The 260,176-nt window shown below is 43.2% G+C and overlaps 5 protein-coding genes, 1 long non-coding RNA gene, 2 other non-coding genes and 1 pseudogene across 19 annotated transcripts; 7 read left to right on the top strand and 2 right to left on the bottom strand.

Annotated features, from left to right (window-relative positions):
• Positions 1 to 802: 802 nt before the first annotated feature.
• LOC106025334 (uncharacterized) lies at positions 803 to 19,208 on the bottom strand. Of its 3 annotated transcripts, XR_001198924.3 has the most exons (4): positions 19,080 to 19,208; positions 18,034 to 18,403; positions 10,299 to 17,841; positions 803 to 2,167 (listed from the first exon to the last, which is right to left on the bottom strand). It is a non-coding gene; the product is annotated as an uncharacterized LOC106025334 (long non-coding RNA). The 3 variants fall into 3 exon arrangements; XR_010039681.1 differs by having other exon boundaries at positions 10,299 to 18,403; XR_010039682.1 differs by having other exon boundaries at positions 10,299 to 18,363; positions 19,080 to 19,175.
• On the top strand, positions 9,412 to 31,406 carry Cabp1 (calcium binding protein 1). 5 transcript variants are annotated; one of them, XM_063225770.1, is made up of 9 exons: positions 9,412 to 9,722; positions 10,008 to 10,180; positions 17,234 to 17,299; positions 23,197 to 23,376; positions 26,640 to 26,670; positions 26,971 to 27,114; positions 28,230 to 28,339; positions 28,554 to 28,701; positions 30,934 to 31,406. In XM_063225770.1, the coding sequence occupies exons 1-9, from the start codon at positions 9,515 to 9,517 to the stop codon at positions 30,957 to 30,959; spliced, it is 1,086 nt and encodes a 361-aa protein (XP_063081840.1). In that variant the 5' UTR covers positions 9,412 to 9,514; the 3' UTR covers positions 30,960 to 31,406. The 5 variants fall into 5 exon arrangements, with proteins under 5 accessions (XP_063081840.1, XP_063081839.1, XP_063081841.1 ...); XM_063225771.1 differs by lacking the exon at positions 17,234 to 17,299 and having other exon boundaries at positions 9,413 to 9,722; XM_003478473.5 differs by lacking the exons at positions 9,412 to 9,722; positions 10,008 to 10,180; positions 17,234 to 17,299 and adding an exon at positions 17,975 to 18,156.
• A 15,318-nt stretch (positions 31,407 to 46,724) lies between these two features.
• On the top strand, positions 46,725 to 61,035 carry Mlec (malectin). 2 transcript variants are annotated; one of them, XM_003478481.5, is made up of 5 exons: positions 46,736 to 47,128; positions 53,223 to 53,401; positions 53,929 to 54,105; positions 54,197 to 54,254; positions 55,642 to 61,035. In XM_003478481.5, the coding sequence occupies exons 1-5, from the start codon at positions 46,906 to 46,908 to the stop codon at positions 55,869 to 55,871; spliced, it is 867 nt and encodes a 288-aa protein (XP_003478529.1). In that variant the 5' UTR covers positions 46,736 to 46,905; the 3' UTR covers positions 55,872 to 61,035. The 2 variants fall into 2 exon arrangements, with proteins under 2 accessions (XP_012997397.1, XP_003478529.1); XM_013141943.3 differs by lacking the exons at positions 53,929 to 54,105; positions 54,197 to 54,254 and having other exon boundaries at positions 46,725 to 47,128.
• Positions 61,036 to 67,451: 6,416 nt separating this feature from the next.
• On the top strand, positions 67,452 to 81,840 carry Unc119b (unc-119 lipid binding chaperone B). 2 transcript variants are annotated; one of them, XR_010039684.1, is made up of 6 exons: positions 67,452 to 67,729; positions 70,872 to 70,985; positions 73,982 to 74,096; positions 74,217 to 74,389; positions 78,055 to 78,712; positions 81,552 to 81,840. XR_010039684.1 is itself a non-coding variant. In XM_003478489.4 (5 exons), exons 1-5 carry the CDS (start codon positions 67,486 to 67,488, stop codon positions 78,165 to 78,167), a joined length of 759 nt encoding a protein of 252 aa, XP_003478537.1. In that variant the 5' UTR covers positions 67,452 to 67,485; the 3' UTR covers positions 78,168 to 81,840. The 2 variants fall into 2 exon arrangements, 1 of the variants encoding a protein (XP_003478537.1); XM_003478489.4 differs by having other exon boundaries at positions 78,055 to 81,840.
• Positions 81,841 to 85,532: 3,692 nt separating this feature from the next.
• Positions 85,533 to 98,758, top strand: Acads (acyl-CoA dehydrogenase short chain). Of its 2 annotated transcripts, none has more exons than XM_003477690.5 (10): positions 85,533 to 85,684; positions 86,789 to 86,952; positions 95,945 to 96,094; positions 96,211 to 96,322; positions 96,717 to 96,868; positions 97,092 to 97,262; positions 97,341 to 97,478; positions 97,616 to 97,711; positions 97,899 to 97,955; positions 98,083 to 98,758. In XM_003477690.5, exons 1-10 carry the CDS (start codon positions 85,639 to 85,641, stop codon positions 98,233 to 98,235), a joined length of 1,239 nt encoding a protein of 412 aa, XP_003477738.1. In that variant the 5' UTR covers positions 85,533 to 85,638; the 3' UTR covers positions 98,236 to 98,758. The 2 variants fall into 2 exon arrangements, with proteins under 2 accessions (XP_003477738.1, XP_005007277.1); XM_005007220.4 differs by having other exon boundaries at positions 85,541 to 85,684; positions 86,786 to 86,952.
• A 22,536-nt stretch (positions 98,759 to 121,294) lies between these two features.
• Positions 121,295 to 232,964, bottom strand: Sppl3 (signal peptide peptidase like 3). 3 transcript variants are annotated; one of them, XM_063225775.1, is made up of 11 exons: positions 232,386 to 232,963; positions 157,613 to 157,690; positions 144,507 to 144,595; positions 139,310 to 139,429; positions 138,046 to 138,124; positions 137,077 to 137,189; positions 125,786 to 125,892; positions 125,136 to 125,299; positions 124,084 to 124,283; positions 123,003 to 123,112; positions 121,295 to 121,879 (listed from the first exon to the last, which is right to left on the bottom strand). In XM_063225775.1, exons 1-11 carry the CDS (start codon positions 232,406 to 232,408, stop codon positions 121,808 to 121,810), a joined length of 1,155 nt encoding a protein of 384 aa, XP_063081845.1. In that variant the 5' UTR covers positions 232,409 to 232,963; the 3' UTR covers positions 121,295 to 121,807. The 3 variants fall into 3 exon arrangements, with proteins under 3 accessions (XP_063081845.1, XP_063081847.1, XP_063081846.1); XM_063225777.1 differs by lacking the exon at positions 232,386 to 232,963 and adding an exon at positions 230,212 to 230,707; XM_063225776.1 differs by lacking the exon at positions 157,613 to 157,690 and having other exon boundaries at positions 232,386 to 232,964.
• On the top strand, positions 212,989 to 213,111 carry LOC111754037 (U6atac minor spliceosomal RNA). Its single transcript, XR_002788770.1, has one exon. It is a non-coding gene; the product is annotated as a U6atac minor spliceosomal RNA (small nuclear RNA).
• On the top strand, positions 213,115 to 213,185 carry Trnag-ccc (transfer RNA glycine (anticodon CCC)). Its single transcript has one exon. It is a non-coding gene; the product is annotated as a tRNA-Gly (tRNA).
• On the top strand, positions 213,806 to 214,342 carry LOC100714250 (cofilin-2-like; annotated as a pseudogene).
• Positions 232,965 to 260,176: the final 27,212 nt, after the last annotated feature.

Below are 260,176 nucleotides of genomic sequence, written 5' to 3' on the forward strand. Positions count from 1 at the left end.
GGTTAAACGTGCTAACAGATGCAAATTGCCTAGCATTTTATATGTGATCTATAAATGGAAATTCCCTTATCCTTCCTTTAAATTGCATTCCACAATTTCTGCTATTTCAGGAGCATGGAAGGAGACCTATCATCCCACAGACTAAAGATAAATTTCATTTGAAGGACACCGCATGGATGTGCTTCAAAACCTGATTGGCTCAAAAGATCAAAGGGTGATTGTTTTACAAACTTATTATGCAAACACTAAGTTCTGCATGATCACACAATATATTATTTGATTTATGAAAATGCAATCTGCATTGAACCTTTTGAGGGCATAGTTATTGTGTGGAACACCAGTTCCACAAAATCACATCCACGTCTCTTGTTCCCTGCTGTGAGATCACCACCTTTCTGGCCACATGATAGACTTTCAAGTATTCTTTGGATTGGTTTAAATACTGGAAGATATTTCCTGCTAAATCTTTAGTCAAGGGCATCATTTCTGGAGTTTTCTCTTTATAGTTGCTAACATGAATTTTGATGGCATGAAAAAGCTTGTTCTCTGAATTATATTTAGCTCATACAAACTCTACTGCACAATTATGTTGTAAAGGAGAATTAGGTTTTATCTTTAAGTTGTTATTATAGCTTTGAAAAAAGGTGAACAAGCAGAAGAACTATATAATGTGGCAGCATATTGTACTATTAATTGTACTACTTAAAAAGAAAAAAACAAAGTGTAGGACCTAGAACAAGACTGACACGTGTGGTAGGTGCATCAGGCTGGGTCTGTATAAGAAACAGATGGCACACTCAAATTAGATAATTACACGAGGATTTAATAAAGGCCTATTTACAAGGTTTGAGCAGGACACTGAGAAACCATAAGAATACGTGTGGTATCCAAGGGGGCTACTAACAGCCTTTATCACCTTTAGATCAGAAGGTTGAGAGGAGACAGGAGTTAACAGATCCCAGAAGGAAAGGGTTATGTGGAAAGGGCTGCTTTGAGAAAGAGAGGTGACCTTTTAGCAAAAGACACAGCCACCCTAAGGCAATCTGGCGGGGAGGGAGCCATGGGTCTAGAGACTTCGGCCTTACCCTCCTTCTGTCCTTCAGTCTCCTGCGCCTGCCTCCCCTCCACTGTGCCCAACTGAAAGCTGCAGGGCCAGGGCGTGAGATGATGGAGTTCGTTTAAGTCAGCACCTCAGGGCGAAGAGCAGGACAGAGAAGTGGATCTGGAGGGGCGAATGAAAATATCTGGCACAGCAGCTTTCATTTACATGTTGAATAAAGACTTGATATTTCAGTCTTGGTGTATCAGCAAGGCAGAGAAAGCTTTAGGAATGAAACGATGGCAGCAGGTTCAGGTTCACGGTTCTCACTCATTCGTGTGTCAGATCCACTGTAAATACTACAAAAAAAAAAAAAAATCCAGCAACAGCAAAAGAATCCAGAGATGCATCACATTCTCCTTCCTGATGCATATGTTTTAAAGGACAGCCCCCCCTCCCCCGCCAAAGCACTTGTTTAGAGCCTGAACAGTAAATATGATTCCATTGGCCCCCAAATTAGATGCTGCTTCCCCAGAAGCAAGGGTTTGGACAAAACACAGAGATTCCAAATCTTGGGGCTGGCAACTGGCAATTATGTTCCTTGCCATGTCGGTGACCTTTAGGTAGTAGCTGAATAGTCATTTTTCAAGTAGGGAGACCAGAATAGGAATCGTCAGTGCAACTCTGGAACCTGGACCTGCGCTTATGAATGGAGTGGATTTCGGCCTCACATTTTCTGAGTCTGTGAAATCATTCTCCTCTTTAATGAGGTCCACTCAGAAGAGGAGGGAATGACGGGTCTCCTTTGGTGACATGACTTTGACAGGCAAATCAATTCGTTCCATTTGTTTCCTCTTTGAAAACAGCAATCCTCGAGCGTTACATAATCTAATCTTCATGCCTCGCTGGTTTGTTCTGTCCTCCTGAGGAATTGGCAGATGGTGCCAATGCAGAGACCCGCACACACGCCTCACAAGCCTCGTGGTAACAGGAGAGTGGCTCACCGTGCTGTCTCTGCGGTGGGGTCCCTCACTGGCATTTGTTTCTCTGGATCCATTTGCTCTTTAGCATTCTCAGGCACCACTGGCTCCTTGCCTTCGGCTCTCATCCCAAGATTAATTGTAGATGCTGAAAGCAGATAAAAAGAGAACAGAAAGTGAAGTTGAAAGGACAGAGAATTTGTCAGATTTTTACTAAAACCCCTCCTCCATCAAAGGCTAAGCATCTTTGGAGATTTGAGAGGCAGAGCTTTGACATCTTCATTCAGCCGGGACCCTGTGTACCTCTTTGTTACTGGATGACAACATAGAACAGGGACAGACCTGTCTGTGTCAGAGCTAGGCGACGAAACATCTGCTCGGTGAGGTCTCTAAACTTGTCTCTAAACATGAGTCAGAGACCTGCGGAAATGATTGTGCCCCGGATAGGCAGTTACCTGGAATCCACCTTTACTGTCAGTGACTGGCCAAGGGAAAACTACCGCAGGACTGAGAAGCGAGGAGCTTCTCCGTGAGGCTCCATCAGACAGCACTGTAATGTTCAGATGTCCTTGCGAAGGCTTTGCCTCTTTACCTCATTAAGAAGCTGCAAATGGCAGTTCTCAAGGAACCAAATGCATCGTGGGCTTCCTGCTACCAGAACTTAGAACTAGAAGTCAGCTGACTTGCTCTGGTGGTGCCTTTCCGATTGCTGAAAGACTGCATCCCATTCTCTGCATGCAAGACTAGTGGGTCCACTTGGCGCAGCACCAGGCACAATTCCAAGTGCCACAGATGTAGCCGCCTGCTCACAGACTGCACTGTTGGTTGACTCTGATCTTGGATGGAACTTCCCAGCAATTAAAACTTAGAACACTCCTGTCTGAGCACAAACGTGGCTGGTCCTTAAAGGTCACTTGCACCTTAATGCTTGCTGGTCACTCATGGTCGAGGATGGGCAGACATACAACAGAAATGACGTGTCTTAAGGGAAAAACAAACAAACAAACCCAAAACTATATAGAATCTTCTTTGAATTCTATCTCCTCCTGCACTTAGAGGGCCGATTCCTATTAAAAAAACGTTTTTTTGTTTTTGTTTTTTTTTTTTTTTTTTTGCTTGCTAATTTCACTGAATCTTAGGTGAGCACCTACTATGCTATAAAGTGTGAGTCGCCATGGTAGGTGTTGGATATCTGGTAGTGAATAAAACAGACCCTGTCTCTGCTTTCATGGAACATACGGAGCAGAGGGGGAGACAGATAATAAAGGAGGCCACCGTGGCTGGAGTGTCGTTAGGTCATCTGAACTTGGATCACGTTTCATCTAATGGAAACTGCATGGCTGAGATGGGTAACTTCCGATGTGCTGCATGCCTATCATGTGTCTCACTGCTAAGGTACCCCAGTAATTTAATTTAATATTGGCATCAATATTAAAGGCATAAGGCACCAGGGTGGTCACTTCCTGTATCCGTCTGGACGTGGACTGTCACAGAGTGGCTGAAAACACGCTCCGGGTTAGGAAAGGGGAATGCTCTGAATGAAAGTTGATGGTGCGGTGTGTTCTAATAGTTGGAGACCAGGTGTGCTGGTTTTGTTTTGAGCAGTGCTGGGGATGGGAATGGGGCTTTCCATATGTGAGTCCAGTGCGCATGCCACTGAGCTAGCCCAGGTGCGCTGTGTTTAAAAGAAGTGACAACTTCTGACCCATCAGTTATCTATAAGGAATAGAATTTTTCTCACCTATGCCTTTTCTCATCTTTGACTTTGTAATCAAGTGAGTTCTGTTGCTACTATTTTCAAAATAGTAATTCATGTCCCTAGGATAATCCAGGAGTTCGTTCTACTTGTCATGTTATTATTTAGTACTGGAGACTGAACCCAGGAAATACTGAGCAACATTCACAACACTTATAACTTTTTTAAAAACTTTTTTTTTTTTGAGATGGAATCATGCTATGTGGTCCAGGTTGGCCTCAAACTTACAGTGATCCTCCTGCCTCAGCCTCCCAACTACTCGGATTAGAGGGATGTACCATTGCACTGAGCCAGTATTAATTATTTTTTCTCTATGTCCTACTTTTTGATTTTCTTTTTATTATCATTTATACACCATGAGATGTACATTCACTTCAATCCACACATACATTCTTATAACCTACATAGCTTTTCATTTTATTTGCAAAAGCATGGAATCCTCTTAAACGATGAACATTTAGATCCCAACAGAGAAAGGAATCCTCTATTTAGTACGCTGTCCCCTCACCCTCTAAAAGAAATTTCTCCTCCAATCCTTTCCTGTGCTCGCCAATCACCACAGAGGATTTAAAACCATAAGAACATTTCGTAATCCCAGCTTTCTGAAACCTAACAGAGATTTTGTCATCTGAAAACAAAGGGAGATTAAGTGCAGAATTTGTTTCTGGTAACAGCCGAGAGGAACAAGCTAGACATGAACGTCACTGCAAGTTAATTCAGGCAACACTGTAACTGCTCCATGAGCCTTTCCAAGACTTTAAACATGTGATACAGTCCTGGTCAGGAAGGAACAAATTTAAAGGCATTTACTATAGGGACGTGGCATCATCAGAAGGAGAAAACTTCAGTGAGAGACCTGCATACAAGTTAGGAAATTGGCCCGTATCCCTGCCTTAGTTCTGAGTGGATTCTCTTGGATGAGACATAAAGACAGCGATTCTTGCTGTGCCGAGGCAGTGGGTCGGACCCATCTTCCCTATTTCACAGCCTTTGCAGTGCTGAGAAGTTGTCCTTCCAATGCTACAGGACAGCTCTTCTTTGCATACTTTTTCACCCCAGGTTTATACAGTCAAATACTATAATGATGTGCAATTATTTAATAATCACAATTTATGTAACACCTAAACATGAGTGCAAGGCTTCCTGCGAAAGTGCTTTTAAAGCTATGAAGGCATGGTTAATCCAAAAGGATGATTTTAAAATTATTTCTACATGGCAGGATACTTTGTAGTAAGTCCATGTCCATTAGATCTCACAAGCAGTGAGGGAAGCCTTATCCTTTTCCCCATCCAAGATTTTCTTATGTCCTAATGATGGTGTCTCCAAAACATTTCCTGAATCTGACCCATTGTCTACATTACCTCCCTGCAAGACTTAAAAAGTCTATGAAGAAAGGCATGCTGGTATATTTATTCTGTTCCCAGTGCACACTGTGTGTGCATTCAGTGATTTTTCTTTTTTCTTTTTTTCCTTTTTATCGGTACCGGGGCTTGAACTCACGACTGCCTGCTTGCAAGGCAGGTGCTTATGCCACTGAGCTAAATCCCCAGCCCCTCAGTGATTTTTCTTAAATGAGTGGACCTTACCGGCCTCCCCTTCCACCTCCTTTTGTCTCCCCACCCAATACATCAGCATTATCTTCAAGGTCTTATTAGCAGTTCTGGTTGTGTCTTATACATATTCATAAAACCTTCATGAATTCAGTTCCTAAATGTCACATTCAAGATTCTTCATGGTCTAGTTCTGAATCACCTTTCCAGGCCATTTCTGACCTGTTTTTCTCCCACCTTAGCTGGTGATTCCCAAGCACATTGTGCAGGTTCATATCCCAAACCTTTAGCTACTCCTTCTGGTTGGAACAAACAACCTTCCTCTGACCCACCTTATTCACCTGGTGGAATTCACTCAACCTGCAAACAGCAGCCCAAATGTTATTTCCTCTGATACTAACTCCCCTAGAAATCTGTTTTGTGACTCTGTGCAACTTAGCCTGTAGCTCCTTTACTGTTTCTCATTTTTCCCCCTTCTTTCCAGTTCTTTTGCTAACAAGACCTGAATTTTCTTATTTTGTAAACATCTTCCAAATCTGACCTGTGCTTACCACCTCCGCCACTCACCCCTCAGGTCCCAGCACCATCTTCTCTCACCCATACCTAGAACGCTCCTGAGTGGCCCTGTATGCTGTATTTCCCCATCTGCCATCTGCCATGACTTGCAAAGCAGCCAGTGAGGTTTGAATAATGCAGGCAGTCATGTGCTAGTCCTCTACAAGAAACCCACTACAGCTCTCCTTGTGCGCTTTGAAGAAAGTTAAAGCCCTGGAGTGGAGTCTCTGGCCCCGCCGTCCCCTCCACTTTCAGTCTAGTGTTTCCCCTGCTCATGTCGACCCGCCATCTCTTTGCTGCTTCTTGAATATGCCAAGCTCTCTCTTCCTCAGGACTTTCAAATGTTTCCCCTTTGCCAGGAGTGCTCTTTCCCCAAATATATAACTGATTTGCTTCTTTACTCCATTTTAGTTTTCGCTCAGATCATCCCTTTGCAGAGAGCACTTTCCTAATCAGTCTCTAAACCAGCACCCTCCCTTGGTCAGGCATGGTGGTGCACACTTGTAATCCCAGCACAAGAAACACAGGCAGGAGGAGTGCATGAGTTCGAGGCCAGCCTAAACTACATAGCAAGACCCTGTCTCAAAAAACCAAGCCAAACAAACAAACCAAAAACTATTACCTTTGTGGGGGAGGTTGTAACAGCATAGCTCAGAACACTTCCCCGGCAGGTATAAAACTCTTGAGTTTTGTTTTGTTGTGGTTGTTTTCCTTTTTTTTTTTTTGGTACTGGGGATTGAACTGACAACTGCACACTTACATACAAGACAGGTGCGTATGCTGCTGAGCTAAATCCCCAGCCTTTTTGAGATGGTCTTGCCACGTAGTTCAGGCTGGCCTTGAACTCATGGCAATTCTTCTGCCTCAGTCTCCTGACTGCTGGGATTATAGGTATGTACCACCACTATTTGCTTATTTTTGCGATTTCTGGGACAGGGTCTCACTGTGTAGTCCAGGTTGACCTTGAACTTGTCATCCTCCTACCTCAGCCTCCCAAATGCTGGAATTACTGGTATGTCTCCCTGCACCTGGCTGGAGGACCCAGTAGTGCTAAATAAACTAGCACATTCCTTTAATCCTTGTGCTATTACTTGCTTTGTTTCTTTTCGTGGAGCTGCATACCACCAGTATGCTACTGTTAACTTTTCATGCATGTATTTTTTTTTCCTTTAAATTTGCTGCTGAGGATAGATGGTTTTGTTTGCCCACCATATCCCTGGTATCCAGAATAGTGCCTGGCATGCCTTAGAGAAGCAGTTTAGTAGTACAGTCTGTACTACCATGTGTGAGGCCCTGGTTTTGATCACAGCCCTGAGAAAAAGAAATAGTGCCTGGCAAATAACAGGTATTTGTTGAATGAATGGATGAATCCTTGTATCCCAGATGCAGAGCGCAGTGCCTGGTCACTTAAGTATCTATTAAATAAATGAGCAAATCAATAAATTTTTATAAATGAAATGACTTCTAGTATATACCCAGGGTTATCTGGGAGAGAGGTACAGATGTTTCATTCATTTGCTCTGTGAATGTAATTTTGATTTCTTTAGTTTGCTGTAATAATCACAGGTAATCAAATCAGGTTTTTTCCAAAATAAGCTGTTGACAGAAGTTTTGCCCAAGAATATTTAGGGGATTTCAGCAAGATAACCAAGTGGCACAGCAGGGATTTAGAATAACCATCAGCCCATTGGCCCTCATCAGCTCCTGAGGGATTCTGCTAAGGTGCTTTATCTCTGTGATTTATAGTGAATGTACATTTGTTTTTAACACATTCATGACAAAGCTGTAACTTGTATGTCTCACTGCTGGGCTGCTTGAACCACTGGTGACACATGCATGACTGTCCCATCAGGTGCCTTTTTATTAATTTTTATTAATAAGATCATTTTAAAAAGGGATAAAAGTGATTAGATCTGTTTGTACCACCAGTAGGACAAGCCATTCAGTGGTTCAAGCTGGCAGGAACTTGTTAATCCTGCTAAACACTGATTATTCTGAGAACTGGAACAGGTAAGACACTGACTCGCCCCAAAGTTTGTGAGGGTGAACCGTTTACATTCACACCCCTTTACATTCACATATTTGAATGCACATTGCAGTGAGCCCTTAGGATTGTTGCCTCCCTCCCTCCCAGCCGGCCTTCGTTTATGGTTAAGAACCTGTACAGCTTTGATAAGGCAATTTGGTCCCTTATAGTAGGTGAACTGGGAATAATTTGCTGTACTTTTCTTCTTCACTTTGGCCTCTGTGAGGTCTCTTCCCAGCCTCCATTTTTAAATTTCCTGTAAATGCATAGGTAAAAAAAGCAGACAGTAAACTGAGTGTGGTGGCACATATTGTATCTGAAATGCCAGTTACTCAGGAGACTAGAGCAGAAGAATCACAAGTTCAAGCCCAGCCTGGTCAACTTACTCAAACCCTGGCTCAAAACAAAAAGGGTTGAGAATGTAGCTCAGTGATACAATGCTTGCTTACCATGAGCAAGCCCCTCGGTTCAATCCCCAAGACTGCAAAACCAAACCAAACCAAATAGTATAAAGAAAAAGGCTCCTTGACATGAACGAAGTGTGTGTAATATTGGCAACTGTCCATCTGTCCTTCCAGCGAGGTTAAGCAATGGCCACACCGTAGATGGCACTAGGGCCAGAGAACAGCAGAATTGGAGAGGTTCCCTACCCACCCAGCCTTTAGCATTCCATCACTAAACAAGGTGGGTAGAGGGAAGGGGACTAGTTTAACAGCATGTGTGCCCTGTCCACGCACTGGGCTAGGCCTTTTGTGTGCATGGTGTCAGTTGATGTCACCAAGAAGTTAGTTAGGATTATTATCTGCAATCATCTGCATTTTATAGAAGAGGAATGCAAGGCTCAGCGAAGTTGATGGCACTTGCCTGAGATTCCCAGATGGTAAGCCACAGTGCTGGGATTTGGGATTCAAACCAGTCCTGGGTAACTCCCTGGCTGCCTACCAACAGCAGGAATCTCCTTAGCAGCCAGAAGGGCAGGGAAGTGATGGTGATGGTGGAGGACAAGAACTGGAGAGGGTGGGGGCAGCAAATAGATCCCACCTGGCAGGTGATACAGCCAGGTGCTTCCTGGCGTCTCTTCTGGTCTTAGAACTGAAGACCTGGCGGCTGACTTACAGGCCCATCCTAGTCCTGCTGCGTGCTATTGTGGGTGGATGCAGCGCCCAGAGTGGAGGTTTTTCCTTTCACTGTGTCCTTTCATACCATTCCGGCGCCTCGGTTTGGGTTTCTCTGCTCTTTTTTTGTCCTCTGGCCAAAAGTTGTACCCCCTGGGGAGTGCGCCCTGCCTGCAGTTTTGGAGATCCGGTCAGTTCTGGGGCATTGTGCGAGCCTCCCGGGTTAGCGCGGGACGCCGCGGGCGCTGCTAGGGTCTGGGCTCCTGGGCGGTGCGCCCCTCGCTCGGTCTCGCGGCTCCCTGCCGCAGCACCCCCTTCGCCAGCAGGGGCCGCCCGGAAGCGGGACTCCCCGAGCGTGGGGCGGGACGAGGGGCGGGGCGCAGCGGTACCTGGGCCGACCGCGAGCCGGGGGTGGGCTCTCAGGGGACTGCAGGCAGCCCCCCAGATCTGCACCGCCGGCCGCCGAGATTTCGGGGCTCCGCTGCGCTGTCACATGGGCGGCGGCGACGGGGCCGCATTTAAGCGGCCGGGGGACGGCGCCCGCCTCCAGCGCGTCCTCGGGTTTGGCTCCCGCCGGGCGCCCCGCGCTCTGCCCGCCGGGGGCCCCGCGCCGCGCCGCCCCGCGCCGCCCCCGCCGGGCCATGCGAACGCGGGCCCCGCCGCGATGAGCTCGCAGATCGCCAAAAGCGAGTCCAAGACATCGCTGCTGAAGGCGGCGGCGGCGGCGGCGGCGGCGGCGGCGAGCGGGGGCAGCCGGGCTCCCCGCCACGGCCCTGCCCGGGATCCGGGGCTGCCCGGCCGCCGGCTGCCTGGCACCTGCCCGAGCACGCCGCCTCCGTCCGGGGACCCCAGTTCGCGGAGGCCCCTGTGCCGGCCGGTGCCGCGCGAGGAGGGCGCGCGGGGGAGCCGCCGTGGGCTGCCCCCGGCGCGCTGCAGGCCCCGGGAGGCGCTGCCGGCCGCGGCGTCCCGACCTCCGCCGCCGTCGCCGCTGCCGCCGGCCCGCGGGCGGGATGGGGAGGAACGGGGGCTGTCCCCGGCGCTCGGCCTGCGGGGCTCTCCGCGAGCCCCGGGCCGCGGGGACTCCGTGCCCACCGCCGCGACCGAGGCGGACCCGTTCCTCCACCGGCTGCGCCCCATGCTCAGCTCCGCCTTCGGCCAGGTAAGGGCCGCGCCCCCCGCCCGCGCTCCCGGGAAAGGCGCTCGGGACCCTGCAGCAGCCGCGCGTCCACAGCCCTGTGCCCGCTGCCCCGAGGCCCGCGGGTCACACCCCGGCTCACCCTGCCCTCCTCCGGCGCTCTTCCACCCCCGTGTCTGATTCAGCACCCTGTGCGCTGTCCATGCTCGGGCCTCTCCTAGGCGAGGCACCGCCGCCCAGCCCTCTTCACTCTTGCTAGAAGCCGCCGTCCAGAAGGGAGCAACCCCACGACCCTTAAGGAGACTTGAGGTCAGAGGGGTGCTCCAAGCAGATGGCGCCAAACCCACACCTCTGACCGGTGGCCGGCACAGAGAGTGACTCAAGAGAGCAGGGTCTTTGGAGTCTGGGATAACCTTAGGGAACACAGGCTTGCTTGGAGTGTCCCCCAAAAGCTGGGGAAAGTTATAGGGTTCAAAAATACGAGGAAAGAGGTGTCTGGTCACTCACGAGTTGCTGTGTAGGCAGAGTTAGGGCTCAAACTGGAACTTAGGAGTGTTTTTTTGGGATTGACACTGCAGGTGTGCTGTTAGGATGGCAGGAGGGCAGCTGTGGAGTTGTAGGGCATGGAATAACACCCAGAGAGCCCTAGCCTGAGTTGCTGTGCCTTCGAGAGTCAAAGAGGCCACAAAGAGATCATCAGTGGCTCCTTTTGTTTCCTCCAGCCCTTTCTCTCAAGGGTCCAGGCATCTGGACAGCTCCCCTTTACAAACAGCTCTGTGGTCATCATGGAGGTCTATAGTTTGGGACACTGCCTCGGGGGAGACAGGAACCTATGAAGTCCTGAACAAAGCCTGGGTTTCCTCTAGTTCAGAGTGTAACCAAGTCAAACTCGTTGGCACCACGTTGAGACAGTTTTGCAGCCAAAGAGGAGTGTAATACCGAAGTCTGGTCAGAGTGTTGCTTTGTTTGTGGGGGACACAGGGCCTGAGCATTCCTTGCTAAGATCTAGTGCAGAGAAGCTGTCTCAAGCTCCTGGCTTGCTGTGCTGGATCAGCGTTGGAAAGAGGCCGTGCGTGTTTTGCTTCAGATCTGCACAAATCTTTTCAAAATACTACTCCGCAGTGGCTGATGTCAGTGGAGGTCTGACATGAAGGCAGCTGCACATGGATTCGGGTTGCACGGGGCTGCTGTGGTGGTGTGACAGGGCAGCAGCGTGTGGCTTTGTTCCTGCAGGGAGCCCTCATTAGCCGGGTGAGCTGGAAACAGTTCTCCGGAGTACAGATTTGGATGCAGAGCTCTGAGAGTTAGTGTGGCAACATGCCGAGGGAGAAGTTCACTGCAGTGGCTCCTGTGTTAGCGAAGAGGTATACGCAGAGTGTGAGGGGAAGAATGATCTGTGGGTAGGAACCAGGTTGCGACAAATATGCTGTGTTGTTGTTGAATGGGTGACTGCAGTTCACTCATCTGTCAAATATTTCTTGAACACCTACTCTGCCCAGGCATTTTCTGTACACTAAGGAGACAACAGTAAACACGATAGCAAGGATTCTGGCTGTTTGGGAGGCTAATGATCTAACACAGTATGGAAGGCCCAGCATCACACACTTCTTGGCTTATCAGTTTGCTGGTGATCTTACTCTTAGAAAATAAGTCCTTGCTTCTAGTTCTTGGAGAATTCACCTTCGCAGCCCCTTTATGAGCTCAGAGGTTTGCAGCTTCGTGCTTTTGTTTCTCCTCCTAATTTCCCAGTCATTAAAGGAAGAAGATTCTCCAGCCTTATGTTCTGAAATGTCACTGAGGTCACCTGAGTCAGGAGGAGATGGAAGGTCCCATCAAATATTTACTACCTCCCTCTGGAGTGCGTCTGGGAGCTGCGGTTTTTTCTTTAAAGCCCATTTAGTTTGGGCTTCCTGCTGACACCTCTGAGGCACTGTTTGAACAACAACAGCAACGAACTGACAAACCCAGCCTGGGATTTTTTGTGTCAGAGCCTCTGGTCTGTGACAGAGGAATTAGTCTTTCCTTTTCTCTGTTCTGTGCATTGAGATTTTTGTCTTCAAAGACAGGATGGAACCAATAGGAGGAAAGTAAGGTTCTGACTACAGGAACTTTCAGGTGGGATCTGTTTAGGGCGAAATATCCCTGAGGAAACTTCCTCAAGTTCTAGTTCTTTCTTTTTCTCTTTCTTAATTTTTTTTTATTTTTTTCTCTTTTTGAAACCTCTTATGGGGGCTGAGGGTATAGTCCATGAATGGTGCCTGTTTGGCAAGCAAGCACATGGTCCTGGGTTCAATACCTGGTTCTGAAAAAACAAAAACAAATCAAAAACCTATGGCTTAGGATATAGCTCAGCAACGCAGTGCCTGCCTAGCAAGCATAAGGTTGTGATTCCCAGTACCAAAAAAAAAAAAAAAAAAAAAAAAAAACAAACCAAAAAACCTTATCTGTATCCCTTGATTGAATTAAAGCTCTTTTTTTTAAAAAAAAAACTTTCAAAATAGGGTCACTCCTAGTACCTCAAGAAGAGTCTGGAGCCAGACATTGTAATGCATGTCTCGGGAGGCTGAGGAAGGAGGATCACAAGTTTGGGGCCAGCCTAAACTACATTTCAAGGTTCTCTTTGGAAAGTTAAATGAGTTATGGTGATAGAGAGCCTGGCCCAATGCATGGCAGAGGACAACTCTATCAGTGTGTGTTATTATTTTTGTTTCTTGATTCAGCTTACCAAGGGCATCTTCTTTCTGTTTGTGATGGAGTCAGGGACAGCCAGGTTCAGAGTGACATCAGAAGTACTAAATTAGATTCTACCTAGGGAGGACAGAGCTTAAGATTCTACTGTGACCTCATGAGATATGCTTACAGCCTGAAGGAAGACAGTAGGATTTTGGGGCCAAGGCATAGAACCATGGCTTGAATGATAGCAGAACTTCATGTTCCAATCACAGCTGTGTCACTTTCTGTCTTCTGTATGACCTTGGCATGTCATTTTTTTCCTTCTGGTCTTGGTATCTTCATCTAGAAATGAGATCAACAAAAACTACCTTGCAGAGTTATTAAAAGAATTACCCACAATTAAGGATATTAAATACCTGATTCATGGAGGGTGCTGGATAAGGGGCAGGATTCATTAATATTATTGCTATCATTGATACAGTAATTGTCTAGAGAAGGGTCTGTGTAAAGTATTTTGAAAGCTGCCCCTAAGTGAATAAGGAAGGTAATTAAAGCAAGGAGCTCAACATCAAAGGATCATCCCTAATTCCCCCTCTGTTGCCCATGAAGGACATGCCCAGTCTCCTGGAGAAACAATTTGTTGCTGTTGTCAGGAATTAAGTCAGAGAGTAAAGCCAGGCATGTTGGCATATGCTTGTAATCTCAGCGTTCTTGGAGGCTGAGGCAGGAAGATCACAAATTTGAGCCTAGCATTGGCAATTCAGTGAGATCCTGTCTCAAAATAAAATAAATTAAATGCCTGATGATATAGTTTAGTACAAAGGTCCTAGGTTCAATCTTCACTTAAAAAAAGAAAAAAAGAAGAGGAAAACAGGGAGAGAAATTAACTCAGAGTAGGAGTGATTTGAAGGTTTACATCTTGGATTATTTCATAAACAGGCTTTCTACTCTTACTCTAAGATTGAGAAAAAATATCCCTTGGTAGAGGAAGCAGGTATGAATACAGCCCATAGGTTTGTCCTGCCTTTTCCCTTTTCCCAGCTGTAGAGACATTGTTTCTGATTTGGATACTATAGCCTAGTTTCCACACAGCAGGATGTCAGTATTATGTGAAAAAGTAAATGGTATCACCACATCAGGACTTTAAAGTTTCCTGGTTCCTGTGGTTTAAATTGGGAGAGAGTCCTGCTGCTTGTTTGGGTCCTAATGGACTCCCCAACACCTGGCCTGTGTTCCTAGGAGAAGGGCTATATATATTCCTCATTCCTGCTCTGGCCAAGCCTCCTCTGTTGCTTTTGCTTCAGGAGTTGGGAAGGGAAAGAGAAGGTCAATAGCGTCAATCACAGGTGACAGTAGTGGCTTTTGTCAGTTGGGTAGGCGTTTTCCATGATGTCTGCATTTTCTGGGAAGCAGCCAAGGAACCGGAGACCTGAGTTTAGAGCCCACTGAACGACTGTCCAAATCTCTTCTCACTGTGTTAACAACAGTGTGCTTAGAGTGGCATTGCCACCCCTCAATTTAGAAATCAGGAAATGGGCTCAAGAGACGGGAGTGAGTTCTCCAAAGATCACACAGTACATAATGGCAGGACTGCCTGTCCCCAAACACACCTGCCTATGCTGCACTGAGCTGGTTTGGTCAAAAGCCACTTACATGTGTTCTCCGTTTGTCAGAAGCATCTACAAAGCACCTCTCACGTTAAGACCTAGCTTTCCCCAAGTGTCTTAGCTGTTATCCAAGTGACCGGGCTGTTATCCAGGTTCCAGTGCTGGTGGTAGAACTGATATAGCACTGAAGGCCAGCTCCATCCTAATCAGGAATAATCGGCCACGGGTTTATCCTTCTCATCCGCCTGATCCTATTATTCTATAACTCTAAAAGTATGGCTTGCGGAGGCCCAGGGACTGTGGCTCAGTGACTAAGGATTGTGAGGGGGTGCATGTGTGATCTGCTTTATTCCTTGGGGAAGCCCCCACCCAACATCCCTGTTTTATTTCCTATTGATGGTCAAGCCATCTGCCCCACCTTGACCACTGCCCTGCTGAGGTTAGCCGAAGCTGTGAAGCCCCAGATCTGAATTCTTGGATCTCTTTTGCCCTTAAACCTCAGTCAGTGTCAGCCCATCTCACTGCAGCAGTAGTTGGTTTCTTCAAGCACTTGGTTTTTCCATAAGGGACCCGATTTTGCTGTCTGCAGTCTCGGGTTTCCAAGGACAGAGGCATATCCAAGGTCGACAGGCTGATGCTGTGACCTGGTATGACCTGCAGAGGGCAGGACTCACCAGGTCTGAGTGGATGCTGGATGGACGAATGCTGCATGGAGCCCTTTAAGACGCTGATCAAACGGGAGGGGCTCTTGTCTAAGTGGCTGGCACTGTGCCAAACCTTCTACACAAATTATCCCATTGACCCTGGTGAGCTCCCTAAGGCATTGCTGGAATCCCCATTTTATAAATGAAGAAACTGAAGTTCAGAAAGACCACCATGTCCTCAAGGTCGCACAGTTAACTAAGCAGCAGGGCAAGATTTGAGCCCAAGTTAGTCTGATTGTATGCCAAGCTCTGAACCTCTATTTCAATGATTCTCACCATATGCAGGTTTAAATTCCCTGACTAGATAGTGTCTCGAGTCCATGTAGATCTATTAAACCAGATTTTTTTCTTTTTCTTTTCTTCTTTCTTTCTTTCTTTTTTTTTTCTTTTTCTTTTCTTTCTTCTTCTTCTTTTTTTTTTTTTTTTTGTAATGGGGATTAAACTCACAACCTCGTGCTTGCCACGGCAGGCACTAAACTAACCCCCAGCCCTAAATCAGAATTTCTAGTAAAGACCCATGCGATCCTAGTCTACAGCCAGCGCTGAAAACCATGACTGATGCTCTGCTGCCTCTACCTGCCTCCACCTGTTTACTTAATGTGAATGGCGTTTTCTTTTCTTTTTCTTCTTTTCTCATCTTATCTTTTCTTCTTTTCTCTTTTTTGTTTTTTCAGCTCAAACCCAGAGCTACATTGTCAACCCTTTTCATTTTTTTTTTAAGTTTTAATTTTTAAATTTTGAGAAAGGCTCAAGTTTGCCCAGGTTGGTGTCAAATTCGATCTTCCTGCCTCAGCCTTCTGAGTAGCCAGGGCCATAGGCATATATCACCCACCTTGTTTCTTTTCTAAGATTTTCTCTATATGTCTTTCCTGATTCCCCCAGACTGTCAGATTCCCCTATCTTGTAGTTTTAGAGTTCTTGTGTTTCCCTTGGTAGTATTTATCTGAGATGCTGTGAAAATAACTGGGCCCATAGCTCCTTTACTATCTGGTACCCACCTGCTGGTGTATAAACACCCTCAAGGCAGCACCATGTTTACGTGGTCCCCACAGCAGTCCCAGGGTCAAGCGCAGGGCATGGCACATAAACAATGAGCAACTGATACAGCTCTCTTCCATTTGAATAATTACTTATCAGGTCCCTGTGACGTGCCACACTCTTCCCTGTGTACACTTTATTAGCAAGATAGGGGAAGCCCCATTTTCCACTGGAGAAATGGGAAGCTCAGGAATGGGTGGCAATCACCCGCAGGCAGAACTCACCCCCCTCGTCCTTCCCATTCATCAGAGCCTATTGAACTTGACCCGGTGTAGGCCTGCAGAGTGCTTCCTTCATGCTCTGTTTTCACAAGAAGTCTTTGAAGAGGGCATTTATGCTGGCGGCTTGCTCTTCCCGTTTCTGCTCCCTGGCGTCATCACCTCTGTCCAGTTCTTTAAGCATCGGGGCTGTGCCTTCCATTTCCATCTCCTCCTTTGGAGGTTTGGCCCAAACAAGGCTGCTGAGTGAGTGCCCAGTTAAACCGTTCCCAGACCAGCAGTGGCTGCTGACCATCAAGAGCCACCCGGGAACCTCCTCCCTGTCTCCTAGGAGTGAGCCTGTGTAACCCCCTGGGCAGTTCCCCAGCCACCTTCCCTTGAGGGATTTCCCACCAGCCACCCAAACTGGAGAAACACCTCTGAGACTGGAGCCAGTGTGGGCTGAAACTCTGAACTGCAAGTTTAAAAGACTTGGCTGCATCAGGAGTTTGGGAGGTGGTCTCCTCCCTGTTATCTCTGGTGCCCCCTGCTGGGCAAAAATGGAGAAGGGAAACAGATGCTTCCTGTCTCTGGTTATCTGGCTGCCACTGTGGGTCTCAAATAGGCTATCTGAGGCTTGAGATGAATTCACATCAAAGCCAGAACCTAGAGGGATGAGGAAGAATGACCACGTATAAAGTTGCAGCTGTGAGACCTCGAGGGCCATTGATAAAGGTCCTCTGCACCACAGGAAAGCCGATAGAAGATCCTCACTCAGGATTAGGCAGAGCATGAGGAGAAGGTCCAGAGACCTTGCCCACACCCTCTGCAAGCCTGGCCTCCATCCTGTCTCCTCAGGGCCGTCTCAGCTGTCAGATCAGCTCTGCTGCCAGCCTCCGAGCCTCTTCCCAGTTCAATGATGAGGCAAGTGTGAAAAATGGAGCGTAATAGAGACGTCACCAGATCTCCCAGGCCCTTAACTGCAGCCGCCTGCTCTCCATCCAGCTGGAATTGCCAGAGGCCAATGAGGATGCTTGCCTGTCCAGCTCACTGCTCTTCGAAGGAGGCCTACATCTCCCTGGGGGCTTGTGTGTGCATGCATGTGTGTGGCGTGTGTGTGTGTGTGTGTGTGTGTGTGTGTGTGTGGTCAGTGTGTGCACACAGGATTGCAAGCTATGAGGCACCCTGGCTTTTGGGGACCCAACTAGCCAGCTTCTCCTTCTGAATCAGCTGGCCTAATTCCCAGCTGCAGCTGCCACCCTGGGTCCCCTCCCTGAGGCAATCTCCCGGCAGATTTGGCAGCTGGGAAAGGAGGGGGCAGAGGGAAGGGGAAAGAAGCAGACAGCGGACTCGGCTCTAATCTGATGTAGATGATCCCACAGGCGTCTCAGCTCAGCTGCCCTCTGCCGTCAGCTCTCCAGGAGACTTTCTCTATACACTGCACTCTCCTCTTCTGCCTTTGTCTCCTTAAGAAAGTGCCCAGAAAGTTAAACCCAGACACACAAACACACATAAAATCCACCTCCCCACCCCACCCCAAAAAAATCAGAGAGCAAGAACAGGCAGACGAGTAAGAGAGCACGCGCACAAGGGAGAGGGCTCAGCTCAGTCCTGGAGGAAAGCGACACAGGCAGAGGGAGGCTGGGGTTGGCGGTTACCTGGACTGAGGTCTTCTAGTCCCCAAGGAGCCTTCTTCATGGACCCAGGGATCCTGAGAGGGGCTGCCTCAACTTAGGATGGGCAACTGTGTCAAGTCGCCACTGAGACATCTCTCCAGGAAGGTATGTTTCCAAAGTCCCCACGCCCTGGGGCTGAGGATTGGGACATCTTGCCATCTGCCCCCGAGGCTGAGCTTGGAGCAGGGTGGGCATCTGAAGCTTGCTATCCTTCCCGAGGGTTCTGTCCAAAGCTGCTTCTCTGTTCTTCTGGATACCTTCCGATCGCAGTTTCTTATATCCTTAGCTCCGAGCTGAAGTTGGAATTTAGAGCTGGCAGGGGGTGGGAAGGGGCAGGGATAGAGGAGGCTGCCTGTGGGAATTTGCATGAGAGTTAAGAAAGAAAACATGTAGCTTTGAGGCTTCAGGACTGTAGAATGGCAAGTGTGGATGCTTAGGATATCACTATACAGACACCCTTGAAGCTGGCAGGATTAGAAGACCTTTCCCAGGAGCTGGCCCCAGGGCTCATTCTTGTCCTTTGAAGATCTGCACCCCTCTCTAGTGGTCTCTATGTCTTCAGCATTGAGGGTTTGTTTTGTTTTGTTTTGTTTTGTTTGGTACCGGGGATTGAACTCACGAACTTGCACTTGCCAGGCAGATGCTTATGCTGCTGAGCTAAATCCCCAGCCTTTTTGTCTTTTTGAGACAAGGTCTCACTATGCAGTTCAGGCTGGCCTTGAATTGACTTTGTAGCCCATACTAGTCTAGAATTTGCAATGATCCTCCTGCCTCAGCCTCCCCAGTGCTAGGATTATAAGTGTGTACCACCACGCCTGGCTCTCAGAATTGAGATTTTTGAAGTGGACCCCTTGGCTGTTAAAAGAAACCAAGCAGAGAATCCTTTTTTCTACCCCCAGTAATTCTTGAGTCAGGTCACAGAATCCTAAGAAAGATCAGAATGACTGGCTTGGAGCTGAGGAAGTAGGGTACCTAAGAGCTTTGTCAAGCAAGAGTGTACATAGTCACATTCTGGGGTACATACTCACCTCTAAGGCATCTTTCAGGCAGGTCTGGGCTCACACCTGTAGGGTTTCACTTCAGGTGGGCTTTGTAGTGAGGCCCTAGGACTCATACTATTGAAGAAGGAATGATACAGATGTTTTCCTCCCATTCCTCCATCTCCTAGATAGGGAACTCGATTGCTGCTCAGAGAGGTTAGGTAACATACTTAAGGTCACAGGTTGACAAATGGCTCCTTTCCCCGAGCTCAAGCCTACCTCCTCCATCAGTTTGATCGCCCCTCAATTTAGGACATTTGGGCTTTTCTGCCTGTCAGCTTCCTCCTCGGGCTAAGCTGCTCACATCACATCCCATTTAATCTTCACGGCTTCTTGAGTCCTTCTGAAGGCTGATGGTTTCTCTCTGTGTCCTCAATGCCCCCCCCATCTGTCATCTTAAAGGAGTCTTGCACCTCAGAGGTGGCCTCCATGCTGCTTCAGAGAAGCAGAAGCTGATCTGAGTTGGTCCAGTCTACCACAGCGAATGCCTTACAGTGAGTTCTGTCTAGAGTGGAAGGAGTCAAACTTAAAAACAAGAATTTTTCCCTCAGTTTCCTCACATATCTTCAACGCAGAGTACATGAGACACTACTCAGGTGTTCCTTTTCATGTGACCTTGAGAAAATTACTTCAAATTTCTGTGTCCTAGGTCTTTTGTTCATCAGTTGGGGATATGAATCAATTTCTCTGTCTCTCTCTCTCCGCCTCCCTCTCTTCTTCCTCTCTCTTTCCCTGTCTTCCTAATTTCCTGTGCTTCTCTCCTTCTCTCCAGGCTGGACATTAAGTCTGCGGCCTCGTGCATGATAAGTAGATGCTCTACTATTAAGCTACACTCCCAGTCTAATACCTGTGTCTTTAGGTGATTGTAAGAACCAAATAAATAATGACACTCTGCTATGCAGTGTCTAGTGCAAGGAACTCAATAAGTGTTAGCATTATTGTTGATTGAAATCGTAATTTTTTTTTTACTCTGGGCTTTAGTGAAGTGGAATGGAGAAGAAAAAGAAAATAGGAGAAGTTGTGATTATCTTGGCGGTGTTGCTATCATTTTTAAATCCAGGGCCTCCCAGGTGTTAAGCATATGCTCTTCCACTGAGCTACACTTTCATGTTCTGAGTCCATCAAATAAGATGAAAGATCATAAAACCTATTGCATTCAGTATCATGGTTCTTAGAACTGTAGCAATAATTGCTTTTCCCTATTTATAAAATACCCAACATCTGCTATCTCACTTGCTCTTTTCTACTAGGTAGTTCTCTTTGCTAACTTGCTGAGGAAGGAGCTGGACACAGAGATAAGAAGCTTCCTAAGGTCACCTAGTCAACAGCAAGGAGGGCTCGGATTTAGACCCTGGACAGTGTAAAGTTAGAATTGGGATTTTATTCTTATTTTTTTCTTCCAGGAGAGGCTCTGGCTCTCTCTCTCTCTCTCTCTCTCTCTCTCTCTCTCTCTCTCTCTCCTTCTGCTGCTCTCAGAAATGTCATCATAGATTGCTGAATCTGACTTTCAAGGTCATCTGGCCCAAATCCTACCTAGTGCAGCAGCTCCCTCTTCGGCCTCCTGGAACTCCTATCCTTCAGCTTTTCCTTGAACCCGCAGGGAGAGGGAGTTTTGACCCAGTGCTTTTGTCCAGCTTGTGTTGTTAGAAAGCCATGAGGTCATGAGGCACACTGGCCCTGCCTGGTGCCACTCCACGCTCAGGACATGTCCCTTCAGTGCCAGGAGACATTGTCAGGCGATGGCTTGGCTTCCTGAGTGGTAGCCAGGGAACTGGTAATTGTGAGAGGCGGCCTGCTCCAGGCTTGGAGTTGGCCAGCACCAGGCTGTCAGGTGCCATCACTGGCTGGAGAAGAACTGCAGCTTCCAGGGACAACTTGGTGCCAGGCAGTGTTACGATCAAGAGATGCAATGGAAATTCCCCAGCCACCACTGGCGTATTCTTCATGGGAACAGATTCCTCTCTATCCTTCTCATTTCCTTCCTGATTGGCAGATGTTCCCCCACTTCCTCTGGTACTGGAGGAAAATGCCTTTTGGTACACAGCCTCTCTTAGACTGCATCACCTCCACCATCACCACCACTATCATCATCATCATCACTATGGCAACTCTATTTGTTTGGCTCTTACTGTGTTCTAGACACTGTGCAAAGCAGTTTCTATGCAGTAGCTCATTTCTTTCTCACAAAAATCCTCAGAGGAGATGACTGTCCTTACTGTACAGAAAGGAAACTGGGGCATAAAGAGCTGAAGTGACCTGCCCAAGGTCACACAGCAAGCAAGTAGCACAGACAGAACTTGTCCCTTAAGACTGTGTCCAAAGCCACCGTATTAAACCGCCTCTGAGTTCCATGCCACCTGCTGCCTCCTCCTTCCTGTATTATGTTCTTTCTGAACCCTGTGTGTGTGATTCAGCCAGTAATGAAAAGTCTGACTTTGTGCAAACATCCCTAAGATCGTTCTCTGGGGTTAGGCCATGTCCAGTCCCAGGCTTCCTTCCATGCCGGCTCCTGGGAAGGATTCTCTTGGTCTGCGTCTGGGTCCTGAAGTGTGAGTACAATAGAGGCTCTGAACCTTCTCTCTTTGGGGGATCCAGCTAGCATGCGTTCTTGGTCTGACAATCTCTCAAGTTCTGTGATTTCCTAAAACTGATTCTTCTCATGCTCGCTGAACTTGAGGCTTGGATACCGGTTCCAAATCACTGTTCTTCTTTGAGGATCTAGAATACTGTTTCTCCCACTCTAGGACTGTAAAGGAGTTTCCATCTGACTCCCCACAGTGGGGGGCTTTGTGGAGAAGCAGGAGAAGCAGCAGAATGGAGGCTCACTTTGGCAGGAGAAGCTTCCCTTTGGTCTTAGGATCTCCTCCTAGGCATGGCCTTTGTTGAGCTGCAGGCAGCTAGCTAGAAATGGAGTGAATTGGATGTCAGGGTGGGGCATGCAGCTCAGGGTTCTCAGACTAAGACAGCCCTTGGGAGTTCAGCTACTCTGTCCATCCTTGGGAAGAGTCTGCTTCAGGTCACCACACTGAGAGGAAGACCACCCAGTGCAGGGCTAAGGGTAGAGAGCCATATCCTGGACTCTGGAGACACACTGGGCATGCTGGAGAGGTCAGGGTGGAACCTAATGTTGTGTCTGGATGCTGCTGGGGTCTTAGGGGAAGCTCTGTGGGCAGTGGTGACTTTTTATAGCTGCGTGGGAACCTACAGAGAGAAGGGCAGGGTTGACTAGGGCCCGGGAGCACAGCTATATTCGGTCAGCAGACAAGGCCTTGCCTCAGCCTCTGGAGGTCCAGTAGGCTGGGCATGGAGCCAGGGAAGGCGGGAGGGAGGGAAAGAACTGCTGGGAGCCTGTCTAATCTTGAGGTCACAAGTGGGGTGGAAGCACAGGCGTGTCTTATTTAGCCCACCTGGTGCTTTAGATCAGGAGAGCTGGCCACAGTGGGCTGGTGCTAAGTGGTGCCGCCCATTTAGTGGGGCACAGCACACAGCATCAGTTCCCTTAACCTGCCAGCTTCACTTACAACAGCAACAGCACCTGTTTGCAACCTTAGTCTAGCAAACCAACTCAGCATGTTCTCCCTGCGGCCAGCTCTGATCACTCTCCCGGCCTCCCAATAGGATTCCACCAGGGTAGGATCTGAGCTCAGGAGCTGGGACACAGGGCTTGGCCTCAGGGATTGAGCTGGGATCCTAGGAACATTTGGGGGAAAGACATCTTTCTATTATGCTCCGAGAGAATGCTTCCCATTGGTAGGACAGTTTCCCTCTGTCTGATTCTCTTAGCTTCCGTGCACACAAGTATGTGATCTTGTGTTTATGTCTGTGTCACTGTGAATGTGTGCATGTGTGTTCATGTGAAAGTGTGACACAGACAGCATCACAGCCAGCTCTTCCTGGAACAACTTTCAGTCAAGGATCAGCATCTCCATCTGTGGGACCGATGTATCACCTGGCCCTGTGCATTCTGAGGCTCTCATAACATGCAAGCATCTTCTCTTGAGGAGGCTCCTTCCAGGACCAGGAGCCAGGCCAGGCCAGGAGGGCCTATGTGGGCAAAGAGGTGATGCCCTGCTTCTCTTTTGCATTTGCTTGGTGTGGGCTGCAGATGCACCAAGAGGAGAAGAGCAGCTACATGGTGGTGCAGACCAGTGAGGAGGGGCTGACGGCCAGCGGCGAGTTCCCTGGACCACTCCTGATGCTGGCCCAGAACTGCGCTGTCATGCACAACCTGCTCGGCCCTGCCTGCATCTTCCTGCGCAAGGGTTTTGCTGAAAACAGGCAGCCTGTACGTAAGTTGGCCCAGTGGAGCTCGCTGACCTTGGCTTCACAGGGTGTATTGAGGCACTGGGGAGAAGTGAGGGTTCTGTACCCAGTACTTCCTGTCCCTCAGTGGCTTCTTCTCAAATTGAATCCCCAAAGTTTCCCCTTCTTGCTGCAAAGTGAGTCCATGTTCCCTAGCAAGAAAATGCTAGCAGAGAAAATTCTGGGGAGCACTTGTGATGTGCCAGGCACTGGGTTCAGTGTGTTGGTGGACACCCTCATTTAATCCTGAGGAACTCCGAGAGGTAGGTGCTTTTATCGTCCCTATTTTACAGATGACGAAACTGATGGACCAGCTAGTTGACGGTAGTCTGGTAGTCAAATATGTGACCTCAGAGCCTCCTGCTTGGAGTTATTCCAGACATGTACCATTCTCCAGCAGAGTTTTCTACTGTGATGGGAAAAAATCCCCTAAAGTCTGTGCTGTCCATTAGAGTAACCACTAGCCACAGACAGCTGTTGACCCCTTGAAATGTGATTAGTACCATAAAGGAACTGAATTATTTTGTTTCATTCTAAGGCAAATTTAAATAGGCATAGGTAGCTGGTAGCTACTGTGTTTGCCTTCTGTGAACAGTCACAAGGCGGAAGGAGATGCTGATGTTACAGATACAGCATTGTGGTTGCATTTATTAAATGCCACATGATGAATACTTTACATGCCTTGTCTTACGGCATAAAGGCCTGTGAGGTGGGTACCAGTACTCACCCATATTACAGAGGATGACACTGTGGCTCAGAGAATGGAAATGATCTGCCCCTGGACCCACAGCCTGGAAATAGCAGTTCTGGGATTTGTACTTGGCTCTGTCTGACTCTGGGGCCCAAGCTCTTGTGTCCACCTACATAAATTGGGGGGAAAAATGTGCATGTGCCTCATTCCACTGGCTCCCTGAAATGAGGCACCAGGTTTCCTGCCACATTGGTGGGATTCCCTGACTGTATATCTGAGCACAGTGTACACTCCATACTGTTCTGAACTAAAGTTCAATCACCAGGGTGCTTGACAGAGGCATGCTGGGAAAGACAGCGGCAGCCTGGGCTCTGAGCATACAAGAGGTGTAGCAGGAGCTGTGGCAAGAATCAACAGCACCCTGCTGGATGAGAAAGAACTGGTATGGTTAAGTAACTGGTCCCTGAGTGTATCTTTTGCACAGATGCACACATATACACGTGGATGCCCTTTTCTGTGAGTTCTGTGGATTCAACCAACTGTAGATTTAAAAAACTTTTTTCCCATTCCTGGGGATTAAAACCAAGGCCTTTGTAATGAGCTATATCCCCAGTCTCTCCCCATTTTTGTTTTTCGTTTTATTTACTTTTGTTTGTTTTAATTTTGAGACAGGATTTTTCTAAGTTTCCCAGGCTGGGCTCAGACTTGCCATGCTCCTGCCTCAGCATCCCAGAATGCTGAGATTATAAGTATATGCCACCACGCCTGGCTTCAAAACTACTTTTAAAACGTTGCATCTGTCCTGAGCATGCATGGACTACTTTTTCTCATCACTATCCCCTAAGCAGTAAAGTATAACAGCATTTCCATTGCACTGGAAATTCCAGGTCATCTAGAGATAATTAAAAGTGTTTGGGAGAGCCAGGCGTGGTGGTGCACACCTGTAATCCCAGCACTCAGGAGGCAGAGGCAAGGGAATCATTGCAAGTTCAAAACCAGCCTGGGCTACAAAGTGAGCTCAAGGCCAGCCTGAACTGCATAGTGAGACCCTGTCTCAAAAAGACAAAAAAAAAAAAAAAAAAAAAAAAAAAAAAAGCTTGTTTGGGAAGATATGCATAGGTTATATGCAAATGACACACCATGGTATAAAAGGAACTTGAGCATCCTTAGATTTTAGTACCCACAGGGAGACCTGGAACATATTCCCCCCCAATACTGAATGACAACCCTACTCGCTTTCACTTACTACTAATATAACACATTGAAAAAAGCATCCTTTTGGTCACCTGAGAAAGCCTAGAAACACACATCCCTGTCTCAAACAGCAGTGATAAGCCCTTGTGCCAAGGAACCTTTTAAGTGAAAGTCACCCAGCAGTAATCATTTCACAGAGACAAAGGTCTCTTAAGGTGATTCCTTCCCTCAGCTAGAAAGGGCTCTTGGAGGACCTGGGAGCCAGCAGGCTGCTATCTTGGCCTCACACCCACTCAACAGCAGAGCTGCTTCCCCTTCCCCTGACCCTTCCGGGACCAGAGCTCTCCCTTGGGGCCAGTGTGGAGTGGGTGGGCAGCTGCAGCCTCCACCCACGCGAGGCCCAAGGCTCACACAGCTTGTGTACATCACCTCACTGTGGCCTGCTGAGTGTCTGTGTTCTGGATACAGGTGCCCAGACCTGCTGTGAGTCTCCTGGGGAGGCCACACCTGCCTCACGTCCTTGTCCTTCCTTCCCAAAGGAGGAGGAGTGGAATGTGGGCACCTGTCTCTATTCCATGCCAATCTGTCTCCTCCTGGGCAGGCCTAGGGCATCATCCAGAGCCTGCTCCATGCTTCCTCTGGGCATGCTCTTTGGAGACTTCTCTGCCATCTGTTCTGATGCCTGGACCCAGGTTTTCTTTGACTCCCCAAGGAGACCTGGGGCCTGCTAGATGCTAGAAGTGTGTGCTTTGGGCCCTGGCAGCAGCTAGAGTCACTGGCAGCCCCCAGGGTCCTATGCTGTATCCTGTGACAGGACAAGGTATAGGGATAGTGGTCAAATGGGAAGATGGGACAGTGCCCAGGAGGCAGGGCACAGCCCCAGATCTGGCTCCAACAGCCCCTAGCTCTTCCTCTTTTTCTCTGGGGCTGCCTGTGCATTCCCTGTTTTCTCTCCCCCTGAAATCCCTCTTCTCCCATTGTCTTGCAGGCTTCCCCTCCCTGGCTCCCTCTGAGACCACTGGGTGGTGTTCTCTCCTCTCTGTGTGACTTCTCCTGGCCCTGTTTTATTTACAGGTTTTACCTCTGGCTGGCTCTGTTCCAGGCCCATGCCTGTACCTGGAGGTTCTGTGCTTAGGCTCCTGAGCAGTGTTGGGTCCTGGTGCATATTCTACCTGGGGTCCAGGAGCTTCTGTGTCTATGGAACATGTGTGGCTGCAAGGACACAGTCCAGACAAACTTCTGCTCTGTTCTGTCCGCTCCCACCTGGTGCCTGCTGCCATTTGGATGGCTGTATTGGATGGGCGTCTGGTAATTTCCAGGTCCCTTGCCTCTGCTAACAGGGTATGTTTCTTCTGTTTCAGGATAGATCACTGCGGCCAGAAGAGATTGAAGGTAAAACTTGGACCTTGGGGAAAAGGTTTGCTCAGCGCTCCAAGAAGGTGCAGGAGGGAGGTTGGTGGGAAGAAAGGCAGAGACATCATGGCCTCCTGGGATGAGGACCTGGGACAGACAGGGACCTGCTGTGGAGCCCGCCACTGGAGGAGTGAGCCTGGAGCAAGCTGCAGACCCTTGAGTCCTGGGGGATACAGGGTGTACCTCTTCCAGCTGCTGAGCCCCAGGCTGCCTTTGTCCCCAGAGTCTCTAGGGTTCCTCCTAGAGACCAACCACATCCACCTTCATTCACTTCCCCAGAGCTCCGAGAGGCCTTCAGAGAGTTTGACAAGGACAAGGATGGCTACATCAACTGCCGAGACCTGGGCAACTGCATGCGCACCATGGGCTACATGCCCACGGAGATGGAGCTCATCGAGCTGTCCCAGCAGATCAACATGAACCGTGAGTTCTTCCCCAGGACATCGCTTCCCTTCTTCTCACACAGGCCTGGGTTCCAATTCTGCATCCATCTCTTTTCAGCTCTGTGACTGGTGGACACTGCTTACCCTCTCCAAGCCTCAGAGTCCAAACCTGTCATATGAAGGCGCAGTAAAGGAGAGGAGCGCAGGAAGTTAATGAGGGAATATATGTCAAAGTGCACAGTAGTGTACCTGGCTGGCGATACAAAGTGATCAGAGGGAGTAGGGAGAGTGGTGATGCACACCTGTAATCCCGGCTACTTAGGAGGCTGAGGCAGGAGGGTGGCAAGTTTGAGTTCAGCTTGGACAACTTAGGAAGACCCTGCCTCAAACTGAAAAAATAAAAATGGGTTGGAGATGTAGCTCATCATGGAACCAGCTGGAAGCTTCCATTAGGCTCCAGGTGTAAACCCAGTTGACAGTGAACAAAACAGGTAGAAACATGCAGAGGCAGCACCGTATCAGATGTGTGAAACAAGGATGTAATTCTCGGTCTTAGTCTGGGTGCAGGTGCAAAATGTTTGTTGTGAAGGGAGGCATTGCGGCAGTGGGGAGGGGGTGACACGGGGCTCACTTTCAAGCCAGCTGCCTCTCTGGGTGGCTGAAGGCTGCGTCTCTGTGGGGGTCAGAGGATGAATACAGGGTGCCCACCTCCAAGTTCTCCCCATCCCCACCTCTCGAGCTGGGATTGCCCCCAGCACCTACTGATCAGGGGTTGAAAGCTTCTGTGAGCAGGTGGAGAAAGCCATTTGGGAGTTGAGTTTGCATCTACACAGCAAGGGGAAGGCTGGGACCCTCAGCTTCTTGTCCCCTCTGTCTTTCCACGGGTGTATATTGGTCTCTCCACACCTGCCTCTGTCTATATCTCCTGCCTCCACTTTCTGACCTGTCCCCTTAGTCAATCTCTGGCCACTCCCCTGAGCCAGCGTTTGTCATGGCCCCTGTCTTTGGTCACCTCTCTGTCCTCCTTTGGCCTTTGTTTATGCCCCGGAACTCAAGCAGGCAGATCGGGAAGGGGTTGGCCATCCCCGCACCTGCCTCCGTGGAGATGGGGAATGGGTGCCTTAAGGGTGACCCAGCGCCTTCCTCTTGCCCCAGTGGGTGGCCATGTGGATTTTGATGACTTCGTGGAGCTAATGGGGCCGAAACTCCTGGCAGAGACAGCAGATATGATTGGCGTAAAGGAACTGCGAGATGCCTTTCGAGAGGTGGGTGAGGATCAGTGGGTGGCAGGGGAGGGCAGAGTATGTGAAGCCAAGTCCTGTGGTGGCTACTGGGCCAGGGGAGGGAACTTGGACAGAGAAGGGACATAGAGGAAAGAGGGACACTGAGGCTGAGAAAGGATCTCTGCCTTAGATCTGTTGCTGCCGGTCTCCACGGTCTCCACGTTGTGGCTCTGTCCCCTTCCTCCTCCCTCTGTAGTTTGACACCAATGGTGATGGGGAGATAAGCACCAGTGAGCTGCGAGAGGCCATGAGGAAGCTCCTGGGCCATCAGGTGGGACACCGAGACATAGAGGAAATTATCCGAGACGTGGACCTCAATGGGGATGGACGAGTAGACTTTGAAGGTAGGTAGGGCTGGCAAGTGGGCAAGAAGCAGGCCAGCAGAGGCCGTCCACAGAGACTCCGACTGCATGACCCTCACGCAGTCATCGGTCCAGCCAGACTCGGTACTGTCCTGCCTTTCCATGCACCCCTCCCTCCTCACCTGCCCACTGACATCTCTGTTCTTCCAGTTATCTTCCAACTGCTGTTTATAGCTGTGCCCAACTCAACTCTGAAACTGAAGACAAAAAGAAGCTTTGTTTTTTTTTTTAAATCTCTGTATTTCCTATTTAACAAAGGTCCTTACACATAGCTAATATTCAGTAAGAGTTTTTTTAAAAAAAGAATTATCATGATTGTTATTTATTGCACACTTTTTCTACAAATCATTGTACTAAGTAAATGTACATATATTATCTCATTTAACTTCACAGTGATTCATAGATTGTACTGTTCTTACCTCCTAAAGAAATGAAGAAACTGAGATGTAGATAACTTGCGCAAGAGTGGCTACTAGGTGTCAGAGCTAGGTACAAACCCAGGGCTGGAATCTCATCTGCTAGATAATCTTGTTCATGACAACATTCCAAATACTATGGGATGGGGTGGGGGAGGACAATGTTGACCTTGAATTCCAGGGATTTGCATTCTGAGCCAGACTGTGAGTGTGTCCAGAACATAAAGTTGGGAGGTCTTAAAGGTAATTGGCCACACTTCCAGGGGAAGAGTGTGAATAGGTGGAGAGATGGCTTTGCGACCATCAGATCTGGAAAATCTCAGGTCGCCCTGTGTCACACTGTCCACCTGCATGCTTCAGATGATGGACCGTCCCCCAAAGCCAGGCTTTGCCCATTGATTCTACCAAGATGTGTTTCTTGTGCACCTGCTATGTACTGAGACTTGGTCCCTACCTTCAAGAGCCCAAGACCAGGGGCTGGGGATTTAGCTCAGCGGCATAAGCACCTGCCTTGCAAGCAGGCAGTCGTGAGTTCGATCCCCGGTACCGATAAAAAGGAAAAAGACAAAAAAAAAAAAAAAAAAAGAGCCCAAGACCAGCAAGGGAAACAGGAAATCAGTGGAGTCCCCACTGTGTTGGGGGAGTAGGATGCGGAGTGTGGAGGGAGCCCCTAGGCCAAGCTGGGGAGAACTAGGGAAGATTTCCTAGAGGTAAATGAGCAGAGCCCTGCAATATGGGTAAAAGCCACCAGGAGAAAAAGAAGGAAGGACATTTACCTAAATGAGTTGAAAGCCTATGTCCACATGGGGATTTGCACATGGATGTTTATAGCAGCGTTCTTTATAACTGCCGGAACTTGGAAGCAACCAAGAAGTCCCTCAGTAGGTGAAGGGCTAAATAAACTGTGGTGTGCAGAGGGCGGTGGAATATTGTTCACCATTACAAAATATTGAGCCATCAAGCACGAAAAGACATGGAGGAACCTCAAATATATGTGACTGAGTGAAAGAAGCCAAGCTGAAGATACCGCACACTGATTCCAACTCTGTGACATTCTGGGAAAGGCAAATCTCTCAGAAAAGATGAGAGGCTATCAGGATTGGGGAAAGAGGATAAGGGGATAAATAGAGTACAGAGGATTCAGGCAGGGAAACTACTGTTTGAGACCAGAAGAGCAGATGCACACTGTATGCTTGTCTAAAACCATAGAATATACAACACTGAGAACAAACCCTAAAGTAAACGTGGGTATGGGGCCGGTCCTAAGGGTAGGTCAGCATGGGGGCATCAGATGTACTAACTACTCTGGGGTGAGACAGTGGTGGGGGTCAGGGGACCATGCATGTGTGGGGCAGAGGTATAAGGGAAATCTCTGTCCCATCCAGTCAGGGATCCCAATAAAACTACTAAAACAAACAAAACAACCACTGGAGTGTAGGGGGAGAAAAAGAAGCAAGAGAGGTAAAGGGTGCAGCAAAGCTGAGAACAGGGATGAGAAGATGGAGCCCACGCTAGAAAGCGCAAGCACAAGCCGCCTGAATTCTGCAAATGAGGTCTGTGTGGTCACAGCTCAGACTGCAGGGTGCATGTACCAATACAGCTGAAACTGTCAGCAGGACCAGATCAGGCCAGGCCCCAAGGCTGTGCCGGTACCCTGAACATCTTGTGGGGGCGCAAGGGGGTTTAAGCAGAGGCTGCTGTACAGATTGGAAGCTGTGTGGAAGATAGATCGGAGGGGGCAGAGTGGATGTAAGGGCCTGGCTGGACCCTGACTGCTGCTGCTCCTGTACCTTTGCAGAGTTTGTCCGAATGATGTCCCGCTGAGGCCTCGAGGGCCCCACCAGGACTGCCAAGCTCCCCAGGTTGGGAGGGGAGAAGAGGAGCCGGAGCTCGCCTCGCCCTGCCACCGCCGCAGCTGCCCCGAGCCCAGGACGTACTGGCGGATGGGGCCTGCCTGCACCCGGGGGAGGTGCCCACCCCGGACCCCCACCCCTCTGCACTGTGAAAGACTCACAACTCCTGCAACTGGAAAAGGGGGCGCCCGCTGATGAGGAGGCCACCATGCCAAGCCGGCAGAGGTCGTGCCAGGCGCCAAGTGCCATGTCCCCAGCCACCGCTGGCTGGGTGGGCCAGGGAGCCCGCCAGCAGACCCCACACAGCATGTCTGTCCCAGGGCAGAGCCTCTCGCTGCCCTCCTTAGCTCTATGCCCGTCCCAGCTCGCCTCAGCCCTGTGATCTCAGAATCAATAAAAATGTTTCCAAGAGAATGAAGCTGGGGTGGTCTTGGCTTCTTGGTTAGACAGCACACACATTTCTCAAGCACCACCTGCACACTCTGAAATGGCTGAACTTGCCTGCATTTATTACACATTTATGGAGTGACTGTGACAGACCTGTCCATTCTCATTTTATAAGCCCGAACCTGTCACCTTCCCCTAAGCTGGAGGCTGAGGGACGCTATCTCCACTGTGTATGCAGGTGCCCTGTTTACCAGTTTCTATAAGAGGCGGATGACCAGTGGGTAAGTGCCTAGCAGGGTCTGTGCCGCGTCCTGACTTCCTGGAGTATTTGTATTGGTCTGGAAAACAGACACAACATAAACATATCCGTATGTGATTACTAATGGAGAGCCTGCTGTAAAGGAAAAAGGCTGGGACCTCCGGCAGATATAATACCTGACCTGCTCTAGGGAGGTCGGGGAAGGATTTCCTGAGGAAGCGATGACAAGCCTTTGGTCTGGAGGAAATCCTGAAGTGTGAGAGGAGACAGATGTTGAAACAGCTGCCATCCTGCCCTGAAATGAAAAGCAGGATGTCCAGTGGTCAGTCTCTGGGTTTGCTTGCTGTGTGAATTTGGGCCAGTTGTGTCCCGTCACTGAACCTCAGTTTCCTCAATGTGCCCACCCCAGGTGACCTCAGCCCTGTGATCTCAGAACCAATAAAAATATGGAGACAATAAAGGATGGAGTCAGGACAGAGTACGCACACTTGGGGTATTAGATTGTGTCCTTCTGGGGCCTGCTATTCACAAATGCGGTGGATTGAGCCAATATTGATTAGATCCATTGTAAGCATTGTAATTAATTCCTACCAGGGAAGGATTGAAGGCATCAGGAGAAGTTCGACAGCTTAGTGGGTTTGAGAAATACTTGGGCACGTGTGTACGGTGGCCGGTGTAGTCCAAGCCGTGAATTCTCTACCTTAGCATGCATAAGAATGACCTGGAGGATTTGTTAACAAGTTTCCAGAAGATGCTGATGCCGCCAGCCAGTGGTCCACGGTCTGAAGAGATCAACTGTAGGTCCTAGGCATGTCCAGGCAGCTGGGACAGACTGTGGGAGTAAAGACTGGAGCTGGTAGGTGAGTGGCGCCTCCCCGCCCCCTGTGCCACAGCAGAGAGAGGATTCTTGTTCTTAGACCTGGCAGGGAATATGGGATGACCCTGAGCCCCAGCCAGAAACCCAGGTAATCCCCATGTCCCTGAGGCCCGTGAGGCTGGGCGCTCCCAATTCACTCTAATAATCCAATTCTGAGGCTAAGCCCTTGGCTGTGTGCCCTGCTAGGCGAGCCTGCAGCCCTGCCTGCCCCTGTGCCAGCTTAGTTCTGCCCAGAGACTCTGTGCTGTTTCACAGACACAATGCCCTGGGTGGGAGGAGGGGCAGTCTATAGGCATCTCTGTCAATTGGTAGGGTCAGCTCCTGGGGGCACCGCAGGACGGGCCACAGTTAGGAGTGAGCTAGGACACCTCTGTCCCCAGTGTGTGGCCTGCTAAACTGAAAGACATGACAGCTGAGGTCATGGCAGGGCCACTGTTCAGAGGAAACTTCGTGTTCAGGGAAAGGGGAGCCCAGGGACTGGGCTTCCACCTCCTCTGATGCCAGACCCCAGCGCTCCTCCCATTCACCTGTGTTGTATTTTAGGGCTGCTACTGGATTGTTTGAAGAAAGTGTTCTGTAACTTTTCAAGAACCGAGATGCATTTGCCTCGGTGGGAGTTCTTTCTGCCCCACTGTACTTCTGCTTTAATACCTTTCCTGGTATTAAAGCCCTGTGAGTCATCTTAGAAAAGCACTTTATCAAAGAGGCCTTAAAATGATACTGAGTTTCCTCCTTGTGACTTGGAAAGTCTAATTCATTCACTCATTCATGCATGTGTTAGAATTTATTTACTTATGTTGTAGTACTGGAGATGGACCCTAAGGTCTCATGCATGTTAGGCCAGCACTTTAACATTGAGCTATATCCTCCACCCCTACTGATATTTATTGAGCTTCTACTATGTCCCAGGTGTTATGGCAGGGTCCATTTCTTCAAAGAGCTCGGAGTCTGGTGGGGGAAATAGATAAGAAAACAGATATGCCAGGCACATGCCTGTAATCTCAGCACTCAGGAGTCTGAGGCAGGAGGATCATTGAGAGTTTGAGGCCAGTCTGGGCCAAATAGTGAGTTCAAGGCCAGCCTAAACTACACAGCAAGACCATGTCTCAAAAAAACCAAAAACCAACCAACTAAACAAACAAACACAGATGAGGATAATATACTAACTAGGGTAGGCTTGAGACCAGAGAGGACAAAAAAGGCTCCTTCTAACCGGGCATAGTGGTGAACATCTATAATCCCTCAACTCTGGGAAACTGAGGTAGGAGGATCAAAAGTTTGAGACCAGTATGGGCATTTAGGAATTTAGTGAGATCATGTCTCAAAATACAAAGGGAGTGGGGGCATAGCTCAGTGTGAAGATCCTGGGCTCAGTCTCCTGTACCACACATACTAAAAAAAGGTATCTGGTCCATTCTGTGGGGAAGGGGAGGGGGAGGAGTGGGTTTGCTAAACCATGATGGACAGGTAATCTGCTGTCAGAAGATGTGGGCAGACAGAGTGTTTATAGTGAAAGGAACAACATGTGCAAAGGCTCAGAGAAAAGGAACAGCCACGCCTTTTTTTGTAAACTAAGCAGTAGACCATCTGTCCTGTGTACTGGCCTGGGAGAAGCAGAGAGAGGTGACACCCAGCGAGAAGGGAGGGCCCAAGGCCACCACAGACCATAGGGTAAGGAAGGCTCAGGTGGGACCTCTGAGGAACTACCAACCCTCTTATTTTTGTGGCTCACAACAGAAAGCCTGGTGCCTGTGAAGGGCTTACCTTTGAGGACAGATCTATGCAGAGGGTAGAGGAATATAGAGCAGCTGGAGGCAGCCAGGAAGCTGCTGTTGCAGTGCCTGAAGACTTGAGTTTTAGCCAGGCATATAGCACACACCTGTAAACCCAGCTGCTCCAGAGGCTGAGGCAGGAGGATCTCAAGTTTGAGGCCTGCTTGGGCAACTTAGCAAGACCCTGTCTCAAAATAAAGTAAAAAGTTTGGAGCTTTTTAAGAGCTCCTAAAGAGCTTGCCTAGCATGCACAAATCCCTCTGTGAATCCTCAGTTTGAAAAAAAAAAAGAGCACGGACTCGTGGCTGATGGAAGGGGACTAATATGTCCTCCTCGGGCCTCAAACTCATTTGAGTTTTATCATGCCTTGGGATGCTACAAGAACTTCTAGGACAAAGGAACATGCTCCTAGCAGCAAAATGAGGACCGAGAAACCATACAGGAAAACTGAGGGGGATCCTTCAAGAGATCAAGCATAAGAAACAGAGATGGCAGGGGAGTTGACAGACTTGAAGGGCTGGAGACACAGCTCAGCAGGAGAGCACTTGCCTCGCATGTATGAGTTTCATCCCTAGTGTGCGCACACGCACACACCCCAGGAAGAAAAAAAAAGTAGAAGAGATTTTAAAAGATAGCAAGTTTAAAACAATGAGTCTAGCCAAATGATAGAAATGGTGTCCAGAGATGCGCATTTGGGTGGAGAAACCATAAAGAAACTTGCAGGGATTTTTTACTATAAAAGTCAGGACAGCAGTTGCTTTTGGAAAGGAGGAGGGACATGCATGCGTTCTCTGGGGGGTGGAGCCCTGGTCTAATTCTGGACCATTACAGTGCTTAAAATGGTGCTGCCTTATAATAATTCAGTAGGTTGTCTATTTGTTCTATGTGGTTTTTTGTTTGCCCTGTCTTATAATAAAAAGGCTTTTTAAAAAATCCAGTATAGACACAGAAACCGGCCAAAGGGGTTCAAATCCTAGCTCTGCCACTTCTGCACTGCGTCATGTGCATCAGCACTCAGCCCCTTTGTGTCTCAGTGCTCTCGACAGTAACCCAGGGATGATGCTGTGGGGTTCTGAAAATCAAATAAGATAGTATAGTTAGCTCTCCTGCAGATTCAGCCAACCAGGGATCAAAGTACTGGAAAAAAGAAAGCTGGGTGCACACTGCTAACCCCAGCATGCTGGGAGAGGGAGGCAGGAGGACCACAGGTAGAGACCTGGGCAGCTTAGAGACTTGGCCAGACCCTGCTTCAACATGAAAGCCAAAAAAAGGTTGGGGTTGTAGCTCTGGGTTCAGTCCCCAGTCCTATAAAACAGAAACGGATTTTAAAAAATAAAAATAAAGTATATCTGTACCAGACAAGTGAATGTGATACAGTGATTGCCTAAGCAATGCACTAAAAGAACTATTTACATTAGGTGAACTAGAGACGGTGGCAAGCTTGCAAATGCCATGCTGTTTTATAGAAATGGCTTGGGGGCTAGGGATTTAGCTCAGCGGCATAAGCGCCTGCCTTGCAAGCAAGCAGTCGTGAGTTCGATCCCTGGTACCGATAAAAACGAAAAAGACAAAAATAAGAAAGAAAGAAAGAAAGAAATGGCTTGAGCATCTGCAGATGGGGTGGGCAGTTCCCCATGGGTACCCAGGGACACCTGCATATGAAGCTGTCCTGCAGGCAGGCAGCACTATGACAGCTTTGACTGTTGTCACTGTTGCTGCTGTTACTCCCGGCTCACCTCCCACCCTCTCCCATGGTCAGCAGGCCCTGTGATTCCCTCTCGAGGAAAGGGGATGGAAAGCCCATGGCATTCTTTAATGACTGTGCCGGAAGCCCTCACTGACAGTGACAAGATAATCACAGCTTAACTCTGGGGCCTGGCTCGATGACCAGGGAGTAGCTGTGGCCCTGAGCCTCTTGTGTCTGCAGCTCTGGGTGCGGAGCTGGGATAATCCCTTCCACCAGACGTGCCTGCCATCTGCCCTGACTCCTGGTTGTCTCTCCTGTACAGGGGTCTGAGCATCATGATCAGCTCTGCTGTCCTTTAAGTTAAGGATGCGTGTGCATAGGGTATACATGGTGAGGAAGTTTCTTTTCCTCTTTGAGCCTCCCTGTCTATTATTAGTGATAATAATTGCATCTGCCTGTAAGGTGGTTGTGAAAACTAGGCAGGCTTGATAACAGAGGGCTCAGCTCAATGCCTTGACAAATGCTGTTCCCTCTTTTTGGAATGCTTTTTCCTGTACTCTTAGAATAGCCAATCTTGGGCCAGGGATTTAGCTCAGTAGCCCAAGCACTTGCCTGGCAAGTGCAAGGTCATCAGTTTGATCCGAGAGAGAGAGAGAGAGAGAGAGAGAGAGAGAGAGAGAGAGAGAGAGAGAGAGAATTCCAATCATTTTTTTTCTTTCTATCTTGAAAGCAGGCAGTCGTGGGGATCAAACTCACGACTGCCTGCTTTCAAGGCAGGCGCTTATGCCGCTGAGCTAAATCCCCAGCCCCTAATCATTCTTATTTCTTAACTCACCTATTGAAGGAAGGAAGCCATGACCACAGCTCATTTATGTTCTTCAGAGAGCATATGAAATTTATAGCCTGGACCAGGCATGGTGACACACACTTGTAATCCCAGCATTCAGGAGGCTGAGGCAGGAGGATTTTATGAATCTGAGGGCAGTCTGGGCTACATAAAGCATTCAAGGCCAGCCTAAACCACATAGTAAGATCCTGTCTGAAAATAAACAAAAAAATATCTGGGGATTTAGCTCAGCAACATAAGCAACTCACCTGGCAAGCGCTAGGTCAAGAGTTCAATCCCCAGTAGCAAAAAAAAAAAAAGAAAGAGAGAAAAGAAAAGAAACTACAAATCAAAATAAACAAAAAACAAAGAAATTTATGACCTGCCTTATATTTATTATATTTCAGTATGTTTTGCCCATCACACAAGGGATTTTATTTGTACATGTGTATATATCATCAGGAAAAAGAATCCCAGCGTTTTCACTCCTGTATTTTGTTATTTTTTTATAGAACTGGGACTTGAATCCAGGGCTTTCACACAAACCAACACTGCTAACCCTTTCTTAATTATTGATTTTGAGACAGGGGTTTCACTAAGTTACTAAATTGTCCACACTGGGCTTGAGTTTGCCGTCCTCCTGCCTCAGCCTTTGCAGAGATTACAGGCGGGTGTCACCATGCCCAATTTCCCTGTGTGTTTCTGTCTTGCTTCGTGGTTCACGTGGCTCATGATGCCAACTGAGGTTGTCAGTTCGATGAAACCACGCTGATGGGAAGGGAGCAGATTCTGCTGCCACGTTCCTAGCTCTTTGAGCAGTACACTGTACCCAAGCCTGACCACTCCTCACTGGTGTAGCCCCATGCGAGGTCACAGCGATTTCCTCAGCTATGAAGTGAGTGGTAGTGTCAGATTTTCAGTGTAACTATGCTCCGTCATCACCAGGGGGAGGTTGGCCTGACGAGGACCTGATGTTTCTCTCTGTTTTCAGCATTGTTGGTGTTCCTGAGAGTGTTACCCAGGACATCGTGGTGGCATGGAAACAGGGTGGAAAGACCTGTTTTAATACTTTTTTTTTTAAGCTGGACATGGTGGCTCATGCTTGTAATCTCATCACTCGGGAGGCTGAGGCAGGAAGATCATTGTGAGTTCAAGACCAGCCTGTGTGACAAAGCAAACTCAAGGCCAGCCTGAACTGCTAGTGAGACCCTGTCTCAAAAAGACAAAAAAAAAAAAAAAAAAAAAAAAAAAAACTTTTTTTTTTTTAAAGACAAAGTCTCACTATGTAATTCAGGCTAGATTTGAACCCTCCACGTAGCCCAGGCTGGGCTTGAAATTTGCAATGATTCTCCTGCTTCAGCTTCCTAAGTGCTGGGATAACACATGTCACCACCACGATAGGCTCTTTTAATCCTTTTTCTCTGCCACTGTCTGACGTCCCCTGCTCCTAATGGTGGAGACCATTTCTATCTGGTTCTCTTCAAGTTCTCCCAGGTGAAGAAGTCACAATCCCTAAAAGTATGAATAAAGAGATTTGTTTATTTCCTTGTCATCTGGCTTCTCTGACTGGCAGGAACACAATGACAAGGATGTTGTCTGGCGTGGTCTCTGTGGTGCCTTCTGACCCTTGTGCTGGCTGGGCACATAGTCTATGCTCGCAAATGCCTGTCACATGACTGTGAAGCTACAACACAGAGCCTGGGTCCGAGAAGAATTCCAGGCCTCTCCCTGGTGACTCTCCTAGTCTCAGCTCCGCCTTGCAGAGCCTTTTTGGACCATTTCCTGGTGCCATGGAGGGCTCATAGTTGCAAATGTTGCCATGGAATGGGGGAAAAACACAGGATTGGAAGCTGGAAACCCTAAAATCTAGTTTTATTTTTTTATCCATGGCAGTGTTAGCAAACGGTCCTCCTCACCCAACCACTCTCCCAGTGTACTTTTCTTCTCTCTAACCTTCTTTGTGGGTTGCATCAGCCACATTTCATGTGTTAATAGCACATATGCCTCTGCAGGGCTGAGGCAGGAGGATCATGAATTCCAGACCATGCTGGGCTACAAAATTCAAGGCCAGCCTGGCCTTAAAAAAAGTAAAAATAGCTATATGCGTTTAACATACTGGAGTGGTGTAGCTAACAGCGCATTTCCAAAATGGCAGGAAGTTTTTATGATTCAGGATGCAAATACTGGCCATCACGATCCCGTCTGGTTGCTTCACTAATTTGCCCTGCTCTAGACACAAGGCTGGAAAGAGTAAAGCAGCTGCTTTCTTTAGGGATGCAGTGTCATGGGGTGTATGTTAAGCCCTTTTTATTCAGCGTTTCATTCCATCTTGGCAACTGCCTCATTTTACAGGAAACTGAGCTGTAGAGGGCAACATGAGTCGCCAAGTTTGTACATAGCTGTAGATGATGCAGATTACCCCTGGTTGTGGTGGCACATACCTGCAATCCCAGCTACACAGAACCAAAGCAGCAGAATTGCAAATTCAAGGCCAGCCTGAGCAATGTATGGAGACCCGCCTCAAATTTTTAAAATTCAGCTGGGCATAATGGCACACTTAGGTAATCCCAGGACTCTGGGATACCACGGCAGGCAGGCAGGCAGGCAGGAGGAGACCAAGTTTGACCTCCTAGGCAACTTGATGACTTGGCCAGATGCTACCTCAAAATAAAATAAAAAGGGATGGGGATGTTGCTCAATGTGAAGGCTCTGGTTTCAATTTCCAGTACTGAAATATAAAATACACTCAAGTGTAACAGTGGGGAAGGCAGGGGACATAGCTTAGTGCTTGCTTGGTTTGCCAGTACAAATCAAACCAAACCAAACTCAGAAGGGAAGTGACTTGCTCAAGGCTCCACAGATGTGACTGTGCTTGCTTTTTCTGTCCTCATCCTCAGCCACACGAGGCCTGACTGCCTTCTCAAAGACTCACATCCTCCTGGGGAAACACAGACCTGCCCATTCTCCCTCCCCGAAGTTGAGTCCTGGCCACGCTTCTGGGTTCAAGAGTTCAAATTGCCTACCGGGGTCAGGACCGAGGTCAGAAGACGCCCTGAACAAGCTCCCCTCCTCTCTGATCTCATTGTGCTCTAATTCCCAGAGCCCCAGGCTTTGGAATCAGACCACCCACCTTGGAGTCCAAGATCCCAAACTGGCCAAACTGGGGTGGGGGATGCCTCAAGGCTGGTCCCAGTCCCTTTTTTGTGTTTATCTTTTTTTTTTTTTTTTTTGTCTTTTTTCTTTTTATCGGTACCAGGGATCAAACTCACGACTGCCTGCTTGCAAGGCAGGCGCTTATGCCGCTGAGCTAAATCCCCAGCCCCTTGTGTTTATCTTTTGAACTTTTATTAGAAGCTTATCCTTAAGGGGAAAAATATGCCATTAATTTAAAAATAGGCAAAGCTTAATTAAAAGCACGGTCTGTTCTCCGATCCTTATCCGTGCAGGAAGACACACCCCTTTTCAGCTGTGTGGGTCAAGGTGGAATTGCCTCTAGGGGCTCATAAACAGCTGCTCTCTTCCACTTTTGAACTCTGGTTCTCTCTGACTTTTCCTTCCCTTAAGAAGGGTTTTTCCCAACTACTTAGCTGAGCCCTTTCCCACGGCCTTTTCCGTTACCAGGTTGCCAGTTTTACATGTGGTAATGAGTTCTTGTATGATTAATACTTACTATGCACTAAGTTCTTTTGTGAGCCAAGCACTCAGTCAAGGGCTACTGAGAGTCCTCTGTGATAGGCTTCTAATTATATCCATTTTACAGATGAGGAAGCTGAGTCCACGAGAAAAGAAATGGCTTTCCGGAGGCCACATAGCTCCTTTGAATTGAGCTAAGTCATGAGTCCAGGTCTCTATGCTCTCAAACACCCATAAAGACAATGACGACGACTGCTATTACTAATATAGGAGAAAGAAACTCTCAGCCAACTAGACGTCCAGGACGAGTTTGTATTCACAATGGAGGTTAAAAGCAGAATATATTTATTGAGAGAAATAAAACTTCTGTCTGAGAGAGAGATAGAAGAGTTCCCAAATGGGTCGCTACATACTGTGTCTTTTCTAGGGACATAGAAATATAGAAATACAGACATATAGACATATAGAAATAGAGCACAAAGGGAGGTGGCCCAAGGTAGAGAAAACATAGGAACTGGGCATAAGGTAAGACAAACCTATGGTCAACCATCAGATCAAGAGTGTAAGTGCTAGGGGCTGGGCATTTAGCTCACTGGCATAAGCGCCTGCCTTGCAAGCAGGCAGTCTTGAGTTCGATCCCTGGTACTGATAAAAATGAAGACAAAAAAAAAAAAAAGAGTGTAAGTGCTCAGATAAGGTTAATTGGGGACAAATGGGGAAATGAGCAAGCAGGCATGAACTGAGCCTTTGCCTGGAGGGGGTTGGGTTAGTGGTTCTTGGCTTCCTCAGGGTGACAGAGACCTGGTTAGACTATCAATCCCTGAGGCTTATCCTTAGGAAATATGTGGATGCATTTGTTTTGTTTTGTGTTGTAGTCTGGCCCACAGTTACAAGATATCTGGGCTTCTGCACTGGCTCCTTCAAGGGCCTAGCCCTGTCTGACTGCCTGTAATATTTCTATCTAATTCAGTTGCCTATAACACTACTATTGCTGTTATTGCCATTATTAGTAATATTGTTTATCTGTTTTGAGACAGGGTCTCACTATGGAGTTCAGGCTGGGCTTGAACTTACTATATAGCCTAGGCTGGCCCTAAACTCACAATGATCTTCCTGCCTCAGTTTCCCAAGTGGTGGGATCACAGGCATGTATAGGCCACCATACCAGCCTGCTACTGTTATTAAATTACTGTGGATTGAACATAGGATTTCGTACTGAGCTACATCCCTAGACCCATTTATCTATATCTATGTCTATGCCTATGTCTATGTCTACATCTCTATCTCTTCTATTTATTTTTATTTATTACAAATTCTTGCTTAATTGCCCAGGCTGGCGTCAAGCTTTGATCCTCCTGCCTCAGCCTCCTGAATAATTACCGGTGTACTTGGCTATGATCATTATTATTGTGCTACTGGAGATTGAATCCAGGGCCTTTGCACTAAGCTTCATCCATGGATTTTTACTTAAAAAATTGTTTTTGGGAGATGGGTCTCCCTAAGTCACTAAGTTGCTCAGGCTGGGCTCAAATTCAAAACACTGCCTCAGACTCTGGACCAGCTAGGATCCAGGGATGTTGACCAATCTGGCCTGAGACTATTTGTTGGCATTTAGCTATGGGCTCAATAGTCTCAAGAAGATAGCTTTTAAAAAAACAAACAAACAGAATATCTTTATTTTCCTTGTTTAAACATCTTATTTCTCACAATCCTTTGACATATGTACAACATTTTACTTCACAGAGGAGGAAACTGAGGTTCAGAGAGGTGAATTTATTTATCCAAAGCCACAAGGTGGTATGTGGTGGAGCTGTGATTTAAAGCAAACTGGATCTGAGAGGTAACTTGGATCAGAACCAAACCAGTGGATTAAAAGCCCACCCCCAAAAGATAAAAACTGGACTTGTGTTCTTTTTTGTGTGATTTAGACAAATCACTTAATCCTCCTGAGCTTTAGCTTCTCATCTGCAAAAAGGAGACATTGCCTGCGCTGTCGTTTCTTGGTGTGTTCTAAGAGCCAAGTGGGTGGGAACACACGTGTGCTAAGAACCTGCTACGAGGAAAGCCAGGCGTGGTGGCTCACACCTGTAATCCCAGCACTCAGGGAGGCTGAGGTAGGAGGATCTTTGGGAGTTTGAGACCAATTTGGGCTAAGAAGGAAGTTCAAGGCCAGCCTGAATCACATAATGAGATCTTATCTCAAAAAGACAAACATAAATAAATAAATTTTTAAAATAATGAACCTACTATGAGGACCTGGCTGGATGCTTTGTCTCAGTTCTAGATGGAATGAGTGAAATTTATCTTTTTAAAGTTCCCTTCCAGGTTGTCTGTATTTTCCAAGAAAGTATCTCTTGTGAGGGAGATGGTATCTTTTGCATTTTAGGAGAGAGGAAGCTCAGAGAAAAAGGGAGTTACATGGCTGGGAGAGAACTGAATCCAGTTCTGTGTCACCCTCACATTGGTGTTCTAAGGTCAGTTGCCCAGGGCTCAGATTCCCAGCTTTTTTGTTTGTTTTTGACAGTCTCACTTTGTTCTTCAGGCTGGTCTTGTACTCACAGAATTCACGTAGATCCTCCAACCTCAGCCTCCTGAGAGCTGGGATTACAGCGTCTGCCACCATACCCAGTTTCTCTTTATCTTTTGCACTTTGCTCCATCTCAGGCCTGAGTTCTGCACTTGAAACTTGCCCAGCTGCTAGAAATTTGACTCCTCACTCCAGTCACCTCTTGTCTCTGGAGACTATCCAGCCCTCCCCAGCCAGACTCTTTCTCAGATGACTGATGAAACTGGATTCTATAGGTGCCAATTCTGCTTTCAGGAGCATTGCCTGCTATCTGAAAACTGCTGGGGGGCTGGGGATTTAGCTCAGCGGCATAAGCGCCTGCCTTGCAAGCAGGCAGTCGTGAGTTCGATCCCCGGTACCAATTAAAAAAAAAAACCTGCTGGGATCTGTCCTTCAGGGCTTTAACTTCCTCAATTATAAAATGGGGTAGTAAATTGTTTGGTTTCGAATGGCGTAAGAATTGTGTGCGATAAGGAAGGAGGAAGGGCTTGGTGAATTTTGACCCAACACTTTTATCAGGCGATTCCCTGTTAATGGTACCAAATTTTCACTAGCCCATGGCAGTTTTGTACAGTCTACAAAAGGACTGTCACACTCAGAAGGCACAGGGACCTTTAGTAGAAAGGGGTTAAGGAAGTTAAATGATTACCTTAGTGATTTACTTATCAAGAATCCTGAGGGAGCTGATCATGGTTGCACAAACATCTGTAATCCCAGCTACTCAGGAGACTGAGGCAGGAGGATCAAAAATGCAAGTCCAGGGGCTGGGGATTTAGCTCAGCGGCATAAAGCGCCTGCCTTGCAAGCAGGCAGTCGTGAGCTCGATCCCTCTTACTGATAAAAAGGAAAAAGACAAAAACAAACAAACAAACAAAAAATGCAAGTCCAGTCCGAACAATTCAAGAAGACTGTGTCCATGTAAAATAAAAAGGGCTGGCAATGTAACTTTTGCATGGCCTAGCATGCAAAAGGCCATGAATTTAATCTCTAGTACTGCAAACAAAAGGAAAAAAGAAAGGAGCCATGAGATCATTCATAGCATTAAAAGCATAATTCTAACAACCTTCTACAGTACTATAAGGTGGTGGGTTGGGTACAAATTGCAGAAAGCCAGAACTCTGGAGATCCTTTCATTTCAGGATAACAATTGGTTGATTACTTGGCTTGTGCCAGGTATTACCAGCAAAAATAAAATCAGATCAAATTAAAAATTTCAGAGCTTATTGTGCTTACAAAAGAGCAGTCCATGAATCAGAAGACTGCAAACTGAGACTAGCAAGACTTCTCCATTTATAGCAGGTATAGGCCAGTTTATAAAGTACAAGAGAGGAAGTATTTTGACCTTTTTCTAGATTGGCTGTCACATATTCTTCCTAAGGCAAACAGAGCTGTTCAAAGTGACTTGTCTGTAGCTGATTGGGTTAATTCTATTGAATCATGCTGATAACTAAAAACTTATATGGTTTTCATATTTCGAGTTAGCACTTTGGGAAAAAGCAGAATGAATTAAATTTTGGCTATGTGGCTATAGGTTACCAGTCCTGGGGTATCTAAACTATGCTCTCCATTTTAGTTTGTCCATTTATTTAACAATTCTAACAACTTTATTATATGCATTGCCACCTGTTCCTTCTCCTCTTCCTCCTGTAAATCTATACTTTGAAATAGGAAAAATTATTGTCTCTATTTCATAACAAACAACTTGCTCAGTGCTACACAATGAAGAAGTGGCAGAACTGGTCTTGGAACTCTGGCAGCCTGACTCAGATCCTGTTCATTCTGTCTCCAGGGTCTGAGAATTTACTTTTCCAGCAGAAATGGCTTAATTCCTGAGCAGCCGGATCTCTAAAAGGGGGCTCAGCTCCTTGGTAAGGCCATTCAGGCAGGAATGGAATCTGAAGAGCTCACATGAGTGTTGCAAAGATCTGAGGGACAAAAGAAACTGAAGGTTAGGCCTTCCTCAAAGGTTTTAATCCATTTTTGTGATTGTTTCTCCTTCACTTGGAAGCAACATGAACAGGAGCCCCTGTAGACAGTGTAATCTGTGGCTAGAACACAGGCTCTGCAGCCCACCTGCCAAGAGGAAGGAAGCCTCATCATGTTTCTGGGCCTTTGTTTCCCTTTTCCACCGCATCCCTGTTTTGTATTCAAGCTTCTGTATTTGACAGTTTCCTATAACAATTTCAGCAATTTCAGAGAGGAGAGTGAAATATTAAAAACCCAATGTAGGCCCCCAGATGTGCCATGGGAGAGACACAACAGGGGAAAAGTGGGATGAGGAGGGAATCTATGCAAAGCTCCCCCCGAGGCTGAGGATGCAGGTCAGAGATACCTAGCTCACCCACAGCCCTAGGTTGTTTCCAGCACAGCACACAACAACAGAAACCCACACACACACACACACCCATACACACAACCAAAGTTATTACTTTCTCATCTTTAGCCTCCATTTTGACACTGTTTTGTTCCTTTATAGCACTTAACACTGTTCTAAATAAGTAATTAGGTCTTGACTTGTTCATTCAAAGTCTGATTCTCATGTTAGTACCCGAGGTGTATTTTTGGTCACTGCACCGCTAAACTGAAGTCTATCACTTAATGGGCAGAGTTGTAAGGTAAAATGCAAGAAGTCTGGTTAAGTTTGAATTTTAGAAAAAAAAATTAGTATATGTTCTATTTGCCTAAAATTCAAATGTCAACACGACTTTCTGTTTTACCTCTTAATCTGACAATTTTAGTAGTAGGGCCTGGTTAAGTATTTCTGGAACGAATGATTAATCGAGTGGTTTCTTGGGGGCGGGGGGAGGGTAGTGCTTGGCTCTGCCTTAAATTCGTGCCAAGACCTTTCGGCAACAGCTTCTCTCTGAGTCAGTTTTCTCATCGAAATGAGAATTTGGGCAGAAACCATACTATAGGGATGCCCAAAACAGGAGAACGCTGGATAAACTACCAAGAGCAGTGAGGGCGGCCAGGTACCCCCAAGCCTCCAAACAGGTCACCGCCCGCAATTACGGTAGCCCACCGCCCCTCGAACTCTGAGACCACGGGGTTGCTATGGAAACTTGGGCAGCCAGGAGCCCCTCCCTCAGAAAGCCACGCGTTTCCGCTGCGTTGGAGCCTTGTGATTGGACGGCCACCTGGACTCTACCACCCGCCCAAAGCACGCTAAGGGGTGGGGGCGGGACCTTATCCTCGTGGGACTCATGCCCTAAAGACTTGTGCTTGTGGCGTTTCTGAAAAGGCTGTCTTCTACTTTACACGAAGGGGGAAAGGGTGATTTCTTTAAACTGAGAAAGTGTGCGCTGCTGCTTCTACTACAGTTTATGCTAATACCTCTCCCTGAGAAAGAAAGGGGGCGGGAACGACAGCAACGCCCCCTCTAGAGCCTAGTCAGTCCCAAAAATCTGGAGTACCGGAAGTGCTGGCGACGTGTCAGTGCGCCCTACCCTAAACCTTCCCCCCAGGCCACCTTTCTCATTCAACTATGGGATTCCGGGGCCGCCTGGGCGCTGCACCCGCCACTTCCGTACCTAACCGCTGATTCAACCGAACTCCCTCCCTCTGCGCGCGCTCCATCTCGGGCTCTGTGGTTGGGTGGAGGCCCAGGAATAGGCCACGCCCCTTTGGGAGCCTACTGGCCAATGGGATGGAGGATCCCGACAGGGTGGTGGGTAATTAATGAGGGCCGTGTGCTGATTGGTTGCAGGGTCCTGGCCGGGGGTTGGACGGCGGGGTAGGTTGTTCCTTAGGTGGGAGGCGGCACCCGTGGCTGAGCAGGGGGCCTGCGAGCGACATGTCCCCGGCGGTTGAGGCGAAACGGCCAGTGGCGCTGTGTGATTGAGTCCGGGGCGGCCTGGCGGCCGGCCGAGGACGAGGGTCGGCGGGGGCTGTCCCTGCAGTGGTGGCCGCCATGCTGAGTCCCCAGGCGGTTGAAGGAGCCGCTGTGGCGCTTCTGCGACTACTGCTGCTGCTGCTCCCGGCGCTCCTGGAACCCGGGCTCGGTGTGGTCGGCGCGGCTGGGGCCGGGCTACCTGAGAGCGTCATTTGGGCAGTCAACGCGGGCGGCGAGGCGCATGTGGATGTGCACGGGATCCACTTCCGCAAGGACCCTTTGGAAGGCCGGGTGGGCCGAGGTGAGACCCCCTCCGCCGAGCAGCGGGTCCGGGGGCCCAAGGTGCTGGGTGCCATCCTCAGTTGGCTGCAGGCCCTGAGCCCTGTCTTCGACTCTGGGGCCACGTCTCGAGCGAAGTTTCTCTCCTGTTTCCTGGGGACCTGGTCTGAGCCCAGGGCCTAGCACCGGCTCGAAGCTGCCTACCAAGAGCGATCGAGGTAGAACGTGGACGAGAAGTTATATTTGGACCTTGCATCCTGTGATTTCTCAATCTCTTACCTAGCCCAATTTGAGATAGTAAAAACAAGGGTGACCTGCTGCCCTCTCATCTCCCCGGTCCTCGAGGGTGACCCTGGTCCTCTGTGGAGACAATTCCTGGTAGATGCTAGCAGACCCAGAAATCAGTTGCTTTTCTTGCACCATTTGCTGTAGTGGGACTTCATTCTTAGCCAGAATAGCTAGGAATCCTCGAAGAATTTGGACCAGGAAAGTTTGCTGGTAGCCTCCTCCTTCACCCACCCTCCACTGGTGTGGGGAATATGTGTGCCTAAAAGTAGAAGCCACCCAGGGGGTGGTTATAATGGAGCCATCCTGCCTGTGAGGCTGGTTGGCAGTGTGTCAGCTGGGTCAACCAGTGTAAGATCTAAATGTCACAGAGTGCTGCAGCCAACCCCAGGTGGTCCCAGAAGCATGATTCCAGTTTAGAGGAAAAATGATTGTGACTTCACTGGCTGAGCAGCCATGCTTTTTGCAGTTTCACAATTCCTAAAGGTAGTTTGTGTAGGACTTGCTAGAGGAGGTGGTTAAAAATGCAGATCCCTGGTCCCCAATCTAATACTAATATATTTTTTTCTTTGTTGAGACCCAGGTTTCTGCAGCAGGAGCTTCTAATGTAGGCCTCTTTCAGATCACTCTTTGGGGAAATCTGTTCTGAATTCTTTGTTTCTACTGGAAGCGGGATTGGAAAACAGGTTTAAGAAGGAAGTTCCTAGCTTCATGTGTTGGAAGGAGATTTATGCTGTATTCTGGGTTCAGAGACTGCCAAATTGGCAATAAGCCACTCCAGACAACTAAGAGACAGACTTTTTCTGTTTTCCACGTTGTCCAGATTTGGCGTTTGGCCTGTATTAAGGAGTTTAACTTAGCGTCTTGGAAGTTTGTTATATTAGGAGTTTATTGCTCTTCTACATGTCTTGGGACACAGGGCTGTGTTCTGAAGTTTTATGTTTGTCTTGGAATTTACTTAGCCCTGGCATGTAGCTCTTAGGAGCCTGGGTTCAGCTGAGTCAGGATTCCAGGCTTGCAGCAAGCAAAGCCAAACTTTATAGGTCATTCCTATCTGCATCCTAGACCTTCCTCTTTTTCTGTGAGTGGGTTAGGGAGGAAGGAGCCCTTTGAGGAAACTAAAGACGGTTTGTGGACTTTGCCTGTTGAGATAACTATGGTGAGGGTAGTATGCAACTGGTTTCTTTCACTTAGTAGATACCAGGTTTTATGTTGGTAACTTTGTTCTGTTAGGTCCCTTGTGCAGAGTATAAACAGATCACAACTCTTAGAAATTCTATTTGCTGTTTTGTTCTGTTTGTTGTTTTGACTCCTTCAGCAGTCAGCCACACTGTTTGTCCTCATGGTGGTAGTTCCTTGGGAGGAGTTTAGTGTAGCAGGTAAAGTCACATGAGATCTACCAGAGCTCATGCATACTGGAGTCCTATTTTTTTTTTTTTTTTTTTTTTGTCTTTTTCGTTTTTATCGGTACCAGGGATCGAACTCACAACTGCCTACTTGCAAGGCAGGCGATTATGCCGCTGAGCTAAATCCCCAGCCCCTGGAGTCCTATTTTGGACACTGGCCTTTGGGGCATTGTATAGATAGGAGGTTCCTAGCACTGTGTCATCTGCCATTCTGGGTATGACTTAGGCACTATTAGGAGAAAAAGGGTAAGAGTTGCCACATGGAGTTTGGATCAGTTGCTGTAACATTATGCTTAACCAGGTTCCTGAGAGTCGCATTTTGCTGGCAGCAGGTCTGAGGCTGAGATGTGCTTCAACTTTACTCGGCTTTGTAGTTTCTTTGGTGCTTAGGAGTCAGCTCCATCAAGGGAAGCGCAGCTGCTTACTCTTCTTTCCATCTCTGCCCTGCTTGGATAAGGGTGTGCCCCGGGTATTTGGAGACCCTTGCCTCATGCAGCTATTTACACTGATTACTGTAGGAGCTGTGTATCTTTCTTCTTTTCCCATGTGCTTAGGATATTGTTTCCAGTACTCCAAGGAAAGTTTATTATATGTTGAATGAACTCAGGTATTTGTTGCCAAGTTAGTCAGATAAGGATTTGGCCTGCTTTTGAACTTGCTGTTTTTCTGTGGTTTCTTTGTAGTTCAGCATTCTTGAAACTGAGTGGGCCAGGGCACCTGCTGGCTTATGCTTTCAAAGGCAGTTTCATAATGTTTATTGAATTTTATTTCTACCTTGAGGATAGCTAGTGCTTGTAGCCCAGGAAAGGTGTTTTTCAGTCTGCTTCAGCAGTTGAAAATACCACTGTAGAAAGTGGTTTAGAGCCAAGAATGGTAGCACATGCCTATAATCCTGGCACTCTGGGATGCTGAGGCAGGTGGATCTATAGTTTGAGCCCAGCATGGACAATTTAGCGACTTAGCAAGACCTTATCTCAAAATAAAATATAAATAAGGGCCAGGCATGTAGCTCAGTTCAGAGGCCCTGATTCAATCCCCAGTACTGCCAAAAAGTCAAAGAAAAGCCAGAAAAAGAAAAAATGTTTAGCCACACTTACCTTGAGGTTTTGGCAGGCTGTGCATTCCACGTTCTTTTTTAATTTGCTTATTCTGGGTTCTTTACTCTGACTAGGAAAATACCTAATTATTTGGCCTTGGGGCACAGAATTTGGCTGGCTTTTGGGGAAGGCGGCTTTCTTCATTGAAAGATAACTGATGAAGTTGTATAATCTTGAGGAACTTGCTTAATTTCTCTGAGCCTTGTTTTCCTTCTCAAGAATACTTTATATGCTTTAGAAATTTTTGACAGGGTGCCGAAGACTCTTCTGTTAAGAGTAGGTTATAAGTGTCAGTTTCTCTCCGCTGCTCCCCCCCCTCCCCCAGCTCAATGACCTTTTACATGGAATTAAAAATAGGGCAGAACATAGCCCCATGGGGGAAAATGCTGGCTGGAGGCCTGAGCCTATCAGATTACTAATTCTGAAGTCTTATGGAAGACCCTTTTGGGGCAGCTCTTTGTCTGATAGGGAAGGGTTAGGGTTTGGCCCAGGTAGATAAGAGTTTAAAAGATGGGATGAGTGATAGAGTGTCACTGTCGCCTCTAATTTGCTTATGGCCCTGGGGTTTGTTTAGAATTCTCTTTATGTACTGTCTGGGCGTACTTCATTTGTGGCCACTCCCAAGTACTGGAAGTCCACAGTTAGAGGATTTAGGTCATCGAATCCCTGGGTTCCTTGCGTTGGTCCATTAAGAACCATTTCCCCCACCTAATGCTGGGGATGAAATCCAGGGCCCCAGCTCTTTCCTTTTTCTTAAAGCTTTGAGCCAAGAGCAGTCTAAATTGTTCAGGCTGGCCTTGAATTTGCAGTCCTTCACCTCAGCTTCCTGAGGTGGGATTACGGCATGTGCTACCATGGCCAGGCAGAATTATTCTTTAGGAATCAGCTTCACTTGAGGCTTAGTGATTCAGAAGAATCATCTAATGATTAGAAGGCCTAGTGTTAGGATGCTGAGCAGTGCTGCAGTGCTACAAAGAATTTTATGGCAATGCTCTCACACAGAACAGGTTTCTGTCATGCTGGCCTTCCCGCTTCTGTGCTTCCCAGCTACAGTTTTCCAGTTTTATTATTTCCTTCTTCTTTTAGTTTATCTCTTAGCTCTTCAGAATTCAGGCATTTATTTAGTGCTTATTGTTTGTATGTCCTTACTCAGCTGCCATAAACAGATTTCTCTAAAGGTGAAGAATACAGCACACTGCTCAGAAATCTGTTTAGTTGTGAAAGCTTAATAAGGAAAGAAAAATCCTCTTATCCATCTCTGAGGTTTGGGCAAGTGTATCTTTGCTTATGGCTATTCCCGCCTGAGCTTTAAAAGGAAAAATACTTAAAGTTAATTGCCAGGTTGCTAAGTGACTTGTTCACATAGCTGAATTCTCGAAGCCATAGGACTGAGACTGCTACAGATCACATTACTGTCAGTTTCTCACTTTTTCCATTTGGCAAGAAAAAAAGATCTCCCACACATGTACACAAACTTTTCTGTGTATCGATAAATCAAATCTAGTTAATGTTCCAGATTTGTAAGGATTGTAGTCCTCACGGTAGAAGAAAATTCCTAGAACTCATTTGGAAGAGAAACAGACATCTTTTAGTCTTCATAGGTGAATGTCTAGGGGAAATGTTTTTTTTTTTTTTTTTTTTTTTTTTTAAATCGGTACCAGGGATCAAACTCATGACCACACACTTGTAGCAAAGCAGGCACTTATGCCGCTGAGCTAAATCCCCAGCCCTGGGAAATGGGTTTTTGAGTCTGGGAAAAAGCTGGGAGATGTTATCAGTGAATCTGTTAAAAAGCTGGGAGATGTTATCAGTGGATCTGTTTGTAAGGTTACTTTTTGATTTCTTGAGAAGGGATAGGAAGAAAAAAGTGACAAGTGAGTTTCCTGTTTCATTGTCTTATGAGCCCATCTGATCTCATGGGTAGTGTCACTTATAGGAATTGTTAACATTTATGTTTATTTTGTGGTGGGGGGGTTGACCTCAGCCCCTGGGGTCTTAGTTAATCTTTTACTTTTCACCATATCTGCTTTTGAAAGTTTGCTGATTCAGAAAATCACTGGGAATGCTGCTCATAGGTACCTCCCAGAGGATCTCAGGGCCAACTCTCTTTTAAGGTCACCATGTGAGATTAGAAGGCAGTCTTTTATTTTTCTTGAGGCTGGGTCTCAAGACAGGGTCTTGCAGTGTAGTACAGGCTGGCCTTGAACTCAGGGCAATTCTGTTTCAGCCTCCTAGAGTGCTGGGACTACAGATACCTCCGTATCTGGGGACTTTTTTTTTCTTGCTCAAGCTGATTTCTTGTCAGTTTGTGTAATATGAAAGGTATCTACTCAGGACTTGGGATATCTTAAGCCAGGGGTGCCAGTAGGATCTTGTGGACTCTCTTTCCTTCTAGGTGCTGTAGCTTCAAGCTGAAAATGGCACGGCTTCTCTTCATTCACATTATTGCTGTTTGTTCTTACCAGCAAACATAGGCAGTGGCCACTACATGCCCAACACTGTGCTGGGCGCAGGTAGAACTGTTCTGCTGGTTGAAGGAAATAAATGTTCAAAAGAGTAGTTGGAGCTTTTTGAGTCTACAGGAAGCGGGATAGGATGATTGGACCTAAGGAAAATTAGATCCTTGCACATCACCATTGGTTTTTTTTTTTTTTTTTGGTCTTTTTCGTTTTTTTTATCAGTACCAGGGATTGAACTCACGACTGCCTGCTTGCAGGGCAGGCACTTATGCCGCTGAGCTAAATCCCCAGCCCCACATCACCGTTATTTTTATGAGCTGCTTGTGTTTGCCATCCTGGGATCTTTTTGAGTGAAAAATTTTGAAAAAGCAAGGCTAGAATCTTATTTGTAGTAAAGACTTTCCTAACCAGATAATCCTGTTTAGATTCTGTGCTTTTTGTGATTGAGAAAAAAAAACATTTGGACTTAATCACCTTGCTTAGAGTTCCTGACTGTCGCCCTGGATACGGGAGGTTTCTCTGAGCTTTCCCTCTCGGAAACCAGGCACCTGCATCACAGCAGTTTCTTCACATGAAGTAGTCTTGTTCTCTTCCCATGTTTCTCCAGACAGCTGGGAAAAAAGTTATTTTAATGTGCTTTTATAAAGCTTGCTGTGAAGGTTGTAAGGGCTGTTGGGTGATGTCTAGTTTCTTTCATGTTACTCTTCCATGGTAATGGTTATCTGATTCCTGCCTTTTTGTGAGCTCTGCTTGGAGGTGCAGAGGGGCATGGAGGGTGATTAGCATTGTCTTGGAAATGACTGGCAGTTCTGGGGTCTCTACTCTTATGTCTTGCCTCCAATGTCCTTTCTCTTTGTCTTTGTCCTCAGCCTCAGATTATGGCATGAAACTGCCAATCTTGCGTTCTAATCCTGAGGATCAGATCCTGTATCAAACAGAGCGGTACAATGAGGAGACTTTTGGCTACGAAGTGCCCATCAAAGAGGAGGGGGACTACGTGCTAGTGTTGAAATTTGCTGAAGTCTACTTTGCACAGTCCCAGCAGAAGGTAAGGCCCAGTCAGGCCCTGCTTGACCAGAGGGACATTGCTACTCTTGGATAGTCCCCTGTTACGGTGACTGAGAGTGTAAGAGCCTCCCTAGAGAGGCTATGTTACACTGCCCATGTGTTTGCACTTGGGGGTTTCCCTTGGGGTTGGCATCAGAAATGCTAGAATGCTAGTTCTTGGTGACTAACTGGTCCTATTAAGGCCTTCCTGGTTACTGTCTCCCTCCTTAGTTTTCAATACCTTGTTGTTTTTAGCTCTGTTCCTTCTGCCCTTTCTTGTAAAGTTTTCATCCTTTACATGCTAAGTTTTGTGTTTCTGTTCTTTGTATGAAACCTCCTTGGCAGTGAAGCAACATGCTTTTGATTTGGCTCAGGTAAAGGACTCTAATCACTGTGGAGTATACCCAGACTGTCATTTCTTAAATTATTTTTGAACTTGAAGCCTAGGCAGGTGCATGATCTCCAATTCCTTAAAGGTTTTGAAGGAATTGGTGGTTTTGACACTGTTTTACTTTCTAATCCTGGAAGGTATTTGATGTACGACTGAATGGCCATGTCGTGGTGAAGGACTTGGATATCTTTGATCGTGTTGGACACAGCACAGCTCACGATGAAATCATCCCTATGAGCATCAGAAAGGGGAAACTGAGTGTCCAGGGGGAGGTGTCTACCTTCACAGGGAAACTCTATATTGAGTTTGTTAAGGTAACTCATCACAGAGGGAAGGGCTTCGAGAGTGGCTGAGGGGAAGTTGTTTGATGCTGTGTGGGGTTCACCCCTCTTTCCTACTTCCTAGGGGTACTATGACAATCCCAAAGTCTGTGCACTCTACATCATGGCTGGGACAGTGGAAGGTAAGTTGGGCTTTTGACTGCTTTTTTTGCGGGGGGAGGGTACTGGGGATTGAACTCACGACCTGATGTTTGCCAAGCAGGCACTTAGGCCACTGAGCTAAACCCCCGGCTTTTGACTGCTTTTTGATTTGTGCTGAAGGTTAGGGTTAAGGAAAACCTTGGGAAACCTTGGGAAATGACTGGTCATTATTTTGGAAACACTTTTAAACCATACTGTGGGAAATTCAGAGTCAGATGGATGAGGACACAGTATGATAGGGTACTAGTCACAGGTTTTGAAGGAAAGTATGTGTTTATTTTTGCTACTATCATTTAATCAGCTGTTTCATCTTGGAAAATTTTTTAACTTCCCTACAAGCCAGAATTAATAAGTTATCTACTGAGATGCCTGATCTTTGTAGTCGTTTGGAATTGCCTAAAACCTGTCCTCTTCCATTTCCTTGTTTGATATCTATTTTCTAAGAGAGAGGGCGAAAGGAAAAATCTCTTAGGGTTCTTGGTAGGTTTTGAAAGACTCCAGTGTTATGCACTACACTGGGACAAAAGGTCATTTATTAATGCCACTTTGACCTTGTGCCGGTCTTCAGTATCTTTTTTTTCTCAAGGTTTAGATTATTCTGGCTGCCAGCTTTCCAGTCTGACTTTACAGAGAAAGCTTGTGTCTGAGTGGCCTTTTCTCCATCCAACCTCTGTATGTTTCCCTAACTCATTTTGAATGCACTGAGGATCTCATTTTCTTGTCTCAGTGTCCCCCTAACTGCTGATATGACATTTAGGAAGATTGTACCAAACAGCTGTGCGTTTGAACCCCCAAAGATCAGACAAGACAAGTACAGTATGGGCCAGAGTTCAGAAATCTGTAGAGCAACTCTTGCTGTCACTGTATGAATTGATAGGAAATGTGGGCTTAGGGAAGGGGAGTATTTGAAAGGTATTTGCCCTGTCTAATCTAGGATCTGAAGAAGTAGGGCAGGAAGGGGAGAGACAGAACCACCTTTCCTAATTTTTAGTTAAATCTGAGGAAGATTAGCATTCGTAATGCTCTGCTGTTCTGTAGGCTAGAGACTTTTTTTCTGCCATTTCTGTTCCTTCCTGTGGACTCTGATTAGGTCACAGGAGGGTTGTGCCATGCATATGCATGTGCACACGCACACGCTTGTGTACACACACACAGACCTGCCTTTCACTGATCTGTATCCTAAGTTGCCCAGGCTAGGCTCAAATTTGTAATCCTCCTGCCTTAGCATCCCACAGTTCGGGGATTACAGGCATGTACCACCGTTTGCAGCTGTAGGATTCGCCTTATTATAGCTTACTGCTGTTCTTAAGGGTCTTACTTTAATGCTGTAGTGGGCCTTACTTAATAGTTATTTTCTTTCTTTGTTAGATGTACCAAAGCTGCAGCCTCACCCAGGACTGGAGAAGAAAGAAGAGGAAGAAGAAGAAGAAGAATATGATGAAGGGTCTAATCCCAAAAGACAGACCAATAAGAACCGGGTGCAGTCAGGCCCCCGCACACCCAACCCCTATGCCTCAGACAACAGCAGCCTCATGTTTCCCATCCTGGTGGCCTTTGGAGTCTTCATTCCAACTCTCTTCTGCCTCTGCCGATTGTGAGAATAAGTGACTATCCTGAGCAGGGTGGAGGGGAGTGGCAAAGAAACCAAACATGCTGGTTTGGTTTCTGTGTTTTTCACAATGATTAACAGTCCCCTCTCACCCCCCTAAAAAAAAGGAAAAAAAAAAGAAAGATAAAGAAAAACCCACAGACACAAAAGGTAAAGGAGATAAAAAGAGGCAGAGTAAGTGGAGAATTGTCTTTATCCACCACCTGGTCCCAGACCTGCTTCAGTCCTAGTCTCTCTGTGGCTGGCCCCCAGCTGTCTCTTTCCTCTCTGGGGTACTTAGGTAAATGGGTCCTTCCCGACAAGGATTCTCATTTATATATGTAGTGGAAAGGACTCTGAACTCAGAGCAGTCTCAGTTCCTTATTTTGTTTAGAATTTAGCAGCAAGGAAATGTCATCTTTATTACCTGAGAAGACCAGCAATGGGAGCTGGATATGTTCTGAAGTCATGGCCACATTTTAAGATGTCCTGGGATTCAAAGAATGTGTTCCTGAAGGTGTATAAGATGTGTGGTAAAGCCAAAAGGAGTTGAAATAAGCTTAAAAAGTAAATACTTCCTTACTTGGAAAGCTTTCTGGATTAATCCGGTGAAGGGTCCATCTCAAGTATTTGAGCTTTATCACCACTTATCTCCTTGACCTGTGCTAGTTAGAGGACTGTCAGGTATCCAACATGATTAATTAGTTTATGTCTCATCTTCAAATTGCCTCTGACTTGTCACCATAGCAAATCATTTTTATTTCAGTGCCTGTTGGGGACTTGATTTCTTTTCAGGTTTTTTCTTCATCTGGCTCATTTAAAATTTCTGCTCCCTGTTAACCAACCCACTAAGTTATTACCAAAAAGGGAAGGAGACATAGGGATTTAGTTCTCTGCTTAAATGTCTTATCCTCTACCACCTCACCTTGTTGGTATTTCCCTTCCTGGATCTCTGAGCCAGCAGCCAGGAGGACCTGACCCAGCAGTTCTTTACTGGCCCTTTTGAGGGGTCTTGCTGCCAGGGGACAGGGATGCTTTCCAGCCTGCAGCAACAGAACACTTGACCTTAAAAGTCTTTTCTAGTCTTTGAATTAGAAAAGGCTTATGTTAGCGTAATTTAAGAGCAACCTCAGAGACTTGAGCCCTACTAAGTGACTGACCACTGTTTAGAGTGTCTAGTATCTGATGTTCATTTATCCCTGCATCCTTTGACACAGTTCAACCAGGAACTAGAATGCTCTAGGACTGATTGGCTGTATTGGCCCGGCAGTTTCTTGTTGATCTTACTAGTGTGCCTCTCCATCCTTTTATCTCCTTATCCAAGTAGTAGTCAGGTTCTTGGCATGATGAGGTTGAATGATTCCCAGTTGGCCATAATCCTGGCAGCTCTGAAAGCTAACCTTAGCATCTAAGTATCTGTCTCGAATTTCTGGCAAGTTTTCTACAGGAAATGAAGCTTCATTGTTCCCCTCCTTTCTGACCATGGTCATCCATTTCACAGTTAGGGCAACATGAGGTAGGAGCCAGCCAATCTAAAAGGAATTTTGTGGATGGGAGGCAGCAGGATTAGCTTCAGCCTGGGCTATCACAGTATAGAATTTCCGGCCAGGCCCATATTTTTAGAATGTGTCTAATTTTGAGTTTGGCTTATTGAGACTTTGTATCTCTGAACTATTCCTTATGTGACAAAGTAAATAGCTCTTGGGTTCATATCCAGGCTTTGGCTCTTAGTGGTTATTCCAGGCCAGCTTTTATTCATTAGAGAATTGTAACTCCTTATTTTCACCATGACTTGGGCCTCCGTCCTAAGGTGCTAAGTCAGGCAGCTGGAGGGCTTGTGATCTGAAGTAGCAGTCAGGAGCATTTCCTGGAGTGCTTCTGAAGCTTCTCTGCTTCTAAAGAAATGAGGTACTGTAGCCCTGGTTTTGGGGACCACCTGCCTGGGATGGTAGATATCTTGACTAGTTGGGCTTCTGGTGGTGGCTTTCATTCTTTTTCCATCATAACCCCCAAAGCTCTGGGCCACTGCCAGTGGATAAGACAAAATGAAGGACTAGTTGCCTACATTTTGCCTTGTTTGTTAGTTTGCCTGGATCTCTTGAGAAGGAGGGGACGGGTCCCGCCTCCTCATCTTAGCCCGTCCCTTCGGTGACTCAGTGTCTCAGAAGGAAACCGTGACTCCTGGGGCCATTTCCTAACGGTACTGTAAGCCAAGCAGCTTTGCTTCTGCCTATTTCCAAGCTTACCCCTTTCCCCAGGGATAGGGATGGGTGCTTTCCTCTCTGGTTGTGTCCAAAAGGAAGGAACATCTTTCTGTGGCTAACAAAAGCTAAAGGGGAAGTGAGGAAATGGGAAGAAGTATGGTGGGGGCTGGGGTAGATTCCCCTGGAGCAGAGCCCACCCAGCTACCAACGCTGCCTAGGGCTGGCTCTATAGCTGGCCTCTGATGCTGAACTTGAAAGCTTTTTTTTTTTCTTGGCTCCTTCAAGATGATATAGGTACATGAAGTTTGGGTTAAAGAGATGGGATGGGGCATGCCTTATTTTTATTTTTGTATTGTGTATGCTAAGAATTACTCTGTTCATCTTTGCTTTTTGCACTGTTTGTTCCCCTATCTGTATTTTTGAGTTAGTGAGAGAACTGAGAGGCTGCACTTACAGAGAGGGAAGGAAGGCCAGGGCATCTCTTTTGATTTACACTGTCCCAAGTTTTAGGGCCCATTGAACCCAGCCAGTCAAGACAAGAGACGTGTCTCTAGTCCAGTTTCTGTGAGAACCACAGAAAGACATCTGCTGAAGATGGACTGAGAATCTGTAGTCTGGTCTGGTTTGGGTCAGGGGCTAGCCAGTGGTGAGTAAGCAGCTTACAGTAAGTAACCACTGGGGCCTTACTCATGCTGGCTGAAACATTGTGCCAAGAAACTATCTATGGGGTCTGTATCCCTTAAACCAAATCCATTTTTCTGAAAAGTCTACTCCTGAGCAGGAAAAGTTGCTCAGTGGATATCCTGAGCTCTGGTGATTTAATAGATAATCTTCAAGTGGCAGTGGTATCAGACTGCCAGGAGGACCAGCCCTGACCTGCAGGGCCATCTGTGGTTTGGAGGGTGTGGTCATGTTTTCTGGCTCCCACCGACCTGGAGATCCTGAGGTCACATTAGAAGTCTTGTAGGCTTTGATGAGATGGGGTAGTGCTGAGTTAAACTTTTCTCTCCTTTTCTGTGCCTGGGAACTATTTGATCCAGTTTTGGAACTGTGGCTTGACTTGCTTATCTTTTTGGAGAAGCTTCTGTTTTAAGGAATTTCTCTTTTTGGCTTGCCTAGTTTCTTCTGGGAAGGCCTAACCCTGGCTTCTAGAATCTCAGCTGAGACCTTCAGAAAACAGAATCAGTATTTTCCTTTTCCTACCACTTAGGTCCCTTTCCCTAGAAATTGGCTTACCAGGGGATGCCCAGGATCGAACTAGCAGGTTCTCTCCCTTGGGCATTGGGGAAGGACCCACCCCGGTCAGCACAGTGCCTTTTCCTCTCCTGCTCCGAGCCAGGGTGGGCATTCCCTCTAGATTCAGGTGTGTGTGTGGGGTCCCACAGTCCTGGTCGTGGGCTGCTTCCCTATGCTGCTTTCTCTTGGCTGGCCTACTCTGACATAATTCAAGTGTCTTCTTGTCTTGAGGAGCCTTAATGGCATCATGTGGCAACATGTAACACTGCCCTCCATGCCTCCAAAAGGAATTAGGAGAGCAAGTGAGAGACTAATAGATGCTCCTGTTTTGTTTTGTTTCTTAAAGACAAGGCTGGGGGAGGTGTGCTGTGGGCCTCCTACTATGGCCCTTGAGGAAGGAGACTGGGGTAAGACTAAGTGAGAGCATTCTGAAGCAGAACCAGAAACACCCAGAACCTGCTCAGAAATCTGTCTCTTTTTGTGGGGCAAATATAATTAGGGATCAAAGAGCTGTAAGAAAATTGTAAAGAAGCCTTAACATTGAAGCTTCAGAGAGACCAGAGCAGTTTTCCATTTCAATTTGAGCTAGGATTCTGTTTTTGGACCTCTCCGGGGGTAAGAGGACTCAGTTTCCTTACCTTGTTACAAGAGCAGCTTGGCACCGGAGGGCCAGCGGTCTGGGGAGGATAGGTCTCTGCACGTGGGAGGCTTGCCGCCCTTCTAGTTGGTCCACCCCCAGCTGCATTTGTCCAGCTTGTCTTGGGTGGCCACAGCATCTTGATAAGTGCAGATGATTTGGGGACTGGCTGGGTTGGCAGGAAAAGAACAGGCTGGTCTCTTGGGACGGGTCCCTCCCAGGAGTAGAAAAACAAGGAGCCAGGATTGTGCTGGCAGCCAGGGAAACACTACTAGTGCCTGTTCGAGTTGGCAGAGAGGGCCTTGGCACTACTCGCATCCAGGCAGTTTTGTGAGATGGGAGCTCATACCACCCGGAAAAGCAGGACTCCATTCTCACCTCTATTTTGAGCTTCAGTGCTTTATTTCAATATGAGAAAAAACAACAACAAACTGAAGTGTGCTTTCCGTCCTTTCAAAGAACAACTGTCGGGAAAGGAGAGGCTAAGTTGCCAGGTAGGAGGGGAGAATTGGCAAGAGAGACGTTTTGGCAAAACCAGGAACGACATTCCTGACTCCCCTAGTTTGTCATGATCCAGGGAATGAGAAGAAATTGGACCCTGGATTGGCTCCCTCCTTGGATTTGAGGAATGTTACTTTTTCCTTCCACGAAGGTCTCCCAGGCTAGGACCAGTTGCCCATTCTGGGCTCAGGGCAGTCTCTTCAACCATCATTAGCTTAACCTCGCTTGTCAGGAAACCAACCCTGCCCTTCCAAATTGGGCCTGTGCTCTATTTGGTACCGAGTATCAGAGAAAGTGTTGAGTTCTTGGTAGCTCCTACTCTAGTTTCCCATCCTCTCTTTGCAGAGGTCAGACCAACTCTTTGTAGCTACAACATGCATTTACAGCAGCAGCACAGCAAGATGTACTTGAGGGGCTTTGAACCTGGCTGGCCAGGGAAGCAGTGGGGGTGGATAGAGCTGTCTTTCCTTCTGGCTGTCTCCATCTGTCCCTATCCTTTCCACGCCCCACCCCACTCCCACCACAAAGTAAAAACATCAGGATGTTTTTCACTGTCCATTGCTTTGTGTTTTAATAAACAATTTGCAGTGACACTCTGTGCTGGGACTGAGTTTGAACTTTTATTACCAAGAGGTGATGTGTTGGTGGGAAGAGGGAGACCCAGGGAAGGCTTACTTGGTCGTGATGACTTTGGAAGCTATTGCCTATTTGGCCTTGTATCTCTTGCTTTCTCTTTGCCAGGGCATTTGTTGAAGGGAGTGATGTCCTATGAAGCCTTGCCTGCCCATTTTGACCTGCCAGTCAGTGAAATGTGGCTTACTGTACTTCGTCTCTGCTGTCGCTGGGACACTGGCTCTGGCCATCCCTCCCCCAAGTATAACCTGGCTTGTAGCTGCTCTCTCAACTGTTCCCTTAGCCTCCATGATGGGTTAGCGACAAGCTAAGTTACAGGGTATTTTTCTCTCCTTTCTTTTTTGATGAGTTAGCAGTGATGAGTATACACTGGGAAGGGCAAAATGCAGAAAGGAGTTTTTTCTTATAATTTATGGGCAGTTTTTTACAGCTGTGGAAAATGAAGCCCAAAAAAGTTTAGTCATTTGCCTCAGGCTGGTCAGTAAATGGCTAAATCAGGGTTTGAGCCCAGTGTATCTGCCATCAAAACCCATGCTCTTTCTAAAGCAGTAATTACAGCTATCCTTTAGTGGATCCTTAAAATGGTGTAGACCAAATATTTTAACATCTTAGTTGCCTAATCTACAAGGCCACTGGTATTATCCTTTGAGAGGTGATTAGACTTGCCCAAGGCCACAAAGCCAGCAAAAGGCAGAACTGAGATTTTAAAGCAGAACTTTTAATCATTACGCTCTGGCCTCCCATTTCCCAGGAGGGAAATTTTCCACTATATATGGTGGCTCTAGAACCTCCGTGCTGTATTTCCCCTCCCCAGGTAGGCATGAAGGCTGCTGCTTCTGTGGGGGAAAGATGTTACCCTTTAAGCATTCAGCTCCAAGAATGAGGCCAATGTGGATGGAGTTTCCCCAGGGCTCAAATGATCCACAAGGCCCACAGAGGCTCATTCCAAGGTTGAGCCTACCGATAACTGGAGTTCTTTACTAATTCAGAGTTAGCTGTTACTATTTCAGGTACTTTTGGATGAGCTGCCAAATGGGGAAGAGACCTGAAGAATCCCTGCTCTAGGGAGTTGCAGGAGGGAAATTGTCTGACCGAAAATCCTGGGCTAAGTGCCGGCTTTGGGTTGGACCACTCCGTGGGTCCAGATCTTAATCTTACTAAGGAAATCAGGCTCCCGGTTGGCTGGAGCCAGTGTGCCAGACCTTTCTCCATACTTAGTACTGCCCCCAGCCCCCACAGAGGAAGAGAGATGAGATTTGCCAGTGCTTACTGGAAAACTTCTTGCTGTAAGGGGGATGAGGGGTCAAGGCAGAAGTAGGTGGAGAATGGAGGTCCTGGAGCTGGCAAAACTCAATCTTGGTTTTGTTTGTTCTTACCACTTACATTGTCATTCCACTTGCTTCCATTTGCATTTGCATTTGTTGTTTTCTCAAGGCCTGGCCCCCAACTCATTTCCTTTTAGCTCTTGACTTGAGTATACTTTTCAGTCCCTGCACTCTCCCATCCAGCTCCGTGGTGTGGTGGCTGCATCCTGCATAATGTGTCTGTGTAGAGATCCTGGAGGAAGGCCATTTATAGTGGTGACCTTCACTGGCACACTTGCAGGCATCAGCATAGTACCCTCCTCCCCCATAATCGAAATTGAATTCAGGGCCTTGCACTTGCTAGGCAAGTGTATTACCACTGAGTTATACCCACAGGTGCCCCCCTCCCTATTTTTAGACAAGGTCTCAGTAATATGCCCAGGCTGGCCTTGAACTTGTGATCCTCATGCCCCACCTTTAGAATAGTTAGTATTTATAGGTATGTGAGGCTGGGGATTTAGCTCAGTGGCATAAGTGCCTGCCTGGCAAGTACAACGTTGTGAGTTTGATCCCTGGTACTGCAAAAAAAAAAAAAAAAAAGATATGTACCACTGCACCTAGTATTTTTTGTTGCTATTTTGTGTGTCTTCTTTATAACAACCCTAGGCAAAATGGTGACTAGCATGCTCAGAAGAAAAATGATCTGCCCAAAGCATAGCTGGGATGTGGCAGAGCAAATCATGGGCCTACTGATTCCAAAACTTGTGCTTTTAATGCCATGATATACTACTTTTAGAAAGAAACCTTTTAGCCAGGTGTGGTTGTCACATACGTCTGATTCTGGGTGGTTAAGGTAGGAAAATCTCTGTGAGTTCCAGGCCAGCTTGATATACATAGCAAACAAACAAACAAAAAAACTTTTTAAGACTTAGTGCATATGCTGATGGCTGATGAGTCTGTTATTAATTACTGTACCATTCCTCACAAAAAAAAGTAACCTTAAAAAACAGGTAAGCTTTTAAGATTTAGTGATATAAGAATATATCAATATATATGTGAATACTTTTTTTTTTTTTGTCTTTTTTGTTTTTATCGGTACCAGGGATCGAACTCACAACCGCATACTTGCAAGGCAGGCACTTATGCCGCTGAGCTAAATCCCCAGCCCCAATATGTGAATACTTTTTTTTTTTTTATCGGTACTGGGAATCGAACTCACGACTGCCTGCTTGCAAGGCAGGCGCTTATGCCACTGAGCTAAACCTCCAGCCCCTAATATGTGAATACTTTTTAAAAATTATACAGGGCACAAAATATGAAAGTTATCTTTATCTCTGTCCCTCTAATCCCTAGAGGATAATACAGGTGATAGTCTGATACCTTTCATTTTATTTATTTATTTATTTTGGTCTTTTTCGTTTTTATCGGTACCAGGGATTGAACTCACGATTGCCTGCTTGCAAGGCAGGTGCTTATGCCGCTGAGCTAAATCCCCAACCCATTATATATTTATTTATAACATAAAATATATACAAAAATATATATAGACATGACGTAATGTTTTAAAGATGGGCTTCTAAATATACTGTACACAATCAGTATATCTTAAGAGAATTTTACTTAATATGCCTTTTTTTTTTTGTCTTTTTTTTTTTTGAGATGGGGTCTCACTACGCAGTTCAGGCTGGCCTTGAGCTCACTTTGTAGCCCAGGCTGGTCTCAAACTCTCAACGATCCTCCCACCTCAGCCTCCCCGAGTGCTGGGATTACAGGCATAAGCCACCACACCTGGCTCAAGAATTTTACTTAATATGTCTTAGAGAATTTCTGCATATACGTAGGTTGGTACATAGAGATTTCCTTTCAAGCGCTACACAGTATTTTATGATTAGATTGTGATTTATTTTACTCACCCCCCTACCAATTAACATTAAATGAGTGCTCATGTTTTGTAAGTACAAATTGCTGCAGTGAACATGTCTGTCCATACATCCTTGTACATATGTGAAAATTTTTTTCTCTAGAATTCCTTTAAGGAATTACCGGATCAAACAATACATCCATTAAAAATTTTGGAAGTACTGCTTTCCACAGGGCTGTATGAATTTTTACTTACCAATCATACTTTAATAAGACTTTGAAATATGCTAGAAACCCTCTGGAAGCAGGTGGGCTATAAATAATAAATTAGTGTTTTTTTTTTTAAAAACCCTCAGCCAGGGAGTGAATAATTTGGTCATTAGAGAAATGACTGGCTCTTAGTCCCGGCACACAAGGGGTGCCTGCTGTCCCAGCCCTGGCCTGCTGACTGCACGCATGCCATTTTCAAGGAGGCTGTGGAGAGGACTGTGTTCCCAGTCTCAGAAAAGCCCTCTTGTGCTTACTTTGGCTGCTCCAACTCGGCTCCACCTGCCTGGCCTGATGTGAGACAGAGCACCTGGCTTCTCTGGGACTGCCCTGGAAACCAGCCACTGTCCCAGTTCTTACAGAGGCTGGAAGAACTCATAGAGTACCCGGTTGCTGGAGTGAAAGGGAGGCTAGCTTTTGTGTTCAAGGCTCCCTATGTATAGTCCTAGGAAACCTTGGTGTTAATGAGTGTGTGTGTGTGTGACTGAGGATTAAACTCAGGGCCTTTACAATGAGCTACGTCTCCAGCCCTTTTTAAATTTTGAGACAATTTTACTAAATTGCTCAGGCTCTGGTCAAACTTGTCATCCTGCCTCAGCTCCACAGAGTGCTAGGATTACAACTGGTTTGGTGACCCCCTTTGTGATGGTGCTGGAGATTAAAATCCAGGGCATTGTGTATGCTAGCCAAGCAAGCCCTCTTAACCACCTCAGCAAGTCCTGAGGTTGCTTTTAAAGTTTAGGAGAAAATAAATGTATTTTGGCACAAAGTCTGCCTCTTAGACACAGAATTTTAGATGTTTTCCTTTTGAAAAAGTTGGGCATGATGGCGCATGTCTATAATCCAGCCATCAGGAGGATCACCAAGGGTTTGAGCCAGCCTGGGAAACAGTGTGAGTTTAAGCCCAGCCTGGCCTACACAGGGAGACCCTGTCTCCACCACCACCACCACCAAAAGCATACATGCAGCCCATGATTATATGCTTGTCATAAAACAGTATAGAAGTAGCTTCAAGATGTCAAAAATGAATATATTCCTTTTAACTCTATAATTTCAGAAGTAATCAAGGTTAATATTTTAATATATATCCAGACTTACTCCTTTATAATCACAGAAATATCTACATTTTTAAACAAGTAGGAATCTGCCTTGCATATATATATATACATTTTTTTTAAAGACATGTTCTTGCTATGCAGTTCAGGCTGGCCTTGAACTCACCATGTAGCCCAGGCTGGCCTCAAACTTGCAGCAATGCTCCTGTCTCAGCCTCCCAAGAGCTGGGATTAAAGGTGTGCACCATCACAACTAGCTCCCACTCAACGTTATCTTTAAAATTGTTCCATACTAGTACATATAACTGAAGCTCAGTCTTTTTAACAGCTGTAAAAGATGGACCCAACTGTAATTTACAACAGTTAAATCAGTGTTAAAAATGTTCTTGGGGTAAACATCTTCGGGTATACATGTAGGTTAAATTCCTGGGTGTGGAATAGCAGGTAAGGCAGTTAATATAATTGTCTCCATCCCTTGAAAGAAAAAAAAAAAAAAACTAGGAGCCAGGTAATTCTGGTATTGGTGCCTTGACAACAAATGTTTAGTGAGCGAATCTGCAGGGACTACATACTCCATCACCTTCTTGGCTATCACAAATACCACATTAAAAGTTCTGGAAATGCTTCAGGAACTACTCATAGTTGAATGGTTCAAAAAGTTGTCTGCAAAAGAAAAAACTTTTAAAACACATTTTTGGAACAGTATGGTAAGTGCCACAGGATGCCAATCTCTCAAGTGGCAGGACAATGGTTAGAAAGGAACTTGGCACATACTGTTCCACCTCACTGGGCAGCTGAGTGGAGTCAGGTTTGGACCATGAGGAACACTTCAAGGCAGGGCAGCCCATCTCAGTCTCCTCCCAGCTTCCTCCCAGCAGGTGAGAGGGACCCAGCACTGCCCTGTCTAACTCAGGTCTTGAGGCTGATGGTCACGAGAGGGCTGGGGTTTTATTCTGTCTGGCTGAGAGGTGACATCAGATCCGACAGACACTTTACATAAATCAGCTCCAAGCCTCCAATCCCTCAGGAATCCTAAGGGGCAGCCTTTCCCTTATTGGCCTCCACTGGGTGAAATCAGTTAATTTCTGTGGTCCAGTGGAAATGTCACTTCTGTAAATCCTCCAACCCCCCAACCCCGCTCGAACCAACCTCTCCCCTGTGCTCTCTAGCACCTTTGCTGCACCTCATACAGCAACCAGGGAAGTTTGTCTTCTGGCTCCTAGTTGTTTGGCTGTCATAATGAACTGCCACTTCACTGTCTTGCCAAGAAGTGGGAGTTCCTACACGGAGGATAGAGGACAGTATTTAAAATTTCATTTGTTCCTTATTGAGCGGGTGGGGTAAGCTCAGTGGCATAAGCGCTTCCTTGGCAAGCGTGAGGTCGTGAGTTCAATCCCAGGCACCACAAAAAAAAAAAAAAAAAAAAGTATGTCCTTGTTAAGCATCTACTGTGCGTGCCAGGCATTTGCTAATTTGGCAGTACTACGGTGGTGAACAAGATAGACCCAAACTCTACCTTCATCCTTAAATTTCCTGTAGCCTCGCGCAATGTTTAGTCCAGGACCTGGCACAGGAAGCCTTAGTTCCTGCAATCTAGTTGGAAGGCTTGTCTTGGGGCTGCCTTTGCATAGGAAGCACTGTCTTAAGTTGTATTATATGCAAACTATATTAAATGTTTTTCAAGATGTCCTTTCAGTTTATATGACAAATTCATTGGACCGTAAGATACGTATTTGATACCTGTGGGGTGACACTGGAAGCCTGAGTGACAGTGTGGAGGTCCTAAGGCCTGGCCACGCCTCCCCGCCCCCCCCACACCTGGCAGGGCCAAAATTGGAGAAAGAACCTCCCCGCTGCCCTGCCGGCCCCGCCCCGCTCTCCATAGTTACGGCGCTGTGGAGGCGGCGGCCATCTTGCCGGCGGAGCGATGAACGGGTCGAACCCCAAGGCTTCGGCCGCGGGGACTGCAGCTGGGTCCGGGGGGCTGGTGGCTGGCAAGGAGGAGAAGAAGAAGGCGGGGGGCGGCGTCCTGAACCGGCTCAAGGCGCGGCGGCAGGCGCCCCAACACGCGTTCGGCGACGGCATCGGGACGGTGGTCACCGAGCAGGAGCTACTGGCGCTGGACACCATCCGGCCCGAGCACGTCCTGCGCCTCAGCCGGGTTACCGAGAGTGAGTGCTGCTTGGGCCGAGCCCCGGGGCCCCGTAGCCTTCAGCCGGTCCGCCCGCGAGAGGGTTCACTCGGGCCGCCTGCCCGGCCAGGCCGCGTTTCCCTTGCTCGCTGCCCAGACCTCCGGGCCGCCCTCGCCGGGCCCGGGTGGGAAGGGGTTCTCCTTAGGCTCGGCTGCAAAAGGTGCTAGAATCCGGCCAGGCTGGCTTCCCCCTGAGATCTGAGGGGCCTCACTGTGCCGGGTCCCTCAGCCCAGTCACCTCGCAGCCATCGGCCAAGCCCCCGCTCCCCGCCAGGCTCCCTCCACGCGCCGGCCCCCCGCTCCCGCGGCAGCCGTCAGCCCTGCCGGCCCGATGCGGTCCCCCACCTGCGGTTCCGCGCGTCGCGGGCGCCGGCCCCTGCAGCCCCTCCCCCTCGCAGCCTCCCTCGGTCTCCTCCCCTTTGGGTCCCAGGCATTCATTGCCCTTTTGTGTGCAGGTGGGCACTTCCTTCTTCCGCACACATCGCCGCGTGGTATTTCGTGCAAATTTAAAAGCTGTGCCACCAAGAAAATCTTAATAAAGTTTCTCTGTATGTACAAACTCCCACATGTGAATCTTGCTCTTGCCATTTTTTTCTAGCGAACTGAGGGTTATGTAAGAATTTCCGAAAGGCAAATTTTGCATAATGGTAACCCTCCTAGATCTTTTCATTGATGCGAGGGAACGTGGGAAGAAATATGTTGTGTACTCTCTGTTCTGGATTTCTCTTTCTTTGCTAAGCCAACCCTTTGACAGTGTCTTGCTATTTTCCCCTAGGAGTTTACAGTCGCGTAGTTGGGTGTGACTTCCCTATCCACCCCACTCCCTTGCACACTTCCAGCCTGCTGCCAGGAAGGATGCCATAGTGTTGTCTGTGAATTGCTTTAGACCAGGGCTGCTTGACTATACCTCAGGTTGCTGGTGACAGCGCCATTAATTTGGGAGTGGGAGTTCGCGAACAGTGCATTTGGATCCAGTGGCCAAGGGAATCCGCATATGCTAAAATAGTTTGATTGTGGATATTTCAGTGTCCTTGTCCCTGCATGCTTGAGTGCATCTTTAGACAGTACTGTAGCTGAATTTTACTGAAACTGAAAAAAGTGCCTCTGTCCTTTAAACTTTCATTCGTGGCATGGGAAGAATAGAAATATAAGCGTCTGACCTCTCTAGACTCACGGTTGGTTCCTCCTGTTAAAGGATGAGTTGGTTATTTGAATGCCTGGCCCTTGAAGCCACAGTTTCAGTGGGCACTCAGATCCCATTTCGGAGCTTGGGAGTGATGTTGTTTCCCAAAAACCCACCTAGGCAGCTTCTCAGAGAAAGCCACAGACCCAGAACTTGGATTTTGTTACTCTTGTTAAGAGTTCATCAGTTCTGTGCTTCAGTTATTTGTTGAGGGCCCTCTCAAGGCACAGAGCCAATGTCAGCCAGTTTTGCAATTACAGAATAAGCAATAGCTCTCAAGTTTGTCATCTTATTGGAGATAGCTTGTAAAATGTGAAAGAATAACAAGCAATCTAGGGTAAAGTGTCAGAGTGGGTCAAGGGGAAGATGCAGTCAGGAGTAAAAAGAAGTCAATGGAATTTTCTTTAATGGATACTATTTTGTATAATATATAATGTATATAACAACTCCTTAGGTTGTTATAGGCTGTACTTCAGTGTGTTGTAGTTGACCAGTTCATTCTGCTGCTTTGTATATGAGACCCACCATGTGATTTTGTTTTGTTTTTTGAGACAGGATCTATGTAGTTTGGGGTGAGTTTGAACTGTATGTAGCCAAATGTAGCCAAATCTGGCCTCAAACTGATGATCCTCCTCTCCTGCCTCAACCTCCAAGTGCTAGAATTACAGGCCTATGTCCTCTCATCCTATCTTCATTACGTGATTTTGTACATCCCACCAGCTAAGAATGTTTTTTTACCTTAAAAAGTGGTTGAAAATAAACTTTAAAATTAGTAACATGATATAAAATTGCTATTTCAAAGCCAGGCATTGTGGCATATGCCTGTAACTCCAGTGGTCTTGAGATACTGAGGCAGGAGGATAACAAATTCAAAGGAAGCCTGGGCAATTTAGCAACTCAAGGAAACCAGGTTTCAGAATTGAAAAAAAAAAAAAAAGGACTGACGATGTAGCTCAGTGGTGTAAAGATATGAGTTTTGCTTCACAGTTTGTTCCCAAAAACAAACCAAAAGAACAAAAAAATCATATTTCAGCATCTGTAAATACAGTTTTATTTGATACAGTCATATTCTTTAATTTGCTTATTATGCACGGATACTTTTGTATTACAATGAGGAGAGTTGAGTGATGGTTAAGGTAAACTATATGGCTGCAAGCCCTAAATTATTTATAATTTGACTCTACAGAAAAGTTTGCTGACCTGCTTTAACGGTTAGCAAACATTATATTATCTGTCATCAGTAAGTTTTAAAATGGACTAAAAGAAATTCCATCTTGTTCTCATATCCAGATTGATAATGATAGGGTGGTAGGTGTTTCCAAAGAAATACATTTGGGGTGGTACAGAGGATTAAACTCATGACCTTGTGAGTGTAAGCACCAGGCAAGTGCTTACACCACTGAGCTAAATTCCCAGCAAGAAATCCTTTTTGTATCTCTGTTTCTGAAAGTTTTTTGATACTCTTTGACCCAACCCAAGTCCCTGCTCTGTATTGCTTTTATTTATTTATTGGGTGGGTCTTGGTGTGTATGTTAGGCTGGCCTTGACCTCACTGTGTGGCCCAGATGGGCCTGAAACTTCTGGTGATCTTTCTGTCCCAGCTTCACAAATTCTGGGATTTATAGGTGTGCCCTGGCTTCTGTGTTTCTTTCTTAGACCTCCTGATTCTGTCCATATAACTTTGTCTTATTTTAACACCAGAGAATGTTTTGGAGGAGAAGTAGTATAAGTAAATAACATAGGAAAATAAAAATAAAACTGAGTTTGCTTCAGAATTTGAGAATTAGGTACAGGGATGTGCGTGAATTGTGTGAAGCCCTGGATATCATCCCCAATGTTGCAAATCAAACAAAAAGTCAAGCCAAACCAAAACAAAAACCTTGAGAATTAAATCATATTTTGAAAGATTATATAATTGTGTTGATCTGTCTCTTTTCAGATTATTTGTGTAAACCGGAAGACAACATCTACAGTATTGATTTTACTCGCTTCAAAATTCGAGATTTGGAGACGGGGACAGTGCTTTTTGAGATTGCCAAACCTTGCATTGCAGGTAGGCCTCAGTGTTGTAGGGTCACCTGATAGTTTGAGCAAAAGATCTCTGAAAGCTGGGTATTTGTGTGCCATTCCATCCTGTTTCTTGACCACGATGTGTCCTGCTTCCATGCCCTTTTCCTGTAGCTTTCCCTGCTGGGTGTGCTGGGTTGTGTGTGTATGCTGGTGTTTATTGAGTGTCTATACTGTGTTGGTCACTGTTTGCATTACTTTATGTAATCTTCACACTTCTGTAAGGAGGAGAGTTGAGAGAATTTCCAGGTGATACTTTTCTGAGTCTTGTACTCTTTCATCATATCGTATTGCCTCCAGTTAGGAAAGGATATTAAACTGTAATGAAAAATCTGACTGAGGCTTGAGTCCTCTTAGAAAGGTGATACTGAGTATTCCATTCTACACCATGAGGTAAACTTTTCTGTCCTCTCATTATCTCTAAATAGTGCCTTGGGTTTCCCAGTAAACTGACATTTGGATTGATTTTTTTTTTTTTTTTTTTTGTAGTAAAAGTTTATTCTCAGGGGGGCTGGGGATTTAGCTCAGCGGCCTAAGTGCCTACCTTGCAAGCAGGCAGTCGTGAGTTCGATACCCGGTACTGGAAGAAAAAAAAAAAGTTTATTCTTACATATCTAGCAGGCTATAAGAGTACTTTGTCCAAGCTGTTGGTTGTAGAAATGTTACGGCAGGGAATCCAGCTGTTTAATTAGGTATCAAGGGGCACCATCATCTCGGGCACAAAGAACAGCTTGCTTTTTGCTAGATTTCATTTCATCTGTGGTCAGGGGCTCTTCTTCATCGTATTATTTGCCTTTAGCTCCTTGAGTTTTCTCTCCCTCTTTCTATTTGAAGGTCTGCATCTTGGGCTATTTCAGAGCTGCTTGTTGCCACCTTCTGGTCCAAACATGGAACTTGCAACCCCTTCCTCAGACCTTACCACCAGAAATCTGTTCAGTTAAATCTCCATTTTCTAGTACAGACAGACAAACCAGTCTGTTTGGGATTTGTTAAATTGATTTTTATTAAAATCTTCCTGTTCTTGCTGTGCAGTCCCAGGTGATTAATTTCTGGCCAAGGGACCACAGAAGTCTTTGACGCACTTTACTGGAGACTTAGCGCCCTCTGGAGTTAGTCTTTTGTTAGAACATCGCCGAAGATATTTTAGTATTAACTTAGTTTGTGATAACTTATTTTGCAGTTTTTTTTTTTCTCATATGATTTGCTACTCAGAACGAGCCTAAAAATTTGGTAAGGCAGGTATTACTCTTGCAGAGAAATCAAAATACTATCTTAGGTTAGGCATAATGGCCCAGTGAAAAGCTCTTGTTTAGCATGTCAGAGGTTAGCATGTCCATCCCCAGCATGCAAAAAAGAAAAGAATAAAAGACTTTCCTGAGAATCAAATCTCAGAAGTCTCAGTTCAGATTAATCACAAAGCCAAACTAGAGCTCTGGATTACCTGCACTCTGTACTTATGCTGCTGCAATCTACAATGGACTGATCAAGATATCTACAAGCCCAAATTTACAGTTATTTACTTTATATTGAGATGGTCAGTCAGGGCTAGGTAGCTTTCTGAGTCTGTGGTGTTCTTATCTAAGGTACATAACTGCGGTACATTAGGACATTTTAAGGACCCCAGGGTTATCACAGGTATGTGGGTTTGGATTAGACTAGAAAAATCATTTCAGTATAAAACTCAACTATAAAAAGATCTAGATTTTCAGTCTTCCAGTCTCATTTAAGGATCTTGATTCCCTTAAGCTTCACACTAAATCAGTGCCTTCCTGCAGCACTTGCTGTGATAGCTTTGAATCCCTGAGCTAGATTTGCCCTGGCTGTTTGAACCACACTGGTGGAGCCAGGGCTCTTGTTCCTGGGTATGAACCACTGCTGTGTAGGTTTGCCAGTGTTCTTGGGGAACACAGACCAAGGTGATTGATCTTGAAAGCACCCATGTTCAGCTTAGTCCTGGGGAAAATTCCTATACTGGACACTGGAGGTACTGACTTATTATTCACAATGAAACAATTCTGGGATTAATTTTTATTTTTAAATTTTATTTATTTATTTATTTTTTTGGTACCGGGGATTGAACTCATGACCTCATGTTTGCCATGCAAGCACTTATGCTGCTGAGCCAAACCCCTGGCCCCGGGATTAAATTTTTTTTTTTTCTTTTTCCTTTTCATTGGTACCGAGGATCGAACTCACAACTGCCTGCTTGCAAGGCAAGTGCTTATGCCGCTGAGCTAAATCCCCAACCCCGCTGGAATTAATTTTTAAAACTCTTTCATCTCCTGGGTTCAGGAATGGAGCAGGCCAGAGGTCAGCATTAACCTTATAAGGTCTCACATGGTTCATTACCTCTATCTTTCACCCTTTCCAAGTGGTCAGAGGGTTGGGTCTAGAAAGGTCTGGAATGGACATCAGGTCCAAGGAAGTACTATAACTCGGTGTCTTCCATTTGCTGTTTGTCAGAAATGTTTGTATTATTTGAAGGAACTTTAGCTTTACCTTTTGTAGTGTTAATTCTTTTAGTTCATGGATAGCACTTCAACTCAGTGAAGAACAGGCCCAGTCTATTTATACAGAGCTATGTAGGAGGCCTCATATCCAGCTTATGTTTCAAACTTCATCTTGAACTGTAGCCTGAGCCCTCAAATTATACAAAGTAAATAACATGGTGTTTAAAAACAGGCTTGAGTCAGATGGAGTTGGATTAAAATCCCTGCTGATGTGATTTATTGTTTTGGAATTTGGACATATTACTTAACTCCTCTGAGCTTGAGCGCTCTCATCTGTGAACTGGAGACGATAGTACCTCATAGAGCTGATACGAGGAGTCTACACTATTAGCACAAGGCCTGACATTACAGCAACTACATGATAAGTGGGGTCACTCTCACTGTTGGTGTCAGTGCATTAGTTGGTTGTCACTGTGCTGTGTGGACTGGTGATATCTAGGTAGTACACTCAAGACTCTGTGTATTCTTTCAGATCACCAGGAGGAGGTGGAGGAAGAGGAGGGTGGAGATGTAGATATCAGTGCAGGACGTTTTGTCCGTTACCAGTTCACACCAGCATTTCTCCGCCTCCGGACAGTTGGTGCTACGTGAGTACCATTGTTTCTTGTGGGGAAAACATTCAACTTATTTGTAGGAGAGGCTGGGTTTGGGGTTGACTTTGGAGGAGGGAAGAGGCAACGTAGGGCTCACAGAAGTTTATTTTGCAGAGTGGAGTTCACAGTAGGAGACAAACCTGTCTCAAACTTCCGGATGATTGAACGGCACTATTTCCGGGAACGCCTGCTGAAAAACTTTGACTTTGATTTCGGCTTCTGCATCCCCAGCAGTAGGAACACTTGTGAACATATCTATGAGTTTCCCCAGCTTTCAGAGGATGTCAGTATGTATTTCCTGACTCTTTCTGCATTTTAGATTTTGAGCTGTGAGGAATGAATCAATCCTCTCCATACTTCCCCTTCTGTTTGCGTTGTATATGGAACCCAGGGCCCCTGTACATGCTAGGCAAGTAGGTACTGAGCTGCATCCCCAGCCCTAAGGAATGAACCTTGAACCTCATCTGACAGCTTCGTCTTGCAGAGGAGGACAGCAGTAACATGATGAATATCTGGTTATCTGACCTAAGGCTTCTTATTTCCTCCTATGCCTGTCTTTTGTTTCACAATCTAACTGCTTATATGGGAGCAGAGAAGGTTGTAAAAATACAGGCCATCATTTTCAGACACTTCTCATGGGAAAGAGAGTGGCTGAGGGAGATAAAGGATGCATGGACCTTGCCTGGACCTCTGACTAGATAAGAGTCTAGAGTGTTAGTAGCAGTTTCCTCTGTGTCCCAGTCATTGGCCCTGCACTTTTTCCACAATCAGAACCAGATGCGAAATTGTAGGCTCTATAGAATCAAAAGCCTGAGGACTTTTTTTCTCTTTTGCTGTAGGCTCTAGAGGGTTTATAAACTGTTAGAATCAACCTAGCAGCCTGGTGTGATGGTGCACTCCTACAATCCTAGCACTAGAGAGTCAGAAGCAGGAGGATCACTGTGAGTTTGATGCCAGCCTAAGCTGGCAAAACAAAACAACAAAACCAAGAACCAACCTAGAAGTGAGGAAGCTTTACCAGGTTTTGTGGCAGTAGAAAGGATACAGTAGAAGCAGGGTTTTATAGCACAGAGCCCTAGCCGGGGAATGCACTCTAGTAGAGAAGGCTGCTATGTAACCCAAGTAGGGGAAGATATGACTGAGTTATAGAAAAGGAACGGGCTTTATCAATTTCTAGAATTTTTATCTCACTGGCTGCAGTTACCATCCTCTGTTTGTGATTTGAGAAAACTGGTATAAGACATTAATGGAGGTGGGAGTAGAATCCTGTGAATAATGGTGACCTTTAATTGTGTGGATCTGTATACATTTGAACAATCTGCTCAAAATCTTAAGACCTTAACAGGTTGCATATCCTGAGAATCAGGGACTCTTTGGTGGAGACCACTGCTAAGTGGCTCTGGGCAGGATTTAAAATTAATCAATTGGCTTTCTATATTTACTTTTGAGTCTGCCCCAGGCCTATGTTCATTGCTTGGAGAGCACAGTGGATTCATAGTAAGTGGACCTCTGTGAATCACAGGTCCTGGCCGAGGCCTGTAGTGGTCTGTGATACCATGTGCAAGACAAGACACAGCTGAAGATACCTGGCTCTGACTCTCTATTTATTAGGTAGAGACTACCATTTCACTGCTGCTGTAATAGTTAACCTGGAGATAAGATAGTTCTCCTAATTGGCCAAATTTACTACTTGGGAAAGTCGTTTTTTTATTTTTTATTTTTATTTTAAAGAAAATAAAACCGGGCTGGGGATTTAGCTCAGTGGCATAAGCGCCTGCCTTGCAAGCCCGTGGTCGTGAATTCCATCCCTGGTACTGGTAAAAATACCAAAAAAAAAAAAAAAAAAAAGTTTAAGAAAATAAAACAGAATAAAGCCAATCAAAACAAAACAGTACAAGTGATACAGGATTTCAAAACAAGATAGTAGGAAATCAACAATGCCTACTATAATGCCTCTTGTCTTCAGAATAGCTACCCATACCATCAGACATAGTAAAATCAAACAAAACAACAGAATAAAAAAACAAAAACCGAATAGAACCAATAAAAACAAAACAATGAAGGCAATACAGGACTTCAAAACAAGATAATAGTAAATCTAAAATGTCTACTATAATAATGTCTTGTTAGCTTTCAGATAGTTGCCCATGCCATCAGATATAATAAAATCAAACAAGGCAAAACAGGGTCAAACCAAACCAAACAATGAAAACAGTGCAGGACTTTAAAACAAGATAATAGGGAATTAAAAATGGCTACCACCTTCAGAAGCAGATTCCCCATAGATGCTGTATTGCATATTATTATCCTCTAAACAGGTGATCAGACTACTGAATTTAGGCTTGCAAAGTTAGTGAATCACTAATCACTACAAGCATTAAGTTGTATTTTACTTCAGTAGCCAGTATGTCAGCCTGTGTTTCTCTGGATCAGCCCCTCACAATGCAGTGGGGGTGGGGGTAGGGCTTGGCTCTTCTTGTCTCCTAGCCTGTGTCCTGGAAGAGGCTGGCATCTCTCTTCCCTACAGCCCACACATGGGGCCGACTCATTGGAAGTGGCTGGCTGACTTGTTCTCCTCCCCATGGCCCATGAATGGCCTACTTGGAGAAATCTTGGAACTAACTCCCAAGGTCCTGTTTAGTTCCTGCACTTGCCTCAGTATCCCCTTCCTTTGTTTGAAAACCAAATAAATATGGGCTGTCCAGAGGAGTTCTTTGTCTCAACTCCCAGGGAATCTCAAAAGCTGTTAGAGGGTTTTGATCCTCTCGGAGCCTAAAATCATACCAGTTGTCTTTTGTTCAAGCTGTTCTCGGTCCACTCATTTAGGAGGTTGGGGGCTAGGCCAAGACCCCAGGCCTCTTTATTCTTGTGATAGTACTGTTCCCAGGTAAAATGAGCATTGCTGCAGTGTGGGGCAAGTGCTCATGACAGCGTTGACTCTGGCTCAAGCCAAGTTGGGCAGGAATATGAAGATACTTTCAAGAAAAGATCATGGATAGGATTACAAAGTATACCTGTGAAGTCAAACAAACTAAGAGGTTTTAAGGATCCGTCATTGACATGTAAACTAAATTGCTTTGGCCTGAATGTGTTCCAAGAACTTTTATTTTGAGGGGAGGTTGATAGAGGGTCTAGCTATGTAGTACAAGTTGGCCTTGAACTCACTGTGTAACCCGCTAGCTTTGAACTGATGGAGAGCTTCCTGCCTCAGCCTCTCAAATGCTGAGATTACAGGCATGTATCACCACACCTGGCCTTCAAAGAACTTTTTGAAGTGTCACCTTTTGAAAATTGTAGTGCTTCAGGTAACTCAAGACAGCATATAATCATTAACAAAACTAATCACAGGTAGTGACTGTTAATTACTTTTACTCTCCAGTATGGTAAGGAGGTCTGGACAACTGTCTGAACAAACACAAAATTTAAATTTAGATCCCGAGGCAGGTAGACCTCTGACTAGATCACTTGCAGGTTAATACCTGAGCCTTCTCTGGAGAAGCTCCTTGCCCTTTAATTCCCTAGGCATCCTCTGGCTATCAGGGGTGCCTGCAGGAAGTGCAGTGAGGCCTAGCTTTCTGGATTTGTACCACTGTGGCTACCCATGGGCAGCAGACCAGAAGCTACGGCTGGGTGGTCAGCTGAGACCACTGGTCCATGCTGCCATGCAAATGAGTACATTTCCCATTGCACTCTTGGGAAAAACCAGACTGGGAATGACAGAGGAGTCGATTGCGTCTTAGGTTGAGTGTAAATCATGCTCACTTTGGGGCCTTTGCTGTTTCCCCAGCTCTCCTAGTTGGCTCCTTCTCTGGGTTTGGACTCAGTACTTAGCAGTGCATACTCACATTTTGCAGAAGTGCTCACTTGGGATTTGGTAGGAGGTCTTCCCACCTGACCGTGGGACAGACTCATACGTAACTTTTGACTTTTTTTCCCTTCCCTTCACTTGCAGTTCGTCTGATGATTGAAAACCCTTATGAGACTCGCTCTGACAGCTTCTACTTTGTGGACAACAAGCTGATAATGCACAACAAGGCTGATTATGCCTATAATGGAGGCCAGTAACTGCTGCAGCAGGGGTGGACAGAAGAGGTGCTTTGCTAGGGCCCAGTGGTCCTGGCACATGGATGGGATTGAAGCTCCTATTTGTCAGCAGACATCTGGAAGCAGTCCAGGAGGCTAAGGCTGGGGTGGCAGTTTCCTCTGCTCCAGGGAGGTGCCAAGCAGTGTTGTGTTTTCCCTTTTTTCCCTGTCCCTTAGATCACAGAGGTATAGTGAAGTAAAAGATTAGAGTAAGGCTTCTGCAATCCACATTAAAAAGGAAGTTTATTTTCTTGTAGTTCTAGCTATCTGCTGGTTACACTGATGAACCTCAGTCTGTCTAGCACAGCAGTCTCCAGCTGAGGCTATAGCTGCCACCTGCAGGTTAGTGGTCCTTCTAGACAGGAAAAGGTGGGCATCTCCTGGAGACCTCTTCTCACTTCTTGTGTTGTCCGTAGCCCAGCCTGCCCCAGACTGCACATAGTCTTAAACCAACTGGAAAAAACTTGGTGCTGAGAGTGGAAGCACCTGTAATGACAGATCTTGCCAGACCAAAGGACCCTTTCATGGTGAGCCTGTTTATCTGTCTGACTTCCTGGGGATACACCAAGGTTTTAGCCTGGTAGTGCCTTCTTATTCTGGGGGACAGATGTACTTCTCTGCTGCTTTGTCCTCCTGACTTAAGCATCTCCTAGAGTAGAATGTGTCATTTTTGCTCATGGAACATAATACCTGTTAAGCCCAGAGCAGGCTCTTGTGGTTTTTTTTTCCCCAGACTCCTATAGGGAGTTTTTACAAAATGTCAGTGGTGTTTCCAGCACATGTGATGTGTGTTTAGACTTCTGATAGTATTGATCAGCCTCCTGGGGCTAATCTGGCTCTTGTTAAGGGAGGTACAGTTACAAAGCAGCAGTTCCTTTAAGGAGAGATTTGACTTTCTCTACACACAGCATAGCCTGAAGAATTGGCTTCTAAAGGAGATTTGCCTCCTAACTGTGGATTTCTTACTTAGGAGTTTTCCTATCCTGTTTCTAATGAAGTAGTTTCTGGAATCATCTGGCTTGATTCTGCCAGAGCTAAGTAATTCGTATTCAGATCCTTTAAGCTGCTAGCTGGGATTATTTGAGGTGTTTGGAAAGGTGGAGATAGGCTGAGGTAGCCTGTCAGAGTGACGAGTTCTCCAAACAGCTCCCTCCCATTTCCTGTGGGCTGCTTCTGTCCTTGGACCCTTATGGGACAGACTCCCATCTCCTCAGCTGCCTATGGTTGTCTCTGTGAGTGGCTTTAGGTGCTTAACCCAGATTTCAGGGCCCCCTTCTATGGCCAGGGCCCACTTAGCATTAATGGAAAGAGGACCAGGTGTGTAGTAAGGCAGTGTGAGGCATCACTGTACCTGTGACAGAAGCTGGATCCCAAGGTTCTTAGAGGAAAGGCCATGTGTGGCCAGCGAAAGAAGGACCAGCACTGTGCCCCAGAAGCACATGTGCATTCTTTAGCCAGTGTTCCTGTTGGGCTTCTAGAGCACGAGTGGCCCTGACCCTCAACGCATACTTTGTGCCTGTCCAAAGAATTGGTGATACCGTATGCTGGCAGCTTTCTCACTAAGAAAACTCTGGATTATCCTGAGTGCTGGTACTGGATTCACCTGCCGAGGGAAGATGGGGACTGTGCCCTGCCACGTAGGTGCCTCATCACCATACTACTGGTGAATCTCAGAATTGGAGTCAGCTCCAAATCCAGGTGCCTTAAGTGTGGCTCTGTCCTATATGCTGCTGGGGAAAGCTGTTGCCTTCATTCCCTTCTCACCTGTGGACAGACATCATCACCCACTATCTCCCTACCTCCTTCTCTTTCTTACTGTGGCCTTTAGTGAGATTTACCTATTCCTGTCAAACTTCAGATGTTCCTTCCTTTGTGTGACAGAAGCCCATTTGGGAGCACTTCTGCTGCCTGAAATTTAAACATTACCTAGGATGTGTATTCTGGAGCTTCCCAGAGCTCTGCTCTGTAGAGCCTGTTTTGAAAAATGGGCCCCAGGAAAGGCAGTTGCATGGACACTAGTGGACTGTCTCTTACCTGCAGTGTTACCTTTTCCTGGCAAAGCACCCAGGAGATGGAGGAGCTGGCACTTTGGCTTGAGCAGTGCAATAGCCCCTTCCCTGTTAACTTACTTTAGTGTTGCTGAAGATCTTTTTTGAAGCTGGGTGTTCAGTTGTGTTCAGCAGGGTGGGATTTGCTGTCCTCTTGCTTTTGAAGGGCCAGTGTCGTATGTGTCTAGCTGTGCAGGAAATCTTGAGAAGCATTACCGTTCTAGGTTTGGCTGCGATGAATTTAAAATTGAAGCTTCCAACTGAATGTGGTGGTACACACCTATAATGCCAGCAGTAGGGAGGATGAGGCAGAAAGATTGCCCTAAGTTTTAGGCCAGCCTGGCTATATAGTGAGTTCAGGGCCAGCCTGAACTGCCTGCAGAGTGAGACCCTGTCTCCAAAAACAAAAGAATTCAAGCTTCCATACCTGAATCGAGGGGAGAATTAGAAGTCGTACTTCCTCTCAAAGTGACTAAGTCAATCAGAAGTTGAGTCAGGAAGCCTGCTATCAAGAAATTTTTATTACTGATAGCAGTTACCTGGTTGATAGCGGGTAACTATCAACCAGTTCCTTGCATGGGGAGACCATTCCTTTTGTCAAGAGCAGGCTTCCTGGAGGGATCTTACTGCAGCAGGCAGACAGGCCCACCTGGAGCCCTCGACCTTCTTTCTCCTAGAGCCTCTGTCTTTGAATTCTTCACAGGGCTTCTGCTTTTCTCTACGGCCTTTGGGCTAAGCTGCCATTCTAGAAGATTCTGGCTTATTTCATTCTGTGTTCTAAAGCATAAACATAGGAAGGTGTAGTGACTAGAAGTCAATGGGAGCTAAAATAGGCTGTCATTTCATTCTGTGTTAGCTCAGAGCTGTTGGGGAGAAAACATTCTTCAGGATCGTGGCCTTCCTGAAGATGTCTAGGCCTTGGGCATCTGATTCCTGACACCTAGGGATAGTGATTGGAGATCCCTGGGGCTGACCATACACTGGCGGTTCTTGGCACAGCATTGACTAGACAGACTTTAGCATAGCTTTCCAGTTGGAGTGGAACCCTTTTCTGGACTGGATTTAGTAGGCTGTGTCTAATGTACATAGCGGTGAATCCTACCTTAGTTGATCCTGCTTCCCTTGGTGGGGTCCCAAGTATGTTTTTTTTTTTTTTTTTTTTTTCCTCCATAGAGTCATTTTCTTCTATGCCCCATGCCATCAGTGAGGTTTGGGAATGGGTAAAATTTGTCCTGAAAATCACAGCCCAGACTCCTTAGTGTATACTTGGTAGAGACCCTAATTGTCGAACCTTCTTGTTGCTTATACCATGTTACAGAACACCTTAGTCTCAAGATGGATCTGGTGGAAGTGGGCTTACCTCTTGCTTTACAAAGAACCATGTGACGTCATTGAAGTTGCGAAAGTCTATTTTTTCCTTGCAGATGTATTTTTCACAGAATATAAGAAATGTCAATGACCTGAACTGTACTTTTTTCTCTTCTTTCACCCAAGATCCTTACTCCAGTTTGTACTGTTTTTGTGTCCAAAGTAAATTAGGTGAATTATTTGTATAAAATGTTATTTTGCCACAAGAGACAGTAATAAAAGAAAAATTTTTCACAGTATGCCTGCCCTGTCTTGTTTGCTGACTGGGTCCCTGGCATGGCAGGGGTGGGGCAGGAGTGGGCTGCACACTTCTCTTGGCTATTCCATGTCCTTTCTGTTCAATGAGCAGAGCTAATTTCTAGGGTGACTGAGGAATAGTCCTGTGCTGGACTTACTTTGTTTGATTGCTTTCAGACAGTTTCACTATGTAGTTTAGGATGGCACTATATAGCCAGGCCAGTCTAGAACTCATGCAGATCCTTTCTCCTCAGCCTTGTGAGTGCTGGCGTCATAGGCATGTCCCGCCATGCCCTAAATTTAGTAATTTTTTTTTTTTCTTTTTTCCGGTACTGGGGATTGAACTCACGACTGCCTGCTTACAAGGCAGGTGCTTATGCCGCTGAGCTAAATCCCCAGCCCCTAGTATTATATATCTAATTTTTTTTTTTTTTGTCTTTTTCGTTTTTATCGGTACCAAGGATCGAACTCAGGACTGCCTGCTTGCAAGAAGGCAGGCACTTATGCCACTGAGCTAAATCCCCAGCCACCTAGTATTATATTTTAATTTCAATATTTTTGTCAGTTTCGTTTTTGTGATACCAGAGATTGAATGCAGGTCTCATTGAGCTGTAGCCCCCAGCTCTGTTTTATTTTATTTTACTTTTTTTTTTTTTTAACTGTGGCTTTGTCTTCATATTATTTTATGTTATTTTTTGAGACAAGGTCTCTAAATCACCAGGTTGCCCAGGTTAGACTCAAGTTTGCAATCCCCCTGCCAGAGTGCTGGGATTACATACATGCGCCAGCACACCCAATTAGGTTAAATATTTTATAAAGATATTTTGCCTTGGGACTTTGAGATCTTAAACTTTGCATATGTGTTTTAAAGTTAGGTAGGTTTTTTCAAGTGTTGCTTTTTTTCCCCCCCAGCACTGGAGATTGAACCTAGAATCTTTGCATTGAGCTAGATTCCTAGCTTTTTTTTTTTTTTTTTTAAATTTTACTTTATTTTTTTTATGGCTCTGTTTCTGCAGCCTTTTTATTGGTACAGGGGATTGAACTCATGACCTCACACTTGCCAGGCAGGTGCTTATGCTGCTGAGCTAAATGCCCAGCCCTGAGTCTCTTTATTTTCATTTTAAAATTTTATTGGTACATTTTAGATATAAACAGTGACAATATATTCATCATAGGGAATTTGTACCAGTTCATATCTATCTTGCTGCTGCTCCCCCCCCCCCCATTCTTCTCTCCCTTTTCTTTTTATTTTGAGATAGGGTCTCATTAAATTGCCCAAACTAGGCTTAAATTTGGGGTCTTCCTGCCTTAGGCTCCTAGAATGTTAGGATACTATTGGTCTTGTGATATCATGCCCAGCTAAAGGTAGGTTTATTAAGGTATACTTGATACCTGAAGTTTATCACATGTAAGAGAATCATCTGATGCTTTTTTCCTTTTTGGTTTTTTGAGACAGTCTCACTATGTAGTTCAGGGTGAACACAAGTGCTGGGGTTACAGGTATGGACCATCATGCCCAATTAGCTGATGTTTTTTGACAAATGTATACAGTCTTCCTACTGAAGTCACAATCATGATACAAGGACTTTCCATCACAGTTGGAGCCGCTCAAGCTGAATACACATGCAGGACTGTGGCATGATCCAGGAGCGGCTGGACTGAGAACAAGGAGACACCGCAGGGTGCAAGATAGGCCACAGCTGAGGACACCTGAAGACTTTCTCCTAGGATAGTTCTTAATTAGTCTGTGTCTTGTAGGGGTCCTTGAACCCCTCCCAAGGTCCTGCTCAGATTTCCTGCATTTTCCACTCTAATCCCTTCCTTGTTTGAACACTAAATAAATACGGGCCACCCAGAGACATTGTTTTTCTCAGCCACTAGAGTTAAGAACTCTGCAGAGGATTTTGGTTCTCCTGGAGCCCTAGAGATAATACCACTTGTCTCATTTCATTTGGGCCTTCCGCCATGTACTCATTTGGGAGATTGGGGATCTAGGCACAGACCCCAATGCATCACACTATTCAGAAATGTCCCTAGAGTTCTGGGTATTCACAGGTAGCTCCTTCTCTCACTTGTCTTTGACAACCAGTCAATCTGTTTCTGCTGCAAACCTGAATATTTGGGGGGTGGGGTAGTACTGGAGTTAAACTCAGAGCTTCACACTGGCGCATCCCCAGCCTTTTTTCATTTTTTGTTTTGAGATAGGTTCTGGCTCAGTTGTTCAGGCTGGCCTTAAACTCAAGATCTGCCTACCTCCAGCCTCTCATGTAGCTGGGATTACAGCTGTGTGCTGCTATGTCTGGCAAAAAGCAAATTTATTTATTTTTAACACATTTATTAAAGGTAAGAAAAAACGGACTCTGCAGAGTGAGTTTGGGCCAAGTAAATGTAGGAAAAAAAGGAGAAAAGTACATTACAGCATAGAGTGGGCTATTGCGAAGAGAGATGGTAGCCAAAAACCATTTCTAATCTGAAACACATTCTTATATTTAAGAGCACAACCAATACAATTTTAAAATTAAGGTCTGAGGGTGTCGTTCAGTGTATAGCACATGTTTAGCCTGCACAAGAGCCTAGCTTCAATTCCAACACCAAACACTGATTAGTCTGAGGCAACTGAAGCAGTTACTGGCCTCTGCTCACAAACATGAACCTTTTGTTTCTTTTTCCTGTGTTTGAAATTTATTTTTCTACCTAGAGCTGGTGTCCAGGTAGAAGGGGTGACTAGAATGTAAGATCCCGTCTCAAAAAATAAGATCAAGAGATGTAACTAACAACTGTGAAGGTCCTAGGTTCCATCCCTGGTACCTCTCCAACCTGTCCCCGCAGGCATGTGCATATACGGCACCCCTCCAAGTCCTCCCCTCGGGCACGTGCACACATGGACACACCACAAAAACAAAGCAGAGGCAAAGTACTACGAATAAACAGGGTTTATTCCAGCATGCAGAGAAATACTGGCCTGGTATGGGCAGGGTGGCTCCTGCGCAGGCCCTGAGAGAGAAGGAGCCGTCCAGGCAAAGGCCAAGGGTTGCAGAACAAAGCTGCCTGCATTGTGCAATGAAAGCAGGCGCCAGGGAACACAGGATTGGGGCTGGGCAGCACAGAGATGTGGGCAGGGATAGGTCTTGGGTCTTCAGGTCATGGATTTTACAAGAAATACGTCCATAGATGAGACTTTTAAGTCAAAGGTTTTTGTTTTTTTTGAGACAGGGTCTCAAATTTTTTTAGGCTGGCCTCAAAATCACTATGTAGCCCAGGCTGGCCTCAAACTTGGTGGTGATCCTCCCGTCGCAGTTTCTGAAGTTCTGGGATTACAGGGGTGGGCCACTACGCCAGGCTTTTGTTTTTTTCGAGATGGTGTCTCGCTGCATTGTCCAGGGTGGTTAGGGTCTGCGGGTTGCTGAGCGCGTGGGACCTTTCCCTCTCTCCCTCCCTTGTTGCCGGGACCACAGCAGCACGCTTTGATGCCTGGCTTTTGAGGACTGATCTCTCTTACTATACTTTCTAAAGACCTCCATGGCCCTCTTCGAGGCCCATTCCTTGCCATACTTGCATTTTTATTAACTGACGAGAGCCGGACAGCAGCACGCCAACTTCGGAGACTTCGCCTCCTTAGCTTAGGGAAATATTGGCCAGCCCCGTGGGGGCGGGGATTCCAGAGGCCCCGCCTCCAGCGCGCCGGCCACGCCCCTGGAGCCTGAGGGCGTGGCGTTGCCCGCTCGGGGCCGCCCCCTGCAGCCCGGAACGAGCGCTCGCCGCCCGAGATCGCGCAGAATCCCTAGCCGCGTTCACCGCCCATGGCCGCTACGCTGCTCGCCCGGGCCTGCGGCCCCCTCCGCGGAGGTGAGTGTGCTTGGGCTTCGTGCTGCCGGGCAGCCCACGGCGTGGGTCCTCGTGGGGGGCACTGCCCAGCCCCGGGGTCGGCTGGCGGCACCCGCACCGGCGCGCGGGCTTTGCCCCAGCCGATTTCTCTGGGCCCCGCAGGCCGGGCCCCTGGGGCTCCGCCGCGCCAGCCCCGAGTCCCCGCCGACCGGGTTCGAACCGCGGCACCCGTATCCCTGTCACCCACGCTGAGTTCTGGGCCCGCCGACGCCGACCTCAGAGGCAGGCCTGGGACTGAGCTTGGACTCAGGTCTGTGACCTTGGACCAGACGCTTAGTTATCCTCTGGCCTCAATTGGCCTAAGTGTAAGATGGCCACAGCGAGCTGTTGCTACTCACAGAGAGTTGTTAGCAAGATTAAATCACAGCATATAGCCCACAGTGCAGCGCCGGGCATGTAATAGATGCTTCGTAATATTTGCACTGTTATTTACCATTTCCCGCATCCCTTTCCCATTGTGTCCATCACCATTGGCATCTGTGATCAAGGCATCCTTAGCAAATGCAGATCCAACTTCCTCCTGATAACATTAAGGAAATCTTGAAGGACTGTGCAAAGTGCCACCCACCCCGAGAAATGAAGTGCTATTGTCACCAAGTTCTTAGAGCACTGAGGCTCAGATGCAGTGAAACTGTGTCAGAGGTCACAGAGCTGCCGTCCTGTTATTATTGTTATACTGAGGACTGAAATACGGTCTGTAGATAGGATCTGGAGAGTGTCCAGACCTCACAGTAAAAGTTCTCTTAGGTTTGGGTACAGTTTTTATTATTGTTCCCCTTGCTGTGCTGCCCAGCCTGGCCTTCATCTCTAGGGCTCAAAGTGAGCCTCCTGCTCTAGCTCTGGGACTTACCTGGGACTGCAGGCCAGTAATTCTGTTGGCGGACCTGTCCTGTGCATAATGGGATGTTTAGTGGGTACTAAAAACATTCCCTTTCCCAGTTGTGACACCCAATACTACTGTTGGACATTACTTCCCCAAAGGGGAAATCCTGCCTGGTGGAAAGCTTCTAAGTGGATCATGATTACTACTACTCAGGACCCCTTGTGTTCTTTCACTGCCAGTAGTTCGCCGTCCTCGGGACTGGCAGCAGTTACACACTGTCTACAATTCTGTGGAGCTGCCAGAGACGCACCAGATGTTGCGTCAGACCTGTCGGGACTTTGCTGAGAAGGAGCTGGTTCCCATCGCGGCTCAGGTGGACAGGGAGCATCTCTTCCCAGCGGCGCAGGTGAGAGCGCCAACCTGAGTGTCGCGTGATGGCCGGCTGCCCTCGGATGAATGGTGACAGTGACAGCTAGGGACACTTCACCTCCAGTCATGGAGCCCTTTCGCAGGGGCTCTGGACCCCAGAGTGCTTTGGAGGCTTGTTTTATTCACCCTAAATCCTTTAGCCAGGATTTCATTTCCAAATGACAGTAACTAGCGCTGGTCCAGCTGCTTGGTAACATTAGGGAAACCTTGAAGGACTGTGCAAAGTGCCACCCACTCCGAGAAACAGAGTGCTATTGTCACCAAGTTCTAGAGGACTGAGGCTCAGGTGCAGTGAAATCCGTGTCGGAGGTCCCAGAGTGCCGTCCTGTTAGTATTGTTATACTGAGGATTAAGGTAGGATTTGCAGATAGGATCTGGAGAGTGTCCAGGCCTCACAGTAAAAGTTCACTTAGGTGTGGGCACAGTTCTGTCCCAGGTATTGCGCTGTTAGTGACAGTTAATGCTCAGAGAACCCTTGACACTATGTTCTGTCCTGTGCACATGACATCGGTTGCCGTATTTGTTCCTTGCGCAGTTGTACAGGGTGAAGATACTGATACTATGCCCATGGAATCACCAGTAAAACTCAAGCCTGTGAACAGGTTAAATAACGTTCCCAAAGTCATGAGACTAAGAATGAGGGGTCCAAATCAGGTCTGTCTTCTCCCAGACCCCGAGGTCTGCACCCATAACTCCCTCCTATGCTCCTCATCTCTGTTCAGTCCATCTGCGATGCAATGTAAGCTGTCCTTCATGTCCCCTGACCTGGTAAGATGTCTGGCACGCTTATAAATGCTCCAGAGATACCTGTTGAATCCATGGTTTGTGAAAGGGCAAATCTTTCTGGGCTCTACTCCTTGTCTGTTTTTTAGTGGTCCCCCATGTTGTGTCCTGAAAATTTGGGGGCCAGTCTTTTGGCTTAGTGTCGTGTGGTCAGTTTGTGGGACCTTTGTGCCTAGACTGTGGGAAGATTCAACGTCCTCAAAGCTGATAGGTTACATTCTGGTTAGAAAACCCAGCTGGGCTACTTATAGGGATTTTTATTGTCTTATTTAATCTGTACATTGCTGGATCTCTGCTTAGGCTGGTCTCCATTTCTTGCTTTCTGGTAGGATTGCAGATATTAAAGGACATAGTGTTTGTCAAATGTAAGGTGCCCAGCAGGCTTGAGTAATGGTAGTGGTTTATACTGTACTGTCACAGAAACAGAAGCGAGTGGGGCTGGGGATTTAGCTCAGCGGCATAAGCGCCTGCCTTGCAAGCATGTGGTCATGAGTTCGAGCCCTGGTACCGATAAAAAAAGAAAAAAGACAACAACAACAACAACAAAGAAACAGAAGCGAGAGAAGAGACTTCATACTTTGTTGGTGTGTACAGCTCAGCCTTGTAGCCCGAGTCTGGCTGCCTCAAACCATTCTCCATCCGGGTGCCATCTGTGTGCGATGCCCAGTGGCCCAGCCAGCCAATAGGGAAACGCCGTTCTAGTTGGGAGTGTTGTTGTTGGGCCTCCCCTTCCCTGCCTCTGCCATCCCCACACGTGTGACTCCATGGCCTTGCCTGGATCACCACTTTACATTTGAGCGCCTTAGTGGGGATGTGAAAAAGTGTGAATTCTGAGAGGAGAGGAGAGGAAGGCAAGACACAAACAGGCCTTGGCGCAGCAGGAGTGGTTTGGGGGCTCGTCCCCCGCGTCCGCTGCCCATGACCTGGCTGTGTGTGGGAGTATTCCTGCCAAAGGACAGACTGCCCCGTTTGTCTGTCCTGTATTGTTGGACTCTGTCAAATTATGACCAGTATCACAGATGGTGGTTTGTGTCAGGCAGCTGCTGCCAGAAGACAATGCTTTGCCATCCTACTCTTTTTTTTTTTTTTTTTTTTGTACTGCGGATCGAACTCACAACCTCACTCTTTCCAGGCAGGTGCATGTTCCACTGAGGAGTATCCCTGGCCTTCGCCAGCGTGCTCTTAATGAATCCTCTGGCGCAGTGCTTTCTGATTTGCTTTATGGGGCTGCGGTTAATTCTTCCAGTGGTGGCAGAAGTGGGGCTTGGAGGAAGAGGTCGGCGCCGGCAGCTTCTCCCACAGGGATACAGCTCCGTAAGGGTCTCCCGAGTGTGCATGAGAGTAGCAGAGTACAATCGCGTCTGTATTTTGTTTCATTATTTGCCAGGTGTTCGCACTGTCCTCTCCTAATCCTTGCTCTTAGCCAGTCTGCTGGTGATCTGCACATGGTCTCAGGCTGTAGCAGGTGTGTGGTGTTGAGCACACTTCCTGTGGGCTGCTAACTCTTTTTTTTTTTTTTCTGAATGTTATAAATAAATAAATTTTTAAAGGGAAGTTTTGTTTCTTGTGCACATGAACTGTATACCTGTTTTACATACGTGGCTCACAGTAATTCTTCTTTACTCAGTATGGCCTGGATACTCATAGCTGGGGAGGAGGAGGAGCCCTGGATCTGTTGATGGGTCCACCGCTTGTTTGGTGGCCGAGGGATACTCCTGACAGTGTGCATCTCAGGGGCTGAGGGCCAAGACCTGTTTGCTTTCTTGCTTTTTCTTTTTCATTGCTGAGGGTCAAACCTAAGGCCTTGCACATGCTGCGTGCCAGGACGAGTGCCCTAATGCTGAGCTCCTTCCCCAGAACCTGCCCTTAGCTCTTGTCCCTGTCCCTGTACGGTGCTAAGCTCCAAGTTACAGGGAGAAAGTCAGGGGTAAAGTAGGCAAAGGCCGAGAGAACTAGACACACGCAGGTAATACAACACATTTGCACAGTGCCAAATAATGTAATGAGTGTTTCAAAGATTTAGTAAGGGCTACGGCGTAGCCCAGGAATAGAGCACTTACCTATTGTTAGCATGTGTTTGGTGAGCAACCCCACATTTACACACCTCAAAGAAAACTCCACATGATGATAGTGATGATCAGTAGGTAACAATTGGAATCTTTATATATATAGAACATTTAACTCATTGAGTCTTCAAGACAGCAGAGTAAGGTTGTTACTTACTTATGTCCAGCTTTCAGATGAGGAAACTGAAGCCAGAGGTTAAGTTGTTTCTTTATTTTTTAGTGGTACTGGAGGTTGAACCCAGGTGCTCCACAGTAAGCTACATCTGCAGGCCTTTTTGTTTTTTGTTGTGCAACAGTCTTGCTAAGTTGCCCAGGAGCGTTGGAGCTTGGGATCCTCCAGCCTCAGGCTCCCGGAGTGCTAAATTTAAATTAGAGGCGTGCACTGTTACTCTTGCTTGAGTTTCTTTTCTTTTCTCCTTCCCCCTCTCTCTTTGTTTCTATCCTGTTTTCCTGCTGTCCCTCTCCTCTCCTTCCCTTCCTTTGGTTTTGCAGTGACATAGATGGAACCCAGGCCTCACACAAGCTAGGGTGCTGCTCTGCCGCTGACCTGCACCCCAGCTCCTGGAGGTTGTTTCTCGCTAAGCAGCTGCGCTTTGTAGTTTAGCAGCCAGGCACAGAGTTCTGCGTCACCCCGGCCTGTAGTTCAGTGAGTTCTAATATGTTTTCCTGAAGAATTATTGATGTTTTTCGTTAGTACAGTGTATGTTTCCTGAAGAGTTTTTTGTTTCCCCAGTAAAGGAGGTTTGCCAGAGAAGGGCCAAAGGGAGGGAGTTTTGAGGCGGGCAGGCCAAGAATTAGGTGGAAGGTAGGCGCCAGTTTTCACTTACATGGTTGGTTTTATAATTAACTGACCTTTAGTCTTTTTATGTCTAAACTAACAAATGAAATAACAGTTACAACTTTACAGTGTCATTTTGTCACAAAGGTGTTTAAGAAACAGTGGTATTTCCAGTCAGTTTCAGACTTCCTAACTTTGAAAAGTTTTTATGTATATAAAATATCTTCTCCACTCAGTGAATTTTTATTGAAAAACTTTTTTTTTTTTTGAAACAAGGTTTTGCTATGTCATTCAGACTGGCTTCAAACTCACTGTGTAGGCCAGGCTGTCCTAGAACTCATAGCAATTCTCCTGCCTCCGCTTCCCAAGTGCTGGGAATACAGGTGTGCGCCACCATGCCTGGCTTGTCACTGGTTTGTTAATATGACCCCAGATTGCCTTCTACTTGCTACCTCCTCTGATTTTTTTTTTTTCCGGTACTGAGGAATGAACTCATGACCTCAAGCTTGCCAGGCAGAAGCTTTGCCACTGAGCTAAATCCCCAGCCTTACTTCCTCTAATTTTTGCAAACAGACTTTATCTTTCTATATTCTGGGAGTATTCTATTCAGAATTTGCCAGTTATGCCGATCATATTGTTATATGTGTCTTTTGGAAAAATTATATATAATATGTATATACACACAGTATATATATGTTGGCACATTTCTGGGGTGCAGTGTAGCATTTCAACACCTGGATACAGTGTGTGACGATCTGATCACAGTAATTGGTCAGTGGTGTGTGTCACCACAGATACTAATCAGGTCTTTTATTTTTTCTTAATAAATTTTCATTTTATGTAGCATAATGGTAGTAAATTATATAATGTGTGCAATGTAAAGTTGTGGTATATGCTTATATTGTAAATTACCAGTTTTTCTAGTTAGCATATTTATAACTTAACACATTTATCTTTTGGATATGTGGGGAAAAGATTAAAACAACACTCATCGCAAGTTAAAGTTGTGTAAGGGACACGATAGCTGTCACTGTAGTCAGCACAAGATCTGCAAATCTTTCTTGTACTGCGCAAAAGCAGCACTGTGCCTTTTCATGAACCTCTCTTAGTTCCCTGTCACAGCCACCGTGGCCGTCCCAGTGCTCTGTGCCTCTCTCAGGTGACAGCTTTAGACGATCACTGCGAGTACAGTCAAGCTGTCAGTGTCTGGTACAGTTCACTGACTGACCCCCTGCTCGGTCTACATGGCCACAAATGAAAGGATTTCCTCCCGTTTAAATCTAATTAATATTTCACCCCACGAATAAACCTCTAATTATTTTTGTGGTTTGCAAGCTGCTTGGTTATTTTCAACTTAGCATTATTGTGTGCTTTCTGACTTCACTAGTGTTTTAATCCAGAGCTCTGTTGACGAAAGTCACTGAGCTTCGCAGTTCTTTGTGTTGGGGATATGTCGGATCTTCTCTGTCAGCTCTTCCCAAATACTCAGTTAATGGTCACCAGCCTTAGCGCTCCTACCGCGACACGTCTTGGTTCATAGTTACTTCGGACATGCAGCTTCCTGAATGGGTGGCTTGGGTCTTGTTCTTCCTCTTCTCTGGCATCAGGCTGTGTGATGCCCCATGTCCCAGGGAGCGTTCCCATTGGGCCAGGTTGCACCCTCGGGGGTGACCACAGGGCCCAGGCCCTCAGCCTCCCAGCGTGTGGCCCACATGTGCAGCTGGATCTCGGGAGGTGCTAACAGGCCCTGCTGTTTGTGGATTTCTCTTCCCTTTTTACCTGTGTGAGTGTGTGTGTGGTCTTGGAGCTAGAACCCATGGCCTCTCAAATGCCAGGTCTTCCCTGGGGTTTGTGGCACATCTTGCCCTGTGTGGTGGTACGTGCCTGTAATCCCAGAAACTCAGGAGACTGAGGCAGGGAGAGCATAAGTTTGAGGCCGGTGAAGGCAACTCTGAGAGACCATCTCAAAATAAAAACAGAAAGAACCGATGGTACAGCTCAGTGGTAGAGCGCTTGCCCAACATGTGCGAGGGACCGGTTTGATCCTGAGTGCCAGAAAAAGGAAATCTTCAAGATAGAAATTTTTAAAAAATTTTAAAACATATTTTTGAGACAGAGTCTTGCTGTGTGGTTTAGGCTGGCCTCAAATGCAAGACAGGCTTCCTGCCTCAGCCTCCCAAATGCTGGCATTACAGGTGTGTACCGTACCCGGCAGAAAAATTTATTTATTTATTCATTTATTTATGGTACTGGCAATCAAGCTCAGGGCTTCACACTGCCAGCCAGCACTGAACTGCTGAGCTATATCCCTGGCCCAGGAAATTGTATTTTTTAAAGAGAGTTAGTTTTGGCTATAATGAACATAGGCATACTGAAGATCAATCTAATGTTTTAGAGACGTTATTTTTAGAAGTGACTTGTAGCATTGTTTTTATATGAGGTGTTTTTTCTTTTTTCATTTTGTTATGAAAAAAAGGTTTAGTTAGCTCATGGTTCTGAAGGTTCAAGGTCTGAGATCTGGGGGCATTGGTTTGGCTCCTCACACGGACCCAAAGTCACACATGGGAAAGGGAGCTCCCATCCTGAAGCAGGAAGCCTGAGCGCGAGGAGCTGTTTGTTTTCATTATTTATGGATTTATTTTTGCAGGACTGAGGATGGAGCCCAGGGCCTGGCATGTGCCCGTCCCCAGCCCTTCCCTGGGAGGCGGGGGTGGTGGTGATGGTGGTGGTTGGAGAGCAGAGGGCCCAGCGTGAGGACGCTGATGTCTTGGGGCTGCCGCTCTGCCTCCCACACTGCTTGCCCCTCTGTGTGCATCCTCTCAGGCTGCAGGCATGGCAGTGCTCAGGGGCTGGCATCTGGGTGCCACGGTGAGCCCGTGCCTCTGGCATGTCGCAGACCGGCGCCACGCTGAGTGTCTCCCGCAGTAGCTTCCCACGGGACAGTTCCAGCAGCATCAAGCGATTTCCTGTGGGGACACAGATTGTTAGGGAAGTGTAGCAGCTTGTGTTGCTGTCAGAGGACTTGCCGGTTGGTGACCGCGATCACTCGGCCTGAGCCAGACGCAGAGGTTTCTGTATCTTGTATCGTTTATGGTCTCAGCAGTCAGGGAAGTTAAATATGGTTTATGGGGGGGGGGTAGGCGGGGTGAAACTTTTATAATCCAGAAGTAACTCTCATTATAGAGGAAGTTCCTGTCAGAGGGGTTGGGGACGTGGTCACAGCACTGTCCTTGCAGTTGGCCCTCCTGCCCCAGGCTCTGTGTCAGGACCTGACCTGACCATGCAAGAATCAAACACATCCAGGGAAATAACTGCGTCGGGTCGTGCACAGCTTTTCCTCCTCCTCATCTCCTGCACATGCACACAGTGTCGGGTACTGTAGGTCACGGGGCCAGGACTTCAGGCCCGTGGAGGATGTGGCTGGCTGATCTTGGTGGCGCAGTGCACACCCAGCGTGCACAGGCCCTGGGCTCTGTCTCTAGCACCACAGAAATACACAAGCAAATGCAGGAACGAAGAGGCAAAGTGCCTGGATGACAGTGTCGGCTCTGGGCAAAGGCTGCACCATTTCATGTAAGGGAACGTGAGCCCCTCTGGGCTTTGGTGTTTGTGGGTGTCCCGGAAGCAGTCTCCCTCTGGTTCTGAAGGATGACCTTATAGATAAGGGGCAATAAGCCGGGTGCAGTGATGCCTGCCTGTTAGCCCCAGCACCCAGGGAGGCTGAGGAAGGAGGATCACAGCCCAGATAATTTACTGACTTACAGAGACCCTGTCTCAAAACAGAAAGGACTGGGGGTGTCCTAGCTTGGTGAAAGGCCCTCAGTTCAATCCCCAGTGCCACAGAGAGGGGCTAATAAAAGCAGCGCCCCCTCATCCCTTCCCTGTCCCTGAGCCCACAGAATGGTCTCAGTTGCCTCTTCCCTGACCTTAGGTCGGTTCTCCTGTGCTCCGTATTCTCTGGTGGGAAGGGAGCTGACGAGGTTAAAGGGTTTTGTGGGTCTGCATGGGCAGAGCTGGCTAAGGGTGTGTTCGCTGCCAGGTTTTCATCAATGTGGCCTTGGGCAGAGTGCTTATCCCCTCCACGCTCCGGTCTCCCCACTGAACCATGCAGTTAACATGTAACATCCTTCTCATAGAACTTTGCAGACTCAAAGGAGACACTACACAGAGAGCACGAGGTGCTGTGCACACTGGCCTAGCGTGATCAAGGGTTCAATTTCTGCTACTGCAAAAGCAAACCAGAAGTGCTCTGTGGAGAGCCTGGCGTGGGGAGGAGCTCAGTGTTCACTATGACTGTTACTGTCTCCACACCAGACATCCCAACTCCATTGGACATGGTTACACACACCTGTAATCCCAGCTGCTCAGAATGCTGAGAAACGGTCATGAGTTCAAGGCCAACCTGGGCAGCTTAGTGAGCCTGTGCCTTGAAATGAAGTGAAACAGAACAAACCTGGGGTCGTAGCTCAGTGGGAGAGCACTTGCCTGTCTGCTCAAGGGCTTGGGTCCCATTCCCAGTAACACACACACACACACACACACACACACACACACACACCCATGCAACTCAGGCTTTTATCCATTCACATTTTCACTGGCATCTGGCCTGTAACAATGAGAAAAACACAAAGTTTCTCTCCTCATGGTCACTGAGAAAGAACTTAGTCAAAATGAGCATTTTAGGGCTGGGGATTTAGCTCAGTGATGTAAGTGCCTGCCTGGCAAGTGCATGGTCTTGAGTTCGATCCCTAATAACAAACAAACCAACTCCCAAAATGAGCATCTTGGGGCTGGGGATTTAGCTCAGCAGCATAAGCACCTGCCTGGCAAGCACAGGGTTGTGAGTGTGTGATTTAAGTATTTGACTTAATTGAGGCCAGAAGTGGCAACCCAAAGAGATGGTGCTTGCATTAAGATCAGAAAGAAAGGAGGAAAAAAAATACTAGTCCACCACATGCCTTACTGACATAGGAAACAGCATGTGCAAAGGCCCTGTGGTGGGGAGGAGGAAATGTATGTGCTTAGGGGACTGAAGAAAGACCAATGTGGCATCATACTATTCTGTTCCTTACCTTTAAGTCCCCTGAAGGCTTACTGAGCCTTCTACCTGCTCACTGGTGTGGTCGTGGATGGAGAGGTGAACACACTTGGTGGGGTGGCATGGGGGCAGGATGGTTTGAACAGCTGGGCTGGCTGTTTAGCATTTGGATTGGGGCTCAGGGTGTGTGTGTATGGAGGGGCATGGCCTGAGTGTCTGTTGGCACTGGCCCTAGACTGGAGGGGCCAGGGAGGGCGGGCACCAGCGCAACAGTACCCTGGCTATGACCTGCTCCCCTCCCTAGGTGAAGAGGATGGGTGAGCTTGGGCTGCTGGCCATGGACGTGCCGGAGGAGCTCAGCGGGGCCGGCCTGGACTATCTGGCCTACTCCATCGCCATGGAGGAGATCAGCCGGGGCTGTGCCTCAACCGGCGTCATCATGAGTGTCAACAATGTGAGCTTCCTGGGTTGCCAGGACACCTTGGAGTTGGCTCTGGACTCGGTCTGGGTGGGCCTCTGGAGAGAGCAGGCCTTGGGGTGGCCTCGAACCACTGCCCACTCTTCCCCCAGTCTCTCTACCTGGGCCCCATCATGAAGTTTGGCTCCCCTGAGCAGAAGAAGCAGTGGGTCACCCCTTTCACCAGTGGCGACAAAATTGGCTGCTTTGCCCTCAGTGAACCAGGTACCATGGTGCTGGGGGGTCTCTTCTTCAGGGTTGGGGTGACAGGCCCAGAAGGGAGCTGGGTACCTGGGGTTGAGGCAGGGCTTTAGGCCCGTGCTACTGGAGCTGGGGGGCTGCTGCAGGTCAGCGCCTGAGCAGGCAGAAAGGGCTCTGGTGTGGGCCTCTGGGCCGAGCTGTGGCTGCCTGGATCTCCCACGGAGGCTGTGGCATGGGGTGCAGGCGGGCCAGGAGAGGTCTGGGCCCAGGATCCCTTTGGTTCCTGCACAGGGCCCCGTACCCTCTTGGACCAGTCTGGAGGCTTCAGGGCTGCTGCAGCTGGATTCTGGCTGGGGAGCCCAGTTTCAGTGTGGGGCTAGCTCCCCAGTTCTGGGTCCTGAGTCTTTGTGTGGGGCAGGGAATGGCAGTGATGCGGGAGCTGCATCTACTACAGCCCGGGAGGAAGGGGATTCATGGGTCCTGAATGGCACCAAAGCCTGGATCACCAATGCCTGGGAGGCCTCAGCCACCGTGGTCTTTGCCAGCGTAGACAGATCCCTGAAGAACAAGGTGGGCCCCACTGGGGGAGGCCAGGCTGACTGCTGGTTTGTAGGGGAACCTCCCTGCTGAGCTGTTCCTGCCCTGGTGACTTGGGCCTGATCCTCCCCTGCTTTCTGCACCATCCCCGAAGCCAGCAGGGTGGCCTGGCCTGGCCTTGGAGCCTGCTCCTGGACTGTTGGTGTCAGGGTGGGGTAGCCGCTGAGAAAGTCACTGTGCATCTTGGGGCGTTCAGGGCATCAGTGCCTTCCTGGTTCCCATGCCAACACCTGGGCTCACGCTGGGGAAGAAAGAGGACAAGCTGGGCATCCGGGCCTCGTCCACAGCCAGCCTCATCTTTGAAGACTGTCGCATCCCCAAGGAGAACCTGCTGGGGGAACCAGGGATGGGCTTCAAGATAGCCATGGTGAGCCTGGCAGGGGCAGCACCCTGGGGCCAGGCCCTGGGTCCCAGCCTACAGCCACTGACCCAGTGCTCCCCACAGCAAACCTTGGACATGGGCCGCATTGGCATCGCCTCCCAGGCCCTGGGCATTGCCCAGGCTGCCCTGGATTGCGCTGTGAACTACGCTGAGAACCGCAAGGCCTTCGGGGCACCCCTCACGAAGCTCCAAGGCATCCAGGTAACCATGGCGATGTCAGCAGCTGGCCTGGGTACAGGGAGGGAAGCTTGGCTATCGCCCTGCGGGGCCCTCGCTGTCTGACCTGCCCTGGGGTTTGGGGGTGGGCACCTGCTGATGGTGGGGCCCATCTGTTGCAGTTCAAGCTGGCGGACATGGCTGTGGCCCTGGAGAGTGCCCGGCTGCTGACGTGGCGTGCGGCCATGCTGAAGGACAACAAGAAACCTTTCACTAAGGTGCCACGAGGGAGGGCCCCCTGAGAGCTGTGGGGGTGTGAAGGGGCCTTTTGGGGGTGTTGGGGTGGGCAGAGATGGGCTTGTGTTTACCATGTCTGGGTGAGGCCCCCACAGGCCCACCTCTGCTGGGGGGCAGGAGCTGGGGCCTCCTGAAGTGAAGCTGCTGACTGCCATCTCTGCTGGTTAGGAGTCGGCCATGGCCAAGCTCGCTGCGTCAGAGGCTGCGACTGCCATCAGCCACCAGGTGAGCATCTGCCCTGCACGGATGCTGCCCCTGCCCTGACTGGGGCTGTGCTTGGCTGACTCTGCCCAGTGTTTCCTCCTGTGTGTGGGGGGTCTTCTGCGTCCTGAGGCCCTGCTTTCCGTTTTAGGCTATTCAGATCCTGGGCGGCATGGGCTATGTGACAGAGATGCCAGCGGAACGGCACTACCGTGATGCCCGCATCACCGAGATCTACGAGGGCACCAGCGAGATCCAGAGGCTGGTGATTGCCGGGCACGTGCTCCGGAGCTACCGGAGCTGAGCCCCTCTGAGGGTACAGCCGCCCCTGCCAGCCTGGGACTGTGGGAAAGGGGTGGAGCCGCGTGGCCTTAACCCTGGTGACTGCCAAACCTTTGGGCACAGACCTGTCGCCCTGGTACCCTCAGGCCAGGCCCAGCCTGGTGCCTGCCCTGCACACTGGCTAGAGGGGTCTCCTGCCCTCTGGCCTCCTGCCACCCAGATTGCACTGTGCAAGAGGGAGGCTTGGCAGGCAAGGCGAGCCCCCGCGACCTGTGACAGGACCTCCGCCATCTTCAGCACGAATGCTGGGCTCTGCTACCTCTTTGCACACCAGCCAGAGGGCCTCACTTTTACAGGTGTGCCTTCCTGCCCTGGCCCTTTGCCCAGGTCAAGACTTAGAAGGGTGAGCGGGTGGGGCTTGGGGTGCCAGTCTCGGGAAGTGCGTGCTCCTGGTCCTGGGGCTGCCCTGCGCAGGACAGATGGGTGCGGTGTGTGGTCTGCAGTCTCTGGTGGAAGCTACTTGTAATAAAGCGCACCTGTCTCGACCCTGGCTGGATCTTTCCCCACAGGCCTTGCTGGCACACTGTGTGTGGGAGGAGGGGGGCACCCTGGCCGAAAGGCTGGGGCAGAGGAGGCAGGGCAGCCCAAGACAGCAGCTTCAGAGGCCGAGGCTGTGTGTGTGTGGGGGTGCAGTCCTGGGGGGCTAACCCCAAGGCCTTTGTACTGGACTACACCCTCGGCCCTTTCTCAGTTTTTGAGACAGGATCTTGGTAAGTCGTTCAGGCTGGTCTCCTTTCCATCCTCCTGCTTCAGCCTCCTGGAGTGCTGTGAGAACAGGCGTGCAGCACCGCCTCTGGTTTAATGTTTGAATGATGCAGGCGCTGGTCCTGAGCAGCGGGGCAGGGGACTTGCCCAGGGCCTGAGCCCAGGTGGAGCTGGCTTTGGGCTGAGGCCTTGAGTGAAGCAGCTGGCCAGAAAACAGCAGCGTTCAGAGGAGCGGGGACGTCCCTGGAAAGCAGGAGGAAACCGCCAGCGCTGGTACTGCCATAGGTCTCTGGAGGGAAGAGACCCGTGGTCTGTGAGGCCAGTGTGTGGGGACATGGAGCGACCTGGAGCTGCTGCGGCACGAGGATGCAGTGCCAGCTGCCTGCACCGATTGCAGGCTGCAGCCTCAGGCTCCTGACCTTGGCCTTGGACCCAGGAGCCAGCGAGAGGCGGTGTCTGAGCAGGGCCAAGCTTCCTCGTGCCAATTTAGCTTCTGATTGCTCCCAGCCGTGGGCACCCTCGGGTGGGGTGTGCAGGCCAGTGGCAGGGGCAGGGACGTCTTTCCTTGCTAAGGAGGGGCCCTGAAGCTCTGGCAACCGTGTCCCTCCTTGCTTTTGCAGCCAGGCGGCAGCCTGGCACCTTACAGAGGTGTCCTGGCTCCAGGGAGCATGTGGAAGGTCTTGGTCCTAGCTCATACCCCCTCAAGGTCTCCTGGCCAGACTGCCAGTCTGCCAGTCCCCGCCCTAGCCCCCGCCCAAATGCCAGTGAAAGGTAAGGGTGTCCACCCCACTTGGAGACATGACAGTTTCACATCATGAGTCACGAGGGGTTCCTGTGAGCCCAGGAGCAGTGAGCAGAGGGTGACAGAAGGCTCCACGGCCTCTCTAGCTGGCTGGCTTCTGGGAGTGGGGAGCTAGGTTGCTTTGGGGGAGGCTGTCTAACCCATCCCTACCGGTGTCGGGGATGGGATCCTACCGATGGCATGGGGCCAGAGAGGAGCAGGGGAAACCCAAATGGCACCTGTGACCTCTGCACCGAGTGGACTATGCTCAGGACTCTGGCTCCGCCTGGCCTGGTATGCAGGCCTACAGACCCTCAGCTGTGCCCACCCTGTCTGTCGAGAAGCTGGACATTGCCAGGCCGCAGTAGCCAACAGGGAAGGGGCCGACTGCAGCAGGTCGGCTGTCCCAGGAGCCCAGCACCGCCTGGGCCTCTCTCAGCTCAGGGCAGAGGGCAAGGCCTGGAGGCCACATGGCTGTCCATTTCTCAGTAGAGTAACAGCCCTGCGCGGAGGGCAGCTGCCCGCCGGGGCCTTAGGAGCAGCTCTGAGCTGGAGCGCTGCCTGTGCGTGCATGCGTGTGGGATGATCACGGGCTCCAGCTGACCTGTTTACTGAGGCTTCTGCCTGAGAACCAAATCCTGGACTTTACCCCTGGGAAAGTGGGATGCAAACCTCACCCCTTTCCACCTAATTCTCAGGGTGTGTTTCCTAAGAACAAGGGCATCGTGTAATCCACAGGCCACCTACCAGGTCGGGTGTCACGTTTGCAGACTCTGTTCAGATTTTGTCAGTGTCTCCCTGTCTTTAATAGGAGGGGTTGTTTTGTTTGTTTGCTTGGTAAGGTTCCAGACCAGCATTGTTTTATTTGGTTGGTTGTGTTGTTTTAAATTTGATTTTATGGAAAAAAGGTAAAACAAAATTTCATAACAAAGAATAGTTAATACATGTTGTTGTCTTTAAAGTAGTTGCCCAGGGTAACGGGCTTAAAAGTTTCTCCAGTCAGTATTAGCACAAATTCCTTCTTAAAGAACAAAGAGACACAGTATCACTCATTCGCAGTTTCTCTTTTCCCCTCCACTCATCCTAGTTCTTTTTTCCTTCTGAACAATTGTTTCACATTTCACAACATCTAATATTGTACATTTTGGGTCTTATACTCTCTCAGTTCCTTATACCAGGGAGACAACACGATGTTTACCCACGTGAGTCTGATTTATTTCACTTATGAGTACGGTCTCCGGTTGTATCCATTTACCTATAAAAGTCTCAAGTTTATCCTTTATGGCTGAGTAGTACTCACTTGTATAAAAATACCACTTTAAAAAAAAATCAAATCCTCAGTTGATGGGCATTTGGGATATTTTCAAGTCCTCGCTATTCCAAATTGTTTCTATAAATACAGGTGCACATGTATCTCTGTGGAATGATTGTTACAGATTAAAAACTGGGGCCAACTTAACACCCGCTGAATTAAGCTGGCATGGTGCTGAGTGTAGATGGCCACCTGAGGAAAGTGGCCAGCGAAAAAGGAGACGTGCAGAGGAAGAGCGAGGCATTGTGGGTTCCTCTAAGTGTTGCTATTTGAAGCTGTTGGTTCCCTTGGAGAAGCTTGTCATGCCTAGCTTCCCTGATACACACTTGGCCATTCTCATTGGCTTGAGACCTTGTCGCTGAGAGTGGCCGTGGTTCACTTTGGGGGAGCTCCGCTCCTTACATGGAGCCTCGATTCCTGGCTCCGGAGGGGAAGATGGTGCCGTTTAATCTCCAGGGGAAGCTGTCACGCTGGCTTCCTGACACATAGTCGACTGTTCTGATCGGAGAGCTCGGGTCCTCATTGTCACTGAGTGTTGCAGTTAGGGGTTGTGCGGAAAACAACTAGAATCAGAATTATAAATCATGGAGTTTATAATATTTTTATAATGGTCACCGGGAGTTAACACAAGAAAATGCAGGAAATCTATCCACAACACCAAAGTCATAGAATAGTCAAGGGCCTAAATCCCACAGCAATGTCCCACATGAGTCCTGATAAAAACCCAGAGCTCAGGACAATGCCTCCTATGAGTCCAACTGGAGGTCCAGAGCCCACAAGAAGGACTCACGGCCAGTCTCTTTTACGGATCTGTGCCGGGAAGACCCAAGGGTCAGCAGGGTGAAGGAGCTGTGCTGGTGGGATGAGGGTTCTACGCTGGAGCCGAGAAGTCACACAACAAAGACCAGGGCTGTCCTGAAAAGCACCACAGCCATCCTCAGCGACATAGAGGCCCCGAGCTCCTCTGACAAGCACAGTCGGGTACACGCCAGGAGCCAGCGTGATGAGTTCATCCTGGAGACCAAGCAGCACATGTCTTCCGCTCCGGAGCCAGGAAGCAGTGCTTGAAGTGAGGACCAGAGCTTCTACAGGACCACCAGCGGCTCAAAAGCAACTCACAGGAAAACCCACAATGCCTCAATGCCTCAAGGCAACAACGCATTAATGCCTTCCTTCTTCTCCGCCTCTCCACTTTCCTAGGTGGAGGGAGCATCTGTGCTCAGTGCCACGCTGATGCAATCCAGCTGGCATTAAGTTGACCACCAGTTCTTAATCCATAGCACTGAGGATGGCTGTGGTGCTTTTTTGGGAGAGTCCTGGTCCTTATTCTGAGTGTTGTTTCTCGGCTCCAGTGTAGAACCCTCAACCTACTGGCACAGCTCCTTCACCCCACTGGCATAGACTTTCTAGCTTCTACCACTGACCTTTGGGCCTTCCAGTGCAGATATATACAACAGACTTGCATGAGTCATTGTTGTGGGCTCTAGGCCTCTAGTTGGACCTGTGGGAGGCATTGTTGTGGGCACTAAGTCTTCAGATGGACTCATGCAGGACATTGCTGTGGGATCCAGGCCCTCAGCTGGACTTCCTAAGTACTTTATGGACAGATTTCCTATACTTGTATTTAACTCTGGGTGACCATCATAAAATAATAATATAAATTCTGTGTCCTGTATGTAATTGTTTTCCTTGCAGCCCCTGACTCCAACAATGATGTTTTTTTTTAATTTTTTAAAAAATTTTTTATTAGTACCAGGGATCGAACTCATGACTGTCCACTTGCAAGGCAGGCACTTAAGCCACTGAGCTAACTCCCCAACCCCAACAATGAAATTTTTAATTCTTCTGGGAAGATGCCCAGAAAGTGAATATAGCTGGGTTGAATGGGACCTCTAATCCTACTTTGAGGAATGTCCACACTGATTTCCAAAGTGGCTGCACCAGTCTGCACTCCCTCCAACAGTGGAGAAGGGCTCCTTTTCCTCACAGTCCTCCAGCATTGTTATTGGTTCTTTCTGGGATGAGATGGAATCTCAGTGTTGTTTTCATTTGCATTTCTCAAGTGAGCAGTGATGGTGAACATTCTTTCATATATTTATTTGCCATTTGTATTTTTCATCTAAAAAGTGTATCCATCTCAGATGTCCACTTTTGGATTGGGTCTTAAAACTGGGGTGGGGGTCTGATTTTTTTCAATTCTTTATATGTTCTAGATAGAAGTCCTTTGTCTGAGGGACACTTGGCTAACATTTTTTCCCACTTTGGGGGTTGTCTCTTCATGCTGTTGGTGATTTCTTTTGCTGTACCAAAGCTTTTTAATAAAATGAGACCCCAGTTTTTTAAAAAATTTTTTTTCTAGAAGCCACCAACAGGGAAGAGACCCCAGTTGTTGATTCTTTGAGATATTTCCCATGCACTCTGGGTTTTGTTCATGAACTCTCTATCTACACCTATGTCTTCAAGATTTCTACCTACTTTCTCTTCCAGTAGATTTAGGATTTCTGTTTTAATATTTAAATCTTTGATCTATTTTGACTTTAGTGCATGGTGATAGACATGGATCTAGTTTCAATCTTCTGCATGTAGAGAGCCAGTTTTCCACACTATTAAAGGGGCTATCCTTCTAGTGAATGTTTGGCTCCTTTGTCAAAGATCAGGAGGCTGAGCGTATTTGAGTTGTTTCTGTACCCGCTAATCTGTTCCACTGGTCCTCAGGTCTCTTTTTTGCCAGTACCATGCTGACTTTATCACAGTAGCTTTGTAGTATAGTTTCAAGTCAGAGCTTGTAATTCCTTCGTCTTGCCTTTGTTGCCCAGGTTTGCCTTTGCTATTCTAGGACTCTTCTGGTTCCAGATGAATTTTAGGAATGTTTTTTTCTAGTTCTGTGAGGCATGCCAATGGCACTTTGATTGGGATTGCATTAAATCTATAACAGTTTTGGGAGTATGACTATTTGCACTATGTTGGTTCTTCCTATCCATGAGCAACAGATATCTTTCCATTTCCTGATATCCTCTTCCATCTCCTTTTTCAGAGTACTGTAATTTTCAATATATAGATCCTTTACTTTCTTTGTTATACTGATTCCTATGTATTTCATCTTGTGGATGCTATTGTATATGGTGTAGTTTCCCTGATTTATCTCTCAGTGAGTTTTTGTGTACAAGAATGTTATTGATTTTTTAGTGTTGACATTTTTTGGGGGTACCAGTGATCGAACTCATGACCACATGCTTGCAAGGCAAGTGCTTATACTGCTGAGCTAAATCCCCGGCCCAAAATTGTTTGTACCAGGGATTGAACTCTTACCTTGCACTTGCCAGGCAGGCGCTTGTGCTGCTGAGCTAAACTCCTGGCCCTAGTGTTGACTTTGTATCCAGCTACACTACTGAACTTGATTATTAAATCTAGAAGTCTTTGGTGGGAATTTTGGATCTTCTAGTAGAGTATCATGTCATCTGAGAATAATAATTTAACTTTTTCCTTTCCTAGCCTTATTCCTTCATTTCTCTCTTGTCTAATGTCATTGGCTAATATTTCCAGAACCATATTGAACAGGAGTGGTGATAGTGGGCATCCTTGTCTAGTTCCTGACTTTAGAGTAAAAGCTTTTAGTTTTTGTCCATTTATATGATGTTGGCTGTTGGTTTGTCATAGATGGCCTGTATCAAGTTGAGATAAAGGGCTGGGGATTAGTCGCAAGACACCTGCCTGGCAAGGACAAGACCTTGAGTTTGCTGGGAATTTAGCTCAGTGGCATAAGCACCTGCCTGGCACGTGTGAGGTCATGCGTATGATCCCTGGTACCAAACAAACAAACAAACAAACAAACAAACAAAAAGACCCTGAGACTGATTCTTGGTGCAAAAAACAACCCCCCCCCATACACAAAAGACATCTATTCTGATTTTCTGTAGGGTTTTCTTTTTATCATGAATGAGTGTTAAACTTTGTCAAAAGCTTTTTCTGCATCTATTGAGATCACGTGATTTTTGTCTTTGGCTCTGTTGATATGGTGTATTATATTTACTGATTTGCATATTTGGAACCACCCCTGCATTCCCGGGATGAATCCTACTTCGTCATGGTGTATAATCTTGATGATTTGCTGCATTCGATTTGCTAGTATTTTACTGAGGATTTTTGCATGTATGTTCATTAGGGAGATTGCCTGTAGGTTTTTTTGTTTTTGTTTTTGTTTTGGTTAGGTCTTGTTCTGGTTTTGGTATCAGGGTAATACTTCCCTCTAAGAATGAGTTAGGGAGTATTGATTGCTTCCCTTTCAGTTTCATAAAAGAATTTGAGGAATATTGTTATTAAATCTTCTGTAAATTTCCTATAAAATTCAGCAGTGAATCTGTTGGGTCCTGGGCTTTTTTTTGTTGGTAAGTTTTTAATTACATTTTCAATCTCAACTGATATTGGGTTGTTCAGAATTTTTACATCTTCTTGATTCAGCTTTGGTAATTCATACATACCTAGAAATTTTTCATTTCTTCTGTGTTTTCCATCCTATGAGAGTAAAGATTTTCAAGCAGGTATTGATGATTTGCTGCTGAATTTCCACAGGATCCAGAGTGATTTCAGCCTTTTCATTTCACTGCATGAATTTCAGTCTTGTCTTTCCTTGTTTTTACATAAGATTGGCTAAGGTTTATCAATTTTATTTACTCTTTCAAAGAAACAACTCTTTTATTAATTCTTTGTATTGTTGTGTCAGGCTTAACTGCATTTATTTCTGCTCTGATCCTCATACCTTCCTCCCTTCTATGGGCCTTGGAATTGATTTGCTCTTCTTCTTCTAGAAGCTTGAGGTGCAACATGAATTTGTTTGTTTGTGCTTATCTATTTTCCTGATGTGAAAATTCACTGCTGTAAACTTTCCTTTTAGGTCTGCTTTCATTGTGTCCCACAGGTTCAGGCATACTGTATCTGAGTTTTTGTTTAATTGTAGATGTAATTCTTTAATTCCATATGTGATCCATTGGTTATTTGGAAGGGTATTATTTAATGTCCATATGTTTATGTAGTTTTTGTGGTTTGTTTTGCCATTAGTTTCCAATTTGATTGCACTATGGTCAGATAACATGCATGGGATAACTTCAGTCCTCTTGCATTTACTTAAGCATGTCCTATGGGCTAGTAGATGGTCTATTTTAGAGAACGTTCCATGTGCAGCTGAGAACAATGTGTATCCTGATGTTGACTAGAACACTCTGTAAAATAAATCCATTTGTTCACAGGTTTGGTTTAGTTCTGATATTTCTCTGCTGATTTTTTGGTCTGTTTGATCTATTTGTGACAGTGGGGTATTACAATTGTGTTATTTCTTAGTTGATTTTTCATGTCTATTAATATTTGAATTATATAGCTGGTCCTCTCATTATTTGGTGCATACATATTTATGCTATCTCCTTTTTCCAAAGTTTTCCCCTAACCAGTATCTAATTACCTTCTTTATCTGTTGTTCATCCTTGGTTTGAAGTTCATTGTCTGCAAAAAAATAGCTACCCCTGCTTTTTTATGGGTCCCTGTTGCGTGGAGTATTATTTGCCATCCTTTGTATTTCAATCTATGAATTTCTTTTTGAGTGATGTGTTTCTTGTATACAGCATATTGTCGGATCTTGTTTCTTGATCCATTCTGCCAGTCTGTTTCTTTTGACTGGCAAATCAAAGTCATTTACATTGATATATATTATATCAAGTGATATCTATTATAACTGATATATATTAACTTAACTTTGTCATGTTATTTCCTGTTGTTGGTGCCCTGCTTTTGCTCTCTGTTTAAATTGCTTGCCCTGCTTGGTGGTTTCTTTTTGTTGTTATTGAAATTGTGATCATTTTATTTCTGTCTAGACTATGTTTCAGTACCCTCTTGTAGTGTTGGTTTGATGATTACGAATCTCTTCAGTTGTTCTTCATCATGGAAGTAGCTTAGTTCTACGTTAATTTTGAAAGTTAATTTTGCAGGGTATATCAGTCTGGGTTGGAAGTTCTTTTCTTTTCTGGTGTTTTTTTTTTTTTTTTTTTTTTTTGCTACCAGGGATCAAATTCAGGACCTTGCAGTTGCCAAGCAGGTGCTTGTGCCGCTGAGCTAAATCCCAGCCCTGGAAGTTGTTCTCTTTCAGGTCTTGAAATACTTCACTCCAACCTCTACTTGACTTGAAGGTTTGTATTGAAAAGTCTGCTGTGATTCTGGTGGACTTTCCTTTATAGTTGATCTGTTTCTTTTCTTCAGTAGCTTTTAATATTCTGTTCTTATGCTGAATTTCTGGGATTTTAATTATTATATGTCTGGGTATAGACTTATTTTGGTTATGGCTAACTGGAGTTTTGTATGCTTCACTTATGTGAGAGTCTTTTTCCCATGCTTTCTTATTTTTTGCTATTACTTCTGCAAATAGTTTTTTTATGTAAGTACCGCACATTAACCGTTTGCGCAACTGGAGCTCTTGCAAATAGTTTTTTTAAAATGTCATTTGTATTGACTCCTATTTTTTCATTGACACCAATTATTCTTATATTATTTTTTCATTGTATCATCTTGCAGCAGTTGAATTGTTATTTCCTGATTTTTTTTTATTTTCAAGAGATTTTTTTCCTTCATGATCACTAGCTGAGATTGTCTCTTCAAGGTCTGAAAGTCTATCTTCAGTTCTGAGTTTTGCTGAGGTGGTTTTGCCAGCTTTCAATGGAATTTTTAACTTCCTGGATACCCATTTGAATCCATTTCATGCATTCTATTTCTTTTCTTTTCTTATTTTTTTGGGGGTACCAGGGATGGAACTTACAACCTCACACTTTCCAGGCAGGTGCTGTGCCTTGAGCTAAATCCCCAGCCTTTCTATTTTTTTCTTATATTGATTATTCATGGTTTCCATCCTCTTCCTGTCATCGTCTATTTTTTTAATCTTTCTCTACCCTAGATTTGCTGAGCAATTCCTCTATAATGTTGACATTTATTTTTACCTGAGCGATTATTGCTGATCTCACCTCCTCTGTAGCCTCATGGATCTGTTCCTTTACTTTGGTTGCTGTCATTTGAGAAACGTCAGGCGTGTGTCACCTATTTTCCTCTGTCTTGTTGTCTCCTGGACTTGTCCTGGGGGGCTGGAGGTCTGAGGTTGCGTTTCACTTCTGCATCTTGTTATTTTCTATTTCAAAAGTTTTTATTTTGTTTTCTGTGTTGATGTCTGTAAGTTTTTGTAGTAGCTTTATCACTAGGATCAAGGCCTCTCTAGGCAAGCTCTGTTCTTCAGGATGTCTTCTCTGTGTAGGAGGCTCTTGGTTTGTGTCTGTCCCACGATCCTACCTCTTCAGTTAATTAGGAGTGAGATCTTGGTATCTGTTTGGTTCAGTCCTCAGTCCTTTGGTGCTGGGGCTGGTGAGGTTATCACCCCTGAACTTCCCAGTATTGTTATAGAAGTGAGAACACCTGATTAAAACAGCTGTGACATCCTAGCTAAAGTAGTATAATTAGCAGTGACAATAGCCTCAGGCACAGTTTAGAAATTGACAAACTGTGGTAACTATTAATTTTAAACCTTCAACCATAGAAACAAAGTGTACAGTTATAGGACAGAACTGATCATAAGCTTGCATGCAAACCTTTCCCCTGGTAGACTGGTTTTACTCTGAGGTGAGGAAATTTAAGAAGAACAGTGCGTAGAGCAGAAGAGAAATAAAGTAGAAGCTGGGCTGGAGGACAAAGAGTGATCACGCAAGCTTTTGGGAAACTGGAAAAGAGGGCGGAAGAGAATGAATGGAGGAGCAAGGAAGGGAGCGTTGAAGTTGAGCAGAAAAATTAGAGCCTATTCACTCATGAAGAGATGACCAAGTCTAGAGAGGTAAACTGAGGAAGGGGAAAGAAGACTAATAGATTAGAACAAGAATATAGGTAAAAGCAAAAGAAAAAAGGAAAAGGAATGGAAAACAAACCGAAATAGAGCAAAAAGGAGGAGGAGGAGGAGGAGAATTCCCTGTGGTGGACGCTGGGTAACACCGCCAAGCCTGCAGCAGAGCTTGTGCTGCCCTGGAGGCTGATCTTGGCCTCAGATGTGGGCCCAGGGCCGCAGTCTTCAGCCGGTCCCTGCTGTGTGTCTGAGCGGCCCCATCCTCACCCGTCTGTCTTGGCAGCGTCTCTCTCCCAGTTGCTGTTTTCAGGCAGAGACGGCGTTGTTCCCAGGCCCTGGCACCTCTGCCCCTCCTGGCCCTCGCTCAGCCCTCTGTGCTCCTCTCCCACGGGTCTCTCTGTCCTCTCAGGTCATCTGTTGCAGCTGGGGCAGAGGCTGTGACATGGCCTGGTCTCTGCTCCTGCTGTGGCGGTCCAAGGCTGCTCAGCCCCAGTTCTTAGCCCTCTCCGAGGTGGGGAGCTAACGTCCATTCATTGCTTTACAAGTTCTGCTGTCCTGTGGCCGCCTCTGCTGTTGTCTGTATCTTCCTCAGGCAAGATGTGGAGCGCTGTGGGGTGCCTTTCTGCTCCCACCCCCAGCAGCACGGGGACAGCTCAGGGCTGCACAGTCCTGAGGTGCGGGGTGTTTAATTCCCCAGGCCTCTCTAACCATGGGTCATGGGAGAGGGGTGAACCCCCCATCCCTGGAGTCTCTAATCTTCTTCCTGCTGGTTCCAGTTAGTGCTGTGATGCACAGCAGGGACAGAGAGAGAAAAAAAAAAAAGGTAAAGAAAAGAAAAAAAGATGGGAACAAAAGGAAAATTGTCTGATCATCAGGGAGGGAGCAGTTCGTGTGGGCAGAATTTACTGCTGGACTGTAGTGATTCTGTTTGGAGGAAGGTAGAGGGGGCAGAGACCTTATATCCCCAGTCTACCCTCTATGGCTTGATTTAGCCACACTATTTTTAAAAAATTTATTATTTATTTATCTTTGTCTATTTGAGACAGGGTCTCTCTGTGCAGTTCAGGCTGGCCTTGAACTTGCAAACGATTCTCTGGCCTCAGCCTCCCAAGTGATGAAATTACAGGGGTGCACCACCATGCCTGGCTCCTAATTGGCTTTTTGAGACAAGATTTCACTACGTAATTCACTCTGTAGCCTTGAGCTTGCTGTGATCTGCCTGCCTCAGCTGGGATCATGGATGTGTGCCACCACACCTCGTTTGATTTACTTTAGTTTGCTTCATTGTAGGACCGCGCCTTAGCCTGAGATTTATTTCTTGTGACACTGTCATTTTTAAGTGTCCAGGCAGGTGGTTTTGTGGCCTGTTCCTCAACCCACATTGATCTGATGGTTTCTTTCTGATTAGACCTGGTACACGTCATTGAAGGTGGTGGTGTGGTGATGCCTCTAATTCCTGCCCGTGTTTGCAGTTTATCTTTTCCTTAATCGCGTGAGGCCTGTGGATCACTGATTCAGTGTCTCTTCCTGACTGTGAAGGTCCGCTGCCCTCAGGATGCAGTCGTCACAGTGCCCTGAGGGCTGGGGCCAAGCCCAGGGTGCAGCAAGCCTTCCCCCTTCTCCCATCCCCAGTACCACAAAAGATGGTGGTTAGTATTCCGTGGTTGTCTTCTACTTTGCTTGTGTGTGGGATTAATTTGCGTTTCCTTCCCATCTTCATGGGATAGATGTTTGTCGACTGCTTTCAGTCTTTTTCCTAATAAACTAATTAAACTTATATATCCCTGAGTGTAGCTCTCACACCATTTCATAAATTTTGAATGCCGTACTGTCCTTTTCACTTGGTTCCCAAGTTTCATCGAGTATTTTGTCCCAGCAACGAGAGAAAAGTGACCAGCGCACCTGGCTTTCTGTCTGTCTCTTTTGGTGAACACGACACTCACTTTTGTGGAATACACGTCCAGGGGTGAAGTTGCCAGGGTACACACAGGTTTAGGGGAGTCTGCCTTCATCCCTCCACAGTGGATGTACCAATCAAGTCATCCTCTGACCCGCATGCTAAAAATTTTCAGTTGCTTTACACCCTAGACATTTGGGACTCCTTTCTTTGAGGGCAGAAATAATTGTTTTCTGAACTTGTTCTAACCTACTGGTTTACTGTTTGTTTTGTTTTACCATCTGTAGATCAATCATGTTCTTTTCCTAGAAAATAAACCATTTATGTGGGCTTAAAGTTTCATCAGTATAATTTTTTGAGGTTTTGATATATATTCATTTCATGTTTTTTTCTTAAAGTGCACAAAGATTAAGTAAGGCTGGGTATGTAGCAGTGACCGAGCACTTGCCTTGCAAGGCCCTTTGTTTGATTCTTGGCACCACCAAAAGAAAAAAGAAAAGATATTAAATGGTCCGTACTATAAGATTTTAGCAAAAACAGCCTCTGCCTCACCCTCTGCACCTCCTCAGGCTTTTTCAGGGTTATGTTTGTGTTTCTCAGATACAGACACTGAGCAACATATACTAGCTACTGTATGTCCTGGTGACAGTGCTGGTGCTGTCATGGCTCGGCCACATAGTGGGTTCTGTTTCCAACATTTTTGTTTTAACAATTTTGTCTTTTCCTCAAGTTACTGATTGTTTTACTTGTCTATTTGCTTAGTTCTAAGGATCATGAGTTTTTACAATTCCTCCGACAGAATGGAGAGTCCTCCGGACTCTTTCCTCCGTGCAAGCAGCCATCACACAGCGAGGGAAACAGCTGGCTTCCCTTGCTGCTTCCAACAGGAAGTCCTGCTGCCCCCGGACCTTGCAGACAGGAGAGCTGGGCGGGGTGAAGCGTGTGTGGAGCCACTCGGGGAAACGCGTGTGAGGCAGGCCAGCAGGACAGAGCCATCAGACAGAGGGGAAGACACCAAGTGAGGAGAGCAGCAGAGGTGGGGTGGAATGTTCTAGACTGCTGTGCAGTACATGAAGTTTTTGTTTGCTTGTTTGTACCGAGCTTTGCGCTTGCCAGGCAGGCACTGTGTCCCTGAGCTACATCCCTCGCCCTTCTTAAATTTTGAGACAAAGTCTTAATTCAGACTTAGAGCTCACTCTGTGGCCCTGGCTGGGTTCGAATTCACAGTGACCCTCTTGCTGAGCCTCCTGAGTGCTGGCATTATGGGCATGCAGCACCACATGTGGTCTGAAGTTTCTTCAGAGCTGCCAGGGAATCTCGAAGCTGCAGTTGGTTGTCAGAAGAATCCTGGGTTTCCAGGTATAACCTCAGGAATCCTGCAGCTGGCACTGGGCTCCGGGTCCTCGGGGAGGCCTGTCGGGCGCCTTTCCCAGGCTGCTTCTCCACACAGATTCGGGAGCAGCACTCCTGCCATTTCAGGGGCACTTTCTCAGGGAGGCTCCGAGGAACTTGGTGAGGTGAGCCACTTCCCTTGCTCTGTTAGCGTTTGTTTTTGGTATTTTTGGTATCAGGGGTCGAATTCATGACCTGGCACTGGCCAGGCAGCTGCTTATGCCACTGAGCTAACTCCCCGGCCCTCCTTTAGTCTTTGGCATTGCCGATCATACTTGTCCACTCTCCACCCTAAATTTCTCTCGCCCTAGCAGTCACTGGGCGGATGGGGTTATGCTGCTGGGAGTGACCGGCCCTGCCGGTGGTCCTAGGCCTCTGTCCGTGGTCCTAGGCCTCTGTCCGGGCTGCTCTTCCTGCATGTGCTCTGGTACAAAGGGGTGGGCGGACACCTGCAGGGCCCACGCTTCCCTGGAGTCCATGTGTGTTTGGCCTGTCCGCCTCCCAAACATGCAGGAGAAGCTCCACCGTCTCTTGCCCCACGACTGCCAGGAGGATGCAGATCCCTTGGTTGTGCTGCTGCTTCTTGGGTGGCTGGCACCGTCAGTAGGAACCTTGCTGCTTCCCTTTGGGGACCAGGACGTCCACCCCATGGAGCTCTCAGGTGTGGCAGGAGAAAGGACAGGCCGCTCTGGTTTCTACTTTTAATAAAACTCACATGCCCTTCTCTGGGGACACGGACTAGACAGCAGTCTGATGGCACCGCTCCTGCAGGGTGTCTCCTTGGTGGCGCTTCAGCTGCAGCAAAATGCTCAGTACTCGGGTTTTCATCACTGCAGACTGTATACGTGCAGCAAATGATCAGATACTCCACAAATAACATGATAATTACATGTCAAAGGAAGAAAAAGGAAAGGAAGCCTGGGAGTGTGGCTCAGTGGCAGAGCATTTGCCCAGCATGTACAAGGCCTTGGCTTTGGTCCCTGGATCAGAAGGTATCCATCCATACATGTGTGTGTACAGATGTAAAAGTCTGTGTACACAGATATGAACGCACATGTGTGTACATATGACTGTATACACATATGTCCCCTTCCCCTTTTTGAGACAGGGTTTAACTTTGCAGTTTGGGTTGGCCTTGAACTCACAGCGATCCTCCTGCCTCTGTCTCCTGAGAGCCATGATTCCAGGTATGCCACCATGCCTGGCCTTCCCTAGCTTTATTTCACAAGGGCCTGTAAGCAACATTACACAACAGCAATAAACACAACTAGCAACCAAAATGATGTTTGTCTTGTCTATCCAAAATGCTTCAGCTTTGAGGCATCATAAAATGCAGAGATGATGTGGCTCTTCTTGCACTGTTCATTTTAGTACGTTTGCTGTCTGAAAGATCTCAGGGTTCCCCGTACTTTTTTCCCAGTGCTGGGGATGAGCCCAGGGTTTCACACACGTGCTAAGACAAGTGCCCTATCACTGAGCTACACCCCAGTCCTAGACTTTAAAAAAAAATTATTAACACATATTTTACATATTTAAGTTGTTCAGTGTGATATTTGCATATGTGCATACAGTGTGCACTGATCAAATCCAGCCACTTATTTGGTGGACTACTTTATTTCTGGTGCCCTGACACAGCCGGCGCTCAAATATTTGCTGGATAAACTAGTGAATGGCTTCGGGAAACAGGGAAAGCTGCATATTCAATAGGAGAAAAGTTCGATTTATTAGTATCTTAACACTGAGGTGGTTTTATAAAGACTCACATGCAAGTGCTCTGACATAGATGACTTACTTAGTACTGGGTCAGGATTAGGTTTTTTTATTGTACTGACTATAAAAACTCAGGGATTTTTCTTTATAGGAACAAAATAAACAGTTTCATAGGGCAAAAGCAAGGAGGGATTATAACAAATAGAAACTAGTTCTCCTAGTGTTTTAAATTACAGACACTGAACACATACTGAACACAACTGATACTGGAAGAGAAACGAAAAGCCATGGCCTCGAAGGGCAAGTGGTTCCAGCTTTTTTCCCTGCTTCCCAAGCCTCCCAGTTCAGGGATCACGGGCATGCGCCCCTCACCTGGCTCGCTTCCCACACCCCGCCAGGCTGCGGTGGTTGGTGCTCCCTTGTCCTTGGTGCCCCCCTCTGCCTCCCTCGTGGTCATCTGCTAGGCCGCGGGGACCCATCTGTGACCCCCAGAGCGGTGCAGGCTGAGGCTCCAAGGCATCGTGCCCACAGGATGAGCCGCTGGCCCCTGCAGGGTGGAGGCAATGTCAGCTTGCTCCTAAGTGGGAAGTTGGTCTCTTCTAGAAATGGCACCTTCCAGGAGGGGTGGCGTTGGCTCTGCTGCAGACTGCTTGGACATGCAGAGGCAGCAGTGGCTACGACAGTATCAGAAGTGACAGTCCATGCTGTCAGGCCTGTAGGTGGCCATTGCTCATTCACAGACATAACGCGCTCTGGGGTGGCCATGGTGCAGGCTGACAAACATCACCTCGCTGAGACATTCTGCCCAAGTGGGTGTGAGCACCTCTTCCACAGAGGACAGCCCGGTGTGTGCTTCAAGTGTGAATGTGGCCCTCCCCAGTACGACGGTGGTTAGTCCACGGGCCAGGGATGCAGTGTGGGGTCCTCCACTCTACTGCCAAGTGTATCAGTCAGTGCCAGCTACAGATGAGTTCACAGAGCAGGGTGTAGTCAGATTGTTAGTGCCACACTGTGAGCTGCTGCCCTAACAAGGGCTTTGGACCTCGGCATCACTATTAACTAGGATCCCGTCTCCAGCCATCCTTGAAGTGTGTTGTTATTCCCCCTGCCATCGTCGTCACTGAGTCATCGGTGTCCCTTCCTCTGGTGGGGAGGGGTTTTCATGAGATAGACCTCTGTGCTGGTGTTACAGGACCCTGCTTCCCAGGGACAGCGTGACCTCTTCAGCGACAGATCTGAGAACTGACTCAGGTTGCGCAGCATTAAGTCACGTAATGGTCTCTTGAGGTTTAAGTGTGTGACAGATCTTGGTCATCTCAGGTGAAGCCGGTAACACCCTACTCCCTAGAAAGATCTGGGCATGATCCACTTGTCTACTGCGCAAATCCCAGTGCCCCAGGCAGCTCTCGAGACTTTCATTCCAGCGAAGCGTCGGCAGCAGGGACACGCAGAACAGACGGATTTCAGGAAGAGTGAAGGCTGCGGGTCCTTCAGCGTCCCACAGGCAGGAAACGGGCTGACAGAACTAAGTGACGAGCCTGTTCCAACTGTGAAAAGGAAGGGTTGGACATGGGGCTACACCTGTAACCCCAGCACTCTGGAGGGCTGAAGCAGGAAGAACCCAGGTTTGAGTCTAATCTGGACAATTTAGTGAGACTCAAGGTCAATGAGAAGGCTTCACTCCTCAGCACTGGGGGAAAGAGAAAGAAAGGGAAAAGAAAAGGAAGAGGAAGGGAAAGGGAAGAAAGATACACTCAGCCTAAAAAATACGTAATCCACACTAGCCTTGGACTCTGGTTGGCCCGACCTCGTGATCCTCTGTCTCGGCCTCCGAGGGAGGTGCTGGGAGCACAGGGCAGACCCGCACCCCAGCCCACCAAGCAAAACCTTCAATGTTAATTCTATTGGCTTTTCTCTTGAATATGGACCTCATTTTTTCTGTACATATATGTATTCATTTTAAATTATATCCTAGATACCATGAATAATATACATTGTAGAAGTTGTGAAGTTTAAGTAGGCAATGTAGCTCAGCTGAAATCAAGTTCAAACTGGTTCCTCTGTGATGGTCAGCAGCTAGAATTTCTCTGAATTCTGTTGACCTTTTCTGGACTGCCTAAAGTCTGCTCTGAATCCTTTAGGGATTAGAGATTTGGGCAGAGTCTATGCAAGACGTGGGGCGTTCCCCTCTCCTTTCTGGGATTTATCCCCTTTTCATGTGCTGGGGTTATTCTGAACCTTTTTTTGTTTTTCCAAGTCCTAGGAATTGAACCCAGTGGCTTTGCCTTGAGTTTTTTTTTTTTTTTTTTTTTTTTTTGGGACAGGGAATCATTAAATTGCCCAGGCTGAGCTTGAACTTGTGACCCTCCTGCCTCAGCCTTGGAGAGTGCTGGGATTCCAGGTGTGTGCCATCACACCTGGCTCTGTCCGGGCTTTACCTATACCCCATGGTGCCCATTGGGGCCAGGCCTCAAACCACATGAACAGGAAAATCACTCGGTGCCATCCCCTCCCCATGCAACTTCCTTCTGGCCTCGGGAGTTGGGTCTCTTCACCACCTTACAGGAGTTACGTTCTGTGGAGCGTTTAGCTGTCATCTGCAAGGCAGCTGGTGGAAAGGAACAGCATGCCCTCCATTACCAGAGGCAGACTGTCTTCATTGCCACTCAGACTGTATTGCTATATTTCACGTGTATTTTAAAGTTAGGGTTAGGGTTAGGGTTAGGGCCTAGTGAAATGCAGCGAGATGGGTTTCTGGTCGGCTGGGCTGTCAGCCCAGGTCCATCCTGCTGGCCACAGAGGGGAGCACAGCACTGCCTTTCTGCCCCGATCAAGCCTGTGATACCCACAGGATGCTGCCAGCTCAGGGCTGCTCCTTGCCTGTGGTTTGCAGGCAATGGAGGCACTGATGGTGCACGGACAGGTGTGCATTAGCAAGCCTTAACCTCCTTTTCTGCATCTGGAGTTTTGCCCTCCCTGGAGAGCCCGCTGGGGTGTTGTCATAACCCTAGGGATAAAGGCAGGCTAAGGTGAAGGGCACCACTGCCTCCACTGGTAAAAGTTGAAGTACAAAAGCTAGCTAGGCCTGGGAATTTAGCTCAGTGGTGTAAGTGCCTGCCTGACAAGCGCAAGGTCCTGAGTTTGATCCCCTGTACTGCCCAAAAAAAAAAAAAAAAAAAAAAAAGCTAGCTAGACATTAACCTCAGGTTCTGCCTACATCCAGAAGATCCACGCAGGCAGAGCAGAACACCTCATTAGACAGTGGTGGGTCATTTGCCTAAAGCCAGTGTCTCAGGCAAGGCAGAGGAACTGGCACTTGAACCCCTAGGGCTGAATGCTGGCAAGGGCCGTCTTGCTGCCCTCTTTCCATCTCTGTCCTACAGACGCCCACTTCCTTTCATTCCTCACAGGAGTCGGCCCACTGCTCACTGCTTGGCAGATTTCTCGTCTGCCTCAAGTCCTGTTGCCTCTAACAGGTTCTCCTTTCTCTGTCTTCTTGGGGTCTCGGTTGGAGCCAGAGAAAGGTCAGAGCTCATCTATTGTGGACCCTCAGTGCCTCTGTTGCCTGCGAAGAAGGCAAGTTTTATAAATTTTGCTCAGTGGGAAAAAAAAAGACTTCTTGAAACTGAAGCTGCCAGGCAGAATCCAAATGAGAGAAACCACGAACTACACCTGCAGCATGAGTTAAGACATCCATGACTCTACAGCACACACCTGATGCCATCATCGGTGAGTGCCTCATGGATTTAGAACCTCACCTACTGTCCTGCAAGGAGGTGACAACTGGTGAAAGTACTGGCTAACGACTGGCTCTGGGCTTTAAGCCTTCCGAATCCTGTTGCAGCTAAGGACCAGTGTGCTGACTGCCGCTTTCTGGGGCTCATAGTAAATGCTTGCCTGTGCCAGCACTGGCTTTCTGCACCGTTCTGCTTCCAGCCGTCTCAGCAGTCATGTCACACAGCACACTTTGCAATTTACAGCAAGGTATGCAGTTACGACACAGAGCTGCAAGCTCAGTGTGGTGTTACTTATGAGGGAACAGCTGCTACCTCACTTTGCCCACATGTCAAGCTAGCTGACACAGTCCTTGCATAGACCACAGGATAGACCAGTACTGGACTGAAGCAGGAAATGTATTACTTAGGAAGAGGCTCTTCACACGGGAGAAACCTGCTTTGAATTTAGAGACTTGCAAAATAGAAAGCAGTCTTTGACTGCACTGGCCGAGAAGTAATTTCTGGATTAAGAGAACGTCAGCTGGCTCAATCCTTCCAGAGGAAGCATTTTGTTTTAGTTCTAGGATTGCTGCACTTCAGTACAAAGCTGTGCAGCTTGCAATTCCTGCTTCAGCCTCCCAGAGTGCTGGGATTACAGGCATGTGTCGCCACCTTCTGCACCAGTCCTGGGAGATGCTTCCACAGAAAGGAGAGCTGCATGGTTACCATTCCTGATGAAATTCTCCTGTTCCCAGGCTTGGACATAAATACGAAGCTTCATAAAGCATAAGCGTTACTGGATGTGGTGGCATGTGCTTAGCACTCTGAGGGTGAAGTTGAACCATCTAAAGTTTGAGCCCAGCCTGGCAACTGGGCAACGAGACTGTGTCACCACATCCCAGCAAACCCAACCCTTATACAGCTCAATACTAGGCTCTGGGTTCAGTCTCTAGCCCTACACCCCAAATACAGCATGTCTTCACAGGACAGTTTGGTTAGCCATAAAGTGAGGGCAGCCATGCACACAGCAGATTCTAATACCTCACGGAGAAGACAGAACTCCCTTCCCCTACCCTTTTTAAAGATCTAGTCCTTTTGTTTTTCCTGGGGATAAAATAACTTACCTGGTTAACCAGGGGCTGTGCTGGCTTGGTGTAGCTGCTAGCAGCCCACCCCCAGCCCCGCAGCTTCAGCTGTCCCCACAGGGAGCTGTGTCGCTGTCTTCCTCAGGGAAGGCATACACAGGACGCACCAGGCTTTGGATGAACGGGTGTCGTCATCACCTCAAATGAATAAGCAGACAGTTATTACTAAGCGAGCTCTAGTGTGCAGTTTCTTGTGGGAGAAGAGAAAGTAAGGAAAGAAAGGGGTCCAGGCTGACACCCTATAAACATGCTGTGTAGTGCAGACTTCTTAGAAAACCCCAAACTCTATAGGAACTGAGAACCCAGAGTAAGAGGACCTACTGGAGCGGGGAGAGGGCATAAAGGGTGTCTGTAGCAGAAACCTGAAGTGCGCACGTTAACTCCAGCTCCATATGCACTCCAATCAAAAGACTTGTACAACTAAAGGAAATGCTAGTGTTGATCATGGTTAATTCTAAAACAAGTATGTGCAGTTCTCTGCCAAAGTTCTAAGGAAAACGTTTTAAGGACTTTGAAGACTACCAAGCAGAATCCCAGTCACATTTCAAAGGCCGAATGCTTACTCCCATAATCTGTGCATCATGAGATTAACTGACAAATACACTCCATCTAGAATTTTAACTTTTTAGTACCAAGGATTGAACTCATGACCTTACACTTACCAGGCAGGCACTTAACATTGCTGAGCTAAATCCCCAGCTGGAATTTAACGTTTTATTTTATTTTTTTATTTTTGTCTTTTTCTTTTTTATTGGTACCAGGGATCGAACTCACGACTGCCTGCTTGCAGGGCAGGTGCTTATGCTGCTGAGCTAAATCTCCAGCCCCTAATTTAACGTTTTAAAGATAGAAAAATTATGAAGATCAACTGCTGGGTAGTTTTTTTTTTTTTTTTTTTTTCGTTTTTATCAGTACCAGGGATCAAACTCACGACTGCCTGCTTGCAAGGCAGGCGCTTATGCCGCTGAGCTAAATCCCCAGCCCCAACTGCTGGGTAGTATTTTACTCATGACAGGTAATTGGCCCTAATCTGATCCCAGCAGATCCCCGATCCCTGTGGTGGGGAATCAGCCACTTGTGCCCTGAGGGCTGAGGACAGTGCTGCTGACCAGCAGGACACGCAGTACAAGCATTCTCCACCAGATCCAGGTAGGGCAGTGGAGTTCTGTGGGCAGCTGAAGCTTCAATATGTTAATAGGTCCATGACTGAACCAGTCATAGGTGACCGTACCTGGAGACAGAGAGGTCATCCCGTAAGTCTTCAAGAACAAGCAAACAACAGAAGGGGACTGGGAGCTGTGCTTTGTATCAAACACCAAAAACGAAGACCAAGGCTAGAAAGGACTCATTTATTACAACCCCAAATCCTCCAACAAGGTGTGCAGATGAGAGGAATCCAATACCCTGACACGTCCCTCTCCACTGACAGAAGGGCTGATTGAAAGGAGGACAGAGGCAGTGATCTACAGGAGATGCCAGGCCATCGTGAATTTTGGGACAATCCACGGCTGCTCTGACTCTGAACATGGGTGTTTTTTCACTAGGCTGAGGACACTACACTAGCTACTACCATGATGCTGGGGTCTCTAGCAGTGGCCACAGCACAGGGATGGACTGCAGGGGACAGAGCAGCCTGTTCTTTCCTGGGTTTACTCCTGGCATTTAGGGCCAATTGAAGAGGGGTATGTCACTGACCATCTGTCCCCAGTACCCAGTTGTCACCACAGGTAAACATCACAACAGCAAGAACAGGATTGTGTTGTTTTTTTTCCTTTTTTTTCTCTTTCTTAAAGGAGTGAGGGCATGGGAAATACAGCACACCAATAAAACAAAATGCCAAAACCAAAAAACAACAACAACAACAAAAAAATACAAAACAAAACCAAAAAAAAGAAAAAAATACAAAAAATACAAAATAGAAAAATGTATTTACAGGTAGTACATTACTATGATCAGAAAGCACAAAGACCCTTGCTGCTTTAATACATGCATTGGTTCAAGAAGAAACTACTAAAACTTGGCAAGGGAGAAGACTGTAAAAAGAAAAGGGTCAAAAAGTTTTTAACTTTTCATCCCTAATTTACTACACTGATCAAACCAAGTAAGAGCCCCCTAAAGCCCACCAGTCTGTCAGTTCAAATGATATACTGGTTTGTTACGGCAGGGTCAGCTGTGAGGGGGGATGGCAGCTTATACAAGGAAGCCACAGTGAACTGCTCTACATGCTCAAAATACAGCAAGCCCCTACTGCTACACAGCATGATCTTAGCAGGTTTTAATTTGTTTATTCATATAATCTATAGCGCAAATGTGTATGTATATATATATATGTATATATATATATATATATACATATATATATATATATATATATATATGTACGTATGTATAAAAACCGTGCCCTTGTTCACTGCCAACGTGATGTCTGGGTGGACATGAACTCATTACAACAAATTCTTATGTGTATGTTGTAAGAAGTCACTCAATGTCTGTGGATTTAATAAGTCACTTCACACCACAGAAAATATTTAATAAATCCAAAAAAAGGAAAGAATATAATGACAGAAGAACTTCTGTCTCAGTTCTTGGAAACTGAGTCCCCCAAAGGAAACTGGTCCCAAAGTTCTGGAGGGTTCACTGAAGAAACTTCGGTATGTTAATTGTTTTTTCATCCTTTTAGTGTTCAAAAGTTCTAAAACGACTCCATGCCGTTTGCAGTTTTTAAATAGTCAAGTCTCCGACTCCCCGCAAGGTAACAGTCTGGCGCAGGTCCATAAAAATGGGAAGAAGTAGTGCTGGGGAGGGCCTCTCACTCTGGAAGGGGCAGGAAGAGAAGGACCCGGCAGGGCCAGCACCCTCTCTGGCCGGCCAATGAGCTCCCTTTAGAGGCAAACTCCAGTCACACGTCAGTTCCTTACACAGGTACGCTTCTGAGTACCAGGCCAGCACTAAGAGCAAACAAAACCACGTGTTGAGGGAAAAGACGATGGCCATTCTGGTCACTTCTGATGTGACCCATCATACTTCCAGGAATCGAGAGCTGCTGGACTTGGAGTGGAATGGCTCAGACCACATCCGCCGTAGGTCACCCTGAAAGGAATGGAATTTCTTGAATTACTGATTTAAACGTGAGGCACATGTAGGCTCAAAGCCTTTCCTGATTCTGAATCTTAGCAAACAGTGTGCCTATGGGGAACCAAGAAGCATTCTGGTTTTGCTCAGTGAAAAGTAATCCATGATTTCGGAAGAGAAGCTCCTGGACCACTAGAGTAAAGAAGGGTTTTTAGAAACTGTTCAAACTCTACCATGAAGTAAGTAAGTTCTAACTTGTGAGTTAACAGTCTGGGCAATTAATGAAACTCAGTCTATCTTATCTGCAAAATGAGAAAACACAAATCTTCTATGTATGTATGTATGTATGTATGTATGTATGTTTTGGTTTGGAAACAGCATCACTACATATTCCAGACTGGCACTGAACCCACGATCATGCTGCCTCAGCCTCTCTACCTCTTGAGTGTTGAGATTAGAGGAATGAACCACTATACCTGGCTCAATATGCAGTCTCTAAAACTAGTTTTTTTTGTTTTTGTTCTTGTTCTTTATTCAGACAAGGTCTTGCTATATAGTCCAGGCTGGCCCTGAACTCACAATCCTCCTGTCTCAGACTCCCAAGTGCTGAGATTACACGTATGTGGTACCATGTCTACCTTTTGAATCTGGGGTTTTTTTTTTTTGGTACTGAACTCATGACCTGGCACTTGCCTAGCAGGTGCTTGTACCACTGAGCTAAACCCCTGGCTCAGGATCTGATTTTTATTACATATTGCTTTGATACTATTAAACCAAAAAGATTTGGAGCAGGTGTGCTGGGGATTGAGCCCTCAGCCCTAGGGTATGGCTTTAAAGGAAGGAAGGATGGAAGGCAGGCAGGCAGGCAGGAAGTTTTCATAGCTAGGCTCTTGGGGTTGCACTTATGTACTCTATGACCAAGTGATACAGAAAACCGTAAGCATTTTCTGTCAGTGGCTCTAAGAATCTGGGGACATTTGCTTAATGCCAGGCCAACACACAAAACATAGTCCAGATCAGGAGCTGAGAGGCTGTTAGATCAGGGGCTTCAGTAGAACCACCTCTGGCAAGGAAAGTACATACCCAAACCCAAGGCAATGTCAAGTTACTGTTTCTGCAGATCTGCAACTGTTTCTCCTACCTTTAAATAGGCCATGGTGAGGAGTGGCAATAAGGTAAATGGCACCAAGTAGAGGAGGGCAGGCTGCGCGGCTCGGTGGATGCGAGATGCCACTGTAGCAGTGAGGAGACCTACGAGAGCAGACATTGGTGAGTGACTCTCAGGGACCAGCTTTAGAAAGAGCCTCTTTGTCACCTAACCGCCACCTCACAAAACCCCGAGGCTGGACAGACTGGTTGTGACACAATCCAGGCCATGATTAGCATGAAATGCCTAGCTCAAGCAGGGAAAGAAATGTGCACAGCAATTCTAAGGTCCAGTGATTAGCCCAAGTCCCACTTTTTACTCAGGTTCCTGGGTCCATTCGCTCCTTTCTACCCTAAATATGCCTGGTCTCTGTCTCCTACGGTGTATGGTACTGGACTTGGAGGCAAAAGACCTGTGTCAGGTTTTGACTCTGCTTCTTGCAAAAGTCACATAAACGTGGTTCAGGCATTTCACCTTTTTAAACTCCCTCACCTGCCTTCCTCCTCTCAGGGTATCATAAATGAAATGAATCCACGTGTATGTAATGCTATGGGTGAGTACAGTGCTAATGTTAGGCAAAAGGTACAGAGGTGAGGGGTACTCTTTTCTCATTCACTCTGCTGTGTATGTGACAGGTTACTGCTATTCCTAGCCTAATCACAACTTTCTCTTCCTGTCTGCCTGGAGTTGAGCTGGCTGAGGAAAAAACTAGCTGCGGCTACAGGTGACAGAAATTGAGAACTAATGAAGGCCAATCTCTGTTTATTAAAGTAGGAAATAAACAAGACATTCATTCAACTCTGAGAGATTTACACAGTCTAATCCACAAGCATGTGTGGTATGAGACTGGCTCCGAAGACCGGCTACGTTCTTCCTCATGTTCCTCAGACATACTGTTCGGGCACCCAGCGCAGAGAGCATGAAACATCTCGTGGGCTGGCAGGGTCCCTTTTGGTCGTCTAAACAGTAACCAGAGTTACTGCTGTCCTGGTCAGCATCTGCAGCTAGATGTAATTCCACAGGTTGGCGAACACTCAGTGAAGGGACTGGCTGCACACTCACAGCCCTCGCTTACCTACGAAGTATCCAATGAGGGTACAGTGAAAGTAGGAGACCTTTTGCATGCGCCCAGAGATGTTGGCAGGTCCAGAGGCCCCACAGGAGTCACCACTGGCTTGTTTTTTGTAGTTGTCATAGCGAAGGACAAAGCACAACAGAAGACCAGGCATCACAATGTCTCCGATACCCAACATGGAGAAGTGGCTGCCAGTGGAGCTGAAATGCAGAGTACTAGGTTAGGGAGGCCACATGCTACGATTCAATTTCCACTTCTTTGCTACAAAGCCTATCAGTTTTTCAGAAGTCAAACTTACCTGAGATCAAAGGTAACTTGTATTAATCTCATGATGTCGTGACAAATTTAGGATTAAGACCCAGAAATTTTTCCTTTCCTGAAGTACACACACATTTTTTTTGGTGAGCTCTGTATATGTTATATGTTAATTTAAAAAAAACTTACCTGAATGGCAGACATAAGTCTCTACTGATTGGACACTAGTTTTTAAGTGTAGAGATTAAAAGCCCTGTGAGACTAGGAGCACTAGTTGTGACAGCTCAGGTGATTAAGTACTGCCTCTTCTAGAAATCTCAGGCAAATCTATTTGTGACACATTCACTGTTGAGATCAGAAACAGGAAGTATGCCATTTTACCATTAAAACATATTTTTAAAACTGCTACAAAAGTGAAAAGAACCCAGACTCTTGATTTTTTTTTAAATTGGTACGTACCGGGGATTGAACTCACGACCACGTGCTTGCAAGGCAGGCGCTTATGCCACTGAGCTAAATCCCCAGCCCCCTACACTCTTGATTCTAAGCCAACTTTAAAAAGCAGGAATAAAGTGAAGTCTGGCTATTCTATAAACATTAACCAGTAATAAGACCAGCATTCACATCACTTAATGACACTGGTCTCATCCTTACTGCATTTGCACAACAGAAATTATGGCTCGCAGACTGTTTCAGAATGCAGATAGTAAGAAAAAAGTGATGAAGGCAGGGGAAAGCTGTACACAGGAAGGTGAAGTGTTCATCACCATGGGATGAGGCCAACAGGCCAGTCCTACCTTGGGAAGACCAATTTTCCAGGCAGGGACAGGCGAGGAACATCACGTCCAACATTGGGCCCTAGGTGGAGCTTCCGGGATAGAACATCGAGGGGATTGTCAGCTGGCTGTGTAGCCACCTTCACCATGACATTGCTGTTGAAGATGTAGGCTGAGAAAAATACCTGCCAAGGTAGAGAGATGCCTTTAACAAAGGGAACTGCAAACAACCCATGTCCTGCCATTAGCTCTTATTGTTCTAAAGAGCAGAGCTTAGAGGACTAGAGAGCATTCCTGCTTGCTTTTGAGGAGGAAAAAAAGCTCTGTGGTTTGTGCATGCCTGCAGGTTTCTGAATGTCTCGGAGCCTGTCCCAGAGACTGCCTTACAGTGGAACCAGGAGCTTGATGCAGGGTGCATCATCTGCCTGCTGCTGTCTCTTTGAATTTTGAGAGCCACACACAGGCCACCTACTGTGTCACAGTTCCACCAACAGAAAGCACAGAGAGTGCCTATACTTTGTGAACACTGAAAGTTCAGGACCAGAGAGAGGGACCTGAGGAGGTGGTTAGTCAGGGGAATAGGCTCTAGATACTCAAGAGTGGGCAGTTAAGAGCAGTCAGTACTCCAAGAAGACACACAGGGGAGCAGGATCTCCTAGGGAGACACTCACCCAAAAGACATCGTAGATTAGCAGCCCTGAGAGAAGCAGGCAGGAGACCTTGAGGCTTGGCAGGCGGACAAAGGCGATCATGGCAACACAGAGACCCATGGCCAGTGCTGTGGAAGAGACAGCACAGACAGCAGTCAGTGCATGCATGATGGGCCCAACCTCTTTCTACAAGATCTTCAGCTCATCAGTCCAACAGAATGCACAATCCTCTCAAAAGGCAAAAGTTGGCTGGGGCCGGGGACACAGCTTAGTGACACAAGCACCTATCTGACAAGCACAAGGTTGTGAGTTTGATCCCCAGTAAGGGGGTGAGGGAAGACTGGGGATATAGCTCAGCAGCCTAAGAGCCTGCTTGATAAGTGCAAGGTCCTGAGTTTAATCCCTAGAATCAAAAAACAAAACAAAACACAAAAAAAGAGGAGCCGCAAACTCCAGGTTTAGACACTCGTGCCTACTGGTGCCACGCGTTTACTTGAGCCAATCTGGATCTGTGCTAGGATGTGTGACCCATCCTAGCTGACCAGAGACCCAGGTTATACTATCTTAGGCCAGGCTTGTCTGAAACTGTGCTTTTGTTTCCTACAACCTTCCACTGCTGTGGAGGCGTGATCCTTGCTTTAAAAGCAGCTAGCACCCTAGATTGACTGCAACCCCTCTTTCACTCAGCGACACTGCCTGCATCAATTCACTTTCTTCTCTATTAGAGTTTTCCCTGATACACAAATATGTGATACATCTCCCCTAAAACACGCACATCCCCTACACTTATCTTAAAAATCTCGCTAGTTACTTCCCATTCCTCTGGTTCCTTTATAGCAAGGTCTTTTAAAAAGTTGTAGACACAAGTGGTCTCCAATTATTTTCTTCCCAGTTTAAGGTCTAAATACTTATCAAAAAGCAGTAACTGCACTACAGAAAACTAGAAAATAAGAGTTAAGACCACTATTAAACAGCCTCCCAATGATTTTTGCATTGTTTGCCCAGGCTGTACTCAACTTGGGATTCTCCTACTTCAGCCTCCAAGAGAGCTGGATTAAAGGTGTGCATCACCATACCCAGCTGCACATTTATTTTATAAAGAAAATAATTTTTCAGTATGGAGACTGGGAAGCCAAGAGCATGGTGCTGGCACCTTGAAAAACCTTCTTGCTATTTTAAGGTGGATAGTATCATGACAGACATAAGTATTTTAAAAAGATATGAGGTTACACAATCTATTTTTTTTTTTTTTTTGGGTCTTTTTCATTTTTATCAGTACCAGGGACCGAACTCACGACTGCCTGCTTGCAAGGCAGGTGCTTATGCCGCTGAGCTAAATCCCCAGCCCCCACAATCTATTTTTTTGAAGTCAGTATCTGGTTTCCATTTTGATGAATTTTCATCTCATTTAATAAAACTTTTCTAATAGCTCATGGAATGTTTATATGGGGTCTGCCTAAGCCATTAGTAACCACTCCAGGACAAATGTATGTGTTTTAAATCTTCTAGATCCAGGGCAGTGCTTTTTCAATGCCTTGTTGAGACTGGTGCCATCTGTCCTACAGAATGTATCACTTTCCTGATTTCTCAGGTGCTTCCCTTTGTGGTTGCTGGCCCTTCCCTCTATTCCACACACATCCTGTAATGCAGATGGTATATTATCTAAAGACTGGTTCACTTCTATTCGTTATTTCTCACATCTGTTTTACGAAGATTTCATCTTTTGTCAGTTGTTTCAGGGGCATGATTCCTTACAGGTGCCAAGGGTACTCTCAGGGCTGAATGCAGTGATGAACCTCTGCCTTTAATTCAATTCCGGTATGCTGGACTTGCCCCCAGATCTTACTTGATCTCTTAAACTTCAAGTCAGGTTGTACTGGTCTGCTGAAAACCTTTAAGCAATTTCCAGTTTCACACACAGGACAGCCAGTCTTCATGCTGGCTGGCAAGGCCCCACTGCTCTGCCTTTCACACCCTCACCTGCTACTTCCTGTGGACCAGTCACAGTGACTCCCATGTGCTTCCTCCAATGTGCCTCACATGTCCCCATGTCAGTGCTTTGGACCTGCTGTGCCCGCTACTTGAATGAACTTAGCACAAAATCCACCTAGTTCACTCCCACATCTTTCTTAGGGCTTTATTCAAGGATTAACTTCTCAGTGTCAAACAGACTTTCCTGAAAGTTATGCAACAGCACCTCGGTTAACAAACTTTTAATTTTTTTACAAGTTTGGGGAAGATGGTTGCATTTGTGTTTATGTGGGGAACATAGTCTTGGTTATGTTTGTTATCCAATGAGAAATTTGTGAACAGAAGTGAAACTCTGCCAAATACTTTTACATGTGAATCACACTGTTTGCAAACAGAAGTGCTTGTGAATCTTAAAGTACTACTATATTTAAAATTATACTTCCTTTCTATATAGTATTTGCCTTTTTCTTATACTTCTCAACATTTGAAATACAAGGTACTGCCTTTTGTTCGATTACCTCCTCAGGGCAGAGAGTGCACTGTGTCCCTGGAACCTACACCAGGGGTTAGCGGATGGACTTTTTTCTGCCCTCAGCTTTTTTTTTTTTTTTTTTTTGGTTAGTACTGGGATTGAACTCAAGGAGTGCTAAGCTACATCTCCCCAATCCTTTTTATTTTGAGAAAAGGTCTTGCTAAATGCCCAGACTATCATCAAACTTGGAATCCTTTTGCCTTAGCCCCCCAACTACATATGAATACAGGCATGCATCACCATGCTTGGCTCAGAACCCACGTTTTATTCTTTCTGTGGCTTCCCAGCACTTGACATTCAAGAAAATACTTCCTGAAAAAAATGGAAAAATCATGCTCTATTCAAATTTCAAATTTTCTTCAGAATCAAACCCAAGAAAAACCAAGTATCAGGTATATATTATTTTAACAGATTGGTAACTTGTCAACATATGTAACAAAATGGGTAAACGTAGAAGCTTGGCAAGCTATGGACTCGTCAACTCAATGAATTCCTACTCACCAACTCAATGAGTTCCTACTGTGTGTGTGTCTGGTGTTGCATAAACAAGAAGAGAAAAAGCATTCTCATCCCTACAACAAAGAAAAGTTGAAAAGATAGGAGTAAAACTAGGAAAAATCAAAACTATATATTGTCTTTTAACTTTTCAATATTCCAGGATGCTCATTGTACTTGCTTCTCTCTTGCGGTTTTTTTTTTTTTTTTTTTTTTTTTTTTTGAGACAGGGTTTCACTATGTAGTCCACACTGGCCTTGAACTCTCAATCCTCTGGCCTCAGCTTTCTGAAGGGCTGCAATTAACACCACACCCACCTGACTCCACCTGTAATTTTTTACATATTTCTAAAAATAGAACAAAACTGGTCAAATGTACACAAATTGATGTCATTTGATATAAATACAATGAACAAAGCTGCAAGGGGATGATTGACGCACAATGTTTAGGGCACTGAGAGTTATACCCAGACTTTCTTTTTTAAGGAATAGGATCTCCCAAAATAATCTTAGGAAACAAATGTCACAAATTAGTAAGGAGGATACTACTATGAATGAACTCAGATAGCTGAGGAACAACAGTTATTGGACAGAGTTTGGATTCTGAATGTCTCCAAAAGTCCATGTGTTACAGGCTTTGTTCCCCATCTGTGGTACTACTGGGAGACAGGAGAAGCTAGCAGGAGGTTTTCAGGTCACTGCAGCAGGGTGTGTGAACTTCAGGCCCCTCCTTTTTCCTCTTACTGCCTAACCATGAAGTGGGCAGATTTACTCTACCATGTGCCTCTGCTAAAGTGTGCTGACACATTCCTACTGATCATAGACTAGACTCTCCAAAACCATGAGGCAAAATAACCCTTACATACATTACAGTAATGGAAAGCTGACTAATGCAACTGGTGACTAGCAAGTGGAAAGACCCTGGGACAGAGGCTGCAGCAGTGATCAAAGAACATGTGGAACACTCATGTGTATCCAACCTGGCTGGGGTGATCTGTTCATGGGCTTAAAAGTGAATGCACTTTCAAAGTATCAAGGAAACGAAGGAGGAAAAGGTCTAAAAAGGAGTGTGTGGAAAGTGAGGGTCAGAGACTGACCGACGCATTACTCAAAATAACCAGAAGAGGGACAGGGAAATGGACTAGGTAGGGAAACAAGGGTTATACTTGCATGTCTCTGGCACAGGCACATGGCCTGTCCCTGAACTTTCTAACAGTGTACCATAGAATCATTCTACCCAAAACAGGCCTTTAAAGGTTACACAGTCCCACCCCCTTGCTGCTGTCACTCACATTATGCTAATTCTACTTCATCGTGGTCTGACCTGAACATGAGAGATTCAGAACCGCTCGAAGTCACCATTTTTAAAAATGCTCCGCACAATGTCACCCTCTCCTTTCTGTAGATTTAGGTTTCATTTTCAACTTATTTTACCATATGCATGTAATCTGTAGCCGTTTTAGGGTGTTATGCTTCACCATTACGGCAGACTTTAGCTATGCCTTCCCCTACTTCCTTCTTTGATGTGTGCCCTTATCTTCTTCCTGCCTTTCCTTTCATTCCCACTTATTGTTCACTGCCACTGTCAAAATCTGCTCCAATTATTTCTCACTGTAGGGTCATGAGGTTTCTTTCCTGTGAAGATCAGGTCTAATTTTAAAGCTGCACGGCCTACACATGACGGAGCTGCAGATGTGGGGCTCCCGTAGTTATACTACTCTCCTCTCTTTCTTTTCTGTCTTTTTCCTTTTTACCAGTACCAGGGATCGAACTCAGGACTGTCTGCTTGCAAGGCAGGCACTTATGCCGCTGAGCTAAATCCCCAGCCCCTTTCTTCTTTTTATAGATCTTTTTTTTTTGTATCAGGGATTGAATTCACGACCTCGCGCTTGCCAGGCAGGCGCTTATGCCGCAGAGCTAAATCTCCTGCCCTTAATCTTACATCTTCCTTAGGACTTTTCCACAGGAATAACTTCTCTTTGTTCCTGGTTGCCTGAGAAACCCCTAGACTTCTCTTGATAGTACTGTCAACAAATTTAACTTTTCATTACATGTGAATTGACCAAAAGTAGGGAGCTAACCGTTAATCTTAGGCATTTATCTATGACTTATTTATTTTCGGGGGTGTTTTGGAGTCAGGGTCTCACTATGGCCTTTAATTCACTTATGTAGTACAAGTTGGCCTCAAACTTGTACCAATCCTCCTGTCTTCGGCCTCCCAAGTGGTGGAATTAGAGGTGTTCACCACCACACTCAGGGTTTTAAATTTATTATTCCAGGGCTGGGGATTTAGCTTAGCGGCATAAGCACCTGCCTTGGAAGCAGGCGGTCATGAGTTCAATCCCCGGTACCGATTAAAAAAAAAAAAATTTTATTATTCCTATCTCTGTCTCATTTGGTCCTCCACAACCATAGGAAGACTAGGGACAAGACAGTGACACCAAATTGTGCTAAAAATATTTACTGTAAAAAGGAATATGCAACTTGTGGGATCTTTTGCAGTAAGGGTTCACATTCTGAGATGAAGGATCTTGAGATATCGATGCCTTATAAGCACCAGGGCCTAGCATTTTAAAGTAAGAAAAAAAAATCGATTGCTAGATTTCCGGCACTAAACCTCTTCATGAGAAGGTAGTAGAACAGTGAGAGGCTAATTAGAGCTGTGTCTGGACTGCTAATTCCTGAAATGGGCAAGGGATGCAGATGATAAAGCTGGGTTCTATGACTCGTGCAGATGTGTACGTGCAGGATTCCTCAGCCTGGGCTAGGGATACAGCTCCATGGCAGAGTGCTTGCCTAGCATGTATGAACTCCAGGGTTTACTCTTCTTCAATTCCAAAATAAAAAAGATGTATCAGCATTTAGCTAACATACTATCACTTATTGCTCTAATCTATTCACATCATCCCAAATTTATAATTTTTAAATTAAAAAAATTTTTATTGGTACATGCTTACTGTACATGACTGCATTCCTCATGGGAAGCTGGTATATGCATGTATAAAACACATCTTATTTCTTCTTCATCCCCTTCTATTCCCTATCTCTTGCTCCTCCCTTCTCTTCTGCAAAAGATTTCCCACTATCTATCATTTATTTGGTCTTTATTTATATTTTGGGTATCTTATATAAAAGAAATCATGTGATATTTAAAAACTTATGTGTCTGATATATCTCACTTAACATTATGGTCTCAAAGGCATCCATCTGCCTACACGACTCAAGTGTATCCCTCCTTAAGGAAGAGTAGTTAGTGCTCCACTGTCTCAATGCCACATTCCTTGTCAAATTTAAAAGGTTAATTTACTGCATGAAACTGACAGTACATAGAAGGATTCTAGATTTCAGTTCAAGCTAAAGTTTATTTATTTTTTGCATGAATACTTTTTTTTTTTTTTTTTTTTTTAAAGACAGGCTCTTACTGTGTAGTGCAGGGCAGCCTTGAACTCACAGAGATGCTCCTGTCTCAGACTCCTGAGTGCTGGGATTACAGGTGGGCGCCAGCTGTATAAATACTTCTTAGCATAGCCTTGCAAATCATTACCACTCTATATTAACTTAAAAGCACAACTGTTAGTTGGCCATGGTGGCAAATGCCTGTAGTCCCAGCACTAGGGTAGCTGAGTCACGAGGATCACTGTGAGTTCAAGGCCAGGCTGGGCTACAGTGTCTCAAAATGAAAGAACAAAATCACAAGGCACAACCCTTCATTAAATAATACTCATTTTTAAAACCTTACCACCGAATCTCACTGCTTACAAGATAATTTCTGATTCTGCAGGTAAGCCTGGAAAGTTAACTTCTGTGTCAGAGAACATTTCAACATTGTAGACCAAGACTAGAAAGCTACATTCCTGTAATAGTGGAAAATAAGTAAAAAACAAATCTGAGAAATAAAAAGTCCAAAGGCTTTTTTTTTTTTTTTTTTTTTTGTCTTTTTCATTTTTATTGGTACCGGGGATCGAACTCACAACCGCCTGCTTGCAAGGCAGGTGTTTATGCCGCTGAGCTAAATCCCCAGCCGCCCAAAGGCTCTTTTAATGATGAAAAAATTCTGTTCTGGGTCAGGAGGGCATTTTGACCAGTGCAAAATGGTAGGATGAAGAGATCCTTGAACCAGTAACTATTAAGAAATTACAACAGAAAATGCTATCAGCAAGAATCAATTAAGGTTCAGAGGAGCCTCACTGAGCACTCAGCTAAAGTGTTTACTTACTGGGTAAACTTCACAGTGGAAATATACTGACTACAGAGGTTACTAGGAAAACAAAGTGTGTCCTTTAAGGCCCATTTTCTATTATCTCCAGTTTAGAGTCCACATCTCCATCTTTCAGGCCACACCCCACCCAGCATAAGGTGAGCAGCCGGCAGGTGACAGCAGCAAGCTTCACTTGCTTTTACAGCTAAACCCACTGCTGCACTACTGCCTGAGCTGCTCCTGTCAGGTCAGCAGCAGCAGCATTAGACTCTCACAGGACCATGAACCCTATACACTATGAACCTGCATGTCAGGAATCCAGGTTCTATGTCCTTAAGACAATCTAATGTACTACTACTACTTAAAGTGCACAATAAACACAACATGCTCCAACCATTCCTCTTCCACTGTCCGCAGAAAAATTGTTTCCAACAAAAGTGGTCCTTGGGGTGCCACAAAGTTTGGAAGATGCTTGTCTAGCTACAGAAAGAGACTCCTATAATAAAAGTAACCCTTCATATACTGAGAGGTGCTTATTCTACCTTAGCCTAATAGAGCCATTCTTACCCTTTGAAAAGTACAAAAACATAGCTAGTGCTATGTCTTTATAATCAAAAGTAATAGTGAGGCATACGTATCTGTGATTTTAGCTTTTGGGAGGATGAGGCAGGAGGGTCACTAAGAGTTCCAGGCCAGCCTGGGCTACATAATGAATTAAGGCCAGCCTGAAACCATCTCAAAAAAACAACAAAAACAAAAAACAACTGGACCTAGTGATATAGGCTTGTGACTTAGCAAGAGCTTGTCACAAAAGTAAAAAAACTGGGCTTGGGATGCAGTTCAATGCAAAGGTCCTGGGTTCAATTTCCAGTAGTGCCCCTCCCCCCACCAAAAGTAGTATGTACAACTTATATTGGAATGTTTTATAATTTAGAAGGCACTGTCAGTACAAATATCACTTCTGGTTTTTATTTATTTATTTTTTTTGAGATAGGGTCTTGTGTAGTTCAGGCTGGCCTTGAGCTCACAGTGATCCTCTTGCTTCAGTCCCTTGAGTGCTGAGGTTACACTATCTGCAGCTATACATAACACTTTTGATTAAAACATGCCATTTAAATATAATTTCAAGGACATGTAATCCATTCTATAGTTTGCTTCCTCATTTAGTTTTTCACAGCTTCTTACTAACTGTTCTTGTCAAAATTATTTATGAAGAAAACATTCCTTGTTTTTTTTTGGTCTTTTTGAGATGGGTCTTGCTATGCAGTTCAGGCTGGTCTTGAACTGTGAGCCACCACGCCCAGCTGATAAGAGAACATTCCTTTAAGAACCTGGGTGGGCTTTTCATTTTCTTTAAGGTTAAAAATTTTGTTACTGAGGCTACATTACAACATACTATTCCTTTTCCTTAATCTTTCCTGAGTCCGATGATGTGAAACTGATTCTAAATCACAGGAAAAATAGATACTTTACAATTCTTTTTGTTAGGTTCTATCCAATCTCACCATGGGCAGAACATCCTTGGTTTTGAATTAAATTACAACTTGATGTGAGACACCCCCCCCCCTTGCTGCCATTTGGGGAATGAAATTCATAGCCCCATGGGCTGGGCTACATTTCCAGTTCTTTTTAATTTTGGGATAAAGTCTACTAAACCGCTCAGGCTGCGTTCCTGTTATCCTCCTGCTTTAGACTCCTGAGTAGCTGGGGTGCCCAGTGTGTGCCACTATGACCTAGCTAATGCAAGTGTTTTTAAGTGCACCAAAAAAACACGCATACACACATCAGGGAAAAAAAAGTGAGTTTTTTTTTCAATAGATGATGTTATCCTTATATAGGGGGCCTAGAGGATGTCAAATATAGCAGGAAAGTCACTACACTGCTGGCCTTTAAGAGAAGAAATTAAAAATGTATGTGCAGGAATCTCAATGAGCAAGGTTACCCAGGCAGTATCTTGCCATACTAATAAATGTCTGGAAGCTAATAGCTACCACTCTGAGTACCTTCTGGAATTGTAGAGGCCAAAGGCAACTTATGTTAAAATCATGATGTCTCAATAAATTTAGCATTAAAATATTTATAGTTTTTCTTTTCCTGAAGTGTATATACATTTTTATTGGCAGACTGCACAAAAACACTACAAAGGCAAACAAAAGCCCCGAACTAGGTGCAAATTCTACTCATCACACTTCAGATCAGTTATGGAAAGTATATATACCCTAATGTCATGTTACTTAGGAACTGCTAGAATAACTTAGCCTCAACCCAAGGCTTCAATGGCTGGCATCACTGAAGGAGATTCTGGGCTTTAAGTGCACAATAAGTGACAGTTCACTGTGGTCAAAGCAGCCTCACAATCCAAGGAAACAGTGCCCGGCAAAGTACAGAGGACCCTCAGGCCTGGCAGCAGGTTCCAAAGAACTATTTCCTAGGTCTGGGTTAGGTTTGTAGTTTGTTGGAATGGCCACAAGAGTAGATGGAATCCATACTTGTTATCTCTGATTTTCAACTTCTTTCCTTAAAAGTCCTTTAGGTAATATTACAAAAAGTATAAAACTGATTGCCTTTTTATTTGCGTTATGAAGAAGTGAACCAAGGGTCTTTGCACTGAGCTATATCCTAAAGTTGCAAAATATGGGTTTGAACTTGTGATCCTCCTACTTCAGTCTTCTGAGTAGTTGGTATCATAGGTATGTGTTACCAGGTTCAGCTTTGACTGTGGTTTTTTTTTTGGTCTTTCTGAGACAGGGTCTCACTATGCAGTTCAGTCTGGCCTAGAGTTCATTCTGTAGCCCAGGCTGGTCTTGAACTTATAATGATTCTCCTGTCTCAGCCTCCAAAGTGCTGGATTACAGGCATGTGCCACCACACCTGGCCAAGAATAGAACCTTAAAAGTTTTCAAATGTCTGATGGGAAAGACTGAAAGAATTATGGAGCATTTTTGGAAATATTCTTTCAAGGTGCTTTGGTAATAAGTATGAAACAGACATGGACATTCTGTAACTGAAAGATTAAGTTACTTTTCTGAACTTTTGTTTCCTCTTCTGCAAAACGAAAATAATTACTTCAAATAATTACTTTGAAAATTAAATGACATAATTCATGCAAAATACCTAGTAGAGTGCCTAATTCATAAAAAGCACTCAAAATCTTAACTACTGCCATTATCACTGCCAGTGAAAGGAAATTCTTACATGCAATATCAAAGGCACATAAACTACTGTTTCAGAGTCAGTACATTAACAGATATAAAAAAATTTGATGTAGGTGGGTATGCTGGTGCATATCTGTATCCTCAGCATTTTGGGAGGCTGAGGTAGGAGGATCATAAATTTGAGCCCAGTCTGAGTAACTTAGTGAAACCCTGTCTCAAAAAATTAAAAAAAGGCTCAGGATATAGCTAAGTGCCAAGGCCCTGGAAAAGAAACAGAAAAAAAGTCTAATCTAAAACTGTACCAAGAAGTAGAATGTTTACCTCAGCATTACTAGTAATAGGAAAATATTAAAGATTAAAAACAATCTAAGGATGCTACAGTTAAGTAATGAATATAAAAAGAATAAAGCTGATTGATATAATATACCTTTAAAGATAGATATATTTTATATCACATTAAAATGTATATTGTGTATAAAATATAACCCATATTAGATATGCTATTATATATATATTATAATATATAATCCATAGTATAAGAAACTACTCTGCACAAAAACTTGAACCTGAATATTTATAGACACATTATTTATCACTAACCAAACATAGAGAAAGCAACTGGTGAAGGTAATGGGATAGTATTCAACTATAAAAAGATAGTATCAACCACCTCATAGAGGGTATGACACGGACTAAGCCTTCAAAATATTTTGTCAGGTGAAAGGAGTCAGACTCGGACCAACAAGTTTATTGAGATAGAAAGCAGATTAGTAGCTGCCTGGGATTAAGGCATACGGAAGGAATGACTGCTAATGGGTATAGATACTAAGGGGTAAGGGACAAAAACAGTCTGTAATTGATTATAGTGATTACATCTAGATTGCTATACAACTCTAAATATGCTAAGTCGTTATTTATAAAAGTATGTAAGTAAAAATTACAGTCTGTCACATATTACTCACCATCCATGAGGAGCCAATGGCCGGTGAGAACCCAGATGAGGACGAGCATGACAGACAGAGAGAATGATAGTAACTCAGCAGCAGTGAAACGTCCACAGCAACCAAAGGAAATCCTGATAAATACACAATTTTTAGGGGACTGATGAGCACACTGCATTCAATAACTAAATTTTCCTTTGGTTCTTGGTCAGAATTCGGGTGGATTAAACTAGTAGGGCAATACCCTAGAAGATCCAAGCCTCTTTGGAGTAAGCTACAGAAAACTCAGAGGAATTAAATTTCTGTTGCCGTTTCCATTAATATACTTCTAGGCCCAATTATCAAAATGGGTATTTAAAAGTTTGAAGTGACAAAATCAATCTCTGGAAGGCTAACTATGGGGGAAAATTCTAATTCTAAGAGGAAAACAAAGGAAGCCAACAATTTAATTCACTTAGCAAAGAAGAATTTTTGTGACATGGTCAATCTATTCAGCTATCACTAACTCTTGGGAGAATTAGCTGCTAGTGACTGGTTTCTATGTGCATAGAGCATTTCTATTAGCACTTTACTTCCAAGGAGGAACTCCTTTAGGAGTTAAAATATAATCACTTAGCATTAAACCAAAAAGGGCTTAGCCTATCTAGGTCACCAAAGAGAAAGGTAAAGAATGCTTGAATTCAACCACTATTCTCATATTCCATGAGGTCAACAGTAAGGAATAAAAGCACTGCTTTAAAAGAAAACTGCTTGTTTTTCAGTATGTACAGTAAGTATATTACAATGACTAAGATTTGTTTTTATTTTCTCTGCCAAGAAAAGGTACAAAAGAAAGTACTATATCTTAGTTTTAAAGGATCAAGTATCTTGCTTCCCAATCATTTGGCATTTGTATCAGTAACACCAGACACTTAAGACTCCTAATAAAACTACCAAGCATAAGAGAAAAACAGAAATTTTAAAATTAGAACAAAAATCTCAAATCCTTACTTGTTCTGAGGTGAACAGGGTCTTGTTAAATACTGGCACATCGGGAGAAGAAGAAAAGCAAAAGCTATTGTTGCAAGAACTAGAGAAAAAAAAAGTGTGATTAATATTTTTAAAAAATTTTCTGTCAATTGTAAGAAAAATGGCAGTTTAGTCACTTTTTGAGAATTTTTTTTTTCTTTCTTTTCGTCGTTTCCCTTTTTATTGGTACCGGGGATCGAACTCACGACTGCTTCCAAAGCAGGCACTTATGCCGCTGAGCTAAATCCCCAGCCCCTGAAATACATTTTTGATGAATGGAAACAATTTAACTGAAGACTTTTTTTTACTATTACACAAATACCTCTTTTAAAAACATACAAAAGGTACCTGAATTTTTTTTTTTTTTTTTTTTTTTTTTTGAGACAGGGTCTCACTATGCAGTTCAGGTTGTCCTTGAGCTCACTTTGTAGCCCAGGTTGGCAATGATTCTCCTGCCTCAGCCTCCCAAGTGCTGGGATTAAAGGGGTGTGCCACCATGCCCAGCAAAGGTACCTGATTTTGAAGTAGGGGTAGTATGGGTAAATTTTCTCATTCTCTCTCTCTCTCTCTCTTTTTTTTTCTTTTTTATCAGTACCAGGGATCGAACTCACGACCACACACTTGCGCTTATGCCGCTGAGCAAATCCCCAGCCCCTCATTCTCTTTTAACTCAACAAGGAAAGATAAAATAGTGGGTCCTAGCCTAGTAAGTCTTAGAGTGTTTGGTTAATTTTTTTTAAAAAACACTGCTTAGATTGAAAACAGATAAGATAGCTGACAACAGAATCTCTGATTAGTTGCCAATGTTTCTATCTGCAGAAACACTGGCACAGGCTGCACCAATGATCACTATGTCAACCTGGATCTTCTGGTGATCTACTAGAAAAGGTACCACAGTTAAAGCAATATTGTGTTGATGTCAAAAAGCTTATGAGTCTTCAAATTCCTGGCCTTTCTTTCAGACTGTGTTAAGAGGTCCAAACAGATGATGAGTTGTTTTGTTTTGTTTTTTTGTCTTTTTCGTTTTTATCGGTACCAGGGATCGAATTCATGACTGCCAGCTTACACGGCAGGCGCTTATGCCACAGAGCTAAATCCCCAGCCCCAGATGGTGAGTTGTTAAGTGGAGGCTTGGGGCTGGGAGAGAAAAAGCCAGATTTAGGAAGAAAAACTTGCATGGTATACTATGTAGATCTTAAGTTTTTCCTTTTTGTATACTAAGAATGGACAGGGAAACTCCACTTACCTGCTGTACATATTGTAAAAACTACTTGAACTGAGTCAAAGAAGAAGAACATTACTAGAAGTGAGACAGATGCTCCAATTGGAAGGAACAGAGCCTGGGTAGAGTCAATTGTTTGGATACCTGAAAAACAGAAAATGCGACATATTAACCACTTGTTACCTAACAGACACTATGCCTAAACACTTTATATACACTAGCTCATTAAAATGCAGGTAGTTCTTCGGAGTGCTATATAATGTACAGATTATCCAAGGCCCTGTGATTTTCTTTTTCCAATGAGATTATGAGGTCCTTTCTCACCTCCGTGCTTTCACTACAATTAAGTGCACAAAAAAGATGTATCAGAACAGATTACTACCTTCTGATAGTAACCATCCAGATGACTAGAAACAGACACAGAATCATCACTTCCACCAAAAAACAAAACAAAACAAAACAAAACAAAACCAACCCAAAGCTGGACATTGTTGGGGCACACTTGTAATCTCAGCACTCAAAGAGGCTGAGACAACAGGATCAGATGTCTAAATCCCACTTGGGCAACTTAGTGAGAATGTGTCTCAAAAATAACCCAAATCAGTATTAAGAGGTAGTAAAAACTCAGATTAGTTAATCTGAGTATGTTTGTTAGATCTTGTTTTTAGATTTGATAAAAGAGGTAGTTTAAACCACCGACTAATTTCTCAATTAGTGGACTTCATGTTTATGTTTAATGAGGAAGTGCATGAATAAGGAATAAGAGTTGTAAGCAGCAAATCAAGAAAATTATTTCATGCCAGCATTTTAAGATATAACTTGGGAGATAAATGGGTGGCTGTCTTGGAATATGAAATTCTGCACAGTAATTCTCAGTTTTTGGTCACTCACTAGAATAATCTAGAGTTTTAAATACTATAGGCCTACAGCTGGGTGTGGAGGCACACTCCTGTAATCCCAGCACTCAATAGGCTGAGGCCGAAGATTTTAAAGCAGGAAGTAGTATCACAGGGCAAGTAAAACTCCTTCAGTTGCTACCTTAAACAGTATACCTGACTTCAGTGTGGCACTTCAAAAGGATTAAAGATAATGATCTGACAGGAGAAAGAGCTAATTATAAATTTTAGACAAATTCAGTAGCTTACAAAAACAAACTACAACAAAGCTAAACAGAGTACCCATAATTCAGAAGACTTACATGCACTCAACTGCATTGTCCCCTTGTACAGTATTGTAGTCTGAACCCAGGGTCTTCACTCTGAGCTACCTCCCTTTCCCTTCTTCAAAGAAATTTTTGAGACCAAGTCTTGATAAGTCACCTATGCTGGGCGCAAACTTATGATTCTTCTGTCTTGGCTCTCTACAGCGCTGGAATTCCAGGTATGTAGCACCACACCTGGCTGATTTTGTATCTTTGTCTAAATATTTACAAATACTTACTGTAGTAGCATTAGGAAGGACTAAAACAGTAATTTCCAAATCTTCTGGCATTTGCAGGGTAAGAGAGGGAGTGTCATGAATTCTAATATACATTTCTATGAATCTTTATAGATCAAATAATTACACATGAAGTAAAAGACTTTAAGATGTCAAACAATGGGGTACATTTGTCTTTCATCTTCTTAATGCTAATTAAACAAAGGACTGTTGCGTGAGTGGGAATGTCTTTATACAGACTTCTTGGGGCAGATACAAGAGTTCCAATAAGGTAGGGAGCAATGAGAGAGACAGAGACAGAGACAGACACAGACAGATATTCTTTCCAGTGGTTTTTACTGTGAAACATCACACACAGAGAAGAATAGAAGTGGGGAGAAGAGGGGAGCTCAACGAATCGTCACACATCAATGCAGGGACCGACTGACCTCAGGAACCTTGCCTGTCATATTTCTTTCCTCCAAAGGCAGTTACTACACCAGCTTCTGTGAAACTCTCTTCTTACTTTATGTATTCCACCCCAACAAGCACCCATAAATAATCACATTTACTTTGCCTGGTTCATGAATAGATAACACACTGAACCATGTAGCATTTTTTGCAACCTGGCTTTTCTCCCCTTACTCAACATTATTTGGGAGAATCATCCATGCTTTTATTTGAATTTGGTTTCACTGTATGAATACATTAACGTCTACTCTATGACTGACATTTTGGTCGATTTCAAACTTGTGGCTATTGCAAATAATGCTGACTTGTTTGCTCTATGTGACTTTTGTACACATGGCCTGTATCTGTTAGTATATAGCCAAGAATGACCTGTTGGGTCCAAGGGTGTTTTTATCTTCACCATTAATACATAGTGCCAAAATGTTTTCTAAAATGATTCTGAGAACGTGCACTCTCTCCAGAGCCTAAAGAGGGCTCTTCCTTGCTCTACATCTAGCTGTTCTGGTAGTTCACAGTGCTATTTCATCATGCTTTTCATTTTCATTTTCCTGCTTTTCCTGAGTAGGTCTGTTCTATGGTCCCCCTGACTTCGATGTAATTTTGTGTTGTCCAAACAAGTAGAAGTAGTAATTTTTTAGTCTTGGGACAAATATCCTAGGGTCATTTTATTTATTCTACCCTTTAGCCTACAGAAGTGATAATCTCCTTTTTGGGAGTTTAGGCTTTTTGGCCAGATGGCCCATCTAATCCTGTCATCACTTAATATTTCTTTAAGATTCTTTTGTAAACAAAGACTTTTTTTTTTTTTTTTTAATAAGTACTGGGGATTGAACCCAGGGCCTTTGCACTGAGCTATACCTCTTGCCTATATATGTATGTGTATGTATGTATATAAGTAAAAATTTTTAAGTTTTTGAGATACAGTCTCACTATATTACCTAGGCTGGGCTCAAACTTGTGATCTTCCTGCCTCAAGCTTCTAGAGTGTGTGCACACTAAGCTTTAATTCTTGACATATCTGCAGCATATAACCTGTAAGAAATCCTTCATCCTTAACAACTGATGATGCTGGCCTGCATTATACTTTTCCTCTCAGGTTTTTCACAAATTCTTTTATTTGTGTGATTTTGAGAATGAGCAAATGCAGTCTTTTAACATTAAATTTACAACTTAATTTTCCTTAGAATCTTTGCCCTAATTCTACTGCACTGTTAATTATTTAATCTCCATAGCACCTGCACAAAAGATTGTGTTCTTCTGTTCATCTTTCTGGTTGTTACTATTTCTTTGATTTTTGACAAAGATGATGTTTTCTATTCTATCCCTTCAATTAAAATGATGTTATATTCCAAAATCAATTCTTTACAATGGCAGTTTCTTTCATAATGTTTGTTCTTTTCTCTTGGTTTTTTTTTTTGTACTGGGGATTGAACTCACAACCTCGAACTTGCCAGACAGGCGCTTATGCTGCTAAGCTAAATCCCTGGCCCCAATATTTGTTCTTATTATGAGGAAGGAAAGCATTGTGCTTTATCCTAATCTGTCCTTATCTTTTTTGGTACTCATGACTTGAGAGTAAATACTGAAGAAATGTAGGTTTCTATTTGTTTTTGAGACAGGGTTCTATTATGTTCAGTCCACCCTTGCACTTGACGTGATCCTCTTGCCTCAGCCTCCTCAACTGCTGGGATTACAGGCATGTGGCACCACATTTGGCTGAGGAAATATACGTTGTGGAGGCCAACTTAACATTATACAGGAGGCAGAATTAATAAAACGACGCTTTAAAATATAGTATACTATTCTCTTTAGATTATGATTAATATCCTAGGGAACTTCTTTCCACTATATGTTGATAACAAAATTGACTTGCCTTTTTCTCACTCCCTTTGTATATCAAAGTGATTTAATCTCTACAGCTTACTCTGACCCACTGATGATAGCTACCTGTTCGTAAGAAAACTATCATGAGCATCAGTGAAAACGTATCTGCCTCAAGTATGGAAGGTGAAGTGGTACTTACTAAGTCTTAACATTTTTTTTAAACATCTTGGAAAGGAATGACTACTCTTGTACTTTGTTAAGTGCATGATAGGCACTGAAAGTAAATGTGATACTGTCAGATCAAACAACTTTTCTTTCTTCTTGCTTTGTGTGGTGGTGGAGATAGAACCAGGGGCCTATCTAGGTGTGGTAATGCACACCTGTAATGCCAGCACTTGAGAAGCTGTGGCAGGAGGATCTCCTCGAGTTTGAGGCCAGCATGAGCTACAAGTGAGTTCAAGGCTGGCTTGAATTACACAATGACACCTGTCTCCAAAACAAAGAAAAACAATCCAGTGCCTTGTGCATGAGAAGTTAAGTATTTTCTACCACTGAACTCTACTCCCAACCTCTATATCTCTGTATTTCTAATATAATTCTTTTCACAATAAGTGACATAAATTTTCTACTACTCTGCTGAGGTATGTTTTTTGAAGTATAATTTACATGCTATAAAGTCTAACCATTTTAAGTCTATAACTCAGTATTTTTGGATAAATCTACCACCTGTGAAATCATCACCGTAATCTAGTTTTTGAACATTCTCATCACCTGTATAAGATCCCTTAGTTTAATTCTCTTTACCATTTCTATCTCTAGGTAACCTTAATCCACCTTATGGATCTGCTGCTTCAGAAATTTCATACAGACGTGCTTGCTCATACAGTAATGTGTCTGGCTTTCTCTCAGCGTACTGTTTGGAGTTTCATTCTTACTGCAGCTCATACTAGTACATCATTCTTTTTTAATGCAAAATAATATTCCACTGTACATGTAAACTATTTTTAAAAGTAAATGCATTAGTTTTTTGTTTTGAGACAGAGTTTGCTATGTAGTTCACGCTGGCCGAACTCACCAAATTAAGGCTGGCCTGAGATTCACAGTGACTTCTCCTGGCTCAGCCTCCTGAGGCTAGGATTTGAGGTCATGCTTGGCTCTTGTAAGATTTCAAGTATCACAAGAGGTATCAATAATGATACTCAGCTATATAAGTACTTCAAATAGCTCACTTTTAACCGTCACCAAATGAATTTATAATCCACACAAAATTACCAACTTAACAGAAGTATCTAAATGAGGGCATAAACAAGCAGATACTAATGTCTTATCTTTACACTCTCAGCAGCAAGCTTTTAGCCATATGCAAGAAATCAGTACAGTAGCTCCAACTCAGACCATAGCCTAGATTTTCTTATGATACCAACCGTAAAAACTTGAGCCCAATAAACTATGAAGTGGAAGGATCACGGTATCTACATGGATGAAAGTTAACAGACACAAAATGTCTTACTATTATTGGTGCTGTTGCCATTGAAAGACCCAGAAGAACTGTTACTGTCTTTTTCCTTGTCTTGATTTTCAAAGTCCATATTAAGGGACCTGTGGGGAAAGAATTTACAGGTAAGTTTTAGACAGTATTTTAAAAATGCGAAGGCCATTAAGAAAGGAAGATGTCTTCTGAGCTATGAAAAATAGTTCCTGTTGTCACATGTAAAAAAATAAGCTACATTTCTTCCAAATGTCAGCTTATAAATGTTCCTGACCAAAGATGAAAGCATTCCAATATGGCTGAATATTCCAGCTATAACACTGTGTACATTCTTAATTACTTCCTTATGATCAAAACCTAGAAGGAGAAATGTGGAATCAAACAGCAAGCACATTTTGAGACTTTTATCTGCCATACAACTGCTTCCTTTGGAAAGCAGTATATTGGTGTACCAATCTACTCTGTGCAGCAGCTAGTGAAAGCCCTCCTTTTCCTATTCCTTGTCTTCTCTGATTCAACAACAAAGACTAAAGTTTCTTTTATGCGTCTTAGCACTAGAGGGCAAAGAGTAAGCAAAACCCACATGACACATGGGTTTCACTTTCAAAGGAGAAAGCAGATAAATAATAGTAAGAAAAGAAAAAGAAGTTAAAGAGATGGCATGTTAAAGGCAGGAACTAGGGAGAAAAAGCAGGAAATACAGGGGTTTGAAATCTTACTGACAGTGACATCATGAAAGAAATAGCCGTTGTCATCTCATGTTAACGCAGAATTCATCATCTGGTGAACAACTGTGTGCACAGTGCACTTGCTCAGCTATTTATTTTCTGTGGACAACCTGTTCTCATTCTTGGCTCACTTCCTGCTAGTGTGTTCCTGTATGGAGGTTGCTATCTTTCAAAGAACTTCCCATGGTGCTAGAAATGTTCTATGTCCACACCAACCAAGGTGTTAGACCTGAGCAATATGATCATCTGAAATGTGGCTAGTGTGACAGGAATTGAATTCTAAATTTTATTTAAGTATTTTAACATGTTTCCACCGACTTGAACCACCAGTGATACACGTGTGACTGTCCCACTGCATAGCTTGTACCACCAGTAGTTCAAATAGGTCTAATTACCCTTATGGGTTCTTTTACTAATAAAATTAGTAAAAAGCTACCCAACGGGGGCATGTACCACCAGTGATTCAATCCACCTGGCCTCAAGACCTATGAATTACTATGAACGTGTTAAGTCATCCATGGGCCAACATCTACACAAACAGAAGAAAACGGTAAATCTGCTGGGGGTTTAGCTCAGCGGCATAAGTGCCTGCTTGGCAAACACGAGGTCATGAGTTCAATCACACACACACACATACACACACACACACAAACAGGGTAAATCTTTGTAACATTGGATGTAACAGTGGATTATCAGATTTGATGCCAAAAAACATGACAAAAATACACAAATTTGGACTTTACTAAAGTCAAAAACTTTTGTGCTTCAAATGACATACACACATAAAAAAAGACACCCCCATGAGATGGGAGAAAATATTTTCAAATCATATTTGATAAGAATCTTTGTATCTAGATAGAATATACAGAGAACTTTTCATACACACTAATATGGGCATAATGAAAAAAAAAAGTCTAATCAAATGCTGGCCAAGATATAAAACTAGGCTCTTAGGACAAAGTCTGCAATTCTGGTCCTCAGGGAGGCTGAGGCAAGAAGATCAAGAAATTTGAGCTCAGTGTGGGTAATTTAGCAAGACCCTGTTTCAAAAAAATAAAAAAAGGATTGAGGATGTAGTTTAGTGTAAAGATCGGGGGTTCAATACCCAGTATGGCAAAAACCAAACCAAATCCTGTTCATACACTGCTACTGGTAGCATAAACTTACGCAGCCACTTTGGAAAACAAAATTTAACTATGCTGACACCCTCATCTCAACTTTCAAAACTCAGAAAATGTATTTGTTGTCTAAGCTCAACTAGTCTATATTTTGTTATGCCATGCTGAACTTCATTAGCGATCACACTTTGTAAACTGAGACTTGTAGACTGTATTTTGGAGAGGTAAAGACATTAGTAAATATTCCAGGTATATGTAAGAATGTATTTCATTTGTTAGCACATTTTGTAAACATCAATTAGGCCAACATGACTAAGAATATTGTTTGAATACATTGTATCCTTGCTGATTTTCTGCCTACTTATTGTACCATTATAGAAATTCTACCATTATATTCAACTATATTTGTGGACTTATTTTGCTTTTGCAGCGCTGAGGACTAAACTCAGGGCCTTCATAATGAGCCCTTTTTAAATTTTTGAAACAGGGTCTTGAGTCACTATATTGCCTGGCTTCGACCTGGAATCTTCCTGCCTCATGACTCCCAGAGTGCTGTGATTACAGGCATGTACCACCATACCCAGCTCCCCTTGAAGCTATTATCAGTTTTGTTTATTTGTTTGTTTTTGGAGACAGGGTCTCTTTAATTCAGGATGACCTTGAATTAGCTCAGGTTGTCATCAAACTATGATCCTCCTGAATTCTGGAACTATAAGTACGTATACTACTCAGCATGGTTTTCTTTATGTTTCTTATACCTGGAATATATAGAGCTTCTTGAGTTTGTGGTTATACTTTTCAACAAACTTGGAAAAATTTGGTCACTTTTTAAAATATTTTTTCTCTACTTTCAGCAAGTACAATTATACATTAGGCTACTACTGGTTTCCCTTTCTCTGTATTTTCTACCCATAGTTTGTACTGCTGTACCTTCAAATTCACTAATGTTTACTTCTACAATATTTAGCTACCATTAATCCCATGCAGTGTTCCTTTAAAAAAAAAAGATCACAGATAAAATAAGCCAGGCAAGGTAGCAAATGACTGTTAATACCAAAGAACATTTTGGGAAGCTCAGGGAGAGGAATTCCAAGGATAGTGAGGTCCTATCTGAAAATGAAAAGCTTAAGAAGGGTTGCAGATATAGCTTAATGTGTGGAGGCCCAGGTTCAGTTCCTAGCACCAAGAGATGGGGGAAGGGGGGGCGCCTCAGATGGCGACATTTTTATTTTTATAGATCTGATTTGTATCTTCCATGTATTTGCTTTTTCTCCATATAGGCTGTAGTTGTATCTGTTTTGATGCACTTCTACCATCTGTGTCAGCTCTGAGTTAATTCTGATTATTCTCATCATGGGTCATGCCTTCTTGCTTGGGTCTGGTAATCTTGGGTTATGTGCCAGATACTATCAATTTTACTTCGTTTTAGTATTTTTATGCTTCTACTGGCAGCTCAGTATTTTAACTGTTCATGTATTTTATGCATTTATCTGAGATGCTGTTATATAGAATAATTTGTTCAGGTCTTGCTTTTATGATGAGGTAATTGAAAGGGGTGTTCTGAGTATGGTAGTTCCTTTCAGCTGTCTTATCAATGCTCCAATCTGGTCAGTGGGGATAGGTACTCTTCTCTCTAATCCTTTCACATTATTTTTTCTTTTACCTTAGCGTCATTTCTTCACATGCAAGTACTAATAAATATTCTGGTGAATATTCAAGAGCTTGTCTGCAGATTTCTGGGATTTCCTTTTCTCTCTTTGCAGCTTTCTTTTCTTTTGTACTGTGTTCTCTTTGCAACTTTCTTTTCTTTTGTACTGTGTTCTATTAACTTGAGCTGCCTTGATCTTTCTGGACTCTTTTAAGATCCAAATCCTTAGGGAATTTCCCTTGTTGCCCTATGACCTTGGTCAGGATCACTGTGTTCTGTTGACAGCATCTTGAAAAATCACTGCATTATGTTATGGGTTTGGGGGGCAGGAGTATTGTTTCAGGTGGAATGATAACTCAGTCCTGTTACAGCACCTTGGCTGGAACTACAAGTGCCTCTAGAGAGTTCTGTTAAGTAGGACCCAAACAGCAGATTTTAAAGAAAAGAATACTCCTTTTATTCCTTGGTCCTGCCTTTAAAAAGTTCCTGGGAGGAACCAGAGCACTGCTAAATTTTATTCCTCTTTCTAAGAGAGGAGTGATGCTATTTTGAAGAGATCACAACCCTTCCTGGTAGGAGTTCTTCATCAAACTTTCAGGGCGTGGGCCATACTGACAACTGCTTTCTCCACCACTTTCATTCAAATCCTCTTGCTGGTTGGTTCAAAAGATCTAGCTCTCAACTATGACAGTCTGACCCTAGATGCTGAAACTCCCCTGTCTGTTTCTGGTGCTGGCCACAACTGGCAATATCCTTAATTGCAAGAGTGTCCTGTAATCCCAGGTATGCAGAAGGTCAAGGAAAAGGAATGTGAGTTTGAAGCCAGTCTGGGAAGGGATGGAGGAAGGGAGGGAAAGAATGACTCCGCTAATCTGTGGGGTTTAGACTGGTTAGGTATGCTTCAAGCTGGTGCCTTTAAGTTTTAGCTAATTAGCTATTAGCAAGCTGTCCCGCCAGAGGGCAGCCCCAATGGGTGAATTTCCCTAACAGAACTAAAGGATGGCTATCTTTAGATATGACTGACTTCCTAAGCCTCTTCTACTAGAATATGGTCTGGATTCTCACGCATTACCTTTCCTGGACACGTCTAATTTTTGAAAAAGCTCTGGATTTTACAAAGGTCATCTCACATGTGTTTGGTGGACTTATATTTTTCTATCTATTAAAGAAAAGACACTTTGGCAGGGGACAAAAAAAGTACACTAACAGCTCCTACTGCAGGAGACAAACTCTGTCAATGTTAGTTTCACAACAAATTAGATACAATGTTTTGTGAGTAGTTCCTCTGCCAAGACACTTGTAGTTATTAGTACATGTTTTCATTTTTATGGTCATTGATCAACTGGCTTTTTGAGACAAGGTCTCAATGTGTAGCTCAGGCTGTTTTTGAACACCCTATGTAGCCCAAGCTGGCCCCAATTCAGCAATTCTCCTGCCTCAGCCTCCAGAGTGCTGGGATTACAGGTATGTGCCACAACACCCAGTTTCTATGGTCTTTTATAAATTTTAATTAGTATTTCCTCATGGCAAACCTAATGACTAGGACTGGTGATGCATTTCATGAGGCTCTGTCTGTAGTCAATAGAATATGAAGACTGCTTCCTGGTGGGCATGCTTTGAAAAGACTTCAAATTCACTTAGGGATATAATAATAATAATAATAATAATAACAACAACAACAACAACAACAACAACAACAACAAACACCAACACCAACATCCCTGGGGGTTAGCTATTATAGATTGTTAGTTTCTCCTATTCTTCCTGATGGTATGATATTGTTAAAGGGCTATATAACTCCAATTTGCTATTAGCTGAGGACAACTAAAAACTCTATCCTCGCTACTTTGAGGTAAAACGTTTCCTTTCTTTTTAAATACAATATTAGGTAATCACAGTTAGCTTACAACCTGTTCTGGCTGATTTCTTTTCTAAAAGTTTGGTTTGGTAAGAGCTGCTGCAGACACACAAAAGCTTTGGGCAAGATAATAAAGCCTAATGGGAAGAGGGGAGCCACTTACTAGGTCTTCAACCAGAAGCTGACTTTAAATTTTTTATTGCTTTAAACAAGCTCAAGTAAAATGTCTTGACTGATCATTAAAAGTAGACACACATCACCATTGCACAAAACAGAAATCTGGCTAAATGCAGTTCAAGCTATGGAAGTCTTACTTTTCAGCTTTACCAAAATCTCATCTTTGGGCCTGCATTTAACAGATTCCAAGCCAGTGTAACTGGGGCTCAGTAACATTATCTACACTGTACAGTTTACAGCAAGCTGTTTAAATAATACCTTTGAAGAAGACTGTACCTTCAGAGCCACTCAGGGTCATATAATTTAGGGGCCTTTATTCCAGCTTACTTGGTAATTTATTAACTTTATAAAACTGCTTGGCTGGACCTAGAAGAGTCTATCCTGTCTTTATACCTTTTCTCTCTCTTAACTTGCTCCACAATCATAATTTATTATTACTGCTACATAGTAACATGTGATATTAATACATCATAATGATATTTACTGTGCTTCCATCCAAACTGTACCCCAGGTAAGTGCTTCATAAGCAGCAAGTTTGGAATACTGAAATGGATGTTTAAACGACCAATCGAAGGGCTCAACCTATGGCTACTTCATCATAAACAACCATCTGCATCACAGAAAAAACAGCTCAACTGAATTATAGCATACTATATGCTATTTTAATTTTTTCATCAACTGTGTCTGAATAGAAAGTATGAGGTCAATTTAAAAGATGTAAATCAATTTCTAATTACTGTGCATATATTACATCAAGATTTAACTACTAACACTCTGGGTAAAAAAAAAAAAAAAAGATATTCTGACTAAGGAGCCGACAGTGGTAGCGGATGAAAATAACAGCAGCTAACCTTATTGAGTTTATGTCAGTCACTATGCTGTATAGTACAGATTTAACTTATGCTATTTTTCTAGCAGTGCTGGGATGGAAGGCAGGGCCTCATGCATGCTAAGCAAATCCTCTGCCTCAGTTATATCCTCTGACCAAGAATAAAACTTTAAGACCGTAACTACTCATTTTCTTACATACGAAACTGGACTCAAAAGGATCTTGCAAGCAAAGTCTGAGGCCTGCCTTTGACAACTCATATTGCTTGTTTCAAGATAAGGGGAAACGCAGGCCGATATTTAGCCCTTGTTAGGGTTCCTGGTTCTGATAAATCACAAATATGTTGCAAGTACAGTGAAGACAAGAAAATCTGGGTGGATATGGTGGTGTACGCCTATAATCCCATCTACTTGGGATGCTGAGGCAGAAGTGTTGACAGTCTGAGGCCGAATTGGGCTGTTTAGTGAAACTATGTCTTAAAATAAAGAGAGACTGGACATGTAACTCAGCGCTCCCTGGGTTCAATCTCTAGTATCTCGAAAGAAAGAAAATGTCAATATTCAGTGCGCACTACATGTCTGGACTGCTGCCCATTATTAAGTGATCAATATTCAGGAACAACCAGCTGATGAGTTAACTAACCATTCACTTCTCCAGATAGTATAAAATATAACAATAGGCCACACTTGGCAGTAAAACAGTCATGAGTCATAACTTTCAATTACCTGCTATGTACCTGCAAACTATGAAATGGTATTATATCTCTCTCATCTTCAGATCAGAACAGTTGCAATTCACTTAAATTACTGGATTCCAATTCTTGGCTTACTACAATTATTTGTGAGCCATAGGAGTAAGATTACCAGTGTCATGGTACATATTTTTTAGTTTATTTTTGGCTATGTTTTGTCTCCACCCATAATTTTCTTTGCCCTCATTTTAATTCAATTTTTCTATCACAATTTGTAAAACTTAGTAAATGACCTGAAACTCTTTTGAATAAATACAGGAAGCAAAATGAAGGTGAAAAAATTTAGTTTACTGAAAAGTTATACTTGTTTATCCACTTGAATTCTGTAACAGTACAATGGAAACACTGGAGAAGACAGGCAAAATGAAAAATTTTATCTTGCCATTTTAAGAATTCCCCTCCCTGCACTGTAATCCAAATACAATGAAGGAAGAATTTACAAGGTAAGCCCTGTTAAGTTTGAGTGTAGCTTTAAGTTAAATATGTGTCCTAAAACAATTTACAGTATTTCAAGTTGAATATTCAAAAGTAAAATATGAGGTTGGTCATGGTAGCACATGCCTGTAATCATAGGTACACTAGGAGGCTGGGGCATGTTGATCACAAGTTTGCACACGGCTAGGCAACTTCGGAGACCCTATCTCAAAACAAACAAACAGACAGTTTGGGATATAGCTCAGTGAGAAGGTCCTATGTCTGATCTCCACTGCTTCAAACAGACAAAACATACTAAGTTGTTAAATATATAGAGAATGTGTTCACACATTACCACATACATAGTCATTTGCTTTAATTTCAATTTCTGTAAATTTCAGCCTTCTTAAAGCAGGACATGTTATAGAATGGCAAAGAGTAGTTCAAAAGACGATAAACAGCAAACACATTTAGAACATCATGATTTGTGAACAAGAGTAAGACTTGTGGGGCTGGGGATTTAGCTCAGTGGTGTAAGCACCTGCCTTGCAAGCAGGAGGTCGTGAGTTCGATCCCCAGTACGACGGGGGGGGGGGGGGACGGACACACTTGTTTTGGTTGACATAGTCTATTACACATATGTAGCATGATGGGTAGCACAAGCATATAAAATACAATTCTTATTATCTCTAAAGTCTTATTAACCCAGTCAAGTAAATCACATAAGTAGATGTTTGCGTTAAAACAGCAGTACTTACTCTACAAAAATCCTATGATTTGCTTTAACAAGCCAAAAGTGTGCCTTCTAGCCAGGCTGGAGGTGAGGTGCACTGCTTGTAATCCCAGCACTCTGGGAGACTGAGGCAAGAGGATTACAAGTTCGAGCCTAGTTTGGGCATCTAAGGCCAAGTGATTCAGCTAGACCTTGCCTTAAAAAAGTAAAAAGGGCTGGGGATACAGCTAAGATTGAAGGCCCTTAATTCAATCCTCAGTCACCCCCATCCACCTGAAACACATGTCTTCCCTTTGGATCTATTTCTAGCCTGTTATTTCTTTGTTTACAACACACAACTTCTGATAGGATGGAAAATCTACTCAAGAAATTCTCTAAATCAATCTCATATTTTAATTCCTGGGTCTATGCACTCATCACAATCATCCTGTTCCAGTGTTTTTATTTTTCTGTTTCTCTTTCTGTTAGTATTTTCCTATAGGTTTATAAAAGTATTCTGGGATACACTGATTATGAGTAAGAAAGATATATCTGTATGTATTTTCTCTGATCAGCTGCAAAGACGAGAGAGAGAGAGAGAGAGAGAGAGATAAGCTTTAAAACAGGCCTAAAACTAATAGAGGAAATGTCTTCAAGCTGATAAAGTGCTCTTATGAAAAACAACAGCTTGTATCATACTTAATGAGAAGTGCTTTCCCCTTAAGATTGGGAACAAGGTGAAGAAAAATGTCACTTCCTTGTTATTTCTACTCAGTACTATGCCAGAAACACTAGCATGCACAATCAAGGGAAAATAGAGTAAAACAGAAAGTAAAGGCTTTTAGATTGAAAGGAAGCAAAACTATAGACCACAGGATTCTGTGTGTACAAAGTCCTAAGGAATTCATATGCAAAGAAACAAAACAAAAAAACCTGCCAACACTAACAAAAATGAATTCAGCAACGCTACAACATACAAGATCAATTGTACAGTCATCATGGCTGGACATGGTGGCATTTGCCTGTGATCCCAGATATGTAGGGAGCTGAAGCAGGGAACTAACTCCAAGTTTGAAGCCAGCCTAAGCAACTTAGCAAGATCCTGTTTCAAAATAAAAGTAAAGTTAAGAGAGGGTTGCAATATAGCTCCGTCAGTTTGATTTACAGAGCAAACAAAACAAAATACATGTACTATATTAAAAGATGATCAATAGCATGTGTTTTAGAAAGCCTTCAGCTGCCAATAAACTATATTTAAAAAGTATAAATAGTACATTTGTTATGCATACTTAATCCCTTTATTTTTCCTCCAAAGGTGGAGAAAAAAATCACAAAACAGAACAAAAATACAAAGAAAAGTCTAATGGGGTCTTAGATGGGGTCTCTGGGGATCCTTATCAAATAATTAAAGAAGAAATAACACAGTTTCACATAATCTCTTTCAGAAAACAAAAGGGAAGATGACACCAGTTTATGAGTTCAATTTAAATGGATAATTAAAGGCATCACAATTTATTTCTTGCAGAAAATGCATTACACATTAATGTATAAACAAAAAGGTACTGGGGACAAGAAGTCTTGAGAATTTGAACTTTTTCCAATCTAAACTTCATTAACAACTAGTTGTGTCATCTTTTTAAAATTACATCACCTTGATGGGTGTGATGGCTCACACCTGTAATCTTAGCACTCTGGGAGGGTGAGGTAGACTAGAAGGATCCTGAACTCAGGCCCAGCCTGGGCAATGTAGCAAATTAGTGAAATCCTGTCCAAAAAGAACCAATAAAAAACCAAACAACCAACCAAAAATAACTGGGAATGTAGCTCAGTGCAAAGCACCTTGATTCATTCCTTATTGTGTCTGCGTGTTTGTGTGGTGGTGAGTGGCATTCTGTATCACACTGTTGGACTTGGGTTTCTTCCTTAATAAAGTTCGCTAAAGAAATCCTTTTAATCTATGTGATATTCATTCTATGTTACATTTATGCTATAAAGCTTTATTTAATACTTCGCTAGGGGGTGGGATACAGCTCAGTGCCCACCTGGTAAGAACCAGGTCCTGAGTTTCTCTACTGGTGGAAGGAAGGAAGGAAGGAAGGAAGGAAGGAAGGAAACCAAGACAGACAGACAGACAGACAGACAGACAGACAGACAGAAAGAAAGAAAAGGAGCCAGTGACTTAGCTTAGTGGTGCTAAGCTAAGCACCTGCCTGGCAAGCATGAGGTCCTGAGTTCAATTCCTGATTAAACACTACCTCCCTTACCTGCCAAAAAAAATTCCCATCTGGTCATGGTGGTACATGCCCATAATCCCAGCACTTGGGAGGTTGAGGCAGGGAGGACCACAGTGAGTTCAAGGCCTGGCTGAACTACATAGTAAGACACTGCCTCCAAAAAAACCAAAGAACAAAAAATAAGAAACTCTCCAATCTTAAATTGGTGTAACACTTTGGAAAAAAATATGGTAATATATATTAAGACAATGCATATTCTCTGGTGAAGTAATTTAATTTTTGGGTATTTAAAGCTGCGGCAGGAGGATCATTGTAAGTTCCAGACCAGCCTGGGCTACAAAATGGGCTCAAGGCCATTTTGAACTGCATAGCAAAACTTTCAGAAAGCCTAAAAACAAACAAACAAACAAAAACCACACAAAACAAAATAAAACCCTGCTATTTAGCTTAAGAGTATAATTCAACCAAAAGTGAGAAAACACACAAAAAGCCACTGCAACAAATAAAATTGCCCAACAAAAGTAGAATAAGATAGTAACCCACAAGGACAGCACAGGCTTGTATCTGTAATCCTAGCATATGGGAAGTTGAAGCAGGATTGCTGTGAATTTGGGGCCAGCCTATACTACATAGTGAAATACTGTCTCAAAAAGTCAAAAGCCACAATTCTTAAATTGGCAAAAGCTAACATGAAGATGATTGTAGAAAACATGTTTTGTGTGCAAAGGATCAGAATGTAAATCATTCTGATTATGAAAATGTATACAACATGTCAAAAGATTATTTGCATTAATGAAAGTATTGTAAGGGCTGGGAGCAGTGGCTCACAACTATAATCCCAACTATAGTACTCAGGAGATTGAGGCAGAAGGATTGCAGATCTGCCCAGGTTGGGCAGACTTAGTGAAAACCTGTCTAAATGAAAACAACAACAAACAAGGGAGAAGAGGGTCAGAGAATTTAGTTCAGTGGTAGAGTGCACTCATAAAGTATTACCTTTTGTGAGTGTTTTTAACTACAAAATCTTTTTAAATGTTCATTTATGATATATCCAATGAAGAAAAATGAGATAAAAATAATAGGAATAGAGATAACAAAGGTCACACGGATACAGTTCTAAATTGTTTTGGCTTGATTTCTGCTAAGAGTGGTCACAGACTCAGGTTTCTCAGTAGATATTTCAGAGTCATTAAAACTTTGATCAGTTTACTTCAACAGTATTTTTTTATCTACTGATTATTAAGCAAAGTTTGTGATTCTAAAAAGTACCCACTAAAATCTAGATATCAGCTGGGTGTGGGCGGTGGCTCACCCCTGTAATCCCACCAATGGGGAGGTTGTGGCAGAAGGATCCTTGCAAGTTTAAGACCAGCCTAGGCCACAAAGTGAGCTGAAGGCCAGCCTGAACTGCACAGACAGACCCTGTCTAAAAAAAGAATGAATGAATGAAAGAAAGAAAGAAAGAAAGAAGAAACCTAGACATCACACTGGATAGCTCAAAGTCGTCGTGCCTGGCTATTTCACTTATCACCCTAATTGTAACCCTAACTTGAAAGTTTTCGAACTTAAAATTTCTTAAAAGGCTGGGGTGGGCGGGATATGCAGTAGCTCAGTGCTAGAACAGTTGCCTGTGGCATGTGAGTCCTTATGTTTAATACCTAGTACTGCCCCCTCCAAAAAATTCCTCAAGCAGCCGTCATTTTCAAGTGTCATACACAAAATTAAATGAATTATACAACCACTGAAGTTCCACTCTTAACTATAGGTAGTGCAGGGAAGGAAATCTTGCTTCTTGATTTTTCTTCCTATTCCTATGGCTTCTGGCTAGAATGAGAATTTCACCAGGATCCTTCTCATTATTTGTAAGGTCAGTAAGGAAAATATTTGGTAATGCTACCATGCACAACTCTAAGGTTCAACCTTATAAAATTATTTCTATATGTCCAGAAAAAAGTACTAGCAGCAGCTTTGCTTGTTTCACTAGTGGCTATGCCAACACCTTTGTTAAGAAAAATAGTAAATTTCTGTAAGGATATAATTTAATTACTTAAAAGCATTTAAGACAAGGTAAAGAACTTTACCAGTTTTTTTAGGTGCACTTTTAATTTGGTTTCCCTATTTCTTCTAAATCTACTAAACATCTTCCATCTAAACTTTGATCTTGACCACTTATATAGGTATTTAGTAATTTTTTCTTATTCTGAGTTACTCTTCCATTTAAATTTTTTGTTTCCTTTAAAGCTACAATCACTGATAAGAACCCCCTTTGTGTAATCTTCCCAATAATCAGTGCTCTCAGATTAAGTTATTATTTCCAGATCAGAATTTTAAGCAATTTCCTTTTGCATATTTCCATTAATATGTTAATGTCATAAAATCAAGAAGTGCTTAACAGCAGCAAACTAAAGAATACATACAAGATTTATTTCATCCTAACTCAAATATGCTGGGCTGGGGATATTAGTTCAGTGGCATAAGCACCTGCCTGCCAAGCTCAAGGGTACAGAGTTCAACTCCCGATATATAAAAACAAACAAACAAACAAACCATCTGCTTCAGTCCTGTTTCTTTCTACAGAATAGTTTGGATGCCAACGCTTTTAGAGCAATGCTGCTTCTGATTCCAACTGAAATCAGCCTCATTTCACGAACTTCTTACCTGAAACTACCGTAGACTATAAGAAGAATGGATATCAGAAATGTAGACACTTGACTGGAATCCACCAGGGAATAGGCCCTAGAGAAATAAGAAAAAAATTAAACCGTAAGTCCTCATGGGACTGACTTTATGTCTTTAAGGAAAAAGTATAAATTAACACTGCAGATAACAAAAGGAAACACGCTGGTTTAACATAAATGGATGAGTTCACAGCTAGTAATTCATCTCTGTGTGATATACAATGTATATTTACAAATTTCCCAATTTTAAAAGTATTAATATAGCTACTAAATTACACCCGTGACAGAAAGCCTCAATAGTTAAATTTTTATTAATTTACATTAGAATTGGCTAATAGTATTTTACTAAAATATCATTTCTATTTCTATGTCTATTGATTATATCTTATTTTGTTGACTCTCCAAAGCCAGCAGGTCTAAAACTAGTCATTATTCCTTCCTTCATATCTGATCTTCTTAAGAAATAGTTTTATTCTTGGCACTCACTTCTCTTGAAAGGGCAATTCCTTTTTTATTTTTTGGGACACTGAGAATCGAACTCAGGACCTTGGACTTGACAGGCAGGCACTTAGGCCCCTGGCACCCACTTCTCTTATTTCCCACACTGACAAGACTCAGTGAATCCTACAATTTCCATACCCCTGGCTCCTCTACATCTCCCAATCCTGCAGCTCCTTTTCAGGCCTGTGACTTTTGGAGACCTTATTTTCAAGTCTTATCTCTCTTTTTTTTTTTTTACCCCTGCCAAACAGTTTGTTTTGTCTAAAGTCATACAAGCCCCGGCCTCTTAATGTAGGCTCTCTTTTCATCTACTTTCTAAGTTCATAAAAACAGCCATGTAGATGTTTCAAAAATGTCCTAAAGTTTTCACTGCTGGTAAGATGGAGATGAACAAGGAGAAAGAAAAGCACTGCTCCTGAACTTCCCCTTTATTCTCGCTGCCCACACGGAGAATTAAGAAATTCTAACTGAACTATAAGAAAACAAAGTAAATGCATGCATTTAAGACACACCCAAATCAGGCTAGTCAAATATGCTTTAACAGAACTGAAGACTTGGCCAAATGATATAGAGGTCAGCTGTTGAGTTGAAATACTTTATACAGTCACCACTAATTTTTAAAATAATTTATTAATTTATTAGTATATTTGTGACATAACAATTACATTCATCATAGGGAATTTGTACCTGTATCTTAATTCTTTTTTCGTTTCCCTTCCTTCAATTCTCCATCCCCTCTCCACTTACAAAACTTTGTTCATTCCTTCCATTTTATTCTTTTCTATTATCCTATTCTTTTATTCTCTTCCTTCTTTTATTTTCTTACTCTTCCTTGTATCCCTTCCCATTTAAACATTTTCTCCTTACTTCCCAATATCTAGCCTCCATTATGGTTCTTAGCCCTTTGGGTTTCTCACACAAGAGAAAGAATACAGTATTTAAACATGTGTGTTCCACTTACTTCACTTAAAATTAAATTACTTTCTCAAAGTGCATCCATTTACCTAAAAATATATCAGGCTTATCCTTCTTGATGGCACAGTAGTACTCCACTGTATATAAAGTCATATTTTCTCTATCCACTCATCTGTTGATGGGCATCTGGGACATTTAATGAGATTTAGCTACTGCAAATTGTGCTGCTATAAGCATGAGTGTGCATATATTGCTGCAGTATGCTTTTAAGTCTTTTTGGGAAGGTATCTAGACAGAGAATGGCTAGGTCAAATGGAATCTCTAGTTTTACTCCATACTGATTTCCATGGTGGTTTTACCAGTGTACACTACTACCAAGAGTGGAGAAGGATTCCTTTTTCTCCACAGCCCCTCCCACATTTGTTTTTGGCTGGTTTCTTGAAGGTAGCCATTCTTTTTGGGATGAGATAGAATTTCAGTGTTGTTTGAATTTGCATTTCTTGAATGACCTGTGATGTTGAATATTTTTTCATATACTTATTTGCCATCTCTACTTTTTCACCTGAGAAATGTCTACTCAGATTCCCACTTTTAAATTGGATCTTTAAATTTGGAGGGATCTATTTTTTTCTTTTTATTAGTTCTTTACATATCCTAGATTCTTTACACTCCCTCAAGCTTTTCCCTTGGCAGACAAAGGCAAAACACTACTAGAAAATCCTCTCCTATGTTATTCATGCTAAGATGTTTAGAATCACACTGGATTTTAGTAATTATTTTCAAACATCTTACTTCTAGCTACTCTACCAGCAAGTGCTTATAATACATATCTTGCTTAAAACCAGACCAAACCGAGACACAGAAAGTACTGTTCTATAACATGTTCTATGTGTCAGCCTTCCAGTTACACAATGGAAGCATTCTTTTCTACTCAACTACCATTCCAGCCCTGAACAGATCCTGCCTTAACTCAGTATTTCTCAACATTTTTTGGTTGCAGGACCACTTACATTCTTAAATGGATGGCCTCTAAGAGCTTGTGTTCATGTGAATTACAGTGATATTATGTAATAGTAGAAATTTGAAGTGCCTTTACTTGTACCTGGGCTACAAATTAAAATTACATAACAGGGTCAAAAAAGTTTTTTTGACCTGAAATCTGATGTGCTTATGCGCGCACGCCTTTAATTTCAGTACTGGGAGGTTGAGACAGGGGGATCACTGTGTGAAGGCCAACCTGTGTTATCTAGTGAGATCAAGACCAGCCTGAAATAAAGAGTGAGACCCTGTCTCAAAAAGACAAAAAGACCAAACAAACAAACAAACAAAACAGTTGGGCATGATAGTGCATGCCTGTAATCATAGCACTGGGAGGTTAAGGCAGCAGGATTGCCACAGGCCTGGGGCCAGCCTGGGCTACACAATGAGGCCCTATCTCAACAAAAATAAAAACAAACAAAAATAGACCACACTTTGAGAACTGCTACCTTAGACCTTTAACCCAAGCCCTGGCTACACAAACCACTAGCACCTTTTCACATGTAATCCTCCTCAAACACTCATCACAAAATATCAAAAGGTATTTGAATATTTTTGCTGTCCAAGAGTTTTAGATTCAATTATACATAAAAAATGATTTGTATTCCAGGCTTACAAAGAAGTGCTGCTACAGTTTTCTACTTTATGCCCACACATTGTAATAGCACTGAATTTGTATTTTTACCCAAAAAAACTGTCTGCCATAACGCCCACAATACTATAATTCTCTTCTTTCCCATATTGTAAAGGGAAAAAAATTCCCTATGTTGTAAGGAGAAAACAAATTTAAATCATACTGTGTCACATAATGACACTGTAGTCACTGACAGCGTATGTGATAGCTTAGTGACACTGTAGTCACCTATGTGTAAGTATAACCTCTGATGTTCATTCAGTGACAAAATTGCCCAATGGTACATTTATTAGAATGCATCTCTGCTTAACTAAGCAATGTACAATTGTATGTTAAGACTGATAGTAACTGTCTTATCAAATATAAATTTGACACATTAAATTTAATCATTTATATGTAAGCCATAAAAAGTAAGTCATTTAAGTATGTTATGATCTAACAGAAGGACATAACATACAAGGTGGCAGAATGCAATGTTTTTATAGAGAAATAATGTACTGAGAAAAATGCTATGGGTTGTTACATACCAGGAGTCAGCAAATTATCACCTACTGCTAATTTCAATAAACACAGCCAAGTTTGTTCTTTAATATCTATGGCTGCCCTAGCACTTCAACAGCTGAGTTGAGTATTTATAACAGGTCATATGGCCCACAAAAGTCAGAATATTTACTGTATCTCGTCCTTTAGAGAAAAATTCTCCAACACTGCTGCATACCATTGCTTAATGTACAAAGGTACCCACCAAAGGCACTGGGAAGTGTTAAAGCACAGTCTACTCCTTCCTCCCAGGGGAAGGATGTTAGGTAAAGTTCAATGAACTTTCATGTTCTAATGAATGGGTTTAGTCGCCTGGAAGGAGGGCTAACTTTTCATTTTCACAAAGATGGTTTCTGTGATCTCTGAGCTGACTTGGCCAGAAGGGTTTCTTACTTTCCTATATAAGGTAGGCATGGCGGTTTTGTAATAGTCCTCAGCATCTCAGAGTCAGGCCATGAAGATAAGGCTGACTTTGAAATATCAAAATACTATTAAACTTTCACTGGTAACAAATAGTTTATTATTCTTTAGTACTAAGTATTTTACGGAAAGAACACAGATGAAATGTACCATATTTTAATAATTACATTTTAATAACATTAGTACAGTTAAAAATGATTACTTCTGGGGCTGGGGATTTAGCTCAGCGGCATAAGTGCCTGCCTTGTAAGCAGGCAGTCGTGAGTTCGATCCCCGGTACCAATTTAAAAAAGGAAAAAGACAAAAAAAAAAAAAAAAAAAGATTACTTCCATCAGAGATACTGGTGACCACGCAAATTCATATGAAAGGTCTTCAAGGCTAGAATCATTTTGTTTTCAGATATATTTTACCACCTTCAAAAGCAGGGTGATGAAAGAGAACTCATATTAAAGGTTTCTATTAGTATCCAATGCTTCAACTCCTTCCTAGAAAAACTCTGTTAAGTCCTAAGATTACAATTTCAATAATATTGAATTTTATTGTGATTTCAGTATGTGTCCAGCAACATAAACTATGACTCTTGGCTATAGTATAAATATTTACAAGGTAATTGGGTTTCTCAGTACATAGGTACAAGCTGGCGTGTAGTTTATTTTGCCAAGGGACTAGCTTACAGGACAAAATGTATCATGTGATTTTTGATGATACCTTTGTATCACTATTCAAAATAACGTAAGTACTTTAATCTCTTTTAAAAATGCAAAAATTTGTGTTAATATTTTTAATAGGATTAATGCTTCATTAAAGGAACTACTTTTAAATGTCTAAATGCCAACTCAGAATATATGCTCACAAAACTTAATAAAACCTAGATGCTGGGTGTGTAGCACATGCCTGTAATCCCATCACTGGGGAGGATGAGGCAGAAGGATCACTGTGAGTTCAAGGTCAAGCTGAGCTACGTAGTGGGTTCAAAACCAGCCTCCTGAACTACAATGCGGAGACCCTGTCTCAAACAAACAAACAAACAAACAACAACAACAACAAAAACCTAGATATATGTCTCAAAAAACTGACAGTGGGGTCTCAAACACATTAATTGTATACCAATTTTCACAGTAGCATTGTTCACAACAGTTCAAACATGGAAGCAGCCCAAGTGTTCATCAATGAATTAGTGGATAAGAAAGATGTGGTATGTATGTACAATAAGAGTATTATCCACACTTGGAAATTTTGATACATGCTAAAATCTAGATGCATTTTGAAAACATTATGCTAGGGGAATAACTACATACAAAAGGCCAAATATTTTATTTGTCCTTTCCAATGTATGATTTCACTTACAAAACAGCTAAAATAGACACATTTATAGAAATATAAAGAATAGAGGTTAACAGGGCGGGTGAAATGGAGCAGAAAGTAGTGTGGATATGGATGGTGGTAACAGCACTGGATTGTGTGCTTACAAATGATTTACTAAATTGAAAATTCTAAGTATTTTTTTCACAATAAAAAGTTTTATCAAACTTAAAAGAATTTATAACATAGAAAGTCTGATATAACTATTTTTAAACCTCTCAGTCAGACACGGTAGTGCATGTCTGTAGTCCCAAAACTTGGGAGGCTGAAGGAGATGACTGCTGCAAGTACAACATCAGCTTGGGATACAAAATGAGTTCAAGACCTGTCTGAACTGCATCGTGAGACCCTGCCTCAAAAACATACACACGTGTGTGTGTGTGCGCGCGCGCAAAAACAAAACAACATCCATAAGAAAAAAAAACAACCTCTCATTAAAAGAATAAAAGAATTCCTTTTTCTAGAAATGATTCTGGAAAAGAGTGTAGAAAGCATCATACTATTCCAAAATTTAGACTTGAAAGTTTCCGATGATGTCAAAAACAGATGCTACAGGTTGAAGGTTATTTTCTTGGTACTCCCCTATTCTAGTGACAAAACTAATTGTATGGATAAGTGAAAAAGGACAAAACAATTTAAATTATGGTGCTCCAAGTTAAACCCAAAAAGTTATCTCCTAATTTCTGGAACAAAGGGAATCTCTCCCTTTCCTGCCACTGTGCTTCGCCCATATTTAAGACAAGGTCTCACCATATCTTTCACCATGCAATAAGTTAAAACTGGAATGGACCAAAGATCTTAATATTAAAACAGAAATATTAAATCTGCTGGAAGATAGAGTGGGTAAAACTCTTGAAGACACTGGTTAGGCAAAGACTTTATGAACAAAACCCCAAATACACAGGAACTAACACAAAGAATCAAAAAAGGAACCCTACTCCACTGCTGGAGGGAATGCTAACTGGTGCAAATACAGTGGAAATCACTATGGAGATTCCTCAAGAAATTAGAATTATATATCCCATTTAACAATGGCTATGCCCCTCTGGGTATCTCCCCCAAAGAATTAAAAACATCACAGTACAGCAATATATGTGCACTCATATTCATAGCAGCACAATTTGTAATAGGTAGGTCTTTGAAACAACCTAAATGCTCATTGATTGACGAATGGATTAAAAAAGATGTGGTATTTTTATACAATTGAGCATTACTCAACCATAAAGAAGGATAAACTGGAGATTTTTATAGGTAAATTGATGTAACTTGATACCATACTCAATGAAGTAAGACATACATGTATAAACATTGTACTATCTCACTTGTGTGAGAATCTGAAACAAAATATGTATATGTTTATATATAAGTACATTAAAAAACTAGTTAAGACAGTTACACTACTGATTTCTCTGAGTTCACTAAGAGAAAGATTTGTGCGGGTATTGTTTGGACAACTGAATGAAGATGTCTTGTGCTCTGGGAAAAAGATTTGGGAATGACAATGTGCAATGTATGTACCACTGTTGTCCCCTGATTGATGTGTTTTGAAAATGTTTTAATTTTTTTTTCTTCTTGAAGTAAAATAGATTAAAAAATAAATGGGGGGGGGTAAGGTCTCACTGTGTAGTCCTGGCTGGCTTTGAACTTGAAGTGATCCTCCTGCCTTAGTCTCCCAAGTACTAGAATTATAGGTGTGTGTCACCATGCCTGCCTGGCAAGGGGAATTTCTAAGAGACTGAATTTCAGTAATAAATGTTCAATATTTTTGAGGGTATGTCCACCTGCACATATGATGATCACAACAAATTCAACACACCTAAAAATCGAACAACTACCTATATTCTTGCAGTGTCTAATATCTGTCAAAAGTTCCAGTGAGCTTAACTGTTGCTGGTAACTCCTCCATCCTATCTTATGATGTATGACTATTTTAGAGTACTCTGCTTGGTGCTGGATTCCATGATAAAACAACACTCAGCCCTGGTATCACCAAGAATTACTGAAGAGGGAGACAAGAGATGTCAACAGAATAAGCAGGTTAAACTATGACACAGTTTCAATGTGGGAGTTCAGCTTGGTAAGAGGCAGAAACAGAAGAGGTGATGATGTATACAAACTATTTTGTTTTAAATTTTTTTTTTTTGTCTTTTTTCCTTTTTATTGGTACCAGGGATCGAACTCATGACTGCCTGCTTGCAAGGCAGGCGCTTATGCCACTGAGCTAAATCCCCAGCCCCATATACAAACTATTTTGAAAGATCAATCAATGGGGTCTAGTGACACACACCGGACAATGAATAAAGGAGGGATAGAATTCAAAATGTCTATGGGTTATGATAAACACTAATCTGACCTACTGACAGCGGAGGACACCTGACTTTGTACCCAAATCTCAATTTATCCAATGTGTGTGCCAAGAGGCATAGGAGCTACAAATGGAGGCAGAACTCTCTGGCACAGTTCTGCTCCACCTGGCCCAATGTTTACTTTATCAACAAGCCCAAAGAGCACAAGCAATTAGTAACATCCAAATATTCTACCTTTCTAGTGAGGAACTGGGACACTGCTATTTTCTGACATTTTTCTCTTCTTCTGACTTCATCATTCAGAGATTTGACACTAATATGAATAGGCTCTGACAGAAAAATATTTCTATTCCACACTTTATTTTTGCTTTCTTCTTTTTCTTAAATAGTTCATACAAAGGAAATTAGGAGATGCTACAAAAAGAGCTGAAAGCTGAGAAATCATTCTGAGATATAAAGAAGAATTAAGCATTAAGTACATGTGAAGGGTAAATAGGTGATGAGAAAAATGCGGGAGATAATATGACTGAGAGTGTTAGAAACAGCAAAGACATAGCTTTTATAGCCCCAAAGATCCATGCTTCTGTTGCCCAATACCTCTTAACATTAAGTGGAATAGCAGGGAGGTTGGGAGTATACCATTTGACTTAAGAAAAGTTACAGGTGCTTTATTTTTATTTCTAATTAATTAATTAATTTCTCTTTCTGAGAAAGGGTCTCACAATGTAATAAACGCCTGCCTTGTACTCACTTTGTAGCTTAGGCCAGGCTTGAACTCAGGGCAATCCTTCTGCCTCAGCCTCCTGAGTGTTGGGACTACAGGAGTGCACCACCACGGTTGGTTGTAGGTGATTTTTTTTTAATAGCCATTTCAACAGAATTGTGGGTAAAGAGAACCTAGAAGGAGGGCATTTGTATCATTTCCTGAGGAAGTGTAGCACTAGAGAATACAAATGAAACTGAATAGCAACATGAAAGGCCAAGAGACTTTGTTGGATTGATTAACTGATGATTTGGAAGACCTATGCCACTGTGAAGATAAAAGTCTGACAACCAGAGAATGACTAGGCAAGATTCAAGAGAAAACAAAGTAAGGTTTGCAGAGAAAAAGTATCTTCTCTATTGAGACCAGAAAGGTTACACACACACACACACACACACACACACACACACACACACACACACAATAATGGACTGAAGAAGAAATCCAACTTTATGAAAGCAGGCATGTCAGAAAGCCATACTTATCTCTCCATAAAATAAGATATGGGGTGGGGCTGGGGATTTAACTCAGTGGCATAAGTACCTGCCTTGCAAGCAGGTGGTCGTGAGTTCGATCCCCGGTACGGATTAAAAAATAAATAAATAAATAAATAAGATAACCATATCTTATTTATGGGGTTATTCAGTATGAAGTCAAAAAGCTACAACAGGTTTAAAGGAAAGCAAAGTGGGGGCTGGGGATTTAGTCAGTGGCATAAACGTCTGCCTTGCAAGCAGGCAGTCGTGAGTTCGACCCCCGGTACCGATAAAAAGGAGAAAGACAAAAAAAAAAGGAAAGCAAAGGTTCACAACGACACCAAGATGAAATTTTCTTAAATTTAAGGATTGGTTTTATAAAATGATCACCTACTTTTAAACATACTTCTCTTCAAGAATATCTATATGTGGTGAATATCAGTCAAGTAAAGGTGCTAAAGAAAGACCTTAATAGTTGGGCAAGGTGCACTGTGGAAAGTGTCTCTGAAGACTGGTGGGGAAAATGCCATTTTAACCAAGTACTGAAAATAATTTTCATTTTCCAACAGACAAATCAAATCAAAGTCAGGCGCCGCACCTTATTTTTCTTCCACAGTCCCAAGATTTACAGAATGACTATAAATGAAGTAAGGCTGCTTATAATGGAGTGGTAGAGGAAGCATCCTTAACTCCTTTGGCATTAAACTCTTCTGTATTTGCCACTGGAACAGATACTCCTATAAGGATATTGAGTCCCGTCCCCCATCCTGATTCACTTCTACCTGTGTAACTACTCTAATGCTAATATTGTTTTAGTTATCCCCTTCATTTATTGGACCAGTTTTATCTGCATTAAGTATTACTACAGAGTATAACCATACTTAGTACAACAGATACCAAGACTGACCATGGATGAAGGCCTGTAACAGAAAAACACAGATAGCTGGGGAAGGTAGCACACGACTATAATCCTAGCACTCAGAAGGCTGAAGCAGGAGGATCACCACAAGTTTGAGGTCAACTTAGGCTACACAGTGAATTCAAGGTCAGTATGAACTACAAAGCCAGACCTTGTTTCAAAAAACAAACAAACACACACAATGAAAAAGGAGGAGGAAAGAAATACAGATAATTTATGACTTGTAACTAAACTGGATAACCTGTTAACCAGCTCAAATCAGTAAGTAAAGCTAAGGTTTCCAAATAATATATATTTTTAAAAAAATCATAGCTTTTAGGGCCCTGAAAGTTTTAACATTATCTCTTATTGTACTTAGTAAAGACATGCTTTATAATAAATCCAAGACCAAGCATGCTGAGACTGACCTCAGCAGTCGGGTAACAGTGAAGCCAACATTTCTCAGTCCAATGTAAAAAGCAATCTGTAATGCAGCAGTCATATAATAAAGTACCTCAGCTTCCACAAGGACAGGTTTGTCGAGGCAAGCTTTGTTGCCATTTGCCCTATTATAAATACATATTTACTCTAAATTCGTCTTTGAACTCAAATTTTTCTTGGCCCCATCTACTCTCATTTTGAAAGGAGTCCAAATTCTACCCCTGAGTTTCCATAACACAACCCTTTGAAATGCAGTATCTATTTTAATATGCCTGTATTATATGACAGTGACTCGGAGGAAACAGATATGGCAAGAAAAAACTTTCATAATGTGAACCACAGTTGAGTGACAATAAACAAATAGTCCGCAGACTTCGTTTATCAATTAAAAAAAAATTCTTAGTGTTCCTAAAGCAGGTTCTATGAGATAGAAGTTTTTGAATTAATTTACCTGACTAAAAGCAGTGGTGGATGGTAGGTTTAGTAAATATCAAACTAAACACAATTAGCTTGATGACTGGACTTTCTGTTTTTATATTTAGTATAGCTCATAATATATTTGCCCACAAAACTTGTATTCTTTCTCTCTTATTTTGTTCTCAGCGAATCCACAGATTTTTTATTCTATAAGATATACTTTGGGAACAATCTGCTCCAAAATACTTTTTTTCAATATAAGACCATTTAAAAACCTTCTAATTGACTCAATTCAGAAATTAAATATAAATTTATGATGTGCCATATGGAACTTGAATTTCATTATTCCTCATTATTACCCAATACATAGGTAATATTATCTCTAATTTATACACAATAGATAAACAGAGAGCTGAAACCTATTCTGTGTTAAAAAGTTATTAAGTGACAAAGTCTGTATTCAAATCCTAGAACTAAAGTACTGGATACTAAATGTCTCTAAAGAGCAAACACTTGTCTGAAGAGAACTCTTCTGTTCTTGGCAGTAACAAGAATAATTAATACCCTTGTTCTTTAAGAGGTACAGCCAAAAGATCAATTATTGAGGTGTTCAGCTGATGTTAAGCCACTTTCATTCTTTAAAAAGATTCAAATCAAATATGTACCTGCCGTCTAGGGCTGCAGGAAAGAAAAAATACTTCAAATATGCTGTTAGAAACTAAACAGGAATGAGAAGCTCTGCAGTGATCTTATATATATTAATTTTCTAATCTTGACAAATGTCAAAATTTAAAATCACACTAGGAAAAACTTTTTGGTTGGTAGCTAAATAAAGGCTTTTTGATTCTACTGGATTTCTGTCAATACTAAGATCGATTCTGAGGAAACTTGACTTTGCAGAGTCAAATTCGTGGTTAGAGTTTATAGAGTCTCACTATGTAGTTCAGGTTGGCCTTAAATCTGGGCAATCGTCCTGCCTCTGCCTCTCAAGTGTCGAGATTATAGGTGTGCATCACCACACCCAGCCAAATTATACTATTTTAAAAATTAAGGTTACATAATTTGCAAATTTTTTTTTAATAAAAGGGGGCTACAACACCCAAACAAATGTCATCTGGCCTCCACATGTAATGGGACTGTTTATAAAGTATCTTAATACAAATTTGCATTTTTGGTACCAAGAATTGTACTCAGGACCAGGGCCACTAAGCTATATCCCTGTCTTAAAAAGTATCTAAATAGGACTTCCGGGAGAACATGGCGGACAGATAACAGCAACTACCGGAGGCTCTCCGAAAGGCTCAGCTCAGAAGTCAGGAATGGTGCAGACTAAGGAGACATAAACCGGTAGAGATATGCTCTACTGACTCAGGAACGAACTGGGCTGAGAGAAACCAACTTGGAATGCAGTCCTGGCACTAAAATAGGAACAGAAAAGACTCGGTGTGGACGCTGGACCCCGTGCCATTGGAAGCCGCGATTTGGGTTTCCCGCCGCTCAGCGGCTGGCTGCCTCTATATCCACTTGGCAAGGAGAGAGACGCGCAGAAGCTCTGTGAATGGGAGTCTGCGAACGGAGTCGAAAACAGGACGGACAGGGAGGTGTGCACCGACTTGTGGTGAGGTGAGTGAGAGAAACTGACACTCTACCACAGTTTGACTCCAGCGGAGGACTTTCTGGGCTCGGGCAGTCCTGTGGGAGCAGGGCGCGGTGGCGACTCCAGCCACACCTTCCCCTCTCGGACGGGATTGGTGAAAAGTGCCTGCCTGCGTGACGCTGCTGGCGGACTTGGTAGGCTAGCCCAACCCAGATCCCAGAGCCTGACGGTGGCCCAGAGGGGCGACTCCCTCGTAGGCTGCCTCGTAACTTCCTGGTGCACAGCGGTGGGCGGGAACACCTAGCCAGCACAATTCGATCAGGCTGTGGCTGACAGGCAGGGAAGCTGGGCCTCCTATGTAAACTTGCATATATATAAGGAACAGAGAATATGGGAAAAGGCAGCAATAAGAAAGGCTCCTCGGCCCCCAATTCTGAGAAACAGGCAATAGCGGACACTGCACCAATAGACATTAAGCGCCATATAGAGAGCCTCATAGACCAATTCAGGAATGAAGTTATCAACGACCTGAAGCTAGAAGTATGCAGAATAGTTAGAGAAATGCTAAGCACCACCCAGGAAAAAACAGATGGTGGAATGGAAGAACAGAAAAAGAGGGGAGAATTGTTTGATGGAGAAAACAGAGAAAGCATAGAGTACGTGAAGCAGGTTCAAAGGGACTATCAAGAAATTAAGAAGTCTATCCAAGACTGGCATAACAGCTTGAAAGAAACTAAGGACAGACTATCTGAACTGGAGGACAGACTTGTAATATGGGAGAATGAAATGAAAAACTTCTTAAAAATAACAAAGAAACAAACAGCAATAATACAAAGACAAGAAGATGATAAGAGGAGCCATAACTTAAGGATTAAGAACATAAAAGAAGTAGGGACACAAACTAGTGAACTACAAAAGCTACTCACAGAAATAATCCAGGAGAATTTTCCTAATTTAGCAAAAGGTAAAGATACTCAGATGTATGAGGCATACAGGACCCCAGCTACCTACAACCCAAACAGAGAAACACCCAGGCATATAATAATAAAAATTCCAGAAATTCAATACAAGAACAGAATATTAAAAGCTGTAAGAGACAAGAAACAGACCACTTACAAGGGAACACCCATCAGAATTACAGCAGATTTCTCTGCACAAACCATCAAATCACGAAGAGCATGGGGGGAAATAATTCAAGCTTTGAAAGATAATAATCTCCAGCCAAGATTGAGATATCCTGCACAACTGTCCCTGGAAATTGATGGAAAAACGAGGTGCTTCCAGGATAAAGAGGAACTGGGGGAATTTGCAACCACCAATTCAACTCTACAGAAAGTATTGCAGGATATTCTAAAAAAAGAAAAATACAAAGAACCCAGAAATAGTGGCGGGGAGGCCACAACGAATGGAGCAGAGAACAAAATGAAGACAAACTGACATCTACTGACAGAAAAAGAGCTCAACAGAAATGAGACAGAGAAGATTGGATGATAGGAACAGCTATTTTGGAGAAAATGACGTCTTAATAGGTAATACTGATTTAGTATCATCTTGTTTTGAAGTCTCATCTAGCTTTTGTTCTTCTGTCTCCAATGGTCTAAACAGGTTGTATCTTATTGGATTTTATTATGTACAATAGTATAAGCAAAAACCTTTTAAAGACAAGGAGTTTATACAGAGGCCGTTGTTCATTTTCTGTTAGTCAATTCTAAATACTCTGTAATGCTGTCATTCTCTTAAATGGTTTTACATTGTTTTGATATACTTAATGCTACAGTATACGAAGTTGTACTCAAGGACTTCAAGGAAAGAGTCAATATGGTAACTACTTTTGGGTCGGAATTATCTGGTGGTGAAACACTATTCTGCTTAAATGATTATGTTTTGATCTGTGCTGTTTCACTGTTATGCCCTCTTTTTTCTCAATCTCCACTCCATTATTTACTTTTTTATTTTTATCCGTTTAATTAAAGGGAAAAAAATAGCAGGATATAATATAGTAACCCACTTTGACTTTCTATTATCTCGATTTGACGCCCTGTATTACTCTCACCATCTTGTTTTTGACTGATGTTCCCCTATTCTGTTTTGCTGGATAGTATCAGGTTCGAAAGTTTAGGCATCAACTGTGAAGATAATGAGATTCATTATAACGCCCATTCTTGTTGACTTTTATCTACTTTTGAAGACCTACAATGTCTCCAATGTTTTGGTTTTGTTGGTTTTGTTCTTTACTGTTTTGTTCAATTGTATTATAACTAATGATATAGGCAATTCTATTAGAGATAGCGGGAGGCATTATGGTAACCATTGTTGATCACCTTGTATTATGTTTTTATATTATCTATTATGTCCACCCTTTTGACTTGACCGATTCTGTTCTGTTATGTCACATTTGGTTTTACTCTCTTCCAAAAAAGCAATAAGAACCATGGGAGCAATAAAACCCAAAATGTGTAATAGTCATTGTACAAAAGAGAGGAAAAGAAAGTGCTCTAAACTATATAACTGCATGTATATTTAAGTGTATAAGATAGAAAATCATATCACAGAGTTTTATTGGATCATTGAACAGAACTGTTTGCAGTCTCACTGTTGGAATGTCCACTCTACAAGCTTTAATCTTGTGACTTGAACAATTATTTCTAAGATGGCAATATGTAATCCATTAACTAGTGATTTCCTACTGTTCATTTTTTTCTTCTGTAAATCTGTATAACTTGTACCTTTTCACTGTTTTTTTCTTTTCTCCTTAAATAAAATTTTAAAAAAAAGTATCTAAATAACCAAACAAAACCCTACCTTGAAAGACCTATGTGACCAAGAAATAAAACTGCTGCTATAATATAATAAGAGTAACAATAAGCCAATACTTTTGAGACTCTTCCTGTGTATCAGATAATGTATAGACTGTTTATATTTTGTCTTAGTTACATCCCTGTGAGTAAGGTATTTTTACTATCAGCTTGAGAGATACAGGTTCTGAGGCAGAGAGAGATTTCTGAGGCAAACAGAGAGTAACAAATTTGCTTAAGGACATATAGCTTGAAGAAGAAATAGTATTCTGGCCTAGAGGTCATGTTTTAAAACCATTTCACAATAAACCTTCTCAAATTTTACTTACTCTGTCAATCTCAGCCCAAATCATTAAAGTTATAGTACGGAACAAAATGCACCTTCTGGGACTGAGGGTGTGGCTCTGGGGCCCAGCACTAGTATAGCATGTGCAAATTCCTGGGTTCAATACACAACACTATCAAAAAAAAGAATAATAAGAAAAAGGGGGAAAAAAACCTGAAGGGATGGTGGAAGGGAGGAGACAAAGACAAGCCACTGTCTGGGAGAAAATACTGTTGCCTGCAAGAAATGCATTATCAGATAAAGTACTGATAATCAGTGAAAATGAGCCTTCCATTTTAGTGTGAAAATAATCCAATTTAAAAAGTGAGCAAAGATATGAACAGATCCACCATCAGAGAAGAGAACACAGATGGAAAATAAGTACATGAAGAGATGGTCAATCATCATTAGTCACTAAGGAAACTAAATACAGAGATATTACTATATACTTATCAGAACAGTTCAAATTAAGGAATTTTTAAAAAATTGATCATAACAAGTGCTGGTGAGAAAGCACAGCTACTGGAAATTTCAAACTTTGCTGGTAAAAATGCAGAATGGACAGTCACTTTAGGAAGAAATCAACAGTTTCATATAGTGCTAAATACTTTCTTTATGACTCAAGAAAAATGAAAATATCCCCAAAAATACTGAACTTAAAAGTTTACAGTTGCTTTATTCAGAATTGCCACAAACTGAAAACAACTCAAATGTCCATCAACTAGTGAATAAATAAAACATGATCTCTTTACAGAACAATGTATTTAGCAATAAAAATTACAGATGGATGCAATGTGGATGAATGTCAGATACACTGTGCTAAGTAAAAAAAAGGCAGACTCAAAAAATAACAAATGAGATTCCATTTATGTGACATTCTGGGAAAAAAGAAAGTGGATACCTAAAAGCAAGACAGTGCTGAAAACTATACAGCATACTGTTTTTTCCTACACATACATATCTATGTCAAAGTTAGGATTAGTTAGAAACTAACAATAATATAGCTAATAATAAAAGAGAACAACTAGTGCTTCCCTATAATGCCTCCGGCTACTCTGCAGGTTGAGGCATGAAGAGAACGCGAGATTTGTCTTTAAAAAAAAAAACAACTCACAACTTCAAGGGTAGAGTTATAGTCAGTGGAAGAGTACCTGTCTGGTGTGCATGAAGCTTTGAGTCCAATACCCAGTTCTAAGGAGAAAAAACACAAAAACCATAACAATAAACTGTAATGCAAATTATACTTATACCCTGGTATGATAGCACATGCTTGCAATCCTAGCACTCAAGAGCCTGAGCCAGGAGGATCACCGTGAGTTTAAGGCTAGCCTGAACTACATAAGTGAGTTCAAGGCCAGTTTGGACTACACAGTGAGACCCTGTTTCAAACTAACAAAATAATACAAGTTATATGAATACAGTCTTTCTAAAAATTATACTGTACCTACCTTTTGACTGGGGGAAATTGAAATTGCAGAAAACAAAACTTCAATAAGAGAAACTACTGTAAATGCTGAAATCAGTTATTAGAAATGGAAGCAGGAAGAAAACTTACCAAATAATACGCTGTTCTAAATTCAGATGAAAAATTTATTTCTTAATTTAACCCACTTACTCATGCTCATGATTTACTAAATGTTAAGTATGTAGCCCTCACTTAGCTGTTTAGTTATCGTTCATTCCAGAAAGCCTTGCAAGCTTTATCATAGGGTAAAATAGATAGTCGAGAATTCTTTGAAAGAGTCAGGGCTAACCCTAACCTTTGGCTTATTCCGCTGCTGCTCTTACAACAAAATGAAGTTTAACACTTCATAGTCAGAAAACTCAAGAGAAAATGCTTCCCTGGTTTTAGTTCCTCAGCTGAAAAGCATGTCTCCTTCCTTTTCACTCTCAAAGTCTCTTCTATAAAGCTGAAAATATCTTGAAAACAGTATCTTCATACCTTACCTAAAACACTTAATGCAAAGAGGAAAACCTGTGTGCTCTCTCAAGGTTAGTATTATAAAAGTCTGGAACTATGTGTATACGCCTCTTCTATTTTAAGAGTTCAAGCACAGCATGTCTGGGAAAATGAAAGAGGGGTGAACCATTCCTACCGTCTGGGAAAATGAAAGAGGGGTGAACCATTCCTACCATCTGGGAAAATGAAAGAGGGGTGAACCATTCCTACCGTCTGAACAGCCATTTCAAGCAACCGTTTGTTCAGCAAATACCATAGGCCCCTTGGGAATCTTCAGATTTGGCTGATAACTTGAACTCTGGCAATCTGCCTTGCAACAGAGAACTGTTTTTATTTGAAACTATCATTAGCAAGAGAAAACTATGTAAACTTATAACATTTCACTTTGCACTTTTTATGTAACAAAAAATAATTCACATTTCAAAAATAAAGATAACACAACAGATCCAAGCAGATAAATGTGGCATCATCCCTACAATTCAACTAACTTGTTTGAAATGTACAGCAGATTATATCTTAGCTGGCCATCAACAATGCCTCCCATCTCTGCTCAATCCATCAAGAGGTGTATTCTATTTCCCTTCCCTTCTGGCCTATCCCTGGGATTTGCTCCAATTTAAAGATTGCTCCAGAACTGAAGCTGTACCAACTCTAGACCTATTCGCCTATTTTGGGAGCTGTTTTGTAAGGAAGTCCAGGCTATCCTGCTAGAACAAGAAGCATCAAGCAGTGAGAAGTCCTACAGAAGACAGCAAATGAGAGGCCATAAGAAAGAAGTCCTTAACATACCCTAAAACCCAGGACCAAAGCTTCAGTCACATCAATGAGACTATCTTGAATCCTCTAGTCTCAGCAGACATCACGTAGAACAACTCATCCCAACTGAGCCCTGTCCCAACTGCAGATCCACAGATCATGAGCATATGTGACATTTCTGAAAAAGTGAGAATGCACGGTCGAAGCCAGACCAGAGGGAAATGTGGCATATGTTTACAGTGTTAGTTCTAATCATTACCTTGACTATAGTAGTGGATATATAACCGCAGACAGGTGACAAAATTGCATACACTTTAGCACACATGCACAAGTGGCAAATAACTGGGAAAGTTTGAAGAAAAATCAATGGATCATATCAATGCCAATATCTTGGTTCCAATATATGTGAATCTACAATTATTTTCAATAAAAGTTTCAATTAAAATGGTTATTTTAAGCTACTACATTTCAGAGTAGTCTGGTATACAGCAATAGGTAACTGGTACATCCTAGTATGGGGGGGGGGTTTCCAGGGATCAAACTCATGACCTTGTGCTTGCCAGGCAGACGCTTATGCCACTGAGCTAAATCCCTGGCCCCATCCTAGTAATATTTTAATGTAATTATTAATCTTTCCTGTAAGGAAAAACTAGGTATATATCTGATTCCAATAGCCCTATGCTATTAGTATGATACATTATTTTTAACTAGTTCACTTGCATTTAACCAAATAGTTTTCACTTACATGCAGTAGAAAGAAATGAGAGGAGACAAAAGTCAGTCATGGAAAAGGTTAATACTACCAAGCACACTTTCTCTTACCTTTAAACAACTCTGAAATTGGCATGAATTTTTGAGTGATAAAAATGACTCATTTAAAATAGTTTTGAATTAGCTGAAATAGATCTTAAAATCTGAGTTTTTCAGTATACATATTTAGCTGTATTTTAAAATAAAGATCTATTTTTTTCCTGTGTAATTACTGAAAATGAGAACTAGTATTATATTTGTACTTGTACTTTACATTTACATAGTAACCTTCCATTTATTACCAAGAGGAAATGAGGGGCTGGAGTTGTAGCTCAATGGTAGAGTGCTTGCCCAGCACGTGACAAGGCTCTGGGCTTAGTTCTCAGTACCACAGAAAAGGGAGAATGAGATTTCACAAGTCAACAAATAATTTCTACTATTGCACTTTATCAAGCAACCTATTTGGTATCTAGCTATCATTTGCATACTCATAGAATTATGATGTAACAAGCATCATAAAATTATGATATAACATCTTGTTTTACAATGGAAAAAACAAAAAGTACATACAATATTGCAGAGACTGTAAGCTTCCAACATCTATTGCACTTTCTCTTTCCTTGGTAACAGAATTCTGATTTATTACTATTGTGTGTGTGCGCACGCGCGTGTGCACGCATGCACGTTTATGCACCAGCAAGTGTATAGTGGGAACTGAATCCAGGGTCTCATGAATACAGGCACCACTGAGCTACAAATCGGGTCCCCTAACTTAAGGATTTCTTCACTTTTTCTCACAGCTACATGTAGCAAGGTGACTAAATTCTGAAAACATCAACATGGCATAGTGGATATGCTATATAGGACTTTAAGGCTTCTTCTTAAAAGGAAACATGCCTTGCTTCTCTCTGTCACAGAAATGATGGATTGAGTTCAACCAGCTACTTGACCCTTGAGGAAGGGAATACACTAAGGATAGTGGGTTTCAGGTTGTGAGCTTGGATTCTTAATGACAATGAAAGCAGCATACCAGTTTGCCTACTTCTAGTCACATTTTACATAAGAAACCCGGACTACTTTATTTAAGTCACTATCATCCTAAATTTTTCTTAACATGCAAAATTAAGCCTAATATATTATGATCTACAACAGTTTTATTTAAGATGCCACGGAGTCTTATTTTTTCAAGTGGAAAAGAATTCCATCACTACTTAGCAAGAAAAAGTCTTATCCAATAAAATCTAAATTCCTGAAAGTTTACAATATTATTTCCCTATCATTTTCAGAAACTCTCAGACAAAAACTTAAAATTTTTTCTAGGTAAACTGCATACAATGTTTTGAAATGTTTCTCAGGTTACTTAGATGTTTCTAAACAAAAATTTAAGTGCCACACCTTTTCACTAAGTCTCTTTTCTACATATTATGATACCCTTGTAACAGCTGATGTGTAAACTAGTTCCTTAAATTTTAGAGATGGAATGGGAGATTGTTAACAATTTAAGACTGATCACAAGCAAAAATGTTAGCCCTTTTATAATTTACACAAAAGGTTAGTGTTACAAGTTTTTAAGCTGCTTAACAAGTGTCTTTAGGTACTGAAATAAGAGGAACTAAATGCAGTACAGAGAGAGAGAGAGAGAGAGAGAGAGAGGAGCAAGCGAGCACGGGAGAGCACTGAGAGTCAAATAGCTGCTTCAAACAAAATCCAGGTTATACTTAAAAAAAAACTCAGTGCTTTTATAAATCAATCAGAGGACTATTGCTGAAAAAAATGAAACATTCTTAACAACAAAAGACATGTGTTTAGTATTAAAACTTAGGCAGAGTGATTATAAATACAGCCCATCCTTATTACTAAACAAAGGAAACATTTCAAAGCTATAAAATGCTTAGCCCAAACACAGACTTAAGAACAAGAAGGTATAGAAATATAAAGGACTGTCAGAAGAAGATAGAAAAAGAAAGCAATAGTCTCTAGGTTTGCTTCAGACATAAGTCTCTAGATCCAGACTTATGTGCAATGAGTATTTTTCTCTTGTCAGAAAACGAGAAAAGGAGTGGCTCAAAGTGGACCCTTATTGGGTATCTCTCCAGCATACATCCTTCTTTCCTTCCTAACAGAATACTTACTTAGATTGTATCCATTCTCAGCTCAAGCATATCCAAAATCCTGACCAAAGGGTATAATCCATAGCTACCAACCAGGGCAAGTACATCTGATTTGCGGACTTCGGGGAAGACACTTGGAAGCTCCAATCTAGTCAATCTTACCTAAAGCCAGCATAACATAAACTTCTCAATTATTGTACTAGAAAAGCCTGATTATTGCTTAAACTGTTGAGTTTTCTGTTCTGCTATGTGCATTCAAGCCTTCGATCATTAACAGTTTTAGAATTTTAAAGGTAAAATGCTAAATTTAAATTAGGGGTATTAACAATATATGTAGCCATTATTCAAAAAAGTGGGCAGATTAAAACTCTGAAAATTTTCCTTAACTCAAATTCAAGTCTCTCTCTTTAACCAAAGGTAGGGAAAAGCATTTTAAAAGCTCTAGCTCTATGGCTCTATTTTTTCAGTATTGCTACATACACCTGATATATCTTACTATGAACAACTGTACTACTTAGGAATGTATACTAAGAGACACTCTAAAATGATGCAGTCATCTTGGAAAAGTCTGGCAGTTCTTCAAAATATGAAACTGAATTACTGTATGACCCAGCAATTCTAATTCTAGGTATACACTCAATAGAAATGAACCACAGATACACAAATATTCAAGGCAGCAGTATAAATAACAATCCAAAGGTGGAATAACTCAAAAGCATACCACTGGGGAATAGATCAATAAATGGTAGTTCTATATCCATGCAACATTCTGTGCCACTGAAAGGAATGAAGCACTGACACAAAAGGCTGCATATTGTCGATCTAAAATGTCTGAAACAGACAAGTATATACAGAAAGTAGATTAGTAGTTGCTTTAGACTGGGGTGAAGGATAAGGGAATGGAAGTGACTATAGAGTGTGTGTGTTTCCCTTTGTTAGGATTAAAATTAGTGAAGATGGCTGCATAGCTAAAAATTTAAAAAAAACTGGATACTATGAAATCATCAATCTTATGGTATATAAAAACCTGCAATTATCGAACAATATAAAAGCTCCAAACTATTCAACTCTTAACTATTCACTGCTTTTCTTTGCTAGTGCATGTTTAAATAGAATAGCTAATATATAAAATATCTGAGCTATCTTCTGACCTCGACTCAATTTTTCATTGTTAGTGGATTCTTGAAACATTTATGTTATAGGAGGAAGATAAATAAAAGGCCAAGTTACATATTTTCCCTAAATGAGTAAAAACAGAAACAACTACAGTTTGTTCCTTCAAGTGAATTAAGTTACATTACTTGACTATATAAGTCACAAGTTCTGGACTATGACACAAATGTGTTAACTGGGCAAGTCCCAGTCAGTGTTTTATACAATTAGCCCTATGTTACAAAAACAAGTATGCCTTGTTATCTAAATCTATTCAGTTTCTGAGTTTGGAAAGTGAAAGGTCAGACATAGTGACAACTGAATTTTCCTCTGGTCGGAGAAGCTCAATTTCTGACTGGCTAGCTAATTTCTTTACAAAATATGTATCAATGTAACATGGCTTTCTGCTTTTATTACTAATGAATAGCCTGGATCACAGAATTACTGGCTCATGTCAATAATTTAAATGTACACCATTACCTCTAAGGTGCACATTATGTTTACACATGTACTACCACATTTAAGGAAAAAATGTGACAATTACTATGTGCAAAACTATCATATCTCAATGTTTTATTATTTGGAACTGTATTAAGGCTATGCAGGCCTAACTTTGATCACGAGTGTAAACTGTCTGCATATAGTAGTTCAGACAGAAAATCAAGCACTGCTTTAAAAAACCGTGGCAAGAACAACAAAAAGGTCAAATCTGGGTGTGGTGGTGCGCAACTGTAATACCACCACTTGGAAGGCTGAGGCAGGAGGATTGCCATGAATTTGACTGGCACATAAGCAAGTTCAAGGCCAGCCTGCACTACACAGAGACCTTGTTTCAAAAAAGCAAGAAACAGAACAATAACAAAGGGTCAAATTTCAAAACTATATCCAGAAGCACATAGAGGAAGCTGATAATGTTTCGGCAAACAGAGAGAAGGAAAAAAAGTCATGAAAGTCCCCAGGGTCTACTTAATTGATAAAAAGTACAGTAATCATGCCAATGGCCATACAAAATGAAAGAAACCTGCAAGTTTAAGTATCAGAAACTCTTGTTCCTCATCCCATAGTAAGTGGCAGCTTTTTGTTTGTTTGGTTTTTTTTTTTTTTTTTTTTTTTTTTTTTTTCCTACTGGGGAATCGAATTTACAACCTTGCACTTGCCAGGCAGGTGCTTATGCCACTGAGCTAAACCCTTGGCCCTAATGGCAGAATATTATACTGTACACCAAGAGGCTACAGGTAAATGAAAGTTTACTGAAAGCTTATAAAATGTTTCTATAAAAACATTCCTGAAGAAATTATTTCTCAAAAGCAGAGGAAAGTGAAAAAAATCCCCAAACAACAAAGATTTACCACAGTTTTAGACACCAGAAGTTCCAGACTAAAGGACAGCAGACTCTGTGTCTGGTGAGGGTACATAACGGCCTTGAGGTCTCATGCAAGGGTGCTGATCTCATTTACAAGGGCTCTGCCCTGATCACCTAATCACTTCCCAAAAGGCCCCGCTTTTGAATACCACATAGGGATTAGGTTTCAACATAAAAATTTGGGGAAAGAGGACTGACCACAAATATTCAAACAGCACACAATATTGAAGACAGAACCCTTAAACATTCACAATTAGTAGAAAAAAAATGCCAAGACAACAAATTTTTAATGCAAAAGGATCTTCTGATAAAATGATTTTGGAAGCTCCAAAGATGGTGGTAGGTTTTTGGGGGTTTTGGGGGTTTTTTTTGGTGAGGGGAGGGGGAGGGGGTTACCAGGAATTGAGAGCTCACCCTGCACTTGCCAGGTATGTGCTGTGCTACTAAGCTGTATTTCTGGCCCTAAAAGTTAATAGTTCTTGTTCTCCTAATTTGATTTTCTCTCTCTTCCTCTCCATTTCTGTACTCAAACTCAAGCCCCAGGCCCAACACTTTATGTATTTTGCAACCCTGGTAGCTTGAAATTCATTAAATATACCTTCACAGCAGTATAATGAGTCCCTCAGCACATAGCCAGGAGAGCAGCTACACAAAAGACCTCTATGCCTATGTTCCAGTACCACTCACATAGTGTGAATGATCATAGTTTTACTAATCCATGTCTGAGTTCACAGATAGAAGTGACCTTTCTATAGATTCACATTAGAAAAAGTATATTTGCTATCAGCTGTCTTAGAAAATAAACCTTTTTGTTATGTATTACAGAATCCTTTTGATCTGAGTTGTCTATACTCGGTATTTCCTTCCTTAATTCAGTTTTTTCCTTGACCCATTTTTATCTACTCTACTGAGAATGTTTTGGCCAAAATCATGAGTGACTCAAAGTTAATGTAAATGTCTCTGTTGTTCCTAACTTGTCCTCTCAGTAGCACTTGACAGTTTCTCCATTTTCATCCTGAGATTTTTGACTTTGGATTCCTCTCATACCGCTAGTTTTCCCCACCTCACTAGCTGTTTCTTCTCACTCATCTCTCGTGGTTTTTCTTCTTGGAGTCCTCAGAGCACTGTTTCCTCTTTCCAATCTACTCAACTTCTCTAGTGATTTTTTTCTTTTTCTTTTTGGATCAAGTCTAATACTCAAGGATTTCAAGGAAAGAGACAATATGGTAACTACTTTTATGTCAGGATTATCTTGTGGTGAAACACTATTCTGCTTAAATGGTTACGTTTTCATCTGCGCTGATTTGCTGTTATGCCCTCTTTTATCTCAATCTCCACTCCATTATTTACTTTTTTATTTTTATCCTTTTAATTAAGGGAAAAATAAATAAAAATAGCAGGATATATTATAGCAACCCACTTTGACTTTCCATTATCTTGATTTAAAGCCCTGTATTACTCTCACCATCTTGTTTTTGACTGATGTCCCCCTATTCTGCTTTGCTTGATAGTACCAGGTTCGAAAGTTTAGGCAACAGCTGAGAAGATAGTGAGATTCATTATGACGCCCATTCTCGATGACTTTTATCTACTTTTGAAGACCTACAATGTCTCCAATGTTTTGGTTTTGTCGGTTTTGTTCTTTACTGTTTTGTTCAATTTAATTTTAACTGATGATATAGGCAATTCTATTAGAGATAGCGGGAGGCATTATGGTAACCATTATTGATCACCTTGTATTATGCTTTTACATTATCTATTATGTCCACCCTTTTGATTTGATTGACTCTGTTCTGTTCTGTCACATTTGGTTCTACTCCCTTCCAAAAAAGCAATAAGAACTGTGGGAGTAACAAAACCCAAAATGTGTAATTGTCATTGTACAAAAGAGAGGAAAAGAAAGTGCTCTAAATGATATAACTGCATGTATATTTAAGTGTAAAAGATAGAAAATGATATCACTGAGTTTTATTGGATCATTGAACAGAACTGTTTGCAGTCTCACTGTTGGAATGTCCACTTTACAAGCTTTAACTTTGTGTCTTGAACAATTATTTCTAGGATGACAATATGTAATCCATTAACTAGTGATTTCCTACTGTTTATTTTTTCTGTAAATCTGTATAACTTGTACCCTTTCTCTGCTTTTTTTCCCTCCTTAAATAAAAATTAAAATAAATAAATAAATAAATAAATAAATAAATAAAAGTTAATCTTTTAACTCAACCAAAAAAAAAAAAGTCTAATAGTTTTAAACATTATTTCTCTGGGACTTGACTACTTTGAACTGAGCCAGCTAGCTCTGGCTTTTCTCTGGAACTTCAGAGTTATATGTTCATTGGCTACTGTGACATTATTTCTCTAATAATAGGTATATTAAGTTTAAAATGAACAAAACACAACTCTCAATTTCCTTGAAACACCTGACTCTCCCCTCTACCATGCTGGAAAAGTCACCATCAGTGAAGGTGTTGTTCTTCAAGCCAAAATCTACAACATATACCCAAAACATATCCTAAATCTTTCCACTTCTATCTCCAATGATAAGCATCCTAATTAACTTAACTCACTACCAACTATATTCTGAACTACTGCAATAGCCTTTATTCTTCTACACACACACACACACACACACACACACCTTTATTCTCCTTCAACATCCTCAATGGCTACCCACCATACAATAAACTCCAAGCTCTTGTTTACCTATCTGACTTCAATTTTATCCTTCATTCCTCAAATGCCCTGTTACCACAGTCGTGGTCAATCCTAATGGATTGCTCTGTTCTTCGGTCGCACTGGCTTTCTGTTTTTGAATATCCTATGTATTTCCACATGAAGATTATTTCCTATGCTTAGACTATTGCTCCCTCTCATCTTTGTATGGTTGGCTCTTTTGCTCTTTATGCAGGTATCAGCTTAAATCTCATGTTCTTATTACTGACCAGTATTTCCTGTCCAGCTAATTTCAGAGCTGCTTGGATTATACCATTTTAATTTTCTGCTTAGATTTAATTACAATTCTTTTTCTTACTGATTGCCCTCCATCTACCAGCATGCAAGATTCTGATGACTTGTTCACCAATGTCTTCCCAGAAGCTGGAACAGTGCTCAGTATTTTTTTTTTTTTTTTTTTTCCTTTTTTGCACTGGTCATTGAACTTTGGACCTTCTCCTTACACTACATCTCAACTGCTTTTATGTTTTTGAGATTAAAGTCTCAACAAGTTGCTAAATTGCAGTCTGGGTATGAATTTGCAATCCTATGCTACAGCCTCCCAAAGTGCTGAAATTTTTTAGGGGGGCGCGGGTGGGGGCTTGGGACAGGTTTTCCCTGTGCAGTTCAGGCTGGTGTTGAGCTTACTTTGTAGCCCAGGCTAGTCTTGAATTTGCAAGAATCTTCCTCCATCAGCCTCCCTAGTACTGGGAGTACAGGTGTTCGCCACCACACCCAGTCAAAGTGCTGGAATTAAAGGTGTCTGCTATAGCGCCCAGTTGAGCTCAGCAAATATTTTAAGTGACTGAACAACTGAAATATAGGGATACATATGGGGATCAATAAAAAAATTGTCTAAAGAGATCACACAGCTGCTAGCCATTTCAAGTTAAAATCTGTGTCCTAGGATTCTAAAGCCTGAACATGTTTTATTCTATAGAGGGTTTGGAGAGCAAAAGAGTGAGCTAGGAGTGTTTGTTATTTAATGTACAATTACTTAAGACTGGAAAGAGAAGCCTTTAAATTGGAGCTTTTAGAACTTGAACTTAACTAGGTAAAAGAGGCATTATGAGTGGATAACAGATGGCCCTACCATACTTTTCAAATGAAAATATGTACTTTAGCGTAATGGTAGCTGGCGGTGTGTTTTAGTAGCTGTGCTGGGGCAATGCAGAAAGCAATCTTTGCGTTCACCTACTTTGTATGACAAATTGCAAGGTGTAAGCACATGTCAGTGTCAACAGGTGAGTTTTACCCATGTTACACACCATGTTACATTTTGTGCATTTGTAACTTGCTTTATTAAATGTTTTTAATCTTTCTTGTAGAATTAGCCCAATTCAGTACAATGCTGCATGAAAATCTATTTTTGCAACTTTGGGAGGAGGTTGAAAGTGAGTAATCAGGTGATTCAGCTAGTGATGACGTGGATCACGTAAAAAGGAGATGTGACAGTGAGATGCAGCAAGATATGACACATGCAAAAATATAGAATGAAGACCTTGATTCTGATGTGGGGAAAAAAGTAATGTAAGTAAAGTATTTGCCTAGTCAAAATGCTATGAAAGGGTCATGTACACCTAAAGGATCCAATGTTATAACTAGGTAAGAAAATGTTATTAAGTTCTTACTAGGGGTGAAACACACTGCGAACAAATATTGCAAATTGCTGGTAAACAACTGTATGCTACAAGACGTTCTGAAATACACTAATAATGAAATATGAGAATATTCTATATGCATCAATAATGATAGTCAAAAATGTATTTACCATGACACCTCATTATCTGAACTCAAAGTCTTCACAGCAGGACTTAAGGAGAAGAAACAAGTATGGGTTAAGATTTTTAAAACAATAATGACACTCAAGAGATTGTTTCCTTCAAAACTGCCTATGCTTTGATGACTAACAGACCTGCCCAGGAAGAAAAAAATCTGACAATTTGGTTACTATTCACTTGTTTTTTGAAAGTTTTGTTTTAAACTGTCAAGCACTTTATACACCATCTGAATACAGGACAACTGATGAACAATTTGCACCCTTTTGTGGTTGTTGAAGGTTTCAGCAATACATGCCAAATAAACCTTCCAAGTATGGTATAAAAAATATATGCCCTGGTAGATAGATATGAAGAGGTCTTACACCTTGAATTTAGAAATGTATCCTGGAACTCAGCCACTGATCTTTATTCATGAATAATAAACCACGTGACATTGTGAATACATTTGTTGCCCCCTTTTCTTTTTCCTTTTTTTTTTTTTTTTTTTGTTGACCTTATTTCAAAAAATAACCCAAACATTACATTTGACAACTGACTCACAAGTTACCCATTGATGTTACCTTTGCTAAAAGAATACAGAGATGAATACAGCAAATACTGGCAAGAATAAGAACAAGAAAATCGCTGAAAAAAATCTTGCAAGTTCACAATAGAAAAAGTATAGTATAATCTTTGAAATTTAGGAAAACATAACACAGTCTACATGGTGAAGAAAAAACAAAGTAGTGCTGATACTATCAAAATTACACCATGTTGGAAAGACTGATCGTGAGTCTGGGCGTGGTGGTGTACACCTGTAATCCCAGCACATGGGAGGCTGAGGCAGGAGGATCACAGGGAATTTGGAGGTCGGCCTCGGCTACCATGGGCCATCCTGAACTACACAGTGAGACCCTGTCTCAAAAAGCCAACAAAGCAAAGCAAAAACAAACCTCTCTCTCTCAAAAACAAAACAAAAAAATCAATACTGTAATTCTTTTCTTTAAAAAAAAAAAAAAACAGGTTGGAAAATGTTGGCAAAATGGGATAGAAGGAGCAATTTGAAGCACTTAGTTGAGTCATTACTAAGTTTCTAAACTGACTTTATAGAAACTCTGTAGGCCAGGGATATAGCTCAGTGGCAAGTGCAAGGTCCTGAGTTCGATTCCCAGTACCAAAAAAACAAACAAAAAAAAACCTCTCTAGACTCCTAAAACAGATTTCACTTCTTGATACCAAAAACAAACAAAACAGATTTTATGCTTTTGTTTGCTAGACAGAGCAGAAACAAAACCCAGGAGAGTTCTTGGAGGTAGAAGTATAGAGGGTTCTTTCAGACCCTCGACATGGGTATTATACTGTGACAGTAAACTTTGTGGTGAAGCTACTACAGTAATTAAATAGTATGTTTTTATAACAAGTCTCAATGGACTTTTATGATTTTCCGTCAGGTTCAAGGAGGAGCAAAATATCATTGAATCAATAAACACAAATACTGTAAATGAAGGTTTATGTTACTAAATTCTTGCACCAATAGCTTCAAGATTCATTATGCACAGAATCAAACATGAAAAAGAAATTCAAACAAAACTGAAAAGAAAATGTAACACTGTTTTCAACCACTAAGTAGACATGAAAAATAAGACTGATTTAGTCTCTCTGAAGAACCTGGAAATGCTGATTAGATTTATTTTTAAGGTAATATTGAACAGGATTTTAATCTAACAAAAAAATGACTAATAGTCCCCAGCAGAGCATTGTCTTCCTGTTCTGCACTTGAGTACCAAAATCACCCAGGGTGCTCCCTTGCTTTTACAATGCCACAGTGAATGTGAGTTGTGTTCACTCTAACCACAATTACAGAGGATATAAGCAATGGGTAGAAATGGTTAAAGGCTGAGTAGAAATGGTTAAATGGTGACAGACAAAGAGAAGTATGACATCATGCAAAAAAAATTTTTTAAGTTAGGTTTGTTCACCATCAAACTGGCGTAAGATCAGAAGGTGATACATGTGTACAAATGAGAACAGATTCTGACCTGGATTATTTCCCATCTCCTGATACAGTATTCCTTACAGGAAAAAATTATTCATTAATACTCCCTTGACAGAGACTTCAAGACTATTCTAGCTGGTAATGTAAGCAAAGTTGTACCTGTAGCAGCATCTAACCTCATTTTTTCCCAATGGCTACTTTCTAATGTATCAGAATCAGGATATAAATCTCAAAGACAGCTCAAAATAAAACCAACAAAAGCCCTCAGAGATCAAGAGGTTTCACAGGAAAGGCCTAGCCACAACAATTAGATCCTAAAGCTCTAAAGCAGTGGTGACAAACCTATGGCACGCATGCCACAGCAGATCTGTCACTAAAAGCTCTAAAAGGTTCGCCATTACTGCTCTAAGCTCTAGAGCAAGCTGAGGACTACATGGAGTGTGGTTATGGGCATAGACCTCATCTCAAACGAAAGCGCTTTAACACCAGAGAAAGCCTGAATAGGGTGAGCTACAAGCAGTGCTATTTCTAATCTAGTCCAATAGCTGAGAATAGTGCTACTATTAACAGAATGGTAAGGGTTTATTTTAACAAATCTACTTGCACCCCTCACCTAAATTAGTGAGCTTAACAAGTATTATTTTGGAGTTGTTATTTTAACCATGTGCACATTTTACACAGGCTTGTGTAACTTCCCAACCTATTTAAGATTTCCTAACAATTACTGTGTTCTATTTCCAAAATTCATGCTTAAATACTAACTACAAAGGGAAGGCTTGTTTTTCACAAGTGCTTTAAGTTACTTTTCTTTGCCATATCTCACTATATCTGAAGGGTAAAGAAAGTAAAAAACGATAAAGCAAAAAGTTCCTAAAATTTTCTGCATGGCTGGGCACAGTGGCACATGCCTATAATTTCAGCTAGACAGGAGGCAGAAGCAAGAGGATCACAAGTCTGAAGCCAGTCCGGCTCAGTGAAATGCTATCTCAAAATATTAAAAATCAAAAAAGGTAGAGGAGGTAGCTCAGTGTGAAGGCCCTGGGTTCAGTCCCCATTATCAACAATTAAAAAAAGTGCATAAAACTATATTTATCACCACCTATTTAGGTATAATAATAATGACAAAACAATGAACAAAACCTGATTTGCATGATATTCAATTTTTTTAAAAAATTCTCTCTCAGTGTCTAGGACATATATGAACTTGACTACTGTATGAATGTTTTCACATTTAAAGCTAAAAATACACTAACCTTACATATACCAGGTATCTTTCTGCCTGCTACAAAGTTCCCAGAGATGGCATAATCAACTGTAAAATCTTTATTGTATATTAAAACATGTATGTGGTTCTCTAAAGGCAAAAAAATAATAATTTCATGTAATCATTGGCAGCCTCTCCAAAGCTGTATCTGATAGGACACTTTTTCCTAAGCTACTAAGTAGATTAATGAACCATTAGAAAGGCAGATGAAACAAATAGTCAACACCAGCAACTGATTAGAAGATTCCAGGCAGTTAGGTTACCAATATAAAGCCATGAACTTTACTTTAAAAATCTAAAAAGTTACACACATGTGTGCACGCAACAGATTTTATATATATAATTTTCAAATGTGACACCTTGAGAATGTAAGAAAACCTAGTCTGTATCAGGCATGCTAGTCTCTACCTTTTGAGACTGGGAAATCCTATTTAGCTGAGACTACAGAAAATAAGTTACAAATAATATCTTCTCGCACACATTCTCCTTCTGAAGTTTTCATGACCATACCCTGACCACTTCTTTATGACAAGTACTGCTTTGTGAAACTGTAATTCTAGTGTAGAAAATTTTTATTTGAACATCTAGGACTGAAAGGTCACTGACAAGGACTAATCTTAACAGAGTATGGAGATATACACAGGTATCTCACTGGTCAGATGCTGTGCTCAGCTGAATCCCCAGACAAAGAACAACCCCTAAGTTTGCACCTCAGAAGGCCCTTAAAACACCACCCCCTTGGTGTACAAATATAAAGCACAGGCTTGGAGAAACTATCTGAAAGCAACTTGCCTAAATCAAGTTAATTTGGAAATAAGATGGATGGCTGGTGAAGGACAGCTTTAGGAGCTGCAAAATAAACTCAGTTCCAGAAACTCATCCCATAATATTAAGTCCCCCAGACACTCAGCTTAGAATCTAGAGGTTTATTGAGTCCTTTTCACTGCCCCATACAAATCCAAAGCCATGTAGAAATCGAGCCTCATAAAAAAGCCAAAGGAAATTTCAACATGTCCACACCATAGAAATTCATGCTACACTGAAGAAGTCTGAAAGTGCTGCTATCCTAGGTTTCATAGTATGAAAAAAGAATTTCTAAGTCTTTTGACAATAGATCAGTAATTTCTCAAAGAAGCCTTCTTTTTCTCAATTTGAATATTACCCTGTATTAGATTCCTAATGCTGCTATAAAATAACCATAAAAGGAGTCTCAAAACAACATACGTTTAATCTCTTAACAGTTCTGAATATCCTAAGTCTGAAGTAAGTCTTAACAGAGCTGGTTCTATCTGCTGCTTTTATTTTACAAAGGTTGAAAACCCAGCTTTGCCAAGATACGGTATCATCAAAAGGAATTTAGGAATTTAATGTTGAATTGAGAACTGCTTTAAGCTATCCCCGTTTCCCTGAAAATTAAAACATCCTATAGACCCACATTTGAGTTTGGCAACTGTTTGAACCTGTGGGGCTACTTTTTCTTCATTTCTGTTCATGTATCAAATTTAACAAATATGTTCTTTGATATACAAAGTGCATAGCTGTGTCTCCAGATAACAAGCTGAAACATACAAAACTCCCAGTTTGTTACTGCATGCCAATCTGACATTTTCTATGAAAAATATTCTTTACTGCTAATTATGTGCTCATCCACTTTTTCTTCTGGGAAAGATAGGCAAATGCAGCAAAATGTCTATATAGTAGGAATTGACTTATGAGTTTACAGGATTATATTATGTCTACAAACAGAGCTCCTGTGCTGGCATTTTCACCTAAAGAAAGGAATTGCACATACTCATTAAAATGTCAACAAGGGCAAAACTCTGTCACCAAACATTGAAAGTACTTACATTAACTTTTAAAATGTACACAAACACACAGACAAAATATACACCATCGCAGCAAAACACATATAGAGGGCAATCTACTTTCTGGTCCCCTCCTGTCTCTCTAAATTTCCTATTCTAAAATAAAGTAAAATAAAAACATGTACACAAACCTGTAATACAAGCTGTCCTAGATCCGAATTTTTTGATAGAACTTTTGGACTACCATTAGCAAGGACGATACAATGCAAACTAAAACACACAGAGACAGTTTCAGAATTTATCCAAAATTATGTCGATTAATGGTCCTTCTTCTAATCAGTAATTCTCAAAGTTGATGGTGCATCAGAATCTCTAAGAAATTCAGAAATGTCTTATGTACATGTACCAATTGGATACAAGGAATGTGAACATTATATACTGCAATCATACATTAATTGAAATTTTTTAAAAAAAATTTAATGGCACAATTAAGAAAAACAAAACAATACAGATCGATGGACCCACCCTCAGAGTTTCTGATCCAGTAGATCTGGGATACAGCTCTCCTATGAAGTACAAATACAGTAGTAGCCCAGTGACTATATTTTAAGAACTAGTTTGGGAAGTCTAGTCTACGGGAAAATATGTACTGCTGCTACCTTCACAAAGGTCAATTTAGAAGGCAAAGGCTCTCTGCCTAAAATTAGTGAGAAATATCAGGACCAACTACAAGGAGCCAGGACATTAACAGTGAAGACAATGTCCTGGGTCCAAAATCTTTGGCTCACATTGCCAAGGTTACAGAACTTACCATTAAAATGGGCTAAATACACTTTACAGTTTTCTGTACATAAAAATAAGACTTTGTCCTTAATTCAGAAAAAGAGAACCAGGGCTGGGGATTTAACTCAGCGGCATAAGCGCCTGCCTTGTAAGCAGGCAGTCGTGAGTTCGATCCCTGGTACCAATAAAAACGAAAAAGACGAAGAAAAAAAAAAAGAGAGAACCAGATTTAAAGTCTGTATTTTCATAAAAATTCAGAAAAAGTGATGAATGTATAATGAAAGCTGGTGAGAAAAATTTGTATCTGAAATAACAAACACAAAATTCAACCACATGAAAACAAAAAAAAATCAAGAGGAAAACAAAAACAGAAATCAGCGACAGTTTTTTGAAGAGAGTAAAACTGAGCTACTCAAGCTTGTACAACTTTATAACTTATTCTTCACTGACTATTCTGTGATAATTAGATGTAATATGCCTCTTACAAGGTAGGGAAAAGAAAAAAAAAAAAAAAGAAAAGAAAAGCCAAGGTTCATCATAAAGTGCCAAAAAAAATTCTAAATGTTCCACTGCGAGAGTATAAGTTCCAAAACATAGAAATACTGAAAACATTTTCTAAGATTCAAAATGGCTCAGGTCCATTTAAAACTCAGTGAACAAGGCTATACTTTCAGGGATCATTTCTATAGTGTTGTTAAAAGTCAATCAGACTCGGGGCTGGGGATTTAGCTTAGCAACATAAGCGCCTGCCTTGCAAGTGTGTGATCGTGAGTTCGATCCTCAGTACGGATAAAAAATAAAAAGGCAAAAAAAAAAAAAAAAAAAAAGAAGTCAGTCAGACTCAATGCTGCAAAATGTATGCATTATTTCATTATAGAACTTTGCAAAAGGTTATTAATAATAAAGAGCTAAACTTCTTGTCGCTCCTATTCCTTTTAAATAACAGCCATTATCAACTGTTTCTGGTACAGACAAAACATAACTGGGAGAAACAGTGCAATTATAAGAACATTCTTATATTTGATATTTAAGGTGTTTATTTGACCTGAGAGCAAGCCAGAGTTTTCAACCCATGCCAAGTCACTGGTGATACCTCTCCACAAGAGGAAGGGAAGATATGGAAGGAGAAAGAAAGAAATGTAGAGTTTGATGGACCCTACCTCTATAGTATGCAGTAACGAAGAGAGGAAATCAGTATCTTTCCAATCACTGTTTCTTCTCTTTGAACAGGAAGTTCACAAGGTCTCAGAGAGTGTAAGTAGGACTAGAGAGGTAAAATGGGCTGTCAATGATTATGTCCTTTTCTGCCACATAAGCAACTGCAAACAAAAAACTGGTAATAAGTTGATGGGAAGCTTAAGACGAATAACTTAAGAAGTAGGTTCTGTAGCATAAGAACTTCTAAATAGCACAATAATGAACAAAACAGTTTACTGGCATTTTTCAACTCCTCATTTAGGTATGCAAAATACTTTTCCAAGTCTGGGGATTTAGCTTAGTGGTACAAGTGCTTGCCTGGCCAGTGCAAGGTCATGAGCTTGCCTCCCAGAACCAAAAAACAAACAAACAAAAACAACAAAAAACACTTTGTCAATTAAATAAATCATCATAAGCTCCTACTACTGTATTTATCCTCTAGCCTGGCTTTTAATCCCTTCCTCTTCTATTCCCCACCCCATCCATCCCTCAATCCCTTTTAAATTTTCTCCACTCAGGGTAAAATCACCACGTTGAGAGCGTATTTACAGTATACAATTTTCTGGTCTTTTTTAGATTTTGTTATATAATCATATATCTAGTTTATATGGTTAGAGGTCACAAATTAACAGTCAACCCAGTTTGCCATTTTCTACACTATGTTTGATGCTACTGTTATTGCTGATCATTCTACTTTAGGTAGGGTGACATAACTGTTCCAAACAGTTGTTTTTCCTGGTAAACCAAAATTGAGATTACCTAAGGATCATAAACAATACCATCAGCTAGTAGCAAAGAACCAGGGGCTAAGCCAATAGGAAGCAACTTCTCATCCTCAATAAACTGAAGAAGTTGGATCATCCAACAGATTCAAAATCCAAATACCAGCTACACCTGGTAGACATCTCTGAGAAGCAATCATTTCCTAAGAGTTCTAAGTACTAGCAATGAAACTACCTGTCGTAAGCAATTTATAAGCATCAACCCAAGAATTAAACTAAAAAACAACAATAACAACAACAAAAAGCCCACAAGAAGAACTCTTAAGCAAGATGCAACCCCAGATTTCCAGCTCACCAAAGGCAAACCCAGAGGACAATTAGGGGAAACAATTTGAAAGCCACTAGGTTCGGACTCTCTCAAGTGGAAACAGCAAAAATAACAAAACAGATGAACAAGGCTCTACCAAAAAAAAAAAAAAAAAAAATCAAATCAGAAGTAATTTCTCAGATAACTACAGAGATGGTGGCCCTAATGTTTTGAAACTTCTTAGTGACTCTAGAGCAGACACACATTTTTTAAAAAAAAGTTTAGGAAAATGAAGGAAACCATGAATACCCAACAGCAAAAAATGGAATTCATGAGAGATTCAAACAGCTATCTAGGAGATTAAAAATTCCATTGAAAGCATACACAGCAGAATGAGCCATGTAAGGACAGAAAAAGACAGGATTGTAGTTAGTGATCAACAAAAAGTTTTTTGTTGTTGTTGCTGTTTTTTTTGGTACTGGGGATTGAACCCACAACCTTGTGCTTGTCAGGCAGGTGCTTATGCCACTGAAATAAATCCCTAGCCTCCAATAAAAATTTCTTAAAATTAAAAAAAAAATTTTTTTTTAAAGATTTCTTAAAAAAATAGCAAGGGAAGGGCCAGAGATTTAGTTCAGCGGTATAAACATCTGCCTGGCAAGCGTGAGATCTTGAGTTCGATCCCCAGTACAAAAAAAAAAGCAAGGGAGGGTTTGGAATGTTCAGTAGTACGGTATCTGCCTGGCAAGCACGAGGCCCTCAGTTTAACTCTTGGTACCCTTCCCCCCAAAAATAGCAAGGACCATGAAAAATCAATCCAATAGCTGCTTGATGACGCAAAGAAAAATAATGTAAGATTAAGCAGAAAAAAGACTGATCTGACTCAATGAAAAAGCAAAAGGTAAAGCTAACGATATATTAAAAAAAAAAAAAAAACCTGTCCACAGAAACAATGGCAGAAAAATTTGCAAGCATGGTAAAAGAATTTAACATACAAATATAAATGAAACATATAAAACTCCAATTAGCCATGATCAAAAAAGTCTCTACCAAGGCATACAGTCAAGATTCCAGAATTTGGCTGGTCCAATGGCAGAGGGTTATCAGAACTTATTAACATTAGTGTCCCTAAAGTTGGTATACCACCACCCCCCCACTGCTAAATTTGACTGGCTTTAAAAATTAAAAAAAAAAAAAAAAAAAGATTCCAGAATTTCCAGGCAAGAACAGAGTATGAGAAGCTGTTAGAGAAAAAAACCAAATGACCTACAAAGAAAAACCCATCAGAATCATAGCAGACTTCTCAACACAATCTCTGAAGTCAAGGAGAGCTATTCAACCTTCAGCCCAGATTTATATACCTTGCAAAAACAAGAGAGAAGTAAAATTTTCCATGTAATTAATCACTACCAACAAAGAAGAGCCCAGGTCCTGATCCATTCACTGCTGAATTCTAGGAGAAATTTATAGAAAGTCTAATGCTACTACTTCTTAACTCTTTAACAAACTTGAAAGGGAAGCAATATTCTCAAATTCATTCCTAGAAGCAAGCATTACCCTAATACCAAAAGCAGAGAAAAGTTCAATAAAAAAATAGAACGATAGGCCAACTTCTCTAATGAACATAGATGCAAAAATCCTTAGTAAGACACCAGCAAACAGAATGCAATAAATCATCAAGACTATACACTATGACCAAGTAGGATTCGTCCCAAGGATGCAGGTATTGTTCAACATAATTAAATCAATAAATGTAATACACCACAGTAACAGAGCCAAGGACAAAAACCATATGATTATCTCAACAGACGCAGGGAAAGTATCTGACAAAAAGTCTAACACCCATTTATGATTAAAAGTCCTATAGTAAAATGTATCTTAAGCCTCTAAAAGTCACCTATGATAAACAGCCATCGTACTAAATGGACAAAAACTTGAAACCCTTCACTCTACAATCAGAAACAAGGATGTCACTATCAGCACTCTTTTTTCAGTACAGTTCTGGAAATATTAGCCAGAGCAATTAGGTGAAAGGAACAAATAAAAGGAATAAGGATAGTAAGGGGAAAAGCTTAATTATCATTATTTGCAGGTGATATGCTACTCTACATAGAAGACCCTAAAAACTCCACCAAAAGATTTCTAGATTTAATAACCAAATTCAGGAGCACAGGTAGATATACAAGGTCAAATAGCATTCCTGTACAAAAATGACAAACTCACTGGAAAAGAAATTAGGGAAACAAGCCAGGCATGGTGGCTCATGCCTGTATTCCCAGCACTCGGGAGGCTGAGGTGGGAGGATCGTTGCGAGTTCGAGACCAGCCTGGGCTACAAAGTGAGCTCAATGCCAGCCTAAACTGCATAGTGAGACCCTGCCTCAAAAAAGACCCCCCCCCCACCAAAAAAAAAGAAAAAAGAAAAGAAAAGAAATTAGGGAAACATCTTTAACAATAGCTTCCAAACAATGATATACTTTGGAATCAATATAATGAAAAAAGTAAAAACTTTCACACTAAAAAGTACAGAAAAAAAGTACAGGAAATACGTCTGGGAAAAAAAAGACCAAAGAGGCTATCAGAAAGTAGAAAGGAGGCTGGGGATTTAGCTCAATGGTGCAGCATCTGCCTGGCAAGCATGAGGTCCTAAATTTGATTTCTGATTCCCCCCCCCCACCAATAGTGAAAAGATATTCCTTGTTCTTGGGTAGAAAGAACCAATATATTAAAATAGCCACACTTCCAAAATTGTTACACAGATTTAATGCAATTCTAAACAAAACACCACTAACATATCTCACAAAATTAGAGAAAATATTCCTGAAATTCATTTGGAACCAGAAGTGACCTAAAATAGTAAAAGCAATTTTGGGCAACAAAGGCAGGGCACAGGTCACCACAATCCATAATCTAAAATTATACTACAGAGCTACTTTGATAAAAACAATCATGGTACCGACAATGAAAATCCTACTGAGGCTCAATGGAACAGAGCAGAAGATGCAGAAACAGCTATAAACACACTCAGGCACCTTATCTTTGACAAAGGAGCCAAACACCTTCACCTGAAGAAAAATAGCCTCTTTAATAAATAATTCTGGAAAAACTAGCTTTCCATATGCCACAGATTAAAACTAGACCCATGTCTTTCACCATGCACTAAACTAAAATACAAATGGATCAAAGATCTAAACATAGTAACAGAATAGTTGGAACTCACAGGAAAACAGGAAATACAAAGAAATCAACAACTGGGATTTTTTTTTTTTTTTTTTTTTGGGTCTTTTTCCTTTTTATCGGTACCAGGGATAAAACTCACGACTGCCTGCTTACAAGGCAGGCACTTATGCTGCTGAGCTAAGTCCCCAGCCCCCTGGGATCTCATTTTATTAAAAAGCTTTTGTACTTTATTAAAGCAAAAGAAACCACCAACACAGTGAAGACAGAATCCACACAGCAGGAAAATTTTTTGCCAGCTGTTTCTCAAAGGATTAATATCTAGAACATACAAAGAGCCACGTACAGTGGTGCACTCCTGTAATTCTAGCACTCAGAAAGCTGAGGCAAGAGGATCATTGCAAGTTCAAGGCCAGCCTGGGTTACAAAGTGAGCCCAAGGCCAGCCTGAACTGCATAGTGAGACCCTGTCTCACAAAGACAGAAAAAAAAAAAAAAAAAATAGGGGGCTGGGGATTTAGCTCAGCGGCATAAGCGCCTGCCTTGCAAGCAGGCAGTCGTGAGTTCAATCCCCAGTACCGATAAAAAGGAAAAAGACAAAAAAAAAAGATTACCCAATTTAAAGTCCCAATCTAAAAATGGGCATCTGAAATGAACAGACATGTCTCAGATGCAAAGTAAAAATGGCAAATAACCACATGAAAAAACGTTTGGTATCACTGGTCATTTGAATAATCCTAGCACACAGGAGGCTGAGGCAGAAGGATTGCTACGAATTTGAGGCTAGCCTGAACTACATAACAAAACTTTTATCTCAAAAAACCACACACAAGAACAAAAAAAAAAAAAAAAAAAAAAAAAGCATGGCAAAAGTACTAGAATAGTGAAAACAATTATGCAAATTCTGACAAAGAGTAAAGTCACATTGTCTACTGTCAAGACTTAACATAAGGTTACAATAATCAAGTCAGATTCATACTGATAAAAGAACACATATATCAATGGAACAGATAGAAAGCCCACAGTCCCCAGACTTAAAAAAGATGCAAATGAGGCTAGCGATTTAGCTCACGGCATAAGCGTCTGCCTTGCAAGCACATGGTCATGAGTTCAATCCCTGGTACTGATTTTAAAAAAAAAAAAAAGATGCAAATGCAAATTCAATCCAGAAGGGGCTGGGGATTTAGCTCGGCGGCATAAGCGCCTGCCTTGCAAGCAGGCAGTCGTGAGTTCAATCCCCCGTACCGATAAAAAAACAAAACAAAAAAAAATTCAATCCAGAAAGACAAAATAATGGGCAAGTCCTGAAGACAGGTGACACAGTGTCACAGGAGTTTGTTTTCCTTGCCATTCTTTCCTAACCTGGCTCCTCAGCAGAGAACAGTCAGCAGTACCACAAAGGCAGCCACGATAAAGAAGCACAAATTAAAAGGGTTTGTGTTGGCTCACGGTTTTGTAGAGGACTCACTCCACTAGCTAGCTCCAAGGCAATTCAACACAGCAAAGGGGCTGGCAAAGAAGGCTTGCTTACAACATGGTGATAAAGCAGAGAAAGATCTGGGGAGGAGGAAGGAGGGAGATACACCCTTCAGGCCAGGCACCCAGTGACCTAGCTCCTCCACCAGGCTTCACCTCCTATATCACATTTAGCTATAAGCTTAACAGTGTATCAATAGACTAATTCATTATGAAAATCACACCCTCTATGATCCAATTACCTACCTAAACCCCTCCTACAAGTGCATGAGGTTTTGGGGAGGCATCTAGATATAAATCATAACAGATTCAATGGTCAACCTGAAAAACAATGGTAGCTGAGCAAAGGATATAACAGTGGCAAGAGATGTAAGTAGTTAGTTTGGGGATTTAAGGCAGCCTACAAGAATCTGCTGATGGAGCCGATGTGAGGTATGAGGAATATAAAGGAGTCAAAGAAAATGTCCAGATTTCTTTCATAAGCACCTGGAAGAATGGAGATTATATTTACAGATACAGAAAAGACTGAAGAGTAGCGGGTCTAAGATTAAAGTAGGTTTGTTTGGGTGTGTTAATTTGAGAAGCTTATCACACATCCCAGAGACAGGGCATGGGATGGGGGAGGGAGAGAAATATGGGATGGACATTCAGTAGAAATATAAACATGAAGCTGTGAGCATGGAGATAGTATTTAAAGCTATAAAAATGGGAGATGTTTTGAAATGAGACAGGTACAGGGAGTGGTGGGAAAGTCAAGAAATTCACAAAAAGAATGAAGATTTTTACATTATGGCAGAGAACACTACATTTTTGTCTTAAAAAAACATAATACAGAAGAAATCTAATTTCAACAGTTATTTTTAGGTTCTAAAATTACTAGGAACTTTTTCAGAGTCTAACTTTCTGCAATGTCTGCCTTTTCTCACCAGTACCTACTACTAAGGTTATAAATAAGAGCAAAACACAACACTTAAATATTGAAAAAAGATGTAAGTGTCCAACAACAGGGATTTTTTTCACTAAGTTATAAATAGAAAAGTGTTATAAATGGAGTTTCATTTTTTTAGCTTAGTTACTGTTGTTTGGCTTTTTGTTTTGTTTTGTTTTGTTTAGGGTGTTTTTTGCTGTTGCTGCTGCTGCTGTTGTTTTTGAGACAGGGTCTAGCTATGTAGTGTAGGCTGGCCTTGGAACTCTCTGTGATCCTTCTGTCCCAACCTACTGAGTGCTGCAATTACAAGCCTGCCACCACGCCTGGCTATAGATGGACTTTTTAAAACTATTAAAATTTAGGTTGTAGAAGGCTTGAGGATACGGGAAAGCACATAACAGAAATGATGTATTAATGGGTATGTATATTGTTACATGTCCCAGGGTTAGGATACAGCTTTACAGTAGAGCAACTGCCTAGCACAGCAAACATACACACAATGCTTATTTACAGTGTACTGATATATGACTGGATACATATACATATTTTTAAAAGATGAGATATATTTAGGGCAAATATTATTAGTTATTTCTGTAAGGCTTATATTCATAATTCTTTTTCCTGTATCTTCTGCCCGGTACATTTATTTTTGTAATTTTTAATTAAAATATGGATGTCAGGTCAGGGGTTTAGCTCAGCAGCCTAAGTGCCTGATTGGCAAACTCGAGGTCATGAGTTCAATCCCTGGCACGCGCACACACACACACACACACACACACACACACAAAACATACACACACACACACACACACATATATACACACACACACATAAACTAGTTAGAAGGCCTACATATTTCACAAGAATGGCTGTGACATCAAAACTGAGAATATTTCTAACTGGCTGAACTATTATACTGCTTTACTTTATGGCCTGATGGTAAAGGCCCCATACATCTAGGGAGGCTGATTTGCATGAACTCAAATAGAAGACAGTTACAGAAGCTCTGGCCAGAACTAACCAGCCAACAAAATACTGTATCTTTGGTGCTTGTAACAGGGAAGCAACCCCCTGACCTCTTCCAAGAAATCTCCCACTGTATATTTGATACCTGCACTTGGAATGTGCAGGTATGGCCAGAATAAAGTTTCTTCTGCTAGCCTCTTCCATTTGATTATTTCTCAATTCCTTCTCAGCTATCACCATCCTGGTCAGAGCTACCCAACCCCTCTGCTATGGAATGTTCCAATGGCCTTCAACTGTGCCCATTAACTTTCCCCTCTTTTCCACCCAGCATTTGGGTCACTATATTTTGGCTCAAATACAACTTCTCAAAGAGGCATTCCCAAATATTCTGTTTAAGATTTTTCACCCTGTCAATTTTAGCTTATTTTAATCCACTGCATTTCTAAGAATCTGAGTATTTTTGCTTATTATCTTTATTGTCCTCCTAGACCAAGTTCCAGAAAAAAGGAGCTATGCCTGTTTTATTCTTGTGTATGCCCAGCATCTAGAATAGTATCATCAATGATACCAAGTTCTCTCAGAAATCCTAAATGAAGCTCTGAAGAAACTTCAGTTCTAGACACTCAGATTTTTTTCCCCACATGCTAAGTCAGAATGGTGATGCCAACCAGGGATTTAGCTCAGTGGCACAAGTGCCTTGCCTACCAAGCATGAGGTCGTGAGTTCAATCCCTAGTACCAAAATAATAATTATGATTATTAAAGAATGGAGATGCCAGTCATCTAATACCAATTACTTGTTCCTTTGCATAAAACCACTTTGCATGGAATTCAAGAGTGACAGTGAGACTATCTACTTAGTCAGAGGAGGCTCCTTAAGCTCCCAGAGCAAACCACATATCCTGCCTCAATTTATAAAGATCTATAATAGCTGGATATTCCAAGCTTCATTTTGTAAGTAGGCCTGCCTGCTTTGGGGATCCTTATATTTCACTGTGAATGATGAGATCTGTAATATTCAGAATCAGTCCTGACTGGCGGTGGGGGTTCCCTCAACTGGGAGCAAGCAAGTTCACCCCCCAGAGGATACCACTTACAGACATTTTTGGTTGCTGATACTGGAGGGCGCAGTGAGACTGACACCTACCTGGTAGAGACCAGGAATGTTGTCAAACATTATTTTTTAAAAATTGGGGGTCTGGGGATTTAGCTCAGCGGCATAAGCGCCTGCCTTGCAAGCAGGCAGTCGTGAGTTCAGTCCCTGGTACCGATAAAAAGGAAAAAGACAAAAAAAAAAAAAAATTATAGGAGGACTAGGTGTGGCGGTACATGCATGTAATCTCAGCACTTGGGAGGCTAAGGTAAGAGGATCACGGGGAGTTCAAGGCCAGCCTGAGCTACATAATGAGTTCAAGACTAGCCTGAACCCAGATATCTTGCAACTGTGTGTGTGTGGGGGGGGGGCACAAACACCTCCACTGTGGGCCAGACTTCAAGACAAAATATAAATCAAATGTGCTCACATACTTCTTAAGGATAAGCATCAGGAATTGACATTCTAAATAGTTCTCTATCACTCTAAGGAAGCCGGGAGTTACCATTCCAATCCCCTACAGGAAGAGTCACTGCTCTTTAATCATGCCCACTTGTTACCAGATTTAATCAATTTTTACCTGAGCAATTAATCTCACAGGTTGGTCAAGTTTTGTCCCACCTCATGCCCACCTTGCAAGTTCCCATGTTTTCCCCACATTAGACCTGCTTCATTTTGTGGCTTTACTCTATAAAAGTCCCTTTTAAAAGTCTTTGGCAACCCACTTGAGATGACTTTTGTGTCTCTCAGAAGCTTTCTTTCTTTCAATAAATATATTCTCCTTTAAAAAAAAAAAAAAAAATCAATCTTTTCTGGGTGTGGTGGCCCATGCCTATAATCTTGGCACTTGGGACGCTGAAGCAGGAGAGTACCATGAGGTTCAAGATCATCCATGGCTATCCAGCAAGGTCAGTCTGAATTACACAGTGAGATCTTACCTCAAAAAAGGCAAATGCTAACATCAAATTTGTTGTAATTTTGTCCTATGACAACTTTTTCCAATGCACAAAACAGTCCAACACAACAAAAGAGAAACTTTCTGGTCCAAAATGTATTTAACAGTGCCATGGTTCAGAAAATTCTATTTAGGATGAGGCTAGTGCTAAGTGGTGACTAGCACTACTGACCATTGCCATGTGGCAAAATCTGTACTGAATAGCATTTCATTTAATCTCCAAATTGTCCCTGAGAAACAAGGACAATGATGGTTCTTTTTACAAATGAGGAAGCTGAGGCTCAGAGAAGTAGGTCCCTTGTCAATGATCACATGACTTAGTAAGAGCAGAAGTGAGATGTGTACCCAAGCTATCTGGCCTCAAGGTCTAGCCTTTTTATACATTGGCTCTGGGTTGCTCTACTCACTCACTGAGAGGAGACTGGTGGCTTATCAAAACCTTTCTGGAGGTGCCTGACTTTATCAGCTGCCACCATGGACAGCAGAGTGCCAGGCTACTCAGGCAATGCTTGGTTATCACTCAGAGGACAGGTTCTTCGCAGAGCTGTCTCAGTCTGTCTGGTCCTGCTCTCCACTTCTTCCCGCACTTCAGAACAGTCCTTGGCCCCAAAGCTCAGCTCTCCTGCTGGCCCCAAGCTAGCGCCAGCTTTCTCCTTATGGAGGAAGCGTCTTCTTTCTGGCTTTAGAAGTAGGCCCTGCACTCTCTCCCATGAAGCCCGTCATCTGGGCAGGATCCCTACATTAACTCTGGAGCCACAGGGTCACTTCATACTTCCTTTCAGATTGGGAGGACTGGAGCTGCTAGGTTGGCCAAGAACTCACGGTCTTAGAAAGGAGTGAAAACTCCAGAAAGCTTGAAAAGTGACTGCTTTACAAGGCTGGGAATGGAGGTGCGGCAGGCAAGTGCCTTTTCAGTCTGTTTAGGGGAGTGAAAGCTGCATGCCCTGCAAGCAACCTGCTTGTGAACAGCAACTCTGTAGGGCTTTCTGGGAGCCTTGGGAGTCTGATGGCCAAACCAGAAAGGAACATATCTGTAGGAGATCAGAACAGTCAAGGACTGATTCAGGGGCAACTTATTCAGGGCTGAGCAAATGACGCTGAATTATAAATAGCCATCCTTTCTTCCATCCATCCCTTCATCTATCCAGCATGTATCTAAGGAGCTCCCACCAGCAGCCAGGAGTGCATGAAGACTGCAGGTACATGCCTCTCTTCAGAAGCATCAGGAAAGTGGAGTGGCTAACATGCTAGTACCATATGACACTGTGGAGTTAGGAAAATCAGGACTCTTAAGCTTAGCTCTGGTCACTTCCTGGCAGTGAGAGCTTACAAAAAAGAATTCATATACCCAAGCCTCATTTGTTTCATCTGTGTCACAGAAAGACCAAAAATTCTTAACTCAGAGAGTGCGGTTTTGAGAAGTCAGTAAGATAATGGGTCTAAAATGCTTGGCACATGGTAAGGTCTCAATACATAAAGACAATAGCTACCATTTCTTGTACACTGGCCAGATCATTAGACGCATCAGTTAACACAATCCTTGACACAAAAGGAAAATGTGATGGTCACTGAAAAATCAGGGACCTATAGCTCAGCAAATTAACTAACTTGAAGGAAGCTGCCACTTAGGTTTTTTTCCCCCAGATCTGTCTGGTTGTAAAGCCTGTTTCCCGCAATCTTGTCTCCCTCTAACTAGAATTTCCTGTGCTAAGAATGAAAAATCAAAAAAAAATTTTTTTTTGTGTGCTGGGGATTGAACTCATGACCTTGCGCTTGCCAGGCAGGCGCTTCAACCACTGAGCTAAATCCCCACCCCTGAAAAATCAAGGTTTTAAGGCAAATTTAATAGCTAGGAAGGAAACACAGTACACAGTGAGTTGCCAAAATGTGTAATGGGTCAGTTCAGTGGGCCCTGGAGAAAAAATTATACATTTCAGGATTCTGGATTATTCTAAAGCAGGTGTCGTTTTGTTTTGTTTTGTTTTGTTTTGTTTGAGGTAGAGTCTATGTCGTTTAGGCTGGACTTGAACTTGTGGAGGGTTCTTGCCACCTGAATGCTGGGATTACAGGTGTGCGCCACCATACTGGGCTGTTGTTAACGTTTTATAATGGAGACTAAATCCAGGGCCTTGGCACTAAGCCAGTGATGGCGCTCGTTTACCACAGCAGGTTGTTTGTATCATTAAAAGCTCTAAAAGGTTCAGCATTTCTGCACTAGGCTATATCCTCGACCCTTTTTAAAATTTTTGAGTTAGGGGCTCACTAAGTCAAAGTTGCCCAGGCTAAGTTCAAATTTGCTACCACCTGCCTCCGCTTCCCAGAGTACTGGGATTTACAACAGGCATGCCCCACCATACCTGGTTTATAGTATGTTTTTTAATCATTCCTGTAATTCTGAATCTCTTTATGAATCTAACAGGAGGTAAGGATTCTCTCCCAGACAAAAGCTTGTAAGCAATTTATTTTTGTGCACAATTTCCAGGAAGCTTGTGGATCCTGAGGTCCATTTATAAAGCCCATTTAAAAACTTTCATCTAGACTAATATTTCCTAAGTTTGGGACACATATCCAAGATCAGTTTCAGGACAAAAAGTTTCATACCCTAATATTTATATTTTACACTTACTATATCTACTATGTATAGCAAATTAAACTGACTTACCACATAATAATGGTATGTTTTATCTTCTAAAAATATACTTACAGCTGGGATTGGTAGTACATACCTAAAATCCTAGCACTCTGAGAGGCTAATGCAAGTGTATGTTAAAATTGAGCCCATTCTGGGCAACTTAGCAACATCCTGAAGCAAAATAAAAAAACACTCGGAATACAGTTCAACATAAAGGCTCTGCGTTCGATCCCTAGTATACTAAAATTACACCACTTGACCATCAGGAGCACTCCCAGAGGACCCATGAAATAACCTATTTTCATTTCTCCAAATCTAATGGGATGGTTCTTCTCATCAACTAAGAATAGAAGGGTTTCCAGCCTCTACTTTCTTTCCTTTTTCCATGGAGTCTGCCTACTGTCCCCAAAGATGAAAACCTAACTCCCTGATGCCAATCAAAATTGAACCAGAAAATTGTCCATTTGTGCAGCTCTAAGTGTACATATTTATTCAAAATTCATTCAGTCAACACCATTTGCCCAGTAGGACAGTCTATGTTCCATTTATTGCCAAAAAAATATAGAATCCCTGGTATCCAAAGAACTTGACTGATGTGATCAAGAAAGCACTAGAAGCCAGGTATGGTGGCACATGTCTTAACACTTGGGAGGCTGAGACAGGAGGATTGTCGCAAGTTCAAGGCCAGTGGGAGCTACAAAGTGAATTCAAGTTCAGCCTGAACCAGTGAAACTCTGCCAAAAGAAAGAAAGAAAGAAAAGCAAGCAAGCATTAGATTTGTAGTCAAACTAGAATAACCACTTACCAGTCCAATCGTTTAAATATCGTATGACCAAAAATTGCATATCTTTTTTTTTTTTTTTTTTTTTTTTTTTTTGGTGCCGGGGATCAAACTCATGACCTCGCATTTGCCAAGCAGGCATTTACACAGCTGAGCTAAACCCCTGGCTAAAAATTGTATATCTTTTCATTAATTTTTTTGTGAGATACTATAACAGGAAATGCAAAAACAACCATTTTATTAAATTTTTTCAGTGTGAGAATTGACTGGTTGAGCTGGATATGGTGGCCTACCCATTTGGAAGGCTGAAGCAGAAAGATCACAAGTTCCAGGCCAACCTGAGCTAACAGTAAGTTCTAGGCAGCACAACTGTGAGTGGGGGGTGCAAAGAATCAACCAGTTGAAACAACATCTGCCCAAGATGTTGGGATAGTCAGTATATAAACAAACATACTGTCCAGGTGACGCTCAGGGTAAACTGTTAAGTGTTAACAGTTTACAAATTAAGAGTCCATAGGACATATTTAGATTGCAAAAATTCTTTAACAAAGGAATTTACATTTTAAAGTAAGTGTATTTCCCATAAAAATAACCCAGATTTCTTTAAAACCCAAAAAATTTACAAATTAATAAATTAAATTAAATCAGAAAAATTAGCCACTCTAGGCCAGCATTCATAAAGACTGACACTTGTGTGATAATTTTAAAGGGGCTTCCCCACTTACCACCATTCCCCACTGGGCCCCTATCCGGCTGAGCTCACTGATATTGTATGCTGAGCCACTGTATTTCTAATGTTCCTTTAACCCAAATCTATTGACAAAGGAGGATCAGCTTTCAGTAAACTATATACTCCTTGAGGATGGGACTATAACTGATTCTAGATACAAGGTAGTTCCCAAATGTTGCACTGTAGTTTTCTTTGATAATCAAAGGAAATTTACTGCCTGCATCACTTGAACATCGTCAGGCAATGAACAAACTACAGAAATGAGTAATAAAGAAATTTAAAAAGCACAAAGGTTTTTAGTTCCTAGAAACAGTACCCCCCCCCCAAGTCTTTAGGGGATAAACACAAGCCAAAAAGTCATTAGTTTCCGACACTGCCCCTTTGTTCAGGTTTTAATAACCTGGGGGCTGGGGATGTCATAGAGAACTTGCCTGCATTTATGAGGCCTGGGTTCTATCTCCAGCATCATTAAAAAAAGAAAATAATCAAGAGACTTGAGATGGGCAAATACAGGAGCTGCTAGGGGATGATAAGTGTCACAAACTGAGAAAACCTAACCATTTAATAATCTATTACTGAATTTGAAACTTTTTTTTGAATTTGAAACTTTAACATTCCATTTCAAGTTCCTTGTCTCTGAAGTTTTTAATTACAAAAAGGCAAATCGATTACTTGGCTAAAGGCATGAAGGTAACACTGAGTTCATCCAGATCTGGAATTTTTGCATTTATTAAAGGTATGTCCTTGGAAAAATCAATTCTCTGATCTGTAAAATCAAGACATAAGACTTAGTTTTAAAATTCAGTATTTATTCAGCACCAGACCCTGACTCCAATGCTAAAGATACAACAATAAACCAAACAAGAATGGGGAGACAAATAACCATGTAAATCAATCCATGACATAATCTTTGAAGAAATATATAAGGCAAATGCAAAGGAGGAAATAAAAAATTACAGAGACTAACTCTGAATGGTGACAGCTCAAGATAATTCAAGAGTGGTGATGGAGGCAAGCAGATAAAGTAATATTTCAGCTGAAATCTAAATGGAGTATCTTTGTTAACTGAGAAGAGGAAAGGTGTCACAGGCACAACTGTCTGTGAGGAATAACAGAAACAATGACTGCAAAATGCTGAACTTGGTGGTAAGTAAACACTCAGCAATCAGTTGCTATTCTTACTAGCCCATCCATAGTACTCTCAGCTTTTATTCAAACAAGGCAAAGCTAGCCAACCCATAGATCAAAAGGACAGATCAATCACCCAGCTAGGTTCAGGGTCTGGACTCATCAATACATACCACAATTATGAATTTTATTTTAGGAGCACTAACGCAGTGTCACTTGTTAATTCCTCTTCTTCCTTGGGATGGATGCTGTATAGAAATATTAACTTCTTAAATCTCTAATCCCACCATAAAAACAAGGAGCAAGAAGAGGAGAGGAGCCTCTTTGATTTAATTGATATACATTTGTTGTACCTAAGGAAATTCTTATTTCCCACCTAACTTTTTTGGAGTTGTGTGTCTCTGGCAAACTGTCAAGTTTTCAGTTACATGATTAACCTGAAAGTCAAGGATGGAGGTTCAAAAACACACTCTAGACATTTTAAGTGTTGTTGTTTGAAACCTCTGCAACAGTTCCATAAGTGACAATCACTGATAAAATGCATTGAGTACTATGTCCTGAAGAGACGAAGAAAGCTCGTTCCATCTGCTGCTTCCCCTCCCCTTCTCCCTTCAAATCCAACTAGGTTAAGTTTTAACTTCCTAAAGGCCATAAAACAAAGGCCTGAGGTACTAGCTCCTGACATCCTGGGTCTTCCCTATCCGGTAGCCCCGTCACAAATTGTGTTAATTGCATCAGATTGTATTAGATTGTACATTCTTCACAGAAATAGCTTCGTTTATATCATAGTAATACCTGTAACTGTAAATGTGTGTCTTCCTTTTCCCCTGGGTAAAAGATTGATATGTTAATCAATGCTCTCTTCTGTAAAGAATTGTAAAATCTTACCCAATTGATATGTTAACCATTGTTGCCCTCTACAAATAGAAAGGTTGTGGTGCTAAAGTAAGGTAATTATGTCAGGAAACTCAGAGATAAAGTCTGCTGACTATGCTAATCAAGATTGGGAAGTATGTCAGAACCAAGCCACACAGGAGCTAGGTGACCTAAAAATAAGCTGTGCAAAACAAGACAGTTAATCAACTCTGACCCACTGGTCGCCCCTCATGATCTGACCAATCACAAATGGACAAATCACCAACTGTTCTGCTCTAACTGCTATGATTGGCTTCTGTAACAATGCTTGCTTGCTTTGCGGTTTTCATCCTTAAAAACACCAGCCTTGCCCCAACTCAGGGTTCTCCGTTTCCACCTGTTTGGAGAACCCCGTGTACACGGAATAATAAAAACCCCATTGTTTTTACATGAGAGCGAGGCCCTTGGAGTCTTCCTCGCGACACCGGTCTAACAGTCCCACATGCAATATTAGAACTTCAGTTCATATGTGATACTCTCAATATGCCAATGGCTTCTTTTAAGGGTTTCTTTTTACTCACTTTACAGATTTAAAAAATGTAGTTAAAAAAATCTTATAACGAATAATGCTGGAATTAAAATTCATACTTACTCTGCCCCTCGATACCTTGCTTTATTTAATCACTAGTGACCAGTTTAAGCCAGGAAAAACACCTCCACAGCTCATGTACTTATCCTTTAGGATACCACCTCCCTGGAGGTAAATCCTGAACCAGAAGTCACAGACACAAGAGATTATTCACCGAAGCAAAAAGCCCCATTATGGGGCTTAACATTCCTAAGTCTACCCAGAGGCCCATTCTTCTTAATAAAATCTGCATTGCCTGAGACCCCATCCTTGGGGAAGCTGTCCTTTATTCAAAAGAAACTACCTACCTTCCTGAAACCTTCCCATCCCAGATGCTAACCCTGCTCTACAAAGCTTCTGGGCAATGTCAGTCAGTCAGGTATAGGTCCCTCATTTAAAAATAAATTCTAAGGGGCTGGGGATTTACTTAGTTCAGCGGCATAAGTGCCTGCCTTGCAAGCAGGCAGTCATGAGTTCGATCCCGGTACCGATAAAATAAATAAATTCTAAGAATGAGACCACAGAACATTAAACCAACACCGAGAACCTTTCCTAATGACTGCACTAGTATGTAGTTTGGCCATAGAGCCAACCCTGCTTCAGAGATACCCTCCCACAGAAGAGAACACCTCAATCAAAATTTGTAAATTACTGATATGGGGTAGGGCTGTGAGGCACACAAAGAGGCATCTGAAACCCTACCCTAGGTCAACCTTCTTTTGGAATCACTTTCCAGATGGCTGGGTGGTCCTTGTGATCAAGCCAGAGTTGACTTTCACGATATGTGGGCAACCTGCAACAAAATGCGGACAAAAACTGTCCAGGAAACCACTAGGAAGGTTCTGGAGTCTGCAGTAAACCAACAGGGATGTACAGCATGGGTGGGGCCTGCAGGCCCAGGGCAGGGTTTAGTACTGGGTAGGGGTGGCTTAGAAGCACCACATCTTCCACAGGTATTCCCTCTAGGCACCATTAGGCCAGTACCTCCCCAGGAGACTACTGCAGTCAGCCAGCCCCTGCTTCACAGTGAGAAACTTGCCCTCAGCTCTAGCCTTCACTCTCAGGTGGCAATGTGCAATCTAATGGCAATGTTCAAAAAGGTAGACCTGTGTTGAAAGGGATGGAGTGTGATACTCAGGTGCTAGAGAAATGTAACACAGAAAAGGACATTGTGGCCTAACGTTAAGAAAGTGAAAATAGGGGCTCGCTGCTGACTTGAGTCACAACTTAGTTCCTTCTCTCAGACCTTGTGTTCCCATGGCACCTAGAAGAGACTCTTAGGGTGCATGCAGGGTAATATGAGGCAAAGAGGTTTCCAATAAGGACCCAATAGGGGCGAGGGATTTAGCTCAGCAGCATAAGCACTTGCTTGGCAAGTGCAAGATCATGAGTTCGATCTCCGGTACCAAAAAAAAAAAAAAAGAAAAGGAAAAAAAAACAGTAAGAACCCAATGAACTGTGCACTCTTCTGTGGAAGACCAAGACCTTCAGATCTTGAAATTTGTTTTTATTAATTATCTCCACCAGGGACAGCGGCACCTAGCAACAGTTTCCAAGATCAGGGAGCCATGGGCAGTTTGGCCTCCCAGTGGGAGCTAACTGGTTGGCTGTTAAGGGAAAGTCACAGGTTCTGGTGGTTGGGGCCGGGATGGGAGCTTGGTAAACAGCAGTTTGTAGAATGCTTGGCAGGACAGCCAATTTCTCCAGTTATGTTTGCGAGAAAGGAAGGAAAGTAACAGTTTAAACCATGGGAGGGTTCCAGTGAGAATGCTAAATGAAAGGTTTCAGACATAAATCAACAGCCAGGTGTAGTGGCACATGTCTATAACCCCAGAATTTGGGAGGCTGAGGCAGGAGGATTACTATGAGTTCCAGGCCAGAATGAACTATACAGACCTTGTCTCAAAAGAGTAAACAAAAATAAATCAATACCTTTTTTGACACAGTGCATTCACCTATAGTAGGGATATTATTCCCACTAATAACATTTAGAAGGGTTTCACACTGCTTGTGATTAAAGCATAGCCACGCCAAATTTCTCATAAACTGTCATACTTTCTCTTATAAAATCACCTTTGGTCTACTGCCCACAGGAAAACCCAGTAAAGAAATTAACACAAGTATTAACTCTTAAGTATTAGAATACTTGTGTTAATTTCTTTACTAGATAACCAGTTTTTTGGGGGGAGGGGGGATGCATAGGGAAGAGTTGTTCCTACAACTTAACTAACCTGGTAGTGGACAGGTAGTAGATTAGCATCATTAGAGCAGGGTGTGGTGGCGCATGCCTGTAATCCCAGCACTTGGGAAGTTGGAGACCACCCTGGGCTACAAAGGGAGTTCAAGGCCAGTCTGAGCTGAATGGACTCTGTCTCAAAATGACAAAAAAAAAAAAAAAAAAAAAAAAAACCAATAAAGTGGTTAAATGTAGAACTTTCAAAATAAGTGTTCATTACCAATGTTCGGTACATATATTGTAAAAAAAAAAAAAGATTGTAGTTCAAGGAATTCCATAGGTGGGACACTATTACACAGTATAATGACTATAGATAACAATTATATACTGTACATTTTAAAAAGCTAGAATTTTTATTTTAAATTTTTATCTATTTAAAGAAAAAACAAAATGAAAAAAGGTAGAATTATACAGAATTCAAAAAAATTAACACTAAGAAATCGCTAGTTGGTACGTTATATATATTGTCATCTTAAAAATGATTGTTCAAGTTACAAAATCTAGAATTTTTAAAGTTTTCACTATAAACAAAGGATATGAATATGGTAATTTAAACATTGCAAGATGTATACATGTATTGAACATGCTCAGCTTTTGTTATCGGTTAAAAATTTAAAACATTTAAAAAAAAAGAACATATCTGCAGATTCTCTATGTAGCCCAATATGGCCTGGAACTCATGGAGATCTTCCTGCTTCAATCCTTTGGAGTGCTAGGATTACAGGTGTACACCGCCATACCCAGCTGCAAATTGAGAATAAAAGGAAAGTAATACTTTTTTAAAAACAGAAGCAGAGATAAATAAAAAATAAAGCTGGAAGGAACTGAAAGCAGGCTACCACATAGAAACAAAAACCAAACATCTCAGTAAACTGAGACAACAGAGTTTGTGTGGAGCTGAGGCAGCTAGAATTTGTAGCACAGTGTGCTACTGGAGAGGAAGAAGCTCTGCAGATCTGCAGAGGGGTTCCCCTAGTCTTAGATTTCCAAGTACACAAAAAAGAAACCTCCTGCAACATTAGAAAACAAATTACCAGAAAGCAACAGATTCAACAGAGCTAGCAAAAAACTGGGCACAGTTTGTGATCCATATGTTAGAAAGAGAAATCAGAGTCAAACCACAGAGTCTCTATAGGGATCACACCTTACCATGGTTAAAACTGGGAAGTCCAAGAACAGAAGAGTTATGACCTGCCACAAAAATCTTCACAAGGATCAAACTAATCTAAAAGTTATTAACTGTCAAAAGAATAAAATCTGACTATCTTAAGTCAATGTCCACCAATATAAAATATAAAATTCATAATGCCCAGGCATGCAAAGTAGGAAAAGATGACTCAGCCCAGAAGAAAAAATAAACAGGCTTACATAAAATAATGAAATTAGAACAAGATATTAAAACAGACATTAAAAACGTTTAAGTGTATTCAAACATAATATGGAAAGAGAAATGAAATTTTTCAAAAAGACGGAAACAGTGATTTTTAAAAAGTATCTCAAATGAAAAATACACTAGATGGGAATAATACATTAGACTCTAGAAGAAAAACACTGAATCTGAAGATATAGCAACACAAAATAGGGCCAAAACTGGGGATGGGGGAAGCATACCTCAGGAATCTATGAGACTGTATCAGGTCATCTAACATAGGTGTACTAGGGTCCAGGAAGGTTGGATGTGTAAATGTGTATTTGAAAAAAATAGTGTGTATGAAAGCAGAGGTTAGCACTCCCCCTTGACAAGGATGGAAGAGGCCCTTGGGCCTGACCACACACATACAGTTAAGGCATTGCCACCTACTTCATGGCATCTAACCACTGTTTTAGAGAGCATTGGTGATTCAATGGTAGAATTCTCGCCTCCCATGTGGGAGACCCAGGTTCGATTCCTGGCCAATGCAGTCCTTCCTGATGGGTGTACCTCTTTGCATTGCAACTTCCCTTTTAGGGCTGGGGATTTAGCCCAGAGGCGTAAACGCAGTCGTGAGTTCAATCCCTGGTACTGATGATTTAAAAAAAAAAAAAAAAAAAGCTATTGTGAATGAAGTTGTCTGTCTCACCCACCTAGACCATTATTGGTGTATAGAAAAAAATAATGGCTGAAATTTCATACAAATGATGTAAACTATATCCACAGATCCAAGAAACTGAACAAGTCCTGAGCAGAAGCATAAAAGCCAAGAAATATTTGATTCTCAGTAAAAAAAAAAAAAAAGAATAAAAAAGAAAAACCACCTCCTTTACTACCAAGCCTGGGAACAGGACTGCTTCAGTTTCCAGGCAGTCTGATATGAAGTATACTTTTTTTTTTGGTACACCCCCCACCCCAAACTCATGACCTTACGCTTGCCAGGCAAATGCTTATGCAGCTAAGCTAAATCCCCAGCCCATGAGGTATACTATTAAAAAGCTTTAGGGGCCGAGGATTTAGTTCAGCAGCATAAGCGCCTGCCTGGCAAGCGTGAGGTCTGAGTTCGACCCCTGGTACCAAAAAAAAAAAAAAAAAAAAAGCTTTAAAAGTCTAGGGCCACTCTTCCTCCTCCTACCAGTTCCACTCAGCCCAAGCCATCCAGTGTGCGCGCTATGGTATCTGGAGTTACAGTGAATGATGAAGTCAAAGTTTTTAATGATATGAAAGTAAAGAAATCACAAAAGGAGATCAAAATGCAAAAGAAAGCATTGTGTCTTGGTTTCTTCTGTTTATGATGACAAAAGACAATTGTAGAGAAAACAGCACATCTTGGAGGATGACATTGGTGATACTGTAGAAGACCCCCGCACATCTCTTGTGAAGCTGCCTCTGAATAACTGCTGATATACTTTGTATGATGCCCCTACAAAACGAAAGACTCTGAAGGAAGACTACCTAGTATTTATGTTCTGGGCTTGTGAAAGTGCACCGTTATAAAGCAAGATGACTCATGGTTGCTCTAATGATGCCATTAAAAGGAAATTTACAAGTATTAAACAGAAATATTCAGGCTTGGATGACATTAAGGACCATTCAACACTTGGAAAGAAATTGAGGTGCAATGTAGTAGTTTCACCTGAAGGATAAGTTATCAGTTAACTGCAATCTGGATCATGAGGGGCTTTCAGCTCAGTTCCCTGGAATAGCATTAGGCTTCGTTTTTGTTTTTTCACTTTCCACTGGACCACTCCAAAGCAAAGAATGAAAGTGATACTATTCACTTAAGCAGCCTGTCGGTGACTGCCACTAGACTCTTTAATATGGTCACTTTTATGTACCGCACAAGGAATGCCTTCCTATTTATGTTAGCCAAAACAACTGGTTATATGCCTGCCTTGCTGCAAGCATTACAATGAATGTGATTGTCAATGTAAACAGATTAGAATACAGCAGAGGATAAGCTAATTGAATGCCTTAAAAGTACCAGTCACGGGGCTGGGGATTTAGCTCAGCAGCATAAGTGCCTGCCTTGTAATCAGGCAGTCGTGAGTTCGATCCCTGGTACCGATAAAAACGAAAAAGACAAAAAAAAAAAAAAAAAAAAAAAAAAAAAAGTACCAGTCACTGGTCAGATGGTAAACTTTTTTCAGTATTATTTGTAGTTGTACTTATCTGCAGTTCTATGAGCAGCTCAGAATTCTTGCACCACACCTGGCATGGCAAGCCTATTTTTGTGACATGGCAGCACAAATATAACACTATGCATTAAAAAGCACTTTTTCCATAATGAGGTAAATCCTCTGAAAGAATGCCAATTGTTTCATTCATTATGTCATCAGTTTACCCTAATACCTCAGTGTTCATTCTTGTTACCTGTATATCTTAAATCGCTGCTGCAGTACTAATACCTTAGTGTTTTCTGTTGTGTGTACTACTGAATAGGTATAGAGGTTTAACATTTACCATGTGAGTCTTGCAACACTAAAGATAGTTTGAATATCAGAGTCCCATCTAAAGAAAAGTTTCATGGCATAGTATGCATGAGTAATTGATGAGGAACTTATAAGGAACAGGCCAAAGCAAACCCTGAACATCTGGAACAATCAGAGTAAGAACCAAACAGGGCTAGGGAAGAGAGCTCAGAGGTAGAGTGCTTGTCTAGCATGCACAGTGTGTATTCAACTCACAGTACTGCCACAAAAACAATGAAAAAAAAGCTAACAGTTCCAAGAGATTTTTTTTTATTTACTATGAACTATAGAACCTGAATTTAATGAATGAAGAGATCTTCCTTCTGCTAACCTCTGCTCACAATTAAAAATTTGAGCTATAAACAGCTTGCCTCGGGCCAGGGATTTAGCTTAGCTATATAAGCACCCGCCTGACAAGTGCAAAGTTGTGAGTTCAATCTCTGATACCACAAAAAGAAAGAAAGAGGGGGAGGATGGGCGGGCAAGCCTGCTTCTCTGTAATTCTCTAAAGATCCTTTTCTATGTTTCTTTTTTTTTTTTTTAAGGCATTGTGTCTTGGTTACTTATCTCTTAAGTAATCTTCCTTCTTGGTTACTTCTGTCTCATTGCCAAGACAAAATACCTGACGCCCAAAAATGGAGGAAGGAAAGGTTTATTTTAGCTTACAGTTTTTGAAAGTTTCAGCCCATCCTCAGCTGGCTCCAAGGCAGGGTGGCATGGCTAAGGGGCAACAGTTCATGGTGCCACAGTGGCAAAAAAGAAAAGCACACATCCTTCCCTCTCATACATTGTATGCTGGTTACGCACCCAGGGGTACTCACACTACCAATCCCAGTGCTAGACAATGAACCAATCACAAATGACTCAGCTGTCTCTATTGACTGCATGAGGCTTTGGGGGAACATCTAAACACTATAACATGCTGACAATATATATAAAGTTAAAGCAGGGCCAGAGATACAGCTGAGTGTCACAGCACAGGCAAGCACAAGGTCCTGAGTCTGATTCCTGGGACCAAAAAAATTAATTTAATTAAATTCAAGCAGCAGAAATGTAAAACTAATAAAGTATGCATCTATTTTTCCAAAGATACTTTAGATCGTCGTACACATGAACACAGCAGTCTAGGTCACAAGCATTTACATCTTCCAGAACGTCACTTTTCAATATGGTGGCTGACAAGTAACCACTGATCCCACTGAAAGGCAACTAGTCTGAATCAGAAGACTTTGACCAGTATGATGGCATATACCCCAGCTACTCAGAAGGCTGAGAGGGGAGGATGGCAAATTAAGTTCAGCTTGGACAACTTAGCAAGACCTTGTATCTAAAGTTTAAAAAAGAGTTTGGGGATGTAGCTGAATGGTAAAGTGCATGCCTACCACATATGAGGCCATGGGGTCAATGCCCTGTACTAGCTGGGAGGTTTTTTATTTTTTTGTTTTTTGTATACTGAGTTAAATAAATCACTGGCCTGGGTATGGTGGTACCCACCTGAATTGCATTTGGGAGGCTGATACAAAGGGGTAAGATTTAAAAGAGAGCCTGTCTCAAGAAACAAAATCTGTTACTACTATTATCACAGGGCTGGGTGGGGGGTGCAGTACTGAGGATTGAAATCAAAGCCTTCGCACAAAGCTGTATTCCCAGCTGGTTGGTTGGTTGAGACAGGGTCTCAGTAAATTATTGCCCAGGCTGTGTTCACACTTAAGATCCTCCTCCCTTAGCCTCAAATAGCTGGGTTGACAGGTACGCACCACCATGCTCGACTTAATTTTATTTTTTAATGTGGCCACTAGAAACCTTTAAATTATATATGTGCCTTGCATTGTATTTCTATTAGACAAACCTGCTCTAGCAAAGCTCATATTTTACAATTAATTCTTCTAGTGATTACCTTCCTGTCGAAGTAGTATTATGAGCTCCTCCATACAACATAGCCCCACAAAAAACCCTGGAGCCATCAAAACTATTCCTAGTCTTGAGCCTACTGATGATGCAGCAGCAAGATGCCAGAGTACTTTAATCATTTACCCAAAGGGAAGGAGTTACTTAACTGAGACTTTCTTCCAAAATGATTCTTGTACCTATAAGAAACCAATGGTAGAAGGGCCTGGTGACACATGCCTGTAACTCAGCACTCGGGAGGCTGAGGCAGGCAGATGGCTGCAAGTCTGAGGTCAGTCTGGGCTACATAATGAGTTCAAGGTCAGCCCGCACTACAAACTGAGACCTTGTTACAAAATAAAAAAATCAACAGTAGCTCGAAGAAAAGAATCTCTGATACACATTAGCTTCTTAATCTATGCAAGATTATAATACATATATATACACACACACACACACACATTTTTTTTTTGAGATGAGGTCACTTTGTAAAGAAGCAAGCTGGCTTCAAACTCACAGCAACCCTCCTACCTCAGCCTCCCTGTACTACACTTTTAAAAACAGAGCTAACTTTTTTTTTTTTTTTTGGAGACAGGGTCTCTAAGCAGTTCAGGCTGGCCTTGAGCTCACTTTGTAGCCCAGGCCGATCTAGAACTTGCAACGATACTCCCACCTCAGCCTGATCCTCCCACCTCAGCCTCCTGAGTGCTAGGATTACAGGTGTCAGCCACCACGCCAGGCTCCAGAGCTAACATTTTAAACCACTACTTTTTTCTCTATAAGCCCTTAGTTATACAATCACATAAACAAAAAACGTAATGACATACAACTTCACACCAAGATGGCTATAATTTTGTTAGTGAAGATGCAAATAAATTAGAAACTTCATATATTATTGGTGAGAATGTAAATGGTATGTTTGTTTTGGAAAATAGTTTGCAAGAAAACACGGTAGGGCCTGGGGATTTAGCTCAGTGGCATAAGCGCCTGCCTTGTAAGCAGGCAGTCTTGAGTTCGATCCCTGGTACTGATAAAAACGAAAAAGACATATACATGGAAGAGAGACAGAAAGTATACTGTTTGGGGACCATAAGATAAGCATGAGAATTAGTGTAGGGGAGATACACTGTTGTTTTAGGGGTCAGTGCCAAGTTGGACTGGTGCCATGTGGAACCATATGAGGAGAACCCATCAAATTCTCTTTTTCAGTTGGGTCTTTATCTGGTTCGGGGATTAAGGTGATAATGGCTTCCATAAATGAATTAGAAAGTACTCCATCTCTTTCAATTTCATTGAAGAATTTGAGGGATACTGGGATTATAACATTCTTAAAGATTTTATATAAACCGTTTACATGTTTTCTTTTGATTTTTCTTGCAGAATTAGCCCAATTCGGTAAAATGTTGCATGAAAATTCACTTTCACAACTTTGGAAGGAGGTCGAAATTGATTCAAGCTACTGCTGATGACTTGGATCAAAGTTAGAAAGATATGACACAGAGAAACACAGAATGAAGACCTTGATTCAGATAAGGCAGAAAATATTAATGTAAATAAATACTTGACTAGTCAAAAGGTTACAAAAAAAACTAGGTAGGAAAATGTTAACAGGTTCTTGCTAGGGGTACCACAAGACAGAATGCCAACACTGCAATTCAATGTTGGAAACTGTAAAAAACAATAAGCTACAAAGCATTTTAAGATGAGTGTGGTGGCACATTCGCGTAATCCCAGCACTTGGGAGGAAAGTTTAAACTATGCTAATAACAAAATATAAGTAAAACATTCTATATCCATCAATAGTAATACTAAAAATGTACTTATGATACCTCACTATCTCAACTCAAAACCTTCATAGTAGGATTATTATATGTTCTAATCGAGCTAATTAGAATCTAAAGGATTTATGGAGAACAGGTAACATTTTTAGAATAAACACACTCAAGAGATTGTTTCCTTCAAAACTGCCTATGTTTTGATGACTAACAGACCTGCCCAGGAAGAAAAAAATCTGACAATTTGGTTACTATTCACTTGTTTTTTGAAAGTTTTGTTTTAAACTGTCAAGCACTTTATACACCATCTGAATACAGGACAACTGATGAACAATTTGCACCCTTTTGTGGTTGTTGAAGGTTTCAGCAATACATGCCAAATAAACCTTCCAAGTATGGTATAAAAAATATATGCCCTGGTAGACAGATGTGAAGAGATCTTACACCTTGAATTTAGAAATGTATCCTGGAACTCAGCCACCGATCTTTATTCACGCAGTAATAAACCACGTGACATTGTGAATACATTTGTTGCCCCCTTTTCTTTTTTCTTTTTATTTTTGTTGCCCCTATTTCAAAAAATAACCCAAATGTCACATTTGACAACTGACTCACAGGTTACCCATTGATGTTACCTTTGCTAAAAGAATACAGAGATGAATACAGCAAATACTGGCAAGAGTAAGAACAAGAAAATTGCTGAAAAAATCTTGCAAGATCACAATAGAGAAATGTATAGTATAATCTTTGAAATTTAGGAAAATGTAACATGGCTTTCTATATAGTGAAAAAAAACAAAGTAGTATTGATACTGTCAACATTACACCAGGAAGAATAGTGACTTAGCATGGTGGTGCACACCTGTAATCCCAGCACTTGGGAGGCTGAGGCTGATACCATGAATTCAAGGTCAAGCTTGTGCTACATGGTGAGTTCAAGGCTAGCCCAGACTACACAGTGAGACCCTGTCTCAAAAAGAACCATCAAAAAAAGGGGGGAGAGAGAGAGAGAGAGAGAGAGAGAGAGACCCTTTCTCAAAACAAAACATCCTCAATACAAATAAACCAGAAATGGTCACATTCTACACCAAAATGAAAAGTAAAGTAGATGTTGCTGATGAGTTATGTAGCAACTATTATGTCACGTGAAACACAAAGCATTGGCCAATGATTTTACTTTCACATGTCAGGCATAGTCTCATAGTTTACAAGGAAAATAAGCACAAAACATCAGGCAGAAATTTTCTTAAGAGGACTGGGGCTGAAACTGATAAATGATCAATTACAACAGAGGACTAACAATATGTATCTGGCCAAAGAATTCTGCAAAAAAATTCAAGAGCAGACCAGTAAAGAGACAGGTGAAACATTTCTTAGGAGGAAGAACCTCCTAACAAAACTGGAAGATCAGCAAGGTATCAACCATGCCCTACCAAAGACAGGAAAACAGAATACATGTGCCACCACTGTAAGGAAGGAAAGATTTATTTAGCTCACTGTTTGTGGAGATTTCAGTTCATAATCAGCTGGTTCCAAGAAAGAGTAGCATGGCAGAGGCAACAGGTTAAGGCGGCAGAAGACAGAAAAAGCAGCAAGAACAAAAGCGGTGGAACTGGGCATGGTATGGAATGCTGCCAGTTAGAGGCTGGCCTAGGCTACAAAATAAGTTCAAGGCCAGCCTGAACTGCATAGTGAAACTGTCTTTAAAAGATTAAAAAAAAAAAAAAAAAAAAAAAGAGGTAGGGTAGAGCAAGCCTCTTATCCTCCCTTATATTGTAAGCAGGTTATCACCCCCTAGGATGTGTGGCACTCACACCATTCCCATGTGGTTCTCTCCTCAACAGGATCAGGATGTTTACAAAGTGAGGGTCCTGGCCCCCTGTTGAATTGCTTCATTAAACTTTTAAACTTCTCATGTTCAGACAATGTCATCAACTATTACAGCTACACAGTGAATTTAAGGCCAACCTAAAGTACAAAGCAAAACCTTGTCTCAAAAAAAAAAAAAAAAAAAAAAAAAGACTTCTGGAACTGCTGGTAAAGTTAACAAGAATGATGAGTTGGGTTTGAAACTAAAGGGGAAGTATGGCAATGTGTCTTCTACTGTAATAAAATTTATTTATATATTCACTATTTTTCATCATACCACCTATTTTTTCAAGCATTTTACACACACACACAAATACATATAGGCAGATCAACAGAACTTACTTACTTGAAGTAAGGCCTCTGTGAATCCCAGATACTCTTATTAGCTATTGGGACAGATTAAAATTGCCCTATCACTCAAGGTAGACTCATTCCTCTAACTTGGCAAATCTAAAATGAACACAATTCTGGATTTCCAGTAATGTCTAGGGTAATGTATGTGTTTGTTACACGATGACCCTGGTTTGCCTATTTTCTAGTTACTAGCTCTATTTTCTTTTTCTTCTTCTTCTTTTTTTTGGTCTTTTTCGTTTTTATCGGTACCAAGGATCGAACTCATGACTGCCTGCTTACAAGGCAGGCGCTTATGCCGCTGAGCTAAATCCCCAGGTCCTACTAGCTCTATTTTCTGTTTGCTATCATTACTTAAAAGTTTTATGATACTTTTATTTCTGATCTCTGCCTCTGCTTCTAATGCCTAATTATATATGTTATCATTATTCTCCCCTATTTCCTCCTATCATTCCCTTTTTTCTCAAGTTGGTTAATACCAATTATGCTTGGCTATAAAACCTTTAAATTATAAGCCTAATATATCATCCCTAAATCAGTAGGGATGCAAAGGTTCAAAAACAAACTCCTACTTCCCAAACTTTTGATTGGTGCCTATTTCAGATGACACTGTTACTTAATTCTGACCTAAGACTGAGACACTGCTATAGTACATTTAAAATATGCAAACATCAAGGCAAGAGACTTTTTAAATTGTGCTTTGTGAGTAGTAATTTTTAAACAAGAAACCAGAAACAACTCGTAGGACAGGAAAAAGATAACAAAATAAGTTTCTATTTAAAAAAAAAAAGTATAGTCTTTAAAAAAAAAAGCTTAAACACAAAAAAACACAAATTCCTAAAAAAGAAAGAAGCCAAGAAACATTAAATTACTGAGAAATTGGTTCAAATATAGCTTATGGTTCTAAGTATCTCAAAGTTTCTTCCAAGTGTTTTCATTTGATCATGTTACTAACACTGTTTCCCCTAAGACTATTAAAGAAAAATTGCAGGACTTCTCTACGTGGGGACTGGGTGGGTAGGGGATAGAGTTAAAGATGTAGCTCAGCAGAACACCTGCTTACCTGGGGTTCAATCCACAGCATGGCAAAATTAAGTAAAAAACAGAAAAGTAGTAGTGTATGCCACGTATTTAACAAGTGGTTGTTTGACAAATAGAGCAAAAATAAATTGGCAACAGTCTATGGTCCAGTTCAAGAAGGCTACAAATAAATGAAAATGACTAAAGACCCTGCAGCTAGGCTTGGTGGTGCACATATAATCCCAGCACTCAGGAGACTGAGGAAAGAGGATCATTGCAAGTTCGAGACCAGCCTGCGCTACAAAGTGAATTCAAAGCCAATTTGAACTTCACAGTGAGACCCTGTCTCAAAAAGATACTAATAATAAATCCCAACCAAAAAAAAAAAAAAAAAATCCAACCAACCTGAGCATCTACTATGGATAGGTCCTTATTCCACAAAATTAATGACTTTGATCCTACCCTTCCTTTCTTTCTTTCTTTCTTTCTTTTTTTTTTTTTTTTGAAATGGGGTCTCACTACTCAGTAGCAGGCTGGCCTTGAGCTCACTTTATAGCCCAGGCTGGTCTGGAACTTGCAACGATCCTCCCACCTCAGCCTCTGGAGCAGTGGGATTACAGGCATGAGCCACTACACCTGGCAATCCTACCCTTTCAAGAGTTAACTTCAAAGTAAAGAGACACACATTTAATACATTCAGTGTAAGGTTTAAAAAAAAAAAAAAAAAAGCCTAAATGCCGACAATGTAAAAAGCTGTAGGTATCAGCAGAGTATTTCCCTTGGCTAATCATAAGGCCCTGAATCAAAGGGACAGCATTTCAAATGGACCTTGAAAGACAAGTATGATTTACTTATTTCAAGCCTTGGGAGAAGTGCCAACCATGTAGAAGAGCCTCATAAAGTATACAGAGAGACAACCAACAAAAAGACAAAAAAACAAAACAAAAAAAGTATACAGAGAGACAACAGTAATCTACTTTGGCTAAAGAAACAAGAATTTTAGAGCCAGGCATAATGGCATGTGCCTGTAATCCCAGCACTTGGGAGTCTAAGGCAGGAGAATCACAGGCAATTTGAGGCTAGCCTGTGCACCACAGTGAGGTCAAGGCCAGCCTGAACTACATATAGCAAGATGGCGGGGGATATGATGTATGGCACACAAGTATTTTAAAGGGAGTTACACAGGATTAAGATTATAAAGCCATACCGTTCTGAAAGTCAAATTGAATTCCACATTCAGGAAATAATAAAATTTATAAAACAATACGGTCAAAACAGTGACAATATAATGACCAAAGGTGCCTTTATATTTTTATCACCCAACCCCAATTTGACAGTCAGCCTGACAACTGTGATCCTTATTAGTGCAGTTTCAGCAATGAGTTTCTTTTACAAATTCAATAGCCTGTTCTTTATTCATATCTCTGAACTCTGTATCTTTTTACACCCCTACCCCTAAACTTCTTTTTTGCACTTCATGTGCCATTGAATCTAATTATCCTACCTCAAGTGGCTTCTGACTTCTCTCATCCCAACAGTCAGTTTCTAAACCTTAGTCTCTGGTCTTCCATTCTTTTTTGAGCTTTTTGAGACAGGCTCTCCCTAGAAGTTCAGGCTGACCTTGAGCTTATTTTGTAGCCTTTTAAGACAGGGTCTTGCTAGGAAGTTCTGGCTGGCCTTGAGCTTACTTTGTCTTACTGGTCCCGAACTCACAGCGGTCCTCCTGCCTCAGCCTCCCAAGCACTGGGATTACAGGCATATGCCAGCACTCAGAGGCTTTTCCATTCTTTCACTTCTCTGAACTGACTTTATCTCTAATCCTTCACACACCCCTTTTCTTTTCCTTCCTACTGGGATTGAACCTCCACCAGCCCCCAGACAGTGTCTCAATTAAGTTAGAATGACTGGCCTGAGCTTAAATTTGAGATACCTCTGTCTCAGTCTCCACAGTACTGGGATTATCAGTGTGCACTACTATGCCTAGTTTATCTTTAATCTTCAACTAACTCTAGCCTGGCTTGTAGTCCGAGGTGACATTAAAATGTTTGTACTGAAGATTAGAGAATTTGTTCTTTACAGTGAATTTTCACTTCTAACAATAAAATTTTTGTAAGCATGTCTGAGAAATGACTAAGAATTTTTGGAAGTTATAACAGAAAAGAGCTGTAGGTATCTGCAGAATAAAGATTTAATCAAGTTTAAAACTTCAAGCTAGACCATACTGAGTAAAAATTAAGAATAAAACAAAATCAAGCACTATACTTAGATCAAAAGGTCTGTATCCGCAGGGTGAAGAAACAATGACCAAGTCAGTATTGGCTTCACCTTACTGATCTCTAGAGGGAAGCCCAGCCTGAGGCCCTCAGGTGAACAGAAGTGGGTGTGCCTGACAGACTTCATGCGGAGTAAAGACACAGATTAAGAAACTGCTTCACATTGTAAGAAAGCTAGAAAAGTGACCTGTACATCATAAAGAAAACAAGGGAAAGATAGATTCATCCACCCCACTGCTTTCTTCGTTTGAGTAGTGATAATGATGCAAATTACCTTCAAAAGATCAAAATAAAACTGTATGAAAATATATAACTTTATAATTTTCCTTCAAATTGTGAAATACAGTGATGGTCTATGAAGTTAGTGACTTTTCAATAGCAGTAATACATAAACCAATGACAACGTGTACTCACGTTTACTCACTCTCCCTCTTTCACTTGTTGCTTTTGCTGTCTTGCACCACCGCGTAGTTACCCTTCTGTCATACGCCACCCAGCCTTGGAGCCAGCTAATTATGTACTGAAACCTCTACAATCTGTGAGCTACATAAACCTTTCCCCTTAAGAAAAAAAAAAAAAGAATTTGCAAACTATTGTTTCTTTTTATATCACATAAATGGATAACGGAATGGACACCTCTTTTGTTTTCCCCCCCTTTCTTTTTATCGGTACCGGGAATCCAACTCATGACCACACGCTTACAAAGCAGACACTTATGCTGTTGAGCTAAATCCCCAGCCCCTGGGATGGACATCTCAGAAGTTTAAATGTTGGTTAAACTGTCTGAAAGAAAAATTATCTCTATCACAAAGAACTATACAGAACCTAGTAGGATCTAAAAAATAATGCAGCGAACAAGAAGCTTGCTTTTATACAGCACTTACAACTAAGTGCTCACATCTCAAGATTCCAAGTAGAAATTTAATCAGAAATTAATTCTTTTTGAATGATCATTTACATTCAATGTAATTCATCAACATGTGATGACAACTAGATACTTCCATTTTAGAAACCTTAAAAATATCTTGAATGATTCTTAACTATCAATGTTGAAACGCCAAAATAGGTATTATCTATAATTTTCTTGCCAGATTTGCACAAACCAAGAAATGTGAATTTCTATAAGGTCTCTATTAGACTAATGCATAGTCATTGGTCTAATACTTAAAAACAATTACAAACATGATCTTGTCTTAAGTGTCCAATCTAGTGTTTCTACAGCAATTTTAAACTGTGGCCCCTTGAGACCTATGAGCAACAGCAATTCATTTCAAAGACATAAACAACTGTAGATTTTTCCCTTAAAACTGAATTTGGTCACTAAGAGCCCTGCTAGACACCAAAAAGTTTAAAATTCTAGAAAGGTATTCTGCCTCTAACTCTTTTTTAAGTGAGTATTAGAAAATATGCTACTGCCTAGAGTGGCACATGCCTGTAATCCCAACACTTGGGAGGCTGAGGTAGGATTGCTGTGAGTTCGAAGCCAGCCTGGGCTACATAGTACATCCAGGCCAGCCTGAACTACACAGTGAGACCTTGTGTCCAAAACAGCATGAACTGAGAAATACATGAACATGAGGCATAACACAGTGTACTACTGGATAATTACAGGCTGATACAGTTACAAACCTCAGCCCCCCCACCTCATAATAAACATTGAGGAAAATGATTTAGATACAAATTTGTGGTGTTAACTTTGGCTAATTTTAGTTTAAATCACACAACACCCCAAACAGTATCATCATAGTACTTTATAGACAAAACATGTTTTTAAAATAAGCAATTCTTCTAAAGTCTATAATTCTGGGCATGTTTTCAACTAGTTTCCCTCTACAAAAACTTTCAGCAGTTATAACTGGATGTGATCATATCCAACCCAATGATACATAGCAAAACTCTAAACTGATTCCCTTAGTTGGGGAGATACATGTTATTTTTCACACTCAGGCTTAGTACCATCTGCACCTATTTGACACAATAATGTCCATTACCACAATAATATATCACCTCAGTGAAATGCATTTCTGACATCTGATATTAAAATAGGTAGCAAAGGTAAAAGCATTCTGCATTTTATTTTAACATTGGCAAACAGCCTTAAGAAGTCTTTAGGGGGAAAGCACTGAAGGGTCTGCAAAAATCTGACTATAGTTATCAAGTAGTACTCTGAATTTAAATGTCTAATGTGATCTGATTTACGTTGTCAGAAGTCACTCAGGAGAATGGCCATTGCCTAGACCAGTGGTGAGGAACCTATGGCTCACATGCCACAAGTGGGCTGCTTGTATCATTGAAAGCTCTAAAAGCTTTGGAATCACTAGTGTAAACAATGGAGGAAACCCAAGGAGGTTAATACAAGAACTTAAGGCAAAAAAAGTGTGGCTTAAGAGTAATGACTAAGGATTCACAGTGGACAGGTTAAAAGCCAATCTCTGTGGTGGTACACATCTGTAATGCCAGCACAGACTTTGGGGGTAAGGATGGGGTGGTTTCTGAGGGTTCTGATGGTCAGCCTGAAATACAGAACAAGATCTTATCTCAAAAGCCAAAATGTTGGTCTTAACTTTGAGTCCTTCAACCATCTGTAAACTTAGCCAACTTACTTACACTTGAGTTTCTTTCTTACTCTGCAATGTTTATGAAACTCTAGCACACAGAATATACACAAATTATTGATAGTTGCTCTGGTACTGAAACCCACCCACTTGACATCTTTCCTTCCCCCTGCACACACATTAGCCCAAATATAAGCAATTTTTATCAAGGCTCAAGTGCAACCACATACAATTACTGCACTGACTCAAAAGACAAGCTCCTTCCAGGCACCACAGTATACATGTGCAACAGATATCAACACTGTGGGAGGCCGAGGCAGGAGGATCACAAGTTCAAGCCAAGCCTGGGCAACTTACCAAGATGCTATTAGAACAAGGTTAAGGGAAGGAAAGGAAACAACTTTCTGTTTCTTAGAAAACTTACATTATAAAAACTGCTCATAAAGTGTTTTTCTCAAATTAGTAAACCTAATTTGTACCTTCACTTTGTATTCTTCACCTTCACATGTATTCTTTTACTTCCTCAGTGTATATGACTAAAACGTATACAATCACAATCTTATGATTAATCGTGACAATGATCCTGGTGTTAATACTGATTGTTTTCATTTCTTTTTTTTTTTTTTATCGATATCAGGGATCGAACTCATGACTGTATGCTTGCAAGGCAGGCACTTATGCCGCTGAGCTAAATCCCCAGCCTGTTTTCATTTCTTCTGTCAATAACTTTGGTTTAAACTTTACTAAGAGATGATATTCCTCATTCTTACAGCACTGGCAGATCAAAAAACCAAATTACCACAAGCTCTCTTTTATAAATATATGAATAATAAACAAAATCTTCAGAAACTTCCCCTTAATGTTCAACTTTGTATTCTTCACCTTCACATGTATTCTTTTACTTCCTCAGTGTATATGACTAAAACGTATACAATCACAATCTTATGATTAATCGTGACAATGATCCTGGTGTTAATACTGATTGTTTTCATTTCTTTTTTTTTTTTTTATCGATATCAGGGATCGAACTCATGACTGTATGCTTGCAAGGCAGGCACTTATGCCGCTGAGCTAAATCCCCAGCCTGTTTTCATTTCTTCTGTCAATAACTTTGGTTTAAACTTTACTAAGAGATGATATTCCTCATTCTTACAGCACTGGCAGATCAAAAAACCAAATTACCACAAGCTCTCTTTTATAAATATATGAATAATAAACAAAATCTTCAGAAACTTCCCCTTAATGTTCAACTCAGGATGAACCGACCCTGAACTAACTTACTATTAATCACTGAGTACGTACTAAGACAGAGCTATGTGCAATATGTGTTAGGCACTCTGGGAGGAGAAAGGCCAGCATTTTCAAGGAATTTAGTAAGGAGACTCAGTTTGCAAGAAAAGGAGGGCATGATGCAAACAAAACTACCAGTATTAAAATAATGCCTGTAATTCCACTATGGAAAGTTGAAGCAGAAGGGTCACAAATTTGCAGTGAATTCAATGCTAGCCTGGGTTATAGTGGAAACTCAATCTCCAAAAAAATAAATAAATACACACATACATACATAAAAGGATCACTTTTCATTGTTGTAATCAGAACAGCATGAATTTACAGGTAGAGGCTTTCTTTCTATAAAACTTTTTATCATGAAAATTTTAAGGGGCCAGGGATTTAGCTCACTGGCACAAGCACCTGCCTGCAAAGTGTGAAGCTGTGAGTTTGAGCCTCAGTACCATAAAAAAAAAATTTTTTTTTAAAAAGAAATTTTAAAAAACACAGCCAAGCACGGTGGTACATGCCTGTATTTCCAACACTCCACAGTTGAAAAGACCACCACAAGTTCCAGGCCAGCCTGAACTACTGGACTACACTGGGAAACTTTGTTTCAAAAAAATACAAATTTAAACATGTAAAAGTAGGGGCTGGGGATTTAGCTCAGCGGCATAAGCGCCTACCTTGCAAGCAGGCAGTCATGAGTTCGATCCCTGGTACCAATAAAAACGAAAAAGACAAACAAAAAAAATGTAAAAGTAAATAGAATAAAATTATGAATTTCCAACATACTCATCACTGAGCTTCAGCTGTTATCATTTCCTGGCCAGTAGCGTTTTGTAGTTTACACAATCTTTCTCTATAAAACAGAAACAATGCCTATCTTAGGAACTTACAAGAATTAAATGAGTATATATTAAATACCATGTATATAATGACTCAAAAAGAACTAGGAAGCAGTCTGATTTCCTAATTCTCACCTCCTGTACAACAACCTCTCTTAAAATGATGTAAAACTTTCACCATCTCAGCTGGGCGTGGTGGCTCAAGCTTGTAATCCCAGCACTCGGGAGGCTGAGATGGGAGGATCTTTGCACGTTTGAGACCAGCCTGGGCTACAAAGTGAGCTCAAGGTCAGCCTGAACGGCATAGTGAGACCCCGTCTCAAAAAAGACCAAAAAAAAAAACCTTTCACCATCTCAGAACATGCTAGAGGTGAAGGGCTAGCAATCTATTTTGAGGCGCTTCCTGACCATAAACCAAATAAAGCCAACTAAACTAAGTACAGTATTTTAGTAGAATAAAACTTATAAAATCTATCAAACTTCATAAAGTTACTTCTCCCTTAAACACTAATAGAGCAGAGCCAGCCATGATGACACATGCCTGCAATCCCAGCAGTTGAGAGGCTAAGACAAGAGAATCCCCACAACTACACATTAAGACTCTTTAAAAAAAAAAAAAAAAAAAAAAAAAAACACAATTAGTAGAGCAGACCAACATCACAAAGAAGTATCATGGAGCCAATCTACCTACTAAAATACTTGAGTTTTCCCTATTTCTTGCCCATTGTGTTTTCTATTTTTTCAACCACCTCTATACAGTACAGTAAAAAACAGCATGGCACTCATGAGGACTCAGAGCTGGGCCAGAGTAGGAGAAACACTCAATAAGTTACACAAGACATGACGGAATCACCTTACCTTCCTTTCCGATTTGGTCCACCAGAAAACTCCAACAGGAATCTTGTGTTCCATACTATCTTATATTGAGATGCAGTTCATTGCTACTAAAACTATCATATACTTTGTCTTTTTAAAACACAAATGCTGCTGGGCATGGTGGTGCACTCCTATAATCCCAGCAGTTGAGAAGGTGAGGCAGGAAGACAGATCAAAGCAACTTTGAGGCCAGCCTGGCTAACGTAAGGAGTTGAAGAGCAGTCTTAATTGTGTATGGAGACACAGTCTCAAACAAATACAAGTAGAAAGCAAGTAAGCAAGCAAGAAAGAAGAAAGAAAGAAAAGACATCAAAACTGCTCACCAAGGCCCAGGGGTTTAGCTCAGCAGCACAAGCACCTGCCTGGCAAGCTCCAGGTCATGAGTTCGATCCCCGGTACCAAGAAGAAAAAAAAAAAAAAAAAAGGAAAAAAGAAACTGATCACGAAGATTAGAGTTACTCCCATTTCCATTTCTCAGCTGTTTTGGGATTATGTACATATCACTTAAATTTCCTTTCAAATTATCTTCAATCAACAATTATCTTTTCCCTATATGAAAACACAATGAGTTCTTGACTTACCATAATTGAAAACAGCATAATCTTCCATTAGGTCAAAGTTTTCTACTTAGCCTGTCATAGTGGCATATGCCTGATATCCTAGCACTTGGGAAGACTGTAGGAAGTTAAAGAGTCCAGCCTAGGCTACAAAGTGAGTTCAAAGCCAACCTGAACCACACAGAGCCTGTCTCAAAAAAAACAAAACAGGACTGGGGATTTAGCTCAGTGGCATAAGTGCCTGCCTGGCAAGCTCGAGGTTGCGAGTTCGATCCCTGGCACAAAAAAAAAAAAAAAAAAAAAAAACACAACAAGAAAACAAAGCCGGGTGTGATGGCAACACGCTCATAATCCCAGCAATGGGGAGGCTGAGGCAGTAGGATCCTTTAGAGTTGAAAACTAGCCTAGGCTACAAAGTGAGCTCAAGGCCAGCCTGAACTGCAGAGACCCTGTCTGAAAAGCAAAAAACAAAACCAAACAATTTTATAAAGAAGTTTTCTACTTAAAACTGCTTTTATTTTCAAATTACCCGGTTGGTTTTTGTTTCCCTAGGATAATTATAATTAAGTAGCTACAGCACTTCAATGTTTGCCAAGTGCTTTAAGTACTTAATGCTTCTTTGCACCCTGTGAAAAGGTAACTCCTTATTTTATAAAGGAAAGGAAAGGAAATGAGTAACTCACTATCTTGTTCAGTATGAAAGCAAATTAAAGGGCTGGGGATTTAGCTCAGCGGCATAAGCGCAGGCCTTGCCCTTGCAAGTGTGTGGTCGTTAGTTCGATCCTTGGTATCAATAAAAAAAAAAAAAAAGAAAGAAAGAAAGCAAATTAATGGGCGACCTTCAAACCATCTTCAGAAGATACTATGGGCTACTACTATGCTATTTTCTAAATCAGTGAAGTCAAACCACATTTGCTTCAAATAGTAAACCATCTTCAAATAATCTCTCTAGATTGCAACCAGATTTCCCATTCCTACACCTACAATCACCCATTTCTTACTCCCCACTACACAACTTCCATAGTCCACTGATAGTTCCATTTATCCTTCAACTTCTCCTGCAATATATATTCCACCTCTGCATGAGGGAGGGAGGCCTCTCATAGCCTTTTCGCCAAACCTCGGCACTCCTTTGTCAAAATTTGCATGTTGTCACCCCGTAAACAAGTATGCTCCTTGGTACACAACTTTCAAAGTCGCACAGCTTGCAGAGCCTCCTTCTTGGTAACTGGCCCGGGGCACCAGCACATTTCAAACTGTTTAAGAACAGAATATCGGTTCTTACAAAAACTCCTGTCCATCCGCTACGGCCACCAACGACTTCCTTTCCAGAACGTGATTATCCAAACAGCCTCCCCTTTCATCAGCGATCCCTTCCAGGGGACCCAAGGTTCCATCCATCTCTGTGGTTCCCCTCCCCTCACTCCTAGACTTCTGTCCATCTTACCAACCCTAACTTCTCTATCCCGTAGCTAAGCAGCAGCTCCACAGGAGGGGCGACTGCTGCTCTCAAAACTTGCAAGTTCTGCCTCTTATCACCTGTTCTCACTACAGCTTCCTCTCAGCTCTGCGACCCACCTTTGCCCCGGCTCGCTTCTCTCCCACCCTCTGATTCCTCCAGCCTAGAAACGGGGTGGCAGTCCCATCCCTAGGGATATTTCCACCCTCCAGGGTCATGCTACCCCCTCCATCACCTGCTCCGCCCATGGCCGGATGACATCCGTCGCTGCCGCCTCCTCCTCCACCCCCCTCCTCGGACGCCGGTCCCCTCGGCCGCTTTCCCCTGGCTTCAGCCGCCAGATTCAGCGGGGACGAGGGGGGCGTGCACCCCCTCCCGCGGCCCCCCGACACGCACCTGTTCGCCCCCCCGCCTCCTCTGGCACGGCCCGCGCCCCGACCCCCACCCCCGCCGCGTCCCGACCCCGAAGCCCCACACTCACCACGAATAGGTCTGCTCCGCCATGGCGCTGCTTCTCGCGGGCTCCGCCGCAGACTGAGGCCGGGCCCGGCGGCGGCGGGTTCGCTCGGGCCGGGAGCGAAAGGCGCGGCCGGGGCCCGGCGCCGTACCCTAGCTCGCTCGCTCCCTCGCTGCCCGGCTCGCACCACGGGCAGGCGTGCGGGTGGAAGGCCGGGAAGAGGCCGGGCTCCGAGGCGGCCCGGTTCCCTGGGCCCCGGGGCGGGGCGGCTCCGCTCTCGGCCTCCCTCACCCGCGGCGGCGGCGGCGGCTCCGCTGCGGCTCTAAACCCAACATGGCGGCGGCGGCGGCGGCGCGAAGAACAAGGGGGCCCCGGGGCGGGCGGAGGGCCCCACGGGCCGCGCTCACTGCGCACCTGGCCGCAGGAGCGCCGCGCTCAGGCGGCGGCGGCGGCGGCTGGAGGACATGGCCGGCAGGCGGGGGCGGAGGCGGCGGCGGCGGCGGCTGAGGGGGGCGCTAAACGGTGAGGCGAGGCCGCTCGGATCACACCCGCCGAAGGGAGGAGGGAGGAAGGGGGAAGGGGGCGGGAGCGAGCTTGGCCCCACGCGGTCACGTGCCCAAAACACGCTCACGTGACGCGCTCCCGGCCCATGCGCGGAGAAGTCGGCTTCTTGATTCGAGGCGACTGCAGCTTGCTGCTCGCTCAGCCTCTGGCCGCGGGGCCGCTTCGGGCCGCCCCTTCCCCACTCCCGCCCCTTTCCCAGAGACTGCTGCACCAGCAGCCAATCAGGAGCTCCGGCTCGCGTCTGTTGGCTGCCACTCAGCTGTCAACCTTCAATCAACAATCCAGTGACCGCGGGTGCCCACCTGTCAGTCAACCTGTCGGTGGGCAAGCTGAGCGCTGCATTCCTTGATTCCTGCTTTCCGTGGTTGCTTCATTCATTTAAAAACTCTCACATGCAGCCAAACTTTATAGCACTGAGGCGCAGTGCCAAGCCAAATACCCCATGCTTGTCTTCATGTAACTAGGTATATTAGATGCCAACTCTGTGTAAAGTCAGACTACCTGGTCTCACCCTACAGATGCTTAGATTCTAGAGAAAGAGACAAAGACAGTTCAAGCAGACCGATAAACGAAGATAGCCTTAGGTTCTGCTCAGTTTTATGAAGATGATAACACAAAGTAATGGGACAGAGTGCCCAGAGCTGGGGATTGCTTTAGGTAGAGCGGATGGTCAGAGTACCTTCTTTTTTTTTTTTTTTTTTTTCCCTAACCGCACTACAGAACAGAGTACCTTCTTGAAGAGGGGGCAATTGAACTGACACACTTGAAAGTTGAGAAGGAAAAGAATTTCTGGTAAGAGGAAAAAAAAAAGCTATAGTCACTGCCCATCTGGAGGGCTGGATGCAGGCAAAGAAGCAAACATAATAGAGCCAGGCCAATAGAGTGACTCTTGGAGGGAGGAGGAAGAGATGCATTCTGGAAGAACGTTACCTGGGACGTGAGTGAGGCAGTCTGAAAGTGGAAGGGAGAAAGAGACAACGAGGTGAGAGAAGATTCACCGATGGGCAGATTAGGGATGAGCTTGGGTCCAAGCGTGGCATGGATGACTTGTGCCATGGACTGTTGAGAAAAGACTAAAGCTCAGACTGGAGGGCCTACCTAAGCCTCCCTACCAGTTCCTGTGTTTGTGAATGAAAGTGATAAGATTTGAGCAAAGTGCTGAGGCCATAGACACACTAGCCCTCCCACAGGTCCCCTCCTGCCTTCACAGAAAGCAAAGCTTACAAACCTGAAACCAGCAAAGCCAAACTTGCCCAATTTTAGGACAGGATCTAGCTCTGCCCTAGTTTCCCAGGGCCTGCCCAGGCATATGGGAAACACCACACCTTCAGACTATCTCCAAATGGATCATTTGGCCATTGCCCATACAGCTGTCACTTGCCTGTTCCCCAAAGGGAACCCTGTAATAAAAAAGCCAGTACACTTTACTTCAGAAGCAAACTCTGTCTTCCTCCTTCCCCCACTGCCAGATGCCAGGACTAGTTAGCTTCATCGCGTTTCCTCCTCAGCTCCACCAGAGAGCCCTGGGAAAGGCCTTTCTGATAAAATCAAGGTTGTAGGGAGGGTCTGAACAGGGCTCCAAGAGATTAACTGACCACCAGAGACCCTTCTCTGCACGCACAGAGAGATGTCAACCTGCGAAGATCTGCACAGCCATAAAAATCACTGGATAGGACACCGAGCTGAAAAGTCAAAGGGCCTAAATTCTTGACATTAGTAGAGCTCTTACAGTTTGTTCAGGTCCATTTACAAAAAGTCAACTGTTCTCAAGAAATTTAAGAGCAAAAAAAAAAAAAAAGTCAACTGTGACCTTGAATGTGACACTTTGAGTCTCAAAGGCACATGAGTGAGGTTTTTGATCCCATGGGAAAGGCCAGAAGCTACAGGTAGGAGCGGTTTTGGGAGGTGCAGAAGCTTTTTCTCTGGGGAGCTAAAAACAAAACAGACCAGACATGTCACTAATGAAGCCAAAACCAAAACGATGTGCAGAGCCTCTGAGCAATTCACTTGAGCTTTGGTTCCCAGTGAGTCAGAGAAGACAAAGCCAAGTAAAAAGTTGTTAGTGGGTGAACAGAACAGGAGCCACTGAGAAAAAGAAAATCAATGCACCTTTTTTTTTCCCCAGTGAGAACAATCTAGTGGAAGAAAGAAGAGAAAAGCATACTTGGTGAAGGTATAGGATAAAAAAGGAGAAGAGGGGCTGGGGTTTTAGCTCAGTGGCATAAGCGCCTGCCTTGCAAGCATGTGGCCGTGAGTTCGATCACTGGTACCGGTAAAAATACAAAAAAAAAAAAAAAAAAAAGAAGAAAAGTTTTCCTCTTTCAATCTAAACCAGAGGTTCCAAAAGTGTCTCTTGGCAGACCTGCGAATGCAGACCCTGTGAGAAGCCAAACAGCCCTTGGCAGAGCTTGCAGGGTGTCCAGGGCACAGAATCCCTGTGTGCATGGGATCTCCAGGAGATCAAATGTGAGCCCCGAGACTGGTGACTTGAGCATCTCAGGATAGGGCTGCTAAGGCCTAGAAGGTACTGTCAAGACTCTGGTAAGTTTACAGCCCCATGGGAAGGCCAAGCTGGCAATAATCTGTCGCCCAAGCGCTGGCTGGAAGCTGCCTCACCTGTGACACTTGGGGAGTGACTTTCAGTCCCTGTGCCAATTGCATTTAGCTCCAAACTGGAGCTGCCCCAGGTGTATTGATAGCTCCTATGGGCCACAGCCAAGGGCGTCAGGTGTGTTTACCAGAAGGCGGAGGGCACTGACTCTCCCTAGGAGGGGTGCCAGGCTCTCCTCCTCCTCTACCAGGCAAGTGAGAGGGCCACAGCTTGTGCAATGTTTGTTGAAAGAGGCCATGGAAGTGCCTCTAATTATCACCACAGTAATTATAGGCTGACTCTTTTACAGAGTGTGTTCAAAAAAGAGACTTGGAGAGTCTCCCCAAGATGCATCAACTGCCTTAGGCACAGATTCCCAGGAGCAGGCACTGTCAGGTTTGGCTGGGCTGATAGAGGGTCAAAGACTCAAAGACTCAGGTTTGACCTGGGGACCATCAGTCCACCCAACCCACCTGTCACCTCTCTCCACCCCACACTCATATACTTTATACACTTGCAGTGACCTACTTATAGCCTCCCCATGAGCTATGTTCTTTTTCACTTCCAGATCTCTGACCAATCCCAGGAGGCTTTCTCATTGCCTTACAGTCTGGGCACTTAGCTTCAATGTCACCTTTTCCAGGAAGTCTCACTAAACCAAGCCTCAGCTGAGTTAGGTACTCCTCCCACTATCCCCTGAATTTGCCCACCTCCTAACACTTAGCACAATGAACTCTTGAGCCTGCTTGCTTGTCATTCACTACTTTAGACTGTGAATGCTTTGTGGGAAAGGACTGTGGCTTGTCGCCATTTACACCCCCAGTGCCCAGCATAGGATTTAGCTCAGAATAGAAGCTCAGCATTTGTGGAATGAATGCTTGAGTGAGAGAAAAGGCAAAACAGGATTCAGAACAACTGGTTTGGCAGGGTACTATGTTGAGCATCTGCTCCTGTCCCCCACCATTTCCTCCTTGCCTGAGAAAGAGAGTCATTAAGAGCAGGGCCTGCTATAATGGTGCATGCCTGTAATCCCACCACTCAAGAGGCTAAATCAGGGGGATTATTGCAAATTTGAGGCCAACCTGGGCTATGTAGTGGGTTCAAGGCCAGCCTGAAGTACACAGTGTAATTTGGGAGACAAGAACCCTTGTCTCCCAAAACCAAAACCAAAACAAAACAAAACGAAAACCCAGCCAGGGGAGTGTGATAGCACATGCCTATATGCCCAGGATTCTGGTAGGTGGAGGAAAAAGGCTTATAAATTTGAACTCAGCTAAGAGAGAGAGAGAAAGAGAGAGGAGAGAGAGATTAAGGACAGAAAAATCTATATGTTAATTGTATTATAGAGAAACAAAATCTAAAGTAAGGTATGCGGTAAACTTATTAGATATTGGGCCACTTGTTTTATTATTTATTCATTCATTTTTATGGTACTGGGCCATAAAAATGAACCTAGGGCCTTTATACAATTAAATCCCCAATTTTTTTTTTAGTGTCACCAAATTGCCAGGGCTGGGCTCAGACTTTCTTTCTTTTTTTTTTTTTTTTTTTTTTTTTGTCTTTTTCATTTTTTATCGGTACCGGGGATCGAACTCACAACCACCTGCTTGCAAGGCAGGAACTTATGCTGCTGAGCTAAATCCTCAGCCCCCTGGGCTCAAACTTCAATCCTCCTTCCTTAGTCCCCCAAAATGCTGGCATTGGAGGTGCACCACCTTACCCAGCTTGAGCTTTTAGATCTATAAATTTGTCTGAATAAATATGAAGAATCAGTAGTTTTTCAAACATTTTTGCACTGTTCTCTTTTGCACTGTTTCTCTAAAAGTCAAATGACACTTGTAGATCTTTGCATGTTGTTTCACAGGTCTGTGATGCTCCATTTAATTGTTTTGTTTATTATTATTTTTTTTTTACTCTCTCTCTCTGGTCTTCAAAATGAATACTTACTTTCCATACATCTTCAGCTTCATGCACTCCTTTTGCATCCTCGTTCTGCTATTAAACCTATTGAGTTAATTTTTTGTTTCAATTATTATAGTTTCCAGCTCTAGAATTTCCATGTTCTTCTTCAGTTGCTCTTCTGTGAACACATTTTCTATTAAGGCCTCAAAAACTATAATAGTTGCTTTAAAGTCCTTATTACTAATTCCAACATCTGAGTCATCTTTAAGTGAATTTTTTAGTATTATTCAGAATTTTCTGTTTCTTTGTATGTTTAGTACATCTTATGTATTGAACACTATCAACAATACACTGTAGGGGCTGGGGATTTAGCTCAGCGGCATAAGCACCTGCCTTGCAAGCAGGTGGTCATGAGTTCAATCCCCGGTACCGATAAAAATGAAAAAGACAAAAAAAAAAAAAAACAATACACTGTAGAGATCTTAGATTCCATCCTGTCCCTCTCAAAATGTTAATTTTTTTTCTAGGAAGCAATTAACTTATCTGAACTCCACCTTTAAAACTGGTTTCTGGGCCAGGTGTGGTAGTGCATGCCTATAATTCCAGCACTTGAGAGGCTGAGGCAGGAGAATTGCTGCAAATTTAAGGATAGCCTGAGTTACACAATGAGGTCAAGGCCAGCCTTGCTGCATGTGAGACTCTGTCTCAAAATGATAAATAAAAAATAATCGATTTCCCTTGTAGAGGCAACTGTGAAATCTCCACTCATTTTTTTAGCTTCCGGTTGCTACTTTTTTTGGAATGTGAAGCCTCCTGTGCATTAGGTAAACAGCCAAAGTTTCTGACAGAATTTATGTGCAGATTTGAGGACTAGTTTGCTCTACAGCTCATGTCTTTCTGGAATTTCCCTCTTAATTTGTAGCCACTCTACTTGCTTGGAAACTCTACTCATATAATTAAGACTATAATTGTCTGTATATCCCCACCTGCCACACAAATTACAGTGCATATTATGGAGCAAAAACGCTCTTCTTATGTCTAAGAACTGAAAGAGAAAAGGAAAAAGAAACCCGGGATTTATAATCCCCTTCAGGCCCACACACCCAGTGACCCAAAGACTCTCAGCAGGACTCACCTTAAGACTCTGCCACCTCCCAGTAGTATCATAAATTGGGGACCAAGCCTTCAATGCATGGGCCTTGGCAGTCATTTACAATCCAAACCATAAGCCAAGTATGGTGGTACATGCCTATATAATCCTAACATTCTGAGAGGCTGAGGCAAGAGGATCTCAAATTCAAGCCCAGCTTGTGCAACACAGCAATTTAGCAAAATTGTCTCAGAATAAAAAATGAACTAGGCATATTGGTGCATGGCTGTAATCTCAGCACTCCGGAGGCTGAGGTAGAAAGACCGTCTTGAGTTGGAGACCAACCTGGGCTATATAGTGAGGCCCTGTCTAAAAAACAAAATAAATAAATAAATAAATAAAGGATTGGGGATATAGCTCAGTATGAAGGCCCTACATTCAATCCACAGCACTGAAAAAATATAAAAACTATAGCAATATTTTCCCTCAGTTTTTCTTATATCATGGCCTCTGATGTGTCTCTTACTTAAATCAACCTCCTAGCACCAGATTTTTCTACATTTTTGGTGTTTTGAGATAGGATCTTGTTCTACAGCTCAGGCTGGCCTCGATTGTGGTGATCCTCCTGCCTCAGTCTCCTGAGTGTTGACATTACAGGTTTGTGCCACCACTCCTAGTTCATTACTATATTTTCTACCAAGACCTTGAAAATAGGAGCTGCTTTAAAATTCTTGTTGCTGGGGCTGGGGATTTAGCTCAGCAGCATAAGCACCTGCCTTGCAAGCAGGCAGTTGTGAGTTCGATCCCTGGTACTGATAAAAAGGAAAAAGACAAATAAAATAAAGTTCTTGTTGCTAACTCCAACACCTGGGTCATCTTTATTAACCTCTATCCTTGCAATTGATCCACCCTTTCCTGACTTGCTCTTCCTAAGAGTACAAAACATTTTAAACTTAGCCTAGAGCCCGAAAAAAGAAACTTCTTAGAAGTGGCTCAACTGCCCCCTGCCCGGTTATACCTGTTCCTGCTTCCTAGTAACTACAGGAATCCCTGAGGGGCAACTCTGAATACCAGAATGGGACCAGATTTAAATGATTGCCATCACCCGCTGCGATGTCTAAAACTTTAGAGTATTCAGGGAACTTAGGTGTGACCCAGGACAGACAGAAGAAAAAAAAATTTTTTTTTCAGTCCTAGGGATTGAACACGGGGCCTTTGCACTGAACTACACTCCTAGCCCTTTAAAATTTTTTTATCTTGAGATGAGGGTCTTGTTAAGTTCCTAAATTCCTCAGGTTGAGCTCGAACCACCATACTCAGCAGGAAAAAAAAACTCTTTTAACATCCTATTTCTGGATACCAACTGAATAGGTGGCTGGGATACAGCAGGGAGGACTTGGCTACCGTGCTCAAAGCTCACTGCTATCTGATAAAGATCTCTTCAGGGCTCCTTCCCAAGGAAACCTGTCCCAGCTGGCACACCTCAAGGTGACAAGTACCTAGGGGTCTCTTCCATCACAAGTGGAGTCTGTAGGTTTCCATAAACAGTGAGGACCACCAAGGGGTTCCTAGAGCCTGGACATGCTGTTTGGAAGGAAGGAGGAAGGTCCCCTGTTTCCTAGGAGCCCTGTGTGCCAGGTGCTACACATCGTTTACCTCATCTCCTCTGCCACCGTGGTGTCTGTTCTCATTGCTGAGTCCCTCATGCCTAACAGCAGATACTCGCTAAATATTTAATGATGTTGAGAAACAACTGCTATTCATTGAGCGCTAATTATGTACCAGGCACTGCTGAAGGTGTTCGTATCTCTTAACTCATGTATGATTTCCTGAATGGAAAGAGTGATAACAACCACGTGTGGTTAGATCTTTTGTCCTGTTTTCCATAAAATGAAACGGAAACACAGAGGTGGGCAAAGGGCAGCCAGGTGATAAATGGAGAGTGGACCCAGGTGTGAGTCCAGGGAAAGGTAGCACCCTAGGAAGGGACAGGGAAGTTTGGGCCGGAAGTGGGGGTACAAAGAGAGAAACTGAGTGGTCATAAAGGAGGTAGGGACTTCTAGGGAGGGAGGGCGCAGTGAAAGCTGTGTGGCCTCTGCCAGCTGGCTGTCTCCTACAACCTGTGTCACAGATGCTGCCACAAGACCTTGAGCCACTCCCTCAAGAAATGCTGACATCATGTTCTCAAGGACCACACCCCTTCCTCACAGGAAACAGCCGAAATGAACCTCAAATTTTGCCCTGGCCACTCTAGTGTTATGCAGGAAACGAGGTGGAGGCTGCCCCAGCAATCACAAGCCCACGTTTCTTGGAGTGTTTCTGGTCCTTTCCTGTTCCAGTGGCTTTGTGCGGGCTGGGGCAGTGTTGGAGGGGCGGGAGGCTCTGAGACTTTGCCTGTGATGAGTCACAGGTGATGCCCCCGCAGCTGAGCCCGGCATTCCTAGGCAAGTAGACACACATCTCAAACCACCGTCTCCACCCATTCAGAGGACACCCATTCCTTTCTAAGGTGAGACCTCCTCCTTCCCCCCTCCCCTGGGTAGGGGAGCATAGTGTTGAGCTGCCCCTCTGCCTAAGCCCCTCAGTCAGCCTGACTTCTCAGGTGACCCAGGGATACCAGCCAGGCAAGGCCCAGGGATGATGGCCAAATAGATGAAACAGATGTGACCCCTCTAGCCCAGCTTATTGCACGCTGATATAAATAACCGAAGCTTCCCTGGTCGCTCAGTCCACCACACCACCTATGGGGTCACTGTGGAGTTGACCTTGGTCTGAATACTTGCCTGTTATGTTTATTGCTCCTCCCTGTCCACCTGGAACAGAGCTTAGCATGGACCAGGTGATGCATAGAAATGGAGGAGCCAGGTGTGTGAGGGCCTTGGAGTCTCACTCACCAAGTACCCAGGGATGCTCTGGGATCTGAGGGCGCTGTACACTCCATGTGAAGGCTCTCTCCAAGGCCAGAAGGAGGTGTTTTGGCTGTGACCACAGCTGCTATTTGCATGCAGAAGTCCCTCTGCCTGCCTTGTGGGCCACAGCCACTGCACCACCACCTCCTTCCCTGCAAGAGGCTTTTCTGGAGGGAGAGGGCAGTATTGGGGATCAAATCCAGGACCTTCCTATTGAACCACAAATTTATGATTCTCCTGTCTCCGCCTCCCAGAGAACTGGGATTACAGGCATATGTGACCTCATCCAGCCTCAGGAGGCTTTTTGCTGCCCCTTCCTTGGCCAAACCACTGCAGTGCCTTTTGTCTAGCTCGATCAGGGAGGAGGACCCTTTAGCAAAGCTACGTGGGCCCAGGTGAGCGCATTATTGCCTTCATACCACAAACCTGTGCATCTCAGAGCAGTAGGAACCATGGGAGAATGAAGAAGGGCTGGGCCAGGGGGTTTCAATCACAGTCACAGATTGTTTCACAAGCCCTGTTTCCTGCAGTCTCCAGGCCCAGCCTTCATTCAGACAATCTCTGCCTGGTGCCTTCCTCCCTGAGTTTCTCTCAGAGGTCCCTCTCCTTTTTGTGTCTGGCTTCTGTCTGGTCCTACCAAGCCTGTTGGGCTGGTTTAGACCTGTCTGAATCCTGGGTTCAGATACCTGTACTGAGTGACATTCCTGCTTCTGCTTTGAGGACCCCCTGGATGCCATGCAAGTCCGGGAGTGTGGCCAGGCACATCCCCAAGGTGGTCACCCACTTATCTCCGCACCCCACAGCTCCCAAGGCCTGGTCTGTTCCTAACTCATGGGCCCCTCTCCAGTACACTATGGTCAGATCACTCAGCTCTGGTCCAGTCACAAGCACAAACCTAGGAACCTTATCCAGCAATTTAAAAAATGAGGAAAGAGAACAGACATTTCTACAGCACCCACAATGAGCCCAACATCCTACTGGCCTTTCCATATATAACCACTCAGAACTTTCTAACTCCTCAACAAATGTCTGCATGAGTACCTGCTCTGTATCACGCCTTACTGAGCGTGTCTTGTCGAACTTTTATTTTGTATTTTATTTTTGGTACCAGAGAGGGAACGCATGACCTCTCGCTTGCCAGGCAGGCACTCTGCCCCTGAACTTTATCCCCAGCCCTTTAACTTTTAGAATACTCTTGTGAGCTGTTACTTCCATTTCACAGCTGAGGAGAATGGGGCTCAAAGAGACTAGAAGACTTGCCTGGGGAGGTACAGGTAAGAAATGACTTCAGGGGGCTGGGGGTTTAGCTCAGCGGCATAAGCGCCTGCCTTGCCTTCAATCCCTGGTACCGATAAAAACCACACACACACACACACACACACACACACACACAAAGAATAAATAAAACTGCCCCAAATAAAAAAGAAAGAAAGAAAGAAATGACTTCAAAGCTGTGCTTATTTCACTCTGTACTCCACCCATTTGTGGCCTTACAAAGATAGACTCAGCAGGGTATGCTGGCATGTGCCTGTAATCCCAGGTGGCTGAGGCAGCAGGATCACCTCCAATTTGAGGCTAGCTTGGACACATAGTGCTTTCAAGGCCAGACTGAGTTATCGTGTGAGACCTTGTTTCAGAAAACAACAGACAACAACAACAACTACATAATGAGAATAGTAAGACCTGGTCTCAAAAAATCTCCAGACAAATTTCAAAAAAAGGGTGGGAGGAAGAGAAAGAAATGTTTCCCTTAAAAAATAAAAAGACAGGCCGGGGGTTTAGCTCAGTGGCATAAGTGTCTGCTTGGCAAACACAAGGTTGTGAGTTCGATCCCCGGCACAAAAAAAAAATAAAATAAAAAAATAAATAAAAAGATAGACTCAAAAAAGTTGGACATAATGGTACATACCTATAGTATGTATCAGCTACTTAGGAGGCTAAGGCAGGAGGATTGCAAACTAAAGATCGACCTGGGCAATTTTCTAAGACTCTTTCTCAAAAACAAACAGGGCAAGGAATTTAGCTCAGTGCATAAGTGCCTGCCTGGCCAGCGCAAGGTCGTGAGTTGATCCCTGGAACCAAAAAAAAAAAAAAAAAGCAAGAACCACACAGTCTATCCACCTGAACAAGGGGTTCAAAAACAAGTAGATAATGAAAGTGAATAAAGCGTTCCTTCCAGCTATAACACAGCAAGGGTAGATAGGGACCGTGGCTAGCAGGAGAAATCACATACTATCTGCAGGTTTCAGGCGCCACTGAACTCCCAATGAACTGTAAGAGACTGTGGGTAGTGTGGGTCTGTGTTTTCATAATAACTGGAAATCTGAAACTTCTATATGAAATTTCCTGATAAAACATAGAGGTGGCTGTATTAGGTCAACAATTTGGTTCTCTAAAACTAAAACATGCTCCATGAACTCTGAGAGGATTCCAAGTCTAAGAATGAACTGGGTGAGGTTTTTTTTTTCTAGTTTCTTTTTTTATAATATGTTTAGGCCCTTAAGATACCCCTCTTTTTCTTTTTGAACCGGGAATCAAATTCATGACCTTGCACTTGCCAGGTGACCCCTCTTCCTAAGTTAGGCTGCTCAGGAGTGGAAAGATTGAAGACAGAAAACTGAGAGGCGTAGGATACATGAGGAAAGGGGTAGGTTATATCACAGGACCACGTGAAAGCCTGAGCCGATGACCCTTCACTTGCTACAGACAGAATCTAATGCTAGGTAATGTAGAAAGGAGTTGGTTAGGAGGATACCTGGAGTTCCAGAGAACTAGTGAGACCAAGGATCAGAAAATTAGCAGAATGCTAGCTGTGCTGGTGCACACTTATATTTTTTTATTTTAAGAATGAAAAAGAATAAAAATAATGATACAGAATTTCAGAGCAAAATAATAGATTAACACCAGTTAATATATTGCATATTGTTATCTTCAAAGTAGTTGCTCAGGCTGGGGATTTAACTCCAGTGGCATAAGCGCCTGCCTTGCAAGCAGGCAGTTGTGAATTAGATCCCTGGTACCAATAAAAAAAAAAAAAGCAAAGTAGTTGTTCAGATTATAAAATATGGGCACGGAAATAATGATGAAACAATGAAAGCACAAATCGTTCTCTTTGATGAACTAACAGACTAGTAGTCTAGTTATCTATCGTGTGTGTGCGTGTGTGTGTGTGTATATGTCTACATACATGTAATCTTTTCTTTTTTTTCCTTTCTCCTATCCAGTTGTTCCTTCTTCTTGAGCAGTTTCTTTCCCTTTCACTTTCACAATCTCTGTTGTACATTTCGGATCCCATTCATTTCTTTTTTATGGTGCATTTTTTCTTTTTTTGGTACCAGGGATCAAACTCATGACCCTGCAAGGGGATCAATCTCATGACCCTGCACTTGCCAAGCAGGTGCTTATGCCACTGAGCTAAATCCCTGGCCCTCATGGTGCACACTTATATCAGCTGTTCAGGAGGATAAGGCAAGAGGGTCACAAGTTCCAGGCCAGGATGAGAAATTTAGCAACATCTTGTCTCAAAATTTAAAAAGGCTGGGAATGTAGCTCAGTGGTACAGTACCCCCTGGGTCCTATCCCTGGTATAGCCAGTCATATGTCATTCAGCCATAAAAGAAAATGAAAAAGTGGCATTTGCTGTAACGTGGAAGTTCGGAGAATATTGCGTTAAATGCTCTAGGTCATGCGCAAACATAGATACCACGTATTCTAACTTATATGTGGAATCTGAGAAAACTGACCTCAAAGTAACAGAGACTGCAACAGGGTTACCAGGGCCTGAGAAGAGTGTGGGGATGCTGAGGGGCGTGGGGAGAGGAGGGTGAACAGGTGCAGGGGTGATAGGTGACTTCTAAATAGCACAGTAGGATAATGATCTTTAACAACAATTAATTGAATATTTCAAAGTAACTTGAATGTTCAAAGACATGGTAAACCTTTGAGGTGGCAAACGTATCAGTTACTCTGATTTGAATTTTTTTTTCCTCTGGGGATTGAACCCAGAACCCTTGCAGTGAGCTACACTACCAGCTCTTGTTTTATGATTTTTAATTTTGAGATACAGTCTCACCAAGTCACTAATTGCCCAGAATCACTAGTCCTGAACTAGTGATCCTCTTGCCTCAACCTCCTAGAGTGCTGGGATTATAGTATACACAACTATGCTGGACATTTTTTGTTTCTTTCTTTCTTTGTTTATTTTGAGACAGGGTCTTAATATGTAGTCCAGGCTGGACTCAATCTTGCTATGCAGCCTAGGATGGCCTCAAACCTGCAATCCTCCTGCCTCAGCCTCCTGAGTGCTGAGGTTATAGGCATGTGTCAACACACCTGGCTAAAGTTACTACCCACTGAATGCTAACTATTATGCTAGGTATTCTGCTTAGTACTCTAAAGGACTGTGTCTTTTCTTTTTTCTCACTCTGTGGTACTGACTATTGAACCTGGGCCTTATGCATGCTTAGGTAAGCACTCACCATCCACTGTGCCATATCCTCAGCTCCTCCAATTACTCTTATCTAATCATTACACTTTATCACACCACACCCATAAATATGTATAATTATTATCACTTAATAACTACTACAGGGTTACTATGTGCAAAGCCCACAGCTGAACACTCCCAGACTCCTCAGGAACCCGCACCTCAGAATTGAAAACATGTGTCTGCTAGGTCCTGCAGAAATACCGTCTGAACTTGGCCATGATGGGAGGCTGGTGAGACCTGGGAGATGAACTAGAAACAAGGTGGGTGGGGCAGAGGTGAGGTTTCAGAAGGAGGAACCGCTCCACCTATTGCAGGGCTGTGCAAGCTTAAAAGCTGTGGGGCTGGGCAGGGTCAGGTTTATAGGGGACTCTGAAGCCACACGGAGCAGAGGCCAGAGGGCTCCTCCAGGTCTAGTCAGGCTGCATCATGCGCTCAGGTTACAACAGTGTGCTGAGGAATGCTGAGAAGGCAGCTGGGAACCTCGAAAGTGCCCCTCCCCACCTTCATCTTGAGGCCCAGAGAGGAGAAGCAGTGATGCAAAGACAGAAAATAAGGGGTGAGCGGAGGCCTTGGAATCCGAGACTTTCTGAATCCCAGCACTGCCAGACTTCTCCCTGGCAGGACTGGCTCACACTGAGGAGCCTCCACAGGTGCAGACGCTTCTGCTTTTCTGCCAGTGAGGCATTTGAGGGAAGCTGGACTCCTACAGGACTACGCCCTGACTCACCCTTCGCTGAGTAACCTACCTCTGACATAGATCCCCAGTTCAGCCATTCTCTTCTCTGAATTCCAATCACTCTGCTTTTGCTCTTCCTGTCCCCCTCCTCCTTTTCACACTGGGCGTGATGGCACATCCATGTAATTCCAGCACTCTGGGAGGGTGGGGCAGAAAGACTGCAAGTTCCAACCCAGCCCTGGGGGAATTTAGGGATTCAGCAAGACCCTGTTTTAAAACAAAGACAAAAGGGGCGGGGGGGGGGGGGCTCTGGGGATGTAGCTCAGTGCAAAGGACCTAGGTTCAATCTCCAATACTACACACGCACACACACAAAAGTACAATTCAGCGGTTTGTAGTCCAGTCACCAAATTGTTCAACCATTATTACAATTTACTTTCAAATCATTTACCTCATCTCAAAAGGAAGCCATGCCCATTAGCGGTCACATTCCTGTCTTTCTGACTTTAGCCCTTGTCCACATCTACTGTCATCTCTGTGGAGATGATGCCATTGTAAACCTTTCCCATAAAGGCAATCAAGTGACATATAGTCTTTTTGTGATTAACTTTTTCACTTCACATAATATGCTCAAGGTTCATTGAGATCAAAGCACCATCAGTACTTGATAGCCCCTCCCCGCTTCCCAGTACTAGGGACTGACCCCAGGGCCTGATGCTTGCTGGGCAAGCACTCGGTAGAGCTGTACTTTAAGTATTTGTTTGTTTTTGTTTTTGAGACAGGTTTTCATATGTGGTTCAGCCTGGCCTTGAACTCATGGTGATTCTCCTGCCCCAGCCTCCCAAGTGCTGGGATTACAAGCGTGCACCACCACGCCCAGTTTTGAAGCCATATTTTGATGGCCATAGGAGACACTATCGGTGCCCTGACCGGCTCCCTTTCTCCAGCAGGCACTGCTGTTCCACAGCTGCTAGGAGTGTTGACTACAACCTTCTCCCAGACTACTGCCCTCATTCAAGGAACCGTGCCTCATGTGGGAGGGTGACACCCCTCCCACGCCCACTTAGCAGCCTGCAGACTGAGGCTGATAATGAGTGATACAGAACAAAATGGCCTCCATTTGTGAACTAATTCTATGGTGTGATTTAGACTTGAGAGCATGTACAGACACACACAGGCATGCACATACCAATGTGCACACACAAGCTATTTTTTTTTTTTTTGTCTTTTTCCTTTTTATCAGTACCGGGGATCGAACTCACTACTGCCTGCTTGCAAGGCAGGCGCTTATGCTGCTGAGCTAAATCCCCAGCCCCCCACACAAGCTATTTTACCTATGTCAAAATCCTTCTTGCCCCCCGCCCTTGCCCTCTGTCACCCTCCCCCTACTCCCCTGTGACTACTGTGTGCCCAGCTCAGGAACTTGGCCTAAGATAATAACATTGTTCATAAGCTGGGAAAACTATCCTCATTTCTCCTTCTTATTCCTATGGATGAAAATGGTGCTGAGGAAGGCTAAACTCTCCCCAGTTCCCCTTCTGAGCTCCTACATATGTCTTGTTTATGAGTCCTTTTTCAGTTGCTATAACAAAATACCTGAGGCTGAATCCTTTAACAAGCAAAGAGGTGTGTTGGGCCCACAGTTCTGAAGTCCCAGAGCATGGTACCAGCATCCACTTGGTTCTGGTGAGGCCCCTCTGGCTATGTCACAGCATGGCATGGATGGCATCATGGTGGGAGTATAAAGGAAGAGAGAACAGTTAGCAAGACAGGCAAGTAGAGACTAAGGGGGAGCCAGTCTTGCTCTTTTTATGACAACTAACTCTAGAGGGAACTAACTGGCTTCCTGTGAGAACTACATTAGTACCTTCCAAGGGCCACATACCAATGATTCAAGTACCTGCCATTAGGCCCATCTTTTGAAAGTTCCAACACTTGATACTGCTGTTACATTGGGACCAACACTTCAGCACAAGTGATGTCACAGTGACATGTTTGTGTGACTTTTGTTGACTGTCTCCCTTTTGATCCTAAATTTTCTAAGGCCAGCAATTACATCTATTCATTTTCTCCTTTATCCTCATTACTAGATACCTTGGGAGAGCCCACTGAGCATGTGGTAAAGCATGGTCCTTATATTGTTTATAGTACAAAGAGTTTTCAGTTCATCTAAATGTCCCTCAAGAGGAAATTTTTAAGTAAAACTCCCTAGCTGGTCATGGTAGTACATGCCTATAATCCCTGCACTTGGGAGGATGAGGTGGGAGGATCCTTGTGAGTTCAAGACCAGCCTGGGCTACAAAGTGAGCTCAAGGCCAGCCTGAGTTGTATCCTGTCTCAAGAAGACAAAAAGAAAACAAACTCTTACTTCCCTCTGACATTGAATACCATACACCCATTAAAAATTAGCAATGCAAAAGCTAACTGCAGTGGTGCATGCCTGTAATTCTTGTTTCTCTGGGGCTTGACACAGAAGGATCTTGAGTTGGAACCCAGCCTGCACAAGATAGTGAGACCTAGTCTCAACAAACAAAATGGGAAACAAGCAAAATGGCTGGGCATGATGGTGCACACCTGTAATCCCAGCATGCAAGAGATCTTTCCAAATTTGAGGCCAGTCTGGGCTACATCATGAGTTTAAGATCAGCCTGAACTATACACAAGACACTGTCTCAAAAAAGCAAAAAAATAAAATAAAGCAGACTTAATGGGCTAACATAGGACAATCTCCAAAATGTACACTTATGTGGGAAAAAGCTGTACTGAACAGTGTAGGTAATGTGCTCTTCTTCATGTTTAAAAAGGTATGCATTTTGAAAGAATAACTCCAAGAATATTTACAGGAATACCAAAATATCAACATCCAAAAATGTACCCTACAAAGTAAAACTCACATTCCAACAACCAATCAAAAAATACATATACAGTATATAGCTCAGAGCGCCAGCACAAACATTATCCTAGCACTTGGGAGGCTGAGGTAGAGGATCGTAAATCTCAATCCCACCTGGGTGGGGAATGGTTATCTCCACAACAGAAACCTAGGAGCCTGGAAGATGAGATGGGAGGGAAACATTTCCCACTGTATCTTTTTTTTTTTTTTTTTCTTGGCAGAAAGGGATGCTGTATCACTGAGCTATTTCTCTAGACACCTTTTTTTTTTTTTTTTTTTTTGGTCTTTTTTGAGACGGGGTCTCGCTATGCAGTTCAGGCTGGCCTCGACCGCACTTTCTAGCCCAGGCTGGTCTCCACTTCGCAATGATCCTCCCATCTCCGCCTCCCGAGTGCTGGGATTACAGGCATGAGTCACCACGCCCGGCTTCTCTAGACACTTTCACTTTTGAGACAGGATCACAGGATCTCACTAAATTCTCCAGCCTCACCTCACACTTGCAATCCTCCTGCTTCAGCCTCTTGAGTACACCAGGCTACTCTGTGTTGTCTTGTCTTTTGAATTTTGTACTATGTTCACACTTTATCTGTAGCAGAAAATACAGCCCTCCCACCCCACCAGTATACTTCAGTGTCTCAATTGCCCAGATCATAGTTTCTGCTCAGATTCATTTGCTACTTACTGTCTCTTAGAAACAGCTGCTCAGGACGATGCAAAACTGATCACTATGATGCTCAGTGGAAAAACCAATCCACAACTGACCAGCCACACTGCCTCTGTGCTTCCTGCTTGCTTATCCCATATAAGCTCTAGCCTACCAGAGATCAGCGCCCACTGATGTAAATAAATCTGCCTCTAAATCCAAACCATCGTTTTGGTGTTTCCGCTTGGCATTGCATAGCCAGTCAAAGAATATGTTCTCTTTGGTGATTTTTTGGTGATGCTGGAGAAATACATTTTTAAACGCACGAATGAACAAAATATCAAAAGGAAAGTTCTCTAGACCAATTAAACTTAGTAAAATTGATTTGAGCAAAGCAGGGCAAAACAAAAATGATTTGCGATTTGGGCGGCTCTTCAAGCCAGAACATGATCTGAGAACAACAGCTAACAATGTGATCTGACAGCATTCAGAGAAAAACAGGAGCACAGCCTAGAAATATCTTCCCTGGTTACACCTCAGTCACCTGGGTTACTGGTTACTTAGTTAATTGGTTATACCGACCTGTGCAGCTAACCACAGCTCAGTTGTTATAATTAAATGCTATGCTGGCTTGGTCTGATGAGCTCAGTGCTGGTACCCAGTTCAAACCCAAGCCGTCCCACACATTTCATTTTGTTGTATTTTGTGTCATACAGGAATGGAACCCAGGGCTTCACACAGTGAAGTGCTGGACAAAAGCTTGCAGCTAAGCTGTGGGCCCAGTCTCCACTCTTTCTTTTCTTTCTTTCTTTCTTTCTTTCTTTCTTTCTTTCTTTCTTTCTTTCTTTCTTTCTTTCTTTCTATTTTGAGGCAGGATCTCCCTACATTGCCCAGGCTAGGCTTGAACTTGCAACCTTCCAGCATCAACCTTCCAAGTAGCTGGAATTACAGGATGCACTACTAAGCCTGGTCCGTACATTTCACTTAACAGGATAACTGGGTCTTTAAAAAGTAGTGCTGTGGGGGCTGGGGATTTAGCTCAGCGGCGTAAGCGCCTGCCTTGCAAGCAGGCAGTTGTGAGTTCAATTCCCGGTACAAACAAACAAACAAACAAAAACAAAAGCAGTGCTATGCATGTATCTGTACAAGAACTGCTGGTTGATGTTTTGTTTACCTAAGGTAGCTCCCAGTCATCAGCCAAACTCTTGGAAACCAGTAAAGGGCAGTAGACAAGAGTGTGAGACTTAATTGATTAAATGTATTTCCAAAGTCTTAAACAAACAAATTAAAAACCCATGCAACTAAATATGGTAGTCCATGCCTGTCATCCCAGTACTCGGGGAGGCTGAGGCAGGAGGATCACAAATTGGAGCCCAGCTTAAGCTGTAACAGAAAATGCCCCCAGCCAGTGTACTTCAGTTTCTTAGTTGCCCAGGTAACAGTTCCTGTTGCAGTTCTGGTTGCTTCTGTCTTCTAGAAATGACTGGTTATCGTGATGCATAGCTGGTCACTATGATGCACATTGTAAGAATCAAAGACAACCAAGTACATCCCAAGTACAAAACACAGCCTCAGTACATCCCCTTTGCAGTCCTATATAAACCTCCCTCCGTGAGCTTTGGGAATCAGTGCCTGTTGAGGTAAATAAATCTGCCTCCAAATCCTGGGTATTGTTTGAGTGTTTCTGTTTGCTGTTGCAGGACAATTTAGTGACTTGGCAAGACCTTGCCTCAAAATAGATTAAAAAGGGAGGGAGACATAACTCAGCACGAGGTCCCCAGTTCTCTAGTATCACTAATAAAACCAAAACCAAATTAAAATACTATGACCCAGAAATTTCATTGCTAGAAGTTCATTCTAAAGAAATGATGAGGAATTCTGCATCAACCTTTAACTACACGGAGAGTCACTGAAGAATTGCTTACAGCAGTGGGACAAAGAAGTGGGAATAGGGAACAGACTTGACAAATCAGCCAGCATTCGTGTGAACCACTGTGCAATTCTTTGTTTTTTTTTTTGGCTTTTTCACTTTTATCGGTACCAAGGATCGAACTCACGACCACCTGCTTGCAAGGCAGGTGCTTATGTCGCTGAGCTAAATCCCCAGCCCCCTACTGTGCACATTCTTTATGGAGTTTCCTTCAATCTATTTTTGCAGTGCTGGGGATGGAACCCAGGGCCTCACACATGCTAGATAAGCTCACCTCTGGAGCCACCCCAACAGCGCTCTTCATGCAATTTTTAAAAAGCTGTTTGAAGAAAAAAAAATTAAATGACAGAGGTATCTAGTACAGGCAGAGCTGGGTTCAAATCAATGCTGCATAATAGGGGCCACCCCACTAAGTGGTTCCCCTTGCTGCAGTTCAGTTACTCATGGTTCAGCCAGATCTGAAAGCATTAAATGGAAAATTTCAAAAATAAATAATTCCTAAGTTTCCAACCACTTTTATCATGGTATGTTGACCTCTGTTCTATTTTATTAGCTATAGCTGCTATCACTTGTATGTATGTGTATACACACACACACAAACACACACACACACACACACACACACAAACATACACACAGGTTAAAAAACAATAAGTATTCCCACAGAAAAGAATGGGGTAAAAAGAAAAAAAAAAAAAAAAAAAACAATAAGTATAAAGTTGGGTACTGTGTGGTTTCAGGCTCTTAAATGTATCCCCAGAAGATAGGGAAGGCTGCTGTCCTTACAAGCTGTGTGACCTCTATCTACTTAGTTAACCTCTGTGAGCCTCTGTTTCTTCGGTATGGGAAATGGGCACACTATCATATCCCTTGCATCAATTAGAACGGCTCATTACTGTAATGCCAAAAGTTCTCTAGTTTAGCATAACAAGGGGTACATTTCACTCTCCCAGAGTCAAATGTGGGTGCTCCTGGTCTCTTCTCACTGATGGATTTAGGGACTGGGTTTTTTTCCATCGGGGAAGGTACCCATCATAAATTCATTTCTCCCTTCCACATGAACAGGAGAGGGCATAAAGGATCAGGCCAGATGTTTAGCGTCCTGGCTGATGATATGGTGCCACCCTCTGTGTCAGCTGCACGGGATACATGGCCTTCTGTGGACACAAGGGGCTGGGAAATGTACTGTAGCCAGGGCCCAGGAGGAGGAAGTGGGCTTGGGGAGCTCTTGGCTTTGTCCCTGCACACCCCTAGTGGGGCTCCTTAGAATGAAGGCATGAAATAAGGTTAACCAAATGGTACATAGTAGGTAGGCACAGTGGCGCATACCTATATAATTCCAGCTACTTAGGAGGCTGGGACAGGAGGATTGCAAGTTAAAGTTCAGCCTAGACAATTTAGTAAGGCCCTGTCTTAAAATAAATAAAACAGGGGCTGGGGATTTAGCTCAGGGCTGGGGATTTAGCTCAGTGGCATAAGCACCTGCCTTACAAGCAGGTGGTTGTGAGTTCGATCCCTGGTACCAAGAAAAAAAAAAAAGATGAAAAATAAATAAAACAAGGCAAAACAAAAAGTGTTGGGGATATAGCGCTATTGTATAGCACTTGCTTACCAGGTGGGGAGCCCTGGGTTCAATCCTCAGTACTGAAAAAAAAAGAAAGGAAGAATACATGGTAGGTGCTCAAATGTGTCAGCTGCGTGTGGCCAAGACTACCCTCAATCTTCAAATCCACATCCTCAAAAGCTTTATAGACAGTGAGCCAAGCTGTTTACCCTTGGTGGAGGAGAGGGTAGGGTCACGGGAGGGACCAAATGTCCACTGAAAATAGCTCTGCAGGAGAGATCACTCATCTACCAATGCCCTGTTCCCACCCAAAGAACTCTTCAGAAAGATGTACTACATGTTGCTCTCCTGCATAAAGCCTTCCATGGCTCCCGGTTGCCTTAAATCTTACTTATGCAGGATCAGCCCAGCTCGAATCTCTTCAGCTGCCAGCCCTGTGGCTTTCTATGCAATGTCCATACCTGAGCTTCTAGAATGTACACTGCTCCTGTTTGCCCCTTGCTTTTCCTCTCAGCCTTCCCCGGTACACCTTTGGGCTCACCCAGCCCTTCCTCAGGGAAGCCTCCCCACCTGACCCTCTCTCATTGAGTTCCTGCCTCCCCTCCATAGTGGCATCTAATTTGAGGATTTAATTTCTGTCTGTCCTATCAGATTATAAACTTGGGAGGGGAAGGAGAAAGCATTTTTGTTGACCACTCTCTGTGCCCAGTGCTTTATTTTCTTCATCTATAAAATGAGACAATAACTGTTTCAGACCTCCCGCCTCTGTTTTATATGCCCCCACCTCTGTTTTATGTGCCAAAACTCTAACTCCCAAGGTAAGGTATTTGGAGACTGGATCTTTAAGGAAATAATTAAGGTTAAATGAAGTCATAAGGGTGAGGCTCTGATCTGATAAGAGGAGACACAGAAGAAAAGTTGCATGAACCACCCAGGGAGAATGAACAAGCCAAGCAGCCTGAGAAGGAAACCTCTGGCACCTAGACCTAGACCTTTTTGCTTCCAGATCTATGAGAAATCAGTTTCTCAATCTATGCCATTACAGCAAACTGCACAGATGAAGACATAGCAGAGCCTACTTTAAATAGTCAGTTTATATTTATTTGTTTATTTGCAGTACTGGAGATTGAACCCAAAGCTTTTGCACGGGGCTACATCCCAAGCCCTTTTTTTCATATTTTTATTCTGAGGCAGGAGCTGGTTAAATTGCCCAGGCTGGGCTTGAACTGGTAGTCTTCCTGCTTCACCTTCCTAGAGTGCTAGGATTTACCAGAGGGTGCCATTGTGTCCAGTACATGCTTGGTTTTTGAAATTAACTGTTAATACCTGAGAAGCACCTAAAGGTGTCCCTGGTATGTGTGGAGATACTTCTATTCACTATTATCAATCAGTACATGTATTTGTAGAAGGAACGAACAAATCCATTTTACAAGTTGGAGTTTTCGCATAATGATTCTGTTAACCCTTGGAATTTAAAAAAACAAAAGTGTCAGCTAGGCATGGGGATGGACATCTGTGATCCTGGCACTCTGGAGGCTGAGGCAGGAGGATGGCTGTCAGTTCAAGGCTAGCTGGAGCTACAGAAAGAGACTGTCTCAGAAACAGAAAAACATACAAAAAGTATCAACTTGGAAGGGGCAGATGGGAGAGCTGTGTGGTCTCTAACTCTTCGGTTCCCAGAATGCTCATTAGTGGGCTCCTGGCATATATTTTTTTCTTTCTTTTTTTTTTTTTTTTTTTTTTTTTTGTCTTTTTCGTTTTTATCGGTACCAGGGATTGAACTCACGACTGCCTGCTTGCAAGGCAGGTGCTTATGCCGCTGAGCTAAATCCCCAGCCCCATATATTTTTTTTCTTATTCACTGTCCCTTCATTTAACTATGTAGGGAAGGAAGATTAGCTGAGTTTTCTCCTGGATTTATTCCACGAGAGGAAACAAGGCAAATAAAACCTAGATGTGGCGAAACAAGGGGGAAAACTTGGACTAGGTGAGAAGCAGGAAGTTCGGGCCTTAGATTGTCTGATGTGGGCTGGAAACCTGGCTGCACAGTCTCTAAGCCTCAGGGTCCTCATCTGGAGAGCGGGAGGGAGCTCATCCAGCGCGGGTGGGGGTGGGAGTTATGGGCAGCGCTGAGGAAAGGCATTGTGGGAAAGCCCATGATGCACCGCGTGTGTCACTCACATTCGGTCCTGGGCTGGGTGACTGGGCCCAGGGGCCTTGCCCAGTTGAGCCCACGGTTCAGCACTGAGACTCTGCAAGACTTTCAACTGTTCCTGAGTCCTCTGTGCCATCATCTCTGCTTTCACCTGTTGTCACTAGGTGTCTTGCTTTGCTGATTCTACCTCACCTGCCCTAAAGGCTTCTGGGTTTGCACCTTGGTGTAAACTGATCACTGTCCTCCATGCTTGTTCGATGAGGCCCGGTGCCTGTGCTCATCAGCCACACAACTGTTTAGGAGAGGAGCACGCAGCTCTTTACATGATGTGTGTACTCGAAATCTAGCAGAATTTCTTGGATCCTAGTCTCTGCCTAGTGACTTACTTGGCAGAAAAATTAATAATGAAAAATCTTTTCTCACAAATGTGGTGGTGCAGGCCTAACATTCACCACTCAGGAGGCTGAGGCAAGAGGATCACTTTGAGTTTGAGACCACCTGTGCTCCCAAGTGCTAGGATTATAGGAGTGCACCAGTATGCCCAGAATCTGATAAATTTTGACCTAAGTATCCCCCTGTGAAGCTATGTCCATAATCAAGATCACATAACAGTCAGGAATCACATAACAACTTCTGGGTCATTGGTGGACTGCATGTATATAAGACAGTGGTCGGCCACATGTGGTGGTACACTCCTGTAATCTCAGCATTCTGGAAGGCTGAGGCAGGAGGAGCATAAGTTCCAGCTGAGCCTAGACATTTTAGTGATCTGGTGAGACTCTATCAAAATAGGAAATAAAAAAGGCTGAGGATGTAGCTAAGTGAAAAAAAAAAAGACAGCAGTCAGGTGAGACTCTGTCACTAGGCGTTGTAACCTTAGTTGTGTAATGTACTTTATGATATTTACACAATGTCAAAATTGCCTAGTAATACATTTCTCAGAGAGTATCTTATCATTAGGTGAAACATGGTGTGGTTCTAAAAATTACTCCTAAAAATTCTTGATGGCCCTGGCAATCCCTTGTTCCTGCCTAGTCTATCCTACTTCTGTTCCCAAGTAACCAACAGTCAGTCTGCTTTGTACCACTGTGGATAAATTTGCATTTTGTACAGTTTTATAGAAATAAGATCAGAAGCCTGGATCCATTTATTTTGTCTTCTCTCAAACTTGGGATCATTTTGAGAGTCATTGTGTTTGTATGTATGTACCAATAGTTCATTTTTGCTGTTATTACTAAGTAGCATTGCATAGTATATATAGATAGCCCAGATTATGCTTATCCATTCACTGGCCAGCGATGGTTATTTAGCTTGTTTCTGATGTTTAACTATGACAAATAAAACTACTGCAAACATTTGTGGATAACTCATGTGTGGACATGGGCGTTTGTTTTCCTTTGGGATTTTCCTATAAGTGGACTAGCTATAACTCGTGTTCATATATTTACCTTATCTTTTTTAAAAATAGGTTCTCACTAAATTGCTAAATTCTCCAAACTAGATTTGAATTTGTGACCCTTCTGCTCAGCCTCCCAGAGTGCTAGGATTATAGGAATGGGCTACTATACCTAGCTAGAGTAAGCAATTTTTTGAAAACTTTTGTTCTTGTCTCAAGTGGTCTCCCTGAGAAGGAGTCTACTCAGCTCTCTAAATCCCTTGCTAGGTTTCTCCCAAGGTGTAGCTCATTGCTAAGAAACAATAGACAAATACAAAGCTGAGTTGGGAAGAATCTTCTTCCCCTACAAGGTGGAGGGAAAAAAAGAAGCAATGAGTAATCACAGTGAGATAATAATAAATTAGTTCATCTAATCCTCATATTAATCCCAGGTGATTATTAAGATCCTTAACAACACGGTAGCAATGAGGAAAGAGGCTTACAGAAGGACGTGCCTGAAGTCACACGGCCACATCCAGGATGACTCCTGGCTCAGCATGTCATCACAGGTGTGCTCGACCCTTTCCTGCATAGCTCAGAGCCCTGGACATCATGGCCATTGAAGGACTCCGTGGTCCTTGAAGCACTTGAGGCGACAGAGCATGTGAAGTGATCTGTCTGAAAGGTGTTCTCTGAGGAGTGGATGAAGGACCAGGGACATTCGGCTAGGAGGGCAGAATTCAAGATCCAGGTGTGCAAACCATCTTCAGAGAGGCCAAGGACTGCGTCTGACATCATTAAAAACCTTCCCTTCCTCTAGACAGTAAGAGTATTTTCAGAATCAACCATGTAAATAATCAGTAATGATCCTCCCATTCTTGATTCATTCTTTTCATTAAAAACAATTAACAATTAGGAGAGATGGATACATTTCAATTTTCAAGACATTATTTAAATCAAGTGAAACTATTTCATGTGTGAAGTTAACCAAATAAAAGCATCACGCCTCGCTGCTCAGTTTCACTGTTTGAATTTTGAACACAAATAAAACTCCAAATGTTCACCTAGAGTGGCAGAATAAATTCTGTTTCTGTGTCACTGGCATCACTGTGTATTTGTCCCTCGTGTCTGCGGGAGTTTGGCTCCAGGACTTCCACAAAGATCATACTTCGTGCACGCTCAAATCCTCCCTCATATAAACACATATTTGCATAGAACCTACACACCCCTCTCATATATGTTAAATCATTTCCAGATGATTTCTAACACCTCATGCAATGGAAATGTTATGTTTAATGCTTGCTGTATCCTATTGTTTAGGAAATAACGATAAGAAAAAGGTCTGAAATCAGGGTTTAGTGGCACATATTTGTAATCCCAACCCTCAGGAGGCGGAGGTAGGAAGATCACCTTGAGTTCGAGGCCAGTTTGAGCTATGTAGTAAGTTCAAGGCCAGCCTGAGCTGCACAGTGAGACCCTGACTTGAAAAAAACAAAAGAAGACCATGGCCTACATATACTCAGCAAGATGTGATTTTTTTAAAATGTAATTTTTGAACCATGCTCGTGAACTTGCATACACAAAGGGCTAATTGTAGTATCATTTTTAAAATCTACAGCTTAAAATGCAGGAATATGCACTATTATTTGGACTGATGTCACGCACTGTGCTCAGTATAAACTTAACTTGAGACCATTACACCCATAACTGATTCCACCTGTGTCAGGGACCAACTCTACAAATAGGAATTCTCCAAATTAACTACCATTTAGACTATGTTTATTGCAACATAGGGCATCAAAAAGTATGAATTTTACATTTATGTTATTTGTGTTGTAATCCATCTACCTATCAATTGATCAGCCAATCAAGCAGTATTGGGAATTGAACCCAGGACCTTTCCATTGAGCTACATCCTCAACCCCTTTTTATTTTTTAGTTTGAGATAGGGTCTAGCCGAGTTGCTAAATCGTCCAGGCTGTGCTTGAATTTGGGATCCTGTTGCCTCAGCTTCCTCAGAGTGCTGGAATCACAGGGATACAAGTCTGACTATGTGTTGTATTTTACATTTTTTACTGATTTCATATTTCTGTATTTTTTGTTTTCACTGCTATTTAGTATATATTATTAAAACTCAACAGTAATTACAGCAACTATTTGGATCCTTATAACTCAGGAAAGAGTTTTACTACTGACATAGTTTAGAATAGCTTTTGCATGGTGACAATAAAAAGTACACTGATTTAGCAAGTTCAAGGCCAACCTGGGCCACACAGACTCTATCTCAAAATGAAACAGAACAAAACAAAATAGTAACAACAGGGATACTAGTTATTAGATACTTTTATGATTGTTTTAAGAGTTATCTACGCAAAATGCTCCTGTCTACTGCCACTTGCCTTCCCTGTCACACCATCAGTAGGTCCCTGAAGGAGGGGTTGGGTGTCTCAAGGGGCATGGATAGGAGGACCAGCAAGCATGTAGCCTCTTCTCTGAACTGCTGTGTCCCTACTGCTCAAAACAGAATTTCAATGGGCATGGGCACATATCTGCAATCCCAGCTACTGAGGAGCCTGAGGCAAGAGGATCACAAGTTCAATTTCACTCATGGCAATTTAGTGAGACCCGGTTTCAAAATTAAAAATAAAAAAGAGACGAGCTTGTAGCTCAGTGGTACACTGTCTCTGGTTTCGATCATTAGTACTGGGGAAAAAAAAAGAGGAACAGAATAACACCTCTCATGAAGGACGGCTATGAGGTCCAGTGATATACTACAGGTAGACTTGCTTTCCCTCTACAGGGGAAGCCCCTTCCTCTGCAGGACCACAAGGGAGCAGATTCCCTTACTGTCTCTAGGTCTGTGTGGCACTGTTGCAAAAGGAAACCCCCCTCCTGCCACACCACCTCCTCCACATCCAAGATCATCTTCCAGCTTGCTCCTTAAGGATGGAATGAGAAGTCTCTGCCCTACAGTGGAGATGGCAGTGGTAGAGCCCTTGTCTAGCGTGTTCAAAACCCTGAGTTCAGTCCCCAGC

The sequence above is a fragment of the Cavia porcellus genome, unplaced genomic scaffold, assembly GCF_034190915.1.
Source record: "Cavia porcellus strain 051 isolate PalLab524CR breed Dunkin Hartley unplaced genomic scaffold, mCavPor4.1 scaffold_16, whole genome shotgun sequence".
Lineage (NCBI taxonomy): Eukaryota > Metazoa > Chordata > Mammalia > Rodentia > Caviidae > Cavia > Cavia porcellus.

What these genes read in the sequence shown, in the direction of transcription:
- Sppl3 (XM_063225775.1), bottom strand. Translation starts at nt 232,408, where the DNA reads ATGGCGGAGCAGACCTATTCGTG. An exon ending in TGGCAACAGCACCAATAATA is followed by an intron (nt 139,430 to 144,506) that starts GTAAGACATTTT and finishes TCTGTTTTTCAG; the next exon opens with GTATCCAAACAATTGACTCT. An exon ending in CCTCATTGGATACTTCGTAG is followed by an intron (nt 123,113 to 124,083) that starts GTAAGCGAGGGC and finishes CTGCTCTCGTAG; the next exon opens with GTCTCCTCACTGCTACAGTG.
- Cabp1 (XM_063225769.1), top strand. Translation starts at nt 9,515, where the DNA reads ATGGGCGGCGGCGACGGGGCCGCATTTAAGCGGCCGGGGGACGGCGCC. An exon ending in GCGGCCAGAAGAGATTGAAG is followed by an intron (nt 26,671 to 26,970) that starts GTAAAACTTGGA and finishes TCACTTCCCCAG; the next exon opens with AGCTCCGAGAGGCCTTCAGA. An exon ending in TGGACGAGTAGACTTTGAAG is followed by an intron (nt 28,702 to 30,933) that starts GTAGGTAGGGCT and finishes GTACCTTTGCAG; the next exon opens with AGTTTGTCCGAATGATGTCC.
- Acads (XM_005007220.4), top strand. Translation starts at nt 85,639, where the DNA reads ATGGCCGCTACGCTGCTCGCCCGGGCCTGCGGCCCCCTCCGCGGAG. An exon ending in ATCTCTTCCCAGCGGCGCAG is followed by an intron (nt 86,953 to 95,944) that starts GTGAGAGCGCCA and finishes TCCCCTCCCTAG; the next exon opens with GTGAAGAGGATGGGTGAGCT. An exon ending in CTTTGCCCTCAGTGAACCAG is followed by an intron (nt 96,323 to 96,716) that starts GTACCATGGTGC and finishes TGTGTGGGGCAG; the next exon opens with GGAATGGCAGTGATGCGGGA.
- Unc119b (XM_003478489.4), top strand. Translation starts at nt 67,486, where the DNA reads ATGAACGGGTCGAACCCCAAGGCTTCGGCCGCGGGGACTGCAGCTGGG. An exon ending in TGCCAAACCTTGCATTGCAG is followed by an intron (nt 70,986 to 73,981) that starts GTAGGCCTCAGT and finishes GTATTCTTTCAG; the next exon opens with ATCACCAGGAGGAGGTGGAG. An exon ending in CCAGCTTTCAGAGGATGTCA is followed by an intron (nt 74,390 to 78,054) that starts GTATGTATTTCC and finishes CTTCACTTGCAG; the next exon opens with TTCGTCTGATGATTGAAAAC.
- Mlec (XM_003478481.5), top strand. Translation starts at nt 46,906, where the DNA reads ATGCTGAGTCCCCAGGCGGTTGAAGGAGCCGCTGTGGCGCTTCTGCGA. An exon ending in GGAAGGCCGGGTGGGCCGAG is followed by an intron (nt 47,129 to 53,222) that starts GTGAGACCCCCT and finishes CTTTGTCCTCAG; the next exon opens with CCTCAGATTATGGCATGAAA. An exon ending in CATGGCTGGGACAGTGGAAG is followed by an intron (nt 54,255 to 55,641) that starts GTAAGTTGGGCT and finishes TTTCTTTGTTAG; the next exon opens with ATGTACCAAAGCTGCAGCCT.